General features: G+C 42.3%; 11 protein-coding genes, 3 long non-coding RNA genes and 1 pseudogene across 22 annotated transcripts; 6 read left to right on the top strand and 9 right to left on the bottom strand.

Annotated features, from left to right (window-relative positions):
• Window positions 1-85,221: 85,221 nt before the first annotated feature.
• On the bottom strand, window positions 85,222-90,424 carry LOC106604645 (adhesion G protein-coupled receptor E5). 2 transcript variants are annotated; one of them, XM_014199487.3, is made up of 10 exons: window positions 90,242-90,424; window positions 90,045-90,134; window positions 89,470-89,601; window positions 88,781-88,818; window positions 88,567-88,683; window positions 88,330-88,492; window positions 87,423-87,545; window positions 87,149-87,315; window positions 86,842-87,006; window positions 85,222-85,886 (listed from the first exon to the last, which is right to left on the bottom strand). In XM_014199487.3, exons 1-10 carry the CDS (start codon window positions 90,270-90,272, stop codon window positions 85,740-85,742), a joined length of 1,173 nt encoding a protein of 390 aa, XP_014054962.3. In that variant the 5' UTR covers window positions 90,273-90,424; the 3' UTR covers window positions 85,222-85,739. The 2 variants fall into 2 exon arrangements, with proteins under 2 accessions (XP_014054962.3, XP_045574028.2); XM_045718072.2 differs by lacking the exon at window positions 90,045-90,134 and having other exon boundaries at window positions 90,242-90,306.
• A 4,425-nt stretch (window positions 90,425-94,849) lies between these two features.
• On the bottom strand, window positions 94,850-96,518 carry LOC123743091 (uncharacterized). Its single transcript, XR_014392300.1, has 3 exons — window positions 96,382-96,518; window positions 96,067-96,231; window positions 94,850-94,966 (listed from the first exon to the last, which is right to left on the bottom strand). It is a non-coding gene; the product is annotated as an uncharacterized LOC123743091 (long non-coding RNA).
• Window positions 96,519-114,233: 17,715 nt separating this feature from the next.
• On the bottom strand, window positions 114,234-120,358 carry LOC106597035 (adhesion G protein-coupled receptor E1). 3 transcript variants are annotated; one of them, XM_045713534.2, is made up of 13 exons: window positions 119,137-120,357; window positions 118,985-119,023; window positions 118,258-118,317; window positions 118,031-118,162; window positions 117,683-117,814; window positions 117,059-117,187; window positions 116,903-116,940; window positions 116,695-116,811; window positions 116,456-116,618; window positions 115,856-115,978; window positions 115,562-115,728; window positions 115,255-115,419; window positions 114,234-114,497 (listed from the first exon to the last, which is right to left on the bottom strand). In XM_045713534.2, exons 1-13 carry the CDS (start codon window positions 119,165-119,167, stop codon window positions 114,339-114,341), a joined length of 1,455 nt encoding a protein of 484 aa, XP_045569490.2. In that variant the 5' UTR covers window positions 119,168-120,357; the 3' UTR covers window positions 114,234-114,338. The 3 variants fall into 3 exon arrangements, with proteins under 3 accessions (XP_045569490.2, XP_082831271.1, XP_082831270.1); XM_082975145.1 differs by lacking the exon at window positions 118,985-119,023 and having other exon boundaries at window positions 119,137-120,358; XM_082975144.1 differs by lacking the exons at window positions 118,985-119,023; window positions 119,137-120,357 and having other exon boundaries at window positions 118,258-118,946.
• A 5,106-nt stretch (window positions 120,359-125,464) lies between these two features.
• Window positions 125,465-130,302, bottom strand: LOC106604643 (adhesion G protein-coupled receptor E5). Of its 2 annotated transcripts, none has more exons than XM_014199486.3 (12): window positions 129,999-130,302; window positions 129,830-129,885; window positions 129,358-129,489; window positions 129,129-129,260; window positions 128,497-128,625; window positions 128,341-128,378; window positions 128,133-128,249; window positions 127,898-128,060; window positions 127,435-127,557; window positions 127,128-127,294; window positions 126,821-126,985; window positions 125,465-125,846 (listed from the first exon to the last, which is right to left on the bottom strand). In XM_014199486.3, exons 7-12 carry the CDS (start codon window positions 128,142-128,144, stop codon window positions 125,823-125,825), a joined length of 654 nt encoding a protein of 217 aa, XP_014054961.3. In that variant the 5' UTR covers window positions 128,145-128,249; window positions 128,341-128,378; window positions 128,497-128,625; window positions 129,129-129,260; window positions 129,358-129,489; window positions 129,830-129,885; window positions 129,999-130,302; the 3' UTR covers window positions 125,465-125,822. The 2 variants fall into 2 exon arrangements, with proteins under 2 accessions (XP_014054961.3, XP_082831272.1); XM_082975146.1 differs by having other exon boundaries at window positions 129,199-129,260.
• Window positions 130,303-141,693: 11,391 nt separating this feature from the next.
• On the top strand, window positions 141,694-152,729 carry LOC106604604 (cytochrome c oxidase assembly protein COX18, mitochondrial-like; annotated as a pseudogene).
• Window positions 152,730-153,499: 770 nt separating this feature from the next.
• Window positions 153,500-165,914, top strand: LOC106604642 (insulin-like growth factor-binding protein 7). Of its 2 annotated transcripts, none has more exons than XM_014199485.3 (5): window positions 153,500-153,992; window positions 158,702-158,811; window positions 162,063-162,170; window positions 163,248-163,374; window positions 164,232-165,914. In XM_014199485.3, the coding sequence occupies exons 1-5, from the start codon at window positions 153,530-153,532 to the stop codon at window positions 164,252-164,254; spliced, it is 831 nt and encodes a 276-aa protein (XP_014054960.2). In that variant the 5' UTR covers window positions 153,500-153,529; the 3' UTR covers window positions 164,255-165,914. The 2 variants fall into 2 exon arrangements, with proteins under 2 accessions (XP_014054960.2, XP_045574013.2); XM_045718057.2 differs by having other exon boundaries at window positions 158,702-158,829.
• A 330-nt stretch (window positions 165,915-166,244) lies between these two features.
• On the bottom strand, window positions 166,245-178,027 carry LOC106604641 (DNA-directed RNA polymerase II subunit RPB2). Of its 2 annotated transcripts, none has more exons than XM_014199483.3 (24): window positions 177,863-178,027; window positions 177,388-177,460; window positions 177,130-177,280; window positions 176,906-177,018; window positions 176,575-176,794; window positions 174,692-174,850; window positions 174,399-174,563; window positions 174,080-174,276; window positions 173,763-173,882; window positions 173,386-173,572; window positions 171,513-171,656; window positions 171,178-171,317; window positions 170,913-171,024; window positions 170,409-170,762; window positions 170,008-170,176; window positions 169,792-169,888; window positions 169,615-169,709; window positions 169,191-169,441; window positions 168,723-168,812; window positions 168,252-168,359; window positions 167,907-168,020; window positions 167,639-167,799; window positions 166,851-167,046; window positions 166,245-166,586 (listed from the first exon to the last, which is right to left on the bottom strand). In XM_014199483.3, the coding sequence occupies exons 1-24, from the start codon at window positions 177,879-177,881 to the stop codon at window positions 166,497-166,499; spliced, it is 3,525 nt and encodes a 1,174-aa protein (XP_014054958.1). In that variant the 5' UTR covers window positions 177,882-178,027; the 3' UTR covers window positions 166,245-166,496. The 2 variants fall into 2 exon arrangements, with proteins under 2 accessions (XP_014054958.1, XP_014054959.1); XM_014199484.3 differs by having other exon boundaries at window positions 177,750-177,871.
• Window positions 178,028-178,200: 173 nt separating this feature from the next.
• On the top strand, window positions 178,201-184,983 carry LOC106604640 (uncharacterized). The gene is made up of 3 exons (XR_006769854.2): window positions 178,201-180,680; window positions 180,930-181,094; window positions 181,289-184,983. It is a non-coding gene; the product is annotated as an uncharacterized LOC106604640 (long non-coding RNA).
• A 128-nt stretch (window positions 184,984-185,111) lies between these two features.
• Window positions 185,112-193,275, bottom strand: rest (RE1-silencing transcription factor). Its single transcript, XM_014199478.3, has 4 exons — window positions 193,122-193,275; window positions 190,506-191,428; window positions 190,325-190,408; window positions 185,112-189,961 (listed from the first exon to the last, which is right to left on the bottom strand). The coding sequence occupies exons 2-4, from the start codon at window positions 191,410-191,412 to the stop codon at window positions 187,995-187,997; spliced, it is 2,958 nt and encodes a 985-aa protein (XP_014054953.1). The 5' UTR covers window positions 191,413-191,428; window positions 193,122-193,275; the 3' UTR covers window positions 185,112-187,994.
• Window positions 193,276-197,284: 4,009 nt separating this feature from the next.
• On the top strand, window positions 197,285-214,987 carry LOC106604638 (beta-1,4-galactosyltransferase 1). Its single transcript, XM_014199477.3, has 6 exons — window positions 197,285-198,581; window positions 199,825-200,060; window positions 207,765-207,952; window positions 209,955-210,077; window positions 211,535-211,639; window positions 212,307-214,987. The coding sequence occupies exons 1-6, from the start codon at window positions 198,284-198,286 to the stop codon at window positions 212,437-212,439; spliced, it is 1,083 nt and encodes a 360-aa protein (XP_014054952.1). The 5' UTR covers window positions 197,285-198,283; the 3' UTR covers window positions 212,440-214,987.
• A 1,407-nt stretch (window positions 214,988-216,394) lies between these two features.
• On the top strand, window positions 216,395-220,886 carry LOC106604800 (uncharacterized). The gene is made up of 4 exons (XR_001328733.2): window positions 216,395-216,560; window positions 216,681-216,782; window positions 216,937-217,189; window positions 217,503-220,886. It is a non-coding gene; the product is annotated as an uncharacterized LOC106604800 (long non-coding RNA).
• Window positions 220,887-226,043: 5,157 nt separating this feature from the next.
• On the bottom strand, window positions 226,044-228,608 carry exosc3 (exosome component 3). Its single transcript, XM_014199476.3, has 4 exons — window positions 228,336-228,608; window positions 227,434-227,583; window positions 226,774-226,925; window positions 226,044-226,597 (listed from the first exon to the last, which is right to left on the bottom strand). The coding sequence occupies exons 1-4, from the start codon at window positions 228,549-228,551 to the stop codon at window positions 226,390-226,392; spliced, it is 726 nt and encodes a 241-aa protein (XP_014054951.2). The 5' UTR covers window positions 228,552-228,608; the 3' UTR covers window positions 226,044-226,389.
• A 329-nt stretch (window positions 228,609-228,937) lies between these two features.
• Window positions 228,938-230,352, bottom strand: LOC106604798 (putative pancreatic secretory proteinase inhibitor). Of its 2 annotated transcripts, none has more exons than XM_014199844.3 (4): window positions 229,970-230,352; window positions 229,729-229,760; window positions 229,454-229,566; window positions 228,938-229,155 (listed from the first exon to the last, which is right to left on the bottom strand). In XM_014199844.3, exons 1-4 carry the CDS (start codon window positions 230,025-230,027, stop codon window positions 229,110-229,112), a joined length of 249 nt encoding a protein of 82 aa, XP_014055319.1. In that variant the 5' UTR covers window positions 230,028-230,352; the 3' UTR covers window positions 228,938-229,109. The 2 variants fall into 2 exon arrangements, with proteins under 2 accessions (XP_014055319.1, XP_014055318.1); XM_014199843.3 differs by having other exon boundaries at window positions 229,729-229,763; window positions 229,970-230,339.
• A 3,296-nt stretch (window positions 230,353-233,648) lies between these two features.
• nipsnap3a (nipsnap homolog 3A (C. elegans)) lies at window positions 233,649-238,354 on the top strand. The gene is given in 6 exon segments (NM_001141395.1): window positions 233,649-233,781; window positions 235,721-235,928; window positions 236,189-236,350; window positions 237,142-237,291; window positions 237,415-237,501; window positions 237,624-238,354. Coding segments are annotated over 6 exon segments (759 nt in total). The 5' UTR covers window positions 233,649-233,706; the 3' UTR covers window positions 237,701-238,354.
• A 96-nt stretch (window positions 238,355-238,450) lies between these two features.
• Window positions 238,451-280,429, bottom strand: LOC106604636 (phospholipid-transporting ATPase ABCA1). 2 transcript variants are annotated; one of them, XM_014199475.3, is made up of 37 exons: window positions 280,264-280,429; window positions 275,846-275,956; window positions 274,124-274,217; window positions 269,538-269,679; window positions 269,199-269,317; window positions 264,040-264,161; window positions 259,910-260,107; window positions 255,337-255,426; window positions 252,207-252,450; window positions 251,931-252,070; window positions 251,712-251,828; window positions 251,185-251,379; window positions 250,517-250,722; window positions 250,105-250,281; window positions 249,764-249,986; window positions 249,325-249,546; window positions 247,718-247,922; window positions 247,457-247,570; window positions 247,131-247,305; window positions 246,876-247,007; window positions 246,443-246,720; window positions 245,796-246,343; window positions 245,622-245,673; window positions 244,982-245,495; window positions 244,520-244,804; window positions 244,235-244,373; window positions 243,887-244,131; window positions 243,568-243,745; window positions 243,175-243,435; window positions 242,892-243,015; window positions 242,479-242,792; window positions 242,253-242,359; window positions 241,879-242,155; window positions 241,217-241,320; window positions 240,753-240,845; window positions 240,090-240,333; window positions 238,451-239,892 (listed from the first exon to the last, which is right to left on the bottom strand). In XM_014199475.3, the coding sequence occupies exons 1-37, from the start codon at window positions 280,411-280,413 to the stop codon at window positions 239,737-239,739; spliced, it is 7,095 nt and encodes a 2,364-aa protein (XP_014054950.2). In that variant the 5' UTR covers window positions 280,414-280,429; the 3' UTR covers window positions 238,451-239,736. The 2 variants fall into 2 exon arrangements, with proteins under 2 accessions (XP_014054950.2, XP_045574011.1); XM_045718055.2 differs by lacking the exon at window positions 280,264-280,429 and adding an exon at window positions 276,083-276,293.
• Between the last annotated feature and the right edge of the window lie 7,929 nt (window positions 280,430-288,358).

Genomic DNA, 288,358 nt, shown 5'->3' with positions numbered 1-288,358 from the left:
TTAAGCCAAAGGTAAGAAGGTAAACTTGGACTCCAAAAACAGCGACCAAGCTCACAGAGGTCCAGTCTAATGTTCATCTGTCCTGATCAGGTAATGGTGTTGTAAACTAGCCTTCTGTCTAGTTACAGAGCCCTATGATACATACAGATTTGGACATATCCCTACACAGTGCCTACATAGTAACTAACGACACAGTGCCTACATCGTAACAAATGCCACAGTGCCTACATAGTAACTAACTAGACTGTGCGTACACAGTAACAAATGACAAGGTGCAAACATTGTATCTAACGACACAGTGACTACATAGTAACAAAAGACACAGTGCCTACATAGATTCAAATGACACAATGCCTACATAGTAACTAAATACACAGTGCCTACATAGCAACTAAAAACACAGTGTCTACATAGTAACTAATGACAAAGTGCCTATACAGTAACTAACTACACAGTGCCATCATAGTAACTAAAAACACATTGCCCACATAGTATCAAATGATACAGTGCCTACATAGTAACTAACTACACATTGTCTACATAGTAACTACGACATAATGCCTATGTTGTAACAAATGACAGAGTGCCTACATAGTATCAAATGACACAGTGCCTACATAGTAACTTAATACACATTGCCTTCATAGTCACTAAAAACACAGTGCACACATAGTATCAAATGACACAGTGCCTACATAGTAACTACGACACAGTGTTCCTACAAAGTATCAAATGACACAGTGTCTAAATAGTAACAAATGACACAGAGCCTGCATAGTATCAAATGACAAAGTGCCTACATAGTAACGAACGACACAGTGCCTACATAGTAAAACATGACACAGTGCCTACATAGAAACAAATGACACAGTGCCTACATAGTAAAACATGACACAGTGCCTACATAGAAACAAACGACACAGTGCCTACATAGTAACTAACGACACAATGCCCACATAGTAATACATGACACAGTTTCTACATAGTATCAAATGACACAGTGCCTACATAGTAGCAAATGACACAGTGCCTACATGGTAACTAATGAAACAGATCCTACATAGTAACTAGCAATACAGTGCCTACATAGTAACAAATGCCACAGTGCCTACATGGTAACTAATGAAACAGTGCCTACATAGTAACTAGCAATACAGTACCTACATAGTAACAAATGCCACAGTGACTAAATAGTAATTAATGACGGTGCTTACATAGAAACAAATGATACAGTGCCAACAATGTAACAAATGGCACAGTGCCTGCATAGTAATTAATGACACAGTATCTACATAGTATCAAATGACACAGTGCCTACATAGCAACTAACGAGACAGTGCCTACATAGTAATACATGACACTGCCTACATAAAAACAAATAGTACAGTGCCTACATAGTAACTAATGACAAACTGCCTACATAGTAGCAAATGACACAGTGCCTATACTGTATAGTAACACATGACACAGTGCCTATACTGTATAGTAACACATGACAGTGCCTATACTGTATAGTAACACATGACACAGTGCCTATACTGTATAGTAACAAATGACACAGTGCCTATACTGTATAGTAACAAATGACACAGTGCCTATACTGTATAGTAACAAATGACACAGTGCCTATACTGTATAGTAACAAATGACACAGTGCCTATACTGTATAGTAACAAATGACAGTGCCTATATAGGAACTAATGACACAGTGCCTATATCGTATCTAACTACACAGTGATTAAATAGTATCAAATTACACAGTGCCTACATAGTATAAAACGAGACAGTGACTACACAGTAATACATGACACAGTTTCCACATATTATCAAACGACACAGTACCTACAGAGTAGCAAATTACATAGTGCCTACATGGTAACTAACTACACAGTGCCTACATAGTATCAAATGACAAAGTGCCTACGTAGTAACTAACAACAAAGGGGCTACACAGTGATACATGACACAGTGCCTACATAGTAACAAATGACACAGTGCATACATAGTAACTAACGACACAGTTTCTACATAGTATCAAATGACAAAGTGCCTACGTAGTAACAAATGAAACAGTGCCTACATAATAACTAACAACACAGTGCCAACATAGTATCAAATGACACAGTGCTAAGGGGCTACACAGTGATACATGACACAGTGCCTACATAGTAACAAATGACACAATGAATTCATGGTAACAAATGACACAGTTTCTACATAGTATCAAACGACACAGTGCCAACGTAGTAGCAAATGACACAGTGCCTACATGTTAACTAACTACATAGTGCCTACATAGTAGCAAATAACACAGTGACTACATAGTAACAAATGAAACAGTGCCTACATAATAACTAACAGCACAGTGCCAACATAGTGCCAACATAGTATCAAATGACACAGTGCCTACAGTAGGTGAGAGTTAATGACACAGTGCTTGCATAGAAACAAATGACCCAGTGCCTACATAGCAATTAATGACACAGTGCCTACATAGTATCAAATGGCACAGTGCCTACATAGTAACTAACGAGACAGTGTCTACATGGTAATACATGACACAGTGCCTAAACAAAAACAAAAGGCACAGTGCCAACATAGTAACTAACTACACAGCACATATATACCAACTAACAACACACTGCCTACATAGTAACAAATGACACAGTGCCTACATAGTAACTAACTACACAGCACATATATACCAACTAACAACACACTGCCTACATAGTAACAAATGACACAGTGCCTACATAGTAACTAATGACACAGCACATATATACCAACTAACAACACACTGCCTACATAGTAACAAATGACACAGTGCCTACATAGTAACTAACGACACAGCACATATATACCAACTAACAACACACTGCCTACATAGTAACAAATGACACAGTGCCTACATAGTAACTAACGACACAGTGCCTACATAGAAGCAAATGACACAGTGACTACAAAGTAACAAATGACACAGTGACTACATAGTAACAAATGAAACAGTGCCTACATAGTAACAAATGGCACAGTGCCAATATAGGAACAAATGGTATAGTGCCAACATTTTAACAAACGACACAGTGACTACACAGTAATACATGACACAGTTTCCACATATTATCAAATGACACAGTGCCTACATGGTAACTAACTACACAGTGCCTACATAGTATCAAATGACAAAGTGCCTACGTAGTAACTAACGATAAAGGGGCTACACAGTGATACATGACACAGTGCCTACATAGTAACAAATGACACAGTGCATGTCTGACACAGTGTCTACATAGTAACAAATGACACAGTGCATACATAGTAACTAACGACACAGGGCCTACATAGTAATACATGACACAGTTTCTACATAGTATCAAACGACACAGTGCCTACACTATAACAAATGACACAATGAATTCATAGTAACAAATAACACAATGTCTACATAGTAACTAACTACACAGTGCCTACATAGTAACAAATGCCACAGTGCCTACATAGGAATTTATGACACAGTGCTTACATAGGAACAAATTACACAGTGACTACATAGTAACAAATGACACAGTGCCTGCATAGTAATTAACGACACAGTGCCTGCATAGTATCAAATGACAAAGTGCCTACACAGTAACTACTGACACAGTGCCTACATAGTAACTAATGACACAGTGCCTACATAGTAATACATGACACAGTGCCTACATAGAAACAAATGACACAGTGCCCTACATAGTAATACATGACACAGTTTCTACATAGTATCAAATGACACAGTGCCTACATAGTAGCAAATGACACAGTGCCTACATGGTAACTAATGAAACAGTGCCTTCAAAGTAACTAGCAGTACAGTACCTACATAGTAACAAATAACATACTGCCTACATAGTAACAAATGACACAATGTCTACATAGGAATTAATGACACAGTGCCTACATAGTAACAAATTACAGTGCCTGCATAGTTATTAACGACACAGTGCCTACATAGTAACTAACGACAAACTGCCTACATAGTAACAAATGACACAGTGCCTACTAGTAATTAATAATAGTAATTAATGGTAATTAATTACTATTACTATAGTAATACATTACTATAGTAATACATGACACATTGCCTACATAGTAAATAACGACACAGTGCCTACATAGTAATACATAGTATCAAATGGTACAGTGCCTACATAGTAACTAACTACACAGTGCCTACATAGTAACTAACGACAAACTGCCTACATAGTAACAAATGACAGTGCCTATACTGTATAGTAACAAATGACACAGTTCCTACATAGTAACTAATGAGACAGTGTCCTAAATAGTTTTAATTTGCACAACACCAACATAGCAACTAACGACACAGTGCCTACATAGTAACAAATGAGAACGTGCCTATATAGTAACTAACTACACAGTGCCTACATAGTAACTAATGACACAGTGACTACATAGTAATACATGACACAGAATCTACATAGTGTCAAATGACAAAGTGCCTACATAGAAGCAAATGACACATTGCCTACATGGTAACTAACTACACAGTGCCTACATATCAACTATCAACACAGTATCTACATAATATCTAACGACACCCTGCCTAGATAGTAACAAATGACACAGTGTCTATAAAGTCATTAATGACACTCTGCCTACATCGTAACAAACTACACATTGGCTACAGAGTAACAAATGACACAGCGCCTACATAGTAACAAATGACACAGTGCCAACATAGTAACTAAAAACACAGTGCCTACAAAGTAACAAATGACACAGTGCCTTCATAGTAGCTAACTACACAGTGCCTACATTGTATCAAATGACAAAGTGCATACATAGTAACTAACGACACAGTGCCTACATAGTAATATATGACACAGTGCCTACATAGTAACAAATGACACAGTGCCTACATAGTAAATAACGACACAGTGCCTACATAGTAATACATGACACAGTTTCTACATAGTATCAAACGACACAGTGCCTACATAGTAGCAAATCACACAGTGCCTACATAGTAACTAACTACGCAGTGCCTACATAGTAGAAAATGAAACAGTGCCTATATAGTATCAAATTACACAGTGCTGACATAGCAACAAATGCCAGAGTGCCTACAAAGTCATTATTGACACAGTGCTTACATAGAAACAAATGCCACAGTGCCTACATAGCAACAAATGACATAGTGCCTGCATAGCAATTCATTGCACAGTGCCTACATAGTATCAAATGACACAGTGCCTACATAGTAACTAACTAGATAGTGCCTACATAGTTATGCATGACACAGTGCCTAAACAAAAACAAATGGCACAGTTTCTACATTGTATCTAACTACACAGTGCCAACATAGATACTAACTACAAAGTGCCTGCATAGTATCAAATGACACAGTGCCTACATAGTAACTAATGACACAGTGCCAACATAGTAAAAAATGACACAGTGCCTATATAGTAACAAATGACACAGTGCCTACATAGTAACAATTATACAGTGCCTACATAGTATCAAATGGCACAGTGCCTACATAATAACTAACAACACAGTGCCAACATAGTAATTAATGACTCAGTGCTTACATAGAAACAAATGAACCAGTGCCTACATAGCAAGTAATGACAAAGTGCCTACATAGAATCAAATGACACAATGCCGACATAGTAACTAATGAGACAGTGCCTACATAGTAATACATGACACAGTGCCTAAACAAAAACAAAAGGCACAGTGCCTACATAGTAACTAACTACACAGCACATATATACCAACTAACAACACACTGCCTACATAGTAACAAATGACACAGTGCCTACATAGTAACTAACGACACAGCACATATATACCAACTAACAACACAGAGCCTACATAGTAACAAATGACACAGTGCCTACATAGTAACAAATGACACAGTGCCTATATAGTAACAAATAACACAGAGCCTACATAGGAAGAAATGACACAGTATCGACATAGTAACTAATGACACAGGGCCTACATAGTAACAAATGACACAGTGCCTACATAGCAACAAAAGACAGTGCCTACAAAGTAACAATTGACACAGTGCCTACATAGTAACAAATCCCACAGTGCCTATATAGTAACAAATGACACAGTGCCTACATAGTAACAATTATACAGTGCCTACATAGTATCAAATGGCACAGTGCCTACATAGTAACAATTATACAGTGCCTACAGAGTATCAAATGGCACAGTGCCTACATAATAACTAACAACACAGTGCCAACATAGTAATTAATGACTCAGTGCTTACATAGAAACAAATGAACCAGTGCCTACATAGCAATTAATGACAAAGTGCCTACATAGAATCAAATGACACAATGCCGACATAGTAACTAATGAGACAGTGCCTACATAGTAATACATGACACAGTGCCTAAACAAAAACAAAAGGCATAGTGCCTACATAGTAACTAACTACACAGCACATATATACCAACTAACAACACACTGCCTACATAGTAACAAATGACACACTGCCTACATAGTAACAAATGACACAGTGCCTACATACTAACAAATGACACAGTGCCTATATAGTAACAAATAACACAGAGCCTACATAGGAAGAAATGACACAGTGCCTACATAGTAACAAATGACACAGTGCCTATATATTAACAAATAACACAGAGCCTACATAGGAAGAAATGACACAGTATCGACATAGTAACTAATGACAGGGCCTACATAGTAACAAATGACACAGTGCCTACATAGCAACAAAAGACACAGTGCCTACAAAGTAACAATTGACACAGTGCCTACATAGTAACAAATCCCACAGTGCCTATATAGTAACAAATGACACAGTGCCTACATAGTAACAATTATACAGTGCCTACATAGTATCAAATGGCACAGTGCCTACATAATAACTAACAACACAGTGCCAACATAGTAATTAATGACTCAGTGCTTACATAGAAACAAATGACCCAGTGCCTACATAGCAATTAATGACAAAGTGCCTACATAGAATCAAATGACACAATGCCGACATAGTAACTAATGAGACAGTGCCTACATAGTAACTAACTACACATTGCCTACATAGTAGCAAATGACAAAGTAACTACATAGTAACAAATGACACAGTGACTACATAGTAACAAATGAAACAGTGCCTACATAGTAACAAATGACACAGTGCCTACATTGTAACTAACTACCCCAACCTACATATCAACAAAAGACATACTGCCTACATAGTAACAAATAACAATGTCTACATAGTAACTAACTACACAGTGCCTACATAGTATCACATGACACAGTGCCTACATAGTAACAAATGACAGAGTGCCTGCATAGTAATTAATGACACAGTATCTACATAGCATCAAATGACAAAGTGCCTTGTCCGTAACTAACTACACAGTGCCTACATAGTATCAAATGTCACAGTGCCAAACATAGGAACAAACGACACAGAGCCTACATAGTTGCAATTGACACAATGTCTACATAGTAACTAACGACACAGTGCCATCATAGTAACAAATGAGAACATGCCTATATAGTAACTAACTACAGTGTGCCTACATAGTATCAAATGACACAGTGCCTGCATAGAAACTAATGACACAGTGCCTACAAAGAAACAAATTACACAATGCAACATAGTAACTAATGACACAGTGCCTACATAGTAACAAATGACACCGTGCCTATATAGTAACAAATAACACATTGCCTACATAGGAAGAAATGACACAGTATCTACATAGTAACTAATGACACAGGACCTACATAGTAACAAATGACACAGTGCCTACATAGCAACAAAATACACAGTGCCTACATAGTGTCAAATGACACAGTGACTACATAGTAACTAACTACAAAGTGCCGATATAGCAACTAACAACACAGTGTCTACATAGTGTAACGGTTGTCGTCTGGAATGGAGGTCCAAGGCGCAGCGGATTGAGTGCTCATAATTAACTTTAATGAGAAAAACACTAAACAAAACAAACCGATGGACGACGAATACAGACTTGAAGGCACAGACAGCATTTCAAGAAACAATCTCCCACAACACTACACCAAACAATTACCCATATACAGGACTCTCAATCAGAGAGTAGTGCCAACATAGTAATTAATGACTCAGTGCTTACATAGAAACAAATGAACCAGTGCCTACATAGCAATTAATGACAAAGTGCCTACATAGAATCAAATGACACAATGCCGACATAGTAACTAATGAGACAGTGCCTACATAGTAATACATGACACAGTGCCTAAACAAAAACAAAAGGCACAGTGCCTACATAGTAACTAACTACACAGCACATATATACCAACTAACAACACACTGCCTACATAGTAACAAATGACACACTGCCTACATAGTAACAAATGACACAGTGCCTACATACTAACAAATGACACAGTGCCTATATAGTAACAAATAACACAGAGCCTACATAGGAAGAAATGACACAGTGCCTACATAGTAACAAATGACACAGTGCCTATATATTAACAAATAACACAGAGCCTACATAGGAAGAAATGACACAGTATCGACATAGTAACTAATGACAGGGCCTACATAGTAACAAATGACACAGTGCCTACATAGCAACAAAAGACACAGTGCCTACAAAGTAACAATTGACACAGTGCCTACATAGTAACAAATCCCACAGTGCCTATATAGTAACAAATGACACAGTGCCTACATAGTAACAATTATACAGTGCCTACATAGTATCAAATGGCACAGTGCCTACATAATAACTAACAACACAGTGCCAACATAGTAATTAATGACTCAGTGCTTACATAGAAACAAATGACCCAGTGCCTACATAGCAATTAATGACAAAGTGCCTACATAGAATCAAATGACACAATGCCGACATAGTAACTAATGAGACAGTGCCTACATAGTAACTAACTACACATTGCCTACATAGTAGCAAATGACAAAGTAACTACATAGTAACAAATGACACAGTGACTACATAGTAACAAATGAAACAGTGCCTACATAGTAACAAATGACACAGTGCCTACATTGTAACTAACTACCCCAACCTACATATCAACAAAAGACATACTGCCTACATAGTAACAAATAACAATGTCTACATAGTAACTAACTACACAGTGCCTACATAGTATCACATGACACAGTGCCTACATAGTAACAAATGACAGAGTGCCTGCATAGTAATTAATGACACAGTATCTACATAGCATCAAATGACAAAGTGCCTTGTCCGTAACTAACTACACAGTGCCTACATAGTATCAAATGTCACAGTGCCAAACATAGGAACAAACGACACAGAGCCTACATAGTTGCAATTGACACAATGTCTACATAGTAACTAACGACACAGTGCCATCATAGTAACAAATGAGAACATGCCTATATAGTAACTAACTACAGTGTGCCTACATAGTATCAAATGACACAGTGCCTGCATAGAAACTAATGACACAGTGCCTACAAAGAAACAAATTACACAATGCAACATAGTAACTAATGACACAGTGCCTACATAGTAACAAATGACACCGTGCCTATATAGTAACAAATAACACATTGCCTACATAGGAAGAAATGACACAGTATCTACATAGTAACTAATGACACAGGACCTACATAGTAACAAATGACACAGTGCCTACATAGCAACAAAATACACAGTGCCTACATAGTGTCAAATGACACAGTGACTACATAGTAACTAACTACAAAGTGCCGATATAGCAACTAACAACACAGTGTCTACATAGTGTAACGGTTGTCGTCTGGAATGGAGGTCCAAGGCGCAGCGGATTGAGTGCTCATAATTAACTTTAATGAGAAAAACACTAAACAAAACAAACCGATGGACGACGAATACAGACTTGAAGGCACAGACAGCATTTCAAGAAACAATCTCCCACAACACTACACCAAACAATTACCCATATACAGGACTCTCAATCAGAGGCAACGAGAAAGCACCTGCCTCCAATTGAGAGTCCAACCCCCCATTAACCTACACATAGAAATACCACAAACCAGAAAGAACATAGACATACAAAACATAGAACATAGACCAAAACACGGAAATAATCAATCAAACGCCCTATTAAATAAACCACCACCCCGAACCACATAAAACAAATATCCTCTGCCACGTCCTGACCAAACTACAATAACAAATAACCCTTATCCTGGTCAGGACGTGACACATAGTGTCTAACAACATAGTGCTTACATAGCAACAAATGAAAAAGTGAATACATTGTAACTAACTACAGAGTGCCTACACAGAAACTAACATTACAGTGCCTACATAGTATCTAATGACACAGTGCCTAAATAGTATCAACTGACACAGTGTCTACATCGTAACAAATGACACAGTGGCTACATTTTTACTAACGACACAGTGACTACATTGTAACTAACTACAGAGTGCCTACATAGCAACTAACATCACAGGGCCTACATAGTATCTAATGACACAGTGCCTAAATAGTATCAACTGACACAGGGCCTACATAGTAACAAATGACACAGTGCCTACATAGAAACAAAAGACACAGTGCCTACATAGTATCAAAAGACAGTGCCTACATAGCATCAAATGACAATGTCTACATTGTAACTAACGACACAGTGCCATCATTGTAACAAATGAGAACGTGCCTATAACAACAAAACAACAAAATGACCAACAACAGTCCCATCAGGTACACTAGACTAAACGGAAACAACTACCCACAAACCCCAAAGGAAAACAGGCTGCCTAAGTATGGCTTCCAATCAGAGACAGATACAAATAATAACGTCATACATGTAACGTTAGCTAGGGAGCCAGCCAGCTAACGTTAGCTAGCTAGCTAACAGTACACTTTAGCTTAAGACATGCAGCTAGCTAGCTAGGTAAACAATGAACCTAGCTAGGTAAACAACGTGTAAGATCACACATGTTCAAATGGCTCTCCTGTGAAGTCGTGACTTCCGACATACGCCTAGTTTCCGTAAACGGGTCACAAATAAGCGGGTGTGTGCCTTTACAAATCATGTCCAATCAATTGAATTTTCCACAGGGGGACTTCAATTAAGTTGTAGAAACATCCCAAAGATTATCACTGGAAACATGATGCACCTGAGTTCCATTTCGAGTCTCATAGCAAATGGTCTGAATAATAAAGTATTTCAGTTTCTTTTTTATAAATTTGCTCAAATTTCAAAAAAACTGTTTTCGCTTTGCCATCATGTTTAGACTGATGAGGGAATTTTAAAAAATTATACATTTTAGAATAAGGCTGTAACAAAATGTGGAAAAAGAGAAGGGGTCTGAATACTTTCCGAATGTATATATAGTATAATAGTATAACTTAAAAATTTTTACAAATATGTAAATGTTTGTGTCTTTAGTTGTAGTTTAAAACGTTTTTGGTATGTATATATATACATTTATATATACATATATACACTGCTCAAAAAAATAAAGGGAACACTTAAACAACACAATGTAACTCCAAGTCAATCACACTTCTGTGAAATCAAACTGTCCACTTAGGAAGCAACACTGATTGACAATACATTTCACATGCTGTTGTGCAAATGGCAGAGACAACAGGTGGAAATTATAGGCAATTACCAAGACACCCCCAATAAAGGAGTGGTTCTGCAGGTGGGGACCACAGACCACTTCTCAGTTCCTATGCTTCCTGGCTGATGTTTTGGTCACTTTTGAATGCTGGCGGTGCTTTCACTCTAGTGGTAGCATGAGACGGAGTCTACAACCCACACAAGTGGCTCAGGTCGTGCAGCTCATCCAGGATGGCCCATCAATGCGAGCTGTGGCAAGAAGGTTTGCTGTGTCTGTCAGCGTAGTGTCCAGAGCATGGAGGCGCTACCAGGAGACAGGCCAGTACATCAGGAGACGTGGAGGAGGCCGTAGGAGGGCAACAACCCAGCAGCAGGACCGCTACCTCCGCCTTTGTGCAAGGAGGAGCAGGAGAAGCACTGCCAGAGCCCTGCAAAATGACCTCCAGCAGGCCACAAATGTGCATGTGTCTGCTCAAACGGTCAGAAACAGACTCCATGAGGGTCGTATGAGGGCCCGACGTCCACAGGTGGGGGTTGTGCTTACAGCCCAACACCGTGCAGGACGTTTGGCATTTGCCAGATAACACCAAGATTGGCAAATTCGCCACCGGCGCCCTGTGCTCTTCACAGATGAAAGCAGGTTCACACTGAGCACATGTGACAGGCGTGACAGAGTCTGGAGACGCCGTGGAGAATGTTCTGCTGCCTGCAACATCCTCCAGCATGACCGGTCTGGTGGTGGGTCAGTCATGGTGTGGGGTGGCATTTCTTTGGGGAGCCGCACAGCCCTCCATGTGCTCGCCAGAGGTAGCCTGACTGCCATTAGGTACCGAGATGAGATCCTCAGATCCCTTGTGAGACCATATGCTGGTGCGGTTGGCCCTGGGTTCCTCCTAATGCAAGACAATGCTAGACCTCATGTGGCTGGAGTGTGTCAGCAGTTCCTGCAAGAGGAAGGCATTGATGCTATGGACTGGCCCGCCCGTTCCCCAGACCTGAATCCAATTGAGCACATCTGGGACATCATGTCTCGCTCCATTCACCAACGCCACGTTGCACCACAGACTGTCCAGGAGTTGGCGGATGCTTTAGTCCAGGTCTGGGAGGAGATCCCTCAGGAGACCATCCGCCACCTCATCAGGAGCATGCCCAGGCGTTGTAGGGAGGTCATACAGGCACGTGGAGGCCACACACACTACTGAGCCTCATTTTGACTTGTTTTAAGGACATTACATCAAAGTTGGATCAGCCTGTAGTGTGGTTTTCCACTTTAATTTTGAGTGTGACTCCAAATCCAGACCTCCATGGGTTGATAAATTGGATTTCCATTGATTCTTTTTGTGTGATTTTGTTGTCAGCACATTCAACTATGTAAAGAGAAAAGTATTTAATAAGATTATTTATTTCATTCAGATCTAGGATGTGTTGTTTAAGTGTTCCCTTTATTTTTTTGAGCAGTATACATATATACATATGTACATATACATACAAACATTTACATTAAAAAAAAGTTACCTATTCTGGTTCTACCATTAGGAAAGGCCTTCAGAAGCTGTGATTGTCTGTAAGATATACGCCTTAATAGACCACCCTGTAAATTTGGCATAGACCCACATGAATCCATTGTGAAATTGACAGAAATCGATATGCTCTTTCTTCATCTAAACTGGCTACGAGAACAAATTGTAGTGTTCTGAGAGTTGTGGGGCATGTCTCTAGGGCTTTCCACATTATCATGCAGATCTTCTTCCATATATAGTTGAGCAGCGTAATAACCACTGACATCAAATGATGCAGCATTTTTGCCTTATCTTATCTGTGGGTGGAACCAATTGGCCCACTGCACAACATCAGAAGGGGTTAATCCATACAAACATTGAAATACATATTGCTTACACAAGGAGTTAATTAGACCAACATATTATTAGCTTCATAACATTCCCCCATACTAATGTGGCCTCCTGTCAATCATTGACACAATTAAATTGTTTAATGAATAAATTTGCATTGATAATGGGAGGGTTGTGGTGAACATCTGGCTGCAGCAGTTTAATGGCATGCCTTGCATCAGATGCCCATATGGAATGTGAACGGAAAGGCTGTTTTTGAAGCTAACTAAATGAAAAGTATCACTCAAATTAATTTGGCTCGTTTGACAGAGAGAAAATCACTAAGTAAGAGAGATTCTGGCATATTACAAGCTCTGTGGCTAATTGCTATAGGAGGAGCTATTTTTCTTCCACTCCCCCCCCCCCCCCCGAAAAATGCCTCCTACTCGTATAAGTCACTGGTAACAGTTTCCTCAGTGCATTTCAATATTGCAAATGCATCAGGATTTTCCTCGACAGTGCCAAATGAAATGCAAATCAGCCTGCTAGCAATATAACATCTGGCTGAGTTATTTTTGTACAAATCTTCATACATGTTTCCACAATTAAAATGAACAATTGCCACTACATTGCTCATTTTACCGGCACAGTCTCTATTGCCAAGATATACATTTCAAAATGACTGGCTGAAGAGAGGATGAGGATATAATTATGCAGCATGAGAAATGAAGACATCAGTGTCGTTACTACATGCCGACCAAAAGACGTGAAAAATCACATAATGGTATGCAACAAAATCACTTCCCAAAACCTTCTATAAATATTCATGTTGTGGAAAAATGTCAAATGAATTCAGGTTCCAAATCTTTCAGTATTTTTCCCCCTCCATGACTATTGTAATTGATTATATTAACAGAACTTCATGCAAAGTTTGGCAAAGTAAGGTAGACGTGTGGGGACCTGACAGTATTGTGATTCTAGAAAGTATGAGGCTGTCTTTATAACTCTTGAGTGCAATAAGAATATTTATATACAATGTACAAAAATGTGTCCCATATAAGATACACATACAAACACTGTCATTAGTAGGGTACTGTATGACCATAATTGCCTGTCAAATAGAACAAACATCTGTGAAATGACATAGGCTGACTTACATTTCTCCATGCACCCAGCTCAGATCCAAAATGGCTTCCTTTACAGTGTTTCCTCCTACTGGCAGTTTACCTGCTAAATCTCATCAGCCCATTCTCACAGATTACATCATGTTCAGTGATCCATGAGGAATGTATAGTGGAAGGCAATATGATGAAATATTTCACATATCAGTTATAAACTGAAGACAGGCTGGAAGGAGAGAAGAAGAAGTCAATTCAAACAGGGCCAATTGTTCACTGGCTTTCCCAGAGGTCCTGAAACTTGGAAAACAGTCGTCCCCCGAGATGCCGGCGTAAAAAGAAATAGAGTACAAACAACATTGCAGCTCTCAAAGTGAACGAGCAAGCTGTAAAGGACTGATTATGATGGAGCAGTGCAGGCAGGCTACAGGGAGACTAAGCTCTTCAGTGATTAGAGAATCAGCAATTGAGAGGAGCCATCATGAACATAATTGTATTCACATCAAACACATAACACCTCTCTCCCAGTGCCGAGGTGCAGTTGCCTGGAGCCATAGAGGTGGATTACAGCACATGCCGCTAATAAAAACCTCATTAATGTTGTTATTACTGTATGTGAACTGTCTATTGTGAGACACTTAGATGCACTGCTGACATTGTGCCTATAGAAGTAGCTTATTAAAGTGCATTTGTATCTTTGTGTGTATTTCATTCATTGCTTGCTTTTGCCTTTTTGTCCTGGAACCTCTTGTAGAACCGGATAACAAGGTGGATATTTAATGAGACATTGTCACTTCATCTATCAAAGGCGTCTGCTTTCTGTTGCCACAAGCGGGGGAAACAAAGCATGAGAGAGAGAGAGAGAGAGAGAGAGAGAGAGAGAGAGAGAGAGAGAGATCAGAAAATGTCTCTGTGTGAGAGTATGTTAGGATTACAACTTAAAATGGGGATTGATTCCAAAACAGACAAAGCTGTATCTGCCAAGTGGCAGGGAGTGGCTGGAATGTTCTAATTTTCCCAGTTTGTCCGCTGGTGGGACAATATGGATGGTCTGACATATGACCCCGCTAGCCCACGCAGGCTCCTCTGTGCTAGTAACACATTGCTCTGCATTGTGCACTGAGCCAGGGCCTAGCCCTGTGCATGCTGTACGATGTGGGTGTCAATTAGGGATCGGGGGCTCTCCTACATCCAAACTCCCATTGGTAGTGTCCCATTGAGGGGAGCACTTCCTGAAACACATCTCACCGTCCAGTGACCTTATCTACCACTTCAAGATCTGAAGCCTCAACGATGTAGATCCTGTACAGAAATAATCCTATTGTACCTCAAGCGCCTTGACGTGGGGGATGAGGGTGTAGATGTGGAATAGTGAATTGGTTGAGATTATGAATCCTGTCTTGTTGAAGTGGTTAAACTATAATGCCTAGCAACACAAAATTTGTCTGAGAGAAAACCTCTTTGTCTATTTTTTCCAATGCTTATTTCTTATTTCTGTAAATCATCTATGATTGGCATTGCAGTCATTGACAAAATATTCTACAATTCCTCTAGCTATATGGTGCATAACTGTTTGATTACAATTGATTCGAAGACAGTTGGCCTACCAGTAACTGTCTGTAGGACACATTCTGAATACTCCTTTGTCACACAAAAGGTATCAACAAAGCACTTAAGTGCTCCCCTACAGTCTTGAAAAAAGGGTTCCAAAAGTGTTCTTCGGCTGTCCACATAGGGTTCTACATGGAACACAAAAGGGTTTAACCTGGAAACAAAAATGGTTCTTCAAAGAGTTCTCCTATGGGGACAGTCGAAGAAGCCTTTTAGGTTCTAGATAGCATCTTTTTTTCAAAGAGTGTACAAGAGCACACAACTGGAAGTAACTATCGTCTGTCATTCATTCCGGCCCGTCTCCCAAACCATTAATTGTACTCAGTTCATTATCAACTTTGAATAAGCCTAACGACGACTGATACTTTGAACATTTATGGAAACAGTGCCCATGTTGCCCCCTCTTGAACCATTGTTAATTTCTAATAACTGACCTGTCTATACTCTTCTTCTCCCTCTTCCTTGTAAGTAAAACACGGGGGCTGGTTTTCTCACCCTGCGAATGCGTTGCAACGTAGCTTTGCCGGGCTGTTAATCTGTTTGCACATTTGCGGCGCTAACAATGTGTTGACAACACGCTGACATCACCCAGATGTCAGCCGCATCTGCCTCCTCCGGCCCATGAATATTAATCAGACCAGGCAGCCACGGCTGCTTCTGTTCCTCGGATTGTTCCCTCTTTCACTTGGCTCTCTATCTCTCTCACTCCTTCAGTTTCTATCCCCCTCTTTATCCGTCTGCCCTAGTCTCTAAGCCATTCCTTCTTTCACTTGTCTCTCTCTCTTTCCTGTCCCTTTGTTTATATCCCTTCCGTCTCCCCTATTCTCTAACCATGTCTTTCTCTTGATGTCTTTCCGCGTCTCGATTTATCTCCACAGTCTCGAAGACCCTCTTTCCATGTCTCTATCTATCTCCCAGTCTCTAAGACCCTCTGTCCTTGTCTCCTCTTTCTGTATCTCTTTCCATCTACCCTGTCTGCAACTCCCCTCTCTGATTCACTCAATATTTATCCCCTTTTTCTCAATTTTCCCAGATCTCCCACTTTCTACTGACTTCAAAGCCAAATCCGACCTTAAAATCTGCGTGTGCAACTTGAATGTAAGCCCATTGACATCAATGCATGATTTATGCGAAAATCTGAGTTAAGCATGCAAATCTCAAGTTAGCATTCGGCCAAGTTTTACTTTACTGTAAACTTTCAATGGGATGGGACTTTGTATGGACGTGCTCAGTGGTGGAAAAAGTACCCAATTGTCATACTTGAGTAAAAGTAAAGATACCTTAATAGAAAATGACTCAAGTAAAAGTGAAAGTCACCCAGTAAAATACGACTTGAGTAAAAGTCTAGAAGTATTTGGTTTTAAATATACTTAAGTACTAAAAGCAAATGTAATTGCTAAAATATACTTAAGTATCAAAAGTAAAAGCATAAATCGTTTCAAATTCTTTAAATTAAGCAAACCAGACAACATCATTTTAATATTATTATTATTATTATTTTATTTTACAGACAGCCAGGGCCACACTCCAACACTCAGACATAATTTACAAATGAAGCATGTGTTTAGTGAATCCTCCAAATCAGAGGCAGTAGGGATGACCAGGGATGTTCTCTTGATAAGTATGTGAATTAGACAATTTTCCTGTCCTGCTATGCATTCAAAATGTAACGAATACTTTTGGATGTCAGAGAAAATGCATGGAGTAAAAAGTACACTATTTTCTTTAAGAATGTAGTGAGTTAAAAGGTAAAGTTGTCAAAAATATAAATAGAAAAGTAAAGTAAAAATACCGCAAAAAACAACTTAAGTAGTACTTTCAAGTATTTTTACTTAAGTACTTTACACCACTGGATGTGCTCAGCAATGTAGGGAATCTTCTATGTGTCTGGAGCACATCCGTGGCTTCTTAAGTCATTAAATATAGAGCACATTATTTCTGAATCATGCATTCACCTTCCATTGATCTTTACTTTAACAAAACTCTCAGCTAATACACAGAGTTGCCAGTTGAAGGGCATTCCTTTCTGCTCTCTGCTAATTGCAATTATATAAGACTGAGGAAGAGGGATACAAGGCTCAAGCAATGGATGTGGGAATGGAACATCCAGAAGATGAGGTAATCCTTGTTTAATGATTGGTTTTAAATGGCCGCAGTGCTAATGAACTCACATCAGTTCTATTTCAATTCCAGTACATTCATAAAGTTAATTTAAATGCAGTTGATGATTTTTTTTTATCACCACATTCCTACCTGTAGTCACGAGATGGCCATACTAGAATGGACAAAAGTGGCAACAGGGCAATTCAATCATTTATCGTGTGACCAACATAGCATCATTCCATCTAGTAAAGTGCGACAGGAAAATAGAAGCACAGTTTATCTTGTCTCCCAATAAGGCAAAATGTGGTGAGGAAAGTGCAACCTAGTCTCCTCCCACCACTGAGACACTATTCATTCACAACCTCCCAGGCTTATTCCCTGTGACTGTGGTAGAGTCACTGATATGGAGTGCATGCTCAAGATGAATATTGGTGGCATCACACAGATTAGCCCTAATGTGTCAGGGTTAATTGCCATAATCAAGAGGGGTTAATTAGTCTGTCTGTGTCTACAACCGACCACGCGTGTTATCACAGCACTGCCGCTGGCTTGGTTGATTGACACAAGCCTTCACCTCTTTTGCAATTAGGCCGACTCGACAGAGGCGATAACGTAGGGTTAAATATTCACTGTGAGCTCACCAGAGAGAGATGATAGGTAAAGTGATAACCCTCTCTCTGAGGTATATGGGTTTGAGGTTGTGACTGAGGGAGATGACATCGATTGCCAGGTGATAACTTTCCCTTTCATGGCCATCACCGACCCCAAAAACACACACTCAACCATATAGTTGGTTAAAAAAATATATAATAATCTGTGAACAGGTTCATTAATTACCAGTGGTGGAAAAAGTACCCAGTTGTCATACTTGAGTAAAAGTAAAGATACCTTAATAGAAAATGACTCAAGTAAAAGTGAAAGTCACCCAGTAAAATACTACTTGAGTAAAAGTCTAAAAGCATTTGGATTTAAATATACTTAAGTATCAAAGTAAAAATACAAATACTTTCAAATTCCTTATACTAAGCAAACCAGAAGGCACCATATTCTTACTTTTCTTTTATTATGGAAAGCCAGGGCTTTCCGTAAATAACACTCAGACACTCAGACATAATTTACAAACGAAGCATGTATGTTTAGTGAGTCTGCCAGATCAGAGGCTGTAGGGATGACCAGGGATGTTGTCTTGATAAGCGTGTGAATTGGACCCTTTTCCTGTCCTGCTAAGCATTCAAAATGTAACGAGTACTTTTGGGTGTCAGGGAAAATGTATGGAGTAAAAAGTACATTATTTTCTTTAGGAATGTGGTGAAGTAAAAGTAAAATTAGTCACAAATAGAAATAGTAAAGTCCAGATACCCCAAAAACGACTTAAGTAGTACTATAAATATAAATACTATAAAGTACTTTACACAACTGTTCATTACAAGTGCAGTACACACATTTATTTCACTCATTATTCTCAATGGTGTTATGTCTGCAATTGATTGACTAGCAGTTGTAGTCTGTGTGTGTTTTTGAGAAGGGTTCCCATGGTGCAAAGGGTTCCCATGGTGCAAAGGGTTTCCATGGTGCAAAGGGTTTCCATGGTGCAAAGAGTTTCCCTGGTGCAAAGGGTTTCCACGGTACAAAGAGTTTCCCTGGTGCAAAGGGTTTCCATGGTACAAAGGGAATCCATGTGCAAAGGGTTTCCATGGTGCAAAGAGTTTCCCTGGTGCAAAGGGTTTCCATGGTACAAAGGGAATCCATGGTACAAAGGGAATCCATGGTGCAAAGGGTTTCCATGGTGCAACAGTGATTAGAGGATAATGGCAGGTTTCTCAATGTGTTATCAAATGCACAGCAGCACATCTTGCCTGGCCCCCCTGTGGACAGTTGCTGCTATCACAAACAGCTCCTGTTAAACTGCAAAGCCATTAGAATGCATGCTCCTAACCTTCTTACCATACACTAAACTAAAACATCACCCACATGTCCATTTTCATTCAGACTATTTATTTATTATTTTGTATTTGTTGCTGAAATGATCAGTTGTGAAAAATATGGGAAATGATTTTACACTGCAACCCATTGGCTGTACAGTAGGCTATTTCTTCTATATATTCTGGTGCGAGCCAGTGAGCATATTTTTTAGACCAGTTTGAGTACTTGTCTGGAAATTATGTTAATTTGACATTATTTGAATGACATTCATATAGTTTATAGCTATTGCAACACAAACAAAATGTTTCTGAATTGAAGAAAAGTGGCTTTTTAAACATCAAACTAGACTGTAAGAATATAGTACGGCCCCCTCATCTACTTTACCTTCTGTCTGTCGGAACATGTTACATCAATAAATTATGTTGAAGGTACATGTAAAAAAAAGAAGTAATCCTGACATGTATGGCAAATGAATAATGGAAACACTGTTTTTTTTAACTTTCCTTTGTCCTTCATAAACATCTCTCATGTTTGAACCTGAAGGCACTTCAAATGAAACAATGTGTTTTCAGATCCAGCAGTAAGTGGTACAGCTGGTTTCTACTTTGTTATTACATGAAATTACCCGCTTTGTGTCTACTAGGCCTCTTGGGATTGGTTCACAGAATTGCACAAAAGAGGAACTAAAATGCTCTGGGTGATTTGAATCCCTAGAGGAAGGAGGGGGGAAAAAAATCAATGACAGACAGTATTTTGACTGGAAGCTACTGTAACTGCAGCTGCCATCTTGACGTAGCTGAAGTCAACCACAGTTTCTCGCCACTATTCACGGGAGAACAAACAGCCTCTCTGATAGGGTGGCTTTGAAATTTGACCAGGGCCCGAATGCTCTTGTTGCAAAGACTGAGATGTGATGTGTGATGACACCGTTGATTCATGAGACTCATTCACTGAAAATATGACTGGTGAGAAAGTGAAGCAAAGCAATCCGATGGACAGAGTACAAATGGTACACAAGAGAGATGTTGTGATACTGCAACAGTCTCCCTTCGGTGGTTTTTTTACCAGGTGAAATTTCACCTGCACTGGAAAGGAAAAACTAAAATACAAAGTTTTTAAAGAGTGATCCATACTCACTTCGGTGAGTATGCTGTTTTTCTAGTCTAAAGTCAGGTCTAACAAACTCCGACATGTTGGAGGGACAGCCTGTAACACATGTTTGGCCAAAAAGGACCCCACATCCTCCCTCATGCTAAGGTTTGTCTGTGTCAAGATATTGGACATTTCCATGACGAAAAAGAAGACACAGAAACCTGGTGCAGCACACAAAACCACCAAGCCAGTCGCTGTGAAGCTCTGTCTTCAGCTAAGGTGACCCTCCCACAACCCAAACCTATGACAAAACATTAGGCACACGAGCTGCACCTTGCTAGAACTCTTCACCCCCTATCTCTCTTCAGCAATATTCATTCTCATACAGGCATCATTTTCAGGCACGTTACTTCATATTTCAAAATAAGGAAAATTGTTTACAACACCAACATTTCTGTTTGTTGCTTTGACGAAGGAAGAAATACTGAAAAGTTGGCATTCAAATGAGTGAAAGTGAAACTTTGCAAGCAAGCAGTGTGTGGGAATTTCTTCTTCAGAATCGTGTTCAATATCCCAATGCACCTGCAGGAAAATCTGAGTAGGTACACTACGTGAATGAGCACATTCTTTTTCACTGTATTCCACATTTAATATACTGTGCCTTTTCTACAGTATGTTGAACTGGAAGTCAAACGAGCCCCCCCTCGTCTGTCGAGGCACAGAGCTGTGTTTTGACAGGCATGTAATGAAGTGATGTTTCCTTGCAATGAGCTTCTGTTATGATTGTTGCCATGATGATCGTTACCTTCAGGCTGGGTGCCACTGCTTTTCTTTGAGATGGAAGGAGGGTGATCTATGTTCCCTTTGTTCAAACCATGATCACTTACAGGCTCCCAATCAACACTCAATTGTCCCCTTAGGGACAGTGCAATCATTCTAGGTAAGGTGGGCAGTATGCGATATCTATTGTATGTTCATTTGTTTGACATTGCCTCTTTGCCAGACTCTTTTTCCAAGGAGGGTCTAGAACCTAGAGACAAGTGGAAATAAGTTAGAAATTGTTTGCAAACTATTTGTGAGTTTAATTTTTATATACCTCACTCGTCGTTCAGCTGGTCTTCAACTTTTGTAAGGTGGCGTTACACGATCTGTGATTTGGAAGACTATAAATTATGAGAGACTGTATCACTATTCACTCTGTATCCCGCCAAGCTTTTTTCATGCTCGCTCCCCAGGTGCAGAGTGTCAGTGTCTGTTTGCGGTGTGCTTCCAGAGTTAGGTCTATACAGTGCCTTGGCTCGGATCAGATGTGCAATGTAACCGCTCATGACCTAAGAGACTTAGCTAAGTGAGGAGCATGAATGAGTTATGGTTCTAGATCTGTACAACGCTGTGTTTCCTGGGTTCACGCAGATGACAAAAACATTATCCCCAATCCATTTTTTCTCTCCAGTCTCCACTGAGACATTGGGGATTTCAAACTGAACCTAGTCTCCTCGTATGAATATGTTTTTTGGCAAGGTGTTGTGGAAGAAATGTCCAATTTAAAAAAAAAAGTCTGACTCAGGAGTTCATCATGTTGATGACAGACTTGACAATGAACAGGGCAGGATGTCATGCTAGGTGAACCCTTATTTTTAAACTGTTTTGATTCGCCTCGCTGGATGGTTTCCTGTTAAAAGCAAATTATGGGTTAACGAGCAACATTTGTGAGAATATTGTTTGGAAGATTCATATTGGATATGATGGCTCAGAGACTCTTCTCCTTCTCAAAGAAAGCCTGTCATGAACTATCTCAATAGTTGATATGCAGTTTTAATTAAGCATCATCTACATCATTATTTTATCCCTCCTGTTTTACTAACTGAAGGGATACTCCACTTTACAGATCTCATATTGTAATGTTGGTCCTGATTCAAATGGACTTTGTCAAACAGATTAAAATCATCAACTATGTAAAGTGCTACGGTGCTACTCATTTGTATCTTTAATGTGAAACAAAAGCTCCAAGAAAGTCATTGGACAAACTTATTGAAAGAATTGGAAATATCAGGCTATGTCAAGCCCTTATATTAAGCCTCACAATGAAGTGTTTTACCATTTTCTTTTCAGGACAACCAGGGCTACGAGTAGAACACAATTTGGTATAAACAGTTGCATTCATGAGTTTTATTAACAAGTGTCAATAAAAAAAAACAAGGTCCACCAAAGCAAAAACTTGCTAAAAAATGAATTTGTATGAATACTGTAAGTACAGAAATGGTTTGATCAGTGGGAAATTGATAACCAATTAGTCAGTGGCAACCAAGGGCACAACTTTCACCCCCACATTCTGAAATTGTGGGGGTGAGTAGCATTGTCTTTAAATTGTTTAACTTGGGTCAAACATTTCGGGTAGCCTTCCACCCATTTTGACACAACTTTGGAAGTATGCTTGGGGTCATTGTCCATTTGGAAGACCCATTTACGACCAAGCTGTAACTTCATGACTGATGTCTTGACATGTTGCTTCAATATATCCACATAATTTTCCTCCCTCATGATGCCATCTATTTTGTGAAGTGCACCAGTCCCTCCTGCAGCAAAGCACCAAAACAACAACATGATGCTGCCACCCCCGTGCTTCATGGTTGGGATGGTGTTCTTTGGCTTGCAAGCCTCCCCCTTTTTCCTCCAAACATAACAATGGTCATTATGGCCAAACAGTTCTATTTTTGTTTCATCAGACCAGAGGACATTTCTCCAAAAAGTACGATCTTTGTCCCCATGTGCAGTTGCAAACCGTAGTCTGGCATATTTACGGCGGTTTTGGAGCAGTGGCTTCGTCCTTGCTGAGCGGCCTTTCTGGTTATGTCGATATAGGACTTGTTTTACTGTGGATATAGATACTTTTGTATCTGTTTCCTCCAGCATCTTCACAAGGTCGTTTGCTGTTGTTCTGGGATTTATTTGCACTTTTCGCACCAAGGTACGTTCATCTCTAGGAGACAGAACGCGTCTCCTTCCTGAGCGGTATGACGGCTGTGTGGTCCCATGGTGTTTATACTTGCGTACTATTGTTTGTACAGATGAACGTGGTACCTTCAGGCGTTTGGAAATTGCTCCCAAGGATGAACCAGACTTGTGGAGGTCTACAATTTTTTTTCTCTGAGGTCTTGGCTGATTTCTTCTGGTTGTCCCATGATGTCAAGCAAAGAGGCACTGCGTTTGAAGGTAGGCCTTGAAATACATCCACAGGTACACCTCCAATTGACTCAAATTATGTCAATTAGCCTATCAGAAGCTTCTAAAACCATGACATCATTTTCTGGAATTTTACAAGCTGTTTAAAGGCACAGTCAACTTAGTGTATGTACACTTCTGACCCACTGGAATTGTGATACAGTGAATTATAAGTGAAATAATCTGTCTGTAAACAATTGTTGGAAAAATTACTTGTTTCATGCACAAAGTAGATGTCCTAATCAACTTGCCAAAACTATAGTGTGTTAACAAGAAATGTATGGAGTGGTTGAAATACGAGTTTTAATGACTCCAACCTAAGTGTATATAAATTTCCGACTTCAACTGTAAGTATTCAGACCTTTTGCTATGAGACTCGAAATTGAGCTCTGTTTCCATTGATCAAGTTACCACAGGTGGACAACTTGATTGGTGTCCACCTGTGGTAAATTCAATTGATTGGCCATGAAATTGTCCATAGAGCTCCAAGACAGGATTGTGTTTAGGCATAGATCTGGAGAAGGGTACCAAAACATTTCTGCAGCATTGAAGGTCACCAAGAACACAGTGGCCTCCATCATTCTTAAATGGAAGAAGTTTGGAACCACCAACACTTTTTCTAGAGCTGGCCGCCTGGCTAAACTGAGCCTCAGGGGAGTAGGGCCTTGGTCAGGGTGGTGACTCTGGTCACTCTGTTCCTCTGTGGAGATGGGTGAACCTTACCGAAGGGACAACCATCTTTGCAGTACTCCACCAATCCGGCCTTTATGGTAGAGTGGCCAGGCGGAAGCCAATCCTCAGTAAAAGGCACATGACTGCCCGCTTGGAGTTTGCCAAAAGGCACTTACTGTACACACTCTCAGACCATGAGAAACAAGATTCTCTGGTCTGATGAAACCAAGATTGAACTCTTTAGACTAATTTCCATCACGTCTGGAGAAAACCTAGCACATCCCTACGGTGAAGCATGGTGCTGGCAGCATCATGCTGTGGGGATGTTTATCAGCGGCAGGGACTGGGAGACTAGTCAGGATCGAGGGAAAGATAAACGGAGCAAAGTACAGAGAGATCCTTGATGAAAACCTGCTCCAGAGCGCTCAGGACCTCAGACTGGGGCGAAGGTTCACCTTCCAACAGGACAATGACCCTAAGCACACAGCCAAGACAATGCAGGAGCGGCTTCGAGACATGTCTCTGAATGTCCTTGAGTGGCCCAGCCAGAGCCCGAACTTGAACTCGATCGAACATCTCTGGAGAGACCTGAAAATAGCTGTGCAGCAATCCTCCCCATCCAACCTGACAGAGCTTGAGGGGATCTGCAGAGATGAATGGGAGAAACTCCCCAAATACAGGTGCGCCAAGTTTGCAGCATCATACCCAAGAAGACTCGAGGCTGTAATCGCTGCCAAAGGTCTGAATACTTAAAAGTATTTCAGGGGGGGTTATATACATTTGCAAAAAAATCTATAAATCTGTTTTTGCTTTGTCTTTATTGGGTATTGTGTGTAGATTGATGAGGGAAAAAACAATTTAATCAATTTCAGAATAAGACTGTAACGTAACAAAATGTGGAAAAAGTAAAGGGGTCTGAATACTTTCCGAATGCACTGTATATATTAACAATTATGTCCCCCTCACTTCTAAAACCAAGTTGCGCCCCTGGTGACAACTGTTTGGAGTTTGTCGTTTGTGACAGCAACTATATGACTTTATTACAGTATTATAGACACTATGCCCTTGGATATCGTACGATCTTCTATGTAGAAGAACCCATTACCTCCTAACGACTCTTGTGTAGCTTGTGTGTGTCATAGAGCAAAACATGTGCATGGTCATGAGAGTCTCAGCTTTTCATAGCTTAAATAGTTTGCAGCTCAAACCATTCAGACTCTACATATGTTTTGGTTGGCTGGGGGCAGTATATCCAAAGCATGAAGAATGTGTTCTTACTACTACAAATGCAAATTACTGCATCAATGTCATCTTATAGGAAAGTAACAACCTGTGAAATCCTCTCGTAGCTATTGCCCTAATGTATCCGTAATGATTGGCCAAAGGTTGTTTAGCATGAGAGATCAGTTGGGCAAAGTTCAATGGGACCTATGCCATTACAGAAGCTGTGTTTTGAGAAATGTAGAGAGATAAGACAGTGGAACATTATGTGGAACATCCAGAGATCCTCAGTGGTTGTGAGGTGCCATCAGCCGATACAAAAACAGTGAAATACTTAAGCCTGTGTTTACATTTTAAGTTGATTGAACTCATTTTGGAAACTGAACTGAACTCATTGGTCAAAAGGATACCGCCATAAACATAGTCACAATCAAAGCAACAACAAAAAAAGACAGGCAGACAACTTTCTTCAGTGCACAGAAAAACGAATTGTGATCGAACAAAGAAAGTGGGCTGTCTACAATTATTTCTAAAAAGTCATTATAACCGTGGGTACTTCCAAGAGGTGGCAGGTAGCCTAGTGGTTAGGGAGTTAGGCCAGTAACCGAAAGGTTGCTGGATTGAATCCCCGAGCTGACAAGGTAAAAATCTGTCGTTCTGCCCCTGAACAAGGCAGTTAACCCACTGTTCTCCAGTACGCCGTCATTGTAAATAAGAATTTATTCTTAGCTGACTTTCCTAGTTAAATAAAGGTTAAAAAAAAACTCGCTCCACTTTCCAGCAGTCTGCCATGTTGAGGTTCAGTGCCTGACAAGGAGAGAATGTAATTCCAGGCTGCTATTCCATCCACCCATAAGGTAGGCTAAAATCCTCTGGGCTGGTGACTACCTGTGTCAACATAAACTTTTACAAAAGAAGGAAATATTATTCAACACACACACACACACACACACACACACACACATTCATAGTGGCGTCATGCCCATAAGGGACACAAAGGCACGTGCCTTTGTCTTTCAGATGTTAAATTAATTACTAAACTTAATTTTTTATCCCACGTTTTATAATAATTATTTATAAAAAGATCTGTCAGCGGTATCTTGGGGAGGGGGAACACTGACTGGACGGGAACACTGATTGAAAGAGTACCCATTCCCCTATTCTCCCTAGTAAGTGGTTCCTTCCAAGCTGCACCACAGAGCAAAAAGATGCCGGGCAGGATGTTAGATACTCTAGTGTGTTCAGTATCATCAGTGAATGAGGCGAAAGAGTCTACAGTGACACACACAGAGTTTGATTTATTTTAGCTGCCGGTGATGAGCAGGAGGTATGTTCATATATGAATTTGATCAAGCTATGTGGCCTATTGATTCCTTTCTTGATTAAAAAATACAACAAAAAGTTTTGTTGTTTCTCTGTAATATTAGCTACCTAGCAATTTGATGAAGTTTGCTTTAGCTACTAGATACTGTAGGTTGCCAATCTCCCAACCTCATAACTAGCTATCAAGCCATTTCAGGCAATCAATCAAGTTAGATTACCCCAATCTTCACATACTTTGTGCCCCTTCAAAAATAATGGGTGCATCACGCCCCTGCACATACATACACATATGGTGAAGTAGGCCAAGTGCTGCAGAAAAACATGCACTGACACTTTTAGATATGACTAGGGTTGCGAAGCGACCGATAATTTACCAAAGTTACCGGAATCGTCTGTAATTTTAGTAATTAACAGGTAATCTATGACAATCGATGGTAACTTTGGTCATTTATAATTGAATAACTTGAAAAACATGTATTTATATATAATATTCATTTTTTGAAAAAAAGCATCTAATCAACATTGACAATTAACTCCGTACACATTTACAACAAAGACATATTGACATAGTAAAATAAATAAAAGTAAGTAAAAAAATATGAAGGATGTTTCATGCTGATAACCTCATATTAAACACCAATGGTATACACTAAGTCAATGGTTTATATTTAGGATAATTGTTTCTAGCTATGTCATTCTATATTATATTTAAATGTTAAAATCATATTATTTGATTATTTTATATATTATACTTGTGATAAGGTCACACAGAGAGCTAAAGATAATTACAAACACCTGTGATAATCTGAAGTACCGCAAAAGGCCACTAGATCTGATCAAATTTCCCCCCCAAAATTCTAAATTACCAAGATTCTGGTAGTTTACTGGTAAACTTAGAAAGTTTCCAGTAATACCCCCCTGGCAATCCAGCGCGTGTGTGGGTTTCAGTCAGATCTAACTGCAGCATTTGGCCTCCCTCACCATGTCTGCGGCCCTCCAGGGTTACAACCTGACAGTGCAGCGGTGTAAACTTGTCTTCCTTTCCCTTTTATCTACTTTGAGCTCAGATTGAATTTGACTGCCCTGAGAATAGAAAAAGAGGCAACAATGTCATTTAAACACCATCATAAAAGAAAAGTGTGAGCACACACTAATCCACCGCATGAAAACTGGAAATCGGTCAGTACCTGTAAAGCAGACATGCGCAAAAAGGGATCCAACATCGCATTCATTCCTTCACTCTCAACTCAAACCAGCCCACCTGTTTGAAGGAGCCCCAAAACTCATGAGACACATCGGGCTGAGAGAAAGCGGGCAAAGAAGAGAAGTAGGTGAGTTCGTATCAATTAATACCAATAAAGACCTTAAGTGACAACACAGAGAGGCATTAGGCCCGACAAAGCGCAGCAGCTTTGTTCCTGCGAAGCGCCAGCTGCCGGTGCGCAGGCCCAGAGGACTGCTGGGTAGCCGTCGGTTCTGCTCCAGCGGCGCGCTGGGCTGGGATGGGCGGCTGCGGTATGGCGCGCACGGGCCGGGCCAGCTCCCCGTGCGAGTGCAGTATTAATGAGGCGACAGCATGGCCCTGCTTCCGTATTCATTAGGCATCTGGGCCAGCAGATGTGAAGTGCCGCCTCAAGACGAATAAAAAATGACTTCCCATCTGGACTCCCTAAACTGGAAAAGACAAGAGCAGTTCTCTCTCTTTTTCACTCTCTCTCTCTCTCTCTCTCTCTCTCTCTCTCTCTCTCTCTATGGTTAGGTTCTTTAAATTTGCTCAAATAGGGAACCTTGTCGAAGTGCTGTATGCTATCTTGTATCAGCCACTGATGAAGTGATTGAGGTGGTGATTATGAAAGATAAAGGGTTAGTTTTATCTCTATAATATATTCAAGTAGCCTTAGAGACCATCTTAGTTCTGGTTCCCAGCTTCAACTCAGGTTCACAGCACATCATTTGATTGATCATTTCAATTGACCAAGTTGACTGTCTATGATGCAAGACCATTTAGATGGCAATTATTTCTGAATTACTTTTTATTCATCCTCCTTCAAGCTTGAATAAAACAAATCTCAAATCAAACACCTCTGATCAACATACTATATATGGATAGGTGAGTCCAATCCTCTGAGTATGTCAAAGTCATCTCTTTGGAATAAAGATTTGGTTACTATAATATCCCACACAAATTCCAAAGCACAGAGTAGGCTAAGCCTAAAGACCCAGCCAAGGTTTTACAATTCCTGTGAACTTGACCTATTGTGATATGAAAACGATCATGTTACCGGTTCTCCCTCCTCTTTCCTCTAGCACATTTAAGGCTTCAATTAAAAGGCTAATTTCCCCTCATCTGCTTCTTTGCTGATTTTATCTGCTGAGTCCAAATGACCAGGCTAGCGGACAGACACCAGGTTGTCCTCTGATCCCTGGCTCCCTCCTGAGATACTGTGACGGTCAGCAGGCAAAAAGTTGCGGAATCTTCCTCCGCTGTTCTTCACTGCCTCCCAGCCCAATGTAAAGGCCCATTACCTGAAGTCCATTAAAACCATGGTTGTAGTCCACTACCACTTCTATAACTTCCTTTTCCCATCTCCTTACCTCCTAGACCACTCATTTGAAAGTACATGACAGGTGGGAGTGATATGGTCTCAACCTATCCGCAGGCATTTAACAGTATGTAGGCTACATCGTAAAATGACTTATTGAGCAAGTTTGTACAAACTGTGAGATTTCAGTTGTCTTTTGCCTCTGTTCTAATGAGGGCACTGCTACTAGTCAATAAAGCTGTCCATTTACAGTTTACAATGGAACCCTGCAACAATTGACTGAGAGGAAATGTTGTATTATTGTCACTGGTCATGTTCTTTCACCGCAAATGACACCAAATATATTCTATATCCCCAGAGATACAATTAGCAATCGAAGGCCTCAGTAAAAGAAAGACCGGAAAATAGGAGAAAAAAAAACAAAAATAATGTCGATATCATATTCAATAATAAAAGGCAGGTTTATAGTGGGGAGTGATTATTGTTCAAGTTGGAGGAGCACCGACCAAGTGTTTGTGTCTAAGAAATATGGACCCTGAAGGCAATTTGTTTCACTCAGCCAGATTTTGTTGCCTCTCTGGGTGGTAGGCGTTTTTAGCTCAGCGCTTTGCGCCCATATCATCCGTTTTAGATGTAGAGTAATGTGGCAGGCCTTCAAGACATGGTGAAACTAAGGTAGGCAAAGACATCATGATTACGCGCAACTCGGAGATCAGGCCTGCCAACGTCACTAATGGTTTGTGAAAGCTGGTTCAGCGGACAGCCCTCGTTCGATCGGGCAAGTTCATATCATCCCATACACTCGTGATGATGGACTGTGATTGTATTGCCAGAGTTAACCTGTGTAGGTTCTGCAGAGTCTGACGGGACCATGGGAAGTTAAACGACAGTAAAATATTATGCTAATAGTTTTATGGTATTGGCAAAGTCATGTGGTACGTTAATTTATTGTAAGTCAACATAATGTGGATTATATACAGTACATCATTTTTCCTCAACATCAATCAGTAACATATCGTTTACCTCGTTTAAACAGGACCTGCTCTTAACAATGGTGTTTTATTTGAGGAGGAGGACAGAAATTAATCCCTCCACTTCCTTTTACTGTAACACAAGAGTAGCCGCGCTGTATATCACTGATTATTAGGGCAGAGAGCCCACCTGATGCCTGTAGCTGTTCAAGCTTAGAAGGGCTTCAGGCCAAGCACCAGGCAAGATGACAGTGATTTGAACAAGATAACCCCAAGTCCTTATGAGCAACAGGAAACTTTGTGAGGGAAACCGAGGGAAGAAGAAAAAGATTTATCTGGACATTTTCGACCACTCTTGATAGAGACAGGCACCATTCTGGGCAAATGAGATCTGTCACATATTTTACGCGGCCGCGCTCTCATTAAAGACGGAAGGCGCTCGCCGCGGTAATTGTTTTAATTTATTTGTTTATGGTGAAGACAGAGGGGACGGGCACATGGCACTTGCTTTTTTTATTGGGAACATATGGAACACATTTATCACCATTTGCAGCGATCGGCCTAAATGATTTTATTAACTAATTTGTAACTTTACACTTTTTTAATCAAACACATGCTGCGCACCGCAATGTTCTGTTAATGCTCCTGGGCTTTGTAAAGGGAGCAGCCGCAGCCAAAGGGAAATAATAAAAAGAGGAAAGCAAAAAAAAAATCTGACGAAATGAAAATGCAGAGAGGGGTTTTGGGGTTGGTGGGGAGGGAGGGAGAGAGAGGGAGAGGGCACGTCGCCCCCGAGGCATTACCGTTAGCATCAGCGGTTTTAATGTATGGCAGTGATGATGAAGATTATTATGGGGCTGCGCTACAGGGCTAGCACTGGGCCCGAAGGTATTTAGGATGCCATAGAGCACAGTTGTTTACCTGAGCTAAGTGAAGCGGCAAAGGCTTTTCTGCTGTAGCGAACACGCTTTTGTTCTCTCCCTAGGACCACTGCTTTGGCCCCTGCCTCATTGCTTGGATAATATGTGGTCTTCAGGGACTCTTGGCTACTGTGGTAACTTATGTTGGGAGTTGAAGTAATGTTATTTGGGCCAATACACCCATGGCACAGGCAATACTAATAGTTTTAAGTCTTGGAGTGAAATGAACAGGGCCCTAGAGGTTGTAATCAGGAGCGCCAGTTAAAATAACCATACATAATGTAGCCTTTCATTGATTGTGTACAGTAATAATGTAGTAATTGAAATGGTTCAGCTGCAAGTGTAATAAAGTTAATTGGCAAAGCTCCTAACAATGTATGCATGATTACAGTCATGTTAGCAAGTTTGTACTGTAGAACAATTCCTCCAATGTGCAACATCATGTTATATCCTATCGAAACGGCATAATAGCCTACAGCAGTGTACTGTAATGTTATGATTTGATAGCCTACAGCAGTGTACTGTAATGTTATGATTTGATAGCCTACAGCAGTGTACTGTAATGTTATGATTTGATAGCCTACAGCAGTGTACTGTAATGTTATGATTTGATAGCCTACAGCAGTGTACTGTAATGTTATGATTTGATAGCCTACAGCAGTGTACTGTAATGTTATGATTTGATAGCCTACAGCAGTGTACTGTAATGTTATGATTTGGGGACATGGTATTCATAGTTCAGCCCAATCAGTAGAGCTTCATACATTGCTTAACCCTCACAAATGAGATAGAATGTGACTGCATGAAATAGACCAGCAGGCCTATCTTTCAACAGCTACATAAGGAATGAGTCGCTCACCACAACCACACTATATATTTAAAAGCCATCCGCCTGTCTGTCCACAGTGCAGCACATTTGCTGTTCTTAGACGTGTTACATTAGTCATTATTCAGAAGTAGAGAATGCATCAAACATCAAGGCTGTCGTCTAAAGTATCGGACAATGAGTCTTGATTGACTGTTGGCGAGGAATATTAGGAATGACTTAGATGTTAGAGGCAGCATTGGACTGGACAGTAGTAGTATCAGCCCCCAGGCCCCGCCAATCCAGAAATATTTTCTGGTCTTTTGGTGCACAACTTTCATATCGGCTGTTGAAAACAAATATTTGTTCCCCTCACCATTGAATCCAGATACCCTTTGAAAGCACCCTTCAAAGATGCCCTATGAAAACAAGGAAAGATCAGCCTGAAAGACTGTCATGAACAGAACAAGCCAAAACCTCCACCAGTGATGCACTGCTAGTGTGACATGCCAACAGGTCCATTATCACAGAGGCAAAGCCAAGGCCTCCCATTTGGCCTCCCCATCCCAACCCCCTCATTCTCTCTCTTCTTCCCTCCTCATCTCTCAGTGTTTACAATAGTAATAACAAAGGGGTGTACATGCAGACAGGGGCACGAGGGTAAAGTCATTCCCAATGATGTCAGCTGTCAAGTCCATGGAAGCTTGACCAGGAGCGATGCCGCACACTCAGCTTCACTTTGTTTCACAATTAACGTCCCGGCTTGGCAGGACAGGGCGAGGGGGCGAGATGGTTGTTGTTGCTATGAAGGGGTAATTGAGCCCCATTTGTAGATCGACAGCTGGACAGAATTCACTGGTGCAATTTGAACCCGAGTCGAACGGGGGAAGATGCTACATCTTCTAATTAAAATTTGATCTCTGGTCCCGCGGAGGTTTCTTCTCCGGCCCTGGTTTGATGTCCCCCTCTTTAGGGTCTTAAAGGGATACTTCGGGATTTTGGAAATGAGGCCCTTTATCTACTTCCCCAGAGTCAGATGAACTCATAGATACCATTTTTATTTTTGTCTCTGTGTCCAGTAGGAAGGAAGTTAGAGGTAGTTTTGCAAGCTAATGCTAACTTGTGTTAGCGCAATGACTGTCTATGGAAGTCTATGGGCATCTACTAGCATGTCACACTGCTTATTTGGGCATCTCTGCGGTGGTATAGGTTATTTACACTGGCAGCTGGCACCCCATTTTACGAGTTGTTGTGTGGGATTTCAATGCACTTGTTTGTGTCCAGATGCTCTTGGCTGGGTTGCGTTGAGACACTGAGAAACTGTCAGCCGTTTTGGTTTATTGGAGAGATCCTCCAAACAGGCTGCGACACAGCAAAGGAGTTAACACAAAAGGTGATTGGAATGGCTGTGGAAGTGCAAAATCACAGCAACAGCCTGTTTGTGTGTATTATTTAGAATGGGCAGATGACAGAAAGGGCTGAATTACATGCTTGGATTTGCCATTTAGAGCCTTGAGAAAACTGCTTGTCACAGTCTGTCCATTTACAGCACAGTGACTACAGATGTGATTCACAGGACATAAAACCACAGATGGGGTGCTCAAAGGAAAGACCTTACTTATACAGTACCAGTCAAAAGTTTGGGCATACCTACTCATTCAAGGGTTTTTCTTTATTTTTTACTATTTTCTACATTGTAGAATAATAGTGAAGACATCAAAACTATGAAATAACACATATGGAATCATGTAGAAACCAAAAAAGTGTAAAACAAATTAAAATATATTTTATATATTGCCTTTGACAGCTTTGAACACTCTTGGAATTCTCTCAACCAGCTTCATGAAGTAGTTACCTGGAATGCATTTCAATTAACAGGTGTGCCTTGTTAAAAGTTAATTTGTGGAATTTATTTCCTTCTTAATGCGTTTGAACCAATCAGTTGTGTTGTGACAAGGTAGGGTTGGTATAGAGAAGATAACCTTATTTAGTAAAAGACCAAGTCCATATTAAGGCAAGAACAGCTCAAATAATCAAAGAGAAACAACAGTCCATCATTACTTTAAGACATGAAGGTCAGTCAATATGGAACATTTCAAGAACTCTGAAAGTTTCTTCAAGTGCAGTCGCAAAAACCATCAAGCGCTATGATGAAACTGGCTCTCATGAGGACCGCCACAGGGAAGGAAGACCCAGAGTTACCTCTGTTGCAGAGGAAGCATGGAGGAGGAGGTGTGATGGTGTGGTGGTGCTTTGCTGGTGACATTGTCAGTGATTTATTTAGAATTCAAGGCACACTAAACGAGCATGGCTACCCCAGCATTCTGCAGTGATACGCCATCCCATCTGGATTGTGTTTAGTGGGACTATCATTTGTTTTTCAACAGGACAATAACCCAAAACACACCTCCAGGCTGTGTAAGGGCTATTTGACCAAGAAGGACAGTGATGGAGTACTGCATCAGATGACCTGGCCTCCACAATCACCCAACCTCAACCCAATTGAGATGGTTTGGGATGAGTTGGACCGCAGAGTGAATGAATAGCAGCCAAGAAGTGCTCATCATATGTGGGAACTCCTTCAAGACAGTTGGAAAAGCATTCCAGGTTACTACCTCATGAAGCTGGTTGAGAGAATGCCAAGAGTGTGCAAAGCTGTCATCAAGACAAAGGGTGGCTACTTTGAAAAATCTCAGATATATAATATACTTTGATTTGTTTAACACTTTTTTGGTTACTGCATGATTGCATATGTGTTATTTCATAGTTTTGATGTCTTCACTATTATTCTACAATGTAGAAAATAGTAAAAATAAAGAAAAACCCTGGAATGAGTAGGTGTGTCCAAACTTTGGACTGGTACTGTATGTCACTACATTTACAAGTATCAATATATCATCACTTCACCTCACATCAGAGAAGCAAGTACTGTACACTCTTAGAAAGAAAGGTGCTATCTAGAACCTAAAAGGGTTCTTCTGCTGTCCTTACAGGATAACCCTTTGAAAGACCCGTATTGGTTTCAGGTAGAACCCTTTTGGTTCCAGGTATACACCGTTTTGGGTTCCATGTAGAACCCTTTCCATAGATGGCTCTACATGGAATCCAAAAAGGTTCTACCTGTAACCAAAAAGGGTTCTACCTGGAACCAAAAAGGGCTCTCCTATGGGGACAGCCGAAGAACCCTTTTGGAACCCTAAGAGTGTAGATCCAGCAGCTCCTACAGAGCAAGGGCTCTATGGCAGGTCTCTATCGGATATGGTAACTGACAAACAAAGCAAAGTTGGCAAGCACTAATACATTAGTGATGCTGACCCCTGCAGTGTACTGCACCGAAGGAATACTGCACCGGAGGAGTGCTGCACGTAAATTAGTTCTGCACCTAAATGAGTACTGCACCAAAGGAGTATTGCATCGAAGGAGTACCGCACCGACAGAGTACTGCACCGAAGGAGTACTGCAGCGAAGAAGGCTTCATTCATACTGTATGTTGTAATGCTTTTTAAAACCATGACTTTGCACTATATCAGTCTCTATTACATTTTTCTGGGTAAGAAATATGGCTATTGTAATGACATTCTACAGCAGTGTCACCATGTAATTTTACTACCATGAACTAATACAGCAACATATAACCTACACTACTACTAGTGCTATTAGAATAACAATAATAATAATTATTATTATTATTATTATACCACATAATAATGTTAGGAACATGGTGTCTGTGTCTCCTACTCTCCCCCTGTGACACCTGGACACACTGTACTGACAAGAGGGCCCATGTGTTAATTAAAGTCCCATCTGTATGGCCACTGATGTCTTCGCACCCCGAGACACTGGGGACGGCGAGGTGCACAGAACAACAGCCTCTTCTCTCGACTTCTTCTCTGCTCAGAGTCCTCAGAGTATTCCACGGTTAAAGATAGCAGGTCTGCAGCAAAAAAAGAAGGGAAAGTTATTTATTGTTGGAAGAAGTTGAATACACAAGCTTGTTTTCAGAAGACATATATTCATCTGACAAATGGTCTGCAGTGGACATTATATTTCTGTATTTATCTGATGCTTAGTGGTCTGATATCCAAAAGATAAACAGCAGAATTCGGGTTCTTGCATGTGCTATACAATGGAACACAGTGAAGCCTTTGTTAAAAACATGCAGGAAAGGGACATTTCTGAACATCACAATGCTGGGTTCTGGAAGGAAAGTCAAATTATCCATATTACACAGACTATTTTGAGAAGTGAATATTTCCATAATCTGCCAAAAATCTGAGCCAAAGTAATTGATGTTTCTTCATAATGGATTACTGTTATTTGGAAGAAGGTTGTGCTCTGTTGTAAACCATTCTCACATATTTTTGGACAAGGGCCGTTACAAGCAAGACAGCCTCCTATTGTACTGGAAGATCTATGGCTCCAGGCATGAGAAGCCATTTGGTTGAGGTTGATTGTGCAATCACATATTTTGATTTGGAATGGCGTTGGGTAAGTGCCAAGTTAAACTCAAATGGTGGGTTTTAGTTAAAACCATCATATATTTATGCTGCCCGTGTAATTCACAAGGAATGTTCCATACTAATCCATACCGCTCACAGCTGTAGGCAAATGATTCAAGGAATACATCATCGTGTTCACCGGACGTCCTCCAATTTAAAAACACTCCATTTGCCTCAGGTAGTCTGCGCTCACACAGGAGAGAGGTGTGGGGAAACGTGCCTAGAACAGACTCCGAGATCAATGCAACAATGGTTGAGCAGGTTTCTGCTGGGTCACAAAGTTTTCTGCAGAACTCGGCAACAGTTTTCAAACAATACAATGGCGAGAAATGGAGATGAACTGACCTGCGTTGGGAAAGATGGTTCACATCTTCTGTGGTTCTTCAACCATCTGTTTCCTATTCATTTCTCTCATACCGCCTTCTCTTTAAATGGCTGTATTAATCGTTTTTCATATGGTTTGAATTTGAAAACCTACAAAATGACTTAGTGGTTGCCATGGCGGCGCTCTCTCCAGGGGGGGTCAGGGGTTGAAACACATGTCAGGTTTGTGTCGGCCCAGATGGAGGGCTGAAATACTTCCTCCACTTCCTCTCACTCTCCCAGGAGTTCTGTCCCACTCCCACACTAGAGAAACAGAAGGGATAGGCCCACATGGGAAATACCATTACAAATCTTTACATTAGGGAGTGCTGTGTGTGTGTGTGTGTCTGCATGTGTCTGTGCGTGTGTGTGTGTGTGTCTGCATGTGTGTGTGTTTATCTGTGTGTGTGTGCACGCGCGCATGTGCGTGAGTACAATATGTGTGTCAAAGTAAATTTACAACTGTGCCAAAAGTAAGCAGAGTTGGCATATGAACCTTATACTCTCCCTCCTTTTTTTGAGAACTTCCCAACTTCCCAGTAATAAGCTCTTTAGCAGAACCTCAATGTTCTGCTCCACTCTTCCAAGAGAAAATGCTTGAACACGCTGATAGATTGTGACATGGTAATCAGCAAATGATTCCATTATGAATGTCTCTCATATATCACATATGGAAAGGCAGCAGTAGGCTACAGGCTGGATGCCATGTCTGTGATGGCTCACCATTTGAGAGGTACATGTAAGCAGGCCACTCTTATAGACAAAACTTTACACTTGGTTGTTGTACTAATTTAGATGTTTATCATCCTCAATGGGGAGCATGTGAAGTTAAGCAAGCAGATTACTTTCATATTTAATATATCTCCTGGGATTTCCACGGGGTAATCGCTGCCTCCCAATCATTTGTTTTGCCACTCTGATGCATCGTTTATATCTCACATCCATCCATAAATTCATGTTTGCAATATTGAGGCTGGAATGGTGGAAAATTGTAGTATACATACATTACAACCATATTTTATTTGATCAGTATTGGTGGTACTTACAGTATAATGTATAAAGTGCTTATAAAAATGTGATAATAAGTCATTTACAATGAAACAACTTAAACTGCCAGACAGAGAACTCTTCATAGATGACTGTGTGCTTAGTTTGACTTGTTTTGAAAGGGAGCAGACTGTTTAAATTTCATCCCAGTACATACTAATAATGTATTTCATTTCATATTTTTTCATTTTTTGTAATATTTTTTTTTACATCAAGCCACTGCCAGGGGAAATGGTAAACTACTGTAAATCAAAACAACCTAAAAAATGAAACGCCAATTCAATAAATCCTATCCATACTTGAACTGAAGTTGAGGAAGAGGCTTCAGTTGGGCATCCCTGGTGGATCTCTGGATCGTATTCATTAACTGAGTATTCAGCCTTTGAGTGAAAGATGTGGATGCTTTTATTTATTTATTTATTTTGTATTTAACCTTTATTTAACCAGGAAAAGACCCTTGAAGTTAAAACCATTTTTTTTACGGGGGATCTGATAAGATGTCAGCAGAAAGTGGTCAGTGTGTACCCATAACAATACAATACATTAAAAATAATAACTTTTAACAGATAAACAAACGAGACACATTCAGCAAAACCTCAGTGCTGCCATCTTGGTTACACCCCACATATTTAAAGTTAGTCTGGGGACAGAGCCACTGAGTATTAAGTTATTAGGTATGTATGTGCTTATAGTTAACCTCTGACCTGTTAAGTGTGAATAGTTTACATTACTTGTTCTGTATAGAGTAGGATGCCAATGATGCAAAACCTTATTACACTTCGATCCACACATAGCTTGAACAGGCTATGAGTCAAATGTTGGGAGGATTACGTATTTTAGATGTGGGTTGACCCACTGGGACCTTATGGAAGAATTCCTGCCTCCCTGCTAATGGAGCCCTCTTGATGTTTACTGCCCCCAACTGAACCTAAACAAACCACCAACCACAAGAACCCAAGGTACAGATGACTTGATTAGATCATTAGTAGCTAAACAGAAATTAATTTAGTCTTTGTATTCTTTAGTTTTCCTGTGCATTCAGGCATTCAGCTCAGACTGAAAGAAGTTGTACACGGTGCTTGTAGCTTATTGGCAACTCATCCTCATTCACATTCTGTTCGGATCGTACCAAACAGGGGGGGGGGGGGGGGGGTGGTGTCTGCCCGGGGCCCTGCCTTCAAACTCTACAGCACGAAGTTTGGCCTCCAGAGGCTCACCTCTCTGCAAACAAACAAACGCCTCCCCGGCTCTCCGTGAGCACCATAAAGCGCTTTGTGGTGCTGGGCAGGGATTTACCGCCAGCTCCAGCCTGGGCTCCGACGCGAGCCTCCCATTTACATACGGGCTCTCTCCTCTCCTCATCCTTGGCCCCTGCGATGTTCAATATTTCAGATGATGCGATGGGGAATCGGGCTAATTACCGCCCAACAATCCCTGCGACGGCCTGACCTGCGCTTGTAGGAAGGGTACATTTCCATGTAGAGCCGCTATGCAAATGAGAGCCTTCTCTCTCTTTTCCACCCTCTCTCTTTTTCTCTCGCAGCTTTATCAAAAAATGATGACCCCCGGCTAATTATTAGCGAGCAGGCCCCTCGCCGGGGGACAAGCCATTGTTCTTTCTGTGGTTTTCACATTAAAGATGGATGTTGAAGGCAGAGTGTAGGAGGAGAGGAGGGAGCACGATGCTGAAAGACAGACAGGGGCACTCTCACGTCCACGAGGGGGGGGGGGGGGCAGAATCCTCTCAATGAAGGCGAGCCAGAGGAGAGACGAGAGGGCAGATAAGACTTAGATATAGACCCGGAGCCCTTGTCTCGCATCTTGCCTTGAGTATTCACCGCATACATTAGTATTATCCTAGGGCATCAAGGATAAGCACTGCAGCATCCTTTACGAGAACGTTGGGTTTCAGCGAGGCAATTCAGGACAAGTGTCTAGCTCCAGGGCACAACAACAGTGAGACCCACCAGGGAAATAGACTTGTGAACTCGTTCACCACCCGTCCATTTCCTTAATCATAATATCACATTACTGTATGCGTATCACTTACCCCGCGATTGACGCCAAAAGCTTAAAAAGTAAAAAATTATAATGTTTGCAGATGCTAAACGCCATTTACATTGGGATAACAAAGTGAGTTTAACGTTAGCTTACAGCTGTAGAACATTGAACATAATATACACAATGCCTGTAAGGGAAATTGCTAAAAGCTCGTTTGGAAAACCGCGAACAAAGAAAGGGGCTGGGAACAATTCGGTGGGTTTTCAATGCATGCTAAGGCTCCATCTGTTCCCCTGTAATGACCTTTCCTCCCATACTTTAATTAAGGGGCCCCTTTAATTGTCATATACACAGATGAAAGGTGTCACTCGCAGATGCCTAGTGATGTCACCGTGTTCACATCATGCGCTGAAGAAATAACGCAACCAGGTAGACATCTAGGTGGTCAGTCCAGCCAGCATATTTACGTGGGAGGAAACAAAGGAAGGGAAAATAAAGAGAGAAAAAGAAAGAGAGAACGAAACGTCAAGGTCACAGGGTCTTTCACAGGTTGAGAGAAGAGGCCGCGGAGCGTGAAGTCTTAACTTATGCTGATCGGATTCCGGTTGTCTCTCTCAAGGCTGGTCATGTGCCTCAACAGGGACCCTGAAGAGCAAATACAATCAAAATAATTGAGCCTGAAACCAAGGGTCGGCATTAGCTATGGAATGCGCCTCCCAGATTATTTACATGCTCATTAATAATAAATGGGATATTGGCATGAAATTCAAAAGGCTTTACGAGAGCACTCTGACACTTGAGGAGTTTATTCTGTGTTGTTAAAAAAATCACTCAGGGAGTGAAGTTTGCACTAAGCAACCTGGTGGTCACAATGGCAATGCTTTTCAAGCTCTGCAGTGGTGGTTGTATATACAATCACTTGAAGAAAGGAAAAACCTTTACGTTTTTAGGTATTTTTTTTAGCAGCAGAGGTTAGAACAAATGGATGCGTTTGGTCGGCATGCTTCGTCAGCTTTTGGAGAACAATAGACATCAACCATATTTATAGACATCACATTGCAGTAGTACATCAAATTGCAGTAGTACAAAAAACATAATACTGTATATACATTAAAACTTCAGGAATATTTCAGTGAGTACGGGTTTTTCCTTTCTTCAAGTACAGTGCCTTCAGAAAGTATTCACTCTGCTTGACTTTTTCCACATTTAGTTGTGTTACAAAGTGGGATTAAAACGGATTAAAAATGTTTTAAATGTCAACGATATACACAAAATACTCTGTAATGTCAAAGTTGAAGAAAAATTCTAACATTTGTAAACAATATGAAAAATAAACACTAATACATCTTGATAGGATAAGTAATGTATTCACCCCCTAGGTCAATACATGTTAGAATTTCCTTTGGCAGCAAATACAGCTGTGAGTCTTTCTGGGTAAGTCTCTAAGAGCTTTCCACACCTGGATTGTGCAACATTTGCCCAATATTCTTTTCAAAATTCCTCAAGCTCTGTCAAATTGGTTGTCGATCATTGCTAGACAACCATTTTCCGGTCTTGCCATAGATTTTCAAGCAGATTTAAGTCTGGTAAGCAACTCCAGTTTAGATTTGGCCTTGTTTTTTAGGTTATTGTCCTGCTGAAAGGTGAATTCATCTCCCAGCATCTGGTGGAAAGCAGACTGAACCAGGTTTTCCTCTAAGATTTTGCCTATGACTAGCTCCATTCCCTTTTTTTATCCTGAAAAACTCTCCAGTCCTTAGCGATTACAAGCATACCCATAACATGATGCTGCCACCGCTATGCTTGAAAATATGGAGAGTGGTACTCTCCAAACATAACACTTTGTATTCAGGACAAAAGTGTATTGCTTTGCAACAAATGTTTCTTTAGTTCCTTGTTGCAAACAGGAGGAATGTTTTGGAATATTTTTTCTTTGCACAGGTTTCCTTCTTTTCACTCGATGTTCCACTCTTTACAATTTACATAAACTTATGTAAATTGCAAAGTATTTTGTCTGTAATGTCTTTTTCGTTCTATGTTGGACCCCAGCAAGACTAGCTGTCATCATTAGCGTCGGCTAATGGGGATCCTAATAAATCAAATCAATTAGGTTAATATTGTGGAGTTACTACAATGTTGTTGATCCATCCTCAGTTTTCTCCTATCACTGTCATTAAACTCTGTAACTGTTTTGCAGTCACCATTGGCCTCATGGTGAAATCCCTGAGCAGTTAGGCAGAACGCCTGTACCTTTCTAGTGACTGTGTGTATTGATATACCATCCAAAGTATAATGAATAACTTTACCCTGCTTTACCTTACATATCTACCAGTAGGTGCCCTTCTTTGTGAGGCATTAGAAAACCTCCCTGGTCTTTGTGGTTGAATGTGTGTTTGAAATTCCCTGCTCGAAGCCTCCTGAGTGGCACAGCGGTCTAAAGCACCGCATCGGGGCAGCAGGGTAGCCTAGTGGTTAGAGCGTTGGGCTAGTAACCGAAAGGTTGCAAGTTCAAATCCCCGAGCTGACAAGGTACAAATCTGTTGTAATGCCCCTGAACAAGGCAGTTAACCTACTGTTCCTAGGCCGTCATTGAAAATAAGAATTTGTTCTCAACTGACTTGCCTAGTTAAATAAAGGTATAATATATATTTTTTTAAATTGCAGTGTTGCGGCATCACTAAAGCCGGGGGGCTTTATTTGACTCATTGCACTCTAGCGACTCCTAGTGGCGGGCCAGGCACCGGGAGGCTGACTTCAGTCATCAGTTGAACAGTGTTTCCTACGACACATTGGTGCAGCTAGCTTCTGGGTTAAGCGAACGGGTCTTAAGAAGTGCGGCTTGGCGGGTCATGTTTCGGAGGACGCATGACTTGACCTTCGCCTCTCCGAGCCTATTGGGGAGCTGCAGCGATGAGACTGGATCACAATTGGATATCATGAAATTGGGAAGAAAAAGGGGGTAAAAAACCAACCTTATTGATAATTGTATGTGTGGGGTGCAGAGATGAGGTAATCATTTAAAAACACTGTTATTGCACACAGAGTGAGTCCAAGCAACTTGTTAAGCAAATGTGTATTCCTGAACTTATCTAGGCTTGCCATAACAAAGGGGTTAAATACTTATTTCACTCAAGACATCTCAGCTTTTAATTATTTATTAATTTGTAAAAATTTAGAGAAATTGAATTTCACTTCGACATTATGGGGTATTGTGTGTAGGCCAGTGACCAACAATATAAACTTAATCCATTTTAAATTCAGGCTGTAACACAACGAAATGTGGAAACATTCAAGGGGTGTGAAAACTTTCTCAAGGCACTGTATATTTATATTTTGAACACGGCACCCAAAGACGTTTTGTTACTACAAACATTTGAGCTGAGCATGGCAATTTCTCTTTCTATGAATATACAACCTCCCGTTAGTCTTTATACACTTTAAAAAAGGGTAAAACAAAAAAAGTATATTTCTGATGTGTCATATAAAATACATCTGATTTGTTTTTGTTTTGTATGCTAACTTCCCAGTGGGCAAAGCAGGCAGAACTAGTGGAAATCTGGTTCTATTGACGTCATTGATTAACCAGTATTGACCACTGGGTTTTGTTGAAACTGGGTTTTAAGCCAACAAAATATTAAAGCTAAATCCAATTAGTCAACAAACTGCCGTTGTCAAGAATATTCACTGTCATTTCTAAAATGAACATGATTATACCAATTTGATATTATAAAATTGCTTACATTAAATTAAGGTGAGAGGTGCAAATGGCTTTAATTGCTGTTCATAGCCTTCGTTCTAATACAGCTTGACATACCCGTAATGCAACTCAAAATCTTCACAGGAACTCAAGCAGAGTACTACCTACAGTATGGGTTGCTCCTTGAAACCCTCACAAACCCACCTTGGCAATGACCTAGTAGGTTCAATACATAAACACATTCAATCAGTAGCATGCTCCAGTCTGTTTAATAATCACAGACCAAATGTACATAGATCTGAGTTTCAGCAGAGGAAACAGTGTGGTGACCTTGTGGTTATCTCCTTGACCTAGAGAGTACTCGGACATATCAGACGCTCTCAGCTCTTCGGTTTGATAGGAGGCCTTGGTGGAAAAGAGACCTTGAGTGACTGATTAATCGACAGGACGGCAGAGCGGCAGTCAGGGGGCCAGATTACAGAAACACTGTCTCTCATCTGGGGACGCCGCCTCCTTCTGTGCCGCCACGCCGCGAACAGAAACATCCAGAAGCTTCCGTGCCAATCCCCCTCTCCCGCGATTCTCCTCTCTACCCTGGAATTCCAGACGTTGGGGAAATTAATGTTCGGATCTAGTGAGGAGGAGGGTAAGGCAAAGCGCTTGCCAAGCCATCTGAGATCGTCTCTCTTTTTTTCTATTTTGTTTGCACCCGTGAAATGCTGCCGGTTCCCAGCCTGGAGTTTTTAGTCTCCCCGTCAAATCCCTGCAGTCTTTATGGATTCTCCAGATCTCATTACAGTCAATGAGGCTGCAAAGACTTTCAGATCAAAGTGAAAGACTTTAGCTCTGCAGGAAGCAAGGGGGGCAAAAAAAAAACAGCCACAGCGAGCCAACAGCAAGTGGGAACCATCCAGGAAACACAAGTTGGGAATAGGCGATAAATAAACAGAGGTCAACAAAGTTTGCATCAACATCCTCGCATGCATACATTCAAAGCATTGTGTTCATCATAAATCCAATGGGCCCTAGTTTTAACATATTCATAATTCGACGGTAGATACTGATTTCCAAGTCTGAGGAGCTTACAGGCCAGAATGTGAGGAGCTGAATGTATGGAACGGGACTCATTGGCCTGACCTTGAATAAATTGGCCAGGGGAAGTAAAAGGCTTTCTAGCATCAATGTGACAGATCTGTGTGTCCTAATGAAAATGAGTGGTTGTTGGTGGGCTAGTTCAGTGGAGTACTGATGAACTCTCAGTGATCGATCAGGCAGTGAGCGTGGCACCACTGTACACTGTATCTGTCACAGAGAAGTGCTGAGCAGTCGCCTTTCGGCCTCTCACTGATTATGGAATGAGTTGGGGCTCAGAGCAACAATGTGCACTCCCTAAGTAGGATTATTAGTAAATAATGAATTTGATCTGGTTTGGAACTATTTTCAAATTCTAACTACACAGCCACAGCTTCCTGTCATTCCTTCATAAGGAGCTGTCCCAAAAATACCTTGGAAACACTTTTTCTTAGCCTAGATGGTTTGATCTCATTATACCTCCTTGTAAATTCTTTCAGAGTTAAAGAAATCTGTCGATGTCGTAAAAGCTATGCAAAGCACTTTCTGATTAAGTGTTAGGAACTAAGTGCCAGACATGCTGTAAGTGCATCAAAGTGAGCCTTGCCAGACAGGCTATGTGAATGTCAAAAGTTAACTATTATTCCAGATAATTTGTGAGAATTTTTCACCTGAGAGTAATAGTTTAACTTTGGTGTTTTTAACTGTCTTTTCAGAGTCTGGTGGACAGCAATTTGTCATCAAATTGGGAGTATCGTCTCTCTGTCTTCTCATTTCAAACCTGTGACACTAAAAACCTATGAAATGGGACACGACTGAATTAGCCAATCCTAGTTCTTCATTCCTATAGCTGGGAACCATGGTCCATTCACAGGGATGACACAAACGGTAATCCCCTCCATAACAGACAGCAGTGCAATTCACATAATTATACGTAATTAATGATATCAGCAGACTGTAACAGATGGGGGTTTTATTTGTCCATGGGAGAAACTGAAAGCCAAAGGCCTGCACCCAGATCCAATCCAAACATCTGAGTGTTGTCCAAGTTCAAGTCCATTTTAGCTGAGAGCAAATACCATAGAGAAGGGAATGTTTAGTATATTGGTAGTAAGGTTTATAGTCATTACCCACATGTGCAAGAAAGAGCTTATTTACATCAGTCAGTTGAGTGGTCATACGATATCAAGTTTAAAGGGTGATGCACTTCTCACAGTCAGCTGGTGAAACGTTGGAGGAGGCTCATGTGGGAGCCATGTTAGGACCATCTGGGGTTTGTGTTGTCCTGGGGCCATACAAGTGGTTAGAACTAACTAGGTGTGTTACATGGAATCCTTCTCCTCATCCCATTATTACAAGCCTTTTGTTTTGATTCTCTTTTGTTGGGCCCCTGGCTGGCCCCCCTCAGGGGACCAACAAAAAAAGAGGAAAGGGGGGGTACTTCTTCAACCACCCACCACCTATCAACCACAAGATCCCTCTCTTCCCCCTCTCCCTTCCATCCCTCAGTCAGATCCCTCTGCTTTCTCTCTCCCTCGATCCTTCCATCCAAACCCCCATTGCACTCAGCATCTGCTTGGAGAATGAATAAATGAGAGCCTCTCTGGCTCCCTTCCCTTGACTGACAGAGGCCTGTCTTAATTGTAGCTGAAAGCCGGCTTTCTCTCTGCTAATTAGCAGATCGCGCTGTTAAATGATTTAAAAAGTCGGGGCTTATACAGGCCTGCCTATCATCACTTATTCACGCGTAGCGCAGCACTTTGTGCGAACACGGCGCCCGAGGTAAATTAATTTACTCCAATTAGCAGGCCTTGTCAGTGCGCATCACTGTCTCACTTAAGACACGCTTTTAAAAAGTAATGGACTTATTTTGTCCTCTGGTTTAGTTACATCCAATTTCCACTGGAGGGGAACGGGGCGAACACAACTGGCCACAGGAAACAGGACGTCCTCTCCCCCCACTCCTTTCTTCCAGGATGCAGCAAGGGTGCACATTGGGATCATGGCGAAGCCTTGTTCCCTGTTAAGGTGGGCGGAAGAATCTCCTCTCTCCTCTCCCCTCTTGTTGTTGTTGTCTCCACAGGAAGTCCACGAAGAGTTCCTAACAAAGGAACAATGAGGAATGCATGACACTTTATGGACCTCATAAACATTAATAAATGCTTGGGTTGGTATGTCACATTACAGTCTATGATAACTTGCACTTTTAGACATAAGCATGTGCAATTATTCATGAATGTCTGCAGTCTTATCAATCTGCTATACAGTGCTCATCATCTTTGGGATTGACAAGGCCCATCATTCGCAGTTTACACCTCAAACTGGGTCCAAATTCAATCCATTGATATAATATGATGCTAGCTGTGTCTGCTAATGACATCTGACAGGTAAAGCCAAGTTACATTCAACCTGTATCGTAAGAGAGAGGAAGTGCACAACCCTCCACTGGCGTTAACAGGGAAGCCAAAGCTCTGAAAGACAATGTGTGCCAAGTCCCAACTAACATTGTGATCCAGGAGGAATTAGACAAAGGCAGTGAAACAGGACAGGTTTGCTGAACTCCTTCCAAATGATGATGTCAGACTTGCACTCTAGCAAATTCACAAAGCTTTCCCGCAGTTTGGAGTTATTTATGATTCCGACCAAATGAATATTTCTACTCAGGAATATTGTTTATAGCGCCTCTGGGCTTTCCTTGCATGCACTGTGGCATGCTTATCATGGGTGGAATTGTTGCTTGTTCAATTACTATCTGACAATATTCGAATTCATGCATGTTGTAAGAGGCCTATTAGAATTAGACTACAGTACTATTGGCATCAGTGTCAGTATTATTTCTGTTGTAGTAATAGTAGTCGTAATAGTAGTCGTACTGTAGCATTAGTTGCATTAATACCACTATACATCAATACATTCTCCGTGGTTAAATAAACATGCGTCTTGTACTTGACATTAACGTGAATAACTCCCACATTTGGTAGCCATGGCTCAAAACTTGCCACACAACTTTTGCAACCCTTTAGGTCCTCATAAAAGTATGCTGCCCTTTGTCCACCGACGGACCTCTCACAGCGTCCAGCCTTGGTTTGCAGATGGGAGCTCTTCAGCTGTGGAAGGAAGCATATTTCAGTTGAGGTAAGCAGAAAACCGTGTCAATCTAATCTGAGATCAGGAATGAGATAGAGAACTGAGTAAATGACATCATAAGTGGCTGCAGCTGGAGGAAGGTTTCAGTTACCGACAACAGAGAATTCATATATCAATAACCATGTACGCTCAGCAGTGTGGGATAATGTGGAAAACAGTTCGAGTGGAGGTCAACATCAGATATGATTTTAAAGTCATTTAATCCATAATGATCTACAAGGACCGATGACAGATTTCCTGGTATGCCACCTCCATGAGAATTCCATAGGCTTATTTAGTATTCTATTGAACATCTGGATTATATTCATATATAGTATGGGGATGTGTAGTATTATACATGACAGATATCGTATGTTCAAATATAGTTCGTATTATCATATGAATGTAAACTAGGAATTTTCTTTCTTTTTAGCGGCTTCACAATCACCACATTTAATATCCAAGCAGTCCTGCTTATTTAACGAGATAACCAAGGATAATATTGTATATCAAAGCCAATCTTTGCCAACATCTTTTCGGCTATTTTCAGCGCTCTCCAAGGTTCTGAAAAACCACCAGTCTTATCTGAAAGATCTAGGAAACTGTGACATTTTCCCACTTGTGGTCGTATAGTCTCTTCACACTTGAAAGGCAATACAATAATCTATCATTAGCCATTTCTATAAAAATTTCAGTTTCTAATTGGCACCTACAAGTAGGGCTGTTACGGTGACCGTATTACCACCACTCCGGCAGTCACGAGTCATGAGCACAGTCAAATTCCATGTGACCGTTTAGTCACGGTAACTAGGCTTCTCCAAGCTCTGATGCTGCTGATGGTCATTAGTAGTCTACCAAACTTGCTAACTGCCTGGTACTCAGCACTCTATTGTCCCTCTAATCATTCTGACATCAATGTTTTTTGTTGTTGTTGTTGACTTTTTCAAATCATAGTTCCACATCTCATGTAGCCTAGCCCAAAAGCCTATATGTTTTGGTAAGGTTTGTATCACAACTAAAGTTGCCAAATAACTCCTTAAAAGTAAGCACATTAATACACTTTACAACCGGTGTAGAGCCTACTGTAACTGGTATACATAGGCAGCGCATGAGTTTCAAAATTGGGGAAGATAATTTTCATCATAAAAATGCACCTTAACAATAAAGCATTACATGCATAATTGCATTTGTGTTCACTTTTGAGAATGGTGATTTCCCGCTAATTGACTGCATTTTGGAACATTCACACTTATAGCCTAATGCCGTGTGGCATTGTTGCGCTTATAATGGGAAGAAATAACCTAATAGTTTCTCAACATTTTAAGCTAAATGTTCTGATTGTTGCATCAGCCTCACTGCTTTTAAAACGTTTTTTTGATACGAGTGGTTGTACTAATTTTAGATCTATCACATCCTATCGCAAAGGACAAGTTGACCAATAGAATAGGTGAGCTATTGTACTATTGGGGACAGTAGATTGACATAGGCTAGTGCTTTTACTGTTCGTTAGGCTTACTCATCTTGTTGGCTGACGAAAAGTTGGCACATCGGAATTCGATAAGAAGCATGAGCGCAGTTACGTCCCTGATGTGTCTGTCTTCACTTGTAACCTACTTCGGAGCTGACATAGATGCCTGTGAGAAGAACCCGATCATGTGACGAGCATTGGCTAACAAGAATGTAAATATCTGAGAGAGCCATGTGAGTGAGAGGTGCTTCGGAACATGCAGTCAGGAGAAGGGAATTCAAATGATTATATTCAGTCCAAGGGCACAACGGACACTGGCCGCAAAAGGCTTGTATTTTTTTAGGGGGCATTACGGAAACACTAGGGGGATGCCACAGGGAAGTTCAAGGCATTATCAAGTGGTTGTCAAATTTGTGAATGAGAGACTGATGAAGTGTGTGCAGCCTGTGCAAGAAAGAAAGCAGAGCTCATGCCTTTCATGTAACTTCTTTCAAATCATCATTAGAGTTGCATCATGCAGCCTTAGAATGTATACAAAATCTAAACATATAGCCCAACATTTGTATCACAACTAAAGTTGAATAAATAACTGAATTAAGCATATAGGAGGACATGTTTTTGTTAACCGCATGTCCGCACTCCCTCAGAAAACGTTTGGAGAAAACATTGTTTCTACGTTGCTCAATTGTATTCTTCATACTATAAAATAATGCCACGGAAATTTAAGCTAATATTTTTATTTAACTAGGCAAGTCAGTTAAAACCTGTCTGGGCGAGACAACCAGTGGAATCGTGTGGCACGAAATACAAATACCTAAAAAATGCTATAACTTCAATTTTTCAAACATATGACTATTTTACACCATTTTAAAGACAAGACTCTCGTTAATCTAACCACATTGTCCGATTTCAAAAAGGCTTTACAGCAAAAGCAAAACATTAGATTATGTCAGGAGAGTACCCTGCCAAAAATAATCACACAGCCATTTTCAAAGCAAGCATATATGTCACAAAAACCAAAACCACAGCTAAATGCAGCACTAACCTTTGATGATCTTCATCAGATGACACTCCTAGGACATTATGTTATACAATATATGCATGTTTTGTTCAATCAAGTTCATATTTATATCAAAAACCAGCTTTTTACATTAGCATGTGATGTTCAGAACCAGCATACCCACCGAAAACCTCCAGTGAATTTACTAAATTACTCATGATAAACGTTCACAAAAAACATAACAATTATTTTAAGAATTATAGATACAGAACTCCTTTATGCAATCGCGGTGTCAGATTTTAAAATAGCTTTTCGGCGAAAGCACATTTTGCAATATTCTGAGTACATAGCTCGGCCATCACGGCTAGCTATTTTGACACCCACCAAGTTTGGGGCTCACTAAACTCAGAATTACTATTAGAAAAATTGGATTACCTTTGCTGTTCTTCTTCAGCATGCACTCCCAGGACTTCTACTTCAACAACAAATGTTGTTTTGGTTCCAAATAATCCATAGTTATATTCAAATAGCTCCGTTTTGTTCGTGCGTTCAGGTCACGATCCGAAGGGTGACGCATTTCGTGACAAAAACTTTTCCAAATATTCCATTACCGTACTTAGAAGCATGTCAAACGCTGTTTAAAATCTATTTTTATGCTATTTTTCTCATAAAATAGCGATAATATTCCAACCGGGCAACGTTGTATTCATTCAAAGGCTGAAAGAAAAAAATGGAGTAGTCTCGTGAACGCGCATCTCAGTCTCACTGTCCCCAGGCTGACCAATCACAAACTCTCCTGCTGTTCTTCGCCCAGAGACAAGAGACACCCCATTCCACTTTCTGGCGGCTTTAGAGAGCAAATGGAAGCCTTAGAAAATGTCACCTTACAGCACAGATGCTGTATTTTCGATAGAGATGCAACAGAAGGACAACAAATTGTCAGACAGGCACTTCCTGTATGGAATCTTCTCAGGTTTTGCCCTGCCATATGAGTTCTGTTATACTCACAGACACCATTCAAACAGTTTTACAAACTTTAGAGTGTTTTCTATCCAAATCTACTAATTATATGCATATTTTCATTTATGGGCAAGAGTAGTAACCAGTTTAAATCAGGTACATTTTTTTATCCGGCCGTGCAAATATTGCCCCCTAGCCTCAACAGGTTTTAAGAACAAATTCTTATTTACAATGACGGCCTACCCCGGCCGATGCTGGACCAATTGTGCACCGCCTTATGGGACTTCCAATCACGGCCGGATGTGATGCTGCCTGGATTCGAACCAGGGACTGCAGTGACGCCTCTTGCACTGAGATGCAGTGTCTTAGACCGCTGTCCCCACTCGGGATAAATGAACTAGTGTAGCCCACAGCCAAATGGAATAGCCAGATCAGGGCTTAACATAAGGACAACTCAGAGTATGCTATACTGTTCTTCTGAAATAGATTGCATTTTCTTCATATCATGTTTCTTTAGACCTGTCTAAAATAAATAATGGATTTATTGTGATGGTGTAGGCTATATTACATAGATTTATTAGACCTTTTCAAATGTACAGTGCATTGGAAAGTATTCGGACCCTTTCTTTTTCCACATTCTCTTACGTTACAGCCTTATTCTAAAATGTATTACATTTATTTACACATCAATCTACACACAATACCCCATAATGACAAAGCGAAAACAGGTTTTTAGAAATGTTTGTAAAAATATGATTTGGAAAGGCACACACCTTTCTATAAAAGGTCACACAATTGACAGTACATGTTAGAGCAAAAACCAAGCCATGAGGTCAAAGGAATTGTCCGTAGAGCTCTGAGACAGGATTGTGTCGAGGCACAGATTTGGGTAAGGGTACCAAAATATTTCTGCAGCATGGAAGGTCCCCAAGAGCACGGTGGCCTCCATCATTCTTAAATGGAAGAAGTTTGGAACCATCAAGACTCTTCCTAGAGATTTTTGCCAAACTGAGCAATTGGGGGAGAAGGGCCATGGTCAGAGCGGTGACCAAGAACCCGATGGTCAATTTAACAGAGCTCCAGAGTTCCTCTGTGGAGATGGTAGAACCTTCCTGAAGGACAACCATCTCTGCAGAACTCCACCAATCAGGCCTTTATGGTAGAGTGGCCAGATCAAAGCCACTCCTCAGTAAAAGGCACGACAGCCCGCTTGGAGGTACCTAACGGACTCTTAGACCATCAGAAACAAGATATTCTGGTATGATGAAACCAAGATGGAGCTCTTTTGCCTGAATGGCAAGCGTCACGTCTGGAGGAAACCTGGCACCATCCCTACGGTGAAGCATGGTGGTGGCAGCATCATGCTGTGGGGATATTTTTCAGCGGCAGGGACTGGGAGACTAGTCAGGATCGAGGGAAAGATAAACGCAGCAAAGTACAGAGAGAGATCCATGATGAAAACCTGGTCCAGAGCGCTCAGGACCTCAGAATTGGGGCGAATGTTCACCTTCCAACAGGACAACGACCCTAAGCACAAAGCCAAGACAACACAGGAGTGGCTTCGGGACAAGTCTCTAAATGTCCTTGAGTGGCCCAGTCAGAGTCCGAAGAATGGGAGAAACTCCCCAAATACAGGTGGGTGTGCCAAAATTGTGGCGTCATACCCAAGAAGACTTGAGGCTGTAATCGCTGCCTCAAGTAGAGTGAAGGGTCTGAATATTTATGTAAATGTGATATTTCGTTTTTAATTTGTAATACATTGGCAAAGAATTCGAAAAAAAACCCAGTTTTTGCTTAGTCATTATGGGGTATTTTGTGTCGATTGATGAGGGGGGGGGGTAAAAAAATCATACATTTTAGAGTAAGGCTGTATCGTAACAAAATGCTGAAAAAGTCAAGGGGTCTGAATACTTTCCGAATGCACTGTAGATGTTCTAGAGGTTTGCATCGGTGGTTTTTAGGTTATCCGCGGAAGCCAGCAGATGCTAAATGTGTTTATGTTAATTAATGGTCAATTACCGTGAGACCAGAAGTTATTTGCTCGACAATCACCGGCTGACAAAATGTCATGACCGCCACAGCCCTACATACAAGGTCATGACCGCTACAGCCCTACATACAAGGAGATGAGGACTGAAAGGCATGACGACGACTTGCTCCCTGACCTAATGCCAGATTCTCACACCCTCTTTAACAATCTCAGTCTTGGCGACCCCTTGTGATGTGTGTCTTTAATGTACAGTTTTATCAGCATGTTATTATCACTAATTAACATGCTCTCATCATATCATATTCATCATATCTCCATTTCGTAATTTTCAATTTTATTTGTATTTTATTTCACCTTTATTTAACCAGGTAGGCTAGTTGAGAACAAGTTCTCATTTGCAACTGCGACCTGGCCAAGATAAAGCATAGCAATTCGACACATACAACAACACAGAGTTACACATGGAATTAACAAAACAGTCAATAATACAGTAGAACAAAAGAAAAAGTCTATATACAGAGAGTGCAAATGAGGTAAGATAAGGGAGTTAAGGCAATAAATAGGCCATAGTGGCGAAGTATTTACAATATAGCAATTAAACACTGGAATGGTAGATGTGCAGAAGATTAATGTGCAAGTAGAGATACTGGGATGCAAAGGAGCAAGATAAATAAATAAATACAGTATGGGGATGAGGTAGGTAGATAGATGGGCTATTTACAGATGGGCTATGTACAGGTGCAGTGATCTGTGAGCTGCTCTGACAGCTGGTGCTTAAAGCTAGTGAGGGAGATATGAGTCTCCAGTTTCAGAGATTTTTGCAGTTCATTCCAATCATTGGCAGCAGAGAACTGGAAGGAAAGACGACCAAAGGAGGAATTGGCTTTACTTTACTTGAAAGTGTAGCTTGTACATTTATACTACATTTATGGCTATAAGTACATGACCTGGAAAATATCTACCTTGGATCAAAACATTACCACTTATTAAATGTGTGGGAATTTTAGTTTCTAAAGTTTTAAACAAAAGGGTCTACACAAGAATAAGATATCTGCAGAGACTTCCAAGTAAGTGGGTTGCCCATTATAATAAGTATCAGTCGTATGCTTCCCACATGTTCAAATTGATGTTTCCAAATCCATGCATTGTCGCCTTCTCTGTAAACCAGTCAGTTCTAATTACCAACGTCCCCCTGCAAAGTAGAACATGTTTAGAGTCCCACCGTAAACCGCATATGGTAATATGCTTTCAACACGGGTGTGCTATATAAATTGTGTTTGAGAAGAGAGGGTTTGCGGTTGCCTCGCCAGACCTTCGGGGAGGGGTGCCGCTGCGGTCGAATGTAAGTTTGCAGATGGGGCGGTGGGAGGGGGGTCTAAAAAAAAGGTGCCCTGAGAAAACTGTTTTCCCAGCTTGGAGTGGGAGAGCCTGAGTTAAGTGTAGGAAATGACACAAGCCGCCTTGCTTTTCCAGCAGCTCTGCCACATATGGCACCAATATGGCCTCGGAGCGTTGTGCTGCTGGGATTGGGTCTTAACCTCAACGCCTCTGCCACCTCGCCAATAGTCCTGATACAGCTCGGCTCTAGTTTAGTAGATTCTAGATGAATGCAGTGAACGTGGGAAGCGTTGAGAATCATTGCAGACCATGCCAACCCCTGAGAGGATTCTCATGGATGCATATGAACAGAAGAAGGTATATAGTAAAATGGTATATAGCCGTCAGAGGCAGTGTGAAGCATTTAGATGATGAGTTTCGGCGTATGGGTCTATTCCGGTGTGGTTACTTACCTTTTACGACTTTACGAAATGTTTATTGCTTTGGTCACACTAAATCGGTGAACACAAAACTATAACCAGATCGTCATTGTCAAACTGTAACGTACAATTATACTTTTTTTTTAATATGTTGTTATGACAAGAGACTGGCTTGGATTACACTACTTGTCTAGGCATAGTTCCTGTACTGAGACCCAAACCATACAGTCAAGAAACTTGAGTCTCACTGACCAATCCTAGACGAGAATGTTCCAATATACTAATGATGAATAGCATTAAACCAGACATCCAAGAGCATCTCTTTGGCTGAATATTCATAAACACCTGCCTTTCCAGGGGAACAACGTTGGGTTTAACAATGTGGGAAAGCTGCTTCAAAGCAATGGGAAGAGGATATGATGGCATGCCAGTGTGTGTGGGATGTTAGAAGTAACAGGTTGTAAGAAAAGGTCTTGTAACAGCATTTGGGGATTTTCTTCTCCCACACGCAGAACTAAAAAAACAACGATTGTTAGGAGGCAACACAATGCGCTTTGAAGTTCTTAGTTGAAGGCCTCCCCACACAAATCATCAAGATGTCCTTCACCAGCCATCAATGGGACTCGTAGGCACGAGTGCAATCTCCAGTTCTGGGATGATATGACTTCTGTCGAGAGGCCCATCTATCACGATGAAACAAATGCGTCTCATTACCGAGCATACAGTACATCCCAGCAAGGGCAATTTTGCTTCTTCAAAAACGTGTGGGAGTTTTTAATATTGTGGAGTGGAGATTGTGTCATCGTGGGACCTTTTTGGCTTTTCATCAATCTGCCATTTTCCCCACACCCCCACCCTCAGTAAATGGAGGTGTACGAAGTAACATAACAAAACTCATTAGACTTTTTTGGGGGTTTTCAGATCAGTTCTTGCCTCATGAGGAATTCCCACTTGACAGAGGAGGTTTTTCCTTGGCGCTGTGTTATGAAAGCTTTGTGATTGTTATAAAAATCTCTTTCAAGTGACTCTTATGTAAGCTTTTTTCTCAAATGTAATATCAAAGTTAGCATTTGTTCAGTTGGCAGTAACTCGGTCAGGAGCTTTTGTTTTTCGGATGTTTTCACAAATCTCTTCAAATCAGTTAAAAATCCCCACCGGCACAAATTGTTCTATCGTGATCAGCAAATTAATATATTTTCATGATGTCAAAATACAGTAAGTTACAATATTACAAAATGTGCATTGATGTGGAACAAAATGTGCTAAAATGCTCCAACCCTCATTCCCCCTTGGCCCCATTGTGGTTTTAATTAGAGGTTAGGGTTAGAGGTGGGGCTACAGTCCTTCAAAACTTAAGGATACATTCTAATACCATTCTCACATTGAAGACTCCAGGTCAGTATGTCACCATCAACATAAATGTCAACAAGAAGGGGGCATCGAGTAACAACAACAGGAAGAGATGGCTTCCCATTGACAGACCGAGGACGTAACTTCCAAATTTACTCCTCTTCGTATGATAAGTTTCCTATCACCATGTGGTGGAAAATTGGCCTGGAAAGAGAAGGATTATGAAACCTTATAAAAAATGACCCGCATCTGGACAAAGGAAGATGGAGGGGGTGGGGATTTATTTTCCTAAAAAACATCTGGAGAAGCAATCTGGTGCAAATAAGCAGGCAGCGACTCATTGCCCACCCAATAAATAACAAAAGGAAAAGAATCTCACACAATCTGCATTTTTTTTGCCCAGTTCTACAAGACCCTGAATTAGACTGAGCAGGAAAAAACGGCTTTGTGAGAACATTGTGGTTGCCTCGACGCTCCCCAGGATGTGTCGTCATATGTGGGTACATTTTAGAATGTGTTTGATGCTTGTCACACATCAGTATGTGCATTGTGTGTGCTAGCTTGAATGTGTTTGTGTACAGTATGTGTGTGTGTGTATGTGTGTGTGTGTGTGTGTGTGTGTGTGTGTGTGTGTGTGTGTGTGTGTGTGTGTGTGTGTGTGTGTGTGTGTGTGTCAGTGACAATCGGTGCCGTTTAAGACGAGGGAGGACAATATTGATTTTTTTATGAGCATGGCCTTATTTGTATTACATCATATTTGATGACTGTCATTCATATTCCATTCACACAGCTCAATGTAACATCGATAGCTTTAAGCTACTACATGATACTCGAATAGTCCCTATACCCATCATGAGGTTACTACAACCTAGCCAATGAATGAAAGGTCCAGGTTGTATCACAACCGGCCATGATTGGGAGTCCCATAGGGCGGCGCACAATTGGCCCAGTGTCGTCCGGGTTTGGCCGGGGTAGGTAAATAAGAATTTGTTCTTAACTGACTTGCCAAGTTCAATAAAAAAATGACACATGGACAGAGAGTGACACATTCAATGCCTCCATCTAGCTGAGAGAGGGTGTAATCATTAGTCCAATCGTTGCAAATGAGAGTTTCTATTGGACAAATTCAGGTATGTTTACCCCCGTTTTGTTCCATTTGCTACCGTTTCAGAAACGGTTTTCAACAGAATCGGCGCAATGAATACACCCCTGATCACACGCAAACACAGAACTCAGCCACATATAAACTGCATGATCACTTTTCTGGTTGTATATTTAATTGCTTCTCGCATCTACCCTCTCTTCTCCTCTCCCCTTTCCCGTTCGCTTGTGGACTTCAATGCACAATACAACAGCTGTCTGTGATAGCCATATCCAGCTAGCTAAAATAGCATCCCTCTCTGTTTGAACCGGTGTTTGAGTAGGCTAAACCACCTGAAAGTGAAAGTAAAACAAATATGTATATATGTATATACGAAATATAGCTAGCTAGCTCTCTCTCTCTCTCGCTTTATCTCTCTCGCCTCACCTTAATTTTGGATGAAATTAATTTGTTATAAACTGCAGTGCTAGCTAGGTGTAGCTTATGCTTTCAGTAATAGATTCATTCTCTGATCATTTGATTGGGAAAGGGAAAGGTGGATGCCTAGTCAGTTGTACAGTTGAATGCATTCAACTGAAATGTGTCTTTCGCATTTAACCCAACCCCTCTGAATCAGAGAGGTGCGGGGGGCTGCCTTAATCAACATCCACGTCTTCGGCGCCCATGGAACAATGGGTTAACGGTCACGTCCTGACCAGTAATAGGGGTTATTTGTTATTGTAGTTTGGTCAGGACGTGGCAGGGGGTATTTGTTTTATGTGGTTCGGGGTGGTTGTGTGTTTAGTGGGGTGTTTGATTTATTATTCCGGGTTTTGGGCAATGTTCTATGTTTATGTATTTCTATGTTTAGTCTAGTCATTTGTATTTCTATGTTTAGGTAATTGGGGGTTGGACTCTCAATTGGAGGCAGGTGTTCTCTTGTTGCCTCTGTTTGAGGGTCCTATAAATAGGTATGTGTTTGTGTTGGTATTTTGTGGGAGATTATGTGCTGTGTATAGCTCTGTGCCTTACCGGCCTGTTATTTGTCATTGTGTTTTTTGTGTACGTATTTATTTTGGTTTACCTTCTTTGTCCGTTTAAATAAAAGAAGATGAGTGCACATTTCCCCGCTGCGTCTTGTTCCACTTTACCCTACGACAACCGTGACATTAACTGCCTTGCTCAGGGGCAGAATGACAGCTTTTTACCTTGTCAGCAAGGGGATTCGATCCAGCAACCTTTCAGTTACTGGCCCAAAGCTCTAACCACTATGGGTGGACAACATGTTAGTTTATGCTGCAAGAGCTCTGATAGGTTGGAGGACATCCTTTGGAAGCTGTCATAATTACTGTGTAAGTCTATGGAAGGGGGTAAGAACCATGAGCCTCCTAGATTTTGTATTGAATTCAGTATACCCAGAGGAGGACACAAGCTAGCTGTCCTCCGGCTACACCCTGGTGTTGAGGCTACTGTAGACCTTCATTGCAACACAGTGTGTTTTAATCAATTATTTGGTAACATGTGAATATATTTAGTATAGTTTTATCTAAAAAGGATAACTATTTAAATGTTTCACAAAAAGAAAATCTTCTGAAATTCACTTAGGAGGGTGGTCCTCCCCTTCCTCTGAGGAGCAACCTCCACTGGTGTGTGTGCGCACACGTGTGTCTACATAATGTGCGTGTATGTGTCTATGTCTCTGTGTGAATGTTCCAATTTACAACCGTGCCTCCGCGTTGCACTCTCATGTCACCCCCCCAATGGGTCTCCTATCTTGGCTCGCTCCCCCATATTTCCTCTTGTCCACACCACAAAGTGGCCCGTCTCCCTGGGACGCTACAGCCGGCAACACATCTGAGAATAGAGGGATGCGCCGCCATTGTGATAAAGCAAGCCGGCACACTGTTACCTTCTCCAGGGACACCCAAGTTCCTCTCTGAAGCAGACATAGCTACTTGTTTCTGTTGTTTTTCCATGCAGATATGGCTTTAGGTAAACAGCATATTGCCTGCTTAGGTTGGCACCAAGATGGTTTGTTAATTATAATTTCCATGCCAAGCATACAATCATGTGGTAATTAGTGTTGGAGCTTAGAATTGTGATATGGCTCTGAATATAATGTCTTTTTAGTTATCATTATTGCCAATATTATTAGTAGTAGAAGTAGTAGAATTAGGCCTAGTGGTAATATTAGTAGTGATAATATTAGTAGGGTTAATATTTGCTACGGATAGGAAAAAGACAGATTTCCACCAGCAATGTCCTGGCACACTTTAACCACTATTCAGCCCTTCCATCGTATTTGCATCCAAGTTGAGCAGTAACTCCCTGCTCTAGTCTTTCAGCTATACCTCAGCACCAGCAGCAGCATCACCTCTCGTCATCTCCTCTCCCCAGCTGTGGTGAGTGTTACCAGGCCCCAGCGGTTGAGGAGAGAGATGGCAGATGGCATGGGCCTAGGGGGAATTCGGACAGGTTCACCTCGTGAGGTGAGGAGTTCCCAGGTGGAGCCGGCAGGGGGGAGAGGGGGGAGACCTGGCGAGTGGCGGGCTCCCCTCTACATCTATCAGGGCAGGGTGTTAATGAGAGAGGGGAAGGGAGAGAACCCAGGGAGGGGGGAAGAGAGAGAGAGAACGAGACAGGAGAGGGAGGGAGGGAGGGCGGTGGCGCACATCACTAACAGTGACAAACGATCGGATTAAGTGAAGCACAGGTGAAAGAGAGCGCTGAAGAGGTAGGAGGGGAAGAGAGAAGTAGAAAGGAGGTGACATATTAGCAACGGTGATCAATAAAAAACAACAGGAGAGGGAAAGTCCAAGCGGAAAGTGGTGGAGCACCAAAAGAGGGTTCCTCAGGGTGCAATAGAAAGGAATATGGAGAGATCATGTGGTTTGCGGTAAGAGAATGTGCTTAAACTAAATCAGGGAAAAAATGCCATATGATTAGAAATTAGCACTAAATACCGTATTCTGAGCAGGTCTTTCCCCAGGAGTGACTATACCGCCCATTTCTCCCATCATCCTTCACTCTTCCTGCCGATCTGTCTCAGTCTGGGCTCCGACCTTACTCCGCAGAACATTACACATGCATAATGGGATCTCAGGGAGGTGGCTGAGGGAAAGAGGACGTGCTTCATACATATTTGATAAAACATGAGAGGGACCAAACGGAGGTCGCCAAGAGATAGCGAAGGCCATCAATATTGTATCAGACTTCCACATGTATTGTTCATAGAGGGACCGTCAAGGGACTTTGCGTCCTCTTTTTTTCTTCCAAATTTAGGGAAGTTGGAAAAAAGTTTGAAGTCGATGTTCTGTTGCTCTTTTCCCTACTCAAAAAAATATTGTATTTTTCGTATCTGAACTCCAACACTATTCAAAGCAGTAGTTGTACTGTGTGGTCAAGGATTTGAAGTACGAGTGTCCCACCAAAACAAATCTAGGCCCCAATAAGTATGAAAATGATTTACATTGATCCAGACCATTGTTCTTAGGACACCCCCCAACATGTAAACAATTATTGCAGACTAGACGGTTTCTTCCATGCCCTATGTTCCATTGTTTTAAACTATTCTGTATGCAAGCATTTAATACAGTACTATTTAGAAACTGTTGCAAAAGCATAATAGGTTTTATTATCAAGGGGGAAATACTGCCCCACTGTGTATCAAGCTATGAATAGAATATTACATTGCAAGACACCATGTATATCTTAATATTTTAATATTTTATTGGTCTTTGTAATAGTCATTTGCACAGTAACTAAAAACACAATTAAATATTGAAAAACTCATGTTGATAAATGTTGACAAATTATTAAATTCTGCATTTCTACATATAATGCATTATAAATGATATCTGTAATATGCACAGTGCCTTGAGCTAGAACAACAAAACGCAGGTAATCCACTGCACTAACAAATGAGGCACATAGAGTTAAGTAAGATTCAATTCCAAATGAAATAGCCTTTGGGAAGATTATCATAACTATTTATTTTGTCTTCTGATCTGAATCTTACTAATATTCAGCTATTATTCGGTAACAAATCTTTATATCAACTAATTTCAGCAAACAGTAAAATTGTCCTTTTCTCTCTATGAATCAATGTAATAGTTATTATTTGCCCCTGTGTGTCATACTCATGACACAGTTGTCCTATAGTCCAAGTATTGTTAAACTGTTATGATGGGAAAGTTGTGATATTCATTAGTCCTTTTTTAATCCGTTTTCCTTACTCATACTTTAGGCTTCAGCGTAACAAATGTAGCATACACTTTATGCTGGGCCATGAAGGAATAAACGTTTTACCTGTCTCAGTTGTGGGTGTAGTATTGCAGTCAATTCCCTGTCATGTTCCTGAAAGGAATCGAAAGGCGCTCTATTTTATCTGCAGTACGTTCACCTGGTCCTTCTGGGTAATTGGAGTTTATTTTAGTTCCTCTCCGCTGAGAAATGAGAGTGCTCTGCCAAATGGAGACCATTTACACTAAATCTCTCCTTTCGCTGATTGTGAAAGATACACATGTATCACACAAAGTGCAGTGAAACCGGGAACCCTGGGGTAATAAGGTCTTTAAGAGGGCAGTATGCAGCTCTCTCACCTGGTTTAAATCAGCACTCTCACACACACACACGTTCACTCCCGCTCACACATGTCCACAGACAGACAGACAGACAGACAGACAGACAGACAGACAGACAGACAGACAGACAGACAGACAGACAGACAGACAGACAGACAGACAGACAGACAGACAGACAGACAGACAGACAGACAGACAGACAGACAGCACACACACACACACACACACACACACACACACACACACACACACACACACACACACACACACACACGTCTCTCTGACCATTATTGCACTGACAGCAGTTGAGCGATAAACCATCTCTACTCCACTGTTTACTGTAAACGTAATACATTGAATCAGTGAAATCTTGGATAGTTAGTTATAACACAAATATCTGACATAAATAGAATGAATGTTCAATGCTAGGCAAAATGTAAACATTCTTCCATAAAAGTAATGAAATGGGGAAGTCAATACAAAGTCATGAATTTGCTTTGTTGAAATGGGTTGGTTAGTGTTCACACATTTTGTTTTTGTCAAGTTACTGTAACAAATCTATATGTTACATATGTATGGGATATGTAGGGGATATGTAGCGGAGAAATACAACCTCTTAGCCCCAATTGACTGTCTGTCTAGTTTTGTTATCATACTGATAGTTTTATGACAGACTCCTACATGTTAAAGCCAAATGTCTTCAACGGCATACTTGAAGAGTCTGAGAAAAGACAACATCCAAACAACATCCATAGGAAAACTAACTCAGTTAGTATTAACAAATAGCCTACCGACACTTAGATTTACAACAGCAAAACTTTTGTGCAGTATGAAATGAAAGGCAGGGAGATCATGTTTTATTGATTGATTTGTTAGATCCGATTATAATTAGAAAGTTAAATGATGGCGCTACATTCAAAACTAACTATTATGTTCTATTATGTTCACTGGGAGCCATAACACCAGGTGCTTCATGCCTTTTTCTGTTACACATGTACAAAACCTTCGGATCTCACAGACTGGTCTATGGCTTACATTATCCCAACAATAATACACAATGTTCTACCATGTTCAAATACCAATGAAGTCAGGGATAAGATGCTAGATGTACAGTACATCTGTCATCAGATCACATCATGGTGATTTTATTGACAACAGGCCTATTTGTTGTTGAGTAGCTTGAGAACTAGTTAGTCACTCTTATTTGGCACCGATGTGTGCTGAACTGTGCACATACATGTGTGTGTATGTGTTTCTATGAAATAAACATGAAAAAAAGTTAAAGTTGCAAATTACAATTTAAAAAAACAACCATATTTGGTCAAGTCAAAAATGAAGCAGCATTCAATATTTATGTTATTTGCTGTCCCTGGGCATGCTCTAATATCATTGATTGGGTCCAGTGCTTCACAGTAAAGGCTAAAACACCATTACACAAGGGCTTAAAAGACACAGGAGGATATTGGGGAAAGGAGCCAACTAACAGAGCTCCAAATACCTGCATGTGAGACTTCATTCCCCCAGAAGAGAGTAAGTGGGGCGGAGCCTGAATGAAGTGTACACTGGAAAACGTGCAACGTGACTCATTTGAATAGCATGTATAACTTAGGAGGAACCAGGAACTCTGCTCAAGTGTTTGCTCAACATTGTCAAAACAAATCTTCAATGCATAATGCAGAAACATCAATTTATAATTCCTTGAAGGTCAGCGGAAGGAAATAAAATAAAAAGAGGACAATCAAGTAATAGCTACTGCATTTGAATGGTAAGTCCACAAAGAAGTAAAAACATAAATGCTACTTCCTATATGTCTGTCATACTATTGCAATTTTCTAATAATTAGTTCCTCCCTATGTATTTATCAAACAAAGTATCATTTTGCACATTGTCTGAAGTGATGACAATTATGTAAGATGATGAACTTATATTATATTCCACAAAAAATACTTAGATAAATTAAACTATCAAAGCTGATGTGGCTTACTTATCATGACTATAATCCATTAAGTAGACAAGACACTTGAAATGTTCATACTCAATAAAAGCAACAACAAAAAAATATTTGGTCCCTACGTTGGCCCTCCCAATCTTCAGCTCAAACTCTGGCCACTGGCGCCATCTAGTGTGTGCATCTTCCCCACTACTTATTATCCCATTTACAGAATGACCATTTGCATCAAAGTCCACTGGCCCTACAATGTTAATGATACGGATCAAGATAAACAATCCATATGGATTCCATGTACAATTTGACAGTTCAATGAAAAGTAAGACTGCTTTTATTCAGCCTTTTTTTGTCCTATAGGCTACTTGCTGAGCAATGCACATTGCTTTTGATACATTTTCCATTTGTTTCAGCTCTGTCTTGAAAAAAACATATAGACGAACGCAAACGTCATCAATTATTGTCATTGTTTTCATTAAAGTTTTAAAGAATAATTGTCATTAACATTACATCTTCATTAATTTTCAATCATAGGTTTTAGCAATGATTTATCTTCTACATTCAAACTGCACATTATTCTGTAACTTTTATCGTTGTAACACTCAAACTATGGTCACTAGACAGAAGCACATCCCCATCAATCTTTGGCAGTCTGATATTAGTGGAGAAGCTTCTGCTTATTTCTATCAAATTAGAAGCTTGATCGTATAGCTGCCTCATTGTGAACACCATCATTGTTTTGCGAATAACTAGAGAGAAAAAAAGTAATAATATGAATCAAATGTTGAAGATGGTTGATGAGAAAGTAGACTGGTTGGACAGACAAAGACTCAGTAGGACTGACACAGAAGTAGATTACAGTCCCCTATTTACAATAAAGTTGTAATAAACTCATATAAATAGGATGTAATTGTTTATGAAATATTTCATTGTTTTGCGTTTAATAATACTCTACAGCCTTGTGAAAAAAGTGTAACTTGTGAAAAATGTGTAACTTTTTTAAACTGTCAAACATGTGCTCTTATTGTGACGTTTTTGTAAACGTTCTGGACACAGAACATTATCGGCATCGGTCCTGTCACTGCTGCATGCACAACAGATTGCGGAGGGGACCGTATATGAGTGAACCTTCATGTGGAGTGGCGGACGTTTAAACGGTCAATAGTCACCAGCAATGTCTGAAGGGACAGTTATGGTACAAGCCCTGTGCTTTACTTTAGTTGTAACGTTTTGATATGTAGATCAACAACTACAGCGAGGTCTACTTTGGATTATAATAAAACTACAACTGCTGCAGAGAGACGAGATTCTACAACTAAACCAAATTCAACCCCTAGCAATAATAGCGTCAATGCACCACCGGTAAGGTTGACATCTACAATTACAGCAAAACCCAAGGTACGGACTACCAATACTAGACCACCCAAAACGTCCACCACCGCTAACTATAGCTTCAATACCGAAGTTTTAAATGAGGGTATCGACAGGAAAGGGGAAAAAATAGTATGGAACAAAGAACCTGATGGTGAACACACTAGAATTAGGTGAGCATTCAAATGTATTTGCTGATGTAAAATACAGGTCAACTGCTGAAATAATTGTTATATCAATATAATGCATAGTAAGGTATTAACGTGTTATTATAGGCTTATACATTGTACATTATATATATTTGCCGACATTTTTAATGATCTCATGCGTCTTTATAAAAGTGTGATATGACTGGAAAATGGCACAGCCCTATTGGTTAAAAAACCCTTCAATCTTTATCTTTCAGTTCTTACATGGAAAACATTTATACCATGAGTACTGTCCATCAGGTTATTCGACAAACAACTCAGAAAACACACATTGAAAGCTGACATGATAAATGACAATAGTGTGGGTCACAACGCAGGGAAAACATGATTAACAGGGTGGTTGGTATGTCCATTCTGCATAGCTGTGGTCTTGAAAACCAAGTCCAGGGGGTTGGTTCTACATTCCCACCTCTGTGTGGTGAAGTGTTTAGCTGGGGTTATCAGGTGGTGACGGGAACCGGCTGGGTCTGCTAACTCCATTCAGTACCAAGTCACCACAGTTCTGCATAGCCAGTGAATGTGTTATATAGTCCTAATTACGGACATTTCACAATGTTCGTCCTTGTTCATGAGATGGTTTGCCTTTTGTAGCCAAGCGGTCCACCAGGAGTGATAAGGCAGTAAAGAAGCCTAAAAAGATATGAAAGAAAATCAAGAAACCCAAAGTCCTGCCAAAGAAGCGAAAGGCCAGTGGGCGCCCCCTGGCTGCTAGTGAAGCCAGTGGGACGTATGTATGGGAGAATACCGCTGAGTGACATAAACAGTATACGAATGAGGTTCACCCAGTGGTGAAGCTTCCCTGTGGCTCAGTTGGTAGAGCATGGTGTTTGCAATGCCAGCATGGTGTGTGCAATGCCAGGGTTGTGGGTTCGATTCCCACGGGGGGCCAATACAACAACAACAAAAATTCACTACTGTAAATCACATTCACTACCGTAAATTGCTCTGGATAAGTGCGTCTGCTAAATGACTAAAATGTAAAAATGTGTGGCCCTAATAGCAGTATTGAGATCTCTATTTCCCTACTGTGCAAAATGCAGTTTTCATTTCATGTTGGAAATGCAACATTATCGACATCTGACATTCACAGCATTGCTTGATGGCACATAGTCACAGTACTAGTGGTAGTAGAGCAAAAACTAAAATATTCCCTGGCTTAAATAGTTGTTGTGCTTGCACTTGTTCTCCAGTGACTGACCTAGTCTTCTGTAGTATTTCCTACCCATCTCTCTCTCTAATGAAAGCATTGTTGACATGGGTTCAATATATTTGGAATCCCTTCACTAGTTCAGTAGGTAACTTGGCTATATGGCATGGGACACCACAGGCTAGGCTGCTATCAACAGTAGTTTTAAACAATTAAGTCTTGGAGCAGTGCAGTGCTTTCCTCACAATGAACCCAGTGGAGAGATCCAGCAGGCCTCGAAGGCAAAATGGTGTTAGGGTTTTAAGAGAGACCACTGGCAGCACTGGCACAGGAACTGGTGTTTAGAGGGCCAGTCGACCAGGCTCAACTCCTCAGACAATGAGCCCCTGTCTGCTCCTCTCATGGAAACCCAGTAAAAACTGAGGAAGTCTCTCTTTTTCTCGCTCTTACGCTCTCTTTCTTGTGAACCCTGCTGCTCTCCCTCTCGCTTCCTCACTTTCCCTATCATTGCCTATCATGCTCATATATGTATAATTGCATTCTCTCAATACCCATGTAAAGGCATCAAATTCAGCCTGTAATGCTAGTGTTTATGGACAGTGGGCTTTAAAAAAAATAATAGATGCATAAGTAACCATTGGTTCCCACTCCTTCTCTGCTGGTCAATAATGTTTCCCTCTATCACCACATGACAATCTCATTCTCCGTGTCTGTCAGAGTGCCCTCCTCTGGGGCTGGAGTCTCTGAGAGACATACAGGTGAGACACAGTGGCCTACTGGGAAATGGAACTGACACCGTTTCTATTTATTTTATTTATTTATTTATTTATTTATTTATTTATTTATTTAGTCTGTCTGTCTGTCTGTCTGTCTGTCTGTCTGTCTGTCTGTCTGTCTGTCTGTCTGTCTGTCTGTCTGTCTGTCTGTCTGTCTGTCTGTCTGTCTGTCTGTCTGTCTGTCTGTCTGTCTGTCTGTCTGTCTGTCTGTCTGTCTGTCTGTCTGTCTGTCTGTCTGTCTGTCTGTCGACATCTACAATGGGGCGTGGTGTGCCCAGTATGAGGATAAGAAACAATGGCTGGAGGTGGACGCCCGTTGACCCACACGCTTCACCGGTGTCATCCTGCAGGGACGCAGCTCAATCTGGAGGTCAGTGCAGGTTTTTGTTCCACCCCAGCACTAACACTTCTGATTCAACTAATCGCAAAGTTGCACTCACTGTGCAGTGATTTAGCCATTGCATAGATTTGTATGTATTGTAAATGTTGCATGGACATCGCTAAAGAGTTGCCCCAGTCTTTCCTAGCAGTTGGGATTTCTCACTCACCTAAGGTGCTGTTTAGTAATGATACCCTGGTCTGGAAGACAGCTATGAATGGGACTAAAGAGGCGGTGAGTTGATTCAATACAATATATTAAAATATGATATGTTGTAATGTCACGACTTCTGCCAAAGTCGGTCCCTCTCCTTGTTCGGGCGGCGTTCGGCGTCACCGGTCTTCTAGCCATCGCTGATCCACCTTTCATTTTCCATTGGTTTTGTCTTTGTTTTCTACACACCTGGTTTTCATTCCCCAATTACATGTTCATGTATTTAACCCTATGTTTCCCCCATGTTTTTTGTGCGTGATTGTTTCAATGTTCATTTCGGTTCATGACGGCTGGTTTTCCGACGGGTGCTGTTTTCACCCGTGCGTAATATTTACCGTTTGTATTTGGTCAAGTGTATTTGTTACCTTGTGCCTTTATTTTTTGAGTAAAGTACGTTGCTCACTCATTTTGCTCTCCTGCGCCTGACTTCATGCACCAGCTACACAAACCTTCTGACAGAATCACACACCACACCATATGGAGTCAGCAGGAGCAGACACCCCCGGATTAGGGGTCGAGGAGCGCATAATACAACATCTCGGCATCGACATGGATCGCGTCCTGCAGAATATGGATCGCTGGGAGAGAAGAGGACTTCCTCCAGTGCCTCCACCAGCATCACCAAGGGCACTACTACTCACCCCTCCTTCACCCGGTCCCAGTGGGATTCAGCTCGATCTTCCGAGGGAGTATGATGGGACGGCTGCGGGATGTCAGGGGTTCCTACTACAGCTGGAGCTCTACCTAGCAACCGTCCACCCAGCTCCTTCGGGCCGTGAGAGCGTGTCCGCCCTCATCTCCTGTCTCTCAGGGAAAGTCCTGGAGTGGGCCAACGCCGTATGGGAGGAAGGAGAAGCGGTGTTGGACCAATTAGAGGATTTCAACCGCTGCTTCCGGGCAGTTTTCGACCACCCGCCTGAGGGTAGAGTGGCGGGTGAACGTCTCATCCAACTTAGGCAGGGGACGAGGAGCGCACAGGAGTTCTCTCTGGACTTTCGGACCCTGGCCGCCAGCGGGGGATGGAACGACAGGGCCCTGATCGATCACTACCGTTGTAGTTTTAGCGAGGACGTCTGTCGGGAATTGGCCTGCAGGGACACCACTCTCACCTTTGACCAGCTGGTGGACCTGCCCATCCGGTTGGATAACCTGCTGGCTACCCGCTGACGTCCAGATCGGGGTCTGTCGATTCCATCCCCCAGCACCAGTGCTGCACGTAGGGCGACCGGAGGAGGTCCCGGTCCATGCACCATCTGTGGCCACAGAGGGAACATGCCGGTCGGTGCTGGAGAGGTTCCTCTGGTAATCGAGGCAGCAGGCAGGGCACTCTTGTGTCACCCCAGGTGAGTCGGCACCAGGCTCACCCAGAGCCCTCTGTTGAACACATGTTTGTGTATATTCATTTTCCTGAGTTTTCCCTGCATTCCCAGCATAAGCCGCTCGTAGATTCAGGCGCAGCTGGGAACTTTATTGACAGATCATTTGCCCATAGTTTATGGATCCCTATTGTTCCAGTGGATATGCCCTTCCCAGTTCACGCCCAAGATAGTCGACCATTAGGGTCAGGGCTAATTAGGGAGGCCAGCACTCCACTGGGCATGGTGACACGGGAGGATCACAAGGAGAAAATATTTTTTTTCCTTATTGATTCTCCTGCGTTTCCCGTGGTGCTGGGCATACCCTGGTTGGCCTGTCATGACCCCACTATTTCGTGGCAACAGAGGGCTCTCCCGGGGTGGTCATGAGAGTGCTCGGGGAGGTGTTTAGGGGTTTTCGTTGGTGTGACTACGGTGGAAAGTCCAGACCAGGTCTCCGCCGTGCGCATCCCCTCTGAATATGCCGATTTGGCTCTCGCCTTCTGTAAGAAGAAGGCGACTCAATTACTACCCCATCGACGGGGGGATTGTGCGATAAATCTCCTGGTAGACGCAGCACTTCCCAGGAGTCACGTGTATCCCCTGTCACAGGAGGAGACGGCGGCTATGGAAACATATGTCTCCAAATCCCTGAGGCAGGGGTACATTCGGCCTTCCACTTCACCTGCCTCCTTGAGTTTATTTTTTGTGAAAAAGAAGGATGGAGGTCTGCGCCCGTGTATTGACTATCGAGGTATCAACCAGATCACTGTTAGGTACAGTTACCCGCTACCTCTCATAGCCAGTGCGATTGAGTCAATGCACGGGGCGCGCTTCTTCACCAAATTGGATCTCACTTACAACCTGGTGCGTATCCGGGAGGGAGACGAGTGGAAGACAGCTTTCAGTACCACCTCAGGGCACTATGAGTATCTCATCATGCCGTATGGTTTGATGAATGCTCCATCAGTCTTCCAGGCCTTTGTAGACAAGATTTTTAGGGACCTGCACGGACAGGGTGTAGTGGTGTTTATTGATGACATCCTGATATACTCCGCTACACACTCCGAGCATGTGTCCCTGGTGTGCAGGGTGCTTGGTCGACTGTTGGAGCATGACCTGTACGTCAAGGCTGAGAAATGTCTGTTTTCCAACAGTCCGGTTCCTTCCTAGGGTACCGCATTTCCACTTCAGGGGTGGAGATGGAGAGTGAGTGCATTTCAGCCATGCGTAATTGCCCGACTCCCACCACGGTAAAGGAAGTGCAGCAGTTTCTAGGGTTTGCCAACTACTACCGGAGGTTTATCTGGGGCTTTGGTCAGGTAGCGGCTCCCATTACCTCACTGCTGAAGGGGGGACCGGTGTGTTTGCGGTGGTCAGCTGAGGCGGACAGGGCTTTTGGTCAGCTGAGGGCTCTGTTTACCTCGGCTCCTGTGCTGGCTCATCCGGATCCCTCTTTGGCATTCATAGTGGAGATGGACGCGTCCGAGGCTGGGATAGGAGCCGTGCTCTCTCAGCGCTCGGGTACGCCACCAAAGCTCCGCCCCTCCGCCCCTTCTTTTCGAAGAAGCTCAGCCCGGCGGAGTGAAACTATAACGTGGGGGACCGGGAGTTGTTGGCTGTCGTCAAGGCAGATGTATGACACAGAGGAGCTGCCCATGGATCACACTCCCATACTCCCGGCCTCTTGCCTGGTGGCACCGGTAGTGTGGGAGCTGGACGCGGACATCAAGCGGGCGTTACGTACAGAGCCCACTCCCCTCCAATGTCCAGTTTGGCGTCTGTACGTTCCGTCTGCTGTCCGCCACCGTTTGATCTGTTGGGCCCACACGTCACCCTCCTCTGGTCATCCGGGCATCGGTCGGACAGTGCGCTGTCTTAGTGGGAAGTACTGGTGGTCCACTTTGGCGAAGGACGTGAGGGTTTATGTCTCATTCCCCAATTACATGTTCATGTATTTAACCCTCTGTTTTCCCCATGTTTTTGTGCCCCATGATGGCTGGTTTTCCGACGGGTGCTGTTTTCACCCGTGCGTAATATTTACCGTTTGTTTTTGGTCAAGTGTATTTGTTACCTTGTGCCTTTATTTTTTGAGTAAAGTACATTGCTCACTCATTTTGCTCTCCTGCGCCTGACTTCATGCATCAGCTACACTCACCTTCTGACAAGTAACCATAATCTATTGCCTTCTTTCCATGACTTTTACTGCAACATTTGGATATTCCACACATTTGAATCTCTTGAATATCTTACTATTCGGTTCCTCATGATCCAGTTGTCAAGTTGTGTTTCATTATGTGGTCAAGTGAGGTATTATATCTACCATGCTCTGACATCATTGACCAATGACATTCCACTGCCGCTGGCCTATTTACACTGTAATGGAGACTGTGGCTATTGGCAAGCTGATCATGGCCCTGTCAGTGGTTCTTTTGGAAAGTGTGCCCTGGCCAAAGCTGACTCCACTGTGCCAACCTTGCCAACTGTGTCAAACTTGCCAACTGTGCTATCCCAGCCTACTCTCAATGGGCACACTGTGGCAGATTGGACCATCTAATTACCAGTCTGTGGCACTGGTTTGGCAAAGGTGCAGAGGGGAAATGTGACTAGGCAGAGAGATGTACACTGAGTGTACAAAACATTAGGAACACATTCCTAATGTTGAGTTGCACCCTCTTTTGCCTTCAGAACAGCCTCAATTTGTCAGAGCATGGACTCTACAAGGTGTCAAATGCATTCCACAGGGATGCGGGCCCATGTTGACTCCAATGCTTCCCACAGTTGGGTCAAGTTGGCTGCATTTCCTTTGGGTGATGGACCATTCTTGATACACACAGAAACCGTTTGAGCATGAAAATACAGCAACCGGTGTGCCTGGCACCTACTACTATACTCCGTTCAAAGGCACTTAAATCTTTTGCCTTGCCCATTCACCCTCGGAATGGCACACATTCACAATCCATAGCTCAATTGTCTCAAGGCTTAAAAATCCTTCTTTACCCTGTCTCATCCCCTTAATCTACACTGGTTGAAGTGGATTTAACAGGTGACATCAATAAGGAATCATAGCTTTCACCTGGATGGTCACTCTGTCATGAAAATAGCAGATGTTCCTAATGATTTGTACACTCAGTTTATAACTAAATACAATTTATACATTTTTCATAAATCATATTTTTTATTTAAATGAATTAAGCTCTGCGGTGATTAAGTCTTGTTTTGTACACTCAGTGTTTTCCGAACTCTGACTGTTCATTCCGATATTTATTAATTACTTTCTTTTTACTTTCTTGATTATGTGCATATTGTTTTGTATTGCTAGGATATTATTACTACGCTGCTGATAGAAACATAAGCATTTCGCTGCACCTGCAATAACATCTGCAAATCTGTGTACATGACCAATAAACTTTGATTTGATTCGATTTGTTTTACACTTTTAACATAGGCCAGGCCCTAATGTTACCTCACATCCCCCTGGGAAGAAAACATATCAATTTGCTCAACTTGCCATTGGCTGAAACATTGGCTCAATTTACCTCATGGCTATTGGCTCAACTTACCCCAAGGCAAACATTTTGACTATATTAGCCCACAAAGCTACAAGGATGTGCTTTCATGCTACGTTTAGGGACCTCATATTAAAGCTTATAGAGACCCCAACTGATGTACAGAACAATCATATAAGTATCAACTTCGGTTTAGATACAAGCATCATGAAACCTATAACACAATAAATTAATTTGACTTGGTGAAACTTGCTTACCACTTTTTCCATGTGGTTTCTTCCTTCCCAGAACTCTTTCTTCCTTCCTATGAACTCTTCCTAAATATTTGGTCAAATTATATGGTTTCCTAGAAACAACACTGGCTCAACTTACCCCACTCTCCCCTACTGTAGGTATTTGAGGGGAACCAGGATACTGAAAATCCAGTGCTGGCCCTGTTTAATAAGTTGTCAACAGTGGTAAGCTACATCCGCATCAATCCACAGACCTGGTACTAGAATGGAACTGTGTCTTAGAGCTGAGGTTCTGGGCTGTATCCTCCCATGTATGTCCACCATCATCATCATCAACACTAGCTTAACACTCAGGAAACATAACCTCAACAACATTCAAATGTTACCACTGAATTTTTCCATTACGTTGTGTCTTTTCACTCCTGTAGATCCCAACAACATCTTCGCTTGGCAGCAGACGGAGCAATGCACCCAGAACAAACTGGACTTCAGACACCACAACTACAAGGAGATGAGGAAAGTAAGTCCTGAAGTGGAGACCTTCAACACTCACCCATAGGCTACTGGTGTAGTTTGAGGGTTATTTAGATGGTGGATGGATGACTCTCTATGTAGACAAACACTGAATGAAGACTGGTTAATATTTTGCAAATGTAGTGCTGCATTCATAACCAATTAGGAAGGTGGTATTCGGCTGGGAAAAATCCACTTGAACGCCCATCCAACTGGCAGTAACTAGTGGGAAACTTGTCTATCATCCCTGAGCTCCGATTTCTCCCACATGTTGACCTCTGACATCACCTACTACGGAAATGACCTCAATTAACAGCCTTTTTGACAGTAAAAAAAAATTAACAACATAACATTATTTATAAAAAGCAATCTATTCATATGTTTTTTTTTAACACTATCATTTGTTTACAAGCATGTTAGCTATACTTTTAGTTTATGGTTGGCCATTAACCAATTGACGTTTCTTAACGAGGTCAAAGCATTTGAATGCATCCAACTGGTATTTACGACTTTAACAGGTAATTACCACCTTTCCACTTGGTTATGAACTCAGCATCGATCGCGTTCCCTTGCTTAGAAGTTGCATGCATCAACCAATGGTTGCGTGCCATGTCATCGACTGTGTCATCGGGCACCAGATTGCTATAACATATGATGTGGTTAGATTTAAAATACCTTTTGGGGACAAGAGCCCTCTATTCATCTCTATGGAACTGACCATATTCACAGCCATATATCTGTTGCGTTCCACTGCTTAGACTTTGCATGCATCAACCAATGGTTGCATGGTGTACCACGTCATCGACTGTGTCATTGACTGACAGATTGCTATATCATATGATGTGGTTATCTGATAAGTAAAATACATTTCCAGGCATTTTAAGATCTGGCAACGTCTAAGCAGTGAAACGCGACCACTAACTCAACTACTTCCTGTTTTCCTCTAACAATTAGCAAACTTCTGACCAATAAGAATAGAGCCAGGCAGTTTCAAGGTAGATAATCATTCATATTTCCATTCTAAACAACTGACTCACCATATTTTAGAACTACATAGAGACTTAGAAAATAATAATTTATCTCAAAAAAGAATCATACACTGGCTAAAATGTTGTGATCTTGTGCACTCTAAATAAGTGCAGTAGGGACCTTACAAAGGTGCTATCTAGAACCTAAAAGGGTTCTTCGGCTGTCCCCATAGGATAACCCTTTGAAGAACCCTTTTTGGTTCCAGATAGAACCCTTTTGGGTACATCTAGGACCCTTTCCACAATGTGTTCTACATGGACACAAAAAGGGTTCTCCTATGGGAACAGCCAAAGAACCCTTTTGGAAGCATTTTTTTCTAAGAGCGTAGGAATCCATTGCATGCAACAGTTAGCAAGAAACTCCCTCCCTTCCATTCAATCTACTCTGTGTGGCGCTTGACTGACCTGTCCTGGAAGCAGAGAGTTTGTGGTTATAGCTACCTCCCTCAGTCTCACCGAAAAACAAATATTATTCAAGTTTTTTTCTTCTTTTCCCCTCCTCACTACACTGCCACCACCGCTCAGTAAAGAGCTGGAGGTGAATCTGACCATTATGATATAACACTGGGCTCTTGTGTCCACACACACACACACACACACACACACACACACACACACACACACACACACACACACACACACACACACACACACACCACACTCTCCCTATGTGCTCTGCAAACTAATCCAAGACTTGGATCTATTTGTAAAGTAGTAAAACTCTACTGTACATACTGAATCTTTCTTCTCACACTTAACCACAGGAGGTTGGTGGCACCTTAATTGGGGAGGACAGGCTCGTGGTAATGACTGAAGCGGAATTAGTAGAATGGTTTCCATGTGTTTGATGACATTGCATTTGCTCCGTTCCAGCCATTATTATGAGCCATCCTCCTCTAACCAGCCTCCACAGCACTTACCCATCATAAGGCAGTGTTACCCAATCCATTCCTGATGGACCCTGTGGGTGCAACAACAACAAAAAAATCTGTCCCCCAAAAATGTGCACACCCTGGGGGTCCCACAGGAATGGAAGTCTTCTGCCCACCAGACAACACCATAATGCTCAGTACCATTTAACTCTGTCCCTCCTCAGCTCATGAAGTCAGTGACCGAGTCCTGTCCTGACATCACCCATATCTACAGCATCGGGAAGAGCCACATGGGCCTCAAGATGTACGTCATGGAGATCTCTGACAACCCTGGAAAGCATGAGCTGGGTAAGTAGATATAGACCTACTCCAGTTTATGAAGTTTTATCATAAGGCAATACTACATAACGTATCTACAGTACCACTGCTATAGTACTTTGTACAGTATGCTCTCAGAGACTGGAGTCAACCCTTGTCTACACTGACAGGTCTAAAGTGTTTGTTTGCGCCCATTGAATCAGTCTGCCAGTACTGGCAACTGCTAATACCCCTTACCGACAGCACTTATAATGGAAGAGAGAGAGCCAGGAATGCCGCAGCATAGACGGAGAACTGGTTAGCCTGCACACTGGAATAGAGAGGAAAACCCTATTATATAGAGGGTGACTAGTCTTAGTATGTCAACACTGGAAATTGTTGGCCTGTTTTGTATGGAGTAAAAAGCTTTCAATGGTTTTTGACTGTCAACTTGACTGTATATATTTGTTAATCTCCAACTCTCTTGGCAGAGGTTAAGCCAGCTTGGCTTGGTAAATGACTCTGTCTCTCCATGTCATGTTCCAGTATTTATAATGTGAACTCATAGATAGTGGGTTCATGGTGAGAGAAATGTTCCTTGTTTCTTTTTTTGTGGGGTTCCTTCCTATGTGACGTAATCCCTAATGTATTGCTGTAACACAAGGCTTAAAGGATGACTGTACTTCCTGATTTGGCCTCATTCTGAAGATAACTCATTAAGAAATGCTAGCAGCCATGACTGAAGCTAAACAAGAGTTGTCTTAAGGGTGTGGTTTGATGTGGGTGTGTTATGTTTGCATATTGTACCTTGGCTGGTTTTCTTATTTGTCCCTCCTGAGTCACTGTAGCAACAACATAGCCACTAGTCTGAATTAATCTAAGATAAATCAAGAAATCTGTCATTAATTTAGAAGTTTTTGCCGAGGTCTTAGTCGAGCAATTTTACATCTAGGTAAGATGTTTGGTCTGGCTGCATGCTCAGAACTGATTTCTTAGAACAATAACATGTCTACAACATCATCATCTGCAAGCTGTCAAACTATCATAAATAAAGCACGAGCTACACACTGTTTGTCAGTGCCCAAAATCACTTGTTAACTAGCTAAATTCCAACTCTGTGTTTGCTAATGAAGCTAGCAAGTAGTAGCTAGCAGGCACATTGAGCAGCCAGGCCACAAACAACTTATCAAGTCACTGGTGAGTGGAGACGTGTGTGCTTCGGTGCTGTTTAGTTTTTAACAACTTTCTCATTATCTATTACCAGAGTGTGAGTCTGTCTGGCAGTGTTTCACAGAGAAAACTGTCACGGGAGACACAAGATGCTCACGAATGGGTTTTGGAATATTGACAAGATGCAGATGGGAGACAAGTTCACTCTGATCGTCTCAATTCTAATTTTGCCGAAAAAAGTGGCAGACTCGAGTGATTGACACTATAAAAAAACATCAGCAAGTGGCCACTCCATAAAGGGCTTAGGGCCAAGGGTTATTCCAACATAACATTGGGGACGTGTTGTCTTATGTAAACAAGTCTGAGGCGCTGCGTAAAGTGCAGATCTGCTGTCTGGAGATCCTGACTGCTATCTAGAACCTAAAAGGGTTCTTTGGCTGTCCCCATGGGAGAACCATTTGGAGAACCCTGTCATAGCTCTCCTGTGACGATCTGAAGGATCAGGTTACAGTGGATCCGCTCTACAGTGTGCTCTCTCTCGTAGAGGGGGAGAGCAGGAAGTCTGCTGTTTTATGGGCGGTCATAAAATACGCTGCTTCTATGCTCTGTTGTGTTCGAGATTGGAATGTAAACTGTGGAACACAGAGACCTTTGGACATCAACATTTTGAATAATTAAACAATATTTCTATTTTTGGGAATGTGGGAATGGTCCGTGGACACTTAAGGGAGCGTTATGTCGAGTGTGTTTCATTTGGTGATCTCATGAAGGACAGGAACACACATAACTGTATCTCTAAAAGTGTACATTTCCCAGCTGTCAGGTTTACATATAAATATTGTGAAACGTATGTGATTAACCTCTCTAGGGTAGGGGGCAGTATTTGCACGGCCGGATAAAAAAACTTACCCGATTTAATCTGGTTATTACTACTGCCCAGAAACTAGAATATGCATATAATTATTGGCTTTGGATAGAAAACACCCTAAAGTTTCTAAAACTGTTTAAATGGTGTCTGTGAGTATAACAGAACTCATATGGCAGGCAAAAACCTGAGAAGATTCCTTACAGGAAGTGGCCTGTCTGACCATTTCTTGGGCTTCTACACTCTCTTTATTGAAAACTGAGGATCTCTGCTGTAACGTGACACTTCCTACGGCTCCCATAGGCTCTCAGAAGGCGGCAAATCGCTGAATGATGTCTTTGCAGGCCCTGGCATTTGGATAATGGTCGATCAGAGAACAATGAGACTGAGGCGCGTGCACGAGGCGAAACCATGTTTTTATTTTTTCGTCTTTGAACTAAAACAGGGTTTCCCGGTTGGAATATTATCGCTTTTTTACGAGAAAAATCGCATAAAAATTGATTTTAAACAGCGGTTGACATGCTTCGAAGTACGGTAATGGAATATTTCGAATTTTTTTGTCACGAAACGCGTCGGGCGCGTCACCCTTCGGATAGTGTCTTGAACGCACGAACAAAACAGAGGATATTTGAACATAACTATGGATTATTTTGAACCAAACCAACAGTTGTTATTGAAGTAGAAGTCCTGGGAGTGCATTCTGACGAAGAACAGCAAAGGTAATCAAATTTTTCTAATAGTAAATCGGAGTTTGGTGAGGGCCAAACTTGGTGGGTGTCTAAATAGCTAGCCCGTGATGGCTGGGCTATCTACTCAGAATATTGCAAAATGTGCTTTTGCCGAAAAGCTATTTTAAAATCGGACATAGCGATTGCATAAAGGAGTTCTGTATCTATAATTCTTAAAATAATTGTTATGTTTTTTGTGAACGTTTATCGTGAGTAATTTAGTAAATTCACTGGAAGTTTGCGGTGGGTATGCTAGTTCTGAACGTCACATGCTAATGTAAAAGCTGGTTTTTGATATAAATATGAACTTGATTGAACAAAACATGCATGTATTGTTTAACATAATGTCCTAGGATTGTCATCTGATGAAGATCATCAAAGGTTAGTGCTGCATTTAGCTGTGGTTTGGGTTTATGTGACATTATATGCTAGCTTGAAAAATGGGTGTCTGATTATTTCTGGCTGGGTACTCTGCTGACATAATCTAATGTTTTGCTTTCGTCGTAAAGCCTTTTTGAAATCGGACAGTGTGGTTAGATTAACGAGAGTCTTGTCTTTAAAATGGTGTAAAATAGTCATATGTTTGAGAAATTGAAGTAATAGCATTTCTAAGGTATTTGAATAACGCGCCACGGGATTCCACTGGCTGTTGAGTAGGTGGGACGATTCGTCCCACATACCCTAGAGAGGTTAAACATGAAACTATTTGTGAAAAGATGTAACATTATGTTAACCTTCTAAATGAGAGTATGGATTTTCATATAAAGTTTAACCTGTTATGGCTAGGGGGCAGTATTTTCACGGCTGGATAAAAAACGTACCCAATTTAATCTGATTATTAGTCCTGCCCAGAAACTAGAATATGCATATAATTATTAGCTTTGGATAGAAAACACTCCAAAGTTTCTAAAACTGTTTGAATGGTGTCTGTGAGTATAACAGAACTCATTTGGCAGGCAAAAACGTGAGAAGATTCTGTACAGGAAGTACCCTGTCTGACCATTTCTTGAACTTCTTTGCCATCTCTATCCATTACAAAGGATCTCTGCTCTAACGTGACACTCCCTACGTCTTCCATAGGCTCTCAGAGCCCGGGAAAAACCTGAATGTCGTCATTCCAGCCCCAGGCTGAAACACATTATCGCCTTTCTCAAGTGGCCGATCAAGGGACAGTGGGCTTAGGCGCTTGCACTGGCCGCCCCCGTCTTTGTGTTTTTTCCTCTGTTTACCGAAAAGGAGATTCCCGGTCGGAATATTATCGCTTTTTTACGAGATAAATTGCAAAAAAATTGATTTTAAACAGCGGTTGACATGCTTCGAAGTACGGTAATGGAATATTTAGATTTTTTTTGTCACGAAATGCGCCATGCGCGCGACCCTGATTTACCATTTCGGATAGTTTCTGGAACGCACGAACAAAACGCCGCTATTCGGATATAACGATGGATTATTTTGGACCAAACCAACATTTGTTATTAAAGTAGCAGTCCTGGGAGTGCATTCTGACGAAGACAACAAAAGGTAATCAAACTTTTGTAATAGTAAATCTGATTTTGGTGAAGGCTAAACTTGCCGGGTGTCTAAATAGCTAGCCCGTGATGGCTGGGCTATGTACTTAGAATATTGCAAAATGTGCTTTCACCAAAAAGCTATTTTAAAATCGGACATATCGAGTGCATAGAGGAGTTCTGTATCTATAATTCTTAAAATAATTGTTATGCTTTTTGTGAACGTTTATCGTGAATAATTTAGTAAATTGTTAGTAAATTCCCCGGAGGTTTGCGTGTGGTATGCTAGTTCTGAACGTCACATGCTAATGTAAAAAGCTGTTTTTTGATATAAATATGAACTTGATTGAACAAAACATGCATGTATTGTATAACATAATGTCCTAGGTGTGTCATCTGATGAAGATCATCAAAGGTTAGTGCTGCATTTAGCTGTCTTCTGGGTTTTTGTGACATTATATGCTAGCTTGAAAAATGGGTGTCTGATTATTTCTGGCTGGGTACTCTGCTGACATAATCTAATGTTTTGCTTTCGCTGTAAAGCCTTTTTGAAATCGGACAGTGTGGTTAGATTAACGAGAGTCTTGTCTTTAAAATGCTGTGAAATAGTCATATGTTTGAAAAATGGACGTTTTCGGATTTTAGAGGAATTTGTATTTCGCGCCACGCCCATCATTGGATATTGGAGCAGGTGTTCCGCTAGCGGAACGTCTAGATGTAAGAGGTTAACTAGTCAGTGGCCACACCCCCGTGAGCCCAAACATCACATTAGGCATCATAGAACCGCCCCTTCTTCCACAGAGCATAAAACCACTTTCTACAAAATGTACATTAAGTCAGAGAACGCCGGGACGGAGTCCCCACGTTGGAATGGCTACAATTCTATAGGCCATCAGACCAGAAAATATGGAGGTGACACTACCTGTTGAAATGGTTAGGCACTACAACTCTACCAAAGGATAAGACCATACAGCGTTGAGCATTGGCTACACGGCTGGAAATTGTTAAATTCTGAGACTATCAATTCACTACAGAAGTAAGAAATCCTAGGCCGCCGAACTACCAGTCTGCAGCTGGAAATGTACAAAGCCTAGGACAAGAATACCGACACCACCATAACATCTATCCTATGCGACAACGATGGGTACGCCTGACGTATCCATTATGAACACAACCAGAGACTTTCTGTCGATTGACTCTCCAGCAGACGGACCGGTGACCCCAGAGAGAGACAGCAAGACATACACCAGTAAATATGTAAATTGCAATTTATTTTCGAATGAGCGGTCGTTCATGTAAGGTAGTAGCAATATCTATGAGTGTCGTTATCAGCTATGAGTTTCCCGCTCTTGAGCGGTCCACACCCCCTTTCCTTTGTCTACCAAGCCGTCATATCGGTTTCGTCCGCTGGGGACTTTGTCTTTGTATCATGTAGTAACCCTTGTATAACTAATTGTGTGTGTGATTATGTATTTCTGTGATTATTTAGTTAGTTAGTAAATAAATAATTAAGCCAATTTGTATATCGCTGATTCATCATTTAGGCTAGGGTGCATGCAGATATCCAAGGGTTTGTGACGTTCAGTAATGAGAACTGATGAGGTACAATACATTAATGAGAATTACTTATCGATAAAATATGAAAATATCTGAAGAGTCAATTAGGGAAAGAGAGACTCTATAAACATTTTCCAGTGGTACCCCAACTTCCTAATTAATTAACCCTTTCACCCGTTCCAAATATCTCTAACGGTCGCCCCAGCGTGAGTTTTTTATGCACGTGATGTTCGAACGTTCTCTCCATTCCAGAATGTGATTGTTACATAAACAACAACACTGAATGGCTCAGAGTGGGAGTGAGAGGTTACCGTGATTGACTGCCTGCACGTGCCATTTGTATCAATAAATCACTATCATAAAATGTTTTGTGTGGTATTATTGATATATTTAGTATTTTATTCACGTTTTTCAATTACTCGTGATAAATTATGCGTTCCGATTTTTGCATAAATTGTAATGGGCGCATAGTATGTGTGTAAAATAATGTTTTGAAGGTTGTACTGATTATGATGAGCTAAGCTAATTCCAGCTATGTGTATGGAGCCATGTTTGTTGACATACAATGCATTCTGGGTTTCACGTAATCGTCTGTTTGACCAAAGATGTTATAACAAAATGAGGTGAGTAAGAGTTAACTCATTTTTTGAGGACTTCCGGAAATGAATGGTGGGATGTGAAAGACGGTAGATGACACACCCCTTCAAAATGCAAACAAACAGACCAAACTCATCTTGTCTTCTCTTATCTTCGGTTTCTGTGAGGAAAAAATGCATGGCTGTGCGCTGAAACTAATCGTCGGATAACTTTCGATTTCTAGAAAGTGTTTTACCTAATTATTTTGATCAATGGTGAGCTCACCCGTGATGTGATTAATTATACATAGTAATTGCTATTAGCTAATTCATATTGTAGTTTACGTCAGCCGAGAGTTAGAAAATATGACCGCTTGTGTTGGGTCAATCTTTCCTCAGTTAGCGCTAGGACAAATGTAGCCAACATTTTTCCGGTTAGGATGATTGTGTTGTGCTATATATACACTTCTGTGAATATCTGAACATTGCATCCAAAAATAAACTGCTCACATTCTGGAGATAACTTTGTAAGGACTGTGTTTGTGTAAATAGTTTCTGAAAAAAGTGTGGCCAGCTCAAATGCTGATTGTTGTGTCATTCGAAACTGGCCGTTCTAAATGAGTGTTCTAATCACACGGGGTGTGATCGTACGCTTCAGGGACCACTGTAGAACGATCACACCCCGTGTGATGGTACGTGTGAAAGGGTTAAAAAGTTTACATGATTAGTTTAATCACGTAATAATATTTACACATAGAGAATTGATTTGATAAAATAACAGTCTTCACATTTAATGACAGTCACAGACACGACAACCCTTTTTGGTTCTAGGTAGAACCCTTTTGGTTCCAGGTAGAAAGAAGAACCCTTTTGGGTTCCATGTAGAACCATTTTCACAGAGGGTTCTACATGGAATCCAAAAGTGTTCAACCTGGAACCTAAAAGCGTTCTACCTGGAACCAAAAAGGGTCCTCCTATGGGGACACCGCAAGAACCCTTTTGGAACCCTTTTCTCTAAGAGTGTATGATTGGATAGAGTGCACGGAGCTGATAAAGCGCAATCACCACAGCTGCTTCTCTCGTGTTAGTGTGTAACTGTGGAGCTGTCCACTGTAACAGTGGAGCTGTCCTGTGATAAGTTCCCTCATGCCAGTGAGCTGCCCATCGAGTGGGAGAACAACAAAGAGTCTTTACAGGTCTACATGGAGCAGGTTCGTCCATCAATAGTGTCTAGTGCAGTTTAAACAACACGATGGTGTTCTTTATCCTTACTCTATATTACCGCTTTGTATTGAAGGTCCATAGAGGGCGCAAGGGTGTAATCGGAGACAAATACACAGAGGCTGGCATTGAGGATGCTATAATCAACGTGGATGGCATAGACCAACATATTTTAGATCAGATGGGCTCCCTCCTCACATGCAATTTTTTTTGTCAGTAAATGATACAAGAAAACCTAAAAATGATGCTGTCAAATTGCCCCTAGATGGCACTATAGGATTATGTTATGAAATTAGTAGGCCAAAGAAGCCAACCACTTACCAGTAGCCATTTTGTGTCCTGCCCCTACTGTAGTACCTGACGGGGACTACTGGCGCCTGCAGAACCCGGGTGAGTACGAGGTCACGGTGAGTGCCGAGGGCTATAACCCTTCCACACATACCTGCCGTGTGATGTACAACCACTACCCCACCATCTGTGACTTCCGCCTCACAAAACCCCCCCAAGCAGAGGCTGAAGGAGATCCGTCCAAAGGAGGCAAGCTCCCCAAAGCCCTGCAGCTGAGGCTGCAACAACTGCATCTGCGCACCAGCACTAAGGCCATCAACCAGCGGCAGCTAGCAGGAAGGCACAGGGATCGTGATTTTGAACGATCACAGCCCACTTTGTCTGGAGGGTTGTTGTATTTCATTGACTCTTGTTAGGGCACTTTCTGGTTTAAGTCAGTTTGGAAGTCTTTACACCATGTGGGCAGGCAAAAAAAAACTGTTTTGGGAGAGCAATGGTAAAATACATTGTACTTTCAGTATGGTGTAGCTTTATTGCTGAAGAAAGGGACCGAATGTATTTAGATATTTGAATCAGATTGGAGCAAAATATTGCAGATGATTGAATGACAGGGCCAAATATTATTCACTTGGTTAGCTCTCAGAAAATAGTTACAACAACAAAGTGGCTTGATACTTGACAAATGCAGCATTGGGTGGATATACCACTATTCTAGGAAAATTCATGCTACCACTTATAGGCCAAACTCATGAGCCTAAAATGACTTATGTATTTTGACATATAGATAAGAGCTCATATGTTACAGACTAGAACTGATAAGAGTTCTATACATGAGATATTGTATATCTATTAACAAAGTTGTGTACTTATGTTTTTGTTTGTTTGATACATTTATAATACCTAATTAAATAAAACAATTCTGGCATTTGGATGTCATTGCAAGCTAAGAGACAATGTTACAAATTCATTCCAAGTAAAGCTTTTCTTATAAAACAAATAGTTCAAATCCATGTCTTATTTTCTATTGAGTTGTACATCCTGTTGCTGCCGGTTTCCTCCACGGCGTTTGCGGCTGACAAAGCGACACCACAGGGTTGTGATCAGGGACAGGCTCACACAGGTCAGTGCCACAAAAACACCCACCAACATCACCAACGACAGCTGCCAACGAGGAATAACAAGCATCAGACACACACCGACTAGACAGTATGAACATGTCAAACACACAGCTGAGCCTCCAAAAACAACATCAGCACTTAAGCACTCAACATGCATCAAACTCCCCTAAATAATGTGAGAAATGCATCAAACACATTTACTATTATAGAACATGAACATTTTCAGATTATCCAAAGGAAGTCTCTGACACACATATCTGGGAATATATTTTCTCCCCTTCAGATGTGCTATACTAGCTGCAGTAGGTTTCCATCCAATTGGTGACAGATTTACATGGGAATACTCTCAAATCTGCACTAAAACAATATGTACATTTTCCCACCAGAGAGGTGTTTCCATCAAATTGACTTGTTGTGGATAAAAGGCTGTGCTTGATGACATAGTGCTGATAAAAATACCCTTTGCGGTAAAATGTCCATGTACCGAATAAAAACTACAAGTTAAATGGGTTTACATGGCATTTTCAACTCTGAGGGATTTCTCACTATTCTTTTTTTTGGCGCTTTATAGCAAATGTGCCCATTCCGGTATTGGAACGTGCCCTGAAGCATCAAGCTCATCACCATGCACATTCACCACCCTGTGAAGTTCAACATAAACATATTTAATCTGTTGCCTAATAAACTGCATGCTTTCCCGACAAGTCGTAGTGGGAGGACCACACACACGTCATAGCTTGACTCCAAGTTTACTTCAATATGATGGTTATTACATCAATATTTGGCCATAAAAGCGTTTCCACCGACATTTCCTGCATAATTATTTTTACCGACACAAAAACATCCCACCTTGTCTAGCGTATTTTGTTTTCTTGACATTTCTAAAATTTTCCGAAACATTTTCTGTTTCCATCAGGCCTGTCATGACATTTTTCATCCGACATGTACTTTACTCGCATAAAAAGGTTCGATGGAAAACTGGTTAGTGTTCTCATTACCTTTTCCTGATGGATTCCCTTCAGCAGAGCGAATGTGCTGAGATGGTTGCAGGAGCACACAGTGTGGGTGGAGTTTGACATCACTGAGGTGCAACCCCGCCCAGACCACACCCCCGGTCCATTCTCATCCGACCAATAAACACAGGTGGGGTCAACATCACTGGACTAGGATACAGTGTATATGGGTTGGGGTCAATTCCATTTAGACTCAGTAATTTCAGGAAAGAATTTGACTTAATGGAAAATATATCAATGAAAAACATGTTTTACTGACAGCCAGAAACTATTAAGTAGAGACAAGTGTTACCTGCAGGTGATTGAAGGTGAGATTAATCAGTTGGGGCAGGTTTGTTGTGTTGGAGTTGCTAACGGACACCGTCGCAGCACTGGACATGAGCTGCTGGCTCTGATGAGAAGTGTTGTCCTTCAGACTATCCAGATTCTTATAGCTGAGCAGAACGACAAATGCAAACCCTGCACACAGAAAACATGTACAACTCACAATATCCCAAGTGAATCCGTCAATGTATGTCTTTAGTAATATTTTGAGCAGATGATTGGTACTGTAGGACTGCGACTACCTTGGTAATTCTGGTCATCTCCAATCACCGTCTCCCAGGTGGTGTCAAGTTGAGTGTTCTCATTGGTCAGGCTGACTGGTCCTTTAGGTAGATTCTTGTCTCTCCTCACCAGAATCTTAACCTCTGTTTTTCAAAATATTGACAAAATCAACACAGACCAGAAATCACCATTACTGAACACAATATTGCATTTATTTTATTTTAAAGTTGACATAATCTAATGTGCTTGTTAGTGCTTCGTTTATGATCAGTATGGTGTTCAGATTACAGTACCACAGGAAGACCACAATGTCTGCTGCCAACTCACACTCCCTAACACGTAGATCCCCTGAATGCAGCTCAATCTCCAGATCCCAATCACCTGAATTCTGATCACCTGTTCACACACCTTTATGTCATTATCACACACTATTTAGTTCAGTTCTTTGCAACCCATCATTGTGAGATATTGTTTGTTTTGTGATACACTTCTATTTGGAGCTCTGTTTTTCATCTGTAATTTAATCCTCCCGTGTATGATAGTGAGGCAGGCAAAAACTAACAGTGCCTTTCGCCTATTCCCTGCCTGTACTTTAGCCTATCGGATTTCCTCTTATCAACCTATTGCCTGATCTCCCAGATGTTACAAGTCTTTTCCCTGCCTGTACTGTTGCCTTTTTGGACCCCCTGTGTATGACCTTCTGCCTGCCCCTGGACCCAGCTACCTGCCTCCTCCTGTGTATGACCTTCTGCCTGCCCCTGGACCCAGCTACCTGCCTCCTCCTGTGGTCCTTTACCAATAAACACCTGCTGCGCCCTGCGCTTGAAACCAGCTCTCTGTCTCCCATCGTGTTCAATAAAGGTACCTGCGAGGTGGTCAGTAAATGGTAAATATGTGGTCAGCGTGTGCTCAGTGTGTTTATGTTACTTGTATGGTTGGTCTCTATCCTGGTCACGTTCTCTGTCAGCTGTGGAGCGATCAGTCTGATCGAGATTTCAATCGTTCTCAGTAACTTAGTCACTTCACTGCTACTACGGTGACCATTGGACTGGAGGTCCAGTTGAAGAACATCAGTGGTATTAACCAGTAACTAGAGAAGAGAGACATAAGGGTTTTGTACGTGTGTGTGTGCATTTGCATGTGTGTTTCTGTGTGGTGACTTACTGTCAAAAGCATATCTCCAGTTGACAGCGGTCTTGTAGGTCCAGACAACGTAGAGTTGTTCAACACCAAACAGTTGTTTCTCAACAGAGACAAGAAACTGTCAAAGCCTGGTAGAGTCTGGGAGGAAAATGCATAAAAACATTTCAAGATCAAGAAAAAAAAAAAAAAAAAATTCCTCAATTAATAATGTAATATTTCTAAAGTAAAGCTTTACCTGTCCAGGCTGTGTTTCGTACGGGTCACAATTAAGCTCTAAAGTAAAAACATGGAGACATTATCTCAATACCTGTAACGGTTGTCATCGGGAATAGAGGACCAAAACACAGCAGGAATGTGGATGCTCATCTTGTATTTATTTTAAAATAACGAGAACACCAAAAACGAAGAACTCACGAACAACAAAACAGTCTTGTCATGCTCACACAGGCAAAACAAGCAACAATCTCCCACAAACACTTAACCAAACACATACCCATATATAGGACTCTCAATCAGAGGCAACTAGAAAACACCTGCCTCCAATTGAGAGTCCAACCCCAATAAACGAAACATAGAAATACAAAAGACTAGAGACCACAGAAATACAAACCTAGAACATAAGCCCAAAAAACCCGGAACTAACTAAACCAACACCCTACTAAATAAATCACCACCCCGAACCACATAAACAAAATACCCTCTGCCACGTCCTGACCAAACTACAATAACAAATAACCCTTATACTGGTCAGGATGTGACAATACCCTTCTACAGCACACTATGTACAGAATAAAACCTGACAAGGAATGTTATGGTGCTTCAGTACAGTCAGCCAGTACATGGAAGACAGACAAAAGGTAGCCACCTTAGAGTATTTAGACAAAACCCAACACAACATCACCCAAGAAGAAATGTGTCTCTCACCTGCACACTGAGCTAGTCTGTTGCCGTAGTTACTGAATCCTGTGTGACACTTGCACAGGTAGCTGCCCACCTGATTGACACAGATTTCCCGTTCCCCACAAATATGTTGGTTCTCAACACACTCATTTATGTCTGATAGAGAAAGGGAGAAGGGAAAAGTAGTTGAGATTGAAAGATGATTAAAGATTGTTTGTTGACAAAGAGAGGGGTTTGTGCCTCACACGTTAACACAGTCACACTTTAAATAAGATTGTATTGACCACCACATCATTCAAAGCCAAGCGATCTGAAGCCAGAATAGCATTGACAGTAGGAGCTTTCAACGGTGTTGATACAAGTTGAATAGCCTACAGATGTTCTTCTCATTTAAGCATTCATTATATCTACATGAGGGAGATGAGAGGTGAATTTAGAAAGACTAGATTATCCCACTGATAAACAGTATATAGTGTTGAATGTTCCTAAACAGGGTCTGTTTACTGCTGGAGATTATCAGAGGTCAACATTACTGATCAAAGCATATTCCTAAAGCAAAATACTACACATGAAATTATAACCATGTTCTCCATCATTACCAATACAATTCAGAAACTCTTGATTGGAATAAGGTTGAGTAAAGCCGTTCGCACATCTTGTAACTCTTGCTCCTTGGTCCATGAGTACCACTAAATGAAGACATAAAGAAAGGTTGAACTGCACACATGCATATGTTATATCTTTTAAACAGACTCGATGATGTGTTGGTCAAATAAAAAGCAGAAAATTTACCGACCTACAATCAGTAGAAATAGAATGGCTCCCATGATCTCTGACAGCTGGTGAGTTAATGTCACATGTCAGCTTGGTTTTTGTTCTAAAGAATAATTTGGAGACCTCACGGATGTGGTTAGCGCAGGGAAGTAAAATTATTTCCCCATAACTTGCATCGGCATTTTCTTGCAAGTCGAAAACAAAGAGGAACTGACTGGGTAGCATGAGAAGACCATTTGCATCGCAATTCACATCAGGTTGATTTGTCTAGTTTTGCGTAGACCACGTCCATGAGTTCCATCCCTGAATTAGACTCTAGTGTAGAGGGTCTGTCTCCAAGATCAGACATAAGAGGACACATTGATCTAAAACACCAACATGCACAGTATAGACTCTTATCAACAGGGCCACATAAACCAGCTGCCTTACCAAAAGTAGATTTAGAATCCATATTTCACTCTGAAGCACTGCTACTTATCTTTTTCTCTCCTTTTCAAAATGTCTTGCTCTTGATTTCTTTTGAAGATGTCTGACCTTTATGCAAATTTTAAAAGTTACTGCAGCAGCATTTCCCGTAACTTTCACATTCTCACTTGCTCTATCAGCATTGATGGGGAAGGGGTTTGAATGCTCAACATTTAGTGTGTCTTTGTGATTACACAAATGAAGAGGGTTTCTGGGTTTTTCTTCAAGTGGTGGTGGGACTATTTGTCCACGAAATCAATCATTTTCCTGACGAATTCCTGGCGAACTCTCCCTCCATTGCCGAAGCATCCTAATACATTGAAAGGCTACATTATATAGATTTATGTTAGCTCAAAAGGTAGGTCGATTAACCAATGAAGAGAGAAGTTTCAAGAGCTAATGAGAGATATCAAAGTCATGATAATGATGGCAAATGCATTTGTGTGATAAACAGCCTGTTGGAAAATTAAGACGCAACTATGATCAAATGGTGGGAGACTTTAGATTTACGATATTAATATCACTCACACTATGTTCCTTCATGATGATCAACAGTAAGTTTCAGGGCAGACATATATTTCTCTAGTCTGGCTGACACAAAACGTGAAGTCTTCCTGACAAAGCTATCTCTCTCTGTGCACTTGTCGTCACTAGTTACTACAGCCACAAAGTCATAAACCCCGCTTATTTCTAAAATGTCTCTTCTTAATTAAAATTTGATTTGAAACCTAACCCTAAACTTAAACATACGGCTAACCATATGCCTAACCCTAACCTTAAATTAAGACCAAAAAGCTTATTTTGGGGGGGATGGGGGATTTTTATGATACAGCCCAGGTTTGGAACACTCTTTCTTATTGGTCTATTAACTAATTTACTGCCTGGTGATGTCACCAGCAAGCCAAAACTCCATCCCACCAAACAGGCTGACATTTCAAACAGCTCTTACACTAAAAGGGAATTATCATAATGTCCACAATTTCACAGTCTTATTCCAACCTCAAAGTGTTTAAATATACATAAAACTCTGGAAATCATGTTCTTGACTGCACTGGGCCTTTAAATAAAACTTCTTATGGATCAGTGGGACGCTAGCGTCCCACCTCGACATCTTCCGGTGGAATTGCAGAGCACCAAATTCAAATTAAATTACTATAAATATTTAACTTTCATGAAATCACAAGTGCAATACATCAAAATAAAGCTTAATTTGTTGTTAATCCAGCCGCCGTGTCAGATTTCAAAAAGGCTTTATGGCGAAAGCAAACCATGCGATTATCTGAGGACAGCGCTCAGCACACTGTCATGACGTTGGCCTGTGGGTAATGTTTATGAATAAATACCTTTCTCCCTTCCCCTCTCTCTCTGACCCTACTGAAGGACTTTTGAATAGCCTTTGTTAAATATAGAGAGTCTGGGAACATCAAACAAGTGGGGGGAAAGGAACCATATTTCGGTAATAGAACCAGTTGGAAATATGCGTTGGAACTTCATGAGTATGGATGTCAGTTCGGTTGTCATCTGAGACATTATGACTGATGACAGGACGACATAAACTGTACCTGGGAAAGTCTACACATTCTAGGTATCAGATTCACATGGAATTGTTGTGCAATTTAAATGTTTGATATTGAAACTGTTTGTTAGAAGATTAAATGTAATTTTAGCTTCCAAATGAGAGAATTGGGTTTTCAAAAGGAAAGTGCCCTGCTTAATCAGTGGCCCACCCCTGTGAAGAGACATGGGTTATAAACGATGAAACACACCCTTCTCCCTCTCCACTATATAAGCCTTTGACGAAAAGGTAACCAGCCTGTTCCGGGTACGTGAGGTCTGCAGCCTCTGCGTTAAAAGGACTAACATTTTAAGTACAGAACTAAGCCAACCTCAGTGTGAGCTTTGGTTGCGAATGGTATGAACCTTGAACTCTTATTCACTACAGAAGTGATACTTCCTAGCCGTTGAGTTAGCAGCGGCCGCTGTAAACATGGGCTAGGAAAGGACGGACGACGTATCCAGTCTAACACACAACGAAGATACTACAACGTATCCAATTTACCACCAGTGACATTCTTCCGAGGACAGGAAGATCTCTGTTGGCCAAAACGGCCAGCATCTACGACCAACCTACCGAAGCGCAGCTCAGAGTAAATATTTATTGCATTTTCCTTTTCCAAATGGGCGGTAATTTAGAATGCATAAGATTCTGCATTTACGATAGCACAGCTTCTCCCTTTGTTCTTCAGTCTTCCCGCTCTTTCATTCAAGCCCAACCCCCTCTCTTTGTGTAACAAGCCTCATACAGGTTCCGTCCACCAGGGACGTTTTCTGTATGACATAATTTGTATTCTGTGTATATGTAATTCTGTGTGATTAGTTTAGGTATTTGGTAAATAAATAATTAAACCCAATTTTGTATTGCTGATTCAACTTGTTAGCCAGGGTTCGTGAAGATAACCAAGAATTTACAACTTTCATATGAGACTGAAAATAAGGTGCCGATTAATGTGGACTGCTATTGATGTAAAAGATTACTAGGTCTTTAAGAGTTTATTCGGAAGATAACAGCTCTATAAACGTTCTTCCGTGGTGCCCCGACTTTCTAGTTAATTACATTTACATGATTAGCTCAATCAAGTAATATTATTTACAGAGAAAGGATTTTATAGAATAGCATGTCATATCACTTAATCCGGCATAGCCGAAGACACGACAACACAAAACATTACAAACAGTTAGCAGCCAAGTAGATTAGTCACGAAAGTCAGAAATAGCAATAAAATGAATCACTGACCTTTGATGATCTTCAGATGGTTGCACTCACAAGACTCCATGTTACACATTAAATGTTTGTTTTGTTCGATAAAGTCCCGCTATATATCCAAAAACCTCCATTTTGTTGGCGCGTTTTGTTCAGTAAACCAATGGCTCAAATGCGGTCCCAAGAGGCAGACGAAAATTCCAAATAGTATCCGTAAAGTTTGTAGAAACATGTCAAACGATGTTTATAATCAATCCTCAGGTTGTTTTAGTCCTAAATAATCGATAATATTTCAACCAGACAATAGTGTCGTCAATATAAAAGAAAAACAACGAAAGGCGCGCTCTCGGGATTGCGCAACAAACAGGTTGGGGAATTTCCACTGGCCTCTCATTGAAACTGCTCATTCTCCCTCATTTTTCAGAATAAAGGCCTGAAACAATGTCTAAAGACTGTTCACAGCTAGTGGAAGCCATAGGGAACGGAATCTGTGTCCTATCCCTTTAAATGGTGGATAGGCTTTCAATAGAAAAACACACATTTCAAAATAGTAGCACTTCCTGGATGGATTTTCCTCAGGTTTTCGCCTGCCATTTCAGTTCTGTTATACTCACAGACATTATTTTAACAGTTTTGGAAACTTCGGAGTGTTTTCTATCCAAATCTACCAATGATATCCATATCCTAGCTTCTGGGCCTGAGTAGCAGGCAGTTTACTTTGGGCACGCTTTTCATCCAACATTCCAAATGCTGCCCCCTATCCCCCCAAAAAAGTCAAAGTCAGTTTGGGTGTTTGGAAGTCTTTACACCATGTGGGCAGTGTTTTAGGCCTAGCCTAATGACAGGCAAAAAAAACTATGTTTTGGGTGAGCAATGATCAAATTCATTGTACTTTCAGGATGATGTAGTGCTTTATTTTTTTACAAAACAAACAGCTCATATTTAGACATTTAAATCAGAATGAAGGAAATAATATAAAATACCTTTTCAAGCACTGTATAATAAACAGGAAAAATATTACTTTCACTTAAAATAACTCAGTTACAACAACCACCAAGTGGCATAATACTGGTCAAATGCAGCATGGAGTGGATATACCACTATTCGCATCTCTACAAATTACAAACCATGTTTATGAGACTGAAATGACTTATGTATGTTGCCATAGAGATGAGAGCTCATCTATTACAGTCCAGAACTGATAAGACTTCTATACATGGAATATTGTATATCTATTAATATAAAGTTGTGTACTTATGTTTTTGTTTGGTACATTTTTATACTACTTAAATAAATACAAATTCTGGCAATTGGATGTCCTTGCAAGCCAAGAGACACTGTTACAAATGGATTCCAAGTAAAGCTTTTCTTATAACAGAAATAGTTCAAATCCATGTCTTATTTTCTATGGCGTTTGCGGCTGGCAAAGCGACACCACAGGGTTGTGATCAGGGACAGGACCACACAGGTCAGTGCCACAAAACCCCCCCCCCACATCACCAACGACAGCTGCCCGCTTCCCTGCCAACGAGGAATAACAAGCATCAGACACACACCGACTAGACAGTATGAACATGTCAAACACACAGCTGAGCCTCCAAAACAACATCAGCACTTAAGCACTCAACAAGCATCAAACTCGCCTTAAATAATGTGACAAATGCATCAAACACTTACATTTAGTATTTTAAAACATTAACCTTTCCAGAGGAACCAAAGGAAGTCTCTGACACAGATAAATTGGAATATGTTTTCTCCCCCTTCAGATGTGCTACACTAGCTAGGTTTCCAGCCAATTTGCGAAAGATTTACATAGGAATACTCTAAAATCTGCATTAAAACAACATTTTCATTTTCCCACCAGAGAGGTGTTTCCATCAAAATGACTTGTTACAGATAAAAGGCTGTGCGTGATGACATAGTGCACATAAAATACAATTTGCGGTAAAATGTCCATGTACCGAATAAAAAATACAAGTTAAATGGGTTTCCATGGCATTTTCAATACTACTGATGATGGTTTTCGCAACAACAACAAAAATTGCTTTATATAGCAAGTGTGCCCACTCCGGTATTGGCACGTGCGCTTAAACCCACAGCGCTGCTTACATATAAGTGTATGTGCACTTTTGGCTAGAGTGCACATATAGCCTACATGATGAGATTATTATGGACAAAAGAGCAAGATTATTTTTATTTGTCAAACTTCAGCCAAACATCGTTGATCATGTCACCAGAATAAGACCCTCAATATATATTGGAAAGCAGCATCAAGCTCATCACCTTTCACATTCACCATTACGTTACCTAGTAAACGGCATGCTTTCCCGACAAGTCGTAGTGGGAGGTCCACACACGTCATATCGTGAAGTAGACTTTGATAGGATGGTTATTATATCAATATTTGCGCATAAAAGCGTTTCCACTGACGTTTCATGCATAATTATTTTTACCGACCTTAAAAGAGCCCACCTTGTCAAGAAAACAAAATATGCTAGACATTTACAAAGTTTACCGAAACATTTTCTGTTTCCATCAGGCCTGTCATGACATTTTTTAAACGACATGTACTTTACTCGCATAAAATGGTTCGATGGAAAACTGGTTAGTGTTCTCATCACCTTTTTCTGATGGATTCCCTTCAGCAGAGCGAATGTGCTGAGATGGTTGCAGGAGCACACAGTGTGGGTGGAGTTTGACATCACTGAGGTGCAACCCCGCCCAGACCACACCCCCGGTCCATTCTCACTCGACCAATAAACACAGGTGGGGTCAACATCACTGGACTAGGATACAGTGTATATGGGTTGGGGTCAATTCCATTTAGACTCAGTAAATTTAGGAAAAATTGTGACTTAATGTAAAACATGACAATGAAAAACATATCAACATATTTTACTGACAGTCATAAACTATTAAGTAGAGACAAGTGTTACCTGCAGGTGATTGAAGGTGAGATTAATCAGTTGGGGCAGGTTTGTTGTGTTGGAGTTGCTAACGGACACTGTCGCAGCACTGGACATGAGCTGCTGGCTCTGATGAGAAGTGTTGTCCTTCAGACTATCCAGATTCTTATAGATGAACAGAACAACAAATGCAAACCCTGCACAAAAAACAACACGAAAACATAAGGCCTGCTACGAAAACATGTACAACTCACAATATCTCAATGTGTGCCTTTAATAATATTTGGAGCAGATGATTGGTACTGTAGGACTGCAGCTACCTGGGTAATTCAGGTCATCTCCAACCACCATCTCCCAGGTGGTGTCAAATTGAGTGTTCTCATTGGTCAGGCTGACTGGTCCTTCAGATGGAGTCAGATCTCTCCTCACCATAATCTCAGCCTCTGTTTTTCAACATAATGACAAAATCAACACAGACCAGAAATCAGTCAGTAAATGGGGATACCTAGTCAGTTGTCCAACTGAATGTATTCAAATGTGTCTTCCGCATTTAACCCAACCCCTCTGAACAGAGAGGTGCGGGCGGCTGCCTTAAATCGACATCCACATCTTCGGCGCCCATGGAACAATGGGTTAACTGCCTTGCTCAGGGGCAGAATGACAGATTTTTACCTTGTCAGCTCGGGGATTCGATCAAGCAAACTTCCGGTTCAACGTTCTCACCACTAGGCTACCTGCCGCCCCATTGTAAATATGTGCTCAGTGTGTGTGTGTTACCTGTGTGGTTGGTCTCTATCCTGGTCATGTTCTCTGTCAGCAGTGGAACGATCAGTCTGATCGAGATTTCAATCGTTCTCAGTAACTTAGTCACTTCACTGCTACTACGGTGACCATTGGACTGGAGGCCCAGTTGAAGAACATCAGTGGTATTAACCAGAGAAGAGAGACATAAGGGTTTTGTACGTGTGTGTGTGCATTTGCATGTGTGTTTCTGTGTGGTGACTTACTGTCAAAAGCACATCTCCAGTTGACAGCGGTCTTGTAGGTCCAGACAACGTAGAGTTGTTCAACACCAAACAGTTGTTTTTCAACAGAGACAATAAACTGTCAAAGCCTGGTAGAGTCTGGGAGGAAAATGCATAAAAACATTTCAAGATCAAGGAAAAATACCCTTTTCTCAATTAACTTCTTGAGGATCCCTTCGTCATAAAATGCCGGTAACGGGATTAGTTGGACAACCACCAGTGAAATACAACGGCGCGAAATTCAAAAACAAACAAATCTCAAAATAGAAATTAAAGTATTATACGGCATTTTAAAGATAATCCTCTTGTTAATCCTACCACATTGTCCGATTTCAAAAAGGCTTTACGGTGAAACCAAAATAGTAGATTATTTTAGGACAGCACTTTTTTGTTGTTGTTGCTAAACACAGCCATTTTCCATGCACTGATAGCCGTCACAAAACCAGATATACAGCTAAAATTAAGCACTAACCTTTGACAATCTTCATCAGATGACACTCCTAGGACATCATGTTAGACAATACATGCATTTTTTTGTTCGATCAAGTTCATATTTATATCCAAAAACCCCATTTTACATGTAATATTTCTAAAGTAAAGCTTTACCTGTCCAGGCTGTGTTTCATACTGGTCACAATTAAGCTCTAAAGTAAAAACATGGAGACATTATCTCAATACCCTTCTACAGTACACTATGTACAGACCTGTGCATGATAAAGGAGTACATCATGGACGACAGGTGGAATGGTGCTTGACTCTCACCTACACACTTAGTTTGGTTTTTGCTAAAGTTAGTAAATCCAGCAGGACACTGGCACCAGTAACTGCCATTCAGGTTTTGGCCTGGGTAAATAAAAAACTCTTGAGCGTGCCGTCCTTGGCCAGCTCTCTTGCTATCTCTCTCAGAATGACCTTCTTGATCCAAATCAGTCAGGTTTCAAGACTGGTCATTCAACTGAGACTGCTCTTCTCTGTGTCACGGAGGCTCTCCGCACTGCTAAACCTAACTCTCTCTCCTCTGCTCTCATCCTTCTAGACCTATCTGCTGCCTTTGATACTGTGAACCATCAGATCCTTCTCTCCTCCTCTCCGAGTTGGGCATCTCCGGCACGGCTCACTCTTGGATTGTGTCTTACCTGACAGGTCGCTCCTACCTAGAATCCGTCTCCGCACCACGTGCTCTCACCACTGGTGTCCCCCAGGGCTCAGTTCTAGGCCCTCTCCTATTCTCGCTATACACCAAGTCACTTGGCTCTGTCATATCCTCACATGGTCTCTCCTATCATTGCTACGCAGACGACACGCAATTAATCTTCTCCTTTCCCCCTTCTGATAACCAGGTGGCGAATCGCATCTCTGCATGTCTGGCAGACATATCAGTGTGGATGACGGATCACCACCTCAAGCTGAACCTCGGCAAGATGGAGCTGCTCTTCCTCCCGGGGAAGGACTGCCCGTTCGATGATCTCGCCATCACGGATGACAACTCCATTGTGTCCTCCTCCCAGAGTGCTAAGAGCCTTGGCGTGACCCTGGACAACACCCTGTCGTTCTCCGCTAACATCAAGGCGGTGACCCGATCCTGTACGTTCATGCTCAACAACATTCGCAGAGTACGACCCTGCCTTACACAGGAAGCGGCGCAGGTCCTAATCCAGGCACTTGTCATCTCCCGTCTGGATTTCTGCAACTCGCTGTTGGTGGGGCTCCCTGCCTGTGCCATTAAACCCCTACAACTCATCCAGAACGCCGCAGCCCGTCTGGTGTTCAACCTTCCCAAGTTCTCTCACGTCACCCCGCTCCTCCGCACACTCCACTGGCTTCCAGTTGAAGCTCGCATCTACTACAAGACCATGGTGCTTGCCTACGGAGCTGTGAGGGGAACGGCACCTCCGTACCTTCAGGCTCTGATCAGGCCCTACACCCAAACAAGGGCACTGCGTTCATCCACCTCTGGCCTGCTGGCCCCCCTACCTCTGCGGAAGCACAGTTCCCGCTCAGCCCAGTCAAAACTGTTCGCTGCTCTGGCACCCCAATGGTGGAACAAGCTACCTCACGACGACAGGACAGCGGAGTCAATCACCACCTTCCGGAGACACCTGAAACCCCACCTCTTTAAGGAATACCTGTGATAGGATAAAGTAATCCTTCTAACCCCCCCCCCCCCCCCCCCCCCCAAAAAAAGACATAGATGTACTATTGTAAAGTGGTTGTTCCACTGGATATCTTAAGGTGAAGGCACCAATTTGTAAGTTGCTCTGGGTAAGAGCGTCTGCTAAATGACGTAAATGTAAATGTAATGGTGGTTCAGTAGTCAGCCAGTACATGGAAGACAGACAAAAGGCAGCCACCTTAGAGTATTTAGACAAAACCCAACACAACAACACCCAAGAAGAAATGTGTCTCTCACCTGCACACTGAGCTAGTCTGTTGCCATAGTTACTGAATCCTGTGTGACACTTGCACAGGTAGCTGCCCAACTGATTGAGATCGATTCCCCGTTCCCCACAAATATGTTGGTTCTCAACACACTCATCTATGTCTGACAGAGAAAGGGAGAAGGGAAAAGTAGTGGATATGGAAAGATGATTAAAGATTGTATGTTGACAAAGAGAGGGTGATAATCCCTCACACGTTAACACAGTCACACTTTAAATAAGATTGTATTGACCACCACATGATTCAAAGCCAAGCGATCTGAAGCCAGAATAGCATTGACAGTAGTAGCTTTCAACGGTGTTGATACAAGGTGAATAGCCTACAGATGTTCTTCTCATTTAAGCACTCATTATATCTACATGAGGGAGATGAGAGGTGAATTTAGAAAGACTAGATTATCTTCTGAAAAAACATCCCACTACTAAACAGTACATAGTGTTGAACGTTCCTAAACAGGGTCTGTTTAATGCTGGAGATTATCAAAGGTCAACATTACTGATCAAAGTACAGCACCAGTCCAAAGTTAGGACACACCTACTCATTCAAGGGGTTTTCTTTATTTTTACTATTTTCTACAATAGTGAAGACATCAAAACTATGAAATAATACATATGGAATCATGTAGTAACCAAGATTTCATGTGTTAGATTCTTCAAAGTAGCCACCATTTGCCTTGATGACAGCTTTGCACACTCTTGGCATTCTCTCAACCAGCTTTACCTGGAATGCTTTTCTGGCAGTCTTGGAGTTCCCACATATGCTGACCACTTGGTGGCTGCTTTCCTTCACTCTGCGGTCAACTCATCCTAAACCATTTCAATTGGGTTGAGGTCAGGTGATTGTGGAGGCCAAGTCATCTGATGCAGCACTCCATCACTCTCCTTCTTGGTCAAATAGCCCTTACACAGCCTGGAGGTTTGTTTTTGGGTCATTGTCCTGTGGAAAAACAAATGATAGTCCCACTAAGCACAAACCAGACGGGATGGCGTATCGCTGCAGAATGCTGTGGTAGTCATGCTGTTTAAGTGTACCTTGAATTCTACATAAATCACTGACAGTGTCACCAGCAAAGCACCTCCACACCATCATACCTCCTCCTCCATGCTTCACGGTGGGAACCACACATGTGGAGATCATCCGTTCACCTGCTCTGCGTCTCACAAAGCCACGGCGGTTGGAACCATATATCTCAAATTTGGACTCATCAGACCAAAGGACAGATTTTCACCGGTCTAATGACCATTGCTCGTGTTTCTTAGCCCAAGCAAGTCTCTTCCTCTTATTGGTGTCCTTTAGTAGTGGTTTCTTTGCAGCAATTCGACCATGAAGGCCTGATTCATCCTAACCAACTTGCCCTCTAAATACACCTCTGCTGTTTTCAACCAAGATCTCAGCGATCACTGCCTCATTGCCTGCATCTGTAATGGGTCAGCGGTCAAACAACCTTCACTCATCACTGCCAAACGCTCCCTGAAACGTTTCAGCGAGCAAACCATTCTAATTGACCTGGCCCGGGTATCATGGAAGGATATTGACCTCATCCCGTCAGTAGAGGATGCCTGGTTATTTAACCTCTCTGGGCTAGGCGGGACGAATTCGTCCCACCTACGCAACAGCCAGTCTAATCCAGTGGCGCGATTTTCAAATACCTTAGAAATGCTATTACTTCAATTTCTCAAACATATGACTATTTTACAGCTATTTAAAGACAAGACTCTCGTTAATCTAACCACACTGTCCGATTTCAAAAAGGCTTTACAACGAAAGCAAAACATTAGATTATGTCAGCAGAGTACCCAGCCAGAAATAATCAGACACCCATTTTTCAAGCTAGCATATAATGTCACAAAAACCCAAACCACAGCTAAATGCAGCACTAACCTTTGATGATCTTCATCAGATGACAACCCTAGGACATTATGTTATACAATACATGCATGTCTTGTTCAATCAAGTTCATATTTATATCAAAAACCAGCTTTTTACATTGGCATGTGACGTTCAGAACTAGCATACCCCCCGCAAACTTCCGGGGAATTTACTAACAATTTACTAAATTACTCACGATAAACGTTCACAAAAAGCATAACAATTATTTTAAGAATTATAGATACAGAACTCCTCTATGCACTCGATATGTCCGATTTTAAAATAGCTTTTTGGTGAAAGCACATTTTGCAATATTCTAAGTACATAGCCCAGCCATCACGGGCTAGCTATTTAGACACCCGGCAAGTTTAGCCTTCACCAAAATCAGATTTACTTTTACAAAAGTTTGATTAACTTTTGTTGTCTTCATCAGAATGCACTCCCAGGACTGCTACTTCAAAAACAAATGTTGGTTTGGTCCAAAATAATCCATCGTTATATCCGAATAGCGGCGTTTTGTTCGTGCGTTCCAGAAACTATCCGAAATGGTAAATCAGGGTCGCGCGCATGGCGCAATTCGTGACAAAAAAAATCTAAATATTCCATTACCGTACTTCGAAGCATGTCAACCGCTGTTTAAAATCCATTTTTATGCAATTTTTCTCGTAAAAAAAGCGATAATATTCCGACTGGGAATCTCCATTTAGCTAAACAGAGGAAAGAAAACAAAGCTTTCGGTCGACGCGGGCACGAGCCTGAGTCTCACAGTACTGTAACCAGCCACTACCCAAACGCGCTACTTTTTTTCAGCCAGAGCCTGCCTTCTGAGAGCCTATGGCAGCCGTAGGAAGTGTCACGTTACAGCTAAGATCCTCACTCTTCAATAAACAGAGACAAGAAGAACGACACCTTGTCAGACAGGCCACTTCCTGCATGAAATCTTCTCAGGTTTTTGCCTGCCATATGAGTTCTGTTATACTCACAGACACCATTAAAACAGTTTTAGAAACTTTAGGGTGTTTTCTATCCAAAGCCAATAATTATATGCATATTCTAGTTACTGGGCAGGAGTAGTAACCAGATTAAATCGGGTACGTTTTTTATCCAGCCGTGTCAATACTGCCCCCTAGCCCTAACAGGTTAAAAAAAAGCCTTCCTCACCATCTTAAATAAGCATGCCCCATTCAAGAAATTTAGAACCAGGAACAGATATAGCCCTTGGTTCTCTCCAGACCTGACTGCCCTTAACCAACACAAAAACATCCTGTGGCATTCTGCATTAGTGTCATGGGCTGGCTCAAAAGAGCAGGAGAGGTTGAGTCAGGCGCAGGAGACAGAGAATTCTTGACCACACTTCTTTATTCAAGAAAATGGATGTGGTCGCCAAAAATATAGGGGCGCAGCCCTTAAATACTTCTGCGGTGGTGTACACAACGAAACCAACCACAGGCAGAGGAAAACCAGCACACGTTCCTCAAGCACATAAACCGGACAAGAAAACACAATCACGCAGAAACACAGACATCCTACGCTAAACTAAATAACCCCCCCTACTAATGACTAACCCAAAACAGGTGCGTGCCTACCTAGACCTAACCAACAGAAAGTGAAACAAAAAAGGATCGATGGCAGCTAGTAGGCCGGCGACGACGACCACCGAGCTCCGCCCGGCCGAGGAGGGGCGCCACCATCCGTCTGGTGTCGTGACAATTAGCATCGAACAGCCCCGTGATATGCAACTTTTCAGGGAAGTTAGAAACCAATATACACAGGCAGTTAGAAAAGCCAAGGCTAGCTTTTTCATGCAGAAATTTGCTTCCTGCAACACAAACTCAAAAAAGTTCTGGGACACTGTAAAGTCCATGGAAAATAAGAACACCTCCTCCCAGCTGCCCACTGCACTGAGGATAGGAAACTCTGTCACCTCCGATAAATCCACTATAATTGAGAATTTCAATAAGCATTTTTCTACGGCTGGCCATGCTTTCCACCTGGCTACCCCTACCGCGGTGAACAGCACTGCACCCCCCACAGCTACTCGCCCAAGCCTTCCCCATTTCTCCTTCTCCCAAATCCAGTCAGCTGATGTTCTGAAAGAGCTGCAAAATCTGGACCCCTACAAATCAGCCGGGCTAGACAATCTGGACCCTTTCTTTCTAAAATTAGCTGCCGAAATCGTTGCAACCCCTATTAGCCTGTTCAACCTCCCTTCGTGTCGTCTGAGATTCCAAAAGATTGGAAAGCAGCTGCTGTCATCCCCCTCTTCAAAGGAGGGGACACTCTTGACGCAAACTGCTACAGACCTATATCTATCCTACCCTGCCTTTCTAAGGTCTTCGAAAGCCAAGTCAACAAACAAATTACCAACCATTTCGAATCCCACCGCACCTTCTCCGTTATGCAATCTGGTTTCAGAGCTGGTCATGGGTGCACCTCAGCCACGCTCAAGGTCCTAAACAATATCGTAACCACCATCGATAAGAAACAATACTGTGCTGCCGTATTCATTGACCTGGCCAAGGCTTTCGACTCTGTCAATCACCACATCCTCATCGGCAGACTCAGTAGCCTTGGTTTCTCAAATGATTGGCTTGCCTGGTTCACCAACTACTTCTCTGATAGAGTTCAATGTGTCAAATCGGAGGGCCTGTTGTCCGGGCCTCTGGTCGTCTCTATGGGGGTGCCACAGGGTTCAATTCTTGGGCCAACTCTTTTCTCTGTATACATCAATGATGTCGCTCTTGCTGCTGGTGAGTCTCTGATCCACCTCTACGCAGACGACACCATTCTGTATACTTCTGGCCCTTCTTTGGACACAGTGTTAACAACCCTCCAGACGAGCTTCAATGCCATACAACTCTCCTTCCGTGGCCTCCAACTACTCTTAAATACAAGTAAAACTAAATGCATGCTCTTCAACCGATCGCTGCCCGCACCTGCCCGCCCATCCAGCATCACTACTCTGGACGGTTCTTACTTAGAATATGTGGACAACTACAAATACCTAGGTGTCTGGTTAGACTATAAGCTCTCCTTCCAGACTCACATCAAACATCTCCAATCCAAAGTTAAATCTAGAATTGGCTTCCTATTTCGCAACAAAGCATCCTTCACTCATGCTGCCAAACATACCCTCGTAAAACTGACTATCCTACCGATCCTGGACTTCGGCGATGTCATTTACAAAATAGCCTCCAACACCCTACTCAACAAATTGGATGCAGTCTATCACAGTGACATCCGTTTTGTCACCAAAGCCCCATATACTACCCACCACTGCGACCTGTATGCTCTCGTTGGCTGGCCCTTGCTTCATACTCGTCGCCAAACCAACTGGCTCCAGGTCATCTACAAGACCCTGCTAGGTAAAGTCCCCCCTTATCTCAGCTCACTGGTCACCTTAGCAGCACCCACCTGTAGCACGCGCTCCTGCAGGTATATCTCTCAAAGCCAATTCCTCCTTTGGCCGTCTCTCCTTCCAGTTCTCTGCTGCCAATGACTGGAACTGTTATAGTGTGGACACTATATAAATAATTACATGGTTATTATTGGCATTGACCGTGACTTTTCCCCTTTGATGATGTCATCACTAAGAGTGAGTTCTGTGCAATGTGATTCTACCACCGGTTGAGTGGGCTATATAGTTCTGTTATATTTGTACCGTTTGTACCTGGCTGTACACCTTTTAGTTATTGGGTTGAAAGTAAAGGAAAGTAATATAGAAATGCGTGTGGGCTTTCCTTGTCAAGTTACTACACCTTTTTGGCGACGAGGATAAAACTTTATCAACTTGTACAGGGCGAAGTGCTAGCCTCTGGACGGGCTCCGTCCCGTATGCGGGATCAACATCCAGCGAAAAATCCTATCGCCATTTTCTTTACAAAATTATTATTAATTTTTTTCAAATATAGGACTATTGTATATCGTTTTATAGATACACCTCTCCTGAATCGTTGTCCGATTTCACGTTGTCCGATTTCAAAAAAGGCTTTACAGCAAAAGCAAAACATTAGATTATGTTAGAGGAGTATATCGTAAAAGTAGCCACATAGCCATTTTCCGACCAACCACATGCATCACAAATAACCAAAAAACAGCTAAATACAGCACTAACCTTTGACAATCTTCATCAGATGACACTCCTAGGACATCATGTTACACAATACATGCATTCTTTTGTTCGAAAAAGTTCATATTTATATATAAAAACAGCATTTTACATCGGCACGTGACGTTGACTAACTATTTTCCCTCAAATGCATCCGGTGAAACAGCGCTACAATTTACTAAATTACTATTCGAAAACATTTTTAAAATGTAATATTGTCATTCTAAGATTTATAGATTAACATCTCTTGAAAGCACCTGTAATGCCAGATTTAAAAATAACTTTACTGGGTAATCACACTTTGCGATAAAAGGGGATGCGATACTCATAAAAATAGGCTACCGTTACAGGTCAGCGCCATCTTGGAACAATCGCATATCAAATCTACTCTTGTATACTATTGTCAATAATCCCTTACCTTTGATTATCTTCATCAGAAGGCACTTCCAGTAATCCCTGGTCCACAACAAATGTATTTTCGTTCGAAAAAGTTTATCCTTTATGTCCCAATAGCTTGTTGTTGTTAGCGCGTTCTGAAGGCTGCTCCAAAAGTACCGTCGGCCGCGGGACTTCTCTCTCAACAAAATGCATTTTTTTTTAATTTAAGTTCGTTCAAACATGTCAAACGTTGTATAACATAAATCTTTAGGGCCTTTTTCAACCAGAGCTCCAATAAGATTCAAGGGGGACGGTTGCATTGTCTTTCTAAACGTTTCGAAATGGGAGGGTAGCCAGGGGCGCCGGCGTCATAATGGTGATGGCCCTCTCCATGTGACCACTTTCCACAGACTCTCATTCTGTCAGTTTTCACAGTAGAAGGCTCAAACCACTTTGTAAAGACTGGGGACATCTAGTGGAAGCAATAGGAAGTGCTCAATGAACCATAGCTCACGGTGTGATTTATAGGCAAAGTGATGAAGTTGAGTCCGCAATTCAGAATTCCACATCCTGTTACGATCTGTCTCGGGGTTTTGACTGCCATATGAGTTCTGTTATACTCACAGACACCATTCAAACAGTTTTAGAAACTTTAGGGTGTTTTCTATCCACAAGTATTAACTATATGCATATCCTAGCTTCAGAGTTTGAGTAGGAGGCCGTTTAAAATGGGCACTAATTTGTTTCAAAAATCGCTGTAGCGCCCCCTATCCTAGGCGACCGTCAAGAGGCTAGCTAGCTAAGAAACAGTGGAGGTAGTCAGTTAGCTAGCTAGCTTAATGAGCAACGGAGAGCAGGTGCCGCTGGACGGAAACGCAGACGGGGAAAATCAGCAGCAAGTGAAAATCGCTAACGGGGATCAAGGACAAGTTGGCGTTATAATGGCAATGTTTGGGACTATCACTGAGTTTGTGGAAGAGAACGAGGACTGGACGGAATATGTGGAAAGGTTGGGACACTTTTTCTTGGCAAATGGAATCACAGATGAGGCTAAACAGCGCTCTATTCTCTTGAGTGTGTGTGGGGCTAAAACCTACAAGCTAATGAGGAATTTGGCTACACCACGGAGACCGGGAGAAATTCCTTTTGGGGATCTAGTTGCTCTCGTTCAGACTCACCACAATCCAAAGCCTTCAGTGATTGTCCAGAGGTTCAAGTTTAACTGCCATGTTCAGTCTGTTGCTAACTTTGTTGCTGGATTACGTGAACTCTCGGAACATTGTGAGTTTGGGGCTATGTTAGAGGACATGCTCCGTGACAGATTAGTCTGTGGCATTAATGAGGACAGCATACAGCGCCGGTTGCTGGGGGAAGCCACACTGACTTTCAAGAGAGCATTGGAACTATCTCAAGGGATGGAGATGGCCGCTAGTAATGTGAAAAAAATTCAAAAGGCCAACAGTGAAAGTTGTGCAGTGCATCAGGTGACAAAAGAGGTGGCAGGAAAAAGGGGAAAAGCAGTGGAATATTTCAGATGTGGAGGGGCACATTATGGTAACAACTGTAAGTTCATGGAGACTGTCTGTCACAATTGCAACAAAAAGGGACATTTAGCAAAAAAATGCAGGGGTCCTAGGAGCAAGCCAGAGGGTGGGCGGACTGGGCTGGGCAAGTTCACAGCACCAAAGCCTCAGTCAGCAGCGCACCACCTAGAGAGCACAGAGGAGGAGGAAGAGCATTGTTCCTACAACATGTTTAATGTGAGGGAGCCGCGGGCAGAGCCTATCTATGCTACAGTGGAGGTAGATGGAAAGCAGATGAGGATGGAGGTTGACACGGGGGCCTCTGTCATAAGTGAGGAGACCTACAAACGAAGATGGGGCTCAAGACAGGTTTCTGCCCTCACACCGGCAGGGATCAGACTGCGTACGTACACCGGGGAGACCATACCATTGCTGGGGGCTCTAGAGGTGGACATTGCATACAACAGCCAGGAAGCGAGAGCACGGCTCCTGGTGGTGAAAGGGAATGGGCCTAGTTTACTAGGGCGTGACTGGCTAAACAAAATACAACTGAACTGGGGTGAGATAAAACACACCCGAGTGACTGAGGATGTCATTCAAAAGTACCCAGAGATTTTCAAAGATGAACTGGGCACACTGCAGGGCACTGCAGTTAAGCTGTTCATGGATCCTCAGGCCGAGCCTCGCTTTTTCAAGCCCAGGACAGTGCCTTACGCCATGAAAAATAAAGTGGAAGATGAGTTGGAGCGTCTGCAGGAAGCAAACGTCATTACTCCCATTCATTTCTCCCGCTGGGCAGTTCCTATCGTTCCTGTTCTGAAAAGTGAATGCACGGTGCGTATATGTGAGGACTACAAACTCACCATCAACAGGGCCTCTAAGCTAGACGCTTACCCGCTGCCGCAGGTGGAGGACTTGTTCGTGACACTGGCAGGAGGCAAGACGTTCTCAAAGCTTGACATGAGTCACGCCTACCAACAGCTCCTCCTGGACGAGGACTCAAAAGAGTATGTTACAGTGAACACGCACAAAGGCTTGTTCAGGTACAATCGCTTGGTTTTCGGAGTGGCGTCCAGCCCAGCCATTTTCCAGAGGACAATGGACAATTTGCTGCAGGGGATCCCTCATGTAGCAGTGTACCTGGATGACATCCTGGTTACAGGAGAGACGGAGGAGGAGCACCTCCACCATCTGGACCAGGTGTTAAAGAGATTCTCGGAGGCTGGGCTGCACCTGAAGCGTAGCAAGTGCACATTCCAAGTACAGAGTGTGACATACTTAGGTCACAAGATCACAGCGCAGGGTCTGTGTCCTGTGGAGGACAAAGTCAGGGCAATCAAGGATGCTCCAAACCCCAAGAATGGGTCAGAGCTCAGGTCGTTCCTGGGCATGGTGAACTACTATGGTAAGTTCCTCCCTGAGCTGTCAACAGTGTTGGCTCCACTTTATCAGTTGCTCCACAAAGACTGTAAATGGAAGTGGGGGCCAGCACAAGAGAAAGCTTTCAAGGAAGTGAAAGCACTACTACAATCAGCACAACTTCTGGTTCATTTTGACCAAGACAAAGAGATCATCCTGTCATGTGACGCCTCATCCTATGGCGTCGGGGCAGTACTCTCTCATCGGATGGGTCAGAGAGACCCATTGGATTCGCATCACGTATGCTGACGAGTGCTGATAAGGGTTATTCACAGTTAGACAAATAAGGTCTGGCCATAGTCTTTGCTGTGAAACGCTTCCATCAGTACCTCTACGGTCGTCATTTCACCATATGCACTGACCACAAACCATTGATGAGCCTTTTTAGTGAATCAAGATGCATTCCGCCCATGGCTTCAGCAAGGTTACAGCGCTGGGCCCTGACACTGTCAGCTTACCAGTACACGATAGTGTATAGAGCGGGGAAGGACAATGCAAACGCAGACGCGCTCAGCCATCTCCCGCTACCAGAGATGCCTGCCACAACTGTGGTGCCTACCGAGACAATTTTCCTAATGGAGAGATTGTCAAACTCACCTGTGAATGCCAAACAGATCAAACAGTGGACAGACCGGGATCCTATCCTGTCCCAAGTGAAAAGATTCCTGATGCAGGGTTGGCCTCCTGTCATAGAGGATGATGGACTAAGACCTTATGCAAAGCGCAAAACTGAGCTGAGTGTGCAGGATGGCTGCATACTCTGGGGGTCCAGAGTGGTTGTTCCACCCCCTGGCCGTGCACAAGTCATGGATGAGGTCCATGAGGCTCACGCGGGTGCCTCCCGGATGAAAAGTTTAGTCAGATCTTACATCTGGTGGCCTAACATGGATCAGGAGGTAGAAGACAAAGTTAAATCATGTCCTGAGTGCCAGATCAACCAGAAGATGGCGCCGCCCGCGCCACTACATCTGTGGGAGTGGCCTGACCGCCCATGGTCCAGGCTGCACATAGACTTTGCAGGCCCTTTCATGGGTCACATGTTCCTTGTTATGGTGGACGCACACTCCAAGTGGCTGGAGGTGCACATCATGAGCAACATCACAGCGACCACAACCATCGAAAAGCTTCGGCAGGTGTTTGCAACCCATGGTCTGCCGGACTCTCTGGTGTCCGACAACGCAACAACGTTTACCTGTGACTTGTTCCAAGAATTCATGCGGAGAAACGGGATCCGCCATGTCCGCAGCGCCCCGTTTCACCCGGCCTCAAACGGCTTAGCGGAGCGGGCTGTGCAGACACTGAAAGAGGGGCTCAAAAGGATGACTGGGGGAACCATCACAACTAAGCTCTCTCGGTTCTTGTTCCAGTACCGCATCACGCCACAAACAACAACAGGACAGGCTCCAGCGGTGATGTTAATGGGCAGAAAGCCAAAAAGCTCACCTGGATCTACTGCGTCCGAACATCAGAGCACGAGTGGAACGGAAGCAGGAGAAACAAAAAGAGAGACATGACCACCACGCAAGGGAGAGACAATTAAAACCCAATGACACTGTCTACATCCGCAACTTCACAAGCAGCCAACACTGGTTGCCAGGTATCATTCTGAGTCAGAGTGGTCCCGTCTCCTTTGTGGTCAAACTGACTGATGGTCGAGTCATGCGCAGACACCAGGACCACCTCCGCCTGCGCTATGACAAAGACAAGACCATGTTTTCAGACGGAACAGCTGTGGGTGGTAGTATACAAGTTGAAATCACACAGGAAACAGCATCTGAGGAACAGGGGCATTCAGTGGTTCCAGCAGAGGGTGATGGACATTCTCTCACAAACACCCAACCCGCTCCTGTGCCCTCAGACCCAGCTCCACTGGGATCGCCTTACCTGTGTCTCGTAGCACACCAGGAGTACTGTGCAGATCACACCGTAGTCACAAGCCTCCTGAAAGACTAACTCTGTAGTTGAGACTGAGATGTGGTGTTAGTGTTTGTTTGGAGCAGCAGACATAGTTGAAAAGAAATAAGGACTGTCATTGTTTTTGTTGTTGTTTTGTTTACATTTACAGTAACACCAGCAGAAGTTCTACAGTGTTGTGTAGTAAAGAAAAGAAAACACTGATGTGGTTAACCTTATGTTTTCCTTAAGGGGGGGATTTAAATTGAGGGGGGAGAAGTGTTATAGTGTGGACACTATATAAATAATTACATGGTTATTATTGGCATTGACCGTGACTTTTCCCCTTTGATGATGTCATCACTAAGAGTGAGTTCTGTGCAATGTGATTCTACCACCGGTTGAGTGGCCTATATAGTTCTGTTATATTTGTACCGTTTGTACCTGGCTGTACACCTTTTAGTTATTGGGTTGAAAGTAAAGGAAAGTAATATAGAAATGCGTGTGGGCTTTCCTTGTCAAGTTACTACAGGAACGAACTACAAAAATCTCTGAAACTGGAAACACTTATCTCCCTCACTAGCTTTAAGCACCAGCTGTCAGAGCAGCTCACAGATCACTGCACCTGTACATAGCCCATCTATAATCTAGCCCAAACAACTACCTCTTCCCCTACTGTATTTATTTATTTATTTTGCTCCTTTGCACCCCATTATTTCTATTTCTACTTTGCACTTTCTTCCACTACAAATCAACCATTCCAGTGTTTTACTTGCTATATTGTATTTACTTTGCCACCATGGCCTTTTTTGCCTTTACCTCGCTTATCTCACCTCATTTGCTCACATTGTATATAGACTTATTTATCTACTGTATTATTGACTGTATGTTTGTTTTACTCCATGTGTAACTCTGTGTTGTTGTATGTGTCGAACTGCTTTGATTTATCTTGGCCAGGTAGCAGATGTAAATGAGAACTTGTTATAAATAAATAAATAAAAATAATTTACGCAGTCTCCTCTGAACAGTTCATGTTGAGATGTGTCTGTTACTTGAACTCTCTGAAGCATTTATTCGGGCTGCAATTTCTAAGGGTGGTAACTCTAATGAACTTATCCTCTGCAGCAGAGGTAACTCTGGGTCTTCCTTTCCTGTGGCAGTCCTCATGAGAACCAGTTTCATCATAGCGCTTGATGGTTTTAGCGACTGCACTTGAAGAAACTTTCAAAGTTCTAGAAATGTTCCACATTGACTGACCTTCATGTCTTAAAGTAATGATGGACTGTCGTTTCTTTTGCAATTATGTTAGCACAGCTGAAAACTGTTGTACTGATTAAAGAAGCAATAAAACTGGCCTCCTATAAACTAGTTGAGGTCCTGGAGCGTCAGTGTTTTGTGGGTTCGATTACAGGCTGAAAATGGGCAGAAACAAAGAACTTTCTTCTGAAACTTGTCAGTCTATTCTTGTTCTGAGAAATTAAGGCTATTCCATGTGAGAAATTGATCAATTAGCCTTTTAAAATTATAAACTTGGATTAGCTAACACAATGTGCCATTGCAACACAGGAATGATGGTTGCTGATAATGGGCATCTGTACGCCTATGTAGATATTCCATTAAAAACAAGGACATTTCAAAGATGATGTGTTGGTCAAATAAAAAGCAGAAAATTGACCGACCCACAATCAGTAGAAATAGAATAGCTCCCATGATCTCTGACAGCTGGTCAGTTAATGTCACATGTCAGCTTGGTTTTAGTTCTAAAGAATATTTTGGGGACCTCACGGATGTGGTTAGCGCAGGGAAGTAAAAATATTTCCCCATAACTAGCAACGGAAAAATATTTTAAGTCAAAAACAAAGAGGAACTGACTGGGTAGCATGAGAAGACCATTCACATCAGGTTGATTTGTCTAGTTTTGCTTAGACCACGTCCATGAGTTCCATCCCTGAATTAGACTCTAGTGTAGAGGGTCTGTCTCCAAGATCAGACATAAGAGGACACATTGATCTAAAACACCAACATGCACAGTATAGACTCTCATCAACAGGGCCACATAAACCAGCTGCCTTACCAAAAGTAGATTTAGAATCCATATTTCACTCTGAAGCACTGCTACTTATCTTTTTCTCTCCTTTTCAAAATGTCTGCTCTGATTTCTTTTGAAGATGTCTGACCTTTATGCAAATTTTAAAAGTCACTGCAGCAGCATTTCCCGTAACTTTCACATTCTCACTTGCTCTATCAGCATTGACAGGGAAGGGGATTGAATGCTTAACAGTTAGTGTGTCTTTGTGATTACACAAATGAAGAGGGTTTCTGGGTTTTTCTTCAAGTGGTGGTGGGACTATTTGTCCATGAAATCAATCATTTTCCTGACGAATTCTCCCTCCATAGCCGAAGCATCCTAATACATTGAAAGGCTACATTATCTAAATTTATGTTAGCTCAAAAGGTAGGTCGATTAACCAATGAAGAGAGAAGTTTCAAGAGCTAATGAGAGATATCAAAGTCATGATAATGATGGCAAATGCATTTGTGTGATAAACAGCCTGTTGGAAAATTAAGACGCAACTATGATCAAATGGTGGGAGACTTTAGATTTACGATATTAATATCACTCACACTATGTTCCTTCATGATGATCAACAGTAAATTTCAGGGCAGACATACATTCTCTAGTCTGGCTGACACAAAACGCGAAGTCTTCCTGACAAAGCTATCTCTCTCTGTGCACTTGTCGTCACTAGTTACTACAGCCACAAAGTCATAAGCCCCGCTTATTTCTAAAACGTCTCATCTTAATTAAAATCTGATTTGAAACCTAACACTAACCATATGCCTAACCCTAACCTTAAATTAAGACCAAAAAGCTTATTTTTGGGGGGATGGGGAATTTTTATGATACAGCCCATGTTTGGAACGCTCTTTCTTATTGGTCTATTAACTAATTTACTGCCTGGTGATGTCACCAGCAAGCCAAAACTCCATCATACCAAAACAGGCTGACATTTCAAACAGCTCTTACACTAAAAGGGCATTATCATAATGTCCACAATTTCACAGTCTTATTCCAACCTCAAAGTGTTTAAATATACATAAAACTCAGGAAATCATGTTCTTGACTGCATTGGGCCTTTAAGTCAGTTTGGAAGTCTTTACACCATGTGGGCAGTTCTGTCGGCCTAATGAGAGGCAAAAAAAAGCAATGTTTTGGGTGAGCAATGATCAAATTCATTGTCCTTTCAGGATGATGTCGTGCTTTATTTTTGAAGAAACGGACAAATATTTAGTAAAGCTTTTCTTAGAACACAAATAGTTAAAATCCATGTCTTATTTTCTATTGAGTTGTACATCCTGTTTCAGACGGTTTCCTCCACGGCGTTTGCGGCTGACAAAGCGACACCACAGGGTTGTGATCAGGGACAGGACCACACAGGTCAGTGCCACAAAAACACCCACCCACATCACCAACGACAGCTGCCCGCTTCCCTGCCAACGAGGAATAACAAGCATCAGACACACACCGACTAGACAGTATGAACATGTCAAACACACAGCTAAGCCTCCAAAACAACATCAGCACTTAAGCACTCAACAAGCATCAAACTCCCCTAAATAATGTGACAAATGCATCAAACACATTTACTATTTTAAAACATGAACATTTTCAGATTAATCAAAGGAAGTCTCTGACACACATATCTGGGAATATATTTTCTCCCCCTTCAGATGTGCTATACTAGCTACAGTAGGTTTCCATCGATTTGGTGACAGATTTACATGGGAATACTCTAAAATCTGCATTAAAACAATATGTACATTTTCCCACGAGATGTGTTTCATCAAATTGACTTGTTGCGGATAAAAGGCTGTGCTTGATGACATAGTGCAGATAAAAAAATACCCTCTTGCGGTAAAATCTGTTGCCTAATAAACTGCATGCTTTCCCGACAAGTCGTAGTGGGAGGACCACACCCGTCATAGCTTGACTCCAAGTTTACTTCAATATGATGGTTATTACATCAATATTTGGCCATAAAAGCGTTTCCACTGACATTTCTTGCATAATTATTTTTACCGACACAAAAACATCCCACCTTGTCTAGCTTATTTTGTTTTCTTGACATTTAGAAAGTTTTCCAAAACATTTTCTGTTTCCATCAGGCCTGTCATGACATTTTTCATCCGACATGTACTTTACTCGCATAAAAAGGTTAGATGGAAAACTGGTTAGTGTTCTCATTACCTTTTTCTGATGGATTCCCTTCAGCAGAGCGAATGTGCTGAGATGGCTGCAGGAGCACACAGTGTGGGTGGAGTTTGACATCACTGAGGTGCAACCCAGCTCAGACCACACCCCCGGTCCATTCTCATCCGACCAATAAACACAGGTGGGGTCAACATCACTGGACTAGGATACAGTGTATATGGGTTGGGGTCAATTCCATTTAGACTCAGTAATTTCAGGAAAGAATTTGACTTAATGGAAAATATATCAATGAAAAACATGTTTTACTGACAGTCAGAAACTATTAAGTAGAGACAAGTGTTACCTGCAGGTGATTGAAGGTGAGATTAATCAGTTGGGGCAGGTTTGTTGTGTTGGAGTTGCTAACGGACACCGTCAAAGCACTGGACATGAGCTGCAGGTTCTGACGAGAAGTGTTGTCCTTCAGACTATCCAGATTCTTATAGCTGAGCAGAACGACAAACGCAAACCCTGCACATAAAAAACAACACAAGAAAACATAAGGCCTGCTACGAAAACATGTACAACTCACAATATCTCAATGTATGCCTTTAATAATATTTGGAGCAGATGATTGGTACAGTAGGACTGCGGCTACCTTGGTAATTCTGGTAATCTCCAATCACCGTCTCCCAGGTGGTGTCAAGTTGAGTGTTCTCATTGGTCAGGCTGACTGGTCCTTTAGGTGGGGTCTTGTCTCTCCTCACCAGAATCTCAACGTCTGTTTTTCAAAAATATTGACAAAATCAACACAGACCAGAAAACACCATTACTGAAAGAACACAATATTGCATTACTTATATTTTAACATTGACACAATCTAATGTGCTTGTTAGTGCTCCGTTTATTATCAGTATGGTGCTCAGATTGCAGTACCTGCGAGGTGGTCAGTAAATGGCAAAGGGGGATACCTAGTCTGTTGTCCAACTGAATGTATTCAACTGAATTGTGTCTTCTGCATTTCACCCAACCCCTCTGAATCAGAGCGGTGTGGGCGGCTGCCTTAAATCGACATCCACATATTCGGCGCCCATGGAACAATGGGTTAACTGCCTTGCTCAGGGGCAGAATGACAGATTTTTACCTTGTCAGCTTGGGGATTCAATCCAGCAACCTTCCGGTTACTGGTCCAACGTTCTCACCACTAGGCTACCTGCCGCCCCATTGTAAATATGTGCTCAGTGTGTGTGTGTGTTACCTGTGTGGTTGGTCTCTATCCTGGTCACGTTCTCGGTCAGCAGTGGAGCGATCAGTCTGATCGAGATTTCAATGGTCTTCAGTAACTTAGTCACTTCACTGCTACTACGGTGACCATTGGACTGGAGGTCCAGTTGAAGAACATCAGTGGTATTAACCAGTAACTAGAGAAGAGAGACATAAGGGTTTTGTACGTGTGTGTGTGTGCGTTTGCATGTGTGTTTCTGTGTGGTGACTTACTGTCAAAAGCACATCTCCAGTTGGCAGCGGTCTTGTAGGTCCAGACAACGTAGAGTTGTTCAACACCAAACAGTTGTTTCTCAACAGAGACAAGAAACTGTCAAAGCCTGGTAGAGTCTGGGAGGAAAATGCATAAAAACATTTCAAGATCAAGGAAAAATACCCTTTACTCAATTAATAATGTCATATTTCTAAAGTAAAGCTTTACCTGTCCAGGCTGTGTTTCGTACTGGTCACAATTAAGCTCTAAAGTAAAAACATGGAGACATGATCTCAATACCCTTCTACAGTACACTATGTACAGACCTGTGCATGATAAAGGAGTACATCATGGACGACAGGTGGAATGCTGCTTGTCTCTCACCTACACACTTATTTTGGTTTTTGCCAAAGTTAGTAAATCCAGCAGGACACTCGCACCAGTAACTGCCAATCAGGTTTTGACAGATGCCCCTCTTTCCACATACTCCGTCTGTATTACACTCGTCAATGTCTGAAAGAGGAAGAGAGAATTAAGGGAGAGAGGATGAAAGTGTGGGATGACAAGGAAAGGACGTCACACACAAACATTTTACCAGTGATATTCTCAGGCTCTAATCTAAACCCAGGAAGACACAGTATTAAACAGCCTGTGGTGTTGACGCATGTTCAATTGTCCCCACAGACGGGGAGAATGTCTATACACTCGTTGATATCTAAATAATGTTGATGAGTCCAAGTGTAAGAGAGTTTAAAATGTTTCACACTGCATCACCAAAATGGTACCTTTTCGGTGGTGCAGCTGGCTAGTGTTTTGTCAAGCAGACAGTTATGTGTGTTTGTTAATCAGAGGATAATTAGTTTGAGCCAGGGACAGTAAAGCAGGCACAGTGAAGCCTGTTACACAAAGAGTAAATAAAGTTTGAAAGAGAATATTTTGGGTCAGTCAAAATAAGACAGCATTGGATGGGACAGTCAGAAGACTCAAGAAGAATTATGTTTCTCTCACCTACACAAGAAGTTTGTCTGTCACCAGAGTTCCTAAATCCATTGGGACACTGGCACATGTAACTACCCACCTGATTAAGACAGGTTCCCCATTTCCCACAAATATCTGGGGACTCAACACACTTGTCTTTCTCTGAAAGAGAAAGCGTGTGTGTTGTCAAGCAGACAGTTATGTGTGTTTATTAATCAGAGGATAATTAGTTTGAGCCAGGGACAGTAAAGCAGGCACAGTGAAGCCTGTTACACATGGTGTAAATACAATTTGAAACAGAATATCTTGGGTCAGTCAAAATAAGACAGCATTGGATGGGAAAGTCAGAAGACTCAAGAAGAATTGTGTTTCTCTCACCTACACACGAAGTTTGTCTGTCACCAGAGTTCCTAAATCCATTGGGACACAAGCACATGTAGCTACAACCCGTATTACGACAGGTTCCCCAATTCCCACAAATATCTGGGGATTCAACACACTCGTCTATGTCTGAAAGAGAAAGCGTGTGGTGAGGATGAAGTGGAGATGGAGAGATGAGGGTGAGAGTCTGATTATAAGGATGATACTAAAGACAGAATTCTTACCCAAGCATTGTTGAGTGGCACCAGAAGTCAATAAACCCAGAAAAACATACACAGCAATACCTAAAAAATACATAAATTCTAAAAGCTTTAACAGGAGCAAGGTATTGTGTTTCATTTGAAAACAGCATAACATTTTGTAAAATTAGAATATTTCAGGTCATCCCACCCCCTCAACCTTTGACCTCCTAACAGCTAATTCCATGGGTGAAAGCACATGATAGTGTTGAAGCAAGCTGAATTGTCCCCACAGATGAGTGAGTTGTTACTACACTCGTCGATATCTAAATGACACCGCATATACAAAAGAATGTTATGACACGTGTAATGTCGTTACATGTCCTTTTAAAAGCACTGGTTTTGGCTAGTCCTGCTTACATACGATTCACTCTCAAACTCAAGGTAGCCATAAGAGTATTAGTTCAAAGCTCTATACATCAGAGAAAACAATGTTTGAAGTTATGACAGATCACATTTAAGTCACAATAAATACATATTTTTCTGATTAAAGACCCCCCTTAAAGTGAATGGTTTTAATGTTCTTGAGCAAGGTCTGGTTAATGCTGGAGAATGAACAAATGAACTATGTATAAATTGCTGATATAGGTGAATATTACTGATCAACCTAACAATACAATCATTTACAAAAATGAAGTCTAAAACCTTCACATTCAGTCTTTATCATCATCACAAATTTCATAACAAAAAATCCCCTTAGCTTCAGCCCCACCTTCCTGTGGCTCTCCATGACCATAGTCCTTGAGAAGCGCTAAATGAAGACATAAAAGAAAGGTTGAACTGCACACATACATATAATATATAGCTTTTAAACAGACTCAGTGATGATATGTTGGTCAAATAAAAAGCTGAACATTTACTGACCCAGAATCAGGAGATATATAATTGCTCCCATGCTCTCTGACAGGCGGTGAGTTAATGTCAAATGTCAGCTTGGCTTTAATTCTAAATAATGATTTGGTAACATCACGCACGTGGTAAGGACAGCGAAGTAAAAATAGCTCATCTTAACTAGCAAATTCTTTCTCTTTAAACAGCAACCACCCCTAAAAACCAACTTCTCATTTAGAAAACAGCATGTGTGGTATTGATATGAGTCCAAAACGTATTCTTCAGTGTCAAAATTGACTACCAATTGAAAATAGGATAATTTGTCATAAAGTCAGTCTTTAACTGAGTTTTGTGAGATTGTGGTCGTGACTACTGCATCACAACATAAATTAATTTTGTACCATTCCGTTTACTCCATTCCACCCATTATTATGAGCCATTCTCCCCTCAGCAGTCTCCACAGCTGTTCAATACTGCCCACATGCCCACAGCTGGCAGCACACAAGTAATCATCAATTCGGGGTGCTGCTGTACCCGACCCAATCATAATGCCTGTGGTAAATTTGGATTAACTTTGGATTTCCATATGGGGCTAGTTAGGGACCATCTGTAAATTGCACAATGTACATGGGATGGGATGTTAACATTCAAATAGCTCCAAATGTCAATGACTTAAAAACCTCAAACCAACTATAAATTGTAGAAATTAATTTACAAATATTGAAAGCATTTCATCAGAAAACTAAAGGGTGAGCAACATCAAAATATAGAACCTTGGCATGACCCTGGACAACACCCTGTCGTTCTCTGCAAACATCAAAGCAGTGACCCGCTCCTGCAGGTTCATGCTCTACAACATCCGTAGAGTACAACCCTACCTCACACAGGAAGCAGCGCAGGTCCTTATCAAGGCACTTGTCTTCTCCCGTCTGGACTTCTGCAACTCGCTGGAGGCTGCGCTCACCACTTGTGCAATCAAACCCCTGCAACTTATCCAGAACGTAGAAGCCCGCATGGTTTTCAACCTTCCCAAGTTCTCTCATGTCACCCCGCTTTTCCACACACTCCACAGGCTTCAAGTCGAAGCTTGCATCCACCACAAAACCATGGTGCTTTCCTACGGAACAGCAAGAGGAACTGCCCCTCCCTACCTTTAGGCTATGCTCAAACCCTACACCCCAAACTGAGCACTCCGTTCTGCCACTCCGTTCTGCCACCTCAGCTTCCACCTAAAGCTAGGACAGTAGAGCCTGCCCATCTTCCGAAAAAACATCTGAAACCCTACCTCTTCAAACAGTAACTTAAATAATCCTCCTCCTCACCTCGACCACCCCCCATTGTTTTAAATAACAAAAATCTAAAACACTAAACCAACACTTGCACTTTACACCCCCACCCCACCCCTCTTCTAGCTCTGAATCTACTGATAGCTACATTGAGTAAAAATGTACTTTCTATGCCTGTGATATGTGGTTCACCCACCTAGCTATCTTAAAATGAATGCACTATCTGGAAGTCGCTCTGGATAAGAGCATCTGTTAAATGACTAAAATGCAAATGTAGTTGTCTCTTTTCTCTCAATTAATTGGTGTTAAGTTGAGTGTTCTCATTGGTCAGACTGACTGGTCCTTCAGGTGGAGTCTTGTCTCTCCTCACCATAATCTCAGTCTCTGTTTTTCAAAATATTGACAAAATCAACACAGACCAGGAATCACCATTACTGAAAGAACACAATATTGCATTACTTATATTTTAACGTTGACACAATCTAATGTGCTTGTTAGTGCTCCGTTTATGATCAGTATGGTGCTCAGATTGTGGTCAACCTGTGGTGCCTGTGAGGTGGTCAGTAAATGGTAAATATGTGGTCAGCATGAGCTCTGAGTCTGTCTGTTACCTGTGTGGTTAGGTCTCTGGCAGCAGCTGAGCGTTCAGTCAGAGAGATTTCAATCTTCCTCAGTAACTTAGTCACTTCACTGCTACTACGGTGACCATTGGACTGGAGGCCCAGTTGAAGAACATCAGTGGTATTAACCAGTAACTAGATAAAAAGAGACAAGAGTTATATACTTGTTTGTGTTTGTGTGTTTTGACTTACTGTCAAAAGCACATCTCCAGTCAGTAACTATCTTGTAGTCCAGACATCATAGAGTTGCTCAACACCTAACTGTTTTTTCTCAGAGACAAGAAACTGTCAAAGCCTGGTACAGTCTGGGGGGGGGGGGGGCACCTGTCCAGGCTGTGTTTCATGCTGGTCACACAAGCTCTAAAATAAAAACATGGAGATATATCTCAATACCCTTCTACAGTACACTATGTACAGACCTGTGCATGATAAAGGAGTACATCATGGACGACAGGTGGACTGGTGCTTGTCTCACACCTAGACACTTAGTTTGGTTTTTGCTAAAGTTAGTAAATCCAGCAGGACACTGGCACCAGTAACTGCCATTCAGGTTTTGGCCTGGGTAAATAAAACTTATGGTGGTTCAGTAGTCAGCCAGTACATGGAAGACAGACAAAAGGTAGAGTATTTAGACAAAACCCAACACAACAACACCCAAGAAGAAATGTGTCTCTCACCTGCACACTGAGTTTGTCTGTTGCCATAGCTACTGAATCCTGTGTGACCCTTGCACAGGTAGCTGCCCAGCTGATTGAGATCGATTCCCCGTTCCCCACAAATATGTTGGTTCTCAACACACTCGTCTATGTCTGACAGAGAAAGGGAGAAGGGAAAAGTAGTGGAGATGGAAAGATGATTAAAGATTGTATGTTGACAAAGAGAGGGGGATAATGCCTCACACGTTAACACAGTTACACTTTAAATAAGATTGTATTGACCACCACATCATTCAAAGCCAAGCGATCTGAAGCCAGAATAGCATTGACAGTAGTAGCTTTCAACGGTGTTGATACAAGTTGAATAGCCTACAGATGTTCTTCTCATTTAAGCACTCATTATATCTACATGAGGGAGATGAGAGGTGAATTTAGAAAGACTAGATTATCTTCTGAAAAAACATCCCACTACTAAACAGTACATCGTGTTGAACGTTTCTAAACAGGGTCTGTCTAATGCTGGAGATTATCAAAGGTCAACATTACTGATCAAAATACAGCACCAGTACAAATTTAGGACACACCAACTCATTCAAGGGGTTCTCTTTATTTTTACTATTTTCTACAATAGTGAAGACATCAAAACTATGAAATAATACATATGGAATCATGTAGTAACCAAGAAAGTGTTAAACAAATCAAAATAGATTTAATGTGTTAGAATCTTTAAAGTAGCCACCATTTGCTTTGATGACAGCTTTGCACACTCTTGGCATTCTCTCAACCAGCATTACCTGGAATGCTTTTCTGGCAGTCTTGGAGTTCCCACAGATGCTGACCACTTGTTGGCTGCTTTACTTCACTCTGCGATCCAACTCATCCTAAACCATTTCAATTGGGTTGAGGTCAGGTGATTGTGGAGGCCACGTCATCTGATGCAGCACTCCATCACTCTCCTTCTTGGTCAAATAGCCCTTACACCGCCTGGAGGTTTGTTTTTGGGTCATTGTCCTGTTGAAAAACAAATGATAGTCCCACTAAGCACAAACCAGATGGGATGGCGTATCGCTACAGAATGCTGTGGTAGCCATGCTGTTTAAGTGTACCTTGAATTCTACATAAATCACTGACACTGTCACCAGCAAAGCATCTCCACACCATCATACCCCCTCCTCCATGCGTCACGGTGGGAACCACACATGCGGAGATCATCCGTTCACCTGCTCTGCGTCTCACAAAGCCACGGCGGTTGGAACCATAAATCGTAAATTTGGACCGGTCTAATGACCATTGCTCATGTTTCTTAGCCCAAGCAAGTCTCTTCCTCTTATTGGTGTCCTTTAGTAGTGGTTTCTTTACAGCAATTCGACCGTGAAGGCCTGATTCACGGAGTCTCCTCGGAACAGTTCATGTTGAGATGGGTCTGTTACTTGAACTCTCTGAAGCATTTATTCGGGCTGCAATTTCTGAGGGTGGTAACTCTAATGAACTTATTCTCTGCAGCAGAGGTAACTCTGGGTCTTCCTTTCCTGTGGCAGTCCTCATGAGAGCCAGTTTCATCATAGCGCTTGATGGTTTTTGCGACTGCACTTGAAGAAACTTTCAAAGTTCTAGAAATGTTCCACATTGACTGACCTTCATGTCTTAAAGTAATGATGGACTATCGTTTCTTTTGCAATTATGTTAGCACAGCTGAAAACTGTTGTACTGTTTAAAGAAGCAATAAATCTGGCCGCCAATAAACTGGTTGAGGTCCTGGAGCATCAGCGTTTTGTGGGTTCGATTACAGGCTGAAAATGGGCAGAAACAAAGAACTTTCTTCTGAAACTTGTCAGTCTATTCTTGTTCTGAGAAATTAAGGCTATTCCATGTGAGAAATTGATCAATTAGCCTTTTAAAATTATAAATGTGGATTAGCTAACACAACGTGAGATTGCAACACAGGAATGATGGTTGCTGATAATGGGCCTCTCTACGCCTATGTAGATATTCCAATAAAAATAAGCCGTTTCTAGGTACTATAGTCATTTACAACATTAACAATGTCTACACTGTATTACTGATCAATTTGATGTTATTTTAATGGACAAAAAATGTGTTTTTCTTTCAAAAACAAGGACATTTCAATGATGATGTGTTGGTCAAATAAAAAGCAGAAAATTGACCGACCCACAATCAGTAGAAATAGAATGTCTCCCATGATCTCTGACAGCTGGTGAGTTAATGTCACATGTCAGCTTGGTTTTTGTTCTAAAGAATAATTTGGAGACCTCACGGATGTGGTTAGCGCAGGGAAGTAAAATTATTTCCCCATAACTTGCATCGGCATTTTCTTGCAAGTCGAAAACAAAGAGGAACTGACTGGGTAGCATGAGAAGACCATTTGCATCGCAATTCACATCAGGTTGATTTGTCTAGTTTTGCGTAGACCACGTCCATGAGTTCCATCCCTGAATTAGACTCTAGTGTAGAGGGTCTGTCTCCAAGATCAGACATAAGAGGACACATTGATCTAAAACACCAACATGCACAGTATAGACTCTTATCAACAGGGCCACATAAACCAGCTGCCTTACCAAAAGTAGATTTAGAATCCATATTTCACTCTGAAGCACTGCTACTTATCTTTTTCTCTCCTTTTCAAAATGTCTTGCTCTTGATTTCTTTTGAAGATGTCTGACCTTTATGCAAATTTTAAAAGTCACTGCAGCAGCATTTCCTGTAACTTTCACTTTCTCACTTGCTCTATCAGCATTGACGGGGAAGGGGTTTGAATGCTTAACATTTAGTGTGTCTTTCTGATTACACAAATGAAGAGGGTTTCTGGGTTTTTCTTCAAGTGGTGGTGGGACTATTTGTCCATGAAATCAATCATTTTCCTGATGAATTCTCCCTCCATAGCCGAAGCATCCTAATACATTGAAAGGCTACATTATCTAAATTTATGTTAGCTCAAAAGATAGGTCGATTAACCAATGAAGAGAGAAGTTTCAAGAGCTAATGAGAGATATCAAAGTCATGATAATGATGGCAAATGCATTTGTGTGATAAACAGCCTGTTGGAAAATTAAGACGCAACTATGATCAAATGGTGGGAGACTTTAGATTTACGATATTAATATCACTCACACTATGTTCCTTCATGATGATCAACAGTAAGTTTCAGGGCAGACATACATTTCTCTAGTCTGGCTGACACAAAACGTGAAGTCTTCCTGACAAAGCTCTCTCTCTCTGTGCACTTGTCATCACTAGTTACTACAGCCACAAAGTCATAAGCCCCGCTTATTTCTAAAATGTCTCTTCTTAATTAAAATTTGATTTGAAACCTAACCCAAAACGTAAGCACACGGCTAACCATATGCCTAACCCTAACCTTAAATTAAGACCAAAAAGCTTATTTTGGGGGGGATGGGGAATTTTTATGATACAGCCCAGGTTTGGAACGCTCTTTCTTATTGCTCTATTAACTAATTTACTGCCTGGTGATGTCACCAGCAAGCCAAAATTCCATCCCACCAAACATTTCAAACAGCTCTTACACTAAAAGGGCATTATCATAATGTCCACAATTTCGCAGTCTTATTCCAACCTCAAAGTGTTTAAATATACATAAAAATCAGGAAATCATGTTCTTGACTGCATTGGCCCTTTAAGTCAGTTTTGAAGTCTTTACACCATGTGGGCAGTTCTGTCAGCCTAATGAGAGGCAAAAGAAAACAAGGTTTTGGGTGAGCAATGATCAAATTCATTTTACTTTCAGGATGATGTCGTGCTTATTTTTGAAGAAAGGGACAACTCAAATTTAGATATTTATATCAGAATGGAGGAAATAATAGCGAGATGATTTTTGGATTTAAATACCTTCTCAAGCACTGTAAAATAAACAGGAAAAATATTACTTTCACTTCTAATTAAATAAAAAATGCTGGCATGTGGAAGGCCTTGCAAGCCAAGAGACAATGTTACAAATTCATTCCAAGTAAAGCTTTTCTTAGAACACAAATAATTAAAATCCATGTCTTATTTTCTATTGAGTTGTTCATCCTGTTTCAGCCGGTTTCCTCCACGGCGTTTGCGGCTGGCAAAGCGACACCACAGGGTTGTGATCAGGGACAGGACCACACAGGTCAGTGCCACAAAAACACCCCCCCACATCACCAACGACAGCTGCCGCTTCCCTGCCAACGAGGAATAACAAGCATCAGACACACACCGACTAGACAGTATGAACATGTCAAACACACAGCTGAGCCTCCAAAACAACATCAGCACTTAAGCACTCAACAAGCATCAAACTCCCCTAAATAATGTGACAAATGCATCAAACACATTTACTATTATAGAACATTAACAGTTTCAGATTAACCAAAGGAAGACTCTGATACACATATCTGGGAATATATTTTCTCCCCCTTCAGATGTGCTATACTAGCTGCAGTAGGTTTCCATCCAATTGGTGACAGATTTACATGGGAATACTCTAAAATCTGCATTTAAACAATATGTACATTTTCCCACCAGATGTGTTTCATCAAATTGACTTGTTGCGGATAAAAGGCTGTGCTTGATGACATAGTGCTGATAAAAAATACCCTTTGCGGTAAAATGTCCATGTACCGAATAAAAACTACAAGTTAAATGGGTTTACATGGCATTTTCAACTCTGAGGGATTTCTCACTATTCTTTTTTTTTGCGCTTTATAGCAAATGTGCCCATTCCGGTATTGGAACGTGCCCTGAAACCCACAGCGCTATTTGAAAGCAGCATCAAGCTCATCACCATGCACATTCACCACCCCGTGAAGTTCAACATAAACATATTTAATCTGTTGCCTAATAAACTGCATGCTTTCCCGACAAGTCGTAGTGGGAGGACCACACACATCATAGCTTGACTCCAAGTTTACTTCGATATGATGGTTATTACATCAATATTTGGCCATAAAAGCGTTTCCACCGACATTTCCTGCATAATTATTTTTACCGACACAAAAACATCCCACCTCGTCTAGCTTATTTTGTTTTCTTGACATTTCTAAAATTTTCCGAAACATTTTCTGTTTCCATCAGGCCTGTCATGCCATTTTTCATCCGACATGTACTTTACTCGCATAAAAAGGTTCGATGGAAAACTGGTTAGTGTTCTCATTACCTTTTCCGTACTGATTATGTTCACCAGAGCGAATGTGCTGAGATGGTTGCAAGAGCACACAGTGTGGGTGGAGTTTGACATCACTGAGGTGCAACCCCGCCCAGACCACACCCCCGGTCCATTCTCATCCGACCAATAAACACAGGTGGGGTCAACATCACTGGACTAGGATACAGTGTATATGGGTTGGGGTCAATTCCATTTAGACTCAGTAAATTCAGGAAAGAATGTGACTTCATGAAAAGTATATCAATGAAAAACATGTTTTAATGACATTCAGAAACTATTAAGTAGACACAAGTGTTACCTGCAGGTGATTGAAGGTGAGATTAATCAGGTCGGGCAGGTTTGTTGTGTTGGAGTTGCTAACGAACACCGTCGCAGCACTGGACATGAGCTGCTGGCTCTGATGAGAAGTGTTGTCCTTCAGACTATCCAGATTCTTATTGCTGAGCAGAACAACAAACGCAAACCCTGCACATAAAAAACAACACAAGAAAACATAAGGCCTGCTACAAAAACATGTACAACTCACAATATCCCAAGTGAATCCATCAATGTATGTCTTTAGTCATATTTTGAGCAGATGATTGGTACTGTAGGACTGCGACTACCTTGGTAATTCAGGTCATCTCCAATCACCGTCTCCCAGGTGGTGTCAAGTTGCGTGTTCTCATTGGTCAGGCTGACTGGTCCTTCAGGTGGAGTCTTGTCTCTCCTCACCATAATCTCAACCTCTGTTTTTCAAAATAATGACATAATCAACACAGACCAGAAATCAGTCAGTAAATGGGAAAGGGGGATACCTAGTCTGTTGTCCAACTGAATTGTGTCTTCTGCATTTAACCCAACCCCTCTGAATCAGAGCAGTGCGGGCGGCTGCCTTAAATCGACATCCACATCTTCGGCGCCCATGGAACAATGGGTTAACTGCCTTGCTCAGGGGCAGAATGACAGATTTTTACCTTGTCAGCTCGGGGATTAAATCTAGCAAACTTCCGGTTAGTGGTTCAACATTCTCACCACTAGGCTACCTGCCGCAACATTGTGAATATTTGCTCAGTGTGTGTGTGTTACCTGTGTGGTTGGTCTCTATCCTGGTCATGTTCTCTGTCAGCAGTGGAGCGATCAGTCTGATCGAGATTTCAATGGTCTTCAGTAACTTAGTCACTTCACTGCTACTACGGTGACCATTGGACTGGAGGTCCAGTTGAAGAACATCAGTGGTATTAACCAGTAACTAGAGAAGAGAGACATAAGGGTTTTGTACGTGTGTGTGCATTTGCATGTGTGTTTCTGTGTGGTGACTTACTGTCAAAAGCATATCTCCAGTTGACAGCGGTCCTGTAGGTCCAGACAACGTAGAGTTGTTCAACACCAAACAGTTGTTTCTCAACAGAGACAAGAAACTATCAAAGCCTGGTAGAGTCTGGGAGGAAAATGCATAAAAACATTTCAAGATCAAGGAAAAATACCCTTTACTCAATTAATAATGTAATATTTCTAAAGTAAAGCTTTACCTGTCCAGGCTGTGTTTCGTACTGATCACAATTAAGCTCTAAAGTAAAAACATGGAGACATTATCTCAATACCCTTCTACAGTACACTATGTACAGACCTGTGCATGATAAAGGAATACATCATGGACGACAGGTGGAATGCTGCTTGTCTCTCACCTACACACTTATTTTGGTTTTTGCCAAAGTTAGTAAATCCAGCAGGACACTCGCACCAGTAACTGCCAATCAGGTTTTGACAGATGCCCCTCTTTCCACATACTCCGTCTGTACTACACTCGTCAATGTCTGAAAGAGGAAGAGAGAGATGGCGAATTCAGGGAGAGAGGATGAAAGTGTGGGATGACAAGGAAAGGACGTCACACACAAACATTTTACCAGTGATATTCTCAGGCTCTAATCTAAACCCAGGAAGACACAGTATTAAACAGCCTGTGGTGTTCACGCATGTTCAATTGTCCCCACAGACGGGGAGAATGTCTATACACTCGTTGATATCTAAATAATGTTGATGAGTCCAAGTGTAAGAGAGTTTAAAATGTTTCCACCTGCATCACCAAAATGGTACCTTTTCGGTGGAGCAGCTGGCTAGTGTTTTGTCAAGTAGACAGTTATGTGTGTTTATTAATCAGAGGATAATTCGTTTGAGCCAGGGACAGTAAAGCAGGCACAGTGAAGCCTGTTACACATGGTGTAAATACAATTTGAAACAGAATATTATGGGTCAGTCAAAATAACACAGCATTGGATGGGACAGTCAGAAGACTCAAGAAGAATTGTGTTTCTCTCACCTACACACAGAGTTTTTCCGTCGCTAGAGTTCCTAAATCCATTGAGACACTGGCACAGGTAGCTACCCACCTGATTAAGACAGGTTCTCCATTTCCCACAAATCTCTGGAAACGTAGCACATTCGTCTATGTCTGAAAGAGAAAGCGTGTGGTGAGGATGAAGTGGAGATGGAGAGATGAGGGTGAGAGTCTCTGATTATAAGGATGATACTAAAGACAGAATTCTTACCCAAGCATTGTCGTGTGGCACCAGTAAAGTCGTCAAACCCAGTATTACACCCACAGCTGTAGCCATCCTTACTTTTGTAACAAGATGAATTGTCCACACAGATGACTGAGTTTTTACTGCACTCGTCGATATCTAAATGACACCACATATACAAAAGAATGTTATGACACGTGTAATGTCGTTACATGTCCATTTAAAAGCACTGGTTTTGGCTAGTCCTGCTTACAGATCATATTTAAGTCACAATAAATACATATTTTCTGATTAAAGACCCCCTTTAAAGTGAATGGTTTTAATGTTCTTGAGCAAGGTCTGGTTAATGCTGGAGAATGAACAAATGAGCCATGTATAAATTGCTGATATAGGTGAATATTACTGATCAACCTAACAATACAATCATTTACAAAAATGAAGTCTAAAACCTTCACATTCAGTCTTTATCATCATCACAAATAGCATAACACAAAATCACCTTAGCTTCAGCCCCACCTTCCTGTGGCTCTCCATGACCATAGTCCTTGAGAAGCGCTAAATGAAGACATAAAAGAAAGGTTGAACTGCACACATACATATAATATATAGCTTTTAAACAGACTCAGTAATGATATGTTGGTCAAATAAAAAGCTGAACATTTACTGACCCAGAATCAGGAGATATATAATTACTCCCATGCTCTCTGACAGGCGGTGAGTTAATGTCACACGCCAGCTTGGCTTTAATTCTAAATAATGATTTGGTAACATCACGCACGTGGTAAGAACAGTGAAGTAAAAATAGCTAATCTTATCTAGCAACGTCTTTCTCTTTAAACAGCAACCGCCCCTAAAAACCAACTTCTCATTTAGAAAACAGCCTATGTAGCATCGATATGAGTCCAAAACGTATTCTTCAGTGTCAAAATTGACTACCAATTGTAAATAGGATAATTTGTCATTAAGTCAGTCTTGAAAACCTCTTACATCTAGATGTTCCGCTAGCGGAACGCCTCGCCAATATCCAATGATAGGGCGTGGCGCGAATTACAAACTCCTCAAAAATCCCAAAACTTCCATTTTTCAAACATATGACTATTTTACACCATTTTAAAGACAAAACTCTCCATTATCTAACCACATTGTCCGATTTCAAAAAGGCTTTACAACGAAAGCAAAACATTAGATTATGTCAAGAGAGTACCCAGCCAGAAATAATCACACACCCATTTTTCAAGCTAGCATATAATGTCACAAAAACCAAAGCCACAGCTAAATGCAGCACTAACCTTTGATGATCTTCATCAGATGACACTCCTAGGACATTATGTTATACACTACATGCATGTTTTGTTCAATCAGGTTCATATTTATATCAAAAAACAGCTTTTTACATTAGCATGTGACGTTCAGAACTAGCATACCCACCGAACACTTCCGGTGAATTTACTAAATTACTCACGATAAACGTTCACAAAAAACATAACAATTATTTTAAGAATTATAGATACAGAATTCCTTTATGCAATCGCGGTGTCCAATTTTAAAATAGCTTTTCGGTGAAAGCACATTTTGCAATATTCTGAGTAGATATCCCGGCAATCATGGCTAGCTATTTTGACACCCACCAAGTTTGGCACTCACCAAACTCAGATTTACTATAAGAAAAATTGGATTACCTTTGCTGTTCTTCATCAGAATGCACTCTCAGGACTTCTACTTCAACACCCAATGTTGTTTTGGTTCCAAATAATCCATAGTTATATCCAAATAGCTGCGTTCTGTTCTTGCGTTCAAGACACTATCCGAACGGTGACGCTGTTTAAAATCAATTTTTATGCGATTTTTCTCGTAAAATAGCGATAATTTTCCGACCGGGAGACATTGTATCCATTCAAAGACTGAAAGAAGTAAAATGGAGTCGTCACATGCACGCGCACGCCCGTGTCATTGTTCTCAGATCGACCACTTTCCAAATCCCCTACTGTTTTTCGCCCAGGGACTGCAGAGTCATCATTCCCCATTCTGGCGCCTTCTGAGAGCCTATGGGAGCCTTAGAAAATGTCACGTTACAGCAGAGATCCTCTATTTTCCATAAAGAGGCTATAGAAGGCCAAGAAATGGTCAGAGAGGGCACTTCCTGTATGGAATCTTCTCAGGTTTTGGCCTGCCATATGAGTTCTGTTATACTCACAGACACCATTCAAACAGTTTTATAAACTTTAGTGTGTTTTCTATCCAAATAAAATAAGTATATGCATATTCTAGTTTCTGGGCAGGAGTAATAACCAGATTAAATCGGGTACGTTTTTTATCCAGCCGTGAAAATACTGCCCCCTATCCTTAACAGGTTTTTTAACTGAGTTTTGTGAGATTGTGGTCTTGACTACTGCATCACAACATAAATTAAGGTTGGGTTTGTTGAAATTGAGTGTAATGGATGGAATGGAGTGAATGGAATATTATCAAATCCATGAAAACCATGTTTTTTATACCATTCCATTTACTCCATTCCAACCATTATTATGAGCCATTCTCCCCTCAGCAGTCTCCACAGCTGTTCAATACTGCCCACATTCCCACAGCTGGCAGCACACAAGTAATCATCAATTCGGAGTGCAGCTGCACCCGACCCAATCGTAATGCCTGTGGTAAATTTGGATTAACTTTGGATTTCCTTATGGGGCTAGTTAGGGACCATCTGTAAATTGCACAATGTACATGGGATGGTATGTTAACATTCAAATAGCTCCAAATGTCAATGACTTAAAAACCTCAAACCAACTATAAATTGTAGAAATTCATTTACAAATATTGAAAGCATTTCATCAGAAATCTAAAGGTTGTGCAACATGAAAATATAGAACCTTGACATGACCCTGGAGAACACCCTGTAGTTCTCTGCAAACATCAAATCAGTGACACGCTCCTGCAGGTTCATGCTCCACAACATCCGTAGAGTACAACCCTACCTCACACAGGAAGCAGCGCAGGTCCTTATCCAGGCATTTGTCCTCTCCCGTCTGGACTACTGCAACTCGCTGGAGGCTGCGCTCACCACTTGTGCAATCAAACCCCTGCAACTTATCCAGAACGTAGAAGCCCGCATGGTTTTCAACCTTCCCAATTTCTCTCATATCACCCCGCTTTTCCGCACACTCCACTGGCTTCCAGTCGAAGCTTGCATCCACTACAACAGCATGCTGCTTTCCTACGGAACTAGCAAGAGGAACTCCCCCTCCCTACCTTTATGCTATGCTCAAACCCTACACCCCAAACCGAGCACTCCGTTCTGCCACCTCAGCTTCCCCCGAAGCTAGGACAGTAGGGTCCCTGCCCATCTTCCGAAAACATCTGAAACCCTACCTCTTCAAACAGTATCTTAAATAATCCTCACCTCGACCACCCCCCATATTTTAAAATAAAAAATATAAAACACTTAACCAGCACTTGCACTTTACACCCCCACCCCACCCCTCTTCTAGCTCTGAATCTACTGATAGCTACATTATTGAGGAAAAATGTACTTTTTATGCCTGTGACATGTGGTTCACCCACCTAGCTATCTTAAAATGAATGCACTATCTGGAAGTCGCTCTGGATAAGAGCATCTGTTAAATGACTAAAATATAAATGTAGTTGTCTCCTTTCTCTCAATTAGTTTCAGCCAGCTGGTGTGCGATTGTGGCAAAGTTGGTTGGACATTGTATAGCCTAGCTCCAGTGTTAGTTAGGGACATCAATCAATTATCATTTTTTAAACAAATAATTAATTGACTAATGTCGGTTTAATTATTTGAATTCCATTTTGTTTGGTGGTTTTCTGCGATCTCAATGCTCACATTGCACAGTTTCCCAAGAGATAAATCAGAGCCTGTCTGTGTTTCTTTTACGCCTCCTGCGGAAGAGACAGAAGAATGCTCGATCGTGAGGGGATATAGAGAACAACTGATACTTTGCAAGGTATCTCTACCTGAAAATGCATGATCTAAGTGATTGATAGTTGGTTTTCAGCAGTCATAAAAGTTTGCCTTAATTACTTTGAAGAAGTACAAAATAGTCATTTTGTCAGACAGCATAGACAACAGCTGAGATGAGATGATTACTTGGAATGAAATTATGAAGTTGTAAAAAAAAACACACACTGTAACTCTTCTGCATTAAAATCCCGTAAACCCAAATTCTTCTCTGCAGATGCCACCACAACACCTATTTTCTGTAGTACAGTTGATCACCATGGCAATAAACGCTAAAAAGCCAACCTCATTGTCGCAAATTTCATTCGTAGGCCTAGCACTCTGTACTGGGAAAAGTCTACTACTCACCAGGAGCATCTTAGGATCCCTCTCCCTTGACCCATCTTCCTGTACTTTCTTCTCTGCCTCAACATACGACCCCTTCTGTACAACTCTGACCCTGGCAACCTAAACCTTCCTCTCGCACCGCACCACTTCTGATCCCCAGGAACATGGGCACCTCTACAGTTAACACATACCGCTTCTTTCACTGATACTACACATTCCTTTGTCCCGTGCCCTCCTGAACACTTCGCACACCTTGGAATCTCCCTCCTACACACTGCCGCAACATGACCAAGAACTTGAGAGGAATGTATATCTTCCTCAACGAGGACTATCCTGAAGCTGTGCGCCAAAACAGGAAAGAACTGATCCCAGCCATGAAAGCTGCCAGGAACCTGAAACACTGTAGTGGATTTGGCACAAAAGCTCTTACGGGATAACTGATATATCCTAACATTACTTTGTCGGGTAACGTCTCAGCATCATAGCTGAAAAGGACAGAGAGTGACTCTTCTGTTTCAGCACGCTCGCCACCGGGTCTGCGTCGCAACAAACGGTGGGTTGTCACAGACACCGGGAATCCACCTCCACCCTTACCGTTACGAACGAACAAAAAGAGCGAACAAAAAGAGACCTATAAGCAGTTATTACAACAACAAGAAAATAGTTTCAAGTGTTTTGTCCAAATACTCGTGGATTCTACTAATAAAAGAATGGACGACCTGACTAGAGAGGTCCAGGACCTGAAGAACAGTTTGCAGTTCTCTCAGGATCAGCTCAATGAGTTGAAACAGGAGAAAGGCAAGATGACAGCAATCTGTAAGTCATTGAGAGATGACATCAGTTCTGTGTGTGAATCCATGATAACAATGACAGATAAATCAGACTATCTCAAGGGACAATCAAGGCGAAACAACATGGTTGTGTATGGAATTGCAGAATCTCCACATGAGACCTGGATGGAGTCTGAGGACAAAGTGAGGGAAATGATCTCTGGGAAATTGAAGATGGACCACAGGAAGATTGAGGTGGAGCGCGCCCACAGGACTGGAAAACCCACTACCGAGCCCAGGTGATAGGCCCAGGCCGATAGTGGTCAAGTTCCTGAGGTTCAAGGACAAGGTAGCTGTTCTGGAAAGAGCCAAGAACTTGAGAGGAATGTATATCTTCCTCAACGAGGACTATCCTGAAGCTGTGCGCCAGAAGAGGAAAGAACTGATCCCAGCCATGAAAGCTGCCAGAGCGCGTGGGGACAGGCTCATTGTCAACCCTCCCTCCCAAAAGCCTGGAAGGGATGATAAAACCAAGCCTATGGGTTCGTAGCCTCAACCCCGCAGCACACACACAGCCCAATGGATTAATGCATTGCTGAATGTATATATTTTTTTATCTTGCTTTGTCTGCTCTTTCAATATTATGTCTATCACTGATAAGCTAGGAAAGGGCTGAAAACAGCCCATATGAATATATGTAGCCTTAGAAATAAGGTTCATGAAATCAATAACTTGCTAACATCAGATAACACTCATATATTAGCCATTTCTGAGACTCACTTAGATAATTCATTTGATGATACATCAGTAGTAATTCAAGGATATAACATTTATAGAAGAGACAGAAATGCTTATGGGGGAGGAGTTGCTGTATTTATTCAGAGCCATATCCCTGTAATGCTTAGAGAATATCTTATGTCAAGTGTTATTGAATTGTTGTGGATGCAGGTTCACTTGGCACATCTAAAGACTTTTCTTTTGGGGTGTTGCTATAGGCCACCAAGTGCTAACAGTCAGTATCTAAATAATATGTGTGAAATGCTTGATAGTGTATGTGATGTAAACAGAGAGGTCTACTTTCTTGGGGAGCTGAATATTGGCTGGTTTTCAAGAGGAAGCTTCTTACTGTAACTAGTGCCAGACTCTGCACTTAATACATTTATGAAATTGCTTCTTCCAATTATTGATAAACATGCACCTGTTAAGAAACTGACTGTTAGAACTGTTAAGGCTCCATGGATTGATGAGGAATTGAAAAACTGTATGGTTGAAAGAGATGGGGCAAAAGGAGTGGCTAATAAGTCTGGCTGTACATCTGACTGGCTTATTTACTGCAAATTAAGAAATTATTGACTAAACTCAATAAAAAGAAGAAGAACATTTATTATGAAGCCAAGCTCAATGATATAAATAATGATGGAAAAAAAACTTTGGAGTACTTAAATTAAATTGTGGGCAGCTCAACTACATTTTTAATCGAATCAGATGTCTTATTCATCACAAAACCATTTGATGTTGCCAATTATTTTAATGATTATTTCATTGGCAAAGTGGGCAAACTTAGGCAGGAAATGCCCACGACAAACAGTGAGCAATTATATTCATGTATAAAAAAACAAATGATGGAGGAAAAGCAGTGCAAGTTTGAATTTTGTAAAGTTAGTGTGGGAGAGGTGTAAAAATTATTGATAACGATCAATAAAGACAAACCTCCTGGCATTGACAACTTAGATGGAAAGCTACTGAGGATGGTGGCTGACTCTATAAACACTCCTATCTGTCATATTTTTAATCTGAGCCTAGAGTAAAGTCTTTGTCCTCAGGCCTGGAGGGATGCCAAAGTAATACCGCTGCCCAAGAGTGGTAAAGCGGCCTTTACTAGTTTTAACAGCAGACCTATAAGCTTGCTGCCAGCTCTTAGCAAACTGTTGGAAGAAATAGTGTTTGACCAAATACAATGCTATTTCTCTGTAAACAAATTAACAACAGACTTTCAGCATGCTTATAGAGAAGGGCACTCAACATGTACTGCACTGACACAAATGACTGATGATTGGTTGAAAGAAATTGATAATAAGAAGATTGTGGGAGCTGTACTGTTAGATTTCAGTGCAGCCTTTGATATTATTGACCATAACCTGTTGTTGAAAAAACTTAAGTGCTATGACTTTTCAACCTCTGCCATATCGTGGGTTCAGAGGTATCTATCTAATAGAACTCAAAATGTTTTCTTTAATGGAAGCGTCTCTAATGTCAAACATATAAAGTGTGGTGTACCACAGGGCAGCTCTCTAGGCCCTCTACTCTTTTCTATTTTGACCAATGACCTGCTACTGGCATTAAACAAAGCATGTGTGTCCATGTATGCTGATGTTTCAACCATATACGCATCAGCAACCACAGCTAATGAAGACACTGAAACCCTTAACAAAGAGTTGCAGTCTGTTTATGGAAAGGGTGGCCAGTAATAAACGGGTCCTGAACATCTCTAGAACTAAGTGCATTGTATTTGGTACAAATCATCCCTTAAGTGCTAGACCTCAGCTGAATCTGGTAATGAATGGTGTGGCTGTTGAACAAGTTGAGGAGACTAAATTACTTGGAGTTACCTTAGATTGTTAACTGTCATGGTCAAAACATATAGATTCAATGGTTGCAAAGATGGGGAGAGGTCTAGCCGTAATAAAGAGATGGTCTGCTTTTTTGACACCACAGTCCAAAAAGCAAGTTCTGCAGGCTCTAGTTTTGTCTAATCATGATTATTGTCCAGTCGTGTGGTCCAGTGCTGCAAGGAAAGACCTAGTTAAGCTGCAGCTGGCCCAGAACAGAGCAGCAAGTTTTGCTCTTAATTGTAATCAGAGGGCTAATATTAGTACTATGCATGCCAGTCTCTCTTGGCTAAGAGTTGAGGAGAGACTGACTGCATCACTTCTTCTTTTTATAACAAACATTGTTAACTTACACACAGCTCTGACACACACACACTTACCCACCAGACATGCCACAAGGAGTATTTTCATAGTCCCCAAATCCAGAACAAATTCAAGAAAACTTACAGTATTATATAGAGCCCTTATTGCATGGAACTTCCATCCTTCCATCTCATATTGCTCAAATAAACAGCAAAACTGGTAAAGCAACACCTCGCTGCACAACGCCTCTCCCTTATTTGACCTAGATAGTTTGTGTGTGTGCATTGATATGTAGGCTACGTGTGCCTTTTTAAAAATGGATGTAGTTCTGTCCTTGAGCTGTTCTTGTCTAATGATGTTCTGTATTATGTTTCATGACTTGTGTGGATCCCAGGAAGAGTAGCTGCTGCTTTTGCAACAGCTAATGGGGATCCTAATAAAATACCAAAATACCCCAGTAATCACTCCTATCAATGGCGCCCTGTTCCTGAGAGCAAAGCAAGTAACAGGTATTTTCCCCTTTCGCGTTGTGCAGAGCACCCGCTGCCTCTGGGAGGAAGAAACACAAAAAATCTTCACAAGTCCACGTCACTGATTCAAAAGTACCCAACTCCTTTTTCACCCAATCTGAACCCACGTGTCAGCCAAAAGGCAGCGGTCCACTTTCTCCAAAAATGGCACTCCTACTCTACCAAAATCATCTTTATCATGACCATCGGGGCGAGGCTCGGACTCTGAGACCTTCACTACACCTGCCACCTCAGGTAATTCATCCTCCTCTTCTAGTTCATCTCCAGAGCTACTGGAGTACAGCTCATTCTTATGAACTCGACACCAATCTTCCTCGACACATTGTCTCCCTCATTGTTGCTAGCTTTATCGGATTCAAACTTGTAACCTACTTTCTTCCATCTCCTCATCGACCCCAACCCTGGAAATATACATCCGTTACAATTCTTATCACTTTCACTGTCAGACACCATGTTCCAGGCATAGACTGTAAAAAATACAGTAAAAATAAAAAAAACTGTCTCCATCCCGTGTGTGAATGACTTCATTAGGTCTTAAAGAGACAGCGTGCACTTTCATAAAAGACGAGATTGTGTCTTTTTATGCAAATGTTGTTGATCAGTATAATAAAATAAGTCCCAAATGGAAGGGAAACAGATTGTTTGTCATCTGTAGCCTCATGATATCAGCCAAAACAAGCTCACTAACACTATTGAATATGCATTCACCTGAATTATGAATACGCCTAGGCTATATCTTGGTTGATTTACCCAGTTTATCAATAGAGATTTACCATTCAAATAAATGATTATCATTATGTTGTTAAATATATAAATGCAACATGTAAAGTGTTGGTCCTATGTTTCATGAGCTGAAATAAAAGATCCCAGAAATGTTTCATAGGCACAAAACGCTTATTTCTCACAGATTTTGTCCACACATTTATTTACATCCCTGTTAGTGAGCATTTCTCCTTTTCCAAGACAATCCATCCACCTGACAGGTGTGGCATATCAAGAAGCTGATTAAACAGCATGATCATGACACAGGTGCACCTTGTGCTGGGGACAATAAAAGGCCACTTTAAAATGTGCTGTTTTGTCACATAACACAATGCCACAGATGTCTCAAGTTTTGAGGGAGCTTGCAATTGGCATGCTGACTGCAGAAATGTACAACAGAGTTGTTGCCAGAGAATTTCATGTTAATTTCTCTACCATAAACCACCTCCAACGTCGTTTTAGAGAATTTGTCAGTACGTCCAATCGGCCTCACAACTGCAGACCACGTGTAACCACGCCAGCCCAGGACATCCGGCTTCTTCACCTGCGGGATTGTCTCAGACCATCCAGGAGTATACCAGGAGTCTCCCCAGGAGGCTCCCCAGGCCCACCCATGGCTGTGCCGCTGCCCAGCCATGTGAAATCGATAGATTAGGGCCTAATAAATCTATTTCAATTGACTGATTTCCTTATATGAACTGTAACTCAGTAAAATTGTTGAAATTGTTGCATATTGTGTTCATATTTTTGTTCAGTATAGTTAGATTCATAAAAACAAAGTCAAATTTATTGTATGATTGTATAATTGACTGTATAAACTGACACAGGTCAGGTCATTATCTGTGCGCAGTTTGACTGGCAATTTGCAATTCAAACAATAACAAATCAGCGACCCTACTACAGTTTGGATAAAAAGCTAAGGGACTTGGCTAGATAAATGTTACCACTCTCAAAACAAATGATGATAAGCAAATAAAAAAAGGGGTTTTCTGGCTAACCCTTCACATTTTTACAAACATATTTTATACTTTGCAAACACAAGTGGTCAAATATGTTTTTCTGAATATGAAAACATTTGTGACTCCACAGATGACATTTGTGATTCCCTTTCCTCATATAATTTCCAAGCTAAATTTCCTTTCCTCGTTTCCTAGCATCTTTTCCTTAATCGTTATCTTCCTTTCCTCCTTTGCTATGCTAGCTCTCTTTCCTCCAATAATTTCCTAATTCTCTTTCCTTTCCTCCTATTATAGCTTCCTTTCTTTTTTCCTTGCTCCCTTTCCTTCCCTAGATACCTTTCCTCTCCTCCTTTCCTAGATCAATTTCTTCCTTTCTTAGCTTCATTTCCTCCTTTCCTTACTCCCTTTCCTTCCCTAGCTTCCTTTCCTACATCCCTTTCCTACTTTCCCAGCTTACTTTCCTCCTACTACAGTATTGACTTAGGGCATTCTGCACTACTACTACTGAATGTCACACCAGCCTCGCTTTGGCTCCCCCTCCTGTCCAGCTCAGACGTTCGGCGGCGCCGGCCTTCTAGCTGCTGCTGAACCTGCTGTGGGCAAATGCCCTTCACTCATCAACCCCGTACATGTCTCGTCATCATTACACACACCTGGTTCCAAACCCCACTCTATCACTGTATATATACTCCCTCTGTCATTGTAAATGTTGCTTGTTTTCCTGAGAGGAATCTCTCCTACTATTTCCTGAGTACTTTATTATTTTGCACTTTGGGTTTCGTCCCGCTTTTATATATGGCGCTTTAATAAATTCAGTAGTTCTACACCTGTGACTGCCTACTCCTCTCTACACTTGTGACACTGCTACTATTACAGCTACTTTAACAGTACCAGCAAATCAGTGGCCCTGTGGCAGAGTGTCCACCCTGAGATTGGTAGGGAGAAGAAAAAAATAGACTTAAATTGAGATAGCCTCAATGGCGCTGGCCATGTTGTTGCAGATGCTATAATCAAATATTTGTATAACTAACCCAAGATAGACCAGACAGAATCTGTCGTTTCCAACGGGAGCAAATTAATCATAGTTGGCAGAACAAGCAAGGTGGTTGGCAGAGTGAGATCCTATTGGCTCGTTGATTTAACTTGCTGGATTGTAATGTACAGATTGCGGATTTAATTCATTTCAATATTAGTTTCTGCATTTGGAATGAAGGTGAGAATGCACAACTTTATCCAAACTGCATGAGATAGCTAGCTCATGTGCAATACATGATGTACTAGTAGCTAAGCTACACAGCCAGGTTTTAGTTGTAAGATAACCTTGCTGCTGCTCGTTTGCAACAGCTTTCTTAGGTGGTTCCTATTCTTCTAAAGTAATGGGAAAGTTGCTGCAAAGTGCAAAAACATATGTTTTATGTTCCAATGTCCAGTGACCTTGTTGCCCGTGTAGCTAACTAGGTAAGCTGATCAATCAGACAGCTACCAGCTTTCTGGTAACACAGCCTGAAACAAAGCACTGCAAAAACCTGGAAAGCTGGTATCACAGTCTGATTTACCAGACTACCTAGCTAGCTACACAGGCAATAGGTTATATACAAATGTGCCAATGGTGACTGTTGGTTTCTATATTACTGTGCAACTTATTTAGCCCATTCACAAATGAAGCCTACTTCTCATAAAAATGGTCTTCTCCTCTTAAAGATTTGTCACAATACTGCCGCAGAAGATTAGCAAGCACTTGGGGCTCTCGAGTGGCGTAGCGGTCTAAGGCACAGCATCTCAGTGCTAGAGGTGTCCTACAGACCCTGGTTTAATTTCAGGCTGTATCACAACCGGCCATGATTGGGAGTCCCATATGGCAGCGCACAATTGGCCCAGCGTCGTTAGGGTTTGGCTGGGGTAGGCCTTCATTGTAAATAAGAATTTGTTTTTAACTGACTTGCCTTGTTAAATAAAGTTTAAATAAAAAACATTACATCAAATCAACCACCTCTCATCCAGACCTCCTATTCGAAGCATCTCCCACGCTCCCTTTGCCTGTGACCACCACACAACACACCGCAACCACATCCCTCTTAGGGTGGCCACATTATTCTGCCTCCACCCTAAAGTTGTCAAATAAACTTTATGTTTCAGCCCGGTAGACCAGTATCTACAACCAGCCGTAGAGGCCGGTATGAGAGCATAGCAGACTCTACTCCTGTCCATCTGACTGAGCAGCTACTGAGACAAATCCATCAGAACACAGGTCTACCATGGTGGGCCAGTACCGTCTGTACCACCGTTCCCCTGAGGACAGTCGTAACACTGCCACTGGGAGACTATAAGGTGGTCATCCTCACAAAGGCCTGTGTTGCATCAAGAACCAAGCATCCTATTATACAGTGTGTTTTTTCAGCCCTTGTTGGTGCACACACTAGTCTCAACAGGGTCAGAGTTGAGCTTGAGAAGCTCTGGGGTGAATCTCCATAGTCTAAAGTCAAGTAGCATCCATCCTCATCTTATTAAATCCTCATCTGGTTAAATAAAGGTGAAATAAAAAAAATAAAAAAAATAATTTCCTTAATTTGCACAGGTGAAAGCAAATATCCAGGAAGCATCGCCAAGTGGTTTCACCTATTTTGTGAACACAGATGGATGCAGTTGAAGGAGAAGAGATACGAGTAGGAAGCTACTTTAGACTATTGAGGTACACCCCTGGTGTAATGTATTATTTGCTAAACAATTTAAAATGTAAATGTACAGTATCCAAACAACCACATCAGATTTTATCAGGAAAGAAGTGCTCATCCATATTGTTATCTTAAACAAGTGAAACATGATATCATCACAACGGGGAGATGTTCTCTGCTGCCCACTCTTCCACCAGAGGGAACACATGAGACAGTTGTTCAAACTCCCTCGTCTCCCATCGTTTTGTCTGTTATTGAAACATCCCAGGAAGATCAAGATGCTTACACACATTCTGGGGAACTATGACAGGCATTTTAAAGTCAGCCAATGCTGTGACTGGTGCAAACGTTGCTGAGCGCTTGGCCTTATTAAGCATTCTTTCCCACTCCTCCATCCTTCCTCAGCTGTGGGATGTCGTTTTTTTCCTGCCTCCACTTACTCCTTTTCCTCCCCTCCCCAGTGCTGCTCTCTCCCCCACTGTGTGAGAACAAGGGTCAGCATATCGCTCCCCCCTCTCACAGGCCTGACACACACACACACACACACACACACACACACACACACACACACACACACACACACACACACACACACACACACACACACACACACACACACACACAAGCATTCTATTCTACTCATGTCTGTGAATGACCTTCATGAGTCATCATGAGGAAAACAGCATTTTTACTTTAATATTTGGCTGTAATACATCAAGGTCCCTGACTCTTGGAGGACTTTGAGAACTTGATTAAAAAAAGGAGCAGTCGGGTTGAACGTTTCGTTGTCATAACTCAGAGAGAGTGCTCCCTTCTGACCAGGCTACTTGGCTACCCTGATTCACTCTACGACCTATGTCCAATTTTGGGTTACTAATGTGTGCAGTGTAATTTTATAACTTTTGGCTGCAGGGGGAGTCTATGTTGAATCAAAGCTAACCCCCGTGCTTCTCTTTGCCTCCAGCTAAGTTGAAGACCTGAAAGTGGAGATAGCGGAGCTGGCTAAGAGGTTGCGCTACGAGATCTCAGTGCAAGCCAAGTGAAAAGGGCTGGATGGAAAAACACTGCCGGTAAAGAAATTACCTTTGACCCAGGCTCCTGGAGGGCTGCCTCTGGGAGCTTGGCGCCAACCTCAAGACTCTAGTCTATACATATCAACAGAAATAGAACGCACTGCCTCGCTCAGTACGGAAGTGGTCAGATGATGCAGATGCTTAGCTACAGTACTGTTTTGCTAGCCCAGACTGGAATATGTTCCGGTATTCATCCGATAGCATTGGTGAGTATTCCACATTAGTCACCGGCTTCATCAATAAGTGCATCAATGACGTCGTCCCCACAGTAACCATATGTACATATCGCAAACAGAAGCCATGGATAACAGGCAACATCCGCACTGAGCTAAAGGCTAGAGCTGCCGATTTCAAGGAGCGGGACACTAATCTGGACGCTTATAAGAAATCCCACTATGCCCCAACAAATGAACCATCAAACAGGCAAAGTGTAAATACAGGACTAAGATTGAATCTTACTACACCGGCTCTGACTACCAGATGAGCTAAATGCTTTCTATGCTCATTTCGAGGCAAGCAATACTGAACCATGCATGAGAGTACCAGCTATTCTGGACAACTGTGTGATCACGCTCTATGTAGCCGATGTGAGTAAGACCTTTAAATATCTGGCAGGGCCAGATGGATTTCCAAGACGCGTACTCAGAGCATGTGCTGACCAACTGACAAGAGTCTTCACTGACATTTTCAACCTCTCCCTGGCTTAGTCTGTAATACCTACATAGTCCCTGTGCCCAAGAAAGCCAAGGTAACTTGCCTATAGGGTAGCCATGATGTGCTTTGAAAGGCTGGTCGTGGCTTAATCAACACTATCATCCCAGAAACCCTAGACCCACTACAATTCACATATCGCCCCAACAGATCCACAGATGATGCATTATCTATTTCTCTCCACACTGCCCTTTCCCACCTGGACAAAAGGAACACCTATGTGAGAATGCTGTTCGCTGACTACAGCTCAGCATTCAACACCATAGTGCCCTCAAAGCTTCTTACTAAGCTAAGGACTCTGGGACTAAACACCTCCATCTGCAACTGGATACAGGACTTTCTGATGGGCTGCCCCCAGGTGGTAAGGGTAGGCAACAACACATCTGCCACGCCGATCCTCAACACAGTTGCCCCTCAGGGGTGAGTGCTTAGTCCCCTGCTGTACTCCCACGACTGGGTGGCCATGCAAGCCTCCAACACCATCATTAAGTTTGCAGACGACACAACGGTGGTAGGCCTGATCACCGACAACGATGAGACAGCCCATAGGGAGGTCAGAGACCTGGCAGTGTGGAGCGCTAAGTCTAGGTCCAAAAGGCTCCTTAACAGCTTCTACCCCCAAGCCATAAGACTGCTAAACAGTCAATCAAATGGCTATCTAGACTATTTGCATTGACCCCCTTTTTTACGATGCTGCTACTGGCCGTTTATTATCTCTGCTTAGTCACTTACTACCTACATGTACATATTACCTCAATTACCTCGACTAACCTTTACAACCACACATTGACTTGGCCAATGTGCGGATATGGAGGTCCAGAAGCCGGATGTGGAGGTCCTGGGCTGGCGTGGTTACACGTGGTCTGCGGTTGTGAGGCCAGTTGGCCATATTGACAAATTCTCTAAAATGATGTTGGAGGTGGTTTATGGTAGAGAAATTAACATTAAATTCTCTGCCAACAGCTCTGGTGTACATTCCTGCACTCAGCATGCCAATTGCACGCTCCCTTAAAACTTGAGACATCTGTGGCATTGTGTTATGTGACAAAACTGCACATTTTAAAGTGACCTTTTATTGTCCCTAGCACAAGATGCACCTGTGTAATGATCATGCTGTTTAATCAGCTTCTTGTTATGCTACACCTGTCAGGTGGATGGACTATCTTGGCAAAGGAGAAAATGCTCACTAACAGGGATGTAAACACATTTGTGCACAAAATATGGGACCAAAACTTTACGTGTTGCGTTTATATTTTTGTTCAGTATAGATCTGGTTAGTTATGAAATACAACTTAACTTCTATGAAGAAGGTCCTTGTTGTTCAACTGATACATTACACTGTATCAGGTTTCCATGTCAGCTATGAGGTTTTACAAGTAGTTACTTGTAAATGGTGAGACGCCGAAGCCTCTCACCATTAGCTCTGACAAATTGAAAACCCTAGTCATTGGCGACTCCATTACCCGCAGTATTAGACTAAAAACTAATCATCCAGCGATCATACACTGTTTACCAGGGGGCAGGGCTACCAACGTTAAGGCTAATCTAAAGACGGTGCTGGCTAAAGCTAAAACTGGCGAGTGTAGAGAGTATAGAGATATTGTTATCCACGTCGGCACCAACGATGTTAGGATGAAACAGTCAGAGGTCACCAAGCGCAACATAGCTTCAGCGTGTAAATCTGCTTGAAAGATGTGTCGGCATCGATTAATTGTCTCTGGCCCCCTCCCAGTTAGGGGGAGTGATGAGCTCTACAGCAGAGTCTCACAACTCAATCGCTGGTTGAAAACTGTTTTCTGCCCCTCCCAAAAGATAGAATTTGTAGATAATTGGCCCTCTTTCTGGGACTCACCCACAAACAGGACCAAGCCTGGCCTGTTGAGGAGTGACGGACTCCATCCTAGCTGGAGGGGTGCTCTCATCTTATCTACGAACATAGACAGGGCTCTAACTCCTCTAGCTCCACAATGAAATAGGGTGCAGGCCAGGCAGCAGGCTGTTAGCCAGCCTGCCAGCTTAGTGGAGTCTGCCACTAGCACAGTCAGTGTAGTCAGCTCAGCTATCCCCATTGAGACCGTGTCTGTGCCTCGATCTAGGTTGGGCAAAATTAAAGATGGCGGTGTTCGCTTTAGCAATCTCACTAGTATAAAGACCTCCTCCATTCCTGCCATTATTGAAAGAGATTGTGATACCTCACATCTCAAAATAGGACTACTTAATGTTAGATCCCTCACTTCAAAGGCAGTTATAGTCAATGAACTAATCACTGATCATAATCTTGATGTGATTGGCCTGACTGAAACATGGCTTAAGCCTGATGAATTTACTGTGTTAAATGAGGCCTCACCCCCTGGTTACACTAGTGACCATATCCCCCGCGCATCCCGCAAAGGCGGAGGTGTTGCTAACATTTATGATAGCAAATTTAAATTTCCCCCCAAAAAAACAACAACAACTTTTTCGTCTTTTGAGCTTCTAGTCATGAAATCTATGCAGCCTACTCAATCACTTTTTATAGCTACTGTTTACAGGCCTCCTGGGCATATGCAGCGTTCCTCACTGAGTTCCCTGAATTCCTATCGGACCTTGTAGTCATCGCAGATAATGTTCTAATTTTTGGTGACTTTAATATTCACATGGAAAAGTCCACAGACCCACTCCAAAAGGCTTTCGGAGCCATCATCGACTCAGTGGGTTTTGTCCAACATGTCTCTGGACCTACTCACTGCCACAGTCATACTCTGGACCTAGTTTTGTCCCATGGAATAAATGTTGTGGATCTTAATGTTTTTCCTCATAATCCTGGACTATCGGACCACCATTTTATTACGTTCGCAATCGCAACAAATAATCTGCTCAGATCCCAACCAAGAAGCATTAAAAGTCGTGCTATTAATTCTCAGACAACCCAAAGATTCCTTGATGCCCTTCCAGACTCCCTCTGCCTACTCAAGGACGTCAGAGGACAAAAATCAGTTAACCACCTAACCGAGGAACTCAATTTAACCTTGCGCAATACCCTAGATGCAGTTGCACCCCTAAAAACTAAAAACATTTGCCATAAGAAACTAGCTCCCTGGTATACAGAAAATACACGAGCTCTGAAGCAAGCTTCCAGAAAATTGGAACGGAAATGGCGCCACACCAAACTGGAAGTCTTCCGACTAGCTTGGAAAGACAGTACCATGCAGTATCGAAGAGCCTTCACTGCTGCTCGATCATCCTATTTTTCCAACTTAATTGAGGAAAATAAGAACAATCCGAAATTTCTTTTTGATACTGTCGCAAAGTTAACTAAAAAGCAGCATTCCCCAGGAGAGGATGGCTCTCACTTCAGCAGTGATGAATTCATGAACTTCTTTGAGGAAAAGATCATGATCATTAGAAAGCAAATTACGGACGACTCCTCTTTAAATCTGCGTATTCCTCCAAAGCTCCGTTGTCCTGAGTCTGCACAACCCTGCCAGGACCTAGGATCAAGGGAGACACTAAAGTGTTTTAGTACTATATCTCTTGACACAGTGATGAAAATAATCATGGCCTCTAAACCTTCAAGCTGCATACTGGACCCTATTCCAACTAAACTACTGAAAGAGCTGCTTTCTGTGCTTGGCCCTCCTATGTTGAACATAATAAACGGCTCTCTATCCACCGGATGTGTACCAAACTCACTAAAAGTGGCAGTAATAAAGCCTCTCTTGAAAAAGCCAAATCTTGACCCAGAAATGATAAAAAACTATCAGCCTATATCGAATCTTCCATTCCTCTCCAAAAAAAATTGAAAAAGCTGTTGCGCAGCAACTCACTGCCTTCCTGAAGACAAACAATGTACACGAAACGCTTCAGTCTGGTTTTAGACCCCATCATAGCACTGAGCCTGCACTTGTGAAGGTGGTAAATTACCTTTTAATGACGTCAGAACGAGGTTCTGCGTCTGTCCTCGTGCTCCTAGATCTTAGTGCTGCTTTTGATACCATCGATCACCACATTCTTTTGGAGAGATTGGAAATCCAAATTGGTCTACATGGACAAGTTCTGGCCTGGTTTAGGTCTTATCTGTCGGAAATATATCAGTTTGTCTCTGTGAATGGTTTGTCCTCTGACAAATCAACTGTAAATTTCGGTGTTCCTCAAGGTTCCGTTTTAGGACCACTATTGTTTTCACTATATATTTTACCTCTTGGGGATGTCATTCGAAAACATAATGTTAAATTTCACTGCTATGCGGATGACACACAGCTGTACATTTCAATGAAACATGGTGAAGCCCCAAAATTGCCCTCGCTAGAAGCCTGGGTCTCAGACATAAGGAAGTGGATGGCTGCAAACTTTCTACTCTTAAACTCAGACAAAACAGATGCTTGTTCTAGGTCCCAAGAAACAAAGAGGTCTTTTGTTGAATCTGACAATTAATCTGGATGGTTGTACAGTCGTCTCAAATAAAACTGTGAAGGACCTCGGCGTTACTCTGGACCCTGATCTCTCTTTTCAAGGACAGCTTTTTTCCATCTACGTAACATTGCAAAAATCAGAAACTTTCTGTCCAAAAATGACGCAGAAAAATTAATCCATGCCTTTGTTACTTCTAGGTTGGACTACTGCAATGCTCTACTTTCCGGCTACCCGGATAAAGCACTAAATAAACTTCAGTTAGTGCTAAATACGGCTGCTAGAATCCTGACTAGAACCAAAAAAATGTATCATATTACTCCAGTGCTAGCCTCCCTACACTGGCTTCCTGTTAAGGCAAGGGCTGATTTCAAGGTTTTACTGCTAACCTACAAAGCATTACATGGGCTTGCTCCTACCTATCTTTCCAATTTGGTCCTTCCGTACATACCTACACGTACGCTACGGTCACAAGACGCGGGCCTCCTAATTGTTTCTAGAATTTCTAAGCAAACAGCTGGAGGCAGGGCTTTCTCCTATAGAGCTCAATTTTTATGGAATAGTCTGCCTACCCATGTGAGAGACGCAGACTCAGTCTCAACCTTTAAGTCTTTACTGAAGACATATCTCTTCAGTAGGTCCTATGATTAAGTGTAGTCTGGCCCAGGGGTGTGAAGGTGAACGGAAAGGCTGGAGCAACGAACCGCCCTTGCTGTCTCTGCCTGGCCGGTTTCCCCTCTTTCCACTGGGATTCTCTGCCTCTACCCCCATTACGGGGGCTGAGTCACTGGCTTACTGGTGTTCTTCCATGCCGTCCCTGGGAGGGGTGCGTCACTTGAGTGGGTTGAGTCACTGACGTGGTCTTCCTGTCTGGGTTGGCGCCCCCCCTTGGGCTGTGGCGTGGCGGAGATCTTTGTGGGCTATACTCGGCCTTGTCCCAGGATGGTATGTTGGTGGTTGGAGATATCCCTCCAGTGGTGTGGAGGCTGTGCTTTGGCAAAGTGGGTGGGGTTATATCCTACCTGTTTGGCCCTGTCCGGGGGTTTCATCGGATGGGGCCACAGTGTCTCCTGACCCCTCCTGTCTCAGCCTCCAGTATTTATGCTGCAGTAGTTTATGTGTCGGGGGGCTAGGGTCAGTCTGTCACATCTGGAGTATTTCTCTTGTCTTTTCCGGTGTCCTGTGTGAATTTAAATATGCTCTCTCTAATTCTCTCTTTCTCTTTCTTTCTTTCTCTCTCTCAGAGGACCTGAGCCCTAGGACCATGCCTCAGGACTACCTGGCTTGATGACTCCTTGCTGTCCCCAGTTCACCTGGCCGTGCTGCTGCTCCAGTTCCAACTGTTCTGCCTGCAGCTATGGAACCCTGACCTGTTCACCGGACGTGCTACCTGTCCCATACCTGTTGTCCCAGACCTGCTGGAACCCTGACCTATTCACCGGACGTGCTACCTGTCCCAGACCTGCTGTTTTCAACTCTCTAGAGACAGCAGGAGCGGTAGAGATACTCTCAAAGATCGGCTATGAAAAAGCCAACTGACACTTACTCTTGTGTTACTGACTTGTTGCACCCTCGACAACTACTATGATTATTATTATTTGACAATGCTGGTCATTTATGAACATTTGAACATCTAGGCCATGTGCTGTTATAATCTCCACCCGGCACAGCCAGAAGAGGACTGGCCACCCCTCATAGGCTGGTTCCTCTCTAGGTTTCTTCCTTGGTTTTGGCCTTTCTAGGGAGTTTTTCCTAACCACCATGCTTCTACACCTGCATTGCTTGCTGTTTGGGGTTTTAGGCTGGGTTTCTGTACAGCACTTTGTGATATCAGCTGATGTAAGAAGGGCTATATAAATAAATTTGATTTGATTTGATTTAACTAAATGTAACTTCCTTAAAAAATCATTCGTGTCCCATTAGATACCAATTCAAGAAGAACCTGAAGAGAATAGTGTCTGAGCTGTATGCGGGGGATAATTGCCACCCCTTCAAGGCCAGCCTGCTGGTATGGGTGCAGCTTCCCATGTGGGTGTGACTCTCCCTGGCCCTGCAGATCCTGAGCCTGGGGGTGTCTGATCACGCCACTGGTAAACCTCCACACTCACTCACCTACTTAATCAATTCACAATCAAGGCTGTTGTATCTTCTACAAGAGACATAATCACATTTGTACTGCTTTATTCTGACTATGGAATATTTAAAATATTAATTGATTAATACTGTATTTATTTCAGTGTTGCAGACAGAGCTGACAGTAGGGGGCGCTCTATGGTTCTTCAACCTGACGTTGTATGACTCCACTTGTCTCCCTGGGCGTAGTCAACCTGTCCCACAGAGGTGAGGCCCTGGTCTAACTCACACACCCTGGCTTGAGCAGCAGCTCCATTAGACACACAATAAGGAAACATTTTAGAGGAGAGCTTTGATCCACCCAGTATTCAGACCCACCCCCCCTTTTTTTTTTTTTACAAGATGAAACTCCTCACCTGTTGTGCTTTCAGCAAGATCTGTGTTAAACTCACAATAGATTTCAGGGGTGGAGTGTCATGTTTTTGTCTAACAAAATACAAAAACGTAGGCTAGGACAGAACATACTGTTAAAGATGATCTACTGTGATACGTTTGCAAAGGATAGAAATATGAGCAGGGTTGCAAAAACATTTTTATATTTACATTTTAGCAGACGCTCTCATCCAGAGCGACTTACAGGAGCAATTAGGGTTCAGTACCTTGCTCAAGGACAGACTTTTCAACTAGTCAGTTCAGGGACTCAAATCAGCGACCTTTCGGTTACTGTCTCAACGCTCTTAACCGCTAGGCTACCTGGCGCCCTGGTTAAGATTTATTGCATGTGATTGATACATCTGTTTTGGATTTTAATTTGGTCATTCTGCATCCTTCAATGACCCATGAAAATACAGAATGTATTTCCCACTAGGAATGAGAACATTGAGACGTTGACCTTATTACGTCTGGTTTCTGTGTTGTCCAGTATTTTCTCTGCGGAGGACAGAAGCATCCAGGTTCCAGAAGTATGTAACCAACTTTGTCAGAGGGATCTCTCTGGTGATGATGCTTTGTGTGTCCATCCGTGCTCATGCGTGCGTGTCCATATATCTGCATGTATGCACATGCGTGTCTGCATGCTTGTCTGCACACGCAACCACAAACCAGAAACATTTTAGCCTTCAACATCATTTCATCACAAAAGCTATTAAACATGCCACATCACTTTCCCCTGTAGATTAACAGACAGCTAGCACATTTCCCTAGCCAGCCCTATGTTAACACCCTCCCACTAGCTCTGAAACAAAATACTTCAGCCACACTTCTGTCTCCATAACTCCAATTGCCTCTGTGTGCCTATCCATCCATCACATTACATAAGGATGCATGAGAGGAACACTTTATTTAGAAGCCCACCTAAATGCTAATAGCTGAAAACACACTGAGGATGTTTTCTCCCCGACTTTAGTGACAATTCCACTAAGTCCACAGACCCATGCACAGGACATCTCTCTTATATGGAAGACACACAAACACACACACACACACACCACACACACACACACACACACACACACACACACACACACACACACACCACACACACACACACACACACACCACACACACACACACACCACACACTGTACATTTTATAGTTCGACAGATGTTGCGACAGACAAACCCTGCTTGTCCCTGAATAGCCTTCTCTGGTTTTGAAAGCCTTCTCTCGCTCTTTCCCAAGCCCCCCCCCCATCTGTCTCGATAATCTGGAGTGTAATTTTGTTGTCTTCCTTTGGAGCACCATGATCGTTACATAAGAAACCGATCTGCCAAAGAGAAACCCAAAACTCAGGTCCACGTGAGAGTAGGCCCATGAAATCCTCCAAGGAAGACTGAAAAAATCGGAGGCTATTCCTGACCTTTGGTTTAGTTAGATCTATTCTAGTAGGGTGATGTTTGGTATGCTTTTTCAGATATGATTCTGAGGGGCTACCCATATGAACCTCGTTTCCAGTTGAATTTTATTTTATGTATGGAATTAAACCCTGCTTATTTGTCTATGCTGAATGCCAAAGACTGACACACTATCCTTTTGCCCTCCTCATTCTTCTCTAGTCTATGACTCTGCTACTGGTTGACCTCCAGTTGTGTGGGACTTGGACACAATCTGCTCCTGCGCTCGCCTCACTTCCGGAGGCTGTGCATCATCGCCTCCACGCGCTCCAACTCAGACACGCCTTACAGAGATATTGCTTCTTCCTTCGTTTCCAAACACATCAAGTCAAAACGGTTTTCCATCTCATAGTGGATAAAAGACTTTCAATCCTAAATCAACCCTAAAGCCCCTTCCCCAATTCAGCCAGTCAAGGTATTAATGATTAGTTGAATAATCACGTGTTAGCGCTGGGTTGGCACAAACACCTGCACTGTACACCCTATATCTCTCCAGGACAAGGGTTGGTGACCACTGAACTGAGATCTAGAGTGGACCACGATGGGTGATGGTCCATCAGAGAAAATCAGACATATCCAACACGTCCATATCTAACAAACCAAGTCGGTATCAAGATATCTATGTGACTGGTGTATACTGTAACATGTACGTGCATGCTTACTTTGAAAGGCAACCACTCCCTGTTCTACCCAGGATAACTCGGTGTTGTGATTAAGGAATGTAACTGGCAATGCAACTTTAACTGGCATTGTAACTGGCAAATGATGTGCAAGAAATTTATTTAAGATGACCACCATAGTCATGGATGATCAGTGGATGCTAGATTTGTACTTTGAACATCCAGTGTAAATTGCATAACATGTTTATTTATTGAATGTGAATCTCATTATGTGATCCATAAATTGTTGCTTATATCAGATGTGTTCAAAAAGTTGAAGTAATTGGGTTGAAGTTACTTCAGTAAAATAAAAAAAATATTTGTATTAACTGTGGTGTTTTTGGTTAATTGCAAAGTCAATTTAAAATGGGGATTTAGACCAAAACTTTTATGGAGACATGGAAGTCAAAGGAGGGGATTTTGGGGGCGGGGTTGAGCTTCAACAAAATCACTAATAAGAACTGTACAGTGCTTTACACTGTATGAGACAGCCATGGCAATACAGAACCACCACTATAAACTCAACATCAACATGTTGGTGCTTTTCGCCGTGGCGATATCGTTGTTACTTGCGTCCGCATCTGCGGACCGTGTGCCGCGCACCTGTGGCACGTGTGAACCCAGCCTGTGTGACCCTCTACCAACGGAGGGCTGCAAGTCTGGCACAATTTTTGACTCCTGCGGTTGTTGTTCACTTTGCGCGTATGGAGCCGGGGAACCATGTGGGGGGCGCGGAGCCACAGCCAAGCGTTGCGCCTCTGGACTGGAGTGCGTAAAGAGCGAAAAGGACAAAAAGACAAAGCTCGGCGTTTGCGCCTGCAAAACCAACTACGAAGTGTGTGGCTCCGATGGGGTGACTTATAAAACTGGGTGCGACTTGAAAGTTGCCAGCCTGAAAGCGGTGAGCGAGGAGAAGCCTGAAATCAAGATCTTGAATAAAGGAAAATGCTCAACAGGTGAGAATGGGGGGAACGGCAGATAACGGTCCACTTATTATATAGAGCGCAGTAGTGGTTTAGTGGACATTGAATTCTGTATATTTTGGAAAAACTGTTTTGATTTGGTGTATCACGCTACAACAATTCTCATCCATCTCAAATACATTCTGACCTGATAGCCAATAGTACATCAAGGGGCCTAGACATGACATTTTGGTGTTACATGTTGGTGTCACTTTCATCTTGACTAATCTTTCCCCTCGATCAGTAACAGGTATTATGTTTATTTTTAAGTGTGATATGCTTGCTATAAGCTTTCTGGCATAATCAATAACCATTTACACAATGCAAATAATGTTAATGTATTAATCCTTATGGATGGTATCTCTCTATGACTTGTTGTCAATGTTTGCCTTGCATGAACTGCTTCTAAATGGTCTTGATTAGACTACTGTCCAATGCACCATCAACTTACATTGTTATTGTACATCCCTGTCACAATACATTGATTTGTCTTGGGACGCATGCAGAGACATGAGTGTTCTCTAGTTACTGGATAGAAGAACTGACTGAAAACTATGGAAAATCTGTGGCACTGTCCACTGGGTGTGGACAAGGTTTACATCATCCTCTATCTCTATAACCCTCCCAAAACAACCAGATCTAACAAATGCCAGCCACTGAACAAGCTGAAAGCCGTTGTCTCCACTCTGGGGTGGCACTCTCTATAGAACATATAGCCCTGAACAGACACGTCTGAGATTTTACATTTTATAAAGGAGGATGACTGTCAATCAAACAGCAGCGCCTCGCCTACAAACACACAGACAGGCCCTGTTGGTTTAAAGCAAAGCCAGCAGTGTCTAGTTCACTGAACCTTCACATGATTAATTATTACTGCATGCCAGCTCTGGATTAGGCAGGCGAAAGGGTTCAGGACGTGGAAAAAGAATGGAGGAAAAAACCTGGCTAGCTGGCAGAAAACGTCGTGCCACACGAAGGCCCCAGACTCTTGCTAATTTGCCCATATACAACAGGGCGAGGTCAGACCACCACTTAAGATGCACCCTTTAGGCTCTCAGATAGGTCAAGGTGAATATAACGTTCCTCTCTCCACTCCAAGTTGTTATTGTTTTCTCAGAGTTCGTTGACTAGGCCTAGGGCTGTGGTTTCAGGGGAGGATTTTGTTGACCTTACTTAACTGGTGACAGTAAATTTCACCGGAACTCAAAACAACAGGGGCCTCTAGCTACAGTTGAAGTTGGAAGTTTACATACACTTAGGATGGAGTCATTAAAACTTGTTTTTCAACACTCCACAAATTTCTTGTTAACAAACTAGAGTTTTGGCAAGTCGTACTTTGTGCATGACACAAGTAATTTTTCCAACAATTGTTAACAGACAGATTATTTAACGTATAATTCACTATATCACAATTCCAGTGGGTCAGAAGTTTACATACACTAAGTTGACTCTCCCTTTAAACAGCTTGGAAAATTCCCGAAAATGATGTCCTGGATTTAGAAGCTTCTGATAGGATAATTGACATCATTTGAGTCAATTGGGGGTGTACCTGTGGATGTATTTCAAGGCCTACCTTCAAACTCAGTGCCTCTTTGCTTGACATCATGGGAAAATCAAAAGAAATCAACAAGTCTGGTTCATCCTTGGGAGCAATTTCCAAACACCTGAAGGTACCACGTTCATCTGTACAAACAATAGTACGCAAGTATAAACACCATGGGACCACGCAGCCGTCATACCGCTCGGGAAGGAGACGCGTTCTGTCTCCTAGAGAGGAACGGACTTTGGTGCGAAAAGTGCAAATCAATCCCAGAACAACAGCAAAGGACCTTGTGAAGATGCTGGAGGAAACAGGTACAAAAGTATCTATATCCACAGTAAAATGAGTCCTATATTGACATAACCTGAAAGGCCGCTCAGCAAGGAAGAAGCCACTGCTCCAAAACCACCATAAAAATGCCAGACTACGGTTTGCAACTGCACATGGGGACAAAGATCGTACTTTTTGGAGGAATGTCCTCTGGTCTGATGAAACAAAAATAGAACTGTTTGGCCATAATGACCATCGTTATGTTTGGAGGAAAAAGGGGGAGGCTTGCAAGCCAAAGAACATCATCCCAACCATGAAGCACGGGGGTGGCAGCATCATGTTGTAGGGGTGCTTGGCTGCAGGAGGGACTGGTCCACTTCACAAAATAGATGGCATCATGAGGAAGGGAAATTATGTGGATATATTGAAGCAACATCTCAAGACATCAGTCATGAAGTTAAAGCTTGGTCGCAAATGGGTCTTCCAAATGGACAATGACCCCAAGCATACTTCCAAAGTTGTGTCAAAACGGCTTAAGGACAACAAAGTCAAGGTATTGGAGTGGCCATCACAAAGCCCTGACCTCAAGCCTATAGAACATTTGTGGGCAGAACTGAAAAAGTGTGTGCGAGCAAGGAGGCCTACTAACCTGACTCAGCTACACCAGCTCTGTTAGGAGGAATGGGACAAACTTCACCCAACTTATTGTGGGAAGCTTGTGGAAGGCTACCCGAAACGTTTGACCCAAGTTAAACAATTTAAAGGCAATGCTACCAAATACTAATTGAGTGTATGTAAACTTCTGGCCCACTGGGAATGTGATGAAAAAAATAAAAGCTGAAATAAATCATTCTCTCTACTATTATTCTGACATTTCACATTCTTAAAATGAAGTGGTGATCCTAACTGACCTAAAACAGGGAATTTTTCCTAGGATTAAATGTCAGGAATTGTAAAAAACTGAGTTTAAATGTATTTGGCTAAGGTGTATGTAAACTTCTGACTTCAACTGTATATGAGTCAGCGCTTATTTATGAAACTAATTATCATATCATGTCCATTCCTTGGGTTGGAGTATAGAGCATTGAAAAGACAACATAGTCAATCTTCCATAGGTCTGCTGTTTCATCATAACATTGTTCTAAAGCGGCCCTTACTTTGCAACCCTTGTCATTCAAAGCTTATTCATCATAACTAAAATAACATTTCAGTAGACCTACATTTCTGTCCACACTTGTGGATCGCATGTAAAGTATTATGTGCCAGAAGTGTGACGTGATGTAATTGCACAAATTATTTTCTTGACCCATAGAAATGACAGATCATTCTGTTTGAGCTAAATAGATTACCAGCTTTGTTTTTCAGAATTAATAATAGAGTTTTAATTGGTGCAAGTCAGCATAAAGCCTGTCCCAATGTTTCAAAGGCAATTACAGTAATGTCCAGGTTCACATTGAGAAACCAAACAGAGCATAGCCGCAGGCAGAACAGTTGAAACTGGAGCAGCAGCACGGCCAGGTGGACTGGGGACAGCAAGGAGTCATCATACCAGGTAGTCCTGAGGCATGGTCCTAGGGCTCAGGTCCTCCGAGAGAAAGACAGAAAGAGAGAAAGAGAGAATTAGAGAGAGCATATTTAAATACACACAGGACACCGGATAAGACAAGAGAAATACTCCAGATGTAACAGACTGACCCTAGCCCCCCGACACATAAACTACTGCAGCATAAATACTGGAGGCTGAGACAGGAGGGATCAGAAGACACTGTGGCCCCATCCGATGATACCCCCGGACAGGGCCAAACAGGCAGGATATAACCCCACCCACTTTGCCAAAGCACAGCCCCCACACCACTAGAGGGATGTCTCCAACCACCAACTTACCGTCCTAAGACAAGGCCGAGTATAGCCCACAACGATCTCCGCCATGGCACAACCCAAGGGGGGGGGGGGGGGGGGGGGCGCCAACCCAGACAGGAAGACCACGTCAGTGACTCAACCCACTCAAGTGACGCACCCCTCCCATGGACGGCATGGAAGAACACCAGTAGGCCAGTGACTCAGCCTCTGTAAAAGGGTTAGAGGCAGAGAATCCCAGTGGAAAGAGGGGAACCGGCAAGGCAGAGACAGCAAGGGCGGTTCGTTGCTCCAGCCTTTCCGTTCACCTTCACACTCCTGGGCCAGACTATACTTAATCATAGGACCTACTGAAGAGATAAGTCTTCAGTAAAGACTTAAAGGTTGAGACTGAGTCTGCGTCTCTCACATTGGTAGGCAGACCATTCCATAAAAATGGAGCTCTATAGGAGAAAGCCCTACCTCCAGCCGTTTGCTTAGAAATTCTAGGGACAATTAGGAGGCCTGCGTCTTGTGACCGTAGCGTACGTGTAGGTATGTACGGCAGGACCAAATCGGAAAGATAGGTAGGAGCAAGCCCATGTAATGCTTTGTAGGTTAGCAGTAAGGTCATGTTCAACTAATTCTTACTGGCATGAGAAAATCAAGGGGAGAAGGAATGCTTAATATTTCACCAAATTCCTAACTAACAGAATGAACTCCAAACTCCTTGATGTGGTCCATGTTATATCAGCTTCACCACTTACTGTAAGATTCACATGAATTATTTTCTGAACGGCTAAATGGACTGGAGCCGCTATCCGCTATCTGTTCATTTATAACACGCTCACTCATTTATACAACGCATCAATCAGAACACGAACATTGAATTCCTGCTCTGACATTTCCATCCTGTACCAGCTTGTCCCAGGGGATAACACCAGAGCTCTCTCTGATTCCGCCCAAGGTAAAGAATACGTTACAGATTGATTTGAAGGAGATATTAAATCCACTGAATTGTCTCACCTTTTTTCTTTCTTCTTCTCCTCCTCTATAGCACCTGTCATTGTGACAGCCCCTGGTGAGGTTTACAATGTCACAGGCTCCCAGGTCTACCTGAGCTGCGAGGCCATTGGAATCCCCACCCCTGTGGTCACCTGGAAGAAGGTACAAGAAGGTCCAACGGTGAAGTCACTAGGACATGTTCAATTCAAATTTGAATCAACACTTTTCTAGGTTATGGTACAAAAGAAAAGACAACCGCCCCATGCTTTGAGAAAACATTTCTATACGGTATCAGAATCACTCCCATGTATAGTTTAGTATGATGGTCCAAATAACTGTACATACGGTAGGTTGTTAATGTATTTTCCTATGTCTAGATATTCATACGTCCCCTTGAACTGATTGTTGATTTGGGCTCTATGGATGAAAGCGATATGACCATGGAGGCTATGAATCGCGCTATTGTTAACCACACACTGAAACAATAGCACAGGACATGAGGGGTTAGAGGGGAAATCTTCAATTATTATCTGATCTTTACAGTCAAGGCTTTACTTATACTCGCGGGCAGCAGCTAACATTCATAACATTTAAGATTTTTTTAAAAACTAAGAGACATGAAATGCCCATTGGTTTCACAGAGACAAAAAAATGTCAGAAAGTCAGTGAGGAAATTGAGGATGAGGCCAAGAAAATAAGGAAGGAAGGGGGGAGTGGAGATTAACAGAGCCATGGAAAGACAGGATGCGTGACGTCAATGTGGAGAACACAACTCATCATTCCTGGACAAACTACGAAGATAACCCCCTGATTGCTTACTCTCAAAATAGAGCAAGAGACCACTCTAAATAGGATTTTATAATGATGATGGAAATCTGGAAGTTTTGGTGGTAAACAAAAAAGTCTTCCTGCACTGAAAGAGAGAGTGTGGGTTTGAATTGATACATTTTAACATTGTAAGCATGGTTTTATTGATTTGATTAACACAAACGCCCACACTCTCACAGCTCAACCGAATGTTGCTTTGTTCAAATGGAGCCCATAGATTAGAGATTTGCATTGACCTGTTAAATCTGACCTATTTAGCAATCAATGCCTATGTAACTGGTGTTAGGAATTTTCCTTTAAAGAGCCAGTCACACACCTTAAATAGCAGAACTTGAGGAATTAAGGGTGAGCTTAGCAACCACATTCCTCTTTCTCTTGTAGTGGAGGGGCCCCATTATGTTTTAATTACAGTAGGTAGTGGGCCTGTCATGGTCCTAATCAAATCAAATCACATTTTATTTGTCACCTGCTTCGTAAACAACCGGTGTAGACTATCAGTGAAATGCTTACTTACGGGCCCTTCCCAACAATGCAGAGAGAGAAAAAAAGAAAAATAGTTGAAAAATTATAACACAAGGAATAAATAGAGAAAAAGTCGGAGAGGAAGGAAACCACAGGGATTTCACTATGAGGCCAATGGTGACAATAAAACAATTACAGAGTTTAATGGCTGTGATAGGAGAAAACTCAGGATGGATCAACAACATTGTAGTTACTCCACAATACTAACCTAATTGACAGAGTGAAAAGGAGGAAACCTACAGAATACAAATCTCCAAAACATGCATTCTGTTTTCAAAAATGCACTAAAGTAATACTGCAAAATGTGGCAAAGCAATTAAATGTTTGTCCTGAATACAAAGTGTTATGTTTGGGGCAAATCCAATACAACACATTACTGAGTACCGCTCCATATTTTCAAGCACAGTCATGGCAGCATCATGTTATGGGTATGCTTGTAATTGTTATGGACTGGGGAGTTTTTAAGGATAAAAATTCAATTGAATGGAGCTAAGCACAGGCAAAATCCTCGAGGAAAACCTGGTTCAGTGTGCTTTCCACCAGACACTGGGAGATTAATTTACTTTTCAGCAGGAAATTACCTAAAACAGGCCAAATCTATACTTGCTTCCCACGAAGACAGTGAATGTTTCTGAATGGCCGAGTTACAATTGTAACTTGAATTGACTAGAAAATCTATGGCAAGACCTAAAGATGGTTGTCTAGCAATGATCAATAACCAAGTTGACAAAGCTTGAAGAATTTTGAAAAGAATAACGGGCAAATGTTGCACAATACCGTTGTGTAAAGCTCTTAGAGACTTACCCAGAAAGACTCAAAGCTGTAATCGCTGCCAACGGTGCTTCTACAAAGTTTTGACTCAGGGGTGTGTAAATTAGATATTTCTGTATTTCATTTTGAATAAATTTGCAAAAATGTCTAAAAACTTGTTTTCACTTTGTCATTATGGGGCATTCTGTGTAGATGGGCGAGAAGAAGAAAAAAATCCCCGGAGGGGCCCCCATGTTGAGGGTCAGCATGGCAGATATGTTGTTGTCTACCCTCACCGCCTGGGGGTGGCCCGTCAGGAAGTCCAGGATCCAGTTGCAGAGGGAGGTGTTTAATCCCAGGGTCTTTAGCTTAGTGATTGGACGGGACTATGGTGTTGAACGCTGAGCTGTTAGAGTGAAGGTGATGACTGTGCACGGGTTAGGTCCTATCTACTGTAGAGGACTAGAGCCTGGAGACAGGAATGTCCAGGCCTCCTGAAGAACAGTTTTCAGCTTGCCTCAAAATCCCCTCAGATAGGGAGGGAGAGGGAAAGAGGGAGGAAAAGAATGGGAAAGGGGAGAGAGGGAGATAAAATTGAGGGGGAAGAGTAGGAGACGGAGACAGAACTGATGAGTGAAGGAGAGAGAGTGAAGGAGAGAGAGAGTGAAGGAGAGAGAAAGGCCAAAAGATGTTACAACATTTACATTTGACTAATTAAGCAGGTGCGCTCTTATGCAGAGTGCATACCTTTTCATACTGACCCACCGTGGGAATCAAACCCACAACCACCCTGGCATTTCTCTCTGGAATTAAGCGACTTCTCTGGTGTGTGACCTTCAACGTCTTCTACACACCAAAACAGGCCAAACTCACCTCCAGCTGGTTCTCACACTTCGTCTCTTTGAGGGGAGAGAGAGGAAAAACATGTCAGTGAGCTCGATACAATAAAACTGAAGATGGATGGTTTGGACCCAACAGAACATGTCATTGTGTTAGTTACATCCATCTTTCCATACCAAGACTTTCTTGTGGCCCACTGATTTCCCAGATGAGCCTTTGCTTTCTTTGCTTATGTCATGTGTTTTTATAGCTGTAGATGTCAGTGTCTGAGCTTAGGTCAAATAAAGAGAATGTGATTTTAGATGACTTGAAATAACATTGGGCGATTTACTGAAACATGATTAAGTTGGTTGCCTCGTGAGTGTAGTAGCTGAAGCGTCAAGTGTTTTCAGTTTCACAGCTGCACGCACACTGTGTGCTTTTAATGAGTTGATTGGATTAGTTAGTTATTAAGTTAACGGTTGTTTTCCCAGGTCACCAGCGGAAAACAGAGAATGGAGCTGCTTCCAGGAGACAGAGACAACCTGGCCATTCAGACCCGTGGAGGACCTGAGAAACATGAGGTCACCGGCTGGGTCCTGGTGAGTCCAACTAGCCCACACACACATAAACACACAGATATGCACACTACTTGAAATATTTTAGCTGTCATACAGACTTGTGGATCTTCCCCCACAGACACAAATCAGTCAAATACCTCAAAGACCACACACAGAGTTAATGAAGGGAAAATTAAAGCATAGGGTGGAAGAGATATGTATTAGATAGCTGACATTCCATTATTTATGCAATTTATTTATAATTATAAACCAGGTGGTTCGAGCCCTGAATGCTGATAGGCTTAAAGCCGTGGTATACCACGGGTATGAGAATTTGTTTTTGATGTTACTGTTCAAATTACGTTGCTAATCAGTTTATAATAGCAATAAAGTACCTCGGGGGTTTGTGGTATATGGCTGATATACCACGGCTAAGGGCTGTGTCCAGGCACTCCGCGTTGCATTGTGCTTAAGAACAGCCCTTAGCCGTAGTATATTGGCCATATACCACACCCCCTCATGCCTTATTGCTTAAATATTACCTGAGGCATATTCCAAAGTCATCCATCAATGCTCCTCATTGACTTGTTCTTTTCAGAGCCTCTACATAACAGAGAGTTTAATAGAAATGAAACTCCTTCTTCAATGTCTCAGTAAAGGAACAGAAAACATTGGTTGGCCCTGTTCAGTGGTTAGATCTATATCTATCTCTTCTTCCCTCTCTTTTCACTCTCAGTATTCTGCTCCCCTGCTGACAAACATCAAATTCTTTCAATTTCTTGATCTCATTTCAGAGTATTTATCTTCCACAATGATTCTTTGCCATGTTTTCTTAATTTGCCATCTTCCACTGTAGATGTTTGTACTTGTGAGAAGTAAACGTCTAAACATCTACACAGGGGCAAGCCGGCACTGGACAGCAGTTATACAACTGCAAACTATCCTGAACACTTGAAATGGCGCCCGTGCTCTGTCGAAATGAGCCGAGTTAGGCTGGGAGGGAGAGTTTGAGGCTGTGTTTGTGTCCCCTTGCAGCTGCTTGTTTACTGCTGACCACATCAAGTGTTCTTCTAAAAAATCACATTAAGGTATAATAACCACCGTCGCCATGCTTTTCAGATCTCGCCGCTCACCAAGGAAGAGGCGGGTTCGTACGAGTGTCACGCTGTCAACGCCAAGGGAGAGGCCTCAGCGGTGGGCACCATTCACGTGGTGGAGTCCATCGATGACATCCCTGTCAAGAAAGGTACTGAAGCACCCCTGTTCTATTGCACTCCTATTGCACTCTTATTTCTACTTTGTTTCATGTTAAATCTAGACCCACACAACATGGCACCAAAGGGCATGTCTACCCTTTATACATTGATTTTGTCTCTTCAGGTTTGCATGGTGCTGTGTCTGTACATGTGCGTCCTTGTATGCGTACATTTTGTGTGTGTGTGTCTGTGCATGTATGCGTACATTCGGTGTGTGTGTGACTTCTAGCCCGTGGTGACCATCCCGTCCTGACATGTTTAGGAGTGCCTGCTTTGCTTTTGGCTTTTGGCTCGGCCCACGTCACTTGGCTCTCGACAGGGCTAGATGGTTGCCTCGACAAGGCAGCACGTGTCACTGGGGTTGACACATGCAATTTATTGACCTGCCTTTAAAGCTTTGCTCCAAGGGAAAGAACCTGGATGTTTGAGTGAAAACGCCATCACAATAACAAGGTTAGCTCTACCTTTAGGTGATCTCCCATCCCTGGTGGTCTGTGATGATGGATACTATTAAAAACAACAAACCTTTTCCAAGGCACGCTCTCCATCGTGCAAGATCCTATCTAAGCACTTCTCCTTCATTTCCAGCGATCTAAAAAGAAAGCAGAGCTAGATAGGTGACACAATCTGATGAAAACCAATCCAAGTATTCAGGTCTTCCTGAATACTTGGATTTGTATGTGGGTTTTTTTGCCCCTTGGGTCTGAGAAAGCGCTTTTAACAATTAAATTAAGTATTATTATTTATTATAAACAGGACCAGTTAAGGACCCTTACCCTAGACATTCACTTAACTCTTTAATAAATTAACTCATCTGTCATCGTGTTTTTGTCTGTGTCTCTTCCAGTGACCAAGGATGATGAGCTGTAAGGCATCTCAGCACAGTAGGGACTCAGTGGCGTCTCCTGGCAGGATCACGAGAGGAGGGAGCAGCCCCAAGCCCCACCCCCCCACCTCCAACTATCCCACCGCTGACACAAGTAGACCTGTACACTGACTGAGAAAGAGGACCAACACTCACTATTATCATCAATCATATTTATACTTGATTTGTTATTTGATAACAAGTCATAGTTTTCATAGTTATACTCAGTATACTTTGTATGCACAAGCATCAACGTTGCATCTCACAACATTGAGAGTTACCATCGTAGACATCCACAAGACACATCTAGGCCTCTCACACACATTTTTCTTGTCAGTGGCATCACACACAAGTCATTCTTTAAAATGTACGAGTTACTGCCAAAATAATTTAAACACTTTCGTAAATGAGGGATAAAAAATATATTGAAAGCAGGTGTGGTTCCTGACTTAATTGAGCAATTATAACATCCCATCATGCTTAGGGTCATGTATAAAAATGCTGGGCAGTCCATTATTTTGGCTACCATGGCTATGCCCCCATAGGATGACAATGCCCCCATCCACATTGCACGAGTGGTCACAATGGTTTGATGAGCCTGAAAACCATATGCATGGCTTTCTCAGTCACCAGATCTCAACCCAATTGAATACTTATGGGAGATTCTGGAGTGGCGCCTGAGACAGCGTTTTCCACTACCATCAACAAAACACCAAATGATGGAATTTCTCATGGAAGAATGGTGTCGCATCACTCCAAGAGTTCCAGACACTTGTATAATCGATGCCAAGGTGCATTGAAGCTGTTCGGCTCGTGGTGGTCCAACGCCCTATTAAGACACTTTATGTTGGGGTTTCCTTTATTTTGGCAGTTTCCTGTATGTGCGCACACACAATGTAATTGCACATATGCATGCTCAATCAAACTCAGCAGTGTTTCACATCTGCCTTACTCTTCCACCATCTCTTCTTTTGATGTAGTTTTCTATGTTTTTGTGAATTTATTTACTCTAAAGAATTTTACCCTGGGTGCCTCAAAATATAACATTTCAAGGCAGAAACATACTGACATGCAGGCTAAAAATAACAAATCAGAACTTGAAAAACGAATGAAAATGAAAAAATCATTACATTCGAGACTACATTTTTTATTTATAATGTACAGTTTTTCTTTGACCTCCTGAAAAGTACACAAATCATTCTTTCCCTTGACATGGTACTTGATAAGCCATAAAGCCATGCCTTTGCAAAAGCCATTGTGTGGAGTGAGCGATCTGGAATGACAGGCAGGCTAACCAGACACAAGGCTTTCTCTAGCATTCATATAACCCCAGGGCTCATATACCACGGGTTTAGCTAACAAACCACACAGCGGCGGATGTCTGGGGATGAACTGTAGGGTATATTGAGCAAATGACAAGTTTGAAATGGCGTAGAAAAAAGGAGGATTTATGTTGGAATGTAGAGATACACTTTCGGTGCTATTGCTAAAAGTCTGCGACTCCAATGAAGGGGCCAGTGGACATTGCTTTTACCAAAATGTTGCTAGTTTTTCAGCTTAAGTATGTATTTGATGTATTCACTTTGGTATATGGTTTACTAACACTGATGTTACTACCATGGGACACTTGCTGTACATTACTAATAAATACAAAATGGACTACAAGTTGTGGCTATTTCGATATTATAGGATCAAGACTTCTGCACAGAACAGTGTAACACTATGAAATTATATATATATATATATATATATATATATATATATATATATATATATATATATACACACATATATATACACATATACATACACACACACATATATATACATACACATATATATACATACACATACACATATATATACATACACATATATATACATACACACATACACACACACATATAATATATATATATATATATATGTTTTTCAAATCCACATAAAGCTAGCTAGCTCAATACAAACACTGAATGAAGAAAGTGTGACAACAAATTAAAAACCAACCTTTATTTATTCTAGTTTGACAAAAACAAACGAGACGATGTTCCAAAACAGTGATATCACGCCCAAAATTATTTTGCCAGACAAATCGTGGGGACCTGACCATTAGCGTAAAAACAAGTTGACTGTTGCATTTAGTTTTTGTCTCCTGAGGCTCCATCTCTCCCACTGAAGAGATAAGCGATGTCCTCGACATTCCTACAACACAATTCCTGTTGACAAGACAGGGGTTTGGTAGTGCTCCTAACTGGTCATCATACGAGGGGCGATACTCATGGACATGAGCTCCTGGAAGAGCAGCTTGCAGGCATATGGCATTCTGACCAGAGAGATCTGACAAGAAAGGGTGGAAACGGTTACATTGTACAAACATCTTATTCAATAAATCTTCAACAAAACTAAGGCTATAGAGGCAAGACTTTTTTATAGTCCTGTTGGAACACTTAAAAATCTATTTCACTATATTGTTGTTAGAATTTGGAACTGACATTCTGGTTACAGTAATAAAGGTATAATGGACATAAACAACATGTGAATAGGCCGGACTAAGTAATAAACAGGAATAACTGGGAGACTGGTGGTGGTGTTGTTCTGTACCTGCGTTTTGTTGCGACAGCCCCTGCACTCATAGGTGTGTGTGCGGGTGTTGGCGATGGCCATTAGGCCACAGAGGTTGCAGACGTGGACCTGGTAGGGGTCAGACGCCTCGAACAGCCTCTCACGCAGGAACTGAGCCGCGCCGTGGGCTATCTGACAATCACGCTCCATCTCCCCAAAACGAAGACCTCCATCACTGGGTGCAAAATGAGAGCATGGTTAGTTAAAGCGGCAATCTGCAGTTGCTCCATCAAGTTTTAGACTTATAAAGTAATGATTTATAGCCATTGATTCTTGAAGAATATAACTTAGAAATGCCTCGTGAGCTTAGTTCAACTGTCGTACCCCATCCGAACCCAAAATATAACCTTGTTTTACTGCATTATTGTTGCCTCAAAACATGGTTAAAACTATAATGTTGATATCATGGATGGTCAGTCCTTGCATCCATTGCTGTCTACGAATTTCAGTGGTTAAATTTCTCCAGGCCCATCTCTCAGCTTTTTACCAAAACAGAGGTGAGGTGCCTGCTTTGTTATTGTTTCAATTAAGGATTCTAGATTTCAGGGCCTGTATTCATAAAGCATGTGATCTAGAAGTGCTGATCTAGGATCAGGTCCCTCTCCCCCTGTGCATTTATTATCATCTAAAAAGACAGAACTGATCCGAGTACAGCTCCTACTTAAAGTTGCTTAACAAATACAAGCCCAGGAATGCATACCCAGTGCACTCAAATAGTGCCATGAAAGGGAAAAAGTCCTACGTTAAATAATTCTTAGTATTCTTACCGTGATCTGCCCTCCATGGGCTGTCTGTTGAGGATCTGGACTGGGCCTCGGGCCCGAGAGTGGATCTTGTCGTCCACCATGTGCTTTAGGCGTTGGTAGTATGTGGGCCCGAGGAAGATCTGAGAGGTAATCTTACGGCCGGTGAAACCGTTGTACAACACCTAGAAGGGAAAGACGAGGCCAGTTAATTGTACTCTATAGACAGACTAGTGTGAAATAGCTACTATAGAAGGTAGATGTGAATGGTAAAGGAGGATGATGTCCTGACCTCGTTGCCCCTCAGGTGATATCCGTATTCAGACAGCAGGTTGGAGACCTTCTGCACGTTGACCGCATCGTTGAAAGGTGTGGCGTCACCAATCTCCCCTTTGTTGGCTGAAACCTACACGGTGAAAGAAGAGGGTGAAAAACAAGAAAACTCCCATCCATACACTACACTTGATTTCCATGACAAAAAGTCTCTGACCTTGAACAAACAAATTCACACTGACCTTTGTCATTTTAAAGAGACCCAATCTAGATACCTTAGTTTACTGTCACATTCTTCAGAGGTCTCAACATAGGAGTAACACAAGTTAAAATGGAGTAGGGGGAGGAGTTATTAGACAGGCACCTTTCCCTGCAGGCACTCGATCAAATGGCCGACTGTCATACGAGAGGGGATGGCATGGGGGTTGATGATGATGTCTGGGGTAATTCCCTCGCAAGTGAAGGGCATGTCCTGTGGAAAGAAACGGAACAAAGGACATAGTTCACTTACAAAAACTTGTGTAAGGGTTCCAGTTTTCTAGACCAGTCTTTCTAAGGCATAACCCCATGCAGAAATGTTGCACGTTCTACAGAGACTTCCATGTTCTCTCTAAATCAGTTTTATAGTATATACTGGGACGTGGTTGACTTAGCATTTCCTGTGAAGAGGCCTTTGGCTTTATTTATGTTTAGGCTCAGTCTAAACACAATGTCTCTAGGCCATTGACTAAACATCATGATAAACATTTCCTGGCTCAATGTCATACTGTGTAGTCTACTTCAGAGTGAGCAGTCCTGTAGACTGTGCATGAGGAACATGTGTCTAATATGTTACCTCCTGTCTGTACTGAATGCCACAAGTACCCTTCTGCCCGTGTCGACTGGCAAACTTGTCACCAATCTGGGGGATACGAACAGAGCGAACCTGCAAGAAGAAACAAATGGAGTTTGAGTTAAATCATGCCACAAGTTGGGCCATAAGGCTTCATATCCTTATGGCCCAAGGTTAGAGGGTGCCATATTCAACCAGAGGAGCTCATGTTTAATTTAGTCAATCTGTCAACAACTCGGATTTGGTATCTCGGACTTGATGCTTCATTGGAAGCAATCATGCTCGTAAAACTCAACTCAAACCTGCCCATACCATGGATGACCTTCCTGCCTATTCTAAACTTGACAAATAGGTAGAGCTGCCAACAGGGATAATTTATTACTGTTTGTTTGTCATTTTTACAGCCTACTAATGCATTGTCAACTTGACACAATATGCCTACTGTGGGAAGCTAGAGGACTCAGGACGCACCCTGATCTTGCAGAACTTGTAGCCCTCCTGGTTGAGGGTGACCATGACTTGGTCCACGATGCCCGTCTCGCTGGTGCGGAGGAAGGTGCTGCAGTCCCTCTTGGTGTAGCGCCGGTTGGTGCTGTCCAGCTCGTCGTCGTTCTCCGGCAGGGTCACCGTCTTGCCGATGATCACGTCCTCGCCGGAGACGCGCACGCCGGGAGCTATCAAGCCATCGTCGTCCAGCTTGTCGTAAATGGCGTGCCTCATACCTGGGGGAAGGCAGGTGCATTGGGTTGTTAACTGAGCAGTTCTGTTTGTATGAATGCCAATTTAAAATGGAAGGTACCGATGGAACATTTTATGAGATGATGGAAATAGTCGGCTCTGATTTTCTGGCCGACTCCTCTATATTTGTAGATGGGCCAAGATGCCTAGGACGTACCCGAACATGTTTCGCGTGTGGGTTTTTCAAAGACTTCCTCCTGATCAAAGCCTTTCTTCGACTCTTGTTCTTTATAGGAGCGGTAGAAAACAGACCTGAAATAAACACCGTCAATTACACCACCGTGTTAAAAGTCCTTTTCACAGCAAATTTCTATCTTCAAATCACAGCGCAAACCTGAAGAATCCACGGTCCACCGCAGAGCGGTTCATGATGACAGAGTCCTCCTGGTTGTAGCCAGTGTACGCCGCAATAGCCACAATAGAATTGATACCTAAACCAGGCACAAATAAGAGGATTTCAACGAGCCAGAACTAGAAAAATGGCATAAATCTTTAGGTCAGAGTTAAGGAGTGTTTTTGGCTGCTAATTCTGCAGCGCTCCAGTTCTCACCTGCTGGGAGCTCTCTGAAACGCAGGTACTCCATAGAGCGAGTGGTGACTAAGGGTTTCTGGGGGTAGTAGAGCACATGGGCCAGGGTGTCCATCCGCACGTGGAAGTTGGTGATGTACACACCCATGGCTTGTTTACCCATAGCAGACTGGTACGTGTTTCTGGGAGACTACACAGGGGAAAAGATGGGGGGGGGGGGAAATGGTATTAATAGAGTTACAGTTAAAACAGAGGCATATAAATTACAAATCGTGTGATACTGTATACCAAGACTGATAAAAATCCTTAATTTAAGATGTTTTATAGCCTTGTCTTGTCATAGACAATACCATTGCCACCGCACCTAATCAACCATACCAACAAGAACATATATTTTAGGAGCGTAATATTTTTAGCCGTACCTGGTTGTGATCGGGGAAGGGGATGATGGAAGCACAGACTCCCAGGATCATAGAGGGGTGGATCTCACAGTGGCTGTATGTAGAACAGTAGGCCACGCCCTTCTCCTGGAGGTCGTCAGGGGTCATGGCCAGCATCACTGTCTCTTCCTCCAGGGTGTCGATGTACTCCACCACGCCGCTGGCCACCAGGTCCTGCCAACTGTAGTTGTTGTACTCCCTCTCCTTCAGCTGGTCGATGTGTCTCCTCTTCAGCAGCAGCTTCTGTTTCTCTACGATCAGCAGAGGACGACAGATCCTTCCGGCGTCTGTGTAGATGCGGATCTCCCTCTCTCGGATGTCTCTGATCATGGACACCTAGAAACAGGGGTAAACACGGATCAGAACAACGTAGCACATCAGGATAAGGGATATTGTGTTTGTAGGTTAATTCAAATGAATAATAATATAATAAATTATGAAAATGTTAGAAAAGCTGAAATTCCAGGAAATAATCATATCCCTTACCTCAGACACAATGATGTCCATCTGCCGCCTCAGTTTCCTCAGTGTGTTCATCAGCTGCTCTGGGTCCTTGTGTATTCCCACCCAGCAGCCATTCACAAAGATCTTGGTGGCACTGTTAGTGTTGAATTAATGAAGAAAAACTTGCGTTAAAATGCAGATAAGATAGGTTGACAAACTATACAAGTCACTCAGCATAAAAGACTGAGAACGCTTAGATATCTTCTGGACTGATAAAGAGCAGTGTGCTGCCATCTGCTGGACTAACTCTGCGATGGCTGCCGGTGAGATCTCCTCCAGGTTCTCCATGCTCCACTCCTCCAAGAACTCCAGGATGGGAGAGGGCTGGGAGCCCACAGAGATGTAAGCCATGAGGGCCAGGTTCTTCACCAGGCCTACAGCATGACCCTGGAGAGACCAGATAGACAGAGGGAGGCACAAAGACAGGAACAAAGTAAGAAGGGACAATAGCATATCAATGACACGCCTTAATCGACTGAGAGCTTAATTCTTTGAGGGTAACCTCAACCTTAAAATATGGTATGATGCAACAATAGCCCTTGATATGAACACAGATGTCATTTGGGTTGGTTTTGAACGTACCTCGGGGGTCTCGGCAGGGCACACCATGCCCCACAGCGTGTTGTGAAGCTGCCTGGGCTTGGCTAGCTTGCCGTCTCGACCGATGGGGGAGTTCACCCGTCGAAGATGGGAGAGGGTTGAGGCAAAGGTCAAGCGGTTCAACACCTAATGAGATAAAGAACACAAAAAGTTCTGGTTCGGAATGACAACAATCATCTTGTAGCAGCATAATGGCAAACTAAGCCTAAACTATATACAGTGGGGGAAAAAAGTATTTGATCCCCTGCTGATTTTGTATGTTTGCCCAGTGACAAAGAAATGATCAGTCTATAATTTTAATGTTAGGTTTATTTGAACAGTGAGAAACAGAATAACAACAAAAATAGCGAGAAAAACGCATGTCAAAAATGTTATAAATTGATTTGCATTTTAATGAGGGAAATAAGTATTTGACCCCATCTCAATCAGAAAGATTTCTGACTCCCAGGTGTCTTTTATACAGGTAACGAGCTGAGATTAGGAGCACACTCTTAAAGGGAGTGCTCCTAATCTCAGTTTGTTACCTGTATGAAAGACACCTGTCCACAGAAGCAATCAATCAATCAGATTCCAAACTCTCCACCATGGCCAAGACCAAAGAGTTCTCCAAAGATGTCAGGGACAAGATTGTAGACCTACACAAGGCTGGAATGGGCTACAAGACCATCGCCAAGCAGCTTGGTGAGAAGGTGACAACATTTGGTGCGATTATTCGCAAATGGAAGAAACACAAAAGAACTGTCAATATCCCTCGGCCTGGGGCTCCATGCAAGATCTCACCTCGTGGAGTTGCAATGATCATGAGAATGGTGAGGAATCAGCCCAGAACTACACGGGAGGATCTTGTCAATGATCTCAAGGCAGCTGGGACCATAGTCACCAAGAAAACAGTTGGTAACAGACTACGCCGTGAAGGACTGAAATCCTGCAGCGCCCGCAAGGTCCCCCTGCTCAAGAATACATATACATGCCCGTCTGAAGTTTGCCAATGAACATCTGAATGATTCAGAGGACAACTGGTGAAAGTGTTGTGGTCAGATGAGACCAAAATGTAGCTCTTTGGCATTAACTCAACTCGCTGTGTTTGGAGGAGGAGGAATGCTGCCTATAACCCCAAGAACACCATCTCCACCGTGGAACATGGAGGTGGAAACATTATGCTTTGGGTGTGTTTTTCTGCTAAGGGGACAGGACAACTTCACCGCATCAAAGGGATGATGGACGGGGCCATGTACTGTCAAATCTTGGGTGAGAACCTCCTTCCCTCAACCAGGGCATTGAAAATGGGTCGTGGATGGGTATTCCAGCATGACAATGACCCAAAACACACGGCCAAGGCAACAAAGGAGTGGCTCAAGAAGAAGCACATTAAGGTCCTGGAGTGGCCTAGCCAGTCTCCAGACATTAATCCCATAGAAAATCTGTGGAGGGAGCTGAAGGTTCGAGTTGCCAAACGTCAGCCTCGAAACCTTAATGACTTCGAGAAGATCTGCAAAGAGGAGTGGGACAAAATCCCTCCTGAGATGTGTGCAAACCTGGTGGCCAACTACAAGAAACATCTGACCTCTGATTGCCAACAAGGGTTTTGCCACCAAGTACTAAGTCATGTTTTGCAGAGGGGTCAAATACTTATTTCCCTCATTAAAATGCAAATCATTTTATACAATTTTTGACATGGGTTTTTCTGGATTTTTTTGTTGTTATTCTGTCTCTCACTGTCCATATAAACCTACCATTAAAATGATAGACAGATTATTTCTTTGTAAGTGGGCAAATGTACAAAATCAGCAGGGGATCAAATACTTTTTTCCCCCACTGTAGGAATGTATACCAGATGTCTTCTGCACTGTGTTACCTGGGACACTCCAGCTCGTGCCTGATGGGCCTTCTTGACGTCACCCCAGTTCCCTGTGGCAAGAGAGTACTTCAGGCCATCGGAGATGATGCGTGTCTTGATGGCCAACTCCAGGTTGAAGTCTTTTCCTCTGTCAATGAACTTCTGGGCGTAGATGCGGATCTCTTTCAGCAGGTTCTTGAACATTCTAAACGCGTCCAAAGAAATAAAAAAGAGCTTGATTAAAGTTACAGGCTTAGTATCCGATTGACTTCAGAAATATTCACCAAATGCTCAGTTTGGATAGGAGTGCGGTTTGCACAAAGTAGTCCTGCATCTGTGAATCATAGCTTTATAGATATTAAATAGTTTTATAGAGGTGTTCCTTCAGGCCTTACCCTCGGAACAGGAAAGCCAACAGAGGCCCAGCCAGGTCCAATCTTTTGTTGCCGTAGTGATCCCTGTCATCCAGCTCTCTTCTGCCCAGGGCAGCCAATAGCAGTCTGTGGACCATGTACCTACAAACAGCCCCAAATATACAACACTGCGTTAGGCTAATACATCAAGCACAACAACAACATATTGGTCTTTATGCAATCAGTAACATCATGCTGTGATAACAATAGAATTACATATAGAATCTCCAACAGAAACCTGGTGAATTATAGGATCTCTATGATTATTACATTAATATAACATAATTAAAAAAACACACCCTAAGAAATAGGCTTTTTTGGTCTCACAGAAGTCACTGACTCCGACGTGGGGGAGCACCTCCTTCTGCAGCACCTCCTTGGCGTACTTGATCCTCCTCTCTTTGGTGACACCGGGCTTGGCACCACGAGAGCCGATGAAGTTCAGGGCCACGTTCTGCTCCTGGATCACAAAGGCCTCGTCCAGGGAGGGCTTGACCTGGTGGAGCACAGCAGATTAGAGATGTGGATGGATGGGTGGGCAATGAGAAAGGGGGGGGGGGGGGGGGGGGGGGGGGCAGGAGTATGTTTCATGTGTCAGTTACGATGTAGAACTTTTACCATCTCCATCATCTCAGGGTCGTCAAAGTCGTAGATGATGTGCTCCAGGATGTCTCTGTCGGACACAAAGCCCAGGGCTCGGAACACTATGATGATGGGCACCTCCTGTCTGATGTAGGGCAGAGTGGACACGATCCTCTGACCAATGGCACTTTTCTTCACCCCCTGGGGGAAAAAGAAACAAAGCAATTCAACATTTGGGTGCAGTAGCAGAGGAAAGAGAACCTAAAGGCAACTTTGCCAGCAAATTCAGACAGGGTATATTTTGGTGTTCAAGGTTGTTTGTTTCCCACCTGTCCTCCCCTGGCCATCATGCTGACCCAGATGGAGCTGGTGGGGCGCGAGGAGTTCTCCAGGCAGGAGCGGCACTCCCCTGTGTATGCGTACTTTGAGTCCTTCTTGGCAAAGACGTACACTGTGTTCGTGGCCATCTTTTCTTGGGCGATCAGGACCTGCACACCAGACACAACAATTGTTATCAATAAAACATCCTCTTCAAGCAAAAGCGTGTGTTCCTCAGGTGCTTCGTGAAAAGTATTGAAGAAACAAGGGTACCCAAACAAACAAGGCCAGAGATACAGTACCAGTCAAAAGTTTGGACAAACCTAATCATTGAAGGGTTTTTCTTTATTTTTACTATTTTCTACATTGTAGAATAATAGTGAAGACATCAAAACTACGAAATAACACATATGGAATCATGTAGTAGCCAACAAAAAATGTGTTAATCAAATCAAAATATGTTTTATATTTGAGATTCTTCAAATAGCCACCCTTTGTGCAAAGCTGTCATCCAGGCACTCTTGGCATTTTCTCAACCAGCTTCATGAGGTAGTCACCTGGAATGCATTTCAATTAACAGGTGTGCCTTGTTATAAGTTAATTTGTGGAATTTCTTTCCTTCTTAATGCATTTGAGACAATCAGTTGTGTTGTGACAAGGTAGGGGTGGTATACAGAAGATAGCCCTATTTAACCAAGTCCACATTATGGCAAGAACAGCTCAAATAAGCAAAGAGAAATGACAGTCCATCATTAGTTTAAGACATGAAGGTCAGTCAATATGGAAAATCTGAAGAACTTTTAAAGTTTCTTCAAGTGCAGTCGCAAAAACCATCAAGCGCTATGATGAAACTGGCTCTCATGAGGACTGCCACAGGAAAGAAAGATCCAGAGTTACCTCTGCTGCAGAGGATAAGTTAATTAGAGTTATCAGCCTCAGAAATTGCAGGCCAAATGTAACAGACACATCTCAACATAAACTGTTCAGAGACTACATGAATCAGGCCTTCAGTCAAATTTCTGCAAAGAAACCAATACTAAAGGACACCAATAAGAAGAAGAGACTTACTTGAGCCAAGAAATACAAGCAATGGACACTAGACTGGTGGAAATCTTGTCCTTTGGTCTGATGAGTCCAAATTTGAGATTTTTGGTTCCAACCACTGTGTCTTTGTGAGACGCAGAGCAGGTGAACGGATGATCGCCGCATGTGTGGTTCCCACTGTGAAGCATGGAGGAGGAGGTGTGATGGTGCTTTGCTGGTGACACTGTTGGTGATTTATTTACAATTCATGGCACACTTAACCAGCATGTCTACCATAGCCTTCTGCAGTGATACGCCATCCCATCTGGTTTGCGCTTAGTGGGACTATTGTTTTTCAACAGGACAATGACCTAAAACACACCTCCAGGCTGTGTAAGGGTTATTTGACCAAGAAGGAGTGTGACGGAGTGCTGCATCAGATAACATGGCCTCCACAATCACCTGACCTCAACCCAGTTGAGATGGTTTGGGATGAGTTGGACCGCAGAGTGAAGGGAAAGCAGCCAACAAGTGCTCACCATATCTGGGAACACCTTCAAGACTGTTGGAAAACCATTCCAGGTGAAGCTGGTTGAGAAAATGCCAAGAGTGTGCAAAGGTGTCATCAAGACAAAGGGTGGCTACTTTGAAGAATCTCAAATATAAAATATATTTTGATGTGTTAAACACTTTTTTGGTTAGTACATGATTCCATATGTGTTATTTCATAGTTTTGATGTCTTCACTATTATTATACAATGTATTAAATAGTAAAGATAAAGAAAAACCCTTGAATTAGTAGGTGTGTCCAAACTTTTGACTGGAACTTTACATCCCACCCTCCACCCCCGTTCGCTCTTTCTTCTTCTACCTTCTCAGAGCCGTTGATGATGAAGTAGCCCCCGGGATCTAGCGGGCACTCGTTGAGCTCACAGAGATCACGGTCCGTCAGTCCGCTGAGCAGGCAGTAGGTAGAGCGCAGCATGATCGGGATCTTGCCGATGAAGGTCTTTTGGTGCTGGGTCTGCAGCTGGTCCTCGCCCTCCTTGATGATGGTCTTGGTGATGTCCACGTACAGGGGAGCAGAGTACCTGTATAATATATATGTGAGCCTGGTTGGCACTGGCAGGAATAAAGGTTGCCTATGACGTGCACGGGAAATATATTGTGATAAAATGACGGCTCCTAATGGGCCAACTTACGTGAGGTTCCGGAGTCTGGCTTCGTTGGGCATCATAGGGGAGGGTGCTCCATCTCTTTCCCAGTGAGTGGGTTTGGAAAGGTAGATCTGTTCAAACTTCAGCAGGTAGCGTGGCTGTAGAACAAAGCAACAGGCTCATTAGTAACAGGCCATGAATGAGTGTCCTCAGAGAGAGGCCCTACATAGAGCAGCATATCTGAAAGTTCCTGTCTGTCACTCACTCACCGGGTCCTCCACCTCTCCAGAGGTGTGCTGGGCCTCAGCCTGCAGGTCAATGGGCGGGGCGTCCTCCACAATCCTCTGCACGGACATCTGGATGAACTCGTCAAAGGAGTCCAGCTGCTGTCGCACCAGACCCTTCTCATCAAAGTAGGAACTGTAGGGTGCATCAGAGAATATAGTGTTATTTGAACATAAGCAAGCGGCATAGTGTATGCTACGTGATGATCAAAAGAGAGATAGGTAGGGAGAGCATAATTTTACCTGATAACAATCCAGCAAGCTTCTTGCCATAAATCGGGGGTGATTTCATCCTCATCCTCATCGTATTGGATATCTGCAAGAGATCACGGAAAATACATCAACAAAGTGAATGCAGACACAGTGATTTAATGTTTGCCTAGGCCCCGGATCTAGTTCATGGAGTTTTCTACAGAAGAACAATTGATAGACACAAAGAAAGTTATTTCAGCTCTGCAGATATGAAAGACAGCTTTTTTTGCACATGTCATTATGTGATGCTCATATAGATAGGCCTAGTTGAAAGTGTGCTATAGCTAGCTAACGTTAGGTGTATAGTCTGGTGCAACCATATTTGGTATGTAACAAACGAGTCAACAACCTACATAGCGCTAGCAAGCTTGCTAGCTATCTCTTCTTGTTGATGCTCCTGGCGCCATATATTACCCTATATGCTAACTTAGCTAGCTGGCTACATTATGTAAAATAGCTGAAATACCTTCATCTTGGTCATACATAGTTACTGCTAAATAAGCATGATCCGACGTTTAAATCATCAACAGTGTCGGATTAAACGTTGTCAAACGTTGCACACTTTGCTATCTAAATGAATACAAAATAAATATTGACGGTCAATCGTAAAACGTCATTTCCTGCCTAAACTTATTTTGCCGTGCAAGAAATTAGTCTTAACTAAATATTTATACTGTTTTGCTCTAATATTAACTATGATAATCATATTATTTTATCTAATAAATAATATATGTTATTACTATTATCAGATGCCGAATCTAAATACTTCTAAACGTAAATAAACAACATTTCCACCAACGTCAGTTCCGTCAGGATATAAATGGATTTTTGTTGCAGCAACTCACATGTGTAATGGATTTATACTATAGTTTCACAGATTAGATATTTCGCCGGATGTATAAATATGAAGCATCAGCTTGGCGTTTCCACTCATGGCCAAATATGGTCGTGAGAGGAAGCCCTCAGCCCACTTGCCGGCAGTGGGAGAAGATGGAACGAGATGGATTTTGGCCGACACTCTGCAAATGTTTTCATCGATCAAACATTTGATCTCAATACAGTTTTCTGTTCCCAAAACTAGAATCTGTAATGAACCGAGTGGACTAAGTTTTGTAGACTTTACCCTTTGCAAAAGTTTTTAAAAATCGCGTTTAGAAGGAGTGCAAAGACGAATTGAGTTACTGCGCACGTGCACTTCACAGAGTATGCGTTCCCTAACGAAAATATGCAGATGCTGCTAGAACGCGCCAATAGAATCTCGCTAGCTCGTGCTTGGCTCTACCCACCTCCTTACTTGCTCTGCCCACTGTAACTCATTTGTTCCCCTTGGAAAAGACAGGCTGTAGAAAAGATATGCTGTGGTATCTCTTGGTTTAGTTATACACATTTTTGATAGTTCAGTTAGGGGCGGTAATGGCTGCCAATCGCCGTTAAACTCCACCAAAGAAGAAGAAGAAGAAGAAGCAAACGCTCGTGTTGTTCTTCAAGGTTATGTTATCATTGTATAATGTATGGTTCAATTGTATTCGTTTTTAAAGATGTATAATTTTTTGCAAGCCCCATTACGGGAAATAGTTACATGTAAATGTTCTCGACATCTATCAATTCCATGTCTATCTGTAAACGAAAGTACCAAATCGATCTCATCACCTCTACCAAGGCACTATATGTCTGTGTTTGAAGGAAACATGTTCCATCATGAACTCCCTTTTGTATTGGATGACCAGTGGTGTAAAAAGTACCCAACTGTCATAGTTGAGTAAAGATACCTTAATAGAAAATGACTCAAGTAAAAGTCATTTTCTCAAGTAAACATTTACTTTTGATACTGAAGTAAAATACTACTTCAGTAAAAGTTTAAAAGGATTTGGTTTGAAATATACGTAAGTATCAAAAGTAAAAGTATACATCTTTTCAAATTCCTTATATAAAGCAAACCAGGTGTCACCTTTTTCTTGTTTTTTTAAATGTACGTATAGCCAGGGGCATGCTCCAACATTCAGTATTTTATACAAACAAAGCATGTGTTTAGTGAGTCTGCCAGATCTGAGGCAGTAGTGATGTTCTCTTAATAAGTGTGTGAATTAGACCATTTTCCTGTCCTGCTAACCATTCAAAATGTAACGAGTACTTTTGGATGTCAGGGAAAATGTATGGAGTAAAAAGTACATCATTTTCTTTAGGAATGTAGTGAAGTATAGATACCTAAAAAACGACTTAAGTTGTACTTTCAAGTATTTTTACTTAAGTACTTTACACCACTATGGATGACACAAGAACGACCAGATTTTACAGCACTGCAAGAGAAGCAAGGGGTGAAATTCAAGATCTAGGTAAAAATGTCAAAATTCAAGGGAAATGCACCTCCGTAGAGCCGGAAAAAGAGGAGGAATTTGTTTTCCTGGACTACATAGAGCAAGAAGATACTCACAAGGACCAACTTCATGGTTAGCTCCATGTGAATGCTGTCCCCATGATTTCCAAAGAAGACAAGAGGTTGCCGCCGAGGTCAGGCTCTGAGAAGTAGCAGAGGACTCTGGAGCAACAGCTGTGGTCATTGAAAGATGGGACCAAAGTGGCGACAGCGAGCCCTGATTCTATCATCGAGTTTCGTGATATAGACTTCCTTCTCGAGGAAACAAGCAAAAAGACGAAAAAGAAAACTCAAGGACAGCAGAAAATCTATGGTACGCCAGATATGGAGGGTTGACACCTGTTGCAACGGATGTGGCGCAGTCATGCACTGCACCTGATGTGGCAGGCTATCTACCAAGTGAGAAGTATAAACTTTTGCTAGAGGAGAAGGAATTGAAAAAAGCCATTTGTCATCGTTGTTACTTGCTCACACACCACCAAACGGCATTGACTGTCAAGATGTCCAAGGAGGAACATCTGGATATAGTCTGCAGGGTCAAAACAGAGAAAGCCTTGGTACTGTTCATCGTGGATCTCCTGGACATCCCATACTCCATAGTACCAGACTTGCTATAGCTTGTTGGAGAAAACAAACACATAGTGGTTCTGGGTAATAAAGTGGACTTGCTCCCTGGAGAATCTGAAAACTACTTGCAAAGGATAAAACGTCAGCTTTCCCAGTACTGTGCTGATGTAGGCATTTCCAGTGATAATATCAAAGATACCCTCCTCATTAGAACCAAAACGGAATATGGCATAGAAAATCAAATCTCCAGAGATTGTGGAAGTACAATGGAGAAGTGTATCTAGCGGGAATGGCCAACACGGGGAAATCCAGAGCCTCGGAGCCACCATATCTCCATGGCCTGGTAAGATGGAGCTCTGCCCAGCCTGCATGTAATCCACAGTTACTATAAGATACATTATACATGATTATTTTTGGAACACTCTACTTTGTGTATTGTTGCTGCAATCATTAGTCTTGAATGAGCTTCACATTCCAACCACTTTTACAGTCACATTGATTGAGGGCTTGAATCAGACTTATATTTGTTTATATAAAATCTCTAAAATGTTCATTTTCTTCAAATTACTTTAAAATGTAATATTATCCAAAGGTATAATGCTGAACCTTCTGAAGTTCCCCATCATCAACCCCATTCGTTACTGCTTGTTCAGGAGGTCCAAGAGGCTCCAGAGTGCCTCCAAGCAGACGGAGAGTGATCTCTCTCCACAGGAGCTCAAGCGACTGGAACAGTTCAGCAAGCAGGGCTACCTAGTGGGTAAGAGATTGGTGTTGGCTGTTGGCGACAGAACTGGTGGTAACCCCACAGGGTAGCCTAAATACCAGGGGTTCGAAATGGACATCCCATACAGATCAACCCTTGACCTACTGTGTTGTTAATGGTTTGCATGGTTACTCTTAAATGTGTACTTTGTAATGTAGGCTAATTATAAAAATCCTATGTTGGTTTAGGTTGTATTGGGAGGACGTTCTGGACCGTCGTAGAATCCAAAAGAGGCCTGATACAGTTTGATCCTGATAGTCTGGCCTATGGAGAGGACATGATTGACAAGGAGGAGAGAGACCGTACTCTTTTCAACCCTTCTCCAGATGTGGGCTTGACGCTCAACAAAGAAAAAATGCCAAAGAAAGATGCCCACTGGCTCTATGACACCCCTGGCATCATGAAAGAGCATGATGTGAGCTACTGTTTGCTTCCGCTTGGCGCCACTGCTGGCTGTTACGCCGGGCTAAAACGACTTCAACGTGGCCAGTATAATTGTTGTTTCATAGATTACAGTGTAGCTCATAATGGAACCCTGTACCTTCCTAATTGAAACAGCGTGTATACATGGTGTAGCTGTTTACCATCACAAGGAGAGAACACTGCTGACTAATTAATACCACTCGACTTAGTTTCCCTTCTGATGCAAGAGGGTTGGTAGATACAAATAGTACCTTTGCATGTCCTCTGGGGGAACAAGGTGTGTCTATTTCTCCTATTACTAGGCTATACCACAAAGTATAATTTGCACAAGCAGGATGCCATGATACATTTACGCACACTGCAATAGAACAGAATTATCTATGAAGTGGTCACTGCAGTAGATTTATGACTGGTTAATTATTGCATTGTACCACTCTCATAAGGGGTTTCTTACAAGAAAATCCCAGACTAGTGTTGAACAATGCCAACCATTCAGCTCACAATCTTCTGTTGATTGCTATAAACCAAGGCACAGTGCCCCCCCACCCACACTCTCTTTCTCACTCAAGTCAAAGTTTATTTGTCACGTGCGCCGAATACAACAGGTGTAGACCTGACGGTGAAATGCTTACTTACAGGCTCTAACCAATAGTGCAAAAAAGGTATTAGGTGAACAATAGGTAGGTAAAGAAATAAAACAACAGTAAAAAGACAGGCTATATACAGTAGTGAAGCTATAAAAGTTGCGAGGCTACATACAGACACTGGTTAGTCAGGCTGATTGAGGTAGTATGTACATGTAGATATGGCTAAAGTGACTATGCATATATGTTGAACAGAGAGTAGCAGTAGTGTAAAAGAGGGGTTGGGGTGGGACACAATGCAGATAGCCCGGTTAGCCAATGTGCGAGAGCACTGGTTGGTCGGACCAATTGAGGTAGTATGTACATGAATGTATAGTTAAAGTGACTATGCATATATGATAAACAGAGAGTAGCAGCAGCGTAAAAGAGGGTTGGGGGAGCACACAATGCAAATAGTCCGGGTAGCCATTTGATTACCTGTTCAGGAGTCTTATGGCTTGGGGGTAAAAACTGTTGAGAAGCCTTTTTGTCCTAGACTTGGCACTCCGGTACCGCTTGCCATGCGGTAGTAGAGAGAACAGTCTATGACTGGGGTGGCTGGGTTCTTTGACAATTTTTAGGGCCTTCCTCTGACACCGCCTGGTGTAGAGGTCCTGGATGGCAGGCAGCTTAGCCCCAGTGATGTTCTGGGCCATATGCAGAACCCTCTGTAGTGCTTTGCGGTCAGAGGCCGAGCAATTGCCGTACCAGGCAGTGATGCAACCAGTCAGGATGCTCTCGATGTTGCAGCTGTAGAACCTTTTGAGGATATCAGGACCCATTCCAAATCTTTTTAGTTTCCTGAGGGGGAATAGGCTTTGTCGTGCCCTCTTCACGACTGTCTTGGTGTGTTTGGACCATTCTAGTTTGTTGTTGATGTGGACACCAAGGAACTTGAAGCTCTCAAACTGCTCCACTACAGCCCCGTCGATGAGAATGGGGGCGTGCTCGGTCCTCCTTTTCCTGTAGTCCACAATCAATTCCTTAGTCTTGGTTACGTTGAGGGATAGGTTGTTATTCTTGCACCACCCGGCCAGGTCTCTGACCTCCTCCCTATAGGCTGTCTCGGTGTTGTTGGTGATCAGGCCTACCACTGTTGTGTCATCTGCAAACTTAATGATGGTGTTGGAGTCATGCCTGGCCATGCAGTTGTGGGTGAACAGGGAGTACAGGAGGGGACTGAGCACACACCCCTGGGGAGCTCCAGTGTTGAGGATCAGCATGGCAGATGTGTTGCTACCTACCCTCACCACCTGGGGGTGGCCCGTCAGGAAGTCCAGGATCCAGTTGCAGAGGGAGGTGTTTAGTCCCAGAATCCTTAGCTTAGTGATGAGCTTTGAGGGTACTATGGTGTTGAACGCTGAGCTGTAGTCAATGAATAGCATTCTCACATAAGTGTTCCTTTTGTCCAGGTGGGAAAGGGCAGTGTGGAGTGCAATAGAGATTGCATCATCTGTGGATCTGTTTGGGCGGTATGCAAACTGGAGTGAGTCTAGGGTTTCTGGGATAATGGTGTTGATGTGAGCCATTACCAACCTTTCAAAGCACTTCATGGCTACGGACGTGAGTGCTACGGGTCTGTAGTCATTTAGGCAGGTTGCCTTTGTGTTCTTGGGCACAGGGACTATGGTGGTCTGCTTGAAACATGTTGGTATTACAGACTCAGTCAGGGACATGTTGAAAATGTCAGTGCAGACACCTGCCAGTTGGTCAGCACATGTTTGGAGCACACGTCCTGGTAATCTGTCTGGCCCCGCAGCCTTGTGTATGTTGATCTGTTTAAAGGTCTTACTAACGTCGGCTACGGAGAGCGTGATCACACAGTCGTCCGGAACAGCTGATGCTCTCATGCATGCCTCAGTGTTGCTTGCTTCGAAGCAGCATAGAAGTGATTTAGCTCGTCTGGTAGGCTCGTGTCACTGGGCAGCTCGCGGCTGTGCTTCCCTTTATAGTCTGTAATAATTTGCAAGCCCTGCCACATAAGATGAGCGTCGGAGCCGGTGTAGTATGATTCAATCTTAGCCCTGTATTGACGCTTTGCCTGTTTGATGGTTCGTCGCAGGGCATAGCAGGATTTCTTGTAAGCTTCCGGGTTAGAGTCCCGCACCTTGTAAGCAGCAGCTCTACCCTTTAGCTCAGTGGGAATGTTGCCTGTAATCCATGGCTTCTGGTTGGGGTATGTACGTACAGTCACTGTGGGGACGACGTCCTCGATGCACTTATTGATAAAGCCAGTGACTGATGTGGTGTACTCCTCAATGCCATCGGAAGAATCCCGGAACATGTTCCAGTCTGTGATAGAAAAACAGTCCTGTAGTTTAGCATCTGCTTCATCTGACCACTTTTTTATAGACCGAGTCACTGGTGCTTCCTGCTTTAATTTTTGCCTGTAAGCAGGAATCAGGAGGATAGAGTTGTGGTCAGATTTACCAAATTAAGGGCGAGGGAGAGCTTTGTATGCGTCTCTGTGTGTGGAGTACAGGTGATCTAGAATTTTTTTCCCTCTGGTTGCACATTTAACATGTTGATAGAAATTTGGTAGAACTGATTTAAGTTTCCCTGCATTAAAGTCTCTCATGCTTGTTAGGTCCTCAATCTGTTGACTGAGCAGGAGGTGAAGGTGGTCGTGCCCACACAAGCCATCGTACGCAGGATGTTTGTGTTGAAATCTCAATGGAGCAATGTGCATTTTCATGTCAAAGGCTTTTTGTACTCGATGTCTAATGGTGATACCGTACTTTAAGTTTGTGGATGTTTTTCAGCTCTGGGTTTTGTAACCTTGTCTGTAAATATAATGATTGTAAATACCCTACATATAAACAGCTATGTGTAGACTGCTTAAATTTACATTGCTTTCATTACATTTAGACAGCAAGCAGGGAACCTTTAGTGTCATATATTATTAAACATATCAGTGACTGCTGAAAATGTAAGAAATGGAAAGGAATCACACACCAACAATACCTCTGGATAGTAGGCCAACTTTTATTAAAAAGTGTAGAGCAGAAAATGATACAGGATGCTTTGTTTTAAACTGCACAAAAAGGTTTTAAAACAGCCAATTGTTTTCAAAAAGTCTTGGGGACAATGGCCAATAACTCCCCACTTTGGTGAAGGTATTAATAGAAGTTAGTTGGCAATTATTTTATTGAAAAAGAGTACATTTCTTCACTAACTGCAAATGACAGGTATAGGCTAACAGTAAAACAAAAATTAATAGCTTGGGCATGTATTTGCTTTAATCGCTGAACACAACCGGCGCTTATTTGAGCCAGGCTTCTATTTCCTTAATGCACACAGCTTTTGCTCAATAAAATGTTGTAAAGACTACCACACTGTTTGTGACCAGTATAAACATTATAATAACAAATCCTTCACAGATCAGACTTGCAAAGGCTGCCAATCATACACCCCAATTTCACCCTTCACCAACATGAATTTAATGTCGTGTTTTCTTTTTGGTGGCGACATGGCTAGCAACAATGACAGAATAAAAATAAATAATTAATGCACATGGGAATATCGTAAACAATTCATTTAGACCCGGCATTCATTTGAAACAGGCGTTTATTTGCTGAAATGTGTGCCGATTCCCAGCTATTAAAATGAACAGGCGGCTGGCAATTTGAGACTCAGCATTTAATTGAAGTTTTACGGTACATATTACAATATGTGAATGCAAAATGGTTACAAAGACTGAAATACACTTTTCTTATCCACTAACAAGCACAATACAGTAAGTGAACAAAGAGATAAAAGGTGTACATTTACAGTGCTACGGAATCTGTCTAGATAGGGTTCCCTGGGAAACTGCATTTATAGACCGGTTCAAGAGCACATCGGCTAAATTGGACCAGTTTCCCAGGGAACCCTGGTATATTCTGTTCCTTCCAATAGTCAGGAAACTCAAGACATACATCTATAATTCTATATCTTCTCACTTTGGCATCACACCCAAAATATAATATTGCACTGAATTTACTAAAAGAGTACACATGGCATATTTGTTTTTATTAGCTCAGTCTAACAATCACCTCATAGTACAGAAAACTAAATGCATATGAATGAAGTATATCACAGGCTAAGCTTTGGAGGTACAATTCTGTAAAACAGATGAGTGGGGTAATAAAAACAGCAACAATCAGAGTAATCAAACAACTACAACTAAACCTCAAGGAATGGTTTTAAAGATAGACATGATGTAACAACAATATAATTGTAATCCGAGCTCTTACAGTGTACAAAGAATGTGACTCAATTAACAGAAACCTACACTGTTAATATGCAAAAACATAAAATACTGATTGTCGAAGGCACTGAAGAGTAAAAATAAAAGAAGAAAATGTAGAACTACGGGCATCTTCGCAGGTTCAACAACTGTAAAAAAAAATATATATATATATCTTTGGACTTTTTCTGAAATCAGATACAAAACTGATAATGGTGTGTTCCCAAACTTCCATTTCACAACTTGTTTTCAATGTTAGCTAGTCTATTCTCTGTCAGTGATAGCAACATACTATCTGTTTTATACCATCCAGAAAATCTCTATCCATATCTTAAGTTCTAGAGGGCTACAAATGTCAAGGTCCAGTAGGCTAACACTAGGAACACCCTACCTTCCACAGAGTTGTGCATTTATTAATTAGTATGAGTTTTTTTGTATGACTACATTTACTTGGATATTCAAAAAGTGACAACATATTTCAAACATTAACTCAAGAAACAATTCTATACACATCTCGCCACCATTGTACCAGATGAACCCAAAGAAACCTCACCCCATTTCATAGTTCATCAATTTGAGTGTAAGAGTCCTCATAAGTCAAGTTTTTTGTAATTAAGAGATTTTTATAATTAGTCCATTGTGCAGATTGATAATTGATTTATACAATGTTTAAAAAAATAATTATCTTGATGTTTTCAATAAAAAGACAAATTAAAGTAGTTGTCAAGTGCTCCATAAATGGTGGAGTGGACAACTTACACTTGTGCCGACTTTGAACATGCAGCCCTCTTCCCCATTTAGGGGACAGACCACTTCACTGGAGTGGACTCACATAACAGGAGTGAGAACCCTATTATTCTCTGGACCACCTGGGTCCTTCTAAAATCATCCCCGTGCGAATGAAGGGGTTTCTTTGGTACTTCATTGAAAAAGTGTACCACTTCCTTTCATAATCGATGTACTATTGTTGTTCAACAGGGCTGATGGATAAAAATACTAAAAACTGGTGCAACTCATCTCTTGGTGGCTTCTTCTAATATAGAAACTCAACCGGCAAGGTGTAGCGATTTCTTGACTATCAACCACTATATGTAAGATATATACAATGCTATTCGATTTTAGATACCAGTAGTTGAATAACCATATGAGATTTACAAGTATTCTGAGATTTACAAGCAACAAAATTAATATCCCATATTTTCTTTGATGGGTGTTTCAGCCAAATGCCAAACCATGAACATTTGTTTTGGGCCTCACACATATTAAGTCACATATCCTTTATGATTTAAATGAAAGGCATCCCATCATGTTTGAAAACAAGAACTGTAGAATTAATAGTAAAAAATGTCTGGGAACCAATACGTGAAAGCCCAGACACCAATAATCAAATTAACTAGTCGGCCTAAAGCTGTATTACAATGGCTGTCAGAGAGTTTTAGGCATACCATATAATATTTTATACAGCACTTACTAGTGAGCACTAATGCAAAATAACTGAATATGTAGTGTCAACATGTTTACACAGACAATTATGTTTTATAACAGGTAGAAAGGCTCAAACAAGGCTCTGCTGAAACTGATTAAAATGGGATAAATCAAAGCCCCCTGCTCTGCAGGCACTCACTGGTCCAGCTTGGATGCATTGTCAAGATAGTACACATTCACCAGGTGACGATTCAGGTGCCGACGGTACTCCACCTCCAAGGGGAAGGTACGGTCACAGAAAATACACATGTGACTCTTGAGTTCAGTAGGAGTCGGAATCTCTTCTGTGGGAGTTTCAGGGTCATTGGCCAGTTTGCCGGCGGCAGCGGCCAGTCCGTTGAGCCCCGAGTCGTCGCTGCCCTCCGAGGCGCTGTCACTGATCTCACTTCCTCCGTCATGGCTGTGGATGCCCTCATCCTCTTCAGTTTCGGTAGGCTTTCCTCTTGGCCTAGGGAGCTCCAGGGAGGGTGTTGTTGGTGTTGATGGTTCTCCTTGTGGCCGTCTGAAATCGGGAGAGCTGTCAATTTCTATGGGAGATGGGGACTCGTCTTCAGGAGTAGGAGTTTCCTCTGCTTGGTCGGCGACCTTAGCCTGCTCAGCCTGTGGCGTTGTGTCCTGAGATGTAGAGGTATGCATTGTGGGGACAGTCTCCTGGTCAGACGCCTGCTGCTCTCCCTGGAGAACTGCTGGCTGAAGCTTTGTAGCTGGACACTTTTTGTTTTCAGGGAGGCTAATAGGGTTCTCAATGATGGAACACCCCTTGTTCTCACTGGAAGCCTCGGTCTCTTCACAGCTTGCTTCTGTCTTGTTGCTCTTTTTCACTACAGGCGAGTTCACAATCTGGTTTGCTGGGTTCTCCTGTTCTGACACTGGGCAAGGCTCAGTCGTCATGCTTTGGGGGATACTGGCTTTTGATTGTGACTTGTGAGCAGCCTTGATTTTTAACCGTTTGCAGGGCTCCTCAGGAGATTCCTTCATTGATAAGTCCAAGGCCTCTGCAGCCTTTCTCTTTAGCGGCTTCGTCCTGCTCTTCTTTCCCTGTTTTTCCACTGGTGCATCTAGACTTTGAGGTGCTTTTGCAACAGTCTTTTCAACCACTTTCTCCATTTTTTTAGAACTCTTCTTAGATTTTGTTGCGTTTTTGTTCTCTTTTCCATCCCTCTCATTCTTCAGTGTTCCCAGCTGCTCTTTTTTCTCCTTCTCCAGCTTCTTGTTTTCCTCCTTCACTTGTTCCATATTCTCCCTCTCCAGCATGTCTTTCTCTAACCTCTCCTTGACCGATTTCTCCTTCTCAATATCGTCCTCTTCCAAACTCGCCTTTTGAACTTTTTCCACGGTTTCCTTTATTTCACTCTTATCCTGAACACTCGTTTTCCCCTTCATCTGTTTTTTTGGACGTCTCTTAACTTTATTACCTGTGGTTTGAACTGCAGCTGCTGTCTCCTTCAGGGTAACATGCTGCTTTGTATTCTCACTGCTCATCTCTGTACTCTTGCGTTTCAGTGTTGCCTTTTTCTCTGCCTTGTCCTTTGCCTTTTTAGGTGTCTCTTTGACAGGGGAGACACAACATTTCTTGTGGGTCTTGTCCGTTGCTACACTTTCTGCAGCTTGAAGAGGGCCGGGATTGCTGCTCTTCTTGGTCGAGAGATTGATATGGATTGATTGTTTATCAGCTCCAGAGATCGCTGGTCTCTCCTCCATGTCCTCCTCCTCATCATCAATTGCAGACAGCTCAAACTTTGCAATTCCATTCACGATGGTGTACTCATCAGTGAATTCATCAGAATCAGGTTTCTTGACACGCAGCTTGACCTTTGACACATCCATTGCAATCTGTGGGCAGCCGGGGTGTCTAGATTTGATGTGATACTGCAGGTTACACTTCTTGGAAGCGGCATACTTGCAGACAGGGCAAAGGAACTGACGCGGGTTGAGATGGAGCTCCACATGCTTTTTGTAGTTGCTGCGATCAGCCGTCTTGTATGGACAGTGGGGGCAGCACAGGGGCTTGGGCCCATTGTGAACCTGTCTGGAATGGCGTGTCACCTCATGCTGATTGGCAGCCAGGTAGTTGCAGCGGTCACATTTGAAAGGCCTTTCACCTGTCAAGAAAAGCAATGTGGAAAATGCTCAGGTTACAGACATTTTAACTGCTATTAACTTCTATGGGAACACTGGCTCACATTTCATGCAGGGAAGATGGACCAGAGTAAGGAGAGACAAGCAACAATTACAGGTCGAACACTAAGCATCTCACAGCACGTATCGCAAACCACTTTACCGTTCTTATCCAAAACCATCTGCTCCAGCGAATGCAACAAAGGAGAAAAAGTTGACTATGAGAGGAAAGCAAAACAGAGACCTATATCTATGCACAATCAATTATATTTGTGTAATTTCTGCTACATGCTAGAAATATGTACCGTCAGGCTTTTTTTGTCATGTAGCCTGTGTTAGACACTCACCTGAGTGGGTTCTCATATGCCTGGTAAGATGGGTCTTCTGGGAGCTTGAGTACTCACAGTACGGACATCGAAAAGGACGCTCCCCTATAGCAGCAAAAACAGAGTTAGCTATACTGTTAAAAACAATCATACATTGACCATTAAGTGCATTCTAGGAGTGAAAAGGTTCTTTTTGACATACCTGTGTGGGTGCGGATATGCTGCACGTAGTTGTTCTTACGGTCCGAGAAATAGCAGCACTGATTGCAGGTGAAGAGCTTACTGGGGAAATGGTTCCTGAGGTGCTTCCTCCAGTGGTACTGGCTGACGGTGGTATAAGTGCAGATGGTGCATTTGTAGACCCTCTGGTCATCGCCCTCCTTCTCGTGGTGCTTGAGGTGAGCCATGTAATGGTCGTAGCGGTTGGTGTTGTAGCCGCAGCGCTCACAGCGGATCACCCCTTTGTTGTTGGCCCCGCTATCACCGCTCTCTGCCTCTTGATCTGGTCCCGCCGAAGTCTCTTTTGCCCGTGCCTTGTCCCCCTCCACGCGTTTCACCACGATCATCCTATTGGCGCTGTGAATTTGGATGTGGGTTACAAACTCCTCCTCTCGCTGGGCCTGGTAGTTGCAGGGTTTACAGAAGAAGGGTTTCTTCTTCTTAGCTGACTCCATGATCATGCCCAGAGGTGTAGAAGGGGTAAAAGGGGTGGGAGGGCTAGAAGGGCGCTGTTCAGAGGGTTTGGACAGGTCCATCCCTTCTTCCTCTTCTACTTCATCGTCAATCTCCTCAACCTGGGAAAGGGCCACCCGTGGAGACTCTGGGTAGTCTACAATACACATCTCTCGCTCATGGCTATCGTAACTGTATCTGATGATGTTCTCGTCTTCACTATCGGAGTAGCTGCTGCTGCCGACGGTTTGAAGCTCCATCATCTCCTTCCCTTCTGTTGGATTTTCACAGGCTACGTTGGCGAGCATGACCAGCTGTGGGGCCGGCAGCTCATTGTGTGGAAGCTCAGCCAACCCCTGGGCATCCTCCACCATGGGCATGCCAGCTGAGGTGGCATACATGACTAACCCCATTGGATATACCGTCTGAGAAGCCATGTTGGGAGAGCTGTGGCTGTGGGGGGGAGAGCAGAACCAGAGGTCATGGTCATTGATCAAACAACTTCAAATAAGATATGTTCAATTATGTTTGTTTTCATTTCAGAACTAACATTTTTGTAGTAGTCACAGAGAGTATGAGTTTTAACAGGCCTTTAATTGTGGACTTCATCAATCTTTTGAACGTTTATCACATAGGCCACTCAGTCCCACGTCATCAAAATTATATGGCTTGCAAGTTTTCCAAGCAACTACCAACCAGGGACATACCATGTAAGGTAATGTCACTGTTCCTTCTCTGAATTAGTAATTTGGTATTCATATCATGGTTGGAAAGTGCAGGATGTTTTTTTATAATAATCCAGGAATGGTGGATACAATAAAGAAAAAACAAATGTCATCAATCCAAGTGTCAAAATAAATAAAAGGGAAGTATGCTAAACCTATACAATTTCAGAACACTTTCATCATGTCATTGATTCCTTATCTGGATTTAGTCATGTCTTCATGCAGTCTGCTGTACATATCAATGTGATGAACCAGTATGTGACTATAACAGATGATATTTATCCAGACTATTTCATACTTAAAATGTAACCAATTACATGAAAAATAAAATCGTTTTTTCCCCATAAATATATTTAAATGTTTAACACCAAACTACCAAGAATATACCACCACTTCAAAATGTATGTTTCATAACTTCATTGTGGGCCTACGTCATGTATTTTACTTTAACACAGTGCCTTGGGAAACCCCATAGTGTCCTAGGCCTGTGTTTGCATGCACAGAAATGTGTGTTCGGCCATTTTGAAACAGCACCACCAACTTGGTCGACAGCGCCCAAAAACTACAGTAGCCTGCCCTACATTCTAACTAGTACGTAGAGAAAATAAGAAAGGGGTTGTATGATCTCAATGCGAAACAAAATATATAGCTATAATTGACCTAAATGCTAATGATGACCAAATACGTAAACAAATTTAAAAAATAAACATTTTACATGTCTTTACTTTCTAACTATGAGACAAAAGTGCATAGACATACTTTGCCACCGTGCTGGTATTACAATAATCAAACTGAATACAATATGTCTTGCAAAATAACATTTATTTGACTGAGTTATAGTCTATGTATAGTTGTAAACAAGGACTAGACCTCAGCAATACAAAGCGGAAAGTTGCAACAAAAAAAGCTACAGTAAAGGGTTGGTCGTGGAGAAGACAATTATTTAATTTCTTTAACAAATGGATCGATTGTAGTTAAAACTAACTTTTACCAACAATAGTATTCCACAAATCGCCATGCAAACTTGCCACGACAGGCAGAGAATGTCGCTGTCCAGCAAGGCCCTCAAAACTTCACTCGGAAAACTAGTTTCGCGGAAGAGCAAACTCCGACCAAAACGAGGTTGTTAACTTGTAAACTCTTGAAAAATGTAGCGATAATGAGTGATGTTCGTTTTACTTTAAAAAAATTATATCGATCATAAATAAAGTTTGGCGTGTAAACACTTCGAAAGTTTAGAACAGCGTTATGTTAGCCATGGTCCTGATCTTCGTGCTGAAATCAGCCCTGGACAGCGCCTCTCCCTTTCAACAACCCCCACACTGCCTCCATTTTCAAAACTGTTCGTCAAAGTTAGTTTGTTTCACAAATTAAAACAATAAACAATAAATCTGTTCATTCCTAAATTACACACAACTCACCGTATATCTGTATCCACTCCTTGTCGGTATTCGGTCTATATTATCGATGTAATAGTACATAAACTATTCACGGAAGAAGTTTCCACACATTCCTACACATCGGCCTGGCTCCGTCTGTTTGCAGGGATGGCTGACGTCAGCGCGAGCTAGTGTTTCTGCTATGGGCTTCTTCTTTCCAAATCCCCATGTTCCAAATGGTCATACAATCTACCAATCCGGTTATTATTATTATGCATTATGAGTTGATTTATTTTCATTTAGAAACGTTTTGGCAAAAATGTATTCCTCTTATATATAAACTAAACATATATATATATATATATATATATATATATATATATATATATATATATATATATATATATATATATATATATATATATATATTACACCGGGGGGCTATCTAGAATAGCTATAATAGCTATCTAGAATGCTCGGAACACCTGCGTGTAATGGAAGAAGGCCGCCAGAAATGTGTAAGCTGCAACTGTGATAAAGCCAGTTAGACACAATAAGTGTATATTTTGCATTTCTGAAATTATTTTGATGTGATGTGATATGAAAGTAATGGGCTTTATTGAGAATCAATTCACGTTTAGATGGAGTATTTGGCTGTTTTGGCTGCCAGAGCCAGTCTACCTCTGAAAATAATATGTTAAATCCTTGGACCTTAAGGAGTCCAAGGCTCCTTAAGAGTACATATTGGGCTACATACAATGTCTACCGCTATACACATCATTCCCAATAATACAATCACGAATGTAACATTATAATTAAATATAAAGAACATTTCACAAGTCAAAGTACAACGATTTATGCATAATTCATTAGTGTTTTAAATCTTCACATTGTCGGCTTCACAACAAACAGTTGACAGCTTCAGCACTCTGATAATGCCACATAATCAGATGGTCTCATGGTTTAATTCACCATACCTGGGTTGGCTGGCCTGGTTATTTCCCCAAAACAGTCCTGAAACATTGTTTACATGATGTGTAATATATACATACAGAATGTGTAGTTATTAGATCAGTGTAAGGGGAAAAAATAGATAATCTTCCTGTTTCCGTGTTTTATTACCAGGTATACTGGGGAAAACCCACACTGACCATGGGGAAAGAGCTATTGCATAAATCCCACAATGCAGGTTTGATTGAATTCTGTCCACACCAATATAATATAATACCTGGATGGGATGGTTCAAGGGATGCCCATCCTTCTGTCTGACCTCTGTATGTGGGGAATGTTTCAGCAGAGGATCTACCAGGCCTAAATGCAAAATAAAAAATATAACATGAGAGCAACCCACACAGACTGCATTATCCAGTCCACAGTGTACTGCTGCACAAAAACTAACTTTGGTCTGTTGGGTCCATGGTTGGGTCCAAAGTCTTTTGGAGCATGCCAGGAAGCAGGCTCTAGTCTGGGCATACACGTGCCCTCACTTGTGAAATTTGGTCTTTGCAACTGTATAGTCATGGGTCTGTTGCAAATAGAGACAGCTTTTCAGCTTGATGAATGTGTTATAAACAACTCAAGGCCTCCAGGTCATGAATTACACCAGAAGCATAGGTAGTTACCTTGGGGGAGTTTGCCTGTAAAAAAATGTAATTGACACACACCAGCTGGTAATGATCAAATAAAAAAAAAACATTAAAAAAAACGAAACTTTTTTGCTAACACAATATTCAAGTGAAACATAATTATCATGGACACAATGTATCACAACGAATCGCCGTCCGCCACGGGGTGGCGCTTGTATGATATATTTGACATGGGGACACTGCCTCGATCAACATTTTAACAAAGATTATTATAATTAAACCAAGATGAACCACAGACTGTCGTTTCAAATCGAAACAAATGAGTCAGTGGGCAGAACAAACAAGAGGTGGGCAGAGCCAAACTCGAGCTAGAGATCCTATTGGTGCGTTCTAGCATATATTAAGTCTACAAAACTTAGTGCAATCTGTTCGTAACAGGTTATAGTTTTGGGAATAGAAAACTGTATTGAGATCAAATGTTTTATCGATGAGAAAATTAGCAGAATGTCGGACAAAATCCATCTCGTTCCATCTTCTCCCACTTCCGACCACTGGGCTTCCTCTCACTATCACATTTGGTAACGTTAGTGAGTCGAAACGCCAAGAGGATGCTTCACATTTATACATCCGGTGAAATACCTGTCTCACACAATGGAATGTTTATGCAGATTTGATCAAAACATTTTTTGCGGTTGATTAATTCTATCAATGGAGGTCACATATGCCTTGATCTCATTGTCCAATGAAATAAAGCCTGCTCTTAATTTAGTGCTCCATTTGAAATCATTTTTACTAACAGACTGAATGTTTCATTTTAAAAGGGACAATAACATAAAACCAGATACACTAAATAAACAGTTTAATAACTACCATATGTTGTTATTGATTTACACTGACAATTGAATTTCATAGTTTAATTTTATTTCCATCTGTCAAACAAAGACAAAAGTTTCGAAAGACCAACTTCAGTTAGTCAGTGCATATATAAAGGAAAACCAACCAGTAACATTTACAAGCATATCATAGAAGATATAACTACTACAAACACTTTATTGCTTGGGATGTATTCATTACGTCTTGCAACTGAAACCGTTTAGCGTTTAATAACCAAACGGAAGCAAACAAAGCAAACTGAACGAAATGGGGAGGGACCTAAATGATTTGTTCAATAGAAACTCGTTTTCGTTACAAAACGTTTTCCTTTTGGAGTAAACGGTTTCTGGTGAAAAACGTTTTGCAACAGAATAGGCGTAATGTCATGTAACTGTACGCACACTCGGTTCTTCATAGGGGTCCGTCGTGAGGGAGCTTGAGCAGAGTTGCAGGCAGTGAATGGACCCTGAGAGCGCGCTAGTTTGAAATTGAAAAGTGTCGCGGTAGCTTTGATAAAGAATATCATCAAGATGAAGCAGCTGCATTATAAATTGGATGCACTGTTGAGCGCTACATCCCGAGGGGTTTGCGCTGATTGTACGGAGATCATGATAGCTGGTTAAATGACATCCCTTGAGAAAGCAAACAAGATGTATGTCAGGAGAAGTTCAGTATTATCATAAGGAGATGTATACTTGGAATAGGCAGAGGAGGTTTAAGAGAGAGCGGGAGGAAGATGGTGAGCTTGAGTCGGTTAAAAATAGCAGAAAAAGGGAGATGTTTTGTTAAAGAAGAATGGTAGAAAATGTAAGCGGAGTGAGCTGAAGACAGGAGGAGAAATGGAAGTGAATGAGGGCAAAATATCGGAGGTGGTAGGTGTGGTGAAGTTCTCGGAGCCCGAGGCTTGCACAGAGGGTCAGGATAAAGATGAGTCTGCGACAGTTGGAGTGAAGTTTATTGCTGATCCATTTGTGGTTTCAGGGTGGGTGAAAACAGAGTTGGGTACTGTGGAATCGGTGAGGGTAACCAGAAGTGGTCTTGTGATAATTGTTTGTGTTTCTGCTGGGAGAAGGAGCTCTGTGTTAAACGAATGGGAGCAAGAAATGTAAATTGTTTCGCTCTCAAGAAAAGGGCGCCATTGAAAGGAGTGATTACTGGGGTAGCAGTAAATGTAAAAGTTGACCAACTGAAGGGGAAGATTCCCAGTGTTTGTGATGCTCGTCGTTTGGTGCGACAGAGACAGAGTGGCGAGAGTGGTGAAACTGAAGTCATTGTCTGTTCTTTTGAGTTTTGATGTTGAGTCTTTGCCCAACAAAGTGATGTTAGGATATATAACTTATACTGCATGAGCTTTTGTGCCGAATACGTTACGTTGTTACAGGTGTCAAGCTTATGGGCATGTGGCAGCAGTGTGTAGGAGGGAGGTTCCTAGGTGTGAAAAGTGTGCAGAAGGGCATGAGACAAAGGAATGTGTAGCATTAGGGAAAGTAGTGGTATGTGTTAATTGTCGAGGTGCCCATGGTGCTGGGGATCAGAAATGTCCCGTGTGAGAGAGGCAGGTTGAGGCTTCCAGGATGAGAGTAGTGCAGAAGTTGTCATATGCTGAGGCAGTGAAGAAAGTAGAGGAAGATGGGTCAAGGGGGAGGGATCCTAAGAGGAGTGGTGTGAGTAGTAGATCTGTACCAGTAAAGAGGGACAGGCCAACAAGTGATATATGTTTTAGTGAGGTTGGATCTTTAGCATTTATAGCAATGGTTATCAACTGTACTACAGGGATGGAACATAAGTCACAGAAATTTGAGGTTGTGGTGACAGCTGCAGAGAGCTATTTGGGTGTGCAAGACTTAACATCAGAAGAGTTACAGGGTCTGTTAAGTGGTGATGTCCCATCCTTTCAGGTTGTTGGCATGAGTTAGGACTAAATAGATTTAAATAGTGGAGTAGGGTGGTGTTATTTTAATTTTATTTGTTTTGAGAATTTTCTGTGAGTGTAGTGTTATAGTAGGGTATTTGTTTATCTAGTAGGTGGCGTTAATGCAACATATTGGATGCCAACCGCCGTTAAACCTCATCGAAGAAGAAGTTTTTCGTAGGGTAGACTCCTCCCTGCTGCAGTTCACATGGAAGATGTCACTTGAACTAGCCACGAATTTATGTTGGGGTCTCCACAAGGAAATGGCTGAGGGATTACGTAGTTTGTTTCCAAATTGTACAACTCTGACGTTACTTTTTTAATCCTGGACGCTAATATTTTAATTACAATAGCATTATACCATCGGATATGTGTGTTTGAGTTTAGTTGAAGTCAATTTGGCTAACATAACGGGAAACGAATCATTTCGAGAATCTCACCTCGGACTTGCTGCTGTTAGTTTACTACCTAGCGATAACACCTGATAAAGCTAGCTAAATAGTTTTAAGTAATTTGGGACAGTTAGCAGTGATGGCTGGTATTAACTTGAGGGAGGCTTTTACAACCAGATAACTAATTTCTTATACGAAATACGACTAAAGTACAAGCAAGGTAAAGGATAAAACTGTCAACTTTTTCTTGAAGTTGTCTCGAGCGAAAATGAGCAATTGTACCGTTAGCATCTAGCTAGCAAATTATCTAACGGTAGCTAGTTGACAGTGACTTCCGTGGAAATTGGGTATGGTGTTGCAACTTTGTAACGTCAACGTTACCTACTTTAGATTTGTTTATCAATTTAACTAGCTACAGTATCTGATTTAGCATAGCATAGCATGCTAATGATGCGGGATTCAACTGTGAATTTCAGTGTTCTCCATAGAACTTGCAAATTGGTCGTCATTCTATGTTTTCTCCATATTTCGGTCACTTTAATTTTTTACGTGAGGTCGTTAGATATAAAATTTTCGTTTGCACAAAATCAGCAAGCGAACACAGCGAAAAAGCATGACCAAACTACATCAAAGGACACCAAACCTGACGTGGTTGAAACGAACCGCTTTTCTATAGACAACGTGACATCTACACTCACCAAAGAACTTGTAAAATGTCTTGACACTTCGCCACTGCTTGGTAAGTAGCTATGAATGTGTTGCCAAAACTAATAACGAGTCGATGGCAACTAATATTTAATCAACATTGCATAATCAATATTTCTGACGTATGCTGTAGACTCACTGGTACGTTTTATAGTCATATGATGCCTGGTTGGTAGTCTTGCCAAAAGTGGTTTTTATCAGCAAAGAATAAAAGTTGTTGACCATGTAAATCGGACACAGTCATTCATTAATCTGCTCTGATGAGGAATGGGTAGAGTTTGCATTACATATGTCGCTTTAATCTGTATCTTAATGCAACCTACAAGCGCCAAGTATAACCAGTTAGTCATGTCTTAGTTATTTTATGACCACTTAGCCTGTAGGGTTTGATATTTCACTTATTCATACAATAGGTATATCTATGGCCACACGCCCACACCCTTATGTAACAGTTTTGCTTCCGTCCCTCTCCTCGCCTCTACCTGGGCTCGAACCAGGGACCCTCTACACAAATCGACAAGTCACCCTCGAAGCACGGTTACCCATCGCTCCACAAAAACTACTTCAAGGTCTCAGAACGAGTGTCGTCCCCGCTAACTAGCTAGCCATTTCACACCGGGTACACTTACATTATTAATGCATAGCATAGGTCTACTGCTAATGCTCTTGAATGAGCAGCTTTGCTTGTTTCCACAAAGGTTTGTTGTTGTTCAGAGGCCTTCTCTCATAGCTCAAGTTTAAAAAATTGGTTTATGCAGCTGTGGCCCGAGCTGATCTGTCGCTCTGCCACAAAACCCTGACTGCTGGGTGGGAATTGGTGGATTAAAGTGGTGTGCACATTCTCCCCTCAGCTGACTTGGAGATTGAATTGAAAAGCAATGCAGTCTAGGAACATCAACCTCCAGGTCACATTACAGAAAACAATACAATAAGTTCACTACATCATATATGCAGTTTAACCTTCTGTTATTTTTTTGTATGGCTTTTGTAATTTGACCTACTGTAGCTACTTGTGTAAGCCACTGGCATATAGGAGCCACACTATTGTGTTCAATAATAAAACAGCTGAGAGGTTATTGTCAGCAGAAAAGGCAGTCGCAGGAGATTGGAGAACTAGGCTGGATTTTCTTGCAATAGGAAATTAGGTCTACAATATTAACAGATTTTACATGCTATTTCCATTGGCTCTACTGAAATCATCAGTTATCAGGGCTGTTGTAGATAGAGAGCCCTGACAAAATTGTATAAGACTTCCCTTCTCTCCTGTTCTCATCCAGTGGGCCCACTGCGAATTGAGTTCTCTAACCCAGTCAGCCTTGATGTGGTGAGGAAGGAGAACCCCAATCTTCAGAATGGGGGGCGTTTCAAGCCCAAAGACTGTGTGGCCCTCCAGAAGGTGGCTATCATCATCCCTTTCCGCAACCGCGACGAGCACCTCAAGTTCTGGCTGTACTACCTCCATCCCATCCTTCAGCGCCAGCAGCTGGACTACGGCATCTACGTTATCAACCAGGTGAGTCCTTCCCGGCCCCTGTCTGCTCTCTGTCTGCCTGTGTGGAGTAGTTGGTAGTGCTGAGTGATTATTGGAATTCCATTTTGTTTGTTTTTTCTGTGAGCTCAATGCGCACATTGCAGTTTCTCTGGAGATAAATCAAATCAAATCAAGCCTGAACTGCAATGTAGTAGGCAGTTGTTATTTCCAACAGGCCAATATTCTACATAGTCCATAAAACATGGTAATTAACTACAATGACCATAATCCATTGCTCATCTACTTGTCCGGTCTGTGTTTCTTTTACGACTGCTATGGAAGAGGGAACAATGCACGATTGTGAGGTGATCTAAAGAGTAGCTGTTTCTTTGCGAGGTATCACTGCCTTAATGCATGATCTAAGTGATTGATACTTGGTATTCAGCAGTCTTAAAGGTATGCCTTTTTTTACTTTGAAGAACTACAGTATAGTGATTTTGTCAGACAGCATAGGCAGCCGCTCTATAGAGGTGAGATGGTGACTTGGAATGAAATAATTGTCATCAAATAAAACAAATGTTATACACAACTGAAACCTATTACTAAAGTAATGTGAATTAATGGTTAGTAAACAGTAATGGGCAGTCACTACTATCATTGGACTTGTATTAATTGTTTTATTCTGTTACAGCATTCAGCCCACATAATGCATAGTGCTTTTAATGTAACAGTTATTTTTTTAATACATTATTTTTTAAATAATCAAACCGACTTCAAAAAGCGCTAATCACTCAGCACTAGTAGTGGGAAATGCAGTAAGATTTTAACCAGTGAGCAAATCTTAGTGCAGGCAGTGCCCCTTTAAATTAGGTGGTTTTAATGCATGAAACAAACACGTGGTCAGTATATTTCCAATATAGGATAGCTAGAGTTTACTGGTATGGTAAACCACAAGTACAGGTACTTTTGCCATATTTTATTTGGGTTTGTTTTTTACGTGTTAGCCTAGGCTATGTAAAAAGAAAATGGCATCAAGCTCCCAAATGACAGGCTGTAATGGCAGTTGCCCAGTGACTAGTTGAGAGATGTACTGGTAGATTTGTTTTCTTGTTGAGTAACTCTTCTGGGACAGAGACATATGGGCAATTCCATGGTAACGGTTTACGCTGAGACTCAGATTTTTCACTTTAAAATGTATGCCAAAGAAAAACCATTGATTTCAAGGTTTAACAAACAATACAACTCCATGCACAAGGACTACACTTTCAATACTTTCCACTGACAATTTTACAAAAACACATTGTATCTGCACAGTTTTTCCTATCAAAGTTTGGTAACAATAAAAACTGAGGGAGATTTTATTGTAATTCTGTCCAGTAAATGTACACCACTGTTCAAAAGATGGCATCACTTAGAAATGTCCTTGTTTTTGAAAGAAAAGCCCCCAAAAAATTGTCCATTAAAATAATATCAAATTGATCAGAAATACAGTGTAGACATTGTTAATGTTGGAAATTACTATTGTGGCTGGAAACAGCTGATTTTTTGTGGAATATCTACATAGGCGTACAGAGGCCCATTATCAGCAAACATCACTCCTGTGTTCCAATTGCACGTTGTGTTAGCTAATCCAAGTTTATCATTTTAAAAGGCTAATTGATCATTAGAAAACCCTTTTGCAATTATGATAGCACAGCTGAAAACTGTTCTGATTTAAAGAAGCAATAAAACTGGCCTTTAGACTAGTTGAGTATCTGGAGTATCAGCATTTGTGGGTTTGACTACAGGCTCAAAATGGCCAGAAACAAAGACCTTTCTTCCAAAACTCATCAGTCTATTCTTGTTCTGAGAAATGAAGGCTATTCCATGTGAGAAATTGCCAAGAAACTGAAGATCTCGTACTACTCCCTTAACAGAACAGCGCAAACTGTCTCTAACCAGAATAGAAAGAGGAGCAGGAGGCCCCGTTGCACATCTGAACAAGAGGACAAGTACATTAGTGTCTAGTTTGAGAAATGAATGCCTCACAAGTCCTCAACTGGCAGCTTCATTAAATAGTACCCGCAAAACACCAGTCTCAACGTCAACAGTGAAGAGGCAACTCCGGGATGCTGGCCTTCTAGGCAGAGTTCCTCTGTCCAGTGACTGTTCTTTTCTTTTTATTGGCCAGTCTGAGAAATGGCTTTTTCTTTGCAACTCTCCGGGTTTGGCCGGCGTAGGCCGTCATTGTAAATAAGAAACTGACTTGCCTGGTTAAATAAAAAAGGCCCACCTGTTAATTGAAATGCATTCCAGGTGACTATCTCATGAAGCTGGTTGAGAGAATGTCAAGTGTGCAAAGCTGTCATCAAGGCAAAGGGTGGCAATTGGAAGAATCTCAAATATAAAATATATTTTGATTTGTTTAACACTTTTGGTTACTACATGATTCCATATGTGTTATTTCATAGTTTTGATGTCCTCACTATTGTTCTAGAATGTAAAAATAAAGAATCCATTGAATGAGTAGGTGTTCTAAAACTTTTGACCGGTTGTGTGCGTGTATTTTTTTACGGTTTAAATTGTTCAAAGTAGTCATTGCGCATAGATTTGTATGGTTTGTTGAACTTTGAAAGGAATGATTTTTGTTTGGCATACATTTTAAAGTGGAAAAATTGGCGTCTCGGTGTAATTCCGTTACTGTGGAATTGCCCAAATGTCTGTTTTCCATAAAGGAATTTCTTGCTTTAGTCGAGAGGAAAAAGTAGGCAAGCGTCCAAATAACTCTTGCCTCCCTTCTTTAAAGAACTCCTACAATTCGCAGTAGGCCTAATCCTTTGTTCCCATCTATGGGGAAAGAAATCAGATCTGGCAACGTAGTGCCAGTATTTGTCTCTGCGTCTGTTCTTTGTCCATCAGCAATTTCCTTTATTTATTCATGGTGTTTGCACAGCCAAGAGACTCATGCTCTCTATCGTCAAACTAGCACTGAACACCAATGGACATGGCACAAAATACAGTGGCTTTCAGACGGGGCTATCTCTGTCACTTTAAAGACCTGAGAGAACAATCCTGTCTGGAATGCTCTTTTTATCCTCACACATTCCTGTTTCTTTTCATCAAGATCCTTTATTAAAAGAAAGCTCTTTTTATGTACTCAAAGTGTATAGACTTGGTTACAGATAACAAATGGAAGAATTCAATAAGGGTTGTACTTAAACGTGAATGCACAACATTTGGGGAACCTGGCCTGGGTACAAAAAATCCTGTCTTTTCCAGATGTAAAAACGATCAGTAGGCCTAATTTGGGCTTTTTATTGCAATCAAGTAGGCCCATTTTATTGTTTAGCGGTGCATCTACTTACACTACTTGCCCAAAAGTATGTGGAAACCTGCTCGTCGAACACCTAATTCCAAAATCATGGGCATTGGTTCCCCCCTCCCCCTTTGCTGCTATAACAGCCTCCACTCTTCTGGGAAGGCTTTCCACTGGATGTTGGAACATTGCTGCGGGACTTGCTTCCATTCAGCCACAATAACATTAGTGAGGTCGGGCACTGATGTTGGGCGATTAAGCCTGACTCGCAGTCGGCATTCCAATTCATCCCAAAGGTGTTCGATGGGGTTGAGGACAGGGCTCTGTGCAGGCAAGTCAGGTTCTTCCACACCGATCTCAACAAACCACTTTTGTATGGACCTCACTCTGTGCATGGGGGCATTGTCACGATGAAACAGGAAGGGCCTTTCCCAAACTATTGCCTCTAAGTTAGAAGCACAGAATCGTCTAGAATGGCATTGTATGCTGTAGCATTAAGATTTCCCTTCACTGGAACTAAGGTGCCTAGCCCGAACCATGAAAAACAACACCAGACCATTATTCCTCCTCCACCAAACTTTACAGTTGGCACAGGCAGATAGCGTTCTCCTGTCATCCGCCAAACCCAAATTTGTCCGTCGGGCTGCCAGATGGTGAAGCGTGATTCATCACTCCAGAGAACACATTTCCACTGCTCCAGAGTCCAATGGCAGTGAGCTTTACACCACTCAAGCTGACGCTTAGCATTGTGCATGGTGATCTTAGGCATGAGTGTGGCTGCTCGGCCATGGAAACCCATTTCATGAAGCTCCTGATGAACAGTTCTTGTGCTGATGCTGCAGTGGTAGTGAGTGTTGTGCGTAAAAATAATTTGTCTTCTGTTGCATCAGCACTCTTCGGTCCTGTTCGGTGAGCTTGTGTGGCCTACCACTTCACGGCTGAGTCATTGTTGCTCCTAGATGTTTCCACTTCACAATAACAGCACTTACAGTTGACCGGGAAAGCTCTAGCTGGGCATAAATTTTACGAACTGACTTGTTGGAAATTACGGTGCCACGTTGAAAGTCACTGAGAACTTCAGTAAGGCCATTCTACTGCCAATGTTTGTCTATGGAGATTGTATGGCTGTGTACTCCATTTTATACACCTGTCAGCCATGGGTGTGGCTAAAATAGCCAAATCCACTAATTTCAAGGCGTGTCCACATACTTTTGGCCATTTGGTGTATATAAAACCTTTGCATGAAAACGGACAAGTTGACCGTAGACATCACGCCATTTGTATGGCTACCGATGACTAGTGATCATGATAAGCACTTAGTGCCACAAGTTGGCTACTCTGTTTTGACAAGTAGCCTAGCTACAAACTGGCCAGTGTTGATGGTCATTATCAATGGCAATCATTAGCCTGAGTGGTGCCACCTAAAACACTTTGGTTTCATGAAGTGAGAGCTTTCCTGCCTAAAATGAGGTTCTGTCTCTCCATCTCTCACTGACTATCTCCCCATTTGTAGAAATCTCTAAACATGAGGCCACAGGCAAATGGGCAGAAACTTGTTTTGTGTGTGTGTGAGGTGATGCTGTAAGTAGTTAGACTGAATTCTCACAGGTGTGGGGATTTATTGACTTATGGGAATACTAAAGTTGGCCTTGAGTGTATTTGGAAATCAATCTGGCAAAAGGACAAACTGTAGTATGAATGCCACTGCAGAGCCCAGAGTTGACAAGGTGAAAATGTAGTAGTTATTGGGTCACCTAATCCCATTTCACGCAAAGGCTGACCTTAACGTAGGATAACGATATCCATTCTTCTCAATATCCTTCAAGTCATCAACGCTCTGGGTTAAAGCAAAGTAACTTTTGAACATTTTATTGACAACCAAAGTTAATGCTAGCGTACAGGGCCATGTTGTAGATTAAATCTATTCCTATTGGATAAAAAAAAATGTGTATCAGTACGGTGTAGTTCAATGGTCCATTTAAGGACATGATTCTTTGCAGATGTAGGCACTATTGGCACTTGCGAGGCCAGTACTGGGTTTTAGCTTGAAGGCGTAACTTCTCTTTCAGGTCTCATGCCAGGACATGAGTCTATTGCCTCCCACCCACTAACAGGTAAAGTGTGGGAAACCAGCATGTTGTAGGGTGAACGCTACACCTAGGCTATACGCAGTAAATACATGGTTCTATTTCAGCATATAGCTTTTTTTTTTATATATATATATATTTTTTTTTAAGTATGCTCCACTCCAGTCTCCTGCACAGGTAGCAAATTGGTGTCCGCTGCAAAGAAAATAAGCTTTAATGGCTGCTTTTATACTAATGGGCCAATCTGACTTTTTCCATTTGCTAGAAGGCCGTTCAATGCTGTTAAACACAATTATGGGGTCTTTGTTGAAATTCTACTCAGTCTTTGTTTCTCTCTTCTCTCCTATTTCTCCTAGCCTTTCCTATCTTTTCCTCCCTTGTTTTATTTCCTCCTTTCCCTGGCCCCTTGCTCAAACCGCCGTCCTTTTGCATGTCAGGCGTATCTGGCCAATGGCTGTGGTCGCTGCAAGAGGTGAGACCGGCCCCCAGCTTGCTCTGGCCAATTGCGTGATCCCATGGGCTGAGGGGTTCTACTGGTAATATGGGATTACTTTCTCTCTCTGTCTCATTGAATTAGAGATCTATTTTAGTCTCATGCTGTCTTCTTCACTTGCTTGTTTCCATCTTTGCAAATGATCCACATCCTGTATACAGGTGAAGCTGTCATGCACTGGAGGAGAGAGGGATGCATCACTTGGTGGAAGAAAAAAAAAAACACACACTCACTCCCATAAACACACTCACAGACCTCCTTAGCGGATATTTATTTCAGACCGTAGCAGATGTTAATGCATTTATTTCAATCAGTGTACATGTCTGTCTCATATCACCACAATGTGTGACGTGTGACTGACGGGAAAGTGCATCAGCAGAGAACACTACTGAACATTGAATCAATTGTCCAAGGGTTGGAACGCCTCTTCAGATGACTTGAACTTCGCTGCTTTGTGGCATCCAGACCCCCCTCCTCATTTTCCTGTTCTTTTTAGATTGTTGTCGTTTTAAAAATAAAAATACATGTTTTTATTAAAACACTAGCCACACTATTCTTTAATTTGAGAACCTCAGTCCTTGTTTTCGATTGCATGTTGTTAGGTTTCATCTACCTCCATTTTGAGTATTTTAGACACTTTTGGTTCTATGGGTATTCAAGCTGAACTTTTTCAGGAGGACCATCAGATAAAGCCAGTGATATATGAGACGTGTCCATTTGAAAGTCACTCCGCCCACATTGAAGGCACATTGACACAGAACACGATGCTCCCGTTTTTTTGTTGTTGCCAAAGGACACCGCACAGAGAATCATCCCAGGACACTGACGAACATTATCCCTGGTAACTGACCATGTATGCAGCCAGAGAACACAAAAAGAGAATAAAAATACCCACCCAACAAGTAGTGGATGACATGCCAGCCCTGAAAAGCGCCCAGAATATGTTGGCTTAAGTGTAAAAGCCTGTACAGACTACAATATGATATTCTGTCATTCAATCCCCCAATTTAAGGATATTTTGTCCCCCCCTTTTTTTCATTAAGCTAGGCCAATGATTATAAGACGAGAACTGCTGAAACTCGATTACTGCTTTAAGTTTCAAAATGGGAAATGGTTGTCTCCCAGATTTACCTATCCATGTCCATCAGCATTCCTTTGTTTTTGAGTCATAATAATTATCCTACACCTTGGAGAAAATTCTCTCCTTCCCATTAGAATTCTGTCTCTAGTTACATTCACTCTACATGTAGCGGTCACAATCCATAAGCTCCTAAAATGCCACTGACACATTTTTTGCGCTATTAAATTGTATTCGAATCTGTTGATTATACACCCTTGAAAAGACCTAGCGTAACAGCTACACGAAGCCACAAAGAGCTGGGCCTGCAAAGCTTTGATGACCCTGCATCAGCAACACAGAATATGAATTTCAAGTTTGTACGTGCACGTACTCTTGATATTAAGGGTAAATGCATGTTTTCCAGCGAACAAGAAGATGCCAACATAACGTCATCAAAGACCAACGACTCAAAGTCCTGTACTGTATACACCAATGTTTTTCAGTTGTCCAAACCAACTAGCTACACAAGTCTGGTACTTTTCTCTCCAAACTTCAGTGTAGGATGTTTGTAGCATCTAGTGCTCAGTCTCTGACACGTTTTTGTATTCCCAATCACATTGTAATAGATAGCCCTCTGGATGGTTTAGTTTAGCCTTGGTTCTGGTGTACACTTTAGTCCAATTAGACATGGGTGGCCAAACAACGAGGACCAGAGTTGCTTACTCCTGTCTAGACCCTCAAAAATAACTATTTAGATTTACACGATTCACCTTCCCATTCTAAACCCATATTCTCTCCTTTCACTCTCTAGGACGGTGATGAGATCTTTAACCGTGCCAAGCTCCTCAACGTTGGCTACACAGAGGCCCTGAAGGAGTACGACTACGGCTGCTTTGTTTTCAGCGATGTGGACCTCATCCCCATGGACGACCGCAACACCTACAAGTGCTTCAGCCAGCCCAGGCACCTGTCTGTCTCCATGGACAAGTTTGGCTTCAAGTAAGTCAACTCCTCCCACAGATGACCAGGCATTCTCCCCAGTCCACGGCGGTTTCAGCCTCTCCCCAGTCCACGGCGGTTTCAGCCTCTCCCCAGTCCACGGCGGTTTCAGCCTCTCCCCAGTCCACGGCGGTTTCAGCCTCTCCCCAGTCCACGGCGGTTTCAGCCTCTCCCCCAGTCCACTGCGCAGACATAGGACAGACACAAATGTTAGTAGGAGTGGCCACATAAAAGCTTAAAGAGCACCTGTGGATTCCATGATGTTCTATCCGTGTCACTCACTTCAACCAATTTACTGCTGAATTACCACTGCGGTTACAGAGAGCTAACGGTAGACTTTGCTTGATGTTGCCTATTGAAAATGGACTTTTGCCTTTTGTTTTGTTGTTGAGTTTCTGGTTCTGCCTGTCTTTACCTCAGTAGCTGTCTATAGGTGTTTGCTGTGGGCATTTCAAACCAAGCCCTTCACTGGGTTTTAGTGATTGACTACCACATTCCCCATGGGGTGGGGATGTAATTATGAAGGATATTTTATGGTTGGTGATGATTGCCTTCTTCCTTATTGATCACGTGACTGATCCTAACCAGGTTCTGTAAAAGATTAGCCAAGAATAAGGCTAGAAAGATAAGGCTATGGGTAAAGTATCACATGCCAAAGGAATAACATATTAAATGCACAAAGGCTTGTTTCTCCTTACCTCTGTCGGTAAGACAAGCAAGCATTTAGATCGCTAACGCAATAGGCGGTGTTGGAAAGAGCTTGACATGTCATTTGAATTAGGCCCTAAATCTAGTTACACTAGTAGTGAACTGTTGCTTATTTGTATTTATTATGGATCCCCATTAGCTGCTGGGACTTTATTTGCCTCGAGTCGTGTGTTGAATAGCCTGCCTAATACAACGTGCTCACATGAGCAGTACTGGCTTCAAAGGTCAGCTGTCACAATGGCTTAAATGCTAATCATTTTAGCCTTAGGTGGCAATGCTGTGAGTGTCGCACGGTTTTGAACTGTTTTCTGCTTTGTGGCGTCCAGTGACCTGTGGCGCAAACTCCAGTTGGTTTAGCTGTTGCTCTACACGTGTAACACGTCAGACAGGGAAGGGCTCTTGTGAGGCTACAGGCTGTCTTTGTGTTTGATAAAGTGATTTGGGAGCTTCTCTTCTGATACACAGCTCTGGGCCTACACAGCTCTGGGCCTACACAGCTGTAGGGCTTATGCTAGGCTAGGCGCTGATCTACAGTCAGTTTCTCTCCGTTGTCTGCTTCTGATTTTAAGATTTAGATTAGTAAAGTAAGCTGGTCCCAGATGTGACGTCATAGTGCGCCCTGTGTACAGGTCATAGAACAGGTCTCTCAGCTTCTAACTGGGCTTTTATGGGTGTCCTGTCACCAAATTCCTCCGTGTTGCACACACACAACAGCTTGTGTCCTGTCACTGTGTCATGTTCCTCCAGGGGCATGCAGCTCACAGAGCATCCGGATGGAATATCCAGCAGGCTTTGGGCAGGAAAGTCCAGCTCAAGGAGCGACGCCAAGCTCCCCTTGTTCGGTGACTAAATCCCACAATGGATGAATGTTTTTTTTTCTCTCTTTTCATTAGATTTTCTTCATTGTGGCGACCTTTCCAATGTTAGCCATGGGATTTAAAGAATCGCGTCATAGCCAAGGATAACTCTTAGTGTCCAAAATCAACCAGAAAATGAGGCAAGGCTAAACCAGGGAGCCTCAGTTTCTCAGCTACACGTGGCCCTACAGTACACAGTGTACAGAGAGCCAGCATGTAACTTACAGAAGGCAGTGACGCATAGAGGAAGAGGGTTTTTCTGCAGCACCGCATCTTGTAGGCATATACTTCTTTCCTGGAACATAACCACTGACTGCAATTTCTGTCGGGTCCCAAGTCCTTGACCCCTTCATTTGAGAGCTGTTTAAACTCGAAGTACACCATGTATTTATTTATCTTTCTCTCTCCTGCTCTCTCTGTCTCTCTTTCTCTCTCAGGTTGCCGTACAACCAGTATTTTGGGGGTGTGTCGTCAATGAGCAAGGAGCAGTTCCTCAAGATCAACGGCTTCCCCAACAACTACTGGGGCTGGGGAGGGGAGGACGACGACATTTTCAACAGGTCAGAGTCCGCACACCCACAGACTAACGTCTGTGGCGTATTAGGACTCCATGTAAAAGTCAGCAGCAGGACAGCAAGAAATACGACTCCACATAATTCATATTTATTGGGTAAAGTGTTAGCTAAGGTTTCACATGAAACAGTTTTCTTGTTCAGTGTCGAAGCCCCATCACATAGTAACATAGGCCTAGTTCTTGTCACTCGTCAGTGACACTCGTCAGCATTGTTCCAACTTGTCCCCGAGAGTGCCTTTGTATGCCACTACCACCATTTGCTCTTGAAGGAAATGTTAATGTGTTAAAAGAGAAATGTGTGGTTTTGAAAGAGTTATGGCTCCTTCAGACCCAGGCTGACATTTCCTGAAATAAGACTAATAGGGTACTTTGCAGGGATTGGAACCATAAATATTTTTGTTCTGTGACTGTTCGAACTGTTCGAGCGGCACCACTACCTTTTTGTAGTTAAATCCAACGTGATAACTAGGCCTATAGTATCCTTAACTAGCGTTGAAGTTAATCCATTTTTCTCTAGCGAATTAAAAATCTCTCCATCTTCTGAATCACACTTGTAACGTTAGTACATTAGCCTAGGCATCGCAGGTAGCCTAAACACTGGCAAAGATTTTGCGGCTAGTTTTTTTTCTGGAACGTAAAATAACGTTATCAACTGGTTAACATGCTTTTTAAAATAACAGTATGCATCACTTTCTTCCCGTTTCTGTTCCGTGAAAAATTCAGTTTTACGGTTTTGTTCCCTGAACCAGTTCCAACTCCTGGTACTTTGTGAAAAGAGATGCATGTTTCTCTTTGTTTAACTTAATTTACAGTATCTCCTGTTCCAGAGCCAGTTTTGTTCAGTAGTGTGATCCAAGCTTTGCTGGATTTGGCATTAAATTAGCTCTACAAAACATATACTGTGCCTTGTTAACCTGTGTCTTTTGAGCCATGTGTAACCCTATACTTGCTCTATAGACCAGCCAAACTGAATTAAAGAACAACTCCACACTTAGTGTTGAATGCCCCACTGCTCGAGGTGTTAAGATGTGTTTTTGTCTCTTCTGCTTTTCGTAGGTCTTAGTAGGGGTTGGTTTATAATTCACCTCATCCATTTTTATTGTGAAACTGTAAACTGGCAGACTGGACGTTTCCAGAGACGATCAATGTTATTCACGGCGTTCGGGAAGCTTTTGTAGCTGTGTCAGCTACACAAATGTGAACTGTTATGTAATAAGCAAGGCCAATTTGCATCTCTTCCAGAGGCAACTGAATGAAAATCAAAGAACTTGTTTTACTCCCTTTCACATCTATCCTACTTTTATTTTACCTCTTATGTTTATTTCACTAGTGTAAAAAAAAAAAGTGCAGATTTTCTCCTCAGAGCAAAACTTTTTTGCAACTGCGGTCCAGTGTTTTAGTTAGACGGGGGTTCTGACGCATGTTGCTGCTGTCTTTTAACAGGCTGAGCTCCAAGGGGATGACCATCTCACGGCCCAGCGGCGCCGTGGGGAAATGCAAGATGATCCGCCACAACCGGGACGGTGGGAACGAAGACAACCCTCAGAGGTGAGGTTCCCCCTTGTGAACAGTACTCCTGCATGATGCTCAGGGGCGGCATTTCAATCTATAATGGTACCGCCTCTGTCTTCATTCACTTCCTTTCACATGAATATAGCCAAACTGGATTTGATAGGAGTAAGCGTTTGGTCCACCTAGTTTCAGCTATATTGCTTTCACCTATCCAGCTCTGTTAGATCTGTAAAGGAGAGCAGAAGGGATGGAACAAACCCTCCCCAGGCTCTCCTTTCCTTCTCCATACAAGGATTAATTCACTCGCTACTGTTCCCCTTGACGTCATTTCTCACTAACGCTGGCTGACTTTCTGAACTTGGACTTTCTTCTCCGTACCGATGCAAACTTAATAGAATATAAAAGTCTGGGAAAACATTGGCGTGCAATGTGTTTATTATCACGCGAAGCTGCAGTGATAAGCCACTTAATCCTTCATCTCTATTGAAGTCACTATGTAGATATTACATTAGTGTATAGTAGATTACGTTTCCCTATAGCACTTTGATTTGTTTGATTGTCGTGTAGTTTTATGTTTAATCAGGTGACGGTTGTTGTGAAATCCAAAAGAGATGTTTGCCATAGGCTACACCGTAATAAACAAAAGACATGGTTCCTAAACCGCGATATTGAATTGTGGTTGAACTGTGGTTTTTCGTTCCAGGTTCGACCGTATCGCCCACACCAGGGAGACAATGAACAAAGACGGCATCAAAACCCTGTCGTACAAAGTGGTCAAAGTGGAGAAGGATCAATTATACACCAAAATTACTGTGGACGTGGGAAAAAAAGACTGAGAGAACCAATAAAACATGAACAGCCTTGACAACCTGTGGTGGATGCGGTAACCAAATGTGCCTTGACATTATAAATAATGATATGCCTTGGACTCTTTGGACTACAGAGAATGACTGATCTGATCAGCAAACAAATGTTCCCTTTATTTTCGGCCTTTGCACATCCGATGGTGAATTGAACTGGGATTCCAGCTTTTTCTTCATAGGATCCATAAATCATTGACACCAGGAATGACCGTTGACATTCAGTACATTGACACACTGTTGGTTTCCTATTGGGCTTGTACGTACTCCTCTCTCTCTTTTTGAAGATTGCTGCTGCGTCAATGTCCTTTGTGAGCCATTTTGTCTTGAGGGGGGGGGTTGTGAAATGATTAATTGATTGTCCTATGCGTCGGGGACTCTCAAATAATTAATTTTCTTGTATGTCTATTTCTTTCCAGTACTGTTGATGTTGTCGTTTTGGCATCATCGTAGTTTTCTGTCACTTTTGGGAGATGTATTGCTATTCCTTTTGATGCCTTTGCTGATCGAGCAGGGTTTCAACCCATTCAATGCCAAGTGCTCAGGCCAAAGATGGAACTCTACAATTTGAGGTTCATTAACAAACCAAGTCACTTTTTTTTGTTCAAAGGCAACCAAACAATGATCTTAAGATTTGTTGTACTTTTGGTACGTTCACAACCTTTTGATGGAGCATCAAAGGGCCTAGAACTCCAAAAATAGGTTGTTTAAAAGTCCAAATCCCATGATAGTTATATTAGAGAAGGGGTCCTTAAGGGTATTTGAACTATCTTGAAAGTGTCTCCGCTGAAGCACCCTTCCCTGTGAAGAGCACCATTCCAGGTAGCCTCTAAGGAGGCCTCTCCCTGGTGGAAAATAGGTACCTGAATGTATTTGCCTGGTGGTGTTGTGTGTGCGCCCTGAGGTAAAATGCTACTATGCTGTTGTCTGTCACGAGTGGCTGGCGTTCTACTTTGTTTGTGTTGGTCTAAGAGAGTGGGTTCTATGCTGAAAAGGATCCTCTTGTAGTCCGTGTATGTCTAAGGAAGTGTGAGGGTTAGAAAAACAAGCATTTTGTGTCCTCAATACGTAGTAATCAATACCTTAAAGACATCCGCATGTTCTTAAACTGGACGGTCACCATGTCTTCCTCACAGGTACTTTATAGATCCCTCATACAGTGAAAATGACTCAAGCTTGTAAGCTTTGGGGCATGACGTTGCACAAGTAAAGTTAGTAACTCAATCTTGAGGGAAAAAAGCCATTATGATTTCTGACTGGATGGACCAGAATAATTGTGCTGTCCATACTTAAGCTTACATGTTTGCCATTCCTCTCCTGATTGCTTCTTAATTATATCAGTGCTGGTGTCTGGAGAATCTATAAAATGACTGCCATTTCTGCCTTACCCAAATAAACTTGAAAATATAAATTAATTGGTCAACATTTTTATATTGACATTTTAATCATTTAGCAGACACTCTTATCCAGAGTGACTTACAGGAGCAATTAGGGTTAAGTGTCTTGCTCAAACGCACATTGACAGAGTTTTCACGTATTTGGCTCGGGGATTCCAACCAGTGACCTTTCGGTTACTGACCTCAACTTTAGAGACAATACTATACAATGGACCTTGGACCATTTTTAGTAGGAGGGATGAGTTTACATTAAGCTCTGAAGCATAGTCAGTAATTCCCCAGCTGTTTCCCAAAAGTGTTTTCCCAGATACTGGACAATAGTTGGCTGCCTACTGTACATTCTGTAGTAAATGTTCCAATGAAGCAGCCAAGCTATATGTACACACACGCAGCCTATAGTTTCCACTATAAAGTAGAGAATGGTCGTGATGTCACTGGGTTCCTCTTCAAGCTGTAAGCCTTATGGGCTCGGCCAGGAAACCCAATATCGGGGGCTTCTTCAACTATGGTGGAACGTTGCGTATAGAAATCCTTTATATAGAATAAGCACAATGTACAATCATGGCGAGTGGAGGATTGTGTCAGCTCCATGCAACACATTTCTATACTCTAAATTTGGAGTGGTTGCCACCTTGAGTATATCTTAAAGGCCTCATCACCACATACCTCCTCACTCTGTCTGGTAGCCACACACAAACTCTCTAAAGACATGGGAGATGCCTTGCATGCAGGGATGCATTATGTGTAATGCATACCATTTTATATAATTTTCTCAATCCACCCAAAGGCTCTTTCAGGGTTGAAAACTAAGGTCTTTATAGGTTGGCTAAAGCCAGGTTGTGTACCTCCCATAGACAATGGCCTTTATTGAGAGCCAGCATTTTGTATGTCAAGTGTGAATTCAGTTTGTTTTACAAAAGTTAGCTGGCTAATCTGCAAGGCTTCATCACTCTGTTCTTCCTTTTTCTCTTCATGTTTTCCATTATGATTCAATGTGTGCATGTATGCTTGTGATTTCTACAAATGCGTGTCTTTGTAAATCTTTTGCTGGCTCCACATTTTCATTCAAAAATGTATACTGACTTGCAGCAATGTTTTTGTGTCGATTAAAAAATAATAATAATCTATTTAGGTATTTAAGTAAACGTCTTCTCATTCATTAACATGGGTCGAGGACTTAGGGGGTGGTTTCCATGACACAGATCAAGCCCTAATGAATGAAGTCTCCATTGAGAAGATTAATCTGTGCCTGGGAAGCTGGCCCTAAAAGTCCCCTCACACCATTATTTTTGTCCAAGCCTTGGGTCAGCCAGCTAAACTCTAAGTGCCCTCTTGGTTAATGTTCAGTGTTGGAACTGGCCAGTAGTGTCCTCTGCACAGAGCAATGGGATACTTGACGGGACAAAGGTGTAGGGGCGGGCAGAGTAGCCCTCTGTACTTTTTAAAATAAAGACAAGCCAACTGCTTTCTACATTTTATTTAGTGAAGAAAAAAAACCATGTCCAGGTAAGAGGTAACTACTGCTTCATCGTTGCATCAGTCTCACTCATGCAGTTTTTTGAGTTGAGACAACCAGCTTGAAGCTGTTAACCGTAGGTGGTGTCGTGAACACTGCAGTGATTTGGAGGGCAGGGGTTTTGACAGGTTGGCAGCAGAGGCCAAAGTCTTTTCCACTATACAACCCCGTGGACGATATGCCACCTGGCTGGCTTCGACTCACCCAACCTGGGACGGTTGACCTTCAGGGCCTCCTGGACTCGGAGCAGCGTAGGAGAGATCTGGAAGTCAGTCTGGCTCAGGTCTTAAGGGCCCTGCAGAAACCGAGGCTCCGACTGCTCCAGAGAATGGGCCGAGGGAGCCGACATGAACTGCCCCAGGTAATAGACATAGCTGCTGCTGCCACCTGTTCTGTAGTATAGGCTGTGTCCTTCATGACCACTGATATATGAATGGACTGGGTAGGTTTCCAGCTCACTATGACACTTGCCACATTCCATTATGTTTTTGTATCAGGGATTCTAAAGGAAGGGAATTTAGGTTAATGACACATCTAAATAAATACCTAGCTGAGTGGATTTCCTTTCTCATAAGTTAACTGCTAACTTGTGCCACGGATTGACCCATATTTGTTCATTTCCTCCCCCACAGATACTTGTTTAGAATCTTCGGCAGATCAAACGACCAGTAAAACTCCATCCCAGACTTGTTATCAGGGAACGTTTACATCCAACCATATGGTGACCTTTACAGAAAGTAATGAATAACTATGGTGCTTGTGGATCATTGGGCTCCCAAGTGGCGCAGCCGGCTAAGGCACTGCATCTGTGCTAGAGGTGTCATTACAGACCCTGGTTCGATTCCAGGCTGTATCCCAACCGGCCGTGGTTGGGAGTCGCATAGGGCGGCGCACAATTGGCCCAGCGTCATCCGGGTAGGGTTTGGCCAGGGTAGGCCGTCATTGTAAATAAGACATTTCTTCTTAACTGACTTGTCTAGTTAAATAATAATAAAAACATTTGGGGGGGGGGGGCTTTCTCTTTTTGTATGTTGCTCAGGACTTTTCTGTCTCATGTCCTCAGAGTGGGCAGGTTAGAGTTGGACTTGGAGATCATTAGCGCCCAACTGGACCAGGTTTTCTGTTCTGGGGGAAAGTGTCTCCACAGGAATGGACCATCGGCCCATAAAGACAGCTTGACTCCTGTAAGCCCTTCATAAGCATAGGAAACTAGCCTCCCATTGGCAGAATGAAAGCTGCCCTCTATGAAAGTCATATGTCCACTGAAATTATATCTTTCATTTTGACCTCTGTTTGTCAATCAGGAGAATTGGGACGGTACTGTTCCTCTACAGTGTCAGAGGGAGGACCATAATATCACGACCTAGCTTATTTCTCAAGCAGTGGACAAAGGTCAACATTTGAAAGTAAATCACTCTGTATCTCATCCTTTTGTTCACTAATAACATTACAAAACTGACACCCCTGACACCGATCATGTAAACACCATGAGAAAAGAATTCTGTATGGCTGACTCTGCTGTGTTTGGGCCCTAACCCAAGAAACTGTTGATGTTTTCAGGAGCTAGACAACCTTGAGCATCTGCTGGAGGAGTCTAGGGCCTAGCAGGGGCTGGTGGAGCAGGGAAGGGATGCCTCAGAGGCCCGTATGGCAGCCCTCCACTCCCAGCTGTACTAGGAATGCTTCAGCGTCCAGGAGACCCACAGAGAGAGACTGGCCACACAGGCAGAGCAACTTGGCAGCAAGCAGGTGTAGCCATGGAAGACCAGACCAACTAAACTGGTACAGGGATTCACACCCAAAATGGATGCAGGTGGTTCCTTCTACACTTCGTATTTGTACAGAAGCATGTAATCTTGCCAGATGTCTCGGGAGTATCTAACCCAGGCCTCATCTGATAAGGCTAACAGAAAACTGAAAGAGGTTGTGAACCAGTAGAAGTCAGGTTTTACCAATCATCACACCAGTTGTGTGTAGTCACACAACACTTGTTTCTATTATAATAATAATAATAATAATAATAATAATGCCACACTAAAGACATTAACTATTTTGTGTAACACCACTTCGTTGGCTGATGATCTGAAGATGAATGAGTCCCTGTAACAGGAGGTGGTGTCTCTCAGACAGAGGCTGGGGTCTGCAGAGGAGCGACCTCCCTGATGGAGAGTGACAGATGCCTGCTCAGGGTTCTCCTAGCGGCACCGGGGACTGAGCGGGAGGAGCTGCTTCAACAAGGACACCCCTCAGCCCTTGGGTAAGGAACCCACAGCCTCTAATATTGGTGCACTTGGAGAGCTGAAAGAATCAGATGGATAAAATCAATATGGTTCTACTTTGCTCTCTGATAGGCTGGGTGGAATGTTCTCTGTATTGCTGCCTTACGCCTATTCAAACCTTATGGTCTTCATACGTGCAAAGAGAGTAGGGGTGGATTTGGGATGGAATCAGTATCTTTACCTTTTATCTTGAGGTAATGGAGAATTTTCTTTTCTCATTGTTTTCACTCTTGGCATCGTCAGTGCTGATAGCTCCAGAACACGGAGAAACAGTCAGACTTCTAACGGATGACCCAGAAGCCAGGGTTTATCTGTCCAATTTGAAATTGTCAGACTTATAAAGGATGAGCCAGAAGCATGGGTTTGTCAGTCCACATCTTTTTGTCTCTTAGGAGCGCTTATGAAACGGATGTGGAAATCTCTGGAAAGGAGGAGAGGGTGAGGGAGGACAGTGCCGTGTATGAAATGGAGGAACAAGATGAGGAGGAGAGAGTGGAAGGGAATAATGTGTCTGTTATTCATCGGCAGTAAAAATTCAGTGAGGACTTAAGATCCATGAGGTGACACACTCTTAAGTCTGGCCCACAGAAACAAATAAAGGAAGAGAACCAGGAAACTGTCTCTTTGGGAGTCCTTTCCTACAGCACCATGTCACGTTGAAGCGGTCTAACATGTGGCAGAGTGATGTTTCCTTTCAAACATACCTCTCCTCCAAACCTCACTTCAGCAGTAACCAAACTTTCATTTCACATAGAAAAGTGTTATATAATATAACAAGCATTTCTTTCTTTTTTACCTGGGATATTATTAAGCCATGGTATTTATTATACTTCCTGTACTTTAAGTTAAAATATCACTTTAGTAAAGTTCATGCAACCTGAGCACCATTTTTAAGCTAAGATGCTACTTTTTGCAGTTTACTGTGCTACATGCTTCACCATCCAGTATCATGCCAACACATGCTGAATAGACAAGCTATAGACATACCTATGAGTTATGTATATTGTGGATTTCTGAGGATTCACTGGCTTAGAATACTACTGATCAAAGATAATGCTGGACAGTCTCTGCCTCTGGTCTGTGAGGGGAAAGAGGGGAATCTGGAGAGCCCATTCTCTAACAGCTGTGCTCAAATCTGGCTATGTATACATTGTAACAACCTTATGTAACAGCAAGCTTGTTACAACCACAAAGCCCATGACCAATGTCCATTTCTTCATGTAACACCCCATTACACTGGTTGACACAGTGCCATTGTCTTAGTCTGAGGACTCTGACATGTTCTTGTTTATTGTTGAGGCTGGTGAGGAGTTTTGATTTCTGGCTTAAGCTAATACTAATCCCTCTCCGAGACTATTTTCTTTGGCCCTGAGCTTGTGGTCCACGGTGCACTGCCTTTTACTGCCCTGGTCCCTGAGGACACATAAACATGGATTCATGGGATATGCAGACTGGGAAGACATGGTTGGAATACTGCAGGGCTAGACACTTTCTCTCACCGATATGACGTCATTAAGAAAGGAACAGAGAACAGGGTTATGACAACGTCATTATGAAAGGACCAATCAGAGAGCTGGGTGATGATGTCATTATATGAAGGACTAATCAGAGAGAAGGGTTAAGACAGAACTACGTTTAGGATGTAAAGAAAGCACTCCAAGATAGCAGTATTTTTCAAAGAAAAAGATGTAAAGACGGTTATTTTGTGTATTCACTTTATTATCATAATAATATATGCCATTTAGCAGTTGCTTTTATCCAAAATGACTTAGTCATGCGTGCATACATTTTAAGTCTGGGTGGTCCTGGGAATCAAACCGACTATCCTGATGTTGCATGCACCATGCTCTACCAACTGAGCTACTTCATATTTTCCTCTGTTCTTTTCACTTCCAAGTACACTGCTTACTCAGGAATAGGTGTTACATAATGTTATTACATTCATACTGACCAATCCTGGCACTTATTCTTGGAGCATACTGGACTAATTTCCCCCTACAGTTTAGCTGTGCTTGCACTCATTTTATTTGTTGCAACTGAGAGGTATGTGCCCAAAACCATGTACTTATGGCTGTCTGGCTGATGCAACGTTGCATGACTCCACACTGGCACAGACCGCACAGACAATCCTTCTTGATTGAGGAAGCTGGAAACTTCCTACTCACTTACTCACACTCTCTCTTTATTCTTCCATCTTTTTCTCTGTTACATTCTCTCGCTCTTTCTCTCGCTCTCTCAATTTTCCATTGACGTCATCACAGTCCAAGATTTCTCTGTGTTCTCAGTGTATGCTTGTCCCTGTTGCTTTTTAACGGACCCATGTCTGTTAATTTCAACGGAGATACAAACGGCAGACTTTGGCAAGTCATCACAACGTCAAACTAGGTATGTTTCATGTTAACATGGCTCCACAATCGACTCCTGATAAGTACACTTCAGATACTGTAAGTGCAATCTGTTTTAGTGCAATAAAGTTGCATTTACCAGACGTTGACCGTAATCCAAAATAACTACTATTCATACAATGTTAATGCAACCCAATCATTCCATGTACAGAACCTGCAGGAGCCCTAGCGCAAATCTTCATTTTGATAACCCAAGAGTTACACCAGCAGGTAAGAATGATAACAAATAGTCATGTGTCGATTGAATAGATACACCTCCCTGTTTCACATAAAATGTCTTCCATGCGTTCCATTCCATCTACTACATAATGATGTACTTCGGTTTCGCCGGCGGAGAACGTCGTGGAGGTGAGGCGCACTCTTAGAAAAAAAGATGCTATCTACAACCTAAAAAGGTTCTTTGGATATCCCCATACGAGACCCCTTTGAAGAACCCGTTTGAGTTCCATGTAGAACCCTTGCCACAGAGGGTTCTACATGGCACCCAAAAGAGTTCTACCTGGAACCAAAAAAGGGTTCCTCTATGGGGACAGCCAAAGAACCCTTTTGGAACTATTTATTTTCTTAGAGTGTAGCCACAGATGGCAGACTTGGTGCCCTTGGGACCAGTATTTGTCATGAAGCTTAAATTATTACCTTCCTTCCTCGTCTGACAGAGAGAAGGGACTGGTATTGGTCAATCGCTGGAATTCATGGCAGCATGAGCCAATGGTAGCCGGTCCAGTCAGTTCATGGCATCATCATAATCCAATTCTTAGTATCACCTCACACCAAGTTGCCCATATCTATATCTAGACCTCTATACCAGGCGGTGTCAGACTCCACCCCCCCCCCCCCCCCCCCCACCACCACCATTGCTGCTACTGTTATCTATGCATAGGCACTTTAATAACTCTATCTACATGTACATAATTACCTCGACACCGATACCCCCTGTATATAGCCCCGCTATTGTTATTTACTGCTGTGCTTTAATTATTTGTTGTTCTTAAGGCATTTTCTTAAAACTGCATTGGTTAAGGGCTTGTAAGTAAGCATTTCACTGTAAGGTCTACACCTGTTGTATTCCGCGCATGTGACAAATACAATTATATTTGATATCATGTAATAACTTGATTTGAAATAATGTAATAACTTGGAAAGGTATTAGTTACAGTGTAGTTACTTATTACTGGTAACTGCACTTTGATGTAGGAAGACACCATTTTCATTGAGCAGCTGAGCAAGTGGCTAACCATAGGAGTAGATGAACTTGTTCCTTTCTGCAGATGACAGCGCTGGTCATAGAGCTGCAGGAGCTGAGAAGGGTCTGTAAAGAGACATCATCCACACGACCTGTCTCCCCCCAAGGACCAGGGAGTGGCTGGAAAGAGCTTCTTTGCTTAAGCTAGGGCTGCCAACCCAACCCTCCTGGTTTGGCTCTGACTCTCCCAGAGGCTTAGGCTTTCTCTCTCAACAAGCAGTAAGCAATTTTTCTGATAATTGAATCAATGCATGAAATATAAACAATGTGGACAAAGTTCTGTGTAGTAATAATTGTTTATGCTTCTACAGTTGGCATGGCCAATATGTGCCACTATATCAGTGGTTCCAGTTATCTTGCCAATGCCAAAACCCATTATTTAGATTGAAAGTCTCTGTATAGGACTGTGTGGGAGAACTGGAGGGAATAGGGGAGAGGCTGGATGTCCTGGAGAGCCAGTGGACTTCTTTGGATGGTACCTCTCAGGATCATTGACAAAAGAAGTAACTGCTAGCTTGTTTAGCCCCGGCCTACTAACTGTCTGAATCGCCGTGTCCCCAGTCAGCCCAACCACTCACTGGACCCATATGTTCACTTGGCTACGCATGCCTCTCTCTAATATCAATATGCCTCGTCCATTACTGTCCTGGTTAGTGATTACTGTCTTATTTCACTGTAGAGCCTCTAGCCCTACTCAATATGCCTTAACCAACCATGTTGTTCCACCTCCTACATATGCGATGACATCACCTGGTTTAAACGTCTCTAGAGACTATATCTCTCTCTTATCATTACTCAATGCCTAGGTTTATCTCCAATGTACTCACATCCTACCTTACCTTTGTCTGTACACTATGCCTTGAATCTATGCTATCGTGCCCAGAAACCTGCTCCTTTTACTCTGTTCCAAACGTGCTAGACGGCCAGTTCGTATAGCCTTTAGCCGTACCCTTATCCTACTTCTCCTCTGTTCCTCTGGTGATGTAGAGGTTAATCCAGGTCCTGCAGTGCCTAGCTCCACTCCCCAGGTGTTCTCATTTGTTGACTTCTGTAACCGTAAAAGCCTTGGTTTCATGCATGTTAACATTAGAAGCCTACTCCCTAAGTTGGTTTTACTCACTGCTTTAGCACACTCTGCCAACCCGGATGTCTTAGCCGTGTCTGAATCCTGGCTTAGGAAAACCACCAAAAACCCTGAAATCTCCATCGCTAACTATAACATTTTCCGCCAAGATAGAACTGCCAAAGGGGGCGGTGTTGCAATCTACTGCAAAGATAGCCTGCAGAGTTCTGTATTACTATCCAAGTCTGTACCCAAACAATTCGAGCTTCTACTTCTAAAAACTCACCTTTCCGGAAACAAGTCTCTCACTGTTGCCGCTTGCTATAGACCTACCTCTGCCCTTGATACCATATGTGAATTGAATTTGAGCTCGTGCTACTAGGTGACCTAAACTGGGACATGCTTAACACCCCGGCCATCCTACAATCTAAGCTTGATGCCCTCAATCTCACACACATTATCAATGAACCTACCAGGTACAACCCCAAATCCTTAAACACGGGCACCCTCATAGATGTGATCCTAACTAACTCGCCCTCCAAATACACCTCTGCTGTTTTCAATCAAGATCTCAGCGATCACTGCCTCATTGCTTGCATCCGTAATGGGTCTGCGACCAAACGACCACCCCTCATCACTGTCAAATGCTCCCTAAAACACTTCTGCGAGCAGGCCTTTCTAATCGACCTGGCTGGGGTATCCTGGAATGACATTGACCTCATCCCGTCAGTAGATGATGCCTGGCTATTCTTTAAAAGTGCCTTCCTCACCATCTTAAATAAGCATGCCCCATTCAATTTTTTTTTTAAACTACGAATAGATATAGTCCTTGGTTCACTCCAGACCTGTCTGCCCTTGACCAGCACAAAAACATCCTGTGGCGTTCTACATTAGCATCGAATAGCCCCCGTGATATGCAATTTTTCAGGGAAGTTAGGAACAAATATACACAGGCAGTTAGGAAAACTAAGGCTAGCTTTTTCAAACAGAAATTTGCATCCTGTAGTACTAACTCAAAAACGTTCTGGGACACTGTAAAGTCCATGGAGAATAAGAGTACCTCCTCCCAGCTGCCCACTGCTCTGAGGCTAGGAAACACTTACCACCGATAAATCCACTATAATTGACAATTTCAATAAGCATTTCTCTACGGCTGGCCATGCTTTCCACATGGCTACCCCTACCCCGGTCAACTGCCCAGCACCCTCCACAGCAACCCGCCAAAGCCCATACCATTTCTCCTTCACCCAAATCCAGATAGCTGATGTTCTGAAAGAGCTGCAAAATCTGGACCCCTACAAATCAGCCGGGCTAGACAATCTGGACCCTCTCTTTCTAAAATTATCTGCCGAAATTGTTGCAACCCCTGTTACTAGCCTGTTCAACCTCTTTCGTATCGTCTGAGATTCCCAAAGATTGGAAAGCTGCCGCGGTCATCCCCCTCTTCAAAGGGGGTGACACTCTAGACCCAAACTGCTACAGACCTATATCTATCCTACCCTGTCTTTCTAAGGTCTTCGAAAGCCAAGTTAACAAACAGATTACCGACCATTTCAAATCCCACCGTACCTTCTCCGCTATGCAATCTGGTTTCCGAGCTGGTCATGGGTGCACCTCAGCCACGCTCAAGGTCCTAAACAACATAACCACCATCGATAAGAGACATTACTGTGCAGCCATATTCATCGACCAGGCCAAGGCTTTCGATTCTGTCAATTACCCCATTCTTATTGGCAGACTCGACAGCCTTAGTTTCTCAAATGATTGCCTCGCCTGGTTTACCAACTACTTCTCTGATAGAGTTCAGTGTGTCATATCGGAGGGCCTGTTGTCCGGACCTCTGGCCGTCTCTATGGGGGTGCCACAGGGTTCAATTCTCGGGACGACTCTCTTCTCTGTATACATCAATGATGTTGCTCTTGCTGCTGGTGATTCTCTGATCCACCTCTACGCAGACGACACCATTCTGTATACTTCTGGCCCCTCTTTGGACACTGTGTTAACTAACCTCCAGACGAGCTTCAATGCCATACAACTCTCCTTCCGTGGCCTCCAACTGCTCTTAAATACAAGTAAAACTAAATGCATGCTATTCAATCGATCACTGCCCGCACCTGCTCGCCTGTCCAGCATCACTACTCTGGATGGCTCTGACTTAGAATACGTGGACAACTACAAATACCTAGGTGTCTGGTTAGAATGTAAACTCTCCTTCCAGACTCACATTAAGAATCTCCAATCCAAAATTAAATCTAGAATCGGCTTCCAAAATCGCAACAAAGCATCCTTCACTCATGCTGCCAAACATACCCTCGTAAAACTGACCATCCTACCGATCCCCGACTTCGGTGATGTCATCTATAAAATAGTCTCAAACACTCTACTCAACAAATTGGATGCAGTCTATCACAGTGCCATCCGTTTTGTCACCAAAGCCCCATACACTACCCACCATTGCGACCTGTACGCTCTCGTTGGTTGGCCCTCGCTTCATACTTGATGCCAAACCCACTGGCCACAGGTTATCTACAAGTCTCTGCTAGGTAAAGCTCCACCTTATCTCAGCTCACTGGTCACCATAGCAGCACCCACTCGTAGCACGCGCTCCAGCAGGTATCTCTCACTGGTCACCCCCAAAGCCAATTCATCCTTTGGCCGTCTTTCCTTCCAGTTCTCTGCTGCCAATGACTGGAACGAAATGCAAAAATCTCTGAAGCTGGAGACATATCTCCCTCACTAGCTTTAAGCACCAGCTGTCAGAGCAGCTCACAGATCACTGCACCTGTACATAGCCCATCTGTAAACCTCATCCCCATACTGTATTCATTTATCTTGCTCCTTTGCACCCCAGTATCCCTACTTGCACATTCATCTTCTGCACATCTACCATTCGTGTTTAATTGCTATATTGTAATTACTTTGCCACCATGGCCTATTTATTGCCTTAGCTCCCTTATCTCATTTGCACTCTGTATATAGACTTTTTGTTCTACTGTTTTGTTTATTCCATGTGGAACTCTGTGTTGTTGTATGTGTCAAATTGCTATGCTTTATCTTGGCTAGGTCGCAGTTGCAAATGAGAACTTGTTCTCAACTAGCCTACCTGGTTAAATAAAGGTGAAATAAAAAGTAACCCACTAAATGAACTTTGATCCTTGACTATGTAGGCCCATATCTCCACAATCTATGCTTTCTTTTACTAAATAATGTCTTTATCACTTCCTGCTGTCTTGATTAACTGAGTAACTGCATAGTAAAGTGTGATCTGAATTACATCCTCAAGAACTCCTGACATCACCAAGTATGTGGGCAGCATTTGGTTTGTCAGTTTTAATATTTGACTTCCTCAAATAAAACTATACCTTGGCCTCCTTTGGGTATACCAGTTTGACAGTAACACTACTGGCAAACAATACCACACTAGGATTTTACCCCCTCATATCCTTCACTTGTGTAATGTACAGTCTTAGTTGGAAAAAAGATAGTGAAATGAGGTTGGGCGTGTGAGGGAATTCATCACTCTTCCTTGAATAGGTCCTGCTCAATGTTAACTGATCTGTTAGTTACCCCTCCCTCACAGCACAGGTGCTTTCCTACATCCAGTCATCAACCAAGTCTGATTTCTTGCCAGAAGATGACAGCTAGCAAAGGTAACAAAGTGGTGACCCCTTGTGGACTGGTTTGAACATGAGCACTTTTTTTATATATTTTTTTAATCAACCCAGATTCATTATTTCTCAAATGTAGTTGACGAACAAAAGATGTAAAAAAACTAAAATACAAATCTGGTGATTCTTCACACAGCGCAAACACACTGGGGTCAAAATCCCCTTTGACTTGATAAGTTTCAACTACACTGCATTCATCACTCAGGTCCTTTTTAGCTCAGTAGTCACAGAGGAGAGGAGACAAAGAAAGGAGACGACCAGACCAATGCCTCCTTGACTTCAAATGAGTGAGACGAACCCCACTAATTCAGACAGTTCTCGAACATCCTTCTCCGGAGCAGAGTGGTCCCCTAGCCTAGATGGATCCATCGGCCACCCTTCTGAAGAGCGTCTGTCGCTGCTGGGCTGTCATGTTCTCACAGCTCTCCAGCAGGTTGGCCACAATAAGGGTCTGCTGGATGGTCTTGGACTTGACCCACACCCGCCCGTTCATCCCCACCACAATCTCAAAGGGGAACATCTTCTCCAGGTCCTTGGCTATCTCACTCTGGGGTGCCAGCAGCCTGGATGGAGAGAGGACAATTACTATTCAGAACCAGGGTCGTGTTGAGTGGTGCAACATTATAGAATGTTTAGATAGATTTGTAAAATGTAGATCATATGCTGAATATGTTAACTGTGAGGCTGTTTTGAATAACTTGCTAAATGACCATAGACTAGTTTTATTAGTGTGACATACCTGCGTACAAGTCCCAGGGATACCTTGAAGAGAAGCCCGCCTGCTCCAAACACCCCCATCCCGTTGGCTCGTCCACAGCTGTCTATACACACCAGCTCCGGCTCCATGTCTTTGTTGGCAATGATGAACTGAGAGTACACCAGGTCCCCCACCTGCAATGGCACCACAGAAACAAAATTGAGAAAGACTAGTGCCATCAAACTTTAAATTGAAAGATGTTGTTTAAAGGAGTAGTTCACTATTTTACTACTTGATGTTAGATGGTTCCTCACCCTGAAAGTAGTCTATGGGCCAGGAGAAACGAATCCATGTTTCAGTTCTTTAAAAACCGCCACTCCAAACTTCAGCCACCACAAGCTAACCATCAATGAAAGTGAAGGGGGTATGTGAGCATGTTTCTTTTCTTGCCAAATCACCATTAAGTAACATCAAACCAAATATGGAGTTGATTTGAATTGATTTCAGGTGAATTTGACTTTTTTTCACATGCCTGCAATTGATTGTTAGCAGAAGTTTGTAGTGGCTGTTTAAGGAACAACCCTGGATTGCCATTTCTCTTGGCCCATAGACTACTTTTTAGGGTGAAGAACCATTAACGTCAAGTTGTAAAATAGTGAACCTTCCATCTGGAAGAATAAATAAGTGTTTGACAATACTGACCTGCACGTTAGGTCTATTCCTCTTGGTAGCCCCCTCGAAGGCGAGGTAGGAGAGTGACGCCTGCTCACTCCCCCCTACATCCACCTTGAAGATGTCCCCTGACTTGGCAGTTATGATGCCAATCACACTCTCCCCCTTCCCTGGAACATACTGGGCCAGAGGAAATAAGCAGTGAGTCCATAACAACTTACTTGAAAAGGACACTGCCAGTGTTGTGCCGAAAATCTCCCCCCTGACAGAATTCTGCGCCCCCCCTTCGCGTGAAAGCACTCACACTCACTGAAAACTTAACTACAGGTATTACTAGTGCCTCCCCCGCGATCAAAACACCATATAAAATGAAACGCAGCCTAACGTGATCATTGACAGCTGCCTTTAAGGACACAAATACTTTCTGCTACTATGATCAGTGAAATGTAGGCTAAACTGACAACGGAGTGAAGAGCAGAAATCAAACTTGCAAGGAAGTCGCAGCAATGAAGAATTGAGTGTGAGCGCTTTAACGCGAAGGGGGGAGGGGGGGGGGGATTCTGGCAGGTGGAAGATGTGTCACAAAGCCGGTAACAATCACTTATCTCCCTTGGGAAGTCCAAGTCTGGTACTAGAGTGCAAAATGTTCATGCATGCCATCAATTTCACCAACCTTTTTACCTCATTCCTACCAAGACCATATTTGTATTGGGGTTGTGAATTGCCTGTTTACTGTGACAAAGATGGTAACGTTAGCTAACTAAATATAGTAGCCAAACTCTAGATACCATAGGCATGCGCCTTTCTTTGTAAAACACGTGGTTACCAACGCATCGTGCGTTTCTTCTTCAAACGCATATAATGAATCTGACCCTGAATGATATAGCTAGCTATCTAGATAGGTAGCTATTTATCAGTTATTCCATACATACCCTCCTTTGCTGAGAGTCTATCCAGTACAGATTCGGTTGTTTATGTCGGAGGATTCCGCTTTTGCAAACGAGAACTTCATCTCCGTTTCGCCGAAGCCCTGGTCCACAAACAACTTTCTCGGGTTTGCTGTCGGTGATACTTTCAGGCATTTGAAAAGAAAATACATCTCCTGGTAATAAAACATCACCAACTTTATCTTTGAAACAAGCCTGCATGTCTGTAAATGTGCACTTCTGATAGGGGAAACAATAAATGTGACACAGGAAATCGAGGAAGAAAAAGCCAAACGGAAGTATATTTGTTGTAGCTCACCCATGTGGTTACTACGAGTTACTACTACCAAGAATGTGACTTAAATGTATTGTAGGTGTAATAATATATTGTGTATTGTATTCCAATCAACATAATACGTGAATAATGACATAAAAATAGGACAATATAACACAAACAAATAAACAAACCATGTGGACACAATAAGGAGCACCTGGACCTTTAATGATAAATGATTCCACTGGAGCTGGGACTGAAAAATCGATTTATTCTTTACAAAGATAGTGTTAAGATTTAATACAAATCAATATGATTATAAGTGTGATGTGTGTGTGTGTGTGTGTGTGTGTGTGTGTGTGTGTGTGTGTGTGTGTGTGTGTGTGTACACTGTGCATGAGTGTTCCATAAAAAACTACTTCTACAATCACAGAAAGAATCAAAGATAAATGTGATAATATTATCACATTCACAGCGGAATCATCTGTACTTGAGTAGGCTACTCTTCAGCAACTTCCGTCTTTCACTATCAAGATGTCTGCATTGGTTTCCCTTAAGAGAGAGACAGAAAGAAACAGCCAGTAAGATTTTTTTAAGCAAGCAAACGTCTCTTATAAAGCTTTCCAGTGGACTAATTCTGCGGGGTAGAAAATCACTTGCCTAGTCACCGGATCTCTTCGTACAGATCCTGCAACTAGGCTATTGTAGCACCACCCTGTGCTTACTGGCTATAACAAAATGTACAACTGTGTGTGGATGACGCTGTGGGTGCTACAGAGATAAGCAGCACACCCAAACAATTAGAGAGGAAACATTTCAGTATAATTAAACTGATATATGGTAGACTCACAGCCGGTGAACACACAGAGAACACTCATTGGGATAAGTGTTTCCATCATTACCGCACACTGGGGAGTAGTTGAGCGGGCATGCCTGGGATTGGCTCATATCCCCACAAGATGGCTAGTAAAAGAATAAAATAACATTTCAAGATTATATCATCTTGCCACCTTGCCAACCAACCCTGGTTGGCTATAGTCATCCATGGACATTCTCATGAATTAATTTGTCGTTGCCACATTAGTATAGGGAACTGTAATGATAATATTTTCATGGAAGCCTCACCCTCCTGTAGAGTCTGGATTGGTCCGCTGCGTCTGCTAATGCGACATATAACCACAAGTAGAATTTAACCTATTATTCTTTACTACCTATAATTTATTATCATAACTGCTAGTGAACAGTACAATCGACAGTACAATCTTTGTCATGTTTTGACAAACTACAGTTCCTAAATGAAAATGAAACATGAATTATGTACAGAATAGTCAGGCATTTTGTTCATGTAAATTATTAATGTATTTACCTGCAGAAAAGAAGACAGCCAGACAGACTAGCAAAAGAGTTTTCCCAATCATGTTCATGTGTTCTGACCAAAAGAGGTCCAATTCAACTGATAACAATAGTTGGTATAGGTCCAATTACTGAATGCAGCTCCAAAAGTACACTATAATCTCTATGATGTCTCCTTTGCTTCTGTATTTTCTGCGATGTGCCTTGCTCAAGGTCTGCTGTTGGTTTGGTCTCTGTGGATGGAGTGGCGTTGTCATATAGTGGAGGTCGCGTCTGTTTGTCTGTGAAATAATGTGACCCTGTGTTGGGTAAAGCTGATGTTTTGACGGCATTGCACCTGACCAGCCCGCCAGCAACAGTTACGACAGAGCCCCCCTATTGTCCAGGCCTTTATTAAGGGATGAACATTCCTACTGCCTAAATATTGCTGAGCGCCCTATAAAAACAGGGGTGTGACACTGGTGTTGTTGATGATGAAATGCATACATGTTGACCAAGAGCAACTATCAAACCTTACTATGTAATACGTTTTTTTAAAGCACTGAATTAAAGACCGTACATTATGTTCACTGAATTTGTACCGATTTTGTAATATTTTGGTCCCCACAACAACATGACCTGGTCTTGTTTTCACCTGTATGGTAGGCAAATTTGGTTTAATTAGGCCTATAGTTGGCCTACTCATATTGGCCGTGTTCGAGAGCATCAAATCCATGATGCATTATGGGTAAATGGTGACTGACTGACTGATCTACAAATAATAATGAGTAGTTATTTATGATGCATGGTGATTTGTAGCTCAGTCCGTCGGCAGTCGCCTGCAACGTCGGCAGTCGCCTGCAACGTCGGCTACAACGTCGACAAACCCTTTGTCTTTGTGCTAATGAGGCTCTCATTCACATAATTATTTTTCATTTTGAAGGATCACATGACTTCTATGTACAGTCAATCAAATATGATTTATATAATAATTCTGTCACAGAAGGCTTAATACAATAGGGTCAGGTAGCGTTGGGCCAGTAACCGAAAGGTTTCTGGATCAAATCCCCGAGCTGACAAGGTAAAAAATATGTTGTTCTGCCCCTGAGCAAGGCAGTTAACCCACTGTTCCTCGGAAGCAGAAGACGTGGATTTCGATTAGGGCAACCCCCCGCATCTCTCTGATTCAGAGGGGTTGGGTTAAATGCGTAAAACACATTTCAGTTGAATGCATTCAGTTGTACAATTGACTATATACAGGGGCGAAAATCTGATATCAACTTTGGAGGGCAATTACATGAAATTTTCTCAAGAGGTAATTCCTGAGGGGGACACCAAATTCCTGAGGGGGACACCAAAAGTAGTGCTGTAACACATAGCCTACATTGTAATATGGTAAATGTATATTGAGGAACCAAAGAAATAAGGTGTTTGCCGTACTCCTAACTACCGGTACCCAAAACTACACAACTAATCACAACAGCAATACCATTGCCTTTAACAAATCTTAGTTCAGTCACCAGTTTAAGTTGAGAGTGGGGGTATCCATGGCATTTTCCAATTATGTTCCTATTTTACAAGTCAAAAAAATTGAGAACCTTTCATAATGTTGCCAAACAAAGACTCAACAAACTTACCTGAGACTCCCTGTCTCTGCCAGTCTGTCCCTGCATATCTGTCCCCAACTCTGCTGTCTGTGTGCCATCTGTTGCCTGCTCTGCCTAATGACATCATTGTGAAACATTTCCATTAGAATTTCATTTCTTTCTTATGAACATTTTATCAACTAGTCTTTGAGATATTAGGCTACTAGGGTTCTTACTTTGCGTTTTGGTGTATTGAAAAATACTCTGATGTCCGTCTTTTATTTTTCTGCCATTTTCTACCTGGCTGGCTGGCTGGCTGGCTACACACACACACAGTGTGTAGGTTATTTACAGTAGGAGATGGGCTTCTATCATCTTCAATCATTCTATTTGGGCTTTGATCTAAAAGCTAGCTAGCAAATGTGAAACGGATTAAAATGACAAGAGTTGACAGCTGTATGAGTTCACCATTTACACAACATATGCTGCAACCTTTTGTAATTTTAATAGTTTGTTTCATATTGGCTGGCTTCCAACAATAGCTGAATTTGCAAAGCTAGCGAGCATCAATTCCGTTTCAGTGGTGTTTGCTATAATCTTTGCTACCCGGGTTAAATAAAGGTGAAATAAAATAAATAAATAAAAGTTCCCTTGTGACAATTTAGCTTTTGCAACGAGACCATTAAATATATTTAAGACAATGGTAGAAGAGAGTGTAGTTCTGTTCAGTTTGGACTTCAGTTTATTGCTAACCTTATCACAGGGACTTTGAAGCACTAACTTACATCATCTGCATGCTGATCTTGGAATAAATTGACGATAGCAAAGATTCCATCTTTGACGACGCCACATAAATGGAATAGGTACTAGCTAGCTTAATAGTTAATATTTGCGCGCTAGCTCTGCATATTCAGCTAGTGTATGTGCGCGATTGACTGGATGAACCTCACGTCAGTTACGTGCATTGAGTGCCTTTCAGACAATAGACCCGACCCCTCTGTTACCTTGCCAACTAAGGAACTGGCAGTGGATCAAACCATTGTGAGGCAAAGGGTGGGGGGGTCGCAATCTTTTGAAACTTAAAAACGCGCTATTAAGTGTCTATAATCAGCACAATTGCTTTCATTGCGTATTATTAATATTATTTAAGTTACATAGTTATGTTTCAGTGATATATTGGGGGGGCCAAATCATATTTTTCCCAGGATGGGGGGGTTGTGTCCCCCCCGTCCCCCCGGGAATTCCGCCCCTGACTATATATTCCCCTTTCCCTAAATCCTAAAATTAGTGACAGGGAGCACGAAAATTTGAGATGAATCAGACTCTAGAGGGGGTGGTCTTAATCTGGTTGGATTAAATATTCGGAATAGTCAATTATACTTTTCTTATTTTACTTTATTTACTATTATTCATAATATTTTAACTCACCCAGGTGTGGATATACATGCCATATTGCATTCTTACTATGTGTTACCAAATGACATCTTATCTTCTCCCTTAGACCGTCATTGAGATCGGAAAGGTAGCTCAAAGGAGTATTTTTTTTCATGGCTCTCTAAATTTGAGCTTCTCTCGCTTTCCGTAGTCTACAACTGCACAACGCCAAAGATGATCTATTATATTGACAAGATAGCCGAGTGACCGCTCTAACGATGGAAATACATGTCCACAATTGAGCGTAGGCAAGTGAGATCAGGTGGGACCATTCTAGCCAATGAGAGGGCAGATACGCGTGTGAACAACAGGCATAACTGAGTTGTTTTTCTCAAAGTTGCCGCGGAAAGCCACGTGCATCCATTTATATCAGTACATTAACATATGTGTAACAGACTAAACACTACGAAACCTCTATTCGATCAAATTAGCCTCACTTAAATTCGACACTTTCTCATGGACTTCCATATAAAAAAGGACAGAGTAAATACTTTCGCCTCTTCGGACAACTAAAAAACACTTTACTGAACCAGAGATTTGTATATAATGACGATATGCTCATGTCTCCGCCCAACAAAGGCAGGCGATGGAGTTTAGGTTCAAAAGAAACCTATATAAATTCATTATTTTGTACAGATTTGGACGAGAGTGAAACGTCTCGCTCCGCCATCCTCTCTGACTGAACTCGCAAAGTGCATGCTCTTGGTTACTTTTTGTAACACTAGTGTTATTATAAAAACTTTAAAGCGAAATGTTTACAGTAAGAAATTCATTTCGCAGATCGTCAAGGCTTATAGAAAATATTTGTTTGAAAAATGGTGACGTGGTAAGTTTGGACTATTATAATTTGGTCTATTTTGACAGTGCGATGAGGGCAAATTCCAATGCAAATTGATTGTTCACATTGTTGTTTTAAAAGTTCACGTTTGTAGCTTAACAGTCATCAGGTTTGACAAAAGTCAATGTGAGTTTCAGTTTTCATTTATATGCAAACGCTTTTTGCAATATCTGCGTGGTATTGCGAAATCTTCGGAGTTAGGAGAGATTTGCCCTCGGTGTATGTAGCCCAACCGGTCGGCAGATGGCACTATTATTCAGTTCACGTCGTTTGACATACATGTTTTATTTACCATGGACCTATAGGATACAGTGTGTGTGACTTGTTTTTTTATTTACCATATCTAACTTTGCATAATAAGGTAACATTGTCTTAGTTTTTCGAAGCAAGAGTACGAGTAACGTTATGCAATATAATTAATGCACACTGCAGACATTTTAGACTGGCTTGCTAGGGAGAAGTCAAACTCCACTGTACGACAGACCTTTGGACCAAACGGAATGAAAGGTTGGGTAGCAAACTGATTCCAAAACGCCAAGGCCCGGTTTTCCAAAAGCATTTTAAGGCTATGTTCAATCTCCGAGCTGTTTCCCAAAACCATCGTTATTAACGTTGCATTTGAAAACGCTCGTAGTCTAATTTTTGCCTCAGACCACTCGTAAAACAGCTAAGTGCTTCGTATATGCTTTTTTGCCCTCCCGCGTCACTTTAGGCCTATAGGCTACACAGAATATCTCCGCTAAATATTGGGTTTCAGTCTGTGACCGCAGATAACTTCAGAACAAAGTTGACTACAAATACAAAGTTACCAATGTCTTTGCAGTTGATACAAACAAGCGAAGTATAAAAATATGCTTCAAATGAAAACCGAGACGACTGCATTAAAATATAAACAGTAGGCCTATTTCAATCATATTGAAATGCATTCCATGTTCAATCAACTTAGTTATATTTTGCTACAGGATACTGTCAGTAATTTGTCTCAATATATTTAATGACGTGTAGCCTAACTGTGCGCAATGACGTGTCAAATCAGTGATTTAGTGCATTTTGATTGGGTAAGCATTAAGACGCCTCCGTCGTCAGTATTGTGAAATAATTCAAATGTAAAAGTTATATTTGCATTCAGAGAGCTGAACCGAGAACAGCGCTCCCTTTCTTTCGATCATATCAGTATCGACACACGCTCCAACGATGTATTTGCGTGGTGTTTTGAGAAACGTGTATCTAGGAACGATGCATCAATAAAACATCGGTTAGCCTAAATTCCATCGCTATCGGGAAACCGGACCAGAATAGTTTTGCTCATAGGCGTAGGCAATTAGTTTAACGTGATAAATAGCGGAAAGACAACACCAAAGGTTTGACTAAAACCCACATATACATAAAGTATCCAGCTGGGTCCCTCAAGAAAAAAAACATCAAATGAAGAGATAAATTAGAATACATATAGTATCGTATTAGAATTTCATGCTGTCAGTAATGGGCAATTCATTCCATGGTAACGGAATTATGCTGAGACTCCCAATGTCTTTAAAATCTAAATGAACAAACATTGATTTCAAAGTTTAACAAGCCATACTATGCACAACGACTACCTTCAACAGTTTACACAGTACATAAAAAAAACCCTGCAGATTCAAAGTTTGGTAACAGAATAAAACTGAAGATTTTACAGAAATTCTGTTAACAAACGTTGGATATGCACATTTCTTCCTGTAAATGTGTTTTTAGAAAATGTTCAGTGGAAATTGTTAAAAGTAGTTCCTGTGCAAACAGTTCTATGGTTTATTAAACTTTGAAATCAATCGTTTTTGTTCGGTATGCATTATAAATCTGTCTCAGCAAAATTCGCTTACAATGGAATTCATGTAAAACCCACATTGACCACAAGGTGTCAGCGGTGACTGTACTTCTCTCCTGTCAGCCTCTAGCCTGTATTTCCACTGGGCCCCAGCAGCAACATGGGACCTTCTATGAATTCCGTACCTACAGAATCCTTCCAGAGAAGAACGCTGCCTTCCTCAAGCTGACAAATGAGAAGATCCACCTGCGTACTGCTCACTCCGAGCTCCTGGGCTACTGGAGTGTGGAGTATGGAGGCTTGAACCAGGTCTTCCACATCTGGAAGTATGGTGAGGAGGAGGCAGAGAGCAAGCTGGGTCTTTGAGGCCAATTCTATGTGTAATTCAGTCAACTCAGGAAATACTGTACATTGAAATTGTATAAAGAAAAGGATATTCACCTACAATAAGCAAGCACTCATGTTTGCATTTCTGAATCCTAAATTGACTGTAAGGGAACCTGCATGAACTCAAGCCCAGAGAACAATGTAAAATAAGCCATATTATCGTCAGTATATCTCAATGTCTCTCCTGTTGTTGTTGCTATCTAGACAGCTATGCTCAGCGGGCAGGTGTGCGCGCATCCTTGGCTCAGGACCCCAAATGGATTGAGGAGTACATCTCCAAGGCCATGCCCATGCTCATGTCTCAGGACAACGAGGTCACGTATTTGGTGCCCTGGAGCAAGGTGGACAGGCCTCCCAAGGAAGGTGGTGAGTAGCTGAGTTAAATAATTACCCTCTCTTCTGACACTTTGAGTTTAGTTGTCCCGAGACAGAAAAACAGAACTTCTCCCTTCTTTGTTTGTGTGTATTTGTGCGTGTGCATTGACCTTTTGTTTATTTCATTGGACAACAATAATCTAGCACACATTTTGTAAACAGAACTGGTTTTTAGAGTAGTTATATTCATTCATATTCCTCGTAAGTACAGGACAGCACCTGGTGTTTTTAGCAGGAAATGAAATCAGCCCTGTTTACCCAAAAGAGGTGGTGGCAGGTAGCCTTGCTTCTTAGCATGTTGGGCAAGTAACCGAAAGGTTGCTGGTTCGAATTCCCCGAGCTGACTAGGTAACTAATCTGTCAATGTGCCATTGATCAAGGCACTTACACTTAATTTGTGACTGTAAGTCGCTCTGGAAGAGCGTCTGCTTGCTGATTGAAATGTAAATGAGTAATTTCCCCCACAGGGAGAGTTACACACTGATGCACTTAAGCCTCATTTAAAAGGAGTTTTTGAAATGTACAGCGCATGACATTCATACAGATTTGGTAAACAAAACCACAGTGTTCCAATTAAGAAAAAGTTCCTTTCAACACAGATCTGTTGGGCTATGTCGCATCACCCTCGACAGTTGAATGCACCTCAGTTAACTGCTCTGGAACAAAAGTGTTCTGCCAAACCACTGAGCTAGATTTAAAGCGTTTGTAGAGGCTTGGGGTTGGTTTAAGAAATTATGACAGTTGGATATGTTGCATATTATTAAGGGTGTTGTGTGTTTCAGGGGTATACGAGTTGGCATCGTTCCAGATGAGGCCAGGGGGCCCAGCAGTGTGGGGGAAAGCCTTCCAGGCTGCAGTCAGTACCCACGCTGCCGGGGGGCACGCCCACCTGGTAGGGGCCTTTCACAGCGAGTTTGGACGGCTCAACAAAGGTACTGTACAATCGGGTCAATGATTATCAGGATGGAATGATCTAACACATGGGTAACAACACTATGATATAATATGAACGCAAGAGTGTGAGGCAGAATGGGATTTCTCCTTGTGTTTGCCAGTCAATGCCCTGTGGTGGTATGAGAGTCCGGACCAACGGGCAGCAGTACGCCACAAAGCCCATGGTGATGCCAGGGTGGTGGCAGCCGGTAAGCCCTTCAATTTATTCCCCTTTTAATCCAAGAAGAAAAGGGAATTTTGACAGCTCTATTCACGTTTTAGTTTCTATCCGCACTCTTCCAAATCTCTCTCACGCTCTCTCTCCCCACAGTGAGGGAGTGTGTGACCTATCTGGAGTCGCAGACGAACAAACTCATGTTCCCCTGCCCCTACTCTCCCCTCAAGTGATCTCACACTGAAACCCAGGATTAAAGGGACTAAACCTCAACTGGATCTAATATGCGTCTTACACTGTTTATAGACCTAAGTAGAGGTTATAAAATGCCACTGAGATTCCTTAAATCAACCAATGGTGATCATATCATCTAAATGTGATGACAGTAGCACTCAATGTATTACTTGTAATTCTGAATGTTGTACTGATATCAATATATAAGTCACACAGGACCAAATATAATTAGGACCTTAGCTCTAACAATGTTTATTTCATTCTACTGAGGACTGTTCAGTCTTTTAAATAGATGGCTGTTGTGAAATGCATTTCTATGTTGTAAAGAACTGCTTGTTATGAAATGCCTCTGTCCTGAATCAAACAGTATTGTTAGTAATGGATTAGATTTATATTATAATATATTCCATTTAGTAGACGTGTGTGACTCAGTTATGCGTGCATACGTTTTGCATACGGGTGGTCCTGGGAATCGAACCCACTACTCTGGCATTACAAGTGCCATTCATACTATATTAATAGGTATGGATAATTGTGCCTTATTCATCGTGTACATACCACATGGATACTTGTCTGGACTAGAATGCGCTTTTCCGTAACCTTTGTCAATAAGAAGGCTGGGTGACAATGTATGACCAATAAAGACATATTTCAAAATGAAACGTTCTGCTAAAATGTGGTTTTGGACAAGATTAAGTTTACAGCCATGTTGACACAAGATTAAGAGAATAGAAAACACTTGCCAGGACTGACGATTTGCTGGGTTTTATTGTGTAAATAAGTATTGTACTGGGCGAGTAACAGATATTCCCACAGCCTTTTTCAATACATTAAAAACAAACAGCTATTAAATAAATAATTTTCTTGGTAGGATTCTTTCTTTTTGATCAAAAACAAACAATTGTATACAGTCTGTGGAAATTCCAGTGCAAAAACAATATTCCAATTAACACCACAAATAAAGTGCTTGGAATGTTGAACTGCCCTCATTTCAGGAAAGCTTTGTTTCAAAATACTGAGTCCTTTTACCCGAATGACCACAAAATGGCACTTGACTGCACCGGTCTCTGCAACGATACAGGACCAGGTCACACGTTATGACAGGAGTTAAACTGACACGGCACAGAGTATCCATGACGATGTTACTCGATTTACTATTATCAACCCATGGAGGGAATGTTTCTGTTTTCACCTAGTGGTTAGGCGGTGAAAACACTGAAGTATCCATAACAGTTTGTCTGGCAGGGCACTGTGGTATGTTGCGTTGAGGTATTCATTGCAAATGTTGATAATGCGTCTTAACCCACAAACAAATCTTTTAGTTTTCTGTAAAAAAGCTATAAAATGTTTTTTTTTTTTTTTTTTATATATATTTTTTTACTTGTAGTTATTTGCATAGTGTACTTAGAACTCTCTGCAATTGGAGTGTTTCAAAATGGCTGAGTCCACTACATAGTAAGGTACTGAACTACAAGGAAGAACATTCATAATTACAGTAATGCCACAATGTACTTAGCCAAACAAACAATTTCTTGTTTTATATATTCATTAATATATAAATAAAAGGTACATCTTTCAAAACAAAATCAGATTCTACAGTTCAGCCCTTGGCCACAGAAATGATTGTAATTCTGGTCTTGGAGAACAAGACCAAAAGAAACGGACCCTGAATTATTTTCCTATCATTGGTAGAAACCAGTTAATTGGAATTACACAAATGAACGCAGTTTCCTTAAAAATATACACTGCATAACGTCTGCTGAAGCACATGATAAAATTATGGCAGTTATTCCTAGTTTAATACTCTTTCTCCTTAATGACTATCGTGAAGGGCTCTCTGGGCCTCAACTCGCTTCAGCACGAGTGGGAAACTTTGCATTGACTTGCATTGAGCTTTCCAGCCGGGCCCTTCCGAGGGCAACACCTGGCTGAAGAATTAAAACAATAAAATACTACTGTAATAATACAAGGACATAAACTCAGTCCAACACTGTTTGCGGGTTCCAGTTTTGGGTGGAAGATGGTGTCTGTTCGCTCACACCAAGCTCTCCTTTAGCCTCTCCTCAGCTAGCTTATCTTCAGCCTGCCGCGAGCTGAGTGGGGTAATGTCCACCACCGCCTCTTTGCGCTTAACTGAATTGTCTTTTGAGTGGTAATCGTCACTCTGGTCCTTGGCAAAGTTCACAAACACCTGGTAGAGAAGAGAGAGTAAGCTATTATCACAGTACATTCCAATCCTCATTAGCGTACATGATGCTATGTCCAGTCTACTAATAAAAGAACGTGCAGAAAGAAACATGCATAGTGCTGTAATCCACAAGTAATCACACCTCAACAAAAACAACTCTTGACCACAAAGCCTTAAATCAGTGACGGATGGCGTCTTACCTGGTCCAGTGTGGTCTGCGACACAGAGTAGTCTTCTATCCGAAGCAGGTCCTTGTTCTTGGCCAGGATGCTGAAGATGTGTGCCAGGGAGGTGAGAGAGGAGGGCAGCTGGTACTGCAGCATGTTCCTGTGCTTCTCCTTCAGGGTGCTGCCCGGCAGCTCGCTCTCAATGAACTTCATCACCGGCGGCAGGTCAGGGTCCGCCCCCGCCACACGCAGGATGATGGTGTACCCGTCTCCGAACCTGGAGAGACAGAGGGAAGGAGAAAATGGGGGGGGGGGGGGGGGCAAGGTGAAGAAATTATTATTTTATACATTTTTTTGCTCACAAGAAAATATGATGAGCATTTAAAAGGCAAACACAGAGATATCAGGAGAGGTAAAAAAAAAAAAAAAAACCCAGAGAGGCTTGTAAGGCACCTCCCCCTTTCAAATGATTACAAAACCATACAAAAATGTATTGTTAAGAATAATAAAGAAATACATCTAGATTTACACCAAAAAATTCAAACATGAATTAGAGGGGAACATTTTTTGTAAAATGCTATATCTAAAATATATCAATACATCACTTGAGCAATTTACTGTGTTTAAAGCCACAGAGCACACTTTGTAGGTATTGGCTTGTTTCATATGCATCAGTGAAAGGACTTGTCATCTTACCTGTTCTTTAGGTGCTGAACGCTCCCCAAGCAACGGAATCTGCCGTTGACCATGATGGCCATTCTGGTGCACAGGGCCTCACATTCCTCCATACTGAAGACACAAAATGGTAGACACAGACATTAGAAACAGTGTAAAGAAATTGATGAACTAGAAACCACATCCCTGCAAAGGTTCGTCTATGTCAACTAAGCTAAAACCTTGTCAAAGTAAAGTTAACACTCCAAAAGCTATTATTGTCATCCTGCACAGTAAGTGGGTAAGCAATACTTTGAATCATGTAAACTACGTAGTACAAGCCAATAGGCTACATTGGTGCTAAGGAGGATTGCCTAACCGCATCCTATACCGTACATAAGCTATGTTGCCAACCAATCAACAACAACAACAAGACCATGCATTTCAATGTATAGCAGTTAGCTCTTAGCCTAGCATGGCTGAGGTGTTAAGGTGTTTCTGGTTACCTGTGCGAGGTGAGCACCACGGAGCGTCCCTCCTTGATGACGCTGTGAATGCAGTTCCATAAAGCCCTGCGCGCTTTGGGGTCCATCCCAGTAGTGGGCTCGTCCTGTCACAAAGAGCACAGCCAGGTTAAGGTTGGCCCACAGGTTGAGCAGGAAACACACAGAGAAGACCAGCAGCAGGGGGGAGCAAGGCATTATGGCTCTTCTAGTGTTGCATTATGCTATTAGAAACTTGCTTTCTCTCTGGCTTTGTTGGTCTTTTCTCTTTCGCTCTCACCATGTCTCTTGCTCTGTCTCTTGAATTGTCTCACCACTCAGTTTCTGTCTCTCTCTCCCTTTATCCCGCTCACAGCTGATGTGGCCAGCCCCTCTCTCCAGCCCAATAGGAGCAAAACATAAGCCTATGATTTTCCAGGAACCCTTTGAGAGCACTGTGGCATGAGTTTTAATCTAACCCTCATTACACAACCATCGCTGCTGCAATCCCCACCGAGAGAACAATTAAACACCAGTTATCTGATTTAGAGGAGGTTCCTTTGTTGATATGTCACTTCAAGGTCACCTCCAAACTGATGCAACCAGTCTGATCCCCGTGTGTTGGTTTTTACACTTTATGTATGTCTGTGTGTGTGTGTGTGTGTGTGTTGGGACATAGTACGTACCAGGAACACGACGGGTGGTCCTCCTATTAGGGCCATGGCCGTGGAGAGTTTCCTCATGTTTCCTCCGCTGTAGCTTCCTGCTGCCTTGTCCACATACTTTACTAGGCCCAGCTTACGGATGCCCCATTCAGCAACCTCGCACACTTCCTTCTCGGGCACTCCACGCAGGACGGCGTAGAACTCCAGGTGCTCTCTGCCCGTCAGCAGTTCGTTGATGGCGTCAAACTGGGGACAGTAGCCCATGTTCTGGTGCACTTCGTCTATCTCCCGCAGTATACTACCAAAGCAAAATAAGTCAGTCTCACATTTAGACTACTGAAGCTCTCCACTGTAATACCTAGTATGAGCTCTCTGGCACAAAATGGCTGCCTTACCTTTTTCCAGCCAGGAAAGCTTCTCCACTGGTGACCATGGAGTCTCCTGTCAGCATTTTGAAGGTGGTGGTCTTTCCAGCTCCGTTCACACCCAGGAGGCCAAAGCACTGAGAGAAAGAGAAAGGAAACAGAGGAAATATCCGTGTTCAAATATACCAAAGGAGATTGAAAGAGATTGCATGTTATTGCATCGTGTATTTACTTGTTTTAAATAATCTAATCTTACCTCTCCAGGAGGGATGCCCACACACAGGCGGTCTACAACTGGCTTTTGCTTCCTCTTGTAGACTTTGGTGAGCTGTCGGAGCTCCAGGATGTCTCCGTGTCCCAGTCCATTGACGATCCTCTGCCTCTCTCTGGCCACGTCCTCGTCCTCCTCACCCACCAGAGGGAGCTTGGTGTGCAGGTTAATGGGCTTGATGCAGAAGCGGTACTGGAAAAGGACGGTGATGATGAAGAAGACCACTCCTTCCACGGCCATGGCAAACAGGTTCTTGCCCACCATGTCCCATTCCAGAGGGGATCGGAAGCGGTTCTCACCTGTGAACAGCAGGAGGAGTGGGTTTAGAGAAATGTTCAAGAGACACCTCGGCGCTGAATTACATAGAAAAATGGCTCATGGGGAAATGCAGTTCTTACCAAATCTCTCCAGAGCGTCGGCCATGGCCTGGTTCTTCACCATGTCGATGAGACCTCGGCCAAGACAGAAGTGAGGGAAGATCAGCAAAACGTTCTTCAGGATGTTGTTGATACCCCCAATCTCCTGAAGAGGAGGAATATTTAACCCTTAATGTCACCAGATAAGTGGAACATCAACAAAATATCGTGTTAATTCTCTCTGTTCTCTAAAAAAACCCAAAATGGATTCCTTAGGCAAGGATGAGCACACCACATTATGCAGCCAATGTGTGGTGTCCCTTACGTTGTCTCCGAAGAGCTCCATGACGAAGGTGGAGATGCTGCCGTTGATGCCGATGAGGATGTTGACGGAGGTCAGCACCACGTAGGCCGTGCTGGGGATCTTAAAGAAGAAGGATGCCGGGTACATCAGGGGAGTGATAGACCAGCCATAGAGGAGCAGCAGCAGGGCCAGCACTGGCAGGTTGGTGGACGACACATAGGCCTTTTGTTGGAAGCAGACGAAGATGATGATGACGAGCGTCGCCGGGACGATGTAGTTACACTGCAAGACAAACGAGATGACAAGGTTAGCAATCAATCAAACTAATTCTGTTCATGTAGCGCTTTACACTAGTAGAAAACAGCTGCTAAATGCTCAGAAGAAATACTCAAAATGGCCGCTAGGAGTTCTCACCATATCCCAGATGAAGTTGGCAGTCCAGTAAAGCAGGGGCTGCACGCCGCTGATGAACTGCATGTGCTTGGCCTTGCTCACTCTCTCCTGGATGAGGAAGACTACGAAGCTGGCTGGGACAAAGGACATGGCGAAGATCACGCAGATGGACACCAGTACGTCCACTGAGGTGGTCATCCTACGGGGGGGGGGGGGGCAGTGAATACACTGTGCTAGGTACACTTTACAAACTCTACATTCTACTAGGTAATTTACATTTACTAAGTCAATTACTTTAATGATGTCATTGTTCCAAGATGTCCGTGGCGTGGGTACTTACAGTGCCACCTGGGACAGCTGCTCCTTGGTGAGGTTGAGCGGGTGGTTGAAGGCGCGGATGCCAAACTTGCTGGGGTCCTTGCCAGGGGGCAGGTTGGCACGCAGGATGCCGTTGTTCATCACGTTGAGGAAGGCTCCCATGCTGTGCCACCCCTTGTTGTTGAACCAAATCTTGACATTGTTCTTGGTGTCCAGACCATTGATGAAGCTAGACAAGCTCGCCAGGAATCGGTCTGCGGCTGCACCCTGAAGATAAAGAATAACAATGGTTTAGATTGGTGGCAGTGATGTGTTCAGTGGCAGAAACCGAGGTATAGTGAATGTGGGAATGAATGAATGGAAATCTCACCTTCTCCAATTCAAAAATCTTCCTCACTCGAGCGATGGCGTCGTCAATTTCGTCAGCTGGGGGGAGGACGTTGGTGCTCCTGGCACCCAATGAGAAGCCACCGTACCTAAATTCATTTACCCAGATTTTGTTCTTCAAACTGTGATAAGAAAAAAATAAGCATAATTATTTAATGTCAATTTGGGCTAGACAGGTATACAAAAACAATTGTATAACTCAATTATTGTACATACTATATCATACCACTGTTATAAAAGATATGAAATATATATATGAAAGTTATACCTTTTCCCAATGATCTCTGCATAGGTCTTCACCAGATAGTCAGAGATGTTTCTGTTGGTCAGATTTTGCAGGGTGTCTGTCTCGCTGATCTTCATCTGAGGAGGTGGCAGTCCTCCGGCTCCAGCAGGACACTCAGGGAGCATTTTCTTGCGGCCGTCACAGCTGCAGGTGCATGCGGGGGACGGCTCCTCCATGGTCCAGTTACCTGTGCGGAACAGTTCCAGAAGGGTCTCCGGGACCTCCGGTATGGACCAGTCTTCGTCACCCATCGTACAGGGAGTGTCACTGAGAGAGGAGGAGGAGGGAGAGAGGGAGAGAGATTGAGAGTCATTATCTCCTAAAGAACATTGAAAATATGTGCCTCATCATACACCTATCTGTCATATTTATTTCCTCAAAGACAGGAGAAATTGTACAAATGGAAATAGCTATTTTGTTAGACCCTGGCATATTGAGACTCACGGTATGGGCTGTCCTTCCATGCAGCGCGTTCCAAACCCAGGACCTTCGGTGAGGGCACTCAATAACCGTTGTGTGCTAGCGTCTTCAGGGGCGTCATCGCTGATGAAGAGGGACTGTTCTTCGTACATCCATGGCTGCAGCTCCAGACTGGGGTACTTTCCAAAAGGTGGGACGATGAGACTGAAGACCAGGGCAATGCACACAAACACAGCAGGGAGTACAATCTGAGCAAAGAAACCTTTTCTGGAGCGTTGAGCGTACAGAAACCTCTTCCAAATCAAGGCCACAAACTGCTGCCTCTTCAGACTCCATCCCTTCACCTTGTAAGAGCCTTTACCGTCCGAGCCGCTCAAGAAGTCTGTCTCTCTGGATTCTGGGTCTGCGTCCGAGTCGTTATGTTCATTGTTGTCGTCGTCAATCTGGGGTCTAAGGCAGCTCTGGTGGTCTCCACCAAAGGCATTTCCTCCACCAAAGGCATGATTTCTACGACGTCTGCGCAGGGGGAGTGTACCGTCTAGGCAAAAACACATACAAAATAACAACAATTAACAGATGCTGACGTGTTCTAGAACCATTCGAGACTTAATAATCATGTGGACTGTGGAGTCATACCCACAGGCGATTTCTAAAGGGTTCTTACCTGAGGGAACTTCAGTGTCAACTCCGTTGTCCTCTGCCACTTTCAGGAAAATCTATGAGGAGATAGAAAAGACAGAAATCAAACACTATTCCCCAATGCAATGTAAAACACTTTGAGCATCTAGAAACGTGATATCCATCCCATTATCCATTTAATAATCTATTGTAGTTGTACCTCTTCCAGGGTGGTGTCGGAGACGCCATAGCTGGATATGCCCAGGTCAGGGAGGCGATTATCCATGTCCTTGAAGAGCTCCACGAAGGCTCCGTCCTTGGCGGCGCCGTAGGGTAGGACGTAGATGAGCTCGTGGCCAAGGTTTTCCACCATGCGGGCGGCCGGGACGTGCTTGAAGATCAGGCTGGAGATCAGGGAGACGTCGGGGGTCACGAAGGCACTTTCACAGATGGAAGCTGCCTGAGCAGTTTCTATGGTAGCTACTTCGCTCTCGTGTTCGCTGCCAAGGCCTGCGTCGGAGCTGCTCTCAGAGGGACAATCCTCCTCCTTCTTAGTTAAGGAGACGGTACTGGAGGAGTTGCGGCAGGAGCTGAGGAAAGGTTCTGGGCCCTTCTTGACCAGGGTGAGGTAGTAGCCAGTACCCAGCTGGTTCTTCAGGAAGAGGGAGGAGCCCACGCAGCACAGCTTGCCGTGGGAGATGATGGCGATGCGGTCGCCCAAGATGTCCGCCTCGTCCATGTGGTGGGTGGAGAGGATGATGGTACGACCTGGAGAGGGGAAGGGAAAACAGTGAGTTATCACACAGGACTCCCCCCAGTAGTTTCTTATGCATAGCTGCTAAAAAGGGGTAAGGAGTTAGTGGTTACCTAGACGATATTGGAGCAAGAGGTCCCAGATGCCCCTGCGGGCGTAGGGGTCGACCCCGGCAGTGGGCTCGTCCAGAATCACAACCTTTGACCCCCCGACAAAGGCCAAAGCCACAGAGAGCTTCCTCTGCATCCCTCCGGACAGTGTGCTGGTCCTGGAAGTGCGTTTGTGCGGCAGGCCAGTGTCTATCAGGATCTGTTCGATCTCAGACTTCACCTGTTCCTCAGATAGACCCTTCAGACGAGCATAGAACCAGATGTGCTCCTCAACGGTCAGCCTGGTCAAACCCAAAAACAAACACGTTAGACTTCATATAACAACTGCTCATGACAAACCAATGTAACTATTGACATAAATACTTCCTGTTTTTGGTCATTATAATTAACTTTCTGTTAAAACTGGTTGCTAATATGATGGACTGGGAACACTTACATGCTGAAGAGAACGTTGTGCTGTGGACAAACGCCCAGACTCTGTCGAATAGCACTCAGCTCCGATCGGATGTCTTTTCCCATGATGTAAGCAGTGCCAGAGGTAGGGGGAAACAGTCCCGTTAGAATCGACCTGACAAATACAAAGATGTCAATACTAGATGAACTCCTTTTAAAATATATAAATGTAACATTCAACTAAATTTGTATGGGCTATTGTTCACAGATGGCACTACTTGTATGTTATTGCACTTACATGGTGGTGGTTTTCCCTGCTCCGTTGTGGCCCAAGAAAGAGGTGATCTGTCCCTCGTAGAAGCCCAGAGTCAGCCCGTCCACAGCCAGCTTCTTCCCGTGCCGGTACACCTTGACTAGGTTCTCTATGAAGACACCAGTTTTCAGGTGGGCTGGCTCTTCCTCTATACAGACAGCTGAAGACACAACACAACATAATGTAATTCAAATGGGGTACAATGACCATCCCATTTTCTTTTGCTTGAATAAACACACAACTGCTCAAATTAATTCGCCCACCATGTGGATAATCAGTTGCTCTACATCGGAGTTAAATCGGGGTCTTACCTTCACAGCTCTTTTTCTTGTTCTGACTGAAGTCAGTCTTCCTGTTGTCTCCTTCTCCAAACCAGTAGGACTTGGAGAAGAGGAAGTACCAGGGCCTGGGAATACCATACTGACCTGAAGGAGACCACAAAATACACATACATACATTCAGACAATGCAAACAACAAAACAATACAATGCAAGTGGCTTCAACATAAGCCTATCAAAATGGTACCCAAACAGATCCATTACAGAGGAATAGTTCAGCTCATGGACACCTACCAGGGAAGACGGATTCGATGTACCAGGTCATCACCATGTAGAGGAAGGAGTCGAAGTACATCATGATGATGGCGGTGGTCAGGCTGAAGTCGTCCTCCTCCATAGGGCTATTGAACAGATTGTTCCACTGGATGCCGATGCCCTGCTCTTCAAACAGAGCAAAGTACTCACAGCCAAAGCCAAAGGCCACTGGGGACAGCAGGCTCTGTAGAGAAGGAGAGAGGTTAATACACTACATGACCAAAAGTATGTGGACACCTGCTCGTCAAACATCTCATTCCACAATCATGGGCATTAATATGGAGTTGGTCCCTCCTTTGCTGTTAGAACAGCCTTCACTCTTCTGGGAAGGCCTTCCACTAGATGTTGGAACATTGCTGCGGGGACTTGCTTCCATTCAGCCAGAAAAGCATTAGTGAGGTCGGGCACTGATGTTGAGCGATTAGGCTTGGCTCACGGTCGTTGTTCCAATTCATCCCAAAGATGTTCGATGGGGTTGAGGTCAGGGCTCTGTGCAGGCCAGTCAAGTTCTTCCACACAGATCTCAACAAACCATTTCTGTATGGACCATGCTTTGTGCACAGGGGCATTGTCATACTGAAACAAGAAAGGGCCTTCCCCAAACTGTTGCCACAAAGTTGGAAGCACAGAATCTCCTAGAATATCATTGTATGCTGAAGCATTAAGATTTCCGTTCACTGGAACTAAGGGGTCAAGCCCAAACCATGAAAAATAGCCCCAGACCATTATTCCTCCTCCACCAAACTTTAGTTGGCACTGTGCATTGGGGCAGGTAGCGTTCTCATGGCATCCACCAAACACAGATTTGTCCGTCGGATTGCCAAATGGTGAAGCGTGATTCATTACTCACTGCTCCAGTGTCCAGTGGCAGCAAGCGTTACACCACTTGGCATTGCAAATGGTGATCTCAGGCTTGTGTGCGCCTGCTCGGCCATGGAAACCCATTTCATGACGCTCTTGATGAACTGTTCTTGTGCTGACGTTGCTTCCAGAGGCAGTTTGGAACTCGTGGTGAATGTTGCGACAGAGTACAGGCGATTTTTACAGTCCCGTTCTGTGAACTTGTATGGACTACCATTTCGCGGCTGAGCCATTGTTGCTCTTAGACATTTCCACTTCACAATAACAGCACTTACAGTTGACCGGTCAGCTCAAGCTGGGCAGAAATGTAACAAACTGACTTGTTGGAAAGGTGGCATCCTATGACGGTGCCACGTTGAAATTCACTGAGCTCTTCAGTAAGGCCACTCTACTGCCAATGTTTGTCAATGGAGATTGCATGGCGGTGTGCTCAAATTTTATACACCTATCAGCAACGGGTGTGGCTGAAATAGCCGAATCCACTCATTTGAAGGGGTGTTCACATACTTTTGTATATTTAGTGTATCATATACAACACTAATGCAATAAGATGATGAGCCTAAGGAGGTAACCAGCAGCAGAAAAAACAATGATGTGTCAAAAGAGTTACATTACAAACACATTTCAAAGAAAAAGCTACCCTGTTTGTAGTGGCACTACACTTAATAACTTAATGAAAGTGGCTCCTCTTATAAAATGTCACATGTGGAAAAAGCATGACTCACAGCGACTATTTTGGCCCCAAAGCCCACATAGTCCTGCCAGGCCACACAGAGGACGTAGGGCAGGTAGAGGGTGAAGTAGATGATGCCCCCGCATGCCGCCGCCAGGTTGGCACGGGCAAACATTGTGCTGATGAGGAAGCACTGCATGATGGTTACCACGGCGAAGGAACCCAGGAACAGGAAGATGACGCCGGGGTCACTGTAGGGCAGCAGGTTCCCCATCTGATTAGAGGAGAGAGAGGGAGGATTCTCATCGGTAAATAGGGAGGAAGTCAATTAACACCAGAAAACAAAAACAAAAAACAGTCTCACATCAACATAAAATATTAATACAAGTTATTGTCACGATACCAATATCACTGAAATACTGATATCACTGAAATATTGTGATGCAAAAAAGGATCCTTGTCACCCTAAATCCTGGGATACAGTGCAATACCTTGAGCAGTACAACCAGCAGGCCGGCAGAAATGAGCAGGGGGATGAGGCTGCTGATGAACCAGCTAAACCACAGGATGCCGTTGTCCAATCCCATGATCCTCATGGTCTCCTTGAGCCTTGCCTCCTTCTCGTACACCACGCTCTTGATGATGATGGCCACAGAGTACATCCAGGCCAGGGTCATGAAGAGGGGCATGGAGCGACTCATCACCCGCAGGAAGCTGGAGGACAGGGGTCATAGGTCAAAGGAGGAAATGGAAGCCATTTTAAAGCCTTGCAGTTAGCCACTCAACACAGATCCCAGGTGAATAAGGTCAAATCCTGCTCGGTGTGACTCACATGTCGTCCACGTAGCAGGGGTAGGGCATCTGTTGGATGTAGACTCCGGTCTTCTCCTTGACGCCAGTTACTGCTGTGATGATGCTATGCTCGATGATGTCCTGGAGGTAAGAGAAGCCACCCCAGATGTAGCGCAGGTCCTCAAATGGGTCAGCACGAGGACCAGGGTCCCAATATCTATTAAGAGAGAAAGAAAGCAACGCTTAAACCCCCCTTCCTGTAAACCTCTTATAAATGCATTCCCTCCCAAGGAGCAAGGTTCACAACAAATTCTAATTTTACCAACAACTAAAAAGTGATCCCCCTTCACAAGAAAATAAAATGAGTGTTCAAAATGACCCCAATGACACAAGCATAAAACACCATCCAATAAATCTAGTAGATAGATTTGGGGCGCTTTGAATCAACATACCCGTCTTTGATCTTGTTGGTGCGCTCCACGTTATCGATGTCCATGCGGATCTTGTAGTTGACGTTGGCCGGCAGTTCAGAGCTGTTGGCCTCAATATCTGGAAACACAATCCCCGCCCAGAACTTCCTATCGTCCAGGAGCGCCATGGATTTGTTGACCATCCTTTCCTCATTGGCCACGGGCTCCATCTTATCCAGGTTTACACACTGTAAACAAACAAACACATTTGTTAAAAGGCCTATCCTCATCTGGTCTTGGCCAGGACTAGCAGATCCATTCACATGCTGGAAGGGGGGGAGGGCTTTAAATGGAATGTTCATCAGGTTCATGGCTAACTTGGTCCAGCTGTGTTTTTCTTTGCCATTTCCCATTATACAGTGGAAGAGGTTGGGACAAAGTAAAATGGCTGCAATTGACTACTGTTTCCACAAAGAGAGGGCAATGACTGGAATGAAAACTCTCAGACCCAAAGCACCTTGATGTGTTTCACTTGTTGTTTTAACGCCCGCAATTATGTAATTGGTATGTATTGCAGAAGGTGCTGAATGGGGACTTTACCAGAAAGAGAACAAAATTGAACTGAGGCTAAGAAAGGGGCCGAGTGACTGTGCGTGTGTGTGTGTGTGTGCGTGAGCGACACATAGAGAGACAATGAAAGAGAGCGAGACCTCCATGAAGCGGGATATGCTCATGATGGCCTGGTCCGTCTCGTTGAAGACTTCCCTCCAGGTGAAGGCGGTGCCGTGGGGATGCGTGTCCTGCGAATATTTGGTCAGGAAGTTGGAGACGTCCTCCACAGTCCACTCTGAGCCCGCCAGTTGGGAGTTGAAGAAGCTGCCAGTGCCATTGTTCTTCAGTAGGGTCTGGGAGAGAGGAAGGAAGAGCAGGAGAGTGACTGTGTGGACTTTGTGGTACCGTCCCGCATCTCTCCACAAGATGCCAGTGTGGACCATCTGAAAGGGCTGCTTCCCATCATGTTACTTAATCATGTATTTTGTTGTATTGCTATTTGCTATGTTACTGTGCCATGTCCTGGGTGTTGTGTCCGAGTTATTATTACGGATGCCATTCTATAAGCCAAAAGCATTTCAAAACTGAAAATAAAATATTGTATAAGGTATACTACAATGGTGCTCTACAAGGCTAACATAAGTGATGTTGGCTGTAGTAGAGACAACAGATTAGTCAGACATACCCTTACTAGGTCCATGTGTTCGCTGCTCTCCATGAAGGTCCAGACCTTGGGCTTAATTTCCTCCCACATGCCCCCCAGCTCTCTGAGGACCCCCAGCTCATGGAATGTTCTGTTCACCTGAAGGAAAGGGTGAGAGTGGGACTGTTAGTGTTCTGCTAAAACAACTACTGGGACCAGCGATATACTGTAACTAAGAGGTATAGTATAACTGATAAACACCTCGTGGATGATCTTCTGTGTGGCGGGGGTGTCGGGGGTGTACAGGATCTTGCCCATGAGCAGAGGCTTCAGGGCCTGCCAGATCATCCTGGACACGGGGCTGGACTCCATGTTCCTCATCATAGCGTTACAGTATGGAGCTGGAGGGGGTCACAGAAGGAACAATGACATCAGGTCCAGACAAGAATGTCACAACTAGCAAAGAAATTGGTTCCCTGCTAAAAAAAAGGTTTGAATACCACTGAAATACATTAACATGAAGGAGAAGTTGCCTACTGGATGTGTTGTCGTAGGCAGAGATGGGCTCCTCCCCGTTGGTTGTGTTGTGGTTGCCGAACAGAGCCTTGTAGTTGTTGTCCTCGTACCAGTTGAGGGACTTGATCTTTAGTCCGCCGCCCTCGGGATGGCCACAGACGATGCGCGACACAGCCTGGTACATGTGGCTGGGGGAGGATGTGGCGTTCTCAGTGAGGAAGATGATCTCGTTACGCAGGTCTCTCCAACTCTTCATGCTGGCCAGCTATTTGGGACACAAAGGATTGTGATGTTAGCAAATGGGGTCAGGGGGTCATCTTGTAGGATGCAAATGGGAATGTGACCTGGACTTGGAGCAATTCATTGTGATTCAAGACCAGCTTGTTGACATGGTGAGATGGATACATAGTTATAAGGCAACTTGTCAATGTGTTGTAATGACTGTGTGTTAGTCTTCGCCTTGTACCTATGACCTCAGCACAGCCATGCTAAAACCACAGTAATACACGCCCCTCGTGTGTTAATGCTTTATTGTTCATTATTATTATGCTATTATGGTATTTTACTACCTTGATTCCTTGGCTGACCAGTGCATTTTTACAACAACCTGATTTTGCTACCTTGCATTTCAGGTCAAAAATGTATCTTCATACCGAATTATAAAAGGCGGGACTCAGAGTAGACTAGGAGCAGACTCGGAGCAAACTCGGAGCATTGAAAACACAACAGACCTCACAAGAAGCCTGTAAAGCATGTGTGCTAACTGTCCTAATGCCTTGTAATGCACAACGCCTTGTAACAACATTCACACAATACATTACTAACAAATGTGTCCTGTTATGTCTGCAAAGAAAAGCGAGACCTATTGTGGCAGAATTGCCATTCTATGTTTGACCTCTTCTCTCTCACTATCTATTTCTATCCTTATTTTTCCTCGCTCTCCAAAGCTGGTTTCCTCACCCAGAATGGGAAAACAAAGAAAGTCAGGAGTGAGAAGAAAATAAGTGCCAAAGGGAAAAGGTTACTCTCGGTCATTCATCACCGGGGAGGAGGAGGAGGAGACGTGATCCCCACTGTTGACTCTCCCAGAGCCTATTTGACAATGTGGTTACATACATGCCAGTCAGGCCCTCCCATCTCCTCTCCTTCCCTCCTCTCCATATAGATGGACCTGACTCAGCCTGGCCACGACAGCAAGAAGGCAGTCACATGGTTCCAATTGAGCCCGGGTGGCGCACCTGGAACAGAGTGTGTGTGTGTGTGTGTGTGTGTGTGTATGTATGTATGTATGTGAGACACGGAGGAAACAGCTGTACACACTGAACTCTCACACAATAAGTCATAACCACACAACAGGAGCTCTGGACCCCTCATGAGTTGTTTCTAGGGCGCTGGTTGGGGTAGGAGGGTCCATACCACTACATAACTCCAGGGTAATGTGCCAAACCAAGTCATATTTAGTGACTTAGAGTTTCTTGACATCTTCAGATACATTGTTGGGGTTAGAGGGCAACAAAGAACAACAAAGTGTGTCTACGAAGCGCTGGGGTTGTTTTAGTAACTCCAAAATACCATACACTATACTGTAGTTAAGAGCCTTCATAAACACTACATAGCAGTTCTACATAGCTCAAATCTAATTTTATTGGTCACGTACACATATTTTGCAGATGTTATCACAGGTGTAGCGAAATGCTTATGACATGTGTATGCAGCTGCAACATACCATGTGTTTGCAGACATAAGAATCTATGTATACTTATAGGGGGTTATCCTTATTGTTGTAAGCAAAGTAATCAACAGAGCACTGACTGGTTGAGAAAACACAGACAAAACACTTGGGTAGTCTGGCCCGCCATCGAGCCAGTCTTAAAGCCTCCTGTTTGTTGTCATAGGGGCATGCATTCACCTTGCGGTGTAAATCAATCAGCTAAAGTTAACTTTCCTTTGCGTAAATGCTGACTTGCCCGCTAACTTGTTTAGAAAGCCTTCCCTCTTTGTTCAGCTGTTCCCAGTCATCTATCTCCTGAGGAAATCTAGGCTTAGAGACACTTGATACCAATACAGTTACTGCCAAGTTACTTACAAGGGCCGTTTTCTATTGCTGTGGAGGACAGTATAACTGACAAAGCAAGAAAATAGCAAGAACACAATGAGAAGAGATATCCTCAACATATGTGTCAGACCTACAGTACTTGACTTCATTGAACGAGGTGAATGCCTCCATCCTATTCTGTTCTCATATCTTTCACAGGAGGAAACTGTGATTATCATCACATTAGAACATAGGCCAACAGTTGTCCTCGACATTAAGCTGTTGCTCAAACGTCTAGGGAACAACTGCCTCTCCAATTGACTTTCTAGCTACATGTATTAGCAATCCAAATAAATTGTTGCCTGATAACCTGACCCAAACAAATACTGCAGGGAGTTGAGGTGGGCAGAACAATGCCACGTGCTGTTTTTAAGCCAACCTCTCCTCCTGTATGCTGTGAAACTTCAAATAAGACTAGATGAAAGGTTGAGGTGGGGTGAGAAATTTGTGGCGGCCATTTTGTAATGATGGGGAGAAAAAACTGCTGTACACTGAGTGTACAAAACCTTCGGAAAACCTTCATCATTTTGAGTTGCACCCCATTCTTGATACACACGGGAAACTGTTGAGTGAAAAACCCAGCAGCATTGCAGTTCTTGACACAAACCGGTGGACCTAGCACCTAATACCATACCCCATTCAAAGGCACTTAAATATTTTGTCTTGCCCATTCACCCTCTGAACGGCACACATACACGATCCATATCTCAATTGTCTCAAGGCTTAAAATCCCTCTTTAACCTGTCTCCTCCCCTTCATCTATACTGATTGAAGTGGATTTACCAAGTGACATCAATAAGGAATCATAGCTTGGAAAGCAGGTGTTCTGAATGTTTTGTTCACTCAGTGTACATCTAAGGGTCTTTTCTGTCTGTGGTCCAGCCAACAACAAACTGTTGATCTTAGGCAGGAGTGTTAGTTAAGACGGTGATAAAAAGAAACATGGTTATAAACAAGAAATGTACTGGGCGATCATAAGGGGGGGAGGGCTGGGCAACATAAAACCTTATAGTTTTCATCATGTAATAAACTGCAGTGATGACAGTGATTGTCTACCTCCAAGGCCAGGGAGCCCAGGCTCTCCAGGAGTTTGTCTGTAGCCTTGGCCACCTGCTGGACGGCTTCAGGGTCAGCCCTCACATCTTTCTGTGGAGGGAAGAAGTGTCAATTCACACACACATAGAAAAGAAGAACAGTGACTGTTGTTTTCAAGTTTGAATTATTACACTCATATAGCAGTCAATACAGACTGAAAACTCTTATTTTTCTTAAAACTGCATTGTTGGTTAAGGGCTTTGTAAGTAAGCATTTCACAGTAAGGTCTACACCTGTTGTATTCGGTGCATGTGACAAATAAAATTTGATTTGATATCCATACAAAATATTAATGGGTAAAAGCAACAACAATAACATAAGAGTAAAAAATGTTTAATCAATATTGTCCTGCAGTTTTAAAGCCACTCCTTAAATCAATGAGCAGAAATATGGAATTAAAAAAATTGTAATATTTATTTAACCTTTATTTATTGGTGACCCATTCAGTTAGACTTTGGTTTGTTTTGACCGTGGGTGTTCCTGCGATTCGGTCAGTGGGTAGCCAGTCTCTGAATTGAGATTTTAGGAAGCTGACAGCGAGGTCAGTGCAAAGTCTTTCATGATACCGAGGTAAGGACAGGGTCTGAAGTGCCTCAGTATAACTGGAGTATCCCCCTAGGACGGTGCGGCATGCTCTTTTCTGAATAATCTCCAGGTCATCAGACTAAGCCTGGGTCAGTGAGCTGTGCCAAGCAGAAGCAGCAAACCCCAGGGTGTGGCATATGTAGTCGGTGTAAATGCTCACCAGGTCATCCTGTGGCACATGGAACCTTTTAAGGCTATGGAGGATAAAACATTTTCTGTTGCTCTTGGTTACCATAGTAACAACCTGCTCACCCCATTGTAAGTCCTTCTGTAACTTTACCTCTAAAATCTTCACACACTTTGAAATCCTGGCCCTCGATCCAGAGAGAGCATGGGACAGGTGGATTTCTTGTGATGGTCACCGTGCACTTGGCAGGGTTCAGTAACATTTTGCTTGCATGAACCCACGTGTCGAAGTTGTTCAGGGCTGCTGTGGTGTGCTGATGTTTCCTATTGTACACGTGTTGACCAGATATAGATTGTCAACATATTTCCACCTACTGTTGACATCCAGGGCTGCACTGTCTATGACCGCAAGGAAGATGAGAGGGCCCAGAAGAGTTCCCGTCAGCTCCTGCCAGTCTGAGAGGCTGTCTTTGCAGTGCACCTGTTGTTTGCGGATGGTCTCAAAACTGCAGAGCCATGCTGTGAGGGCAGGTCTGACACCCAGTTGGATTAGGCTTTCAATGCGATAGTGTGGTCGATTTTGTCAAAGGCCTTGGAGAAGTCAGTGGTGATTAGGGCTGTTACTTCGACCGTATTACCGCCACACTAGCTGTCACGTGGTGACTGCAGTCAAATTCCAGATGATCGTTTAGTCACGGTAACTAGGCTTCTCCAAAACTGGGCTCTGATGCTGCTGATGGTCATTAGTAGCCTACCAAACTTGCTAACTGCCAGTCGCTAATGGCCTGGTACTCAGCGATCTATTGTCTCGCGAATCACTCTGACATCAATGGAAATTCAATCGAAAATCACATCAAAAACTTCATGAGAGCCCATGAGCTCATGTTGTGCAACATTTCTATAGGCTATGAAATTGCTTGAGAAAACTGAGTTTTGATGGCCTCTATTAAAAAGAGGAGGATCCCATCAGATTTCTATAGGCTAGGCCTACCATATTTATTTATCAGCTTTCCTAATATTAAGCACATTGCTTCGCTTTACAACAGGAGTAGCCTACCTGGCAAGAAAGAAAATGAACTGTGGTGAGAGCGTCCTCCATTCGCTATTTAAGTGCATATGATGACATGTATTTTTGCCCCCTACCCCTTTTCCAACAGGTGCATGATAATGGTCCATTCTAAATCAAAACTAATTCCACACATATATTACTTAGTATATGTAAAGACAACATTAAATTAAGAATAGTCTGATGAGTGACAATATTATCCCTTGTGAATTATATATTATCACTTGTGAATGATGCGCAGCGTGTCCAGAAAGGTAAGAAAAAGCCTTTTTTTGCGACAAAAAAAAAAAAAACATAGTCATACTAGATCTATACGTTATATTAATGTTTGTATCACAACTGAATTGGCCAAATAACTCCAAAAGGTAGCCTACAGGCCTAGAACCCTGGGAACACGGTTAGAGAGCACATAGCCTACAGAGCCTTGTGAAACATGTGTTCTTAGAAGCTCAGTCATTGTGCAATCGCATGTGAAAACAGAGTTGACTGGCCACTATTTAAAAGAGGATCCCAGCTTTCTTGTGCTGCTATGTTTATTGCTAAATTCTTAAGCACATTAATCCGCTTTACAACCTGGCATACATAGGCGGCGCCTGCGGTTTCAAGCTTGGGGAAGCAAATTGTCACCATAAAAATGCACCTTCATAATAAAGCATTCCATGCATCTTCTAATTTGCAGATACTGTAGGCCTAAATAGTGAATATGCGCAGTTAGGATATTGCCAATAAGATAGGCTATACTGTTGTTCATTCAATTAAGCAGAGATTTTTGATAACTAAAAGACAGATTAGTCTTTTCATTGTCTTTTCTTTACAGCAATAACCATTTCTTTCCAAAGTATATATTCCTGCGATTGTATTTTGAAATATTGCGATATACCTGGCTTGGACTCTCTACCTTCCACAGATAGTCACAACTCAACAATAATCTGCCCAAATTGTGTCTTTCCACAATTTAAAAGCTAAATGATCCTCTGGCCAAATCATGCTTTAGTAGCCTATTTTGTATAATTGTATTTATTTCTGTAGAGACAGGAGTAGACTAATTAGGATATATAAGTGTGTTCATTTAATTAAGTTTACTTTAGAAAAAGCTTAGCTGCCTATGCCTGCATATTAAAAATGTATCCTCAAAACATTTAGTCTAACGTTTGTTTCACAACTAAAGTTGCATAAATAACTCTAAATTAAGCATATAGGAGGACTGTTTGGGGAAAATAACCTTTCTATTTTATTCAGCTATGTTCAATTGTTTACTTCATATTATAAAATTATGCCACGGAATTCTAAGCAAATCTTGTCTGCTAAATTTTTACATTTTACATTTTAGTCATTTAGCAGACGCTCTTATCCAGAGCGACTTACAGTAGTGAATGCATACATTTCATGCATTTTTTTGTTTGTTTTTGTACTGGCTCCCCGTGGGAATCGAACCCACAACCCTGGCGTTGCACACACCATGCTGGCATTGCAAACATCATGCTTTACCAACTGAGCTACAGGGAAGACATAAATGAACTAGTGTAGCCCACAGCCATATGGTATAGCCAGATCAAGGCCTAACTTAAGAACAACTCAGAATATGCTACTCTGTTCTTCTGAAATAGGCTACATTTTCATCATAGGTAATTTTTTAGACCTGTCTAAAATAAATAATGGATTTATTGTGATAATGTAGCCTATATTAAATATATTTATTTGACTTTTTAAAATGTTTCAAAGGTCTGCATCAGTGGCTTATCGGCTATGCGTGGAAGCCAGGAGATGCTAAACGTGTTTATGTTAATTAACGGTCAATTACTGGTTGCTGGTTTCAATCCCCAAGCCGGCAAGGTGAAAATCTGTCAATGTGCCCTTGAGCAAGGCACTTAATCCTAATTTGCTCCAGGGGCACTGAACTACTATGGCTGACCCTGTAAAACAACACATTTCACTGCAACTTTCCAGAGTGAGACAAAAACATAATGTTTCGATTTCGATTTAATAGCACCCTATATGCGCTGAGGTCTTGTTTAACATGTCTTGTTCCCTAAAGGCTACAAAAAGAAGAACCATAAGAGGGACACAAACACTGTTTCTTGTATTAAACTATCATCACAATAAGGAAACTGACCCTTGGTGGCATGTCAGAATGGGGACAGGGGTCAGAGAAGAACACGTTTCCCTTGACTCCTTAATGTTTATCATTGTGGGCAGTCAAACTGTACCTGACTGACAAGGTGATACAATCAGCAGCACTTTTATAGATAGGAATCCCACTAACTTCTCTGTCTGGTTTCTAGGAACCTTGTTTCCCATCTAGAAACGTGACAAAAGATGGCGTTGATCGTACAATATCTGCCTTTTTGAATTCAATTCATGATCTAATCTCTGGGCAAAATGACCATATTGCAAGGACGTTAATGATAGAATTCCCTGACACTGGTGCTAAGGTGTGGAATTGGAAGTGACCTTTATATAACTATGATTCAGAGAGAAGTGATACTAATAAATGACTACCATTTTAAGATTGAGGGGCCAAAATCCTCTCTTTGATGGCATTTAGTTTTGAAACATATCTCCAGGCTACAACTAGAGGTAGGTCGACAGGGACAAGCAACAACATGCCTCCATCTATGCTTATCCCTTTGTTTCTGATCTTCTGCTTTCCCCCCTACGCCTTGTTTCTCGGCACTGTGCATGTCAGTGATTAAGTCACCTGGATTTGGTCTTTAATGGAGAAAAACAATAATGTGCCTAGTGCCCATTTATTCTTACCCGTATGGGTTTGAGGAAGTCCAGGTTGTGGAGGAAGTGGCTTTCTGCCTGGTTGAGCCAGGAGCCTGGGGACACACAGAGCATCTTCTGGACCAGACTGGACACCTTGCTGTCTGTGATGGTCACAAAGTCCTCTACTCTGGTGCCGTTGCTGCTGCACAAGTCCCTCAGGTGGACACCGAAGCCTTTGACCAGCACCTGGAGATGGAGAAAGGTCAGTGTGTAATGTAGCAATGACCCAGTATTTCTTCAGAGTCGAGAAGAACGTTTAGTATTGAACATTCTCCAGGTTACATTACTAGTCCAGAGGGGTATCCCTGCTTCATCACATTAATAGCTAGCATTTCAATGGCCATAACAAATAGATATGGTGACAGCGGAAACACTTGTTTAACGCCTCTTGACAATTCAAAACTCTGTGATGTAGCCGCTATTTACTATTTTACACATGGGGTTGCTATATATTACTTTTACCCATTTTAAAAGAGAATCACCGAAATGAAAAAAAAAATCCTGGCATTTATAAATAAAATCCAGTCTTACTTTATCAAAGGACAGTTCATAATCCGCTATAAATACCAGTCCTGGCTTTTTAGATGTTTCATGATGTTCTATTATTTCTAATACTTGGCGTATATTATCTCCAATGTAACGTCCAAGTAAAAACCCTCTCTGATCAGGATGAACAATACCTAGTAAAACTTTTTTAATTCTGAGTGCTATGCATTTCGCTAGTATTCACTGGCGAATAGACTGATAAGTTTCAGAAGAAAGTTCTTTGTTTCTGGCCATTTTGAGCCTGTAATCAAACCCACAAATGCTGATGCTCCAGGATACTCAACTAATCTCAACAAGGCCAGTTTTATTGCTTCTTTAATAAGCACAACAGTTTTCAGCTGCGCTAACATAATTGCAAAAGGGTTTTGTAATGATCAATTAGCCTTTTAAAATGATAAACTTGGATTAGCCAACACAATGTGCCATTGGAACACAGGAGTGATGTTTGCTGATAATGGGCCTCTGTACGCCTATGTAGATATTCCATAAAAAATTCTCATCAAAAAGAGGTTTTTAGAAATGTTAGCAAATGTATTCAAAATAAGAAACAGAAATACCTTATTTACATAAGTATTCAGACCCTTTGCTATGAGACTCAAAATTGAGCTCAGGTGCATCCTGTTTCCATTGATCATCCTGGAGATGTTTCTACAACTAGATAGGAGTCCAATTCAATTGATTGGACATGATTTGGAAAGGCACACACCTGTCTATATAAATAAGGTCCCTAAGTTGACAGTGCAGGTCAGAGCAAAAACCAAGCCCTGAGGTCAAAGGAATTGTCTGTAGAGCTCCGAGACAGGATTGTGTTGAGGCACAGATCTGGGGATGGGTACCAAAACATTTCTGCAGCATTGAACATCCCCATGAACACAGTGGCCTCCATCATTCTTAAATGGAAGAACCACCAAGACTCTTCCTAGACCTGGACGCCTGGGCAAACAGAGCAATCGGGGGAGAAGGGCCTTGGTCAGGGAGGTGACCAAGAACCCGATGGTCACTCTGACAGAGCTCCAGAGTTCCTCTGTGGATATGGGAGAACCTTCCAGAAGGACAACCATCACTGCAGCACTCCACCTATCACGCCTTTATGGTAGAGTGGCCAAATGGAAGCCACTCCTCAGTTAAAGGCACATGACAGCCCGCTTGGAGTTTGCCAAAAGGCACCTAAAGGACTCTCAGACAATGAAAAACAAGATTCTCCAAATATCCACTATTTCTAATGTGTCCGTAATATTTGTGATTTCCTTAATTAAGGGCACGGTGATGATAGTTTGTAGAGTGATTTCATTTACGATCCATTGAGGTACTTAACACTGTGTTATAGTCTCCCAACATAATGATTTGATCGTTTGTTGCCTGTAATTTCAATATATTGGTATAAATATTTTCAAAGATGTATGGATCATCCTGATTTGGACCATATAGATTAATGAGCCAAATCTGTTTTTCATCCACTTTCATATTCAAAATAATCACCTTCCTTGCCAATGCCACAGATGTTTGAAAATTTTGTCAAGATATTGTGTGTAGTAAATCTGAGTAGGTTGATGTGTGTGATAATGGATGTGATTTAGTGAGAGTGTGTATGACGTCTGGATAAGAGTAATACTATAATGTGTGATGTCCAAATAAATAATAACCCAGACAATTTGTATGGTTGAGTGTCTATGTGTGTAACATGAAGTGAGTATAGCCTTAATATTCAGAATGATAATTGTAATCCATATCGCATCACCATCATAGTTGCATTATAAATACATTTAACATAATTTTCATAGAAAAACACATCCCAGAATTTCCATAGCAATTGACGTTTCACATGATTATGAAAGAGACCTTGCATTACTCTAGAGATGTCTTCACTACAGTACAAATGTATCCCGCACAATATGTTATTATTCCCCAACGTCCCTGTTCTGATATCTTCACATTGCTTGCTGTTAACATATATAAATATGTAGACAAAGACAAACAAAAGATAGACAAACAAAAAACATTAAATTATAGAGAAGTTCTCAACAATAGAGAGAAGGGAGAGAGGGGGAGGAGAGAAAGAGAGAACGAGAGAGATCAAGTATGTGTATGTTTGCATCCGTATGTGTAAGCGAGCGTGTAATTGAGTGCGTGTGTGCTCATGTTAACTTCATAGTGTTCAGATATTTTTACAGTCCCTATCATTTTTCTTCGTAACATGACGTCCCTGTAGAATTTAGTACAGCCATGGTATTATGGAGCTGTCTCGGAAGAGATGTCCGTCTATAAAGAGTTTGTTCACAATGAGAAAGGCATGCTTACCCCTCTCACTCGGTTGCCTCTGTACAGGATACAGACTCTTGCGACGTTCGTTTATCTCCTGGGGAAATTGGTAATTGAGACCGAATTTGGTCCCTTTAAGCTCTCTTCCCCTGCTTTTGGTCAGCTCCTTTCGTTGGTAGTGTTCAAATATTGCAATGACAGGTCGGGGACCCTTGGTCTTGTCACTCAGAGCTCCAAGTCTGTGCACTCGGTGGAAAGCCACCTTGTTTATAGTCTCTACAGGAAGTTTCAAGGCGGATTGCAGTGAAGTTTATGTCACTGAAATAAAGAGACACTACTGACCTGCTCTGTATTTGCTGCTACCTGCAACAAATGGACAACATGGGACCTGATCTGCTTGGAGGCTAAGAGGGAAATAATGGACAACATGGGACCTAATCTGCTGGGAGGCTAAGAGGGAAATAATGGACAACATGTGACCTAATCTGCTGGGAGGCTAAGAGGGAAATAATGGACAACATGGGACCTAATCTGCTGGGAGGCTAAGAGGGAAATAATGGACAACATGGGACCTAATCTGCTGGGAGGCTAAGAGGGAAATAATGGACAACATGGGGCCTAATCTGCTGGGAGGCTAGGAGGGAAATAATGGACAACATGGGGCCTAATCTGCTGGGAGGCTAGGAGGGAAATAATGGACAACATGGGACCTTATCTGCTGGGAGGCTAAAAGGGAAACAATGGACAACATGGGACCTAATCTGCTGAGAGGCTAAGAGGGAAATAATAGACAACATGGGACCTAATCTGCTGGGAGGGTAGGAGGGAAATAATAGACAACATGGGACCTAATCTGCTGGGAGGGTAGGAGGAAAATAATGGACAACATGGGACCTAATCTGCTGGGAGGCTAGGAGGGAAATAATGGACAACATGGGACCTAATCTGCTGGGAGGCTAGGAGGGAAATAATAGACAACATGGGACCTAATCTGCTGGGAGGGTAGGAGGGAAATAATGGGCCATGGGCATGTTGAACAACTACTACACTGCTTTTCATGGTGTCCAGGATGTGGTGAACTGATCCTAGTAATATGCCTCATAATATTCCTCATGGGGTGGCAGGTAGCCTACTGGTTAAGAGCATTGGGCCAGTAACCGAAAGGATGCTGGTTCAAATCCCAGAGCCAAATAGGTGAAAAATCTGTACCTAGCCCTAATTGCTCCTGTAAATTGATCTGAATAAGAGCATCTGCTAAATGACTCAAATGTAAATGTCATAGAACTTTGGGAAGGTGGTATTTTTCCTCTTACCTTTTCCAAGTTTACGTCGGCCTCAGTGATCTGGCGCACGGCGTGTTCCGAGAAGGAAGCGTTTCGCAGAAGGAAAGTGGACAGGGTCTCATTGTTGTGGAGGAAATCCTTCAGCTTGAATCCTGTGGGAAACAAACACAACAACTTGTTCAAACCAGCTCTCTCCTATACCCTGACATTACTAGATGTGTGTGTGGGTGTGTGTGTACGGAATTGTCTTATTTTAGTAGACTTATTTAGCAAATGTTGGTTGTTCCTTCTGCCAAATCATACTATTTTCTGTAACCATGGGTACTGTATTAGCTTTCAACCTCATTAAATCGTTTTCATGGAACATGCGCTTGCTTGCTAGTTACTCGAAAACGCTTGGTGCAGGAGTTTAGGATTATTTGGATACGTTTTTTTTTGTCTTTTAAAGTTCAAATGAATGTTTGGAAATTTGAGGCTGTTCAGTAGGGGGGGAGGGTCACAAAATATATTTTGTTGGATGAAAACATCCCAGAAAAGGTTGGGTCTCAATCAGAGGTTGGAAAGAAGTGTCTCTATGAAAATACTGACAACAACTAGGCCAGGACTATTCTGTACATGTCCAAGGAAAAATGGCCAACACTGAAGTAAATAGCCACACACACACATGTGCTGCCTGGTACCATCCTCTGATTGCTGTAGATCATTTCAATGATGTGCCTTTAACAATCTCTCAACAACATACACACCAAACACCTTACAGACTGTAGCCCATTGCCAGAATACACCATTTCCATCATTATGTTATCTAAAATAATCAACCGTTGACACATAGACCTGTGGAGGAGGTGACACACTTCACACCTTCAACCACAGGGTAATTCCACGGTCACGGAATTATGCTGAGACTCCGGTTTTTCACTTTAAAATGTATGCCAAACAAAAAACATTTTCAAAGCTTAATTAACAAACCATGCAACGCAACAGGTTCTGTGTAAATTGTTCAAAGTAGTCCTTGTGCATAGAGTTGTATGGTTTGTTAAACTTTTAAATCCATGGCTTTTGTTTGACATTTATACATTTTAGAGTCTCAGCGTTACGCCGTTACCATGGAATTGCCCCAAAGTAACGCCCCGCTAGCACATTTACACAGAAAAACACACACTGGATCATACACAAACTGTCTGCAAATTGTCTGCTAACTGCCCCTCCCCCCTCTCTCATTGGCTACTTCCCTCAACTCCTTTTTTCAAAGAACAAAAGCTGGAAGTGAGTCCAGTCACTAGTACTGATAGCAGTGGGGGGTTAGGGGGGACAAAAGGACAGTAGGTGGCAGATTCCTGGAACATTAGCTAGACGGCCGTTTGAAGACAGACGAGGTGAGGGGGTGGGGGTCAAATTGGTTCTCAGAAAATCTGGAGCCTTTTCAAAAGCTGACAGACTCCATTTTGTTTTACTGTCTAGAACCCCTGTAAATCATTAGAAACGATTGTCAAAAAGAGTTACAAATTAGCAACAAATTTTACCCAATGAACCATGAACATGCTTTAGAATTTAGTGACAGACAATTGAATCAATATTCGTCCACTGGTTACAGTACATTAAGAATCCACCACGCCCCCCATGATACCTTTCAGCAAATCTACTTTGACAAATCCTTCAGTGTATTGAGAAATTCACAGGCTTTGTGAATTCCTGTTTTGTCTCTGGAAGTAAGCCATTGGCTTGGTTTTTACATGACGGCCTGACAAAACATTGGTGGCCCTAGGTCTTGTTCATGCTCCTTTGGTAATTGTGAGATTAATCAATCTAGATATTACCACATATCAAGTTAGAATCAAGCAGTAAAATGTGTGCTCTGAGAACACCAAAAAGATTAGACTTCCTGAAATATACTGGATCCAAAGCAATTTCAAAAGTCAATGCAAGATTATGCAAATCCACAAAAAGGTTGTTTTTTTTTTTAAATTGAGACCTAACTATCTACTCTTTTAGATAGATGGCTCCATTATAAATACATTTTACAGTGCCAAATTCAATCAACTAAGCCATGGGTCCACAGTGAATCCAAAAAGTAAGACATCACTGCCAAAAATAAATGATAATCCATCCACCTGACAGGTGTGGCATATCAAGCAGCTGATTTTGATTTGCTGAGGAGTATTTCTGTCTGTAATAAAGTCCATTTGTGGGAAAAAATAATTCTGATTGGCTGGGCCTGGCTCCCCAGTGGGTGGGCCTGGGTGCCAAGTGGCAAGCCAAATGAAACTAGTTCAGACAGGACAAACCATTCAGTAAGGGAGAGGAATGGTTAAAAAAAAACAAATCACACTTAAAGGGAATGTTTCCGATTATGGGAGAGGGGAGAGCTAAAGGGAGGGATAGAAGGAAGGAGAGGTTGATGGCCTCCAAGGCTGCACCCCTGCTCAGTCATGTTAAATCCTCCCGAGTGGCACAGTGGTCTAAGGCACTGCTTGAGGCATCACTATAGACCCGGGTTCGATCCCAGGTTCTCACACAACCGGCCATGACCGGGAGTCCCATCGGGCAGTGCACAATTGGCCCAGCGTTGTCCGGTTTAAGGGAGGGTTTGGGGCGCCTGTAGGCTGACTTCGGTTTTTAGTTGAACAGTGTTTCCTCCTACACATTGGTGCGGCTGGCTTCTGGGTTAAGTGGGTGGGTGTTAAGGAGCGCGGGTCATGTTTCGGGGGACACATGACTCTATCTTCGCCTCTCCCGAGCCTGTTGGGGAGTTGCAGCGATGAGACAAGTTCATAGTTGAATATGAGGATATAGAGATTTTTTTTTTAATATAAAATAAAATACACACATACCCTTAAGTGTTTGTACATTACTGTATTTATACATGGGATATTGTTTTCAAAAGTAAAAGTTCAAAAATAGCTGGAGTATGTCTTTAACATCTGCTGTGCCCCTTTCAGTGTTTTAGGAGTTTGCGGCACCTACACTTCAGGGCTTAACGTATATACCTAACTATCCAGGACTCGGCGTATACCTAACTATCCAGGACTCGGCGTATACCTAACTATCCAGGACTCGGCGTATACCTAACTATCCAGGACTCGGCGTATACCTAACTATCCAGGACTCGGCGTATACCTAACTATCCAGGACTCGGCGTATACCTAACTATCCAGGACTCGGCGTATACCTAACTATCCAGGACTCGGCGTATACCTAACTATCCAGGACTCGGCGTATACCTAACTATCCAGCACTCGGCGTATACCTAACTATCCAGCACTCGGCGTATACCTAACTATCCAGCACTCGGCGTATACCTAACTATCCAGCACTCGGCGTATACCTAACTATCCAGGACTCGGCGTATACCTAACTATCCAGGACTCGGCGTATACCTAACTATCCAGGACTCGGCGTATACCTAACTATCCAGGACTCGGCGTATACCTAACTATCCAGGACTCGGCGTATACCTAACTATCCAGCACTCGGCGTATACCTAACTATCCAGGACTCGGCGTATACCTAACTATCCAGCACTCGGCGTATACCTAACTATCCAGCACTCGGCGTATACCTAACTATCCAGGACTCGGCGTATACCTAACTATCCAGGACTCGGCGTATACCTAACTATCCAGGACTCGGCGTATACCTAACTATCCAGGACTCGGCGTATACCTAACTATCCAGGACTCGGCGTATACCTAACTATCCAGGACTCGGCGTATACCTAATTATCCAGGACTCGGCGTATACCTAATTATCCAGGACTCGGCGTATACCTAATTATCCAGAACTCGGCGTATACCTAATTATCCAGAACTCGGCGTATACCTAATTATCCAGGACTCAGCGTATACCTAATTATCCAGAACTCAGCGTATACCTAATTATCCAGGACTCAGCGTATACCTAATTATCCAGGACTCAGCGTATACCTAATTATCCAGGACTCAGCGTATACCTAATTATCCAGGACTCAGCGTATACCTAATTATCCAGGACTCAGCGTATACCTAATTATCCAGGACTCAGCGTATACCTACTATACTTCTGCAGACATTTTCTACCATCAGCCAAAGTGGATACACAAGCATGGCAAATATCTCATTCATTACAGTAGTACTGTATTTGCCTTGAAATTTAAGTCTTATCTGAATGTTGATATACTACTCCAATGAAAGGCTTATCCTTTTATAAAGTCCATTACCCAAGCTAATGTAATATAAGGTCACCTGACTAAGGTAGCACAGTCTTATTTTGTCTAATGCGAAACACACCATTAACCCAGCACACAGTAAGTAAGGAAGTACGTAAAATCTGTCCTATCTTGAATGGCATATGAGAATACCTTCAAGCCATGCGGCAGGCAGCCTAGTGGTTAGAGCGTTGGGCCAGTAACCGGAAGATTGCTGGATTGAATCTCCGAGCTGACATGGTAAAAATCTGCCGTTCTGCCCCTGAGCAAAGCAGTTGACCCACAGTTTCCTGGGCGCCGAAGACGTGGATGTTGATTAAGGCAGACCCCCGCACCTCTCTGATTCAGAGCGGTTGGGTTAAATGCGGAAGACACATTTCAGTTGAATACATCCAGTTGTACAACTGACTTGCTATCCCCCCTTTGCCCTTTCCCAATGGCCTGCCAACGACCTGTCAGTTGGGAGAGGCTCTGCCGGCTTTCATCCATCTACTGCCTCAAACCATCTCACATATCGCCAGCAACGTCACTCTAAACACAGCATTGTCTAAGTGCTCATAAATAGAATGTCATTATAGAAGAAATCTGGGTGTGAAATTGAAGTGGTATAATATTAAATCAGTTTTTAAATTATAACTATCCATCCACAGCCATTCACAGGCACAGGAGAACCCAGAAGGCAGGTTGGAACAGGACAAAAGGGGATGGGGGAGTCCCGCTGTGAGTCAGCACAGCGTAAGGGAATTAGTGTAAACCCTCTTTTTTCTGCCCAGATGTGGGTGTACAGTAACTCTCCGGGGCCCGCTCAACGGGGCGTAAAGTTCAGGGCAGACAGAGATGTACTATGTAGACCTGGAATGAGTCTTGATTCAGCTTCAGTGAAAATACTGTCTATTCTAGGCTTTGAGTTCATGAACGTTCCACTCAAATGAATAGGCCCCTGGTGTTTCTTGTGAATGTAGTAATGTGTACAGTGAACAATGGTTTATATAGAGGTGACTCTTACCTTTGGTGTTGGCCTGTAGTGTCTTCAGGGCTTGGATGAGGCCTTTAAAGCCGTCCAAATTCCGGTCATTCTGACTGTACAGCAAGATCTTCTTGGCATCGGAGAACAGACGAGAGATTCTGCAGACATCCACAGATTAACACAGAATAAAATTGAATCAGTTAAATTCAAGTTATAAATAGGATATTTACAGGAAACATTAAAGTGACCATTTTCTTTATTTGGAAACAATGACGTTATTAATCCAACGAAGCGGATGAATCATAAAATAAAGTGTATTCATGTTTTTATATTTAAAGAACAATCAGATACAGAGATGCAGCTTGGGGTGGGACTCACATGGACTCGTTGAAGTTTCCCACGACCCCGGGGGACTCTCCAGGAGTGGGGTTGCGGAAGCAGGGGTTGTTGGCGTTGCAGATGATGCCTTGGATCCAGGGCAGGGTGCCTGCCGAGGGCATGGCCTTGTTGGGGAAATGACCTGAGGGAGACACCGGGAGGGATACCATCAGTAACGTCACTGTACAGTCGTCATAAGACACAAATTGTGGTGTTTTGAAATTCAATCATGTATAGTGCACATTCAAAACCACATCTCTGGTTGTATAGCAAAACACTTTTTGGGGGACATTTTTGACATATTTAGTCTATTAATACACTATCTACAGAGAGTGGACTGGAGAGAACACAGGGTAATTCCAGTCACGTTGGATCTGATACCGAGACACTTAAATGACCTCTATATCAACCCGACAGAACTACTTGGGGTGGACTTTGAACATCACCTACAGAGTTTCAAAATTCTATTTTTGTCTACGCAAAAGACACCTAACTGATGTGTGTTCTCAGATTAACTTATCGGGCTGGTGGCGGATGAGCTAGCATCAGCGTAACCACGTCTTGTCCCATCTTGAAGGCTTCACTGCAGCTACAGGCCTTATCAATGTGAAGGAGTGATTGCCTAAGTACAATGTACAACCTTTGTCCCCTCCTAAGGTGCCATCCCTCCCTCCCTGAGAGGCTTGCCTTTATTTGTGTGATGAGTTAAAAAAGTAGGCCTGCTATCAGTAAACCTGAAGCCTGCTAACAGGCCCATTACTAAGAAAAGCAGAGATAAGAGATAACCCCACATAGCCAATTGCTTAGCTGAATCAGGGCGGCCATTTTGCTTTTCAGAGTGATCGTCATCGACGGCCTATAAAGATTATGACTTTATGAACTAGTGGGTGATAAATGTGAACCCTAAATGGAATTTAGCTAGGCAGTTTTCAAACTAGCACCACATTCATCTGAAACGATTTCAAAACTAGCCCCACATTCAACTCAAACGATTTGAAATCTTCCAAACTAGCACCATTTTCAACTCAAACGATTTGAAATCTTCAAAAAGAGTAATGGGTATTTGGAGTCTTATTGCACTGTCACATTTTTTTCATGGTTAATATCCATCCCCAAAAGCAATAGGTTAGCCCTGTGCAAGGAAGACCATGTCTTTCCTATGTGGTGTAAGAGCAGTTACAACATGCCCAGACCCACGTGCTGTATGACTCACACCAAAAGTATCCCTGTGCCTGGTGCCTAACCAGGACTTTAGGAAGAACTGAAAGCAATTCACCCCCAAATGCTTCTGCTTTCTGGCAGAGGAACAAAGCGCAGGCTTCCGGGAATGAAAGAAAGCGGACATTCTGACATAGACAAAGATTTCTCAGGAGATGTGTTCATCCCATTAATAATAGTTATTAGTAGCTATATGAATGCTTTGTCCTACACAACTGTATCCTGAAGCAGGTTTTGTAGGCTATTACATAAAGTAGGATCAACAAGAATGCAAGTCCCATACAAAGAAACAATAGTTGCTTTAGCAAAGAGAAGGTAACCAGCAGATGTATTGATCCTGTTCTGTGAACTGCCCCCAGTGATATAATTAACTGAAGAATTCTCTAGCGTATCATTCCGAGGAAAACAGGATTTGGTTCAGCCAGTGCATTTCCATTATATAAGCTTTTCCCATACCCGTGCCAAAGATAGTCTCCGAGGGCCTTGCAACCTTTATCAGCTTTCACATATAGAACCGTCATAATGAGATTAGAGCAGTAATAAAGGCATCATAAACTCTAACCCCCCATAAAGTCACTGATATGTCCACAGGCAATCTGAGCCACCTCACAAACAAACTGTCGAATCAAACAGAAAACTGTCAAACTTATATTTGTACAGTTTTGACTGATCAAAGAGACATTTTGTTTTGACAAAAAAAAGCTCCAGTGATTAGTATTGGATCTAGAGGTCGACCGATTATGATTTGTCAACGCCGATACCAATACCGATTATTGGAGGACCAAAAAAACCCGATGCCGATTTATTTATTTATTTGTAATAATGACAATTACAACAATACTGAATGAACACTTATATTAACTTAATATAATACATCAATAAAATCAATTTAGCCTCAAATAAATAATGAAACATGTTCAATTTGGTTTAAATAATGCAAAAACAAAGTGTTGGAGAAGAAAGTAAAAGTGCAATATGTGCCATGTAAGAAAGCTAACGTTTAACTGCCTTGCTCAGAACATGAGAACATATGAAAGCTGGTGGTTCCTTTTAACATGAGTCTTCAATATTCCCAGGTAAGAAGTTTTAGGTTGTAGTTATTATAGGAATTATAGGACTATTTCTCTCTATACGATTTGTATTTCATATGCCTTTGACTATTGGATGTTCTTATAGGCACTTTAGTATTGCCAGTGTAACAGTATAGCTTCCGTCCCTCTCCTCGCTCCTACCTAGGCTCGAACCAAGAACACATCGACAACAGCCACCCTCGAAGCAGCGTTACCCATGCAGAGCAAGGGGAACAACTATTCCAAGTCTCAGAGCAAGTGACGTTTGAAACGCTATTAGCGCGCACCCCGCTAACTAGCTAGCCATTTCACATCGGTTACACCAGCCTAATCTTGGGGAGTTGATAGGCTTGAAGTCATAAACAGCGCAATGCTTGAAGCATTGCGAAGAGCTGCTGGCAAAACGCACGAAAGTGCTGTTTGAATGAATGCTTACGAGCCTGCTGGTGCCTACCACCGCTCAGTCAGACTGTTCTATCAAATCATAGACTTAATTATAATATAATAAACACACAGAAATACAAGCCTTGGGTCATTAATATGGTCGAATCCGGAAACTATCATCTCGAAAACAAAACGTTTTTTTCTTTCAGTGAAATACGGAACCGTTCCGTATTTTATCTAACGAGTGGCATCCCTAAGTCTAAATATTCCTGTTACATTGCACAACCTTCAATGTTATGTCCTAATTACGTTAAATTCTGGCTAATTAGTTCGCAATGAGCCAGGCGGCCCAAACTGTTGCATATACCCTGACTCGGCGTGCAATGAATGCAAGAGAAGTGACACAATTTCACCTGGTTAATATTGCCTGCTGACCTGGATTTCTTTTAGCTAAATATGCAGGTTTAAAAATATATACTTCTGTGTATTGATTTTAAGAAAGGCATTGATGTTTATGGTTAGGTACAGTCGTGCAACGATTGTGCTTTTTTCGCAAATGCGTTTTGTTAAATCATCCCCCGTTTGGTGAAGTTGGTTGTCTTTGTTAGGAAGAAATAGTCTTCACACTGCATATACCCTGACTCTGTTGCAAGAGGTGACACATTTTCCCTAGTTAAAAGAAATCCATGTTAGCAGGCAATATTAACTAAATATGAAGGTTTAAAAATATATACTTGTGTATTGATTTTAAGAAAGACAGTGATGTTTATGGTTAGGTACACGTTGGAGCAACGACAGTCCTTTTTCGCGAATGCGCACCGCATCGATTATATGCAATGCAGGACAGGCTAGATAAACTAGTAATATCATCAACCATGTGTAGTTAACTAGTGATTATGATTGATTGTTTTTTATAAGATAAGTTTAATGCTAGCTAGCAACTTACCTTGGCTTCTTATTGCATTCGCGTAACAGGCAGGCTCCTCGTGGAGTGCAATGTAAAGCAGGTGGTTAGAGCATTGGACTAGTTAACTGTAAGGTTGCAAGATTGAATCCCCGAGCTGACAAGGTAAAAATCTGTCGCTCTGCCCCTGAACAAGGCAGTTAACCCACCGTTCCTAGGCCGTCATTGAAAATAAGAATGTGTTCTTAACTGACTTGCCTAGTTAAATAAAGGTGTAAAAAATATATATATATAATAATAATTTAAAAAATATTTTTTTAAATAAAATATAATCGGTGTCCACCGATTTCCGATTGTTATGAAAACTTGAAATTGGCCCTAATTAAATCGGCCATTCTGTCGACCTCTAATTGGATCTATTGTGATGTTCGTATCGGAGGCTTCATGCAGGAGAAGTAAAGGGATACATGCCCAGTGGGCAGAAATCTTGTCAGGCTTTAGATAAAAACCCATTAACAGGGGTATATCTGCCATCCCATACCAGAAAATTGATTAGCAGGACAGAATATTCCCTATATAACAGTTAACACATAAAACACCCAGCATCCACACCCGATAAGGACCTATCATAAACAGTTCAACACGATTAGGCTGCTGTTGGACTGTGAAAATGTATGTCTTTTTTTTCTCCATAGTGGGTTTACTCGAGTGGCCAGCACGTAGCAGTTTCAGAATAAATGACTGCACATGGCATTGTAGCATACTAGTGCATGGTATTGCTAGCTTGTATACTATAGCATCAATGGCTTGTATCTTTGTATCCGCATGTATAATATGTATACATGCGGCAACATAGTTCATCCACAGATTCCAAATCCAAATGCCTCTGTGACCACAACAACAGGAATGGTTGAACAGCCATTTGGGGTGTGGGGTGGGGAATTCAGTTGAGTGTCTTGTGAAGAAGTGTCTGTGTGTAAACAATGACGAGGGGGGTGCATCATACTTACATTCATGTTGTTCATATGGAGGGTAGTTCAGTCTCACTGATATCAAAATGAAGAAGATCAACAGGGGCCATACTATCTCAATCAGCAGTTGGAGCTAGAGAGAAGAAAACAAGAGAAGAAGGCCAGTTAGCATTTTTTAGAAGGTCCCCCCCCATTTATAACCGTAAGCCTAGCTTGTCTGCTAATAGTCTGGAGCGCTTAAAAACTGCCATTCAAAATGGCTCCCTCACTACACCATATAATAGGTCTGCATCAACGCTATACGCAGGCATGATATAGCTGTCATAAGACAGCTTTTATTAGGACTGCATTTCTAATAGATACAAAGCGATCAATACAACCAACCCCGACTTCAAAATAGCTAATGCTGCACACCCACATCCAGCAACAGTGAAGTCATCTCCGTTCAAGGGTTATCAGGTGCATGCTGATTGGATTAGGAGATGGAGAGAGATGCTCCTCCAGCACACGTAAAGCCATTTAGAGGCAGGGTTCTAGCACAGGTGGGAGAACAAGCTGTAGTAGCAATTAAAGCTAACACTGCTAAGATTAAGCTCTGTCCCTTTGGGCATGTAGCATATTACTTTCCAATAAAACTTCTTTTTTTTTACTACTTGAATAAAGGAGCCTACGTCTCACATCTAATACACCGTAAAATCTCCCTCCAGTTAAGGTAATTGCTTACAATAGTTATTGTAAAAATCAAATCAAATGTATTCTTCACATACAGTTTACAGCAGGTATAAAAGGTACAGTGAAATGCTTGTGTTAGTTCCCTCAACAATGCAGAACATGAATCAATAATAACAATGAAAGGAGTCAAGTAAAAAAGAACAAGTAATAGAAGAGGTAGTATGCATAGTAATAATGGACTGGATTTACACTGAATTTACAATTATAAACTGGGTAGTGGAATCAATGGTATATATTGGAACAGCAGTGTTGACTGTGCGTGTGAGTGTGTGTATACGAGTTCTGAGTGTGTGTGTTTATGGGTGTGTGTGTGTGTGTGTGTTTATGGGTGTTTGTGTGTAAGGGTTGAATGTGTGGGTTGTCAGTGCAAATAATTTATCCAGTGCAAATAGTCTCTAAGGTGCAGGTCTGTCCAGGGAGACGGATAGGATTAGCTTTTCAGCAGTCTGATAGCAGGCAATATTTTCAGCAGTCTGATAGCAGGCAATATTAACTAAATATGCAGGTTTAAAAATATAGGCTCCGAGACAGGTAATTGCTGTCTCGGAGCCTGTTGGTCCGAGATCCGATACTCTGATAGCGCTTGCCAGACAGTAACAGAGTGAACAGTTCGTGGCTCGGATGACTTGAGTCCTTGACAATCTTTCGGTCCTTCCTCAGACACCGGCTGGTGTAGATGTCCTGGAGGACAGGGAGCTCGCCCCCAGTGATGTATTGGGCCTATCACAGTGCTGTTCTTTCTCTTATAATAGGAGAACAGGACATGACCACTCTTTCTAACTAAACAGCTATTGAACTATTGTGTAAAGTATGATTTGCTGCAAAGAAGGAATTTAAAAACTGTAGACCTGGTATAAGACAATAATAAAGTAAATACAACATTTGTTTGAAAAACACTGTAAACATTATAACAGAAGTACATAATTATACATCCTCTTTTAAATTGTCCTATCAAACAAAGCCACGAGAAAAAGTCCCAATTCCTATTTCACCAATTCACACAATCTGATATAAAAATGTTCTGCTTACCGTTTGCCTTCTCCTGTAGGTAAAGTTCTTCCACAACAACAAGCCCAGCTGAGTTGAGATGGACATCTCTACTCTGGACCTCTTCCACTCAAGCTTCCCTCCAGCTCTAAACTGAAATGACAAACAGGCAGTGGTGACTGTGGGTAAAAAGTCCAGCCAGCCAGCACACAGCTCAAAGGTACAAGGTCAAGGGTCATTTGTCTAGTTGACAACATCTCTCCAATAGGTCCTCCTCACATGGGAACTTATTCTGCACTGTGTCCCCACTCAGCAGACTTTATGGGAGTGAGGATGGGTTGAGGGGACGTATTTACAGGTTATTAGTGGTTCTGTCAGTACAAATCGTGTCGTTCTGATGGTCCAGATTTGGAGTGTATATCTTTGCAGATGTCCTTTATATCTGGTCAGAATCACTGATACAGGCCCTCCTCCACCCTCTGGGGTATGGATAATGATTATGTCTCCAGAGAAACCTAGATGCAAATAAAAGTGTTATATATCAAATTACTGTAGGCAGAATTAGATGTTTTTGGCTTGGGTCAAAATGACCCTAAGGGACTTGATTTTTTTTTTTTTTTGCCATATTCATGCAGAAACACAAAACATGATTTAGATTTGTTTATGATGTAAAGAATTGAATAAACCACCTTGGGGGGGTTATGACCAAAAATATGCCCCTAGGGTCAGATGACCTTATGACCCCAGTCAGAATCGGAGTTCCATCTCTCTCTGGACCCCTTTCCCAGAACTGTGTGACTGACTGACTCAGCTGCTAGCTAGGCATCGTGTTCGTTAGCTATAGCTGTGTAGCGACTTAGCCAACTAGGCAACTCTGCTCTATGTTCATAACTAAAACTAATAGCTATTTGCTATGTTGCGATGACAATACATTCACCTGGATATTAGCTAATTGCCAGGGTAGGTAGCTAATGAACTCCCCTGGAGTATAAACTAGAACATCTACGATCATGAAGCAGAGCCAGACAGAATTCCTGCCTAGGGATGAGAGCGCATCATTGCACCGGTTAACACCGAAGCATGCCTTTCCTCACATGCACAATTGTAAACAACATAAACACATCCAGGCGCTTGGCTGCACCATGTTTTACTGGACGTATATGGCCCTAACTTCATGGACGAGGGATAAAACACTGGGTCACAGGGATGAGAGCGCAAAATGGACAACTGTTTATGTTGTCCAAGTGGCATGAATCAGAGTTTGCACAAAATGTATTTTGTTCGCATCGTAAACATGCATCATTCAGTTTTGACTGCTAGTGAGGCTCCTGGCTTTTCAGGATATTGAAATTACTTAGCCTAAATTAGGGGTTTTGCACGCCCGCTCCCTACAAACCACAAGGGTTATTTGTCCTTATGATTCAGAGGCATATGAAAACACTGAAACTGGAAATAAGCTATTGAACGATCAGTGATCATCACCATTTGAAGCATGTAATTAACTAAATATATTTACTTACATTAGGCTGCAATTGTTGTCGGCTAAGTGGGAATGAAACCGTCATGGTATTTCTTACTTACTTTTTTCAAACTACATTGTTGGTTAAGGGCCCGTAAGTAAGCATTTCACAATAAGGTCTACACCTGTTGTATTCGGCGCATGTGTGACAAATACAATTTTATTTGGTCGGAGAGAATTAATTAATAAATAGATTGAATGAATGTTTATATTGAGGAAACGAATAAAAAAAAAACAACTGAACGGATTAGTCTGGACAGTTTTTTCCTCCACCATGACGCATTAGGGCTCCTGAGTGGCGCAGTGGTCTAAGGCACTGTATCTCAGTGCTAGAGGCATCACTACAGACCCTGGTTCAATCCCGGGCTGTATCACAGCCGGCCGTGATCGGGAGTCCCATAGGGCGCTGCGCAATTGGCCCAGCATAGTTAGGGAAGGGTTTGGCCAGGGTAGGCAGGTGCTGTAAAATAAGAATTTGTTCTTAACTGACTTGCCTAGTTAAATAAAGGTAAAATAATTGTTTTTTAAAGTGTCTCAGCATGAACCCAATAGATGGGGCATGGGTATAAGTGGATGAGTGAGTAGGCTACACAGAGATAGATCGAGGACTCTAGTGCCCAAAAGCCTGTTTTAGCATGTGCAGCATCACTAAGGACATTCAACATTTTGAAGAAGTCAACTGGGTGGGACTTCCTATGGGTTAAGGAAGGATCGCATAATTCCTCCAGGTCATCAGGAGGGATCAGCCAATGAATTATACTTGTGAGAAAACATTCCATAACTGCAGGTGGCAGTAAATCATCAATCTTGTCTTTATACCTGTTCAAACACACTCTAGGTGGCAGTGTCGACCCCGCCCTGTGCAACTGGGTCCTGGACTTCCTGACGGGTAGGAAACAACATCTCCACTCCGCTGATCCTCAACACTGGGGCCCCAAAAGGGTGCGCTCTCAGCCCTCTCCTGTACTCCCTGTTCATCCACGACTGCGTGGCCATGCACGCCTCCAACTCAATCATCAAGTTTGCAGACAATACTACAGTGGTAGGCTTGATTACCAACAACAACGAGACAGCCTACAGGGAGGAGGTGAGGGCCCTCCAAGTGTGGTGTCAGGAAAATAACCTCTCACTCAATGTCAGCAAAACAAAAGAGATAATCGTGGACTTCAGGAAACAGCAAAGGGAGTACCCCCCTATTCACGTCGACGGGACAGCAGTAGAGAAGGTGGAAAGTATTAAGTTCCTCGGTGTAGATATCACCGACAAACTGAAAAGGTCCACGCACACAGACAGTGTAGTGAAGAAGGTGCAACAGCGCCTCTTCAACCTCAGGAGGCTGAAGAAAATGTGGCTTGTCACCCGAAAACACTCACTAACTTTTACAGGTGCACAATTGAGAGCAACCTGTCGGGCTGTATCACCGCCTGGTCCGGCAACTGCACCGCCCACAACCGCAGGGCTCTCCAGAGGGTAGTGAGGTCTGCACAACGCATCACCGGGGGCAAACTACATGCCCTCCACGACACCTATAACACCCGATGTCACAGGAAGGCAAAAAAGATCAAGGACAATAACCACCCAAACCACCCAAGCCACACTTTCACCCTGCTTCCATCCAGAAGGCGAGGCCAGTACAGGTGCATCAAAGCTGGGACAGAGAGATAGAAAAAACAGATTCTATCTCAAGGCCATCAGATTGTTAAACAACCACCACCAGCACAGAGGCGGCTGCCTACCTACAGACTTGATATCATTGGCCATTTTAATGAATGGATCACTAGTCACTTTAATAATGCCACTTTAAGAATGTTTACATCTCACATTACTCATCTCATATGTACATACTGTATCCTTCACGATCTATTATTTTCTATCGCTTGCATTTTTGCCGCTCTGTCACTGCTCATCCATATATTTTATACTTATATATTCTCATCCCATTCCTTTACTAGATTGTGTGTATTAGGTTTTGTTGTGGAATTGTTAAATATGACCTGTTAGATACTGCTGCACTGTCGGATCTAGAAGCATAAGCATTTCACTACACTCACAATAACATCTGCTAGCCATGTGTATGTGACCAATAAAATTGGATTTAAGTGTGCACTATGTAAGCTTTCAGTTTGTTTACCATAGAAGTAGTACAAGAAGAAAATGTACTACTTTAAAATTGAGATGGCCTCAATGACGTTGCCCTTGCTCGCAGACGCCATAATGGGAAATATACAATGTTGCATCCACTAACTATCTCTACCGTACGCTACTATCAGCTTCTTTACCGGTGTTTGGAGTGACAAGCTCAGTCTAGGCTACATTTTATTGTCTCCCTGTCTTTTGTACTCACAAGAGCCAGGTGGGCTGTTTGTGTGATAACTCTGCAGGTAATACGACAATATAAATGACTCAATAACATGTTATTTTGCTGGGCTTCACATTGACGTCCCTTACTGTAAATTAAAACAAAGTAACTTGTTTCTAAGTTGTTTATTCACTTGTTTGGTGGCAAAATGTTGTGGGATAACTCTGCAAAGAATGTCATTGAATAGAAAATATGGGATCGTTTTTTAAAAGTCTGTTTAACACAATGGGTGAGAAGATTCGTGCCATGCAGTGTTCTCCGCATGTTTGGAAAAATCTAATATGAAGTCCTTTTCCTCAATGAGTAAATCAATGTTACATAGCAATACATAATGTGGTTGTAAATGTGCCCGAAGACTAGTCTACATCGTGTTTTATAACTAAGTACAACAAAAACTACAACGAACACATTTTTGCTATAAAACAAAATATCTATAACTGATGCGCTGTTGAAAAGAAAAATAGCTAAAGTTTGCCATATAACTCCGTTATCTTTTCAGCTTTCTTTCCAGCAGATAGGACTACCATTAAAAGAAGAGAATAAACAAATGACAGACAATTAATCAGTGGAAAATCGAAATACCTTTTCCCAAAGGCACGAAATCAGACCCCTTTCAGCATCAAGTGTGTTTCCTCCTAAACTAAACCACACTTCTTCACTACTTTTTGAAATATTTTTGTCCTGGCTTGTTATCCAGGCATGTGTGACCTGTACACAGAGGAGGAGAATCATCTGTATCTAGAAAAGCTTTTATATGGAGTGAACCTTGGCTACATCCGCTTGGAGAACTACAGGGGTTACTCTCGGTCATGGAGATGTTCCGTGATTAAATCCCCCTAGTGGAGCACATGTAGACTCGGGGCTACTCGCACTCCCCGACCTCCTAAACATCTGGAACGAATGATAATCGAAATAAAAACCATAGACCTACATGCATTTAAAGTAGTAAATAGCCTTCTCGGGACTACATTTCGTTTGGGTAAACAGTTGGGTTATAGGCCTAGATGCAATCGTCTTTCCACAAACTCTGTACATTTTATTTTGACATTTTAGTCATTTAGCAGACCCTCTTATCCAGAGAGATTTACAGGAGCAATTAGGATTAATTAAGTGCCTTGTTCAAGGGCACATCGACAGCCGGCTCGGGTATTCGCCCAATGCTCTTAACCGCATTTTCATTCTGATTATTCAGAATGAAAACTAACAATCACTGACGAATATGTTTTTCCATAGATTAAACCCCATAATTTACTGTCAAAACATAATCTGGTCATGTTTACCTTTCATGAGATTCAACCATTAATTAGATACTTCCCCTGATTTCTTCCAATCATTTCCAGGTTGCATGTATCAAATCAAATTGTATTGGTCAAATATTTAGCAGATGTTATTGCAGGTGTAGCGAAATGCTTATGTTCCTAGCTCCAACAGTGCAGTAATATCTAACAGTGCAGAAGTAGCTAAAACAATTCACAACAATACACACAAATCTAAAAGTAAATGAATGGAATTAAGCAATATATAAATATTATATAGAGGTATGTCAGTGTAATTGACTAAAATACAGTACAAGAGAATACAGTATATACATATGAGATGAGTAAAGCAGTATGTAAACATTATTTAAACATTATTAAAATGACTAGTGTTCCAATATTACAGTGGCCAGTGATTCCAAGTCTATGTATATAGGGCAGCAGCCTCTAAGGTGCAGGGTTGCATAACCGGGTGGAAGCCGGTTAGTGATGTCTATTTAACAGTCCGATGGCCTTGAGATAGAAGCTGTTTTTCAGTCTCTCAGTCCCAGCTTTGATGCACCTGTACTGGCCTCGCCTTCTGCATTATAGTTGGGTGAACAGGCCATGGCTCGGGTGGTTGATGTCCTTGATGATTTCTTTGGCCTTCCTGTGACATCAGGTGCTGTCGGTGTCCTGGAGGGCAGGTAGTTTGCCCACGGTGATGCGTTGGGCAGACCGCACCACCCTCTGGAGAGCCCTGTGGTTGCATGCGGTGCAGTTGCCGTACCAGATGGTGATAAAGCCTGACAAGATGCTCTCAATTGTGCATCTGTAATAGTTTGTGAGGGTTTCAGGAACAAGCCCAACTTATTCAGCCTCCTGTAGCACCTTCCTCACCACACTGTCTGTGAAATAGGCTAATGATTCATGACTCATCACTTGGGAAACAACAATGAGTTCAGCCGAGGGGGTGTTCTTTGTAAAAGACTGAAAACATTTCCCCAAAGCAATGTGACAATGACAAAAACACAAATGTTATTGAAAGGAAAGATTTGAAGAGATTTGCAATCAGCAAGTTACCCTTGATGACAATACAGTAATTTGCTCCCCCGAAATGGCGTAGCCTCTCACCTATGAATTGGATTAGTGCAAATAAATATGTTGACAGATGGAAATTATAAAGCCCATGAAATAGTTAAATAATTACACTATAGGTTATGCATATTCATGAAACCAATCATTGTAGCTCTTTTTAATTATATCAATTATGACCTTTTCATTCTGCCAATCTGAATGGGAAACTCAGCCGGTTCAAAGTTCAACTGCTCAAAGCTCAATAACTTATCAACACAGTAGGATTTATAGCTGTAGGCAGAGCATATTCTCAGAATACCATCTCCAACACTCTAATCAGAAAAGGAACAGTTCAAAGTTTGCCAGACGTTTTCTTACCTCAAGTGGTCTGAAGTCAAGCTGATGTCATCCCATTCTAGTCAATAGGAGAACTCTGCAGTGCAGGCCTCAGTCCCTAATTAATGGGAAATATGGGAACAATGTATTAGTAATATTTGCAGAAGCCTAGTACTGGGAAATAACAGTAGAAAACATTTTATGGTATTCATCTGTTTTCATCGACCTGGCCAAGGCTTTCGACTCTGTCAATCACCGCATTCTTATTGGCAGACTTCGGTTTCTCAAATTACTGCCTCGCTTGGTTCACCAACTACTTCTCAGATAGAGTTCAGTGTGTCAAATCGGACCTCTGGCAGTTTCTATGGGGGTGCCACAGGGTTCAATTCTCGGGCCGACTCTTTTCTCTGTATACATCAATGATGTCGCTCTTGCTGCTGGTGATTCTCTGATCCACCTCTACGCAGACGACACCATTCTGTATACAGTACATCTGGCCCTTCCTTGGACACTGTGTTAACAAACCTCCAAACGAGCTTCAATGCCATACAACACTCCTTCCGTGGCTTCCAACTGCTCTTAAATGCTAGTAAAACTAAATGCATGCTCTTCAACCGATTGCTGCCCGCACCTGCCCGCCCGCCTAGCATCACTACTCTGGACGGTTCTGATTTAGAATATGTGGACAACTACAAATACCTAGGTGTCTGGTTAGACTGTAAACTCTCCTTCCAGACTCACATTAAGCATCTCCAATCCAAAATGAAATCTAGAATTGGCTTCCTATTTCGCAACAAAGCCTCCTTCACTCATGGTGCCAAACATACCCTCAATAAACTGACTATCCTACCGATCCTTGACTTCGGCAATGTCATTTACAAAATAGCCTCCAACACTCTTCTCAGCAAATTGGATGTAGTCTATCACAGTGCCATCCGTTTTGTCACCAAAGCCCCATATAATACCCAACACTGCGACCTGTATGCTCTCGTTGGCTGGCCCTCGCTACATATTCGTCGCCAAACCCACTGGCTCCAGGTCATCTATAAGTCTTTGGTAGGTAAAGCACCGCCTTATCTCAGATTACTGATCACCATAGCAACACCCACCCGTAGCATGCGCTCCAGCAGGTATATTTCACTGGTCATCCCCAAAGCCAACACCTACTTTGGCCGCCTTTCCTTCCAGTTCTCTGCTGCTAATGACTGAAACGAATTGCAAGAATTACTGAAGCTGGAGACATATCTCCCTCACTAAGCATCAGCTGTCAGAGCAGCTTACCGATCACTGTAACTGTACACAGCCCATCTGTAAATAGCACACCCAACTACCTCATCCCCATACTGTCATTTATTTTTTTGCTGTTTTGCACCCCAGTATCTCTACTTGCACATTTATCACTCCAGTGTTAATGCTAAATTGTAATTATTTCGCCACTATGGCCTATTTATTGCCTTACCTCACTAACCTTACTACATTTGCACACACTGTACATAGATTTTTATATTGTGTAATTGACTGTACATTTGTTTATCCCATGTGTAACTCTGTGTTGTTGTTTTTGTCGCACTGCTTTGCTTTATCTTGGCCAGGTCGCAGTTGGAAATGAGAACTTGTTCTCAACTCATTTTCGGCCTTTTTCACAGGATGTTTCAGACATAATATAGTAACCTGGCCCCTGCTCAGTGAAAGTAGGTGAAAGGTGAACTGATGTCATCTGACCCTGGCTGCAATTGCCCCCACCCAGATGTTCCAGCTCAAAGTGACTAAACTTATGTAATAGCAGGTGATGAGTCAGCAAAAAGTTTAGACAGTATAGAAAATACTTATCTAATTCGAAAAGTCCTTAAATATATACGTTAGGCTCTTGAATAGCTTCTAACAACAGGCTCTTGAACAGCTTCTATCCCCAAGCAATAAGAATGATAAATTGCTAACAAAATAGCTACACGGACTATCTGAGTTAACCTTGTATCTTTATTGACCTTTTATTTGTATTGTTGCACTGTCTCTATGCACATTCACAGGGCCCTACACACACACAAACACTCACTCCATCAACTATTCTCACACATAATATGCCCATATATTTATACTGACTCTACACTCACATGCAAGCTGCTGCTACTCCGTTTATTATACAGTATATCCTGATGCCTTGTCACCTTACCCCTATACATATCTACCTCCATTGCTCCAGTATCCCTGCACATTGTAAATATGGTATTGGAACTGACCCTGTACATAGCATGCTTGCTCACTTATTGTTTTTCATATTTCTTCTCGTTTCTCATGTTTTTTTTCTTGTATTACATTGTTATTATTTCATTGTTGGGTTTTGAGTTTGCAAAAAAGGCATTTCACTGTACTTGTGCATGTCACATTAAAAGTTGAAATGTGAAACTTTATGGACCTTATCTAAGTTTGGAGATGTTTTATGCTCATAGTGAAAGATTTGCGCTATATGAGCAATTCCTATCAAGAATGTAAAATGTAAGATTCAAGTGAGTGGATTTAGTCAAAATTACTCAACCTTATTCTTCTCGAGTGTACATTACCATAGATTGTGATTCAAGAGAACATTTTCTGCAGAGAACTGTTGCCATTTTGTCTGAAACTTGTAAACACAGAGGCCCCCCTTGTCAATGCAGACTCGTGACCCATTCCACATTGAGTGTGCGGGCCCCAGGAGGAATTAACAGTAGGTATTATGTAACCTAAGGAAGTGCGGCACACCTCAGCAGTATGTCCACAGTATACCCCCTAGCCCAGAGGAACACCGGGTCTATTCTGAGCTGTCAACATGGAGACGTCAGATGAATAGGAAATAAGAGTCGACCAACACCACAACGGGAGGACTACAGAGTTAACATGACAATAAGACAAATTAAGAACTTTACTTTTCTCATGTTACACTACATTAATAGGTTTCATATGTGTGATAAAAAAAAATAAACTGACTTAATCTTCCAAATAGGTTTTTGATTAGAGCCAGGAGTTTTTACTGGGACATACATCAAACCATAAACTGTAAGTGAGACTGCAATCTGAGATAATATTTTATACAACCATCTCTTAGGTTACTACTGTAGGCACATTTAACACTTTCTCTTAACCCATGGTGCCATTAAAACATTGCTGATATAGTCACACTATAAACCGTCTTGCTTTAATAAAATGCCCTGGTCTATTAAATATTGAGTACCACGGTATCACCGGCGTGTTTTGGACTTCTAACCCCTTTAATACATTGTGTGTTTGAGACTGCTGGGTTGTACCATTGGATTTGTCTATTTCTTCTGCATCCACTGGTACCAATCATTTGGGGCTCCCGAGTGGCGCAGTCTAAGGAACTGCATCTCAGTGCAAGAGGTGTCACTACAGTACCTGGTTTGAATCCAGGCTGCATCACATCCGGCCGTGATTGGGAGGCCCCTAGGGCGGCGCACAATTGGCACAGAATCATCCGGGTTTGGCCGGGGTAGGCCGTCATTGTAAATAAGAATTTGTTCTTAACTGACTTGCCTAGTTAAATAAAGGTTAAATAAAAAAAACGTATGTAAAGTCATAACGGTTTGAGCTATAAACTAGTATGACATATCAAGACTCTCACGAACACATACAGTGAGGGAAAAAAGTATTTGATCCCCTGCTGATTTTGTGCGTTTGCCCACTGACAAAGAAATGATCAGTCTATAATTTTAATGGTAGGTTTATTTGAACAGTGAGAGACAGAATAACAACAACAAAATCCAGAAAAATGCATGTCAAAAATGTTAGAAAATGATTTGCATTTCAATGAGGGAAATAAGTATTTGACCCCTCTGGAAAACATGACTTAGTACTTGGTGGCAAAACCCTTGTTGGCAATCACAGAGGTTAGACGTTTCTTGTAGTTGGCCACCAGGTTTGCACACATCTCAGGAGGGATTTTGTCTCACTCCTCTTTGCAGATCTTCTCCAAGTCATTAAGGTTTCAAGGCTGACGTTTGGCAACTCGAACCTTCAGCTCCCTCCACAGATTTTCTATGGGATTAAGGTCTGGAGACTGGCTAGGCCACTCCAGGACCTTAATGTGCTTCTTCTTGAGCCACTCCTTTGTTGCCTTGGCCGTGTGTTTTGGGTCATTGTAATGCTGGAATACCCATCCACGACCCATTTTCAATGCCCTGGCTGAGGGAAGGAGGTTCTCACCCAAGATTTGACGGTACATGGCCCCATCCATCGTCCCTTTGATACGGTGAAGTTGTCCTGTCCCCTTAGCAGAAAAACACCCCCAAAGCATAATGTTTCCACCTCCATGTTTGACGGTGGGGATGGTGTTCTTGGGGTCATAGGCAGCATTCCTCCTCCTCCAAACACGGCGAGTAGAGTTGATGCTAAAGAGCTCCATTTTGGTCTCATCTGACCACAACACTTTCACCCAGTTGTCCTCTGAATCATTCAGGTGTTCATTGGCAAACTTCAGACAGGCATGTATATGTGCTTCTTGAGCAGGGGGACCTTGCAGGCACTGCAGGATTTCAGTCCTTCACGGCGTAGTGTGTTACCAATTGTTTTCTTGGTGACTATGGTTCCAGCTGCCTTGAGATCATTGACAAGATCCTCCCGTGTAGTTCTGGGCTGATTCCTCACCGTTCTCATGATAATTGCAACTCCACGAGGTGAGATCTTGCATGGAGCCCCAGGCCGAGGGAGATTGACAGTTCTTTTGTGTTTCTTCCATTTGCGAATAATCACACCAACTGTTGTCACCTTCTCACCAAGCTGCTTGGCGATGGTCTTGTAGCCCATTCCAGCCTTGTGTAGGTCTACAATCTTGTTCCTGACATCCTTGGAGAGCTCTTTGGTCTTGCCCATGGTGGAGAGTTTGGAATCTGATTGATTGATTGCTTCTGTGGACAGGCGTCTTTTATACAGGTAACAAACTGAGATTAGGAGCACTCCCTTTAAGAGTGTGCTCCTAATCTCAGCTCGTTACCTGTATAAAAGACACCTGGGAGACAGAAATCTTTCTGATTGAGAGGGGGTCAAATACTTATTTCCCTCATTAAAATGCAAATCAATTTATAACATTTTTGACATGCGTTTTTCTGGATGTTTTTGTTGTTATTCTGTCTCTCACTGTTCAAATAAACCTACCATTAAAATTATAGACTGATCCTTTCTTTGTCAGTGGGCAAACGTACAAAATCAGCAAAGGGATCAAATCATTTTTTTCCCTCACTGTAACTTGTTTTGCTCTAAGACGCTCACAAGCCACACAAGTGTCGTTAGAAGGTAAGGGGTTCTTCTACAGTACATAGAAGATCATAGGAAATCCCAGTGTCTATACTGTAATAAGGTCACATAGTTGCTGTCACAAACTCCACAGTTGTCACTGTCTAGTTTGATATTAATTTCCCACTGAGCAAACAAGCTGTACTTACAGAATTCTTAGTCTTTTTTTATCAGGTTGTTTCTTTGTCAGACATTCTTTTGATTGACATTGATCAATAAAACTAATGAATGCAACTGTATATGTCAAATTGTTTCGTGTTCAACTTGTAGCCCTGGTAGTCCTGCAAAGAAAATGGCAAAACACTTAAATTTGAGGCTATGAGGGCAGAGCAAGCAGATGAATGAAAGTTGTGAATTTCATCTTGTTTTTCTGAGGGTACCCTGGTAACAATGGAGTCTATTAAAAACTACCAGAGCGTAGAGAATCAGACCCATTACACAGGGTCTGAATGACCCACCAAATGGGAGGCTCTCACCAACCACTGCCTCATTAAACACTAGGCCAACAAAAACAAGAAACTGCCCACTACTGCAAAAAGACTGGTAAATAATATGCTACATATTAGGTAACAAATGGAAGTGAAAGGTTAGAGCTACAGATTTGGAGCCCACCACACACATATAGGGACAAAAAACAAAACAATGGTCGACTCAGCAGATATTGTCCAAAAAAAGCACGACAATTGAGGATGGCACATTTAGTTGAAGTGTGTTGTCACATTTAGTCATCCAGATAGTCATGAGATCCA

This window comes from Salmo salar, chromosome 05 (assembly GCF_965601325.2).
Source record: "Salmo salar chromosome 05, fSalSal1, whole genome shotgun sequence".
Classification (NCBI taxonomy): domain Eukaryota; kingdom Metazoa; phylum Chordata; class Actinopteri; order Salmoniformes; family Salmonidae; genus Salmo; species Salmo salar.
This window is presented reverse-complemented; position numbering and strand designations above follow the sequence as displayed.

Coding starts and splice junctions, on each gene's coding strand:
- exosc3 (XM_014199476.3), bottom strand. CDS start 228,551: ATGCAGGCTTGTTTCAAAGATAAAGTTGGTGATGTTTTATTACCAGGA. Junction 226,926..227,433: donor GGAATAGACCTAACGTGCAG/GTCAGTATTGTC, acceptor GTGCCATTGCAG/GTGGGGGACCTGGTGTACTC. Junction 226,598..226,773: donor TCCCTGGGACTTGTACGCAG/GTATGTCACACT, acceptor CTCTCCATCCAG/GCTGCTGGCACCCCAGAGTG.
- LOC106604645 (XM_014199487.3), bottom strand. CDS start 90,272: ATGGGAGCCATTCTATTTCTACTGATTGTAG. Junction 87,007..87,148: donor TCACCTTCAATCACCTGCAG/GTAACACTTGTC, acceptor ACTGTATCCTAG/TCCAGTGATGTTGACCCCAC. Junction 85,887..86,841: donor AGGGAATCCATCAGGAAAAG/GTAATGAGAACA, acceptor CCTCGTTGGCAG/CTGTCGTTGGTGATGTTGGT.
- LOC106604638 (XM_014199477.3), top strand. CDS start 198,284: ATGCTAATGATGCGGGATTCAACTGTGAATTTCAGTGTTCTCCATAGA. Junction 200,061..207,764: donor GCATCTACGTTATCAACCAG/GTGAGTCCTTCC, acceptor TTCACTCTCTAG/GACGGTGATGAGATCTTTAA. Junction 207,953..209,954: donor ATGGACAAGTTTGGCTTCAA/GTAAGTCAACTC, acceptor TTTCTCTCTCAG/GTTGCCGTACAACCAGTATT.
- LOC106604641 (XM_014199483.3), bottom strand. Junction 170,763..170,912: donor TGGACATCATTGTGTCTGAG/GTAAGGGATATG, acceptor CCCTGTTTCTAG/GTGTCCATGATCAGAGACAT. Junction 168,360..168,722: donor GCATTCAGTACAGACAGGAG/GTAACATATTAG, acceptor TTCTTTCCACAG/GACATGCCCTTCACTTGCGA.
- LOC106604642 (XM_045718057.2), top strand. CDS start 153,530: ATGGCAATACAGAACCACCACTATAAACTCAACATCAACATGTTGGTG. Junction 158,830..162,062: donor AGGTACAAGAAGGTCCAACG/GTGAAGTCACTA, acceptor TTGTTTTCCCAG/GTCACCAGCGGAAAACAGAG. Junction 162,171..163,247: donor AGGTCACCGGCTGGGTCCTG/GTGAGTCCAACT, acceptor CATGCTTTTCAG/ATCTCGCCGCTCACCAAGGA.
- rest (XM_014199478.3), bottom strand. CDS start 191,412: ATGGCTTCTCAGACGGTATATCCAATGGGGTTAGTCATGTATGCCACC. Junction 190,409..190,505: donor GCATATCCGCACCCACACAG/GTATGTCAAAAA, acceptor TTGCTGCTATAG/GGGAGCGTCCTTTTCGATGT. Junction 189,962..190,324: donor GCATATGAGAACCCACTCAG/GTGAGTGTCTAA, acceptor TTTTCTTGACAG/GTGAAAGGCCTTTCAAATGT.
- LOC106604636 (XM_014199475.3), bottom strand. CDS start 280,413: ATGATTCTCCTCCTCTGTGTACAGGTCACACATGCCTGGATAACAAGC. Junction 264,162..269,198: donor ACTACAGGCCAACACCAAAG/GTAAGAGTCACC, acceptor TGTTTCCCACAG/GATTCAAGCTGAAGGATTTC. Junction 249,547..249,763: donor TGCTGGTTGTACTGCTCAAG/GTATTGCACTGT, acceptor TCCTCTAATCAG/ATGGGGAACCTGCTGCCCTA.
- LOC106597035 (XM_082975144.1), bottom strand. CDS start 118,390: ATGTTATGCTGTTTTCAAATGAAACACAATACCTTGCTCCTGTTAAAG. Junction 118,163..118,257: donor TGCCACTCAACAATGCTTGG/GTAAGAATTCTG, acceptor TTTCTCTTTCAG/ACATAGACGAGTGTGTTGAA. Junction 117,188..117,682: donor CAGACAAACTTCTTGTGTAG/GTGAGAGAAACA, acceptor TTCCTCTTTCAG/ACATTGACGAGTGTAATACA.
- LOC106604798 (XM_014199843.3), bottom strand. CDS start 230,027: ATGAACATGATTGGGAAAACTCTTTTGCTAGTCTGTCTGGCTGTCTTC. Junction 229,764..229,969: donor GGCTGTCTTCTTTTCTGCAG/GTAAATACATTA, acceptor ATGTCGCATTAG/CAGACGCAGCGGACCAATCC. Junction 229,567..229,728: donor AATCCAGACTCTACAGGAGG/GTGAGGCTTCCA, acceptor TTCTTTTACTAG/CCATCTTGTGGGGATATGAG.
- LOC106604643 (XM_014199486.3), bottom strand. Junction 127,558..127,897: donor GATAGAGACCAACCACACAG/GTAACACACACA, acceptor TTTGAAAAACAG/AGGTTGAGATTATGGTGAGG. Junction 127,295..127,434: donor AGATGACCTGAATTACCAAG/GTAGTCGCAGTC, acceptor TTTTATGTGCAG/GGTTTGCGTTTGTTGTTCTG.